The sequence below is a fragment of the Oncorhynchus masou genome, chromosome 6 (genome assembly GCF_036934945.1).
Source record: "Oncorhynchus masou masou isolate Uvic2021 chromosome 6, UVic_Omas_1.1, whole genome shotgun sequence".
In the NCBI taxonomy this organism is placed as follows: domain Eukaryota; kingdom Metazoa; phylum Chordata; class Actinopteri; order Salmoniformes; family Salmonidae; genus Oncorhynchus; species Oncorhynchus masou.
In genome coordinates, this window is record NC_088217.1 from 63,832,940 (window position 1) to 64,087,989 (window position 255,050).

The 255,050-nt window shown below is 41.2% G+C and overlaps 3 protein-coding genes and 1 pseudogene across 5 annotated transcripts; 2 read left to right on the forward strand and 2 right to left on the reverse strand.

Moving 5' to 3' along the window:
* Nucleotides 1–72,558: 72,558 nt before the first annotated feature.
* Nucleotides 72,559–134,187, reverse strand: LOC135542429 (nck-associated protein 1-like). 3 transcript variants are annotated; one of them, XM_064969361.1, is made up of 32 exons: nucleotides 133,846–134,186; nucleotides 128,067–128,084; nucleotides 119,768–119,878; nucleotides 114,654–114,746; nucleotides 114,192–114,248; nucleotides 113,920–114,062; nucleotides 113,742–113,832; nucleotides 113,390–113,527; nucleotides 113,030–113,078; nucleotides 110,006–110,162; nucleotides 103,686–103,742; nucleotides 103,483–103,579; nucleotides 102,603–102,709; nucleotides 98,001–98,133; nucleotides 97,807–97,888; nucleotides 97,619–97,677; nucleotides 89,012–89,157; nucleotides 84,359–84,491; nucleotides 83,646–83,765; nucleotides 83,181–83,320; nucleotides 82,949–83,080; nucleotides 80,928–81,146; nucleotides 79,109–79,239; nucleotides 78,667–78,764; nucleotides 78,376–78,469; nucleotides 78,047–78,129; nucleotides 77,607–77,687; nucleotides 77,180–77,273; nucleotides 76,687–76,803; nucleotides 74,544–74,653; nucleotides 73,894–73,983; nucleotides 72,559–73,438 (listed from the first exon to the last, which is right to left on the reverse strand). In XM_064969361.1, exons 1-32 carry the CDS (start codon nucleotides 133,951–133,953, stop codon nucleotides 73,322–73,324), a joined length of 3,405 nt encoding a protein of 1,134 aa, XP_064825433.1. In that variant the 5' UTR covers nucleotides 133,954–134,186; the 3' UTR covers nucleotides 72,559–73,321. The 3 variants fall into 3 exon arrangements, with proteins under 3 accessions (XP_064825433.1, XP_064825434.1, XP_064825435.1); XM_064969362.1 differs by lacking the exon at nucleotides 128,067–128,084; XM_064969363.1 differs by lacking the exons at nucleotides 72,559–73,438; nucleotides 73,894–73,983; nucleotides 74,544–74,653 and having other exon boundaries at nucleotides 76,693–77,040; nucleotides 133,846–134,187.
* A 47-nt stretch (nucleotides 134,188–134,234) lies between these two features.
* LOC135542430 (dual specificity protein phosphatase 19-like) lies at nucleotides 134,235–147,008 on the forward strand. Its single transcript, XM_064969364.1, has 4 exons — nucleotides 134,235–134,629; nucleotides 144,901–144,947; nucleotides 145,033–145,185; nucleotides 145,415–147,008. The coding sequence occupies exons 1-4, from the start codon at nucleotides 134,413–134,415 to the stop codon at nucleotides 145,595–145,597; spliced, it is 600 nt and encodes a 199-aa protein (XP_064825436.1). The 5' UTR covers nucleotides 134,235–134,412; the 3' UTR covers nucleotides 145,598–147,008.
* A 3,350-nt stretch (nucleotides 147,009–150,358) lies between these two features.
* On the forward strand, nucleotides 150,359–183,017 carry LOC135541657 (dual specificity calcium/calmodulin-dependent 3',5'-cyclic nucleotide phosphodiesterase 1A-like; annotated as a pseudogene).
* Nucleotides 183,018–189,852: 6,835 nt separating this feature from the next.
* On the reverse strand, nucleotides 189,853–227,913 carry LOC135541658 (protein phosphatase 1 regulatory subunit 1C-like). Its single transcript, XM_064967977.1, has 6 exons — nucleotides 227,829–227,913; nucleotides 226,992–227,052; nucleotides 200,663–200,703; nucleotides 198,375–198,441; nucleotides 193,389–193,616; nucleotides 189,853–189,869 (listed from the first exon to the last, which is right to left on the reverse strand). Exons 1-6 carry the CDS (start codon nucleotides 227,907–227,909, stop codon nucleotides 189,853–189,855), a joined length of 495 nt encoding a protein of 164 aa, XP_064824049.1. The 5' UTR covers nucleotides 227,910–227,913.
* Nucleotides 227,914–255,050: the final 27,137 nt, after the last annotated feature.

Consider the following 255,050-nt stretch of genomic DNA (forward strand, 5'->3'; position numbering starts at 1 on the left):
CCTCTCCAGGGTAAATGTATCATGACTGACCTGAGGCTGACAGGAGGGCTGAGGTGCTCATGGCCTTGGTGCCAAGTCACTGACCTGAACTCAGCCAGCCCACATGCCTCCCCCCACAGCCATCTGCCTTGATAAACCCAAACTGACAAGCACCTGCTTAATTAGGCCTTTGTCTCGCAAAACATCAATGCCCTCTGAAGATAGTTTAAGCATCATGATACATAGTGATCTGGCTCCTTCAGCCATAATGACTAAGGTGGAGAATGGAGGAGATGATCGGTAGTAACATAAACCTATGGCTTCCTGTTCATTAAGGATGAGAGAGAGAGAGAGAGATTGAGTTGGATAAGATTAGATGGGATTACACGTTGGACGGTATCATCATCTCTGTAACCATCTTGTTTGCGGTCAATTCCATTTTAAGCAAGTACATTTAAATTTCAATTCCAATTTCTTCTCAGAGAAGCATTGAGGAAAATAGGAGAATTTCAGTTTTGACTGACTTGAAAAGGACTAGACCCCAACCCTGATGGTAAGCTCTGATAAAGTCATATCTGAGGACTTGTTTTAGGACCTGCTTGTGTTTGGGTGCTGGATGCATGACAGTCTACTGCATTGTGTGGAGTCAAACCCTTCTCTTTATAGTTTAGGTCCAGACTCATTGATCAAGATACAGACTCATTGATCCCTCTGTCCCATATATTGAGACCCCACTCGGATAGTCTTCCCTATCTCAATTTTCCCAAACACCTGTCCAATCTTTCCATCGTCCCCTGTCCAACCTTTCTATACTATTTTCTCCACCCTCCATTCTCCCCTGTCCAATCTCTCCATTCTTTCCCCCTGTACAGTGTCCTTATTAGGACAGCCCCAGCATCACAAGGAGTTGGTATCAGTCATAAAAGGTTAGTGTCGCAAGAAGTTCTTACCAAATGCTCCATCCTCCCTTTTCCTTGTCCAACTTTTCCATCCTCCCTTTTCCCTTGCAGTCTGATCACTTTAGATGGCAGAGCTGGGGGGAGGTTGTCTGAACAGCGCTACCCCTCATTACAGCAGTGACTCAGCGCTGGGAGCACCAGACAGACCATTAAGCAGGCAGAGAGTTACCGTATAATAAGCCATCAAGCTTATGGCAGGAGGTAGAGAGCATAGTTTATCACATATGAATCCCATACAGTTCCCCTAGCTGTACAAAAACTCTTCAGAACATTCACCCGCTTGGCAAAAATGTATGTTAGTTTAGCTTATATCGAACAGCTATGTCGAGGAACTACATTAGGAGGGTAAAGGTCATGTAAGAATGTAAAATAAGCAAGTGGCGAAGAATGGCCAACTGAGGTGTCATTGATGATGAAATCTAAAATGCTGTAGTACACACACACACAAAACCAGAGAACCCTTCTTTAATCTAACGTATCGTTCAGCTAGATTGAAATCTTTAATTCACACAGCCAGCCAGCAAAAGCACGGCCAAGCTGACCATGCACATTTCTCATGGTTCCTTCCACTGCTATTAGCTATTCAGCTGTTTCAAGCTGAGATGAAGTGAGTCCAGCCACAGATACAGTACATTCTGTGGGATCTGCCTGGAGAAAGAGGAAAAAAATCTATGCTTTACTATGGGAGGATTTTAATGAAGGATATTTGAGCTCATCACATGATATGACTTACTGATGGATTCTCATGTTATAACCTGACAATTACATCAATTCACATGAGGACGTCCAAGACATCACTGTAACATGACAATTACATCAGTTCACATGAGGACGTCCAAGACATCACTTACTTCAAGCTTATTGTGTCTATACATTCTTGTGAAAACGGTGAACAGCAAAGTTAGTGTGTGTGGAGGACGGAGTTGGAAGTTGGAAATTGAAGCTCATTCACTGCATTTTTACACCCACATTTTTTAAAAGACCCCAGACATTAAATATCGTCACAATATTTGGTTTGAAGGTCTGTGGAACAGCATATACAATGTCAACCACTACTCAACCTCATCATAAATCGACAAATTTACATACAGTGCATGTGAAATTGATGGGTTATATAGCTATCATGTCACAGCAAGGCCAACTTCAAATGCTGACATCCATAGGCTTGTGAGTTTTAAGTTTGGGGAAGCAATTTATTTACCATAAAATTGCACCTTTATAATAAGGTATTGCATGCATCTATCATCGCGTTTGCAGATTAATGTAAAATATGCTACTATTCCTAATGTGATGAGTAGATTGCATAGTCATAATTTTGTCTAATAATATAAATAAATCAGTGTCAGCAAAACAGAGAGTTCTGAACAATGCAGAGTAGCTCGAATCAGAGACATTCTTCTTTCTTTTGCACAGGAAAAATATGGCCCTTTTATTATTCTAACTTTATTTCAACAAGGAACACAGACTGAGACCAAAGTCTCTTTTTACAGCTGGGCCCTGCGTATACATGTGTACACATCATACAGTTTAGGCACAATGATTAAGAAACTACACAAGACAAACAAAACAATCACAGTGCTGTTCAATCAGTGCTATAAAAAGACAGCAGCAGATTGTTACATTTGCACATAGGTTTTCTCCTAACAGCACAAGAACCTACATTACCCGAAGCAGTTACAAGCAATACAACAATACAAATCCTTCAATAAATGTTTAAAATGGGACAATGGGGACAAGTCTCAAGTTTAAGTTTGGTCTGCAGGCTATTCCATAAGTAAGGAGAGTAACAGGAATAGGCAGCCATACCCAACTCTGTGGAGATCGCATGGGCCTCAAGTGTAATCCATGCTTGAGACCTGGTTTTAGGAATTCTAGTTCTAATGTTGACGAGTGATGATAATAAGAAGGATGTTTATTCAGAAGTGCTTTATAGACAAACAGGAGAGAATGTTGTTCTCGTCTCATGGACAGCGAAGTCCAACCCACATCATTAAATGTGTTTTCTTTGCATTTAAAACAAGCTTAAGCTTTATAAAATACCCTTGCAATATCTTAAAAAGCTGTCTCCAATTGTGATAATGCTTGGTCAGCTGTTGAAGCAATAGAATAGAGTGAGTACATGACAGTGTAATCAGGACATAGATTCATTTTACACGTTCTTATCTCATCACCGATATTGTTTATGAAGAGAGTGAACAGTAATGGACCAAGAATAGAACCTTGTGGGACCACTTTAACCAACTCCAATGACTCCGACTGGATGCCGTCGACTCTAACAGCCGCACTTCTATCTTTTAGATAGTCATGAAACCAATGACAGGTGTCCAATCCCAGTCGTATTAACGACAGCTTACCCAAAAACATTGCATGGTCTACAGTGTCAAAAGCCTTAGACAAATCTATAAAAAGGTGGCACAGTACTTTCTATTATCTATGGTATTAGTAATATCTTTACAACACGTACCGTAGCTGTAGTGGTACTGTCTGAAGCCAGATTGATTGCTAGAAAGAGTTTTGTTAACAGTTAAAAATGATTGTAGTTGCCTACAGACCAATGACTCTAGAATTTTAGCCAAACAGGAGAGCTTAGAGATGGGCCGATAATTATCCAATTCACTACCATAACCTCCCTTGAGGAGAAGTAAAACAAAAGCTGTTTTCCAAGCTTTAGGAATCTTTCCTATGACTAATGTATGATTAAAAATATGGGTCACTGCCCTTGCAATGATAGGTGCCGCACACTTGAGTAAATGTGGATCCAGATTGTCAGCGCCTAAAGATTTCTTAGAATCTATAGCAGATAAGACCTCATCTTCTGTGACTTTTTGGAAATGAAAAACCGGCATACTCTTTTCCGCATCAGTTGAAGGCCGAGGGGCTGAAACAATATACTTTTTCTTTCAAAAAGGAAACCAGCAGAAATAAAGCACTTATTAAAAACATCACAAATTTAAATTCGGTCACTGATGATCCCAAATTCTGATGTAATTTGCTTCGGCAGGGAAGTCAAGGAGTTTGCTTGTTTAAGTGAGTTAACCTCTCTTGAGTAGGGGGCAGTATTTTCACCTCCGGATGAAAAGCATGTCCATAGTAAACTGCCGTTACTCAGGCCCAGAATCTAGGATATGCATATAACTGGTAGGTCCGGATAGAAACTCTAAAGTTTCCAAAACTGTTAAAATCATGTATGTGAGTATAACATAACTGATATGACAGGCAAAAACCTGAGAAAAATCCATCCAGGAAGTGGAATCATTTTCCTGAGGCTGTTTTCAACTCAATGCCTATATGGAATCTATTGGGTTAGGAATCAGATTGCAGTTCCTATGGCTTCTACTAGATGTCAACAGTCTTTAGACATGGTTTCAGACCTATATTTTGAAAAACGACGAGTAAACAGCCATTTTGGTCAGACGACAGAGGAACTTTGCAGACCTGATTAACACGCCGTTTGTTATTTTTCATTTTTATTGAAAACAGTATTGTCCAGTTGAAATATTATTGATTATAAAGACAATAAACAACCTGAGGATTAATTCTAAACATTGTTTGACATGTTTTGACGAACTTTACCGGTACATTTAGTATGTATTTGTCTGCCTGCTGTGCACCGCCTTGGAGAAATTGGATTACTGAACAAAACACACCAACAAAATTGAGTTTTTGGGACATAAAGAGTGACTTTATCGAACAAAACAAACATTTACTATGTAACTGGGAGTCTTGTGAGTGGAACCATATGAAGATCATCAAAGGTAAGTGATTCATTTTATCGCTATTTCTGACTTTTGTGACTCCTCTACCTGGCTGGAAAATGCTTGTATGCTTTTGTGTGCTGGGTGCTGTCCTCAGATAATCGCATGGTATAATTTTGCCATAAAGCCTTTTTGAAATCTGACACAGCGGCTGGATTAACAAAAAGTTCATCTTTAAACCGCTGTATAATACTTGTATGTTTTATGAATTTGTATTATGAATGTTTCTGTTTTTGAATTTGGCGCTCTGCAATTTCAACGGATTTTAGCCAGTTGGGACGCTACACACCCTAGAGAGGTTAACAGTTTTCCAGAATTTAGAGGCATCACCAGCAGACTCTGTCATAGCACTAAGAAAATACCTATATTTTGCCTTTTTTATTCCTCCGGTCCATGTATCTGTCCCCCAAAGGTCCTTCTGCTAACTTGCTAGCCCTGGTCAGCTAACTTCTTGCTTGCTAACCCAGTCTGCTAACTGCTAGCTTGCTAGCCCCGGTATGCTAACTGCTAGCTTGTTTAGCCCCGGCCTACTAACTGCTAGCTTGTTAGCACCGGCCTGCTAACTGTCTGAATCGCCTTGTCCCCAAACAGCCCAACCACTCACTTGGCCCATATGTTCACTTGGCTACGCAGGCCTCTCTCTAATATCAATATGCCTCGTCCATTGCTCTCTTGGTTAGTGATTACTTATTTCACTGTAGAGCCTCTAGCCCTGCTCAATATGCCTTAACCAACCATGTTGTTCCACCTCCTACATATGCGATGACATCACCTGGTTTAAACATCTCTAAAGACTATATCTCTCTCATCATTACGCAATGCCTAGGCTTACCTTCAATGTACTCACATCCTATCTTTGTCTGTACACTATGCATTGACTCTATGCTATCGTGCCCAGAAACCTGCTCCTTTAACTCTCTGTTCCGAACGTGCTAGAAGGCAAGTTCGTATGGCCTTCAGCCGTACCCTTATCCTACTTCTCCTCTGGTGATGTAGAGGTTAATCCAGGTTCTGCAGTGCCTAGCTCCACTCCCACTCCCCAGGTGCTCTCATTTGTTGACTTCTGTAACCGTAAAAGCCTTGGTTTCATGCATGTTAACATTAGAAGCCTACTCCCGAAGTTTGTTTTACTCACCGCTTTAGCACACCGTGCCAACCTGGATGTATAAGCCATGTCGGAATCCTGGCTTAGGAAAACCACCAAAAACCCATAAATCTCCTTAACTATAACATTTTCCACCAAGATAGAACTGCCAAAGGGGCGGTGTAAAAAATCTGCTGCAAAGATAGCCTGCAGAGTTCTGTAGTACTATCCAAGTCTGTACCCAAACAATTTGAGCTTATAGTTCTAAAAATTCAACTTTCCAGAAACAAGTCTCTCACTGTTGCCACTTGCTATAGACCACCCTCTAACCCCTGCTGTGCCCTCGACACCATATGTGAATTGATTTCCCCCATCTATCTTCTGAGCTCGTGCTACTAGGTGAACTAAACTGGGACATGCTTAACACCCCGGCCATCCTACAATCTAAGCTTGATGCCCTCAATCTCACACAAATGATCAATGAACAAACAAGGTACAACCCCAAATCCGTAAACACGGGCACCCTCATAGATATCATCCTAATTAACTTGCCTTCCAAATACACCTCTGTTGTTTTCAAACAAGATCTCAGAGATCACAGCCTCATTGCCTGCATCCGTAATGGGTCTGCGACCAAACGACCACCCCTCATCACTGTCAAACGCTCCCTAAAACACTTATGCGAGCAGGCCTTTCTAAATCAACCTGGCCGGGGTATCCTCGAATGACATTGACCTCATCCCGTCAGTAGATGATGCCTGGTTATTCTTTAAAAGTGCCTTCTTCACCATCTTAAATAAGCATGCCCCATTCAAAAAATGTAGAACTAGGAATAGATATAGTCCTTGGTTCACTCCATACCTGTCTGCCCTTGACCAGCACAAAAATATCCTGTGGCGTTCTGCATTAGCATCGAATAGCTCCCGTGATATGCAACTTTTCAGGGGAGTTAGGAACAAATATACACAGGCAGTTAGGAAAGTTAAGGCTAGCTTTTCAAACAGAAATTTGCATCCTGTAGTACAAACTCTTGGGACACTGTAAAGTCCATGGAGAATAAGAGCACCTCCTCCCAGATGCCCACTACTCTGAGGCTAGGAAACACTGTTACCACATACAAATCCAAGATAATTGAGAATTTCAATAAGCATTTCTCTATGGCTGGCCATGCTTTCCACCTGGCTACCCCTACCCCGGTCAACTGCCCGGCACCCTCCACAGCAACCCGCCAAAGCCCCCACCATTTCTCCTTCACCAAAATCAAAATAGATGATGTTCTGAAAGAGCTGCAAAATCTGGACCCCTACAAATCAACAGGGCTAGACAATCTGGACCCTCTCTTTCTAAAATTATCTGCAGAAATTGTTGAAACCCTATTATTAGCCTGTTCAACCTCTCTTTCGTATTGTCTGAGATTCCCAAAGATTGGAAAGCTTCTGCGGTCATCCACCTCTTCAAAAGGGGTGACACTCTAGACCCAAACTGCTACAGACTTATATCTATCCTACACTGTATTTCGAAAGCTAAGTTAACAAACAGATATCCAACCATTTCGAATCCCACCGTACCTTTTCCGCTATGTAATCTGGTGTCAGAGCAAGTCATGTGTGCACCTCAGCCACGCTCAAGGTCCTAAACAACACCATAACCGCCATCGATAAGAGACATTACTGTGCAGCCATATTCATCGACCTGGCCAAGGCCATTGACCCTGTCAAATATCACATTCTTATTGGCAGACTCGACAGCCTTGGTTTCTCAAATGATTGCCTCACCTGATTTACCAACTACTTCTTTGATAGAGTTCATTGTGTCAAATCGGAGGGCCTGTTGTCTGGACCTCTAGCAGTCTCTATGGGGGTGCCACAGGGTTCAATTCTCGGGCCGACTCTCTTCTCTGTATACATCGATGATGTCGCTCTTGCTGCTGGTGATTCTCTGATCCACCTCTACACAGACGACTGTGTTAACTAACCTCCAGACGAGGTTCAGTGCCGTACAACTCTCCTTCCATGGCCTCCAACTGCTCTTAAATGCAAGTAAAACTAAATGCATGCTATTCAATCGATCACTGGCTGCACCTGCCTGCCCGTCCAGTATCACTACTCTGGACGGCTCTGACTTAGAATATGTGGACAACTACAAATACCTAGGTGTCTGGTTAGTAAAACTGTAATCCTACCGATCCTCGACTTTGGCGATGTCATCTATAAAATAGCGTCCAACACTCTACTCTACAAATTGGATGCAGTCTATCACAGTGCCATCCGTTTTGTCACCAAAGCCCCATACACTACCCACCACTGCGACCTGTACGCTCTAGCACTCGCTTCATACTCGTCACCAAACCCACTGGCTCCAGGTCATCTACAAGTCTCCGCTAGGTAAAGCCCCGCCTTATCTCAGATCACTGGTCACCATAGCAGCACCCACTCGTAGCACGCGCTCCCGCAGGTATATCTCACTGGTCACCCCCAAAGTCAATTCCTCCTTTGGTCACCTTTCCTTCCAGTTCTCTGCTGCCAATGACTGGAACGAACTGCAAAAATCACTGTAGCTGGAGACTCATATCTCCCTCACTAGCTTTAAGCACCAGCTGTCAGGGCAGCTCACAGATCACTGCACCTGTACATAGCCCATCTTGTAAACAGCCCATCCATCTACCTCATCCCCATAATGTATTTATTTATTTATCTTGCTCCTTTGCACCCCGGTATCTCTAGTTGCACATTCAACTTCTGCACATCTACCATTCCGATCCAATATCGTGGTTAAAATATCGCTGGACTGTCCATATTTAAGATGTGTAACTAAATCAAGTCAATTGTCATTGAGTTACAGTATATAATCTATATTTTTTAGCAAATTAAAATGTATGGTAATATTATTTTGACATTTAACGTGAAATGTTGAAATGAAATATAGGCCTACTACTTCTATATTCTCATAGGCTACTCTAATAAGTATTTTTTTTACATTCATTAGCCTTACGGTTTCCAATGCATAATCACTCAGGGCCGACATTATGGGCTGGCCCGCCTGACCGTACTTCCTTACCCATCCAAATAAAATATTCAAATATTGCTAATTTGACCGAGACGCGCTTCAAGAAATCGGTAATATGTAGTGCAGTGATACATTCGGCCAGTTGCTTGCTATGCACTCATTATTTTAGAGTTCTAAACATAAATTCAAAAGATTACAACCAACTGTACTCTGTTACAACCAGGTAAACCTATTTTACTTGACAAGAACAAGATGTCTTGTGACAGATGTCATACTTGGGTTGCTATCTGGTCAAATAACCAGATTATGGTAAATGTTTTTTCTGCTTGCTAAAATGACATAGAAAACCTCCTATAAAACCAGTATTTTCACCATGACGTCATGAAAGACATCATTACAACCAGTTTTCCCCGCTGGGAAGAGGCGCTAGCTTTGAGTCACATGCTTAAATCAGCATGAATTTGTTGCAATCAAACTCATTTGTACTACTGTGACAGAAACACAACAGTTACTGGTGTTGTACCCCGTACACACTGGGTCATATTCATGTCACCCCGTATGTTGGTGCTCCTGCCTACCCTCCATTCCTGACTAATACTTGTTCAAGCCATTCTTCAGACTAATAAATATATAATGTTGATTGAGGCTGATGAAGCGTATGATGAACTGATGTATGCCTCCCAAACTATCTCTCTCTTTGCAATCGCAAGCAAAGAACCACTGTAATGTCTCACCGTGATGTGTTGCAAAGTGCTGGTTTGTTTCTGAAACTGGAAAATAAATTACATGAGAAAGAAATCTCTGAGAAAATAGTATGTTTTTATAGCCATGTATTGTTAACTTTGGGATCTTGCAAATGCTAAATTCAATGGAGGCCATATTACATTTACTGCTGCTGAATCAAGTGATTCAAGTTATTATTTCAGCAAGGAGCTCTAATAGGGGACGTTTTTATCAGAGTGTGTGTATGTAAGACGAAAATAGTATGACCCTAGGTTGATCTGAAAATCATCTTAGAACTCCAGACACCTGGGGAATATAGCACCCCAGGAATCTTTCTTTGAGAGAAACAGAAATGTAAGTGTGTATGAAGCATGTACAGGGGTCAGGTAAATGTTGGAGCTGTAGCACATCTCTCTCACTATTCTAGAGGGGACATGAACCCAAGAGAGTCACCCTGTAAGCCTAAGGAGTGACCCCAATTTACCCACCCTGAACAGCTCAGGATCTGTTATCACTCCTCAATGCCCTACATATGGTTGCATCCCGAATGGTATGCTATTGCCTTTATAGTGCAAAAGTACACATTATGTAGAGAATAGGGTGCCATTTTGGGAAGCAACCTACCTATAAAGGCATGGGACATACCACAGCAACACAGAATTTGCCATGGGTGTCACACCCCTATCAATTTGACCTGTCCTCGTTATTGTCTCCACCCCCCCAAGTGTCACTTGTTTTCCTCAGTGTATTTATCCCTGTGTTTCCTGTCTCTCTGTGCCAGTACGTTAATCAAGTCAACCAGCGTATTTTTACCGTAATCCTTTTTCTATTATCTTTTTGATAGTCCTAGTTTTGATCACTGCCTGACTCTGCTCTTCTTTCCCGCCTGCCTGATCATCCTGCCTGGCCTGCCCTTGATTCTGCCTGCCCTTCGGCACCTTTTGGACTCTGAACTGATTTTTACCCTTTTGCCTGGCCACGAACATTCTCTTGCTTTCCCCAATTGGATTAACAAATATTGTAAGACTCCAACCATCTGCCTCCTGTGTCTGCATCTGGGTCTCGCCTTGTGTCATGATAATGGGATGTCAAATGATAGAACATTGCTGTTTGAATCTGTTTCAACTTACATAAAATTATCACTTTCCTAACAGCATCATGCCTTTTTCGTGCCTGGCAAATATTTTATATTGGTTGAAGCAACGTTAAATAAAACACATTACACCAAGGAAAATATATATTTCTTTTTGCTTAAAAGTGGTGTAAAAACCATCTGCATACCACCTAACCATTCAACCAATTTTTTTCACTAGATATAATTTTATGACTACTGCTCCAATGATCATAACGATACAATAATCATTACAAACACAAAGAAAAATGTACACACACACAAGCATGCAAGCACACATGCATACACCTATGCCAGCACCTACACAATGTGGTGTAATAGTGTATAAAACAGTTTTTCCCAGTGCCAGTAAATGCAGTAATTTGAATTTATTTTAATTAAATACATATTAACCCCACATTTTGCTTTGATAGATACATGTTGAATAGTATATGTGGTACTTTTATATACAGCATTTACATGACAAATATGTATATATATACTGTAGTTGAAGTCAGAAGTTTTCATACACCTTAGCAAACTACATTTAAACTTAGATTTTCACAATTCCTGACATTTAATCATAATAAAAATTCCCTGTCTTAGGTCAGTTCGGATCACCACTTTATTTTAAGAATGTGAAATGTCAGAATAATAGTAAAGAGAATGATTTATTTCAGCTTTTATTTCTTTCATCATATTCCCAGTGGGTCAGGAGACTACATACTGTGACGGCAGATATCCTCCTCTTCGTCTGAAGAGGAGTAAGGAACGGACCAAGATGCGCCGTGGTAAGTGTTCATGATGATTTTAATAAGAAAAGCACTGAACACTATGAAATACAAAAACAATAAACAAATACGTGAAATAACCCAACCGAAACAGTACCGTGTGGCGACAAACACTCACACGGAAAACAAACACCCACAAAACTACAGTGAAACCCAGGCTACCTAAATATGGTTCTCAATCAGGGACAACGATAAACTGCTGCCTCTAATTGGGAACCATATCAGGCCAAACACAGAAATAGAAAAAAACATAGAAACACAAACAGACTGCCCACCCCAACTCACGACCTGACCATACTAAATAAAGGCAAAACAAAGGAAATAAAGGTCAGAACGTGACAGTACCCCCCCCCCTCCCAAAGGTGTGGACTTCGGCGGCAAAACCTGAACCTATAGGGGAGGGTCTGGGTGGGCGTCTGTCCGCGGTGGCGGTTCTGGTGCGGGACGTGGACCCCACTTCACCATAGTTCTTGTCCGCCTCTTCGCCCGCCTCCGTGGTCTCTTTAAAGCGGCGACCCTCGCCACCAACCTTGGACTGGGGACCCTAGAAATGGGTCCCGAATAGGCGGGAGAATCCGGCAGCGCCGGACAGGCAGGAGACTCGGCAGCGCCGGAGTGAAGGACACCTCCGGCAGCGCCGGACATAGGGGAGACTCCGGCAGCTCCGGAGTGAAGGGCGATTCTGGCAGCTCCTGGCTGGCGGCTCTGGCAGCTCCTGGCTGGCTGGCGGCTCTGGCAGCCCCTGGCTGGCTGGCGGCTCTGGCAGCTCCTGGCTGGCAGGTGGCTCTGGCAGCTCCTGGCTGGCTGACGGCTCTGGCAGGTCCTGGCTGACTGAAGGCTCAGGACAGACTGGCGGCTCTAGCAGCTCCGGACAGACGGGAGACTCTAGCAGCTCAGGACAGACGGGAGATTCTAGCAGCTCAGGACAGACGGGAGACTCTAGCAGCTCAGGATAGACGGGAGACTCTAGCAGCTCAGGACAGACGGGAGACTCTAGCAGCTCAGGACAGACAGGAGATCCTGTAGGCAGAAGACGGAGGGACAGCCTGGTGCTGGGGGCTGCCATCGGAGGGCTGGTGCGTGGAGGTGGCACTGGGTAGGCCGGACCGTGCAGGCGCACTGGAGCTCTTGAGCACCGAGCCTGCCTAACCTTACCTGGTTGCATGCTCCCGGTAGCCAGGCCAGTGTGGCGAGATGAAATAGCCCGCACTGGGCTGTGCTGGCGAACCGGGAACACCATGAGTAAGGCTGGTGCCATGTACGCCGGCCCAAGGAGACGCACTGGAGACCAGATGCGTAGAGCCGGCTTCATGGCACCTGGCTCGATGCCCACTCTGGCCCGGACGATACGAGGAGCTGGAATGTACCGCACTGGGCTATGCACCCGCACCGGGAACACCGTGCGCTCCACAGCATACCACGGTGCCTGCCCAGTCCCTCTCGCTCTCTGGTAAGCACGGGAAGTTGGCGCAGGTCTCCTACCTGGCTTCACCACACTTCCCCGTGTGCCCCCCCAAGAAATATGGGGCTTCCAACCGCGCCGCCGTGCTGCCTCCTCATGCCAGCGCCTCTCTGCCTTCGCTGCCTCCAGCTCTGCTTTGGGGCGGCGATATTCCCCTGGCTGTGCCCAGGGTCCTTTCCCGTCTAGAATTTCATCCCAAGTCCATGAGTCATGTGTCTTCGGCCGCTGTTGCTGCTGCCCATTACCACGCCGCTTGGTCCTCCTATTTGTCAGAACGTGACAAATACACTCAATTAGTATTTGGTAGCATTGCCTTTAAATTGTTTAACTTGGGTTAAATGTTTTGGGTAGCCTTCCACAAGCTTCCCACAATTGGCCCATTCCTTCTGACAGAGCTGGTGTAATGGAGTCAGGTTTGTAGGCCTCATTGCTCGCACACACCTTATCAGTTCTGCCCACAAGTTTTCTATGGGATTGAGGTCAAGGCTTTGTGATGGCCACTCCAACATCTTGATTTTGTTGTCCTTAAGCCATTTTGCCACAACTTTGGAAGTATGCTTGGGGTCATTGTCCATTTGGAAGACCCATTTGTGACCATGTTTTAACTGATGTCTTGCGATGTTGCTTCAACATATCCACATACTTTTCCTTCCTCATGAAGCCATCTATTTTGTGAAGTGCACCAGTCCCCCCTGCAGCAAAGCACCCCCACAACATGATGCTGCCACCCCGTGCTTCACGGTTGGGATGGTGTTCTCGGTTTGCAAGCCTTCCCCTTTTTCCTCCAAACATAACGATGGTCATTATGGCCAAACAGTTCTATTCTTGTTTCATTAGACCAGAGGACATTTCTCCAAAAAGTGCCATCTTTTCCCCATGTGCAGTTGAAAACCGTAGTCTGGCGTTATAATGGCGGTTTTAGAGCAGGACTCGTTTTACAGTGGATGTAGATACTTTTGTACCTGTTTCCTCCAGCATCTTCACAAGGTCCTTTTCTGTTGTTCAGGGATTTATTTTTACTTTTCGCACCAAGGTACGAAAACAGTATGCCAGAACAGTATGACGGCTGCGTGAGCAGTATGACGGCTGCGTGGTCCCATGGTGTTTTTACTTGCGTACTATTGTTTGTACAGATGAACGTGGTACCTTCAGGCGTTTGGAAATTGCTCCCAAGGATGAACCAGACTTGGCTGATTTCTTTTGATTTTCCCATGATGTCATGCAAAGAGGCACTGTGTATAAAGGTTGGCCTTGAAATACATCCACAGGTACACCTTCAATTGACTCAAATTATGTCAATTAGCCTATCAGAAGCTTCAAAATCCATGACATCATTTTATGGAATTTTCCAAGCTGTTTAAAGGCAGTCAACTTAGGTAAACGTCTGACACACTGGAATTAATGTCTGTAAACAATTGTTGGAAAAATGTCTAGATGTAGCTGTCCTAACCGTCTTGCCGAAACTATAGTTTGTTAACACGAAATTTGTGGAGTGGTTGAAAAATGAGTTTTAATGACTCCAACCTAATTGTATGTAAACTTCCGACTTCAACTGTACACACATTTACTCTGGTATACATTATATGTAGTGTCTTCAAAAAAAACATTACCATTAATCAGCTCCTATATCCCAATGCGTGTTCCATTACACAAGGCCAAACATATAGAATATGGTTTTCACTCTAGTGATGCTGAGAGCTAAATTAAGGCTAGTCCCACCTCTATTGAAGGTACATCAAAACTGTCATTATGTGTGGAAGGAGAACTCCACCTGTCGCATATTGCCCAGAAATGAAGGCGAGGACACTTGAATAACTAACCACTGCCAATATAGACTTCAAACACCTCTCTGGAGAGGAGAGGGGAGTTCTCGCTCTCTTCAAAAAGTGTGAAGCTGAATGTGCTCCTCAGACCTTGCTCATTAGTGTGGCAATCAGGGGCTCTGAAGCACAGAAATGATGAGGAAGAGAAAGAGAGAAGGCTAATTGACTTGTGCGGCAATGGTGGCTCGCTTGCCGTCCTCCTACAATACCCCCGGGGTTTGACAGAGGTGAGAGATGTGTGAACGCCCACTCGCACACTCGTTCAGTTTCCCAAGTAACGTGACAGCATGTCAAGACAGTGTTCCCTGGTATACATTTTTATTTTTTATTTCACTAGGCAAGTTAGTTAAGAATAAAATCTTATTTACAATGACGGTGCTGGGCAAATTGTGCACCGCCCTATGGGACTCCCCATCACAGCGAGTTGTGATACAGCCTGGAATCAAACCAGGGTCTGTAGTGACACCTCTTGCACTAAGATGCGGTCCCTTAAAATGATGAATCACTCGGGACACACATACTTACAGTAGCTATACTTTGTGTTGCTCTAGACTAGAGGGAAAGCCAAAGCATGTATCTGTGGTGGGGTACTGCGTCTTGGAGATGCTGAATTGAGTTTCTTCTAAATTAGGGGTATGAAATCGTTTAAAATGTTTAAAAACATATTACAAAAGAAAATGAGGATTATCGTTTCTTATTGGACAAATCCAAATAGTCCCTCTGTTTCAGTCAGTTTTCTTCTGTTCGGTGCTTTATTAACACAACCCTGGAGGTGTAGAGAGAAATTGAAAGTATCTCAAATCTGTCCTGTTTGCGCAACAAATTTCAGTTCTAATCCCATGACCATTGGAACACAGAGGGCGGTGATTCCCAAACTTTTTATAGTCTCATACACCTTCAAATGTTCCAGCTGTGTACCCCCTCTCGCACCAGGGTCAACACACTATATGATACATGTATTAAACATAAGAATGAGTGTGAGTTTTTGTCACAACCCGGCTCGTGGGAAGTGACAAAGAGCACTTATAGGAACAGGGCACAAATAATAATATAATAATGATCAATAATGTTGCTCTTTCTTCAGCCATCTTACAAAAAAAGCGTATTTGTTCATCAAAAATTATGAATAACTCACCACAGGTTAATGAGAAGGGTGTGCTTGAAAGGATGCACATAGACTCTCTCCAATACAACCCAACATCGCAGAGTTATCTTAAATCATTTTCCACACAGTCTGTAACTGTATTTAGTTTTCATGCTAGTGAGGGTCGAGAATCCACTCTCACATAGGTACATGGTTGCAAAGGGCATCATTGTCTTAACTTCTTATGGCTGCAGGGGCAATATTGAGTAACTTGGATGAAAGGTTCCCAGACTAAACGGCCTGCTCCTCAGTCCCAGTTACTAATATATGCATAGTAGAAAACACTCTGAAGTTTCTAAAACTGTTTGAATGATGTCTGTGAGTATAACATAACTCATATGGCAGGCAAAAACCTGAGGATGAATCAAAAAAGGAAGTGAGAAATCTGAGGTTGGTCGGTTTTCAACACAGTTCCCATTGAAATCCCATTGAGATATGAATGAAGTTGAACTTCGTAGGGCTTCCACTAGATGTCAACCGTCTATAGAAATTTGAATGAGGCTTCTACTGTGTTGTGGGACTGAATAAGAACAGAATGAACAGGTGTCTGGCAGTCAGCCATTTTCTGGTCATGCGCATTCCACATGATTTCTACTTGCGTTCCGTTGCTCCTCAAGACACAAAGGAATTCTCCGGTAGGAACTTTATTGAAGATATATGATAAAAACATCCCAATGATTGATTTTGTACTTAGTTTGAAATATTTCTTCGACCTGTAATATAACTTTTAAAAGTTTTTATCCGAGGTAAGGCTCAACTAGAACAAGCGTTTGGATATGTATACCAGACGCGCTAACAAAAGGAGGTATTTGGACATAAATAACGGACATTATCGAACAAAACAAACATTTATTGTGGACCTGGGATTCCTGGGAGTGCATTCTGATGAAGATCATCAAAGGTAAGGGAACATTTATCATGTAATTTATGGTTTATGCTGACTCCAACATGGCGGCTAATTTGACTATTGTTCTGAGCACCGTCTCAGATTATTGCATGGTTTGCTTTTTCCGTAAAGTTCTTTGAAATCTGACACAGTGGTTGCATTAACTTCTTAAGGTATAGGGGGCAGCATTTTCACTTTTGGATAAATAGCGTGCCCAATTTCAACTTCCTGCTACTCATGCCAGGAATGTAAGATATTCATATTATTAGTATATTTGGATAGAAAACACTCTGAAGTTTCTAAAACTGTCTGAATGATGTCTGTGAGTATAACAGATCTTATCTTGCAGGCAAAACCCTGTTCAGAATTATTTATTTTTTGGTCTCTGTCTGTTCACTGAGTTCTCATTGGCAAATTATATTTCTTAGAAACCTGTTTTCAGTTCCTACCGCTTCCACTGGATGTCACCAGTCTTTGGAATTTGGTTGAGGTTATTAATTTGTGCAATGAAGGCCATCTAGCATGTGGGTAACACTGTTGAGAGTGCACAAGTCGTGAAAAGTAGCATGGTTTCTTGTCTTCCTGTATTGAACACAGATAGACCCGTCTACAATTTGATCGATTATTAACGTTTAAAGATACCTAAAGTTGTATTTCAAAAGTAGTTTGAAATATATGGGCAAAGTTTATAGGCAACTTTTGAAATATTTTGTAGTGAAGTTGCGTCTTTTGGAAGCTGTTTTTTTTCTGGATCAAACGTGTCAAATAAATGGACATTTGGATATATATGGACGGAATTATCGAACAAAAAGGACTAATTGTGATATTTATGGGACATATTGGAGTGCCAACAAAAGAGGCTCGTCAAAGGTAATGCATGTTTTATATTTTATTTCTGCATTTTGTGTAGCGCCTGCAGGGTTGAAATATGCTACCCTCTTTGTTTACTATTGTGCTATCATCAGATAATGGCTTGTGATATTTATGCTTACGAGTGCCAAAAAAAGCCTTATAAAAATCTGACATGTTGGCTGGATTCACTATTGTGCTATCATCAGATAATGGCTTCTTAGTGTAGCATTAATTGAGTATCTTACATGTGTGATTTAATGAAAGTTTTATTTTTATATCATTTTTTTAAATATTCCGCACTGCATTTTCCCTGTTTTTTGCCCAAGTGGGACGCAACCGTCCCCTATACCACAAGACGTTACGGAGAGGTATATCTATAATTCCATGTCTCTAACTTGTATTATCATCAACATTTATGATGAGTTTTTCTGTTGAATCGATGTGGCTATGCAAAATCACTGGATGTTTTTGGAATAAGTGAATGTAACGCGCCAATGTAAACTCAGATTTTTTTATATAAATATGAACTTTATCAAACAACATACATGTATTGGGTAACATGAAGTCCTATGAGTGTCATCTGATGAAGATAATCAAAGGTTAGTGTTTCATTTTATCTCTATTTGTGCTTTTTGTGACTCCTCTCTTTGGCTGTTTTTCTGTGACTTGGCTCTGACCTAATATAATCGTTTGTGGTGCTTTCACCGTAAAGCCTATTTGAAATCGGACACTGTGGTGGGATTAACAGCAAGACTACCTTTAAAACGGTATAAGATACATGTATGTTTGAGGAATTTTAATTATGAGATTTCTGTTGTTTTGAATTTAGCGCCCTGCACTTTCACTGGCTGTTGTCATATCATCCCGTTAACGGGATTGCAGCCCAAAGAGGTTTTTTAACAGTGCGATTTGCGAAAGCAAGATACTGAGCACAGACCTATCCAGAAATCTGGCAGTGGCTTCTGATGAAATTAACAAAGCATTACATTGTAAGGTAGCGTTGATTTGTTGTATTCGGCTACACCTGTTGTATTCGGCGCACGTGACAAATACACTTTGATTTGATTTGAAATTAAATTTTCACAGAACCACTTGTTTCAATTTCGATGAGGCTTTCTTGTTCAGATATTGGTAAGTGGACTGGAGGCAGGGCATGAAAGGGATAACGAATCCAGTTGTTTGTGTCATCCGTTTCAGGAAAGTACCTGCATAATTGCGCAACCAGCTCAATCAGGTGCTTCGCTACATCACATTTGACATTGTCTGTAAGCTTGAGTTCATTTTCACACAAATAAAATCATACAATGACGGAAAGACCTGTGTGTTGTTCTCTTAATGATCTGCCACTTTTTTAAAATATTCGCCTGAAATGACATACTCAAATTGAACTGCCTGTAGCTCAGGCCTTGAAACAAGGATATGCATATTCTTGGTACCATTTGAAAGGAAACACGTTGAAGTCTGTGGAGATAATATCAAGATAATATAATATAAAGGTAATATAAAAAAGTTATTTTCTATTTTTTTGTACCATCATCTTTGAAATGCAAGAGAAAGGGCATAATGTATTAATCCAGCCCAGGTGCAATACACATTTTGACCACTAGAAGGCAGTGTATGTGCAAAGTTTTAGACTGATCCAATGAACCATTGCATTTCTGTTCAACATGTTGTATTATACTGCCCAGATATGCATAATTTGTTTATTTATAACTTTTCATGTTCAAAGTTATGCACTCACCTCAAACAATGGCATGGTATTCGTTCACTGTAAAAGCTACTGTAAATTGGACAGTGCAGTTAGATTAACATGAATTTAGCTTTCTGCCAATATCAGGTATGTCTATGTCCTGGGAAATGTTCTTGTTACTTACAACCTCTTGCTAATCACATTAGCCTACATTAGCTCAACCGTCCTGTGGAAGGGACACCAATTCCGAAGAAGTTTTAATGCAGACAAAAAAAATGCTCCAACTTCTTAATCATAGCCTCAATTTTGTCCCGCACATTGAATATAGTTGCGGAGAGTCCCTGTAATCCTAGTCTCAGATCATTCAGGCGAGGAAAAAACATCACCCAGATAGGCCAGTCGTGTGAGAAAGTCGTCATCATGCAAGTGGTCAGACAAGTGAAAATTATTGTCAGTAAAGAAAACTTTTAGCTCGTCTCTCAATTAGAAAAATGCTTCAGTACTTTTCCCCTTGATAACCAGCGCACTTCTGTATGTTGTAAAAGTGTTTGATGGTCCCTGCCCCTATCATTGCATAATGCAGAAAACTGATACTTATTTACTACTTGAAAGTCATCTTTATTCTCGCTCTAAAAACTCCCGTGGCTTATTATTCAAATTGTCATGTTTTGTTTCTAAACGTCTGCGCAAGAGTGAAGGTTTCCCGCGAGAGGTTAATGTGATTGGATGTTAATTATTTGACAAGTCTACCTGTATTTGACATTGTGTTATTCTGCTGAAAATTAGATTTAATTTGATTTTTGGCAGTGAAACAAGGCTACTCAGATGAGAAAAGAATATATATAAATATAACTGTTGGAAAATGTGAAGAAAAAAAAAGTTTTTAATTTTATTTGTAAAAAATAAATAAATGTGAATCACATTTTATTCGGCGCACTCCCGATGGCATTTCTTGGAATACCTGCCATAGGGTAACAGATGGAGGGTCTATCGTATCAGACGGTGAACAAGCTTCATTCACACATACATGTAACACTGTCCTTGCTGCTGCTAATTTATTTTTGTATTTTTAATTTAACCTTTAACTAGGCAAGTCAGATAAGAACACATTCTTATTTACAATGACGGCCTACACCGGCCACACCCGGACCACGCTTGGCCAATTGTGTGCCGCCCTATGGGACTGTCACGTAGAGCGGAACAGGTGAAACCAAGTGCAGACCTAGTCGAGGATACTGGGAGGAGGTAACCAAGGTATTTATTGAAACACGAGGGGAAGATTGAGTGCACGCCAGGGGAAGCTCGGGCGGGTTGCCGGAAACCAGTTGCAGAGGACGAGGCTTTAGAGAGAGGTGTTAGGACAGGGTAAGCAGGTCCGGAGCGGAATCCAATGGATCATAGAGTGGGGAATCCAAGATAGAGTACACATGCTGCTCCAGAGCCAATAATGTTAATTTGAACAATGTCTCTCATTCACACTTGCGTGTAAATGTCAAAACTCATCAAAAATTACATTCGGTAGCTCCTACCTATATATGTATAACTTTATGAGCTGGACTGCCTGACTTTGCAACAACTGAAAAAATCTGTTTGCACTAGTTAGCATATTTAGCTAGCAGCCTCCATGGAAATTCGCTATTACTTGAGCTAATTTTGTTCCGGTAATAGACGCCCAATGGGCTTAAAACATCTTAATGGCTCCCCCTTGTGTACTAAGCCGGTAATACCATAAATCCCAGGATGAGAGAAGGACGGTAATGACTATGTGAAAATCTGGCTTTCGCCCAACCCTATTATGAACCAAGTCAAACACCATAATCACAAGTAATGTTTATATTTGTTGATATGAAAAGCTTAGTTTTTTATTATTGGAAGCCATATATGTCAATGAAATAACTGTTATATAAAGGAAATATACATATCAATAATTTAGCCTCAGGCAGCGATGGTATACCACTAAAACAAAAACAAGTCCTGTAGCCATTGTGAGATTGCATTAAATAAATTGCATTATTTGTAGAGATTGTACATTGAAAAGAGCTGTGTGAGGGAGCACCGCTCCTCATGAACACAGTTCTCACATCTGCTGTTAGGTGCCCCTCAGTCACTCTCTGTGAGCACAGACTCCGGTAAGTGTTCAGAAGCTCAGCAGTTACACTGCATAAAATATAATTTTCTGCTAATGATAACAGTTTGGGGCCTTTAGAGTGGTGCTGCACTGGATGCTGAGACTGAGTTTTCCCTTAGAGTGCAAGGTGCACAAGCACTGGTCTGATCTCAGCTACCATGAATGAATGTACCTGTAGCTTTTTTTAGCAGTATTTACAGTTGAAGTTGGAAGTTTACATACACCTTAGCCAAATACATTTAAACTCAGTTTTTCACAATACCTGACATTTAATCGGTTAGGATGGTGTCTTCGGCTTGCAAGCCTCCCCCTTTTCCTTCAATCATAATGATGGTCATTATGGCCAAACAGTTCTATATTTGTTTCATCAGACCGGAGGAAATTTCTCCAAAAAGTAAGATCTTTGTGACGCTGCAAACTGTTGTCTGGATTTTTTATGGCAGTTTCGGAGCAGTGGCTTCTTCCTTGCTGAGAGGCCTTTCAGGTTATATTGATATAGGACTCGTTTTAATGTGGATATAGACACTTTTGTACCTGTTTCCTCCAGCGTCTTCCCAAGTTCCATTGCTGTTATTCTGGGATTGATTTGCACTTTGTGGTACCTTCAGGCATTTGGAAATTGCTCTCAAGGATATGGAGGTCTACAAATTTTTTCTGAGGTATTGGCTGATTTCTTTTGATTTTCCCATGATGTCAAGCAAAGAGGCAATGAGTTTGAAGGTAGGCCTTGAAATAAATCCACAGGTACACCTCCAATAGACTCAAATGATATCAATTAGCCTATCAGAAGCTTCTAAAGCCATGACATCATTTAATGGAATTTTCCAAGCTGTTTAAAGGCACAGTCAACTTAGTGTATGTAAACTTCTGACCCACTGGAATTGTGATACAGTGAATTATAAGTGAAATAACCTATCTAAACAATTATTGGAAAAAATGACTTGTGTCATGCACAAAGTAGATGTCCTAACCGACTTGCCAAAACTATAGTTTGTTAACAAGAAATTTGTAGATTGGTTTAAAAACGAGTTTTAATGACTCCAACCTAAGTGTATGTCAACTTTCGACCTCAACTGTATATTCGGCTGGATCCAGATGGACTTGGGACCTGACCTGAATAGCAGTCATGTCACTAACATGTCACTATTCAAATAATGTAGCGTACATGTACTATAATGTAGCATGAAACATAAGGTAAATACAAGGTAGGATCTGCAAATCAGGCCGTTAAATAAATAGCCTGGATAGAATACAATTCACAGCTAGAGAAACAAGTGAAGTTATTGGGTAGGATTGGGTACCCTTTTGCTTTCCAGTTGACTGGAGACAATCTATTGCTGATTGATGGCGACGAGGCCCAACACACCAGCTGCATTAGTCTATTTAACCCTGGGAACAGGGTTCCTACTAAGCAGTGGTCTCTCATAGCCTCACAGTGAGTGCATCAATATCTCATCTAATATGATTCCACTTCTTTAGAGCGGAGGCTCCACCGCAGGGAAAGCCCCCGGAGTGCCTTAGCGAGGTGTAAATCCGGACTAGAGAGAGTAAGAAACAGAACAAGGGAATGTGTGCATTTTCAATAGTGCCTTGAAAGCTTTGCAAGGCTGATTCCTTCCAGGAATCCTCAAATTTACTGCAATTAAATTACACTGCAGGGCTGCTGCCGTATCATTGTTATCATTGTCATGTATAATGTCATTTGTGATAAAGAAGTGGCCTGTGGTTTGGACACAGGGAGGCTTGTGTGTGTGTGTGTGTGTGTGTGTGTGTGTGTGTGTGTGTGTGTGTGTGTGTGTGTGTGTGTGTGTGTGTGTGTGTGTGTGTGTGTGTGTGTCATCTCTTTTACAGAGCTGATATTCTGTAATATGTAACGCTTTATCACTGTTGTCATTACTAATACCAAATCAAATCAAATTTATTTGTCACATACACATGGTTAGCAGATGTTAATGCGAGTGTAGCGAAATACTTGAAATACCCGGCTTCCTCAGCACACAATCAAACAGGATTCTACATAGCACATATTTTCATAAATGCATACATATGGTACCTAATGCAACATTAGTTAAATGTAAAATTTTGTCTTGTTCAGAGGTTTATGAGATGGTGCATGCCTTACCAAGTTCTTGCTGCCATTCTTATTGAGGGGACCCCGGAAAACTCCCTTGATGTTCCTGAAGTGTCCATTGCTGAGGTGTGTGGAGCTGATGACAATGTAGTAACAAGCCATTGGAGGCCAGTGCAAAATGCACACTGTCTGGTAAAGCGAGAGAAAAAAAAGTAAAGTAAAGTGTGCGGATGTAAACAACTTTACTTATCACAGAACGCATAGGATGGACTCAGTAAGGCGTGAGAGTCAGGGCTGTCCAGATGCGGATGGAGAGGGTGGGAGAGCTTTTTCAGATTCTCTCATCACAGCAAGGGGAGACTCTCCAAACTCTGCAGCCCATCAAAACAGAAGGCTCAGACACTCTGTGCTTCTGTGTTCCTCTCACACACTATCTCTTTATTTCTCTGTTCTCTCATGTTCTCTACGGCAGCGCGCTCTCTTTTCCTCATTCATCTCTTGCTGAGGTGCTCATTCTCTGGCTCGGTCGGCAAGCATCTGCTGGGGAGAGGATGTTTCCACAAACGGTGGCGACAGGCATGCCTTTATACAGCGTTTGGTGTTGCTGAGCTGAGCCAATGGCTGAGAGCCCTCTACTCTGATGGCCAGGGCTGGGAGGAGAAGGGGCCGTCGCACACTCTAGCTACCTCTCCTACATTCCCAGCTCAGCCTGCACTTCCCGGCCAATCAGGTGCTATCTCTCAAATCAATTCAAGGTGCTTTATTGGCATGGGAAACAAATGTTAATATTGCCAAAGCAAATGAAGTAGATAATATAGAAAAGTGAAATAAACAAAAATGAACAGTAAACATTACACAGAAGTTCCAACATAATAAATACATTTCAAATGTCATTATGTATATATACAGTGTTGTAAGGGTGTGCAAATGGTTAAAGGTTTTAATTAAAGGACAAAAGGGAAAATAAATAAACATAAATATGGGTTGTATTAACCATGGTGTTTGTTCTTCACTGGTTGCCCTTTTCTTGTGGCAACAGGTCACAAAACTTTCTGCTGTGATGGCACACTGTGGTATTTCACCCAATAGATATGGGAGTTTATCAAATTTGGATTGTTTTCAAATTCGTTGTAGATCTGTGTAATCTGAGGGAAACATATGTCTCTAATATGGTCATACGTTTGGCAGGAGGTTAGGAAGTGCAGCTCAGTTTCCACCTCATTTTGTGGGGAGTATCTTGTCTTCTCTTGAGAGCCAGGTCTGCCTGCGGCGGCCTTTCTATATAGCAAGGCTATATTCACTGAGTCTGTACATAGTCAAAGCTTTCCTTAAGTTTGGGTCAATCACAGTGGTGAGGTATTCTGCTCCAGTTGGAATATTATTGAAGATTTATTATAAAAATACCCTAAGGATTGATTGTAAACATCGTTTGACATGTTTCTACAAACTGTAATGGAACTCTTTTGACTTTTCGTCTGGATTTTGCGCTCGCGCATTGTACCTTTTGGAATAGTGAACTAAACGTGCTAACAAAACGGAGGTATTTGGACATAAATATGGACGTAATCGAACAAAACTAAAAAAAATTGTGGAAGTGGGAGTCCTGGGAGTGCCATTCCGCCGAAAATCAGCAAAGGTAAGTGAAGATTTATAATGCTATTTATGACTTCTGTTGACTCCCCAATTTGGCGGGTAACTGTTAGGCTTGCTTTTGTGGCTGAACACTGTTCTCAGATGAATGAATATTGTGCTTTTGCCGTAAAACTTTTTGAAATCAGACACAGCGGTTGCATTAAGACCAAGTTTATCCTTAATTCTATGTAAAACATGTATCTTTCATCAACGTTTATGATGAGTATTTCTGTTATTTGATGTGGCTCTTTGCAATTTCTCCAGATGTGTCACGGCTGTCGAATTAACTGGACCAAAGTGCAGCGTGGAGAGCGTACATATTATTTTTATTATTATGACGCCGACAAAAACAATAAACAATCCAAAAACCAACCGTGAAGCTAAAGGCTATAGTGCCAACAAACAAAGACAACTACCCACAAAGACAGGTGGGGAAAAGGGCTGCCTAAGTATGGTTCCCATTCAGAGACAAGGATAGACGATAGCTGTCCCTGACTTAGAACCATACCCGGCCAAAACAAAGAAATACAAAACATAGAAAAATTAACATAGAATGCCCACCCCAAATCACACCCTGACCAAACGAAATAGAGACATTAAAAGGCTCTCTAGGGTCAGGGCGTGACAGTATGTTTTGGAGGCATTTCTGAACATGGCGCCAATGTAAACTGAGGTTTTTCAAATTAAATCAAATCAATCAAAGCAAATCAAATTTTATTTGTCACATACACATGGTTAGCAGATGTTAATGCGAGTGTAGCGAAATGCTTGTGCTTCTAGTTCCGACAATGCAGTAATAACCAACAAGTAATCTAACTAACAATTCCTAATCTACTGTATTATACACAGTGTAAGGGGATAAAGAACATGTACATAAGGATATATGAATGAGTGATGGTACAGAGCATCATAGGCAAGATACAGTAGATGGTATCGAGTACAGTATATACATGTGAGATGAGTATGTAAACAAAGTGGCATAGTTAAAGTGGCTAGTGATACATGTATTACATAAGGATGCAGTCGATGATATAGAGTACAGTATATACGTAGCATTGTTTAAAGGTAGCATTGTTTAAAGTGGCTAGTGATATATTTTCATCATTTCCCATCAATTCCCATTATTAAAGTGGCTGGAGTTGAGTCAGTGTCAGTGTGTTGGCAGCAGCCACTCAATGTTAGTGGTGGCTGTTTAACAGTCTGATGGTTTTGAGATAGAAGCTGTTTTTCAGTCTCTCAGTCCCAGCTTTGATGCACCTGTACTGACCTCGCCTTCTGGATGATAGCGGGGTGAACAGGCAGTGGCTCGGGTGGTAGATGTCCTTGATGATCTTTATGGCCTTCCTGTAACATCGGGTGGTGTAGGTGTCCTGGAGGGCAGGTAGTTTGCCCCCGATGATGCGTTGTGCAGACCTCACTACCCTCTGGAGAGCCTTACGGTTGAGGGCGGAGCAGTTGCCGTACCAGGCGGTGATACAGCCCGCCAGGATGCTCTCGATTGTGCATCTGTAGAAGTTTGTGAGTGCTTTTGGTGACAAGCCAAATTTCTTCAGCCTCCTGAGGTTGAAGAGGCGCTGCTGCGCCTTCTTCACGATGCTGTCTGTGTGAGTGAACCAATTCAGTTTGTCTGTGATGTGTATGCCGAGGAACTTAAAACTTGCTACTCTCTCCACTACTGTTCCATCGATGTGGATAGGGGGGTGTTCCCTCTGCTGTTTCCTGAAGTCCACAATCATCTCCTTAGTTTTGTTGACGTGGAGTGTGAGGTTATTTTCCTGACACCACACTTCGAGGGCCCTCACCTCCTCCCTGTAGGCCGTCTCGTCGTTGTTGGTAATCAAGCCTACCACTGTTGTGTCGTCCGCAAACTTGATGATTGAGTTGGAGGCGTGCATGGCCACGCAGTCGTGGGTGAACAGGGAGTACAGGAGAGGGCTCAGAACGCACCCTTGTGGGGCCCCAGTGTTGAGGATCAGCGGTGAGGAGATGTTGTTACCTACCCTCACCACCTGGGGGCGGCCCGTCAGGAAGTCCAGTACCCAGTTGCACAGGGCGGGGTCGAGACCCAGGGTCTCGAGCTTGATGATGAGCTTGGAGGGTACTATGGTGTTGAATGCCGAGCTGTAGTCGATGAACAGCATTCTCACATAGGTATTCCTCTTGTCCAGATGGGTTAGGGCAGTGTGCAGTGTGGTTGAGATTGCATCGTCTGTGGACCTATTTGAGCGGTAAGCAAATTGGAGTGGGTCTAGGGTGTCAGGTAGGGTGGAGGTGATATGGTCCTTGACTAGTCTCTCAAAGCACTTCATGATGACGGAAGTGAGTGCTACGGGGCGGTAGTCGTTTAGCTCAGTTACCTTAGCTTTCTTGGGAACAGGAATGATGGTGGCCCTCTTGAAGCATGTGGGAACAGCAGACTGGTATAGGGATTGATTGAATATGTCCGTAAACACACCAGCCAGCTGGTCTGCGCATGCTCTGAGGGCGCGGCTGGGGATGCCGTCTGGGCCTGCAGCCTTGCGAGGGTTAACACGTTTAAATGTTTTACTCACCTCGGCTGCAGTGAAGGAGAGACCGCATTTTTCCGTTGCAGGCAGTGTCAGTGGCACTGTATTGTCCTCAAAGCGGGCAAAAAAGTTATTTAGTCTGCCTGGGAGCAAGACATCCTGGTCCGTGACTGGGCTGGATTTCTTCCTGTAGTCCGTGATTGACTGTAGACCCTGCCACATGCCTCTTGTGTCTGAGCCGTTGAATTGGGATTCTACATTGTCTCTGTACTGACGCTTAGCTTGTTTGATAGCCTTACGGAGGGAATAGCTGCATTGTTTGTATTCAGTCATGTTACCAGACACCTTGCCCTGATCCAGGATGGCACATCAATGCGAGCTGTGGCAAGAAGGTTTGCTGTGTCTGTCAGCGTAGTGTCCAGAGCATGGAGGCGCTACCAGGAGACAGGCAAGTACATCAGGAGACGTGGAGGAGGCCGTAGGAGGGCAACAACCCAGCAGCAGGACCGCTACCTCCGCCTTTGTGCAAGGAGGAGCAGGAGGAGCACTGCCAGAGCCCTGCAAAATGACCTCCAGCAGGCCACAAATGTGCATGTGTCTGCTCAAACGGTCAGAAACAGACTCCATGAGGGTGGTATGAGGGCACGACGTCCACAGGTGAGGGTTGTGCTTACAGCCCAACACCATGCAGGACGTTTGGCATTTGCCAGAGAACACCAAGATTGGCAAATTCGCCACTAGCGCCCTGTGCTCTTCACAGATGAAAGCAGGTACACACTGAGCACATGTGACAGACGTGACAGAGTCTGGAGACGCTGTGGTTTACGTTCTGCTGCCTGCAACGTCCTCCAGCATGACCGGTTTGGCGGTGGGTCAGTCATGGTGTGGGGTGGCATTTCTTTGGGGGGCCGAACAGCCCTCCATGTGCTCGCCAGAGGTAGCCTGACTGCCATTAGGTACCGAGATGAGATCCTCAGACCCCTTGTGAGACCATATGCTGGTGCGGTTGGCCCTAGGTTCCTCCTAATGCAAGACAATGCTAGACCTCATGTGGCTGGAGTGTCAGCAGTTCCTGAAAGAGGAAGGCATGGACTGGCACGCCCATTCCCCAGACCTGAATCCAATTGATCCAACATCCGGGACATCATGTCTCGCTCCATCCACCAACGCCACATTGCACAACAGACTGTCCAGGAGTTGGCGGATGCTTTAGTCCAGGTCTGGGAGGAGATCCCTCAGGAGACCATCCGCCACCTCATCAGGAGCATTCCCAGCCGTTGTAGGGAGGTCATACAGGCACGTGGCGGCCACACACACTACTGAGCCTAATTTTGACCTGTTTAAGGACATTATATTAAAGTTGGATCAGCCTGTAGCATGGTTTTCCACTTTAATTTTGAGTGTGACTCCAAATCTAGACCTCCATGGGTAGATAAATTTGATTTCCATTGATCATTTTTGTGTGATTTTGTTGTCAGCACATTCAACTATGTAAAGAAAAAAGTATTTAATAAGAATATTTCATTCATTCAGATCTAGGATGTGTTATTTTAGTGTTCCCTTTATTTTTTTGAGCAGTGTACAGTGCCTTGCGAAAGTATTCGGCCCCCTTGAACTTTGCGACCTTTTGCCACATTTCAGGCTTCAAACATAAAGATATAAAACTCCATCAGGTTTTCTTCCAGAATGGTCCTGTATTTGGCTCCATCCATTTTCCCATCAATTTTAACCATCTTCCCTGTCCCTGCTGAAGAAAAGCAGGCCCAAACCATGATGCTGCCACCACCATGTTATACAGTGGGGATGGTGTGGTTAGGGTGATGAGCTGTGTTGCTTTTACGCCAAACATAACGTTTTGCATTGTTGCCAAAAAGTTCAATTTTGGTTTCATCTGACCAGAGCACCTTCTTCCACATGTTTGGTGTGTCTCCCAGGTGGCTTGTGGCAAACTTTAAACAACACTTTTTATGGATATCTTTAACTCTTGAAACTCCCCATCCCGGATCCGGGATCGTGACTAAAGCCTCAGGCTCATTAGCATAACGCAACGTTAACGATTTCTGAAAATCGCAAATAAAATGAAAATAATGCGTCTGCTCTCAAGCTTAGCCTTTTCTTAACAACACTGTCATCTCAGATTTTCAAAATATGCTTTTGAACCATAGAAATTGACTAATTTGTGTAAGAGTATGCAAAGCTAGCTTAGCATTTTGAGTAGCATTTAGCACGCAACATTTTCACAAAAACAAGATAACCAAATAAATAAAATCATTTACCTTTGAAGAGCTTCGGATGTTTTCAATGAGGAGACTCTCAGTTACATACCAAATGCGCAGTTTTTCCTGAAAGCGTCTGTGTGTAGGAGAAATCGTTCCGTTTTGTACATCGCATCTGGCTACCGAAACGAACCGAAAATTCAGTCACCTACAACGTAAAACTTTTTCCGAATTAACTCCATAATATCGACCGAAACATGGCAAACGTTGTTTGTAATCAATCCTCAAGGTGTTTTTTCACATATCTCTTCATTGATATATCGTTCGTGGAAGCTTGCATTCTTCTCTAAATTCCATGGAAAAATACTTGCAGCTGACTTTTGCACACCAATTTCGGCGCAGGACACCGGGCGGACACCTGGTAAATGTGGTCTCTTATGGTCAATCTTCCAATGATATGCCTACAAATACGTCACAATGCTGCAGACACCTTGGGGAAACGACAGAAAGGGCAGACTTACTCCTCTCGCATTCACAGCCATATAAGGAGACAATGGAAAACAGAGCCTCAAAAATCCTGCTCATTTCCTGGATGCCATCTCATCTTGGTTTTGCCTGAAGCTCACGTTCTAGGGCACGCACAGAAAATATCTTGGTAGTTCTGGACACGTCAGAGTGTTTTCTTTCGAAAGCTATCAATTATATGCATAGTCAAGCATCTTTTTCTGACAAAATATCTTGTTTAAAACGGGAACGTTTTTCATCCAAAAATGAAATAGCGCCCCCATAGCATCAAGAGGTTAAGAAATGGCTTTCTTCTTGCCACTCTTCCATAAAGGCCAGATTTGTGCACTATACGACTGATTGTTGTCCTATGGACAGAGTCTCCCACCTCAGCTGTAGATCTCTGCAGTTCATCCAGAGTGATCATGGGCCTCTTGGCTGCATCTCTGATCAGTCTTCTCCTTGTATCAGCTGAAAGTTTGGAGGGATGGCCAGGTCTTGGTAGATTTGCAGTGGTCTGATACTCCTTCCATTTCAATATTATCGCTTGCACAGTGCTCCTTGGGATGTTTAAAGCTTGGGAAATCATTTTGTATCCAAATCCGGCTTTAAACTTCTTCACAACAGTATCTCGGACCTGCCTGGTGTGTTCCATGTTCTTCATGATGCTCTCTGCACTTTTAACGGACCTCTGAGACTATCACAGTGCAGGTGCATTTATACGGAGACTTGATTACACACAGGTGGATTGTATTTATCATCATTAGTCATTTAGGTCGACATTGGATCATTCAGAGATCCTCACTGAACTTCTGGAGAGAGTTTGCTGCACTGAAAGTAAAGGGGCTGAATAATTTTGCACGCCCAATTTTTCAGTTTTTTTTTTATTTTTAATATCCAATAAATGTCGTTCCACTTCATGATTGTGTCCCACTTGTTGTTGATTCTTCACAACAAAATACAGTTTTATATATTTATGTTTGAAGCCTGAAATGCGGCAAAAGGTCGCAAAGTTCAAGGGGGCCGAATACTTTCGCAAGGCATGATTCCTTAAATAACCTTTCTCAAACTCAAATGTTCTTTGTAGAACCATACAGGTTTTTCTATTATGGTTTAATAGCCATATTATATTGTCAAAATTACATACGTTTAATTATTGTGTTTTTTTAACAAGTTGAATCAGGTGTGCTAGCACTGGAATTCCTGGGGCGGTCCCTGAGAAGAGAATTGAGAATTACTGACTTAGTCAACCATTCTCAATTGACACAAGGCCATACGTGACTCATTCACAAGACACCATCACTGGGCATAGTCAAATTCAACATGTAATAACATAACACAACAGAATACAACAACTGGAATGACACTTGCATAATCACATCTGTGCACAACATTTTCGAGTGAACTGCCCCTATATTGAAATTTTCACAAAATAACCCTTTTCTTAAATGCAAAGAATCATTGAAGGACTCAAAGGGTGTCACGTTCGTCATATGAATCGGACCAAGGTGCAGCGTGGTATGCGTACATTCTTTATTAATATAAGAATGAACACTGACTGGGAACCATCTCTGTAGACCCCGGGCTGGGGATCGTCACTTAGGCTCCGGACTGTGGCCCGTCGTTGGAGGCTCCGGACTGTGGCCCGTCGTTGGAGGTTCCGGACTGTGGCCCGTCGTTGGAGGTTCCGGACTGTGGCCCGTCGTTGGAGGTTCCGGACTGTGGCCCGTCGTTGGAGGTTCCGGACTGTGGCCCGTCGTTGGAGGTTCCGGATTGTGGCCCGTCGTTGGAGGTTCCGGACTGTGGCCCGTCGTTGGAGGTTTCGGACTGTAGCCCGTCGTTGGAGGTTCCGGATTGGGAACTGTCGCCAGAAGCTCTGGACTGGGAACTGTCGCTGGAAGCTCTGGACGGGGAAATGTCCCCGGAAAATCTGGACTGTGGAGGCACACTGGAGGCCTGATGCGTGGGATCGGTACTGGTGGTACCAGGCTGATGACACGCACCTCAGGGCAAGTGCGGGTGGAGGCACAGGACGTACTGGACTGTGGAGGCGCACTGGAGGTCTGATGTGTGGTGCCGGCACTTGTGGTACCGGGCTGGGGACATGCACCTCATGGCGAGTGCGAGGAGCAGGATCAGGACGTACTGGACTGTGTAGGCGCACTGGAGACCTAATATGTGGGACCGATACAAGTGACACCGGGCTGATGACATGCACCTCAGCACGCCCGCTCTGCAGCGCTCTCAATGTTATCACCTCTCTCCGGAATCTTGCGTCAAACTCCTCATCCGACTCACTGACTGGCTCTGGTTCGCTCCTTGCCACCGCCGACTACTCCATGTGCCCTCTCAAAAAAATTCTTAGGGTTTCAGTGGCCTACCTCGTTGGTATAACTCCTCATAACGTCGCCGTTCCGCTTTTGCTCCCCAGCCTGCGTCCAGGGTCCTGCTCCATCCAGGATCTCCTCCCAGGTCCATTCCTCCTGAACACGCTGCTTGGTCCATTTTTGGTGGGATCTTCTGTCACGTTCGTCGTATGAATCGGACCAAGGCGCAGCGTGGAATGCGTACATTCTTTATTAATATAAGAATGAACACTGAACAAACTAACCAAAATAACAAAATGACACGTGAAGCTATACAAAAGAGTGCTGACAGGCAACTACACATAGACATACAAAAACAATAGACAATACAAAACCCCTAGACAATACAAAAACTAGCGTACCCACCCTAGTCACACCTTGACTTAACCAAAATATAAAGAAAACAGAGATCTCAGTTCAGGGCGTGACAAAGGATTCTTTGGGTCAGTATGGTTCCACATAGAACCATCACTTTTCCCAAAGGAAAATGAGGAACCTTCCTTTTTTTGTGAGTATAAATCAATTTAGAGTAGCTAGCTTGTCTAACTATCTTAGCTGGCAGGTTGGTAGAATTAGCAAGCAATTATGACATTAACTGAATAAATACAATATTTTACTGAGATTTTAGCAGAGATGCAGAAAGGATTATTAAGTTTATTTCAAACTTTAACCATCAGAAAGATACACACAGCTAAAGAGGTATGCTAAGATATGCAGAGAAATATCAATATTTTTTACATAGAATTAAGTAGAATGATTATGGCACTAGATTACTGGAAAAAGCTGTTTCAGGTGTTTGAAAAATAAAAAATTGTCCAACTTCTAGACGGGGGTCCAAGCTCTACTCCGGACTACCCCCAGTCATTCTAATCTTATTTTGTGCCCCCTCTGAGGTGCCTGATGGCCCTGTGCACAGTCCAGAGGGTATACACCTTACGTTTTACCACAGTGTTTCTTAATCTTGGTCCTAGAGACCCAAAGATGTGAAGGTTTTTTTCTACTCACCTGATTCCACCAATATATATATATTTTTTGCACTCACCTATCTTTCACCTCTGTCTCTCTCTATCCAATAAACATCCCAAAAACCTATGAGGTCATGACAAAGGTAATTCAAGGAGAGCTAAAAGAACAAATTGTTCAACAACTAAGACCTTTGAAATGGAAAAAGTTCCACTAATTATAGTTTGTCCTAATGCCACAGTGACATGTAAAAAGCACTCAGTCGCCTGTTAGACAACAACAAAATTGACTTATTGATAGTAATATAACCTTCCTTCTAATAGAGCAGACAGATGAGCACAGAAGGCACCGGCTGGAGCATTTAAATGTCAAAGACGACAATTGGAAATCAAAGCACTCAGCAATGGGTACAAAAACATCATCTGTGTTAAGAGTCTCATTTTAGACAGTAGAGAGGGAGACAAAAAGTAAGGGCATTGACAGAATATGCTCAACCAGACCCTGGCAGATAACACTGAACTTGAAATTATATTGGTATGGAGAGAGTCGCAACATATAAACCGGATTCAATTAAATGGGAAATCTGGGATTGATATATACATTTTTGGACTTATGATAGCTATATATTATTTATGCAATAAGGCCCGAGAAAGTGTTAGTTTATGGCCAATAACCCACGGCTAAGGGCTGTTCTTAAGCACTCAATGAGGATTTATTTTTGTCATAACTGTGGTATACATTCTGATATAACACATATTTCAGCCAATCAGCATTCAGGGCTCAAACCACCCTGTTTATAATGAATAATATAACTTATTAATGTGTCATGAGCTGAGTTCCACTGTCTTACCCCATCAGACCCCCTAACTATAACCTTGCTTTACTCGATTGCTTGTAAAAAAATAAATAATAAAAACATTATAGCTTCAAAACATTGTTTAAATTACAATTTCTTCTCACCCTGATCTGTTTCACCTATCTTGTGATCGTCTCCAACCCCTACCAGGTGTCTCCCATTACCTCATGTGTATTTTTACCTGCATTTTCTGTTTGTCTGTTGCCAGTTTGTCTAGTCCTACCAGCATGTTCCCATACATCCTGTGCTGTAGTTTTTGCTTTTTCTAGTCTTCCCAGTTCTGAGATTTTTGCTTGTCCTGCTCCTGCCTGCCGTCCTCTACCTGCATGACTCTGCATGACTCTGATTATGACTGCCTTGACCTACCGATTGCCTGCCCCTTGTATTGTAATAAAATCATACTATCCACCTCCTGTGTCTGCATCTGGGTCTTAGCCTGAGCTGTGATAGTACGAACTGGCCATGACTGACCCATCAGACTCGGACCAGCTCTGCAAAGTTCTAATCTCAAGGAGCCACCATTGGAAGACACAGAGTTACTGCAAAGCCTTATGGAGGGACTCCATACCCTGGCAGAATGCCATGACCAGGTGTTCAATACATTGCTGGAGCAATTCTGCAGATTCCCAACTAGGCAGCAAGCCACAACAGTAATCCCCCAGACTCTCAGCAACCCACCATGAGCGGCGCTTCTTCCTAGCCTACCCCGGGTGTCCCGTGAACGTTGCTTACCTCATCCGGAGCACTACGCTGGAGATTCAGGATCCTGCTAGGCATTTCTCTCCCAGTGCTCCCTCTTCAAGCGGCAGCCTTCTTTGTCTCACTTGGACCGCTCGATGATAGCGTACTTGATAACACTGATGTTCGGGAGGGCCCTTGCCTGGGCTTTGGCGGTGTGAGAGCAATTTTCCTCAGTCTGGAGGAGTTTGTGGCAGATGTACGAAAAGTGTTAGATTCTCTGTTGTCTGGGAGGGAGGCTGCTCGTTAGCTGCTCCAACTACATCAAGACTCCCGTTGTGTGGTACACTACAAATTGGAATTTTGCATATTAGCAGCTGAAAGTGCCTGGAACCCCGTTTGACACATTCCTTCACGGATTATTGGAGGTGATTAGTTAATCAGTTAGTTAGTTAGTTAAACGCAAGGATCGGTGTCCCTTCCATGGGATGGTTGAGCTAATGTAGGCTAATGAGATTAGCATGAGGTTATAAGTAACAAGGAAATTTCCCAGGACATTAACATATTTGATATTGGCAGCAAGCTTAAAATCTTGTCAATCTAACTGCATTTACAGTAGCTATTACAATGAAACAATACCATGCTATTGTTTGAGGACATTGCACGATTTTGAACATGAAAAGTTATTAATATACAAATTAGGCACATACGGGCAGTCTTGATACAACATTTTTAACAGAAATGCAATGGTTCATTGGATTAGTCTAAATCTTTGCACATACACTGCTGCCATCTAGTGACCAAAATCTAAATTGCACCAGGAATATCTTCTACAGCCCGGGGTCCAAGAATGTGAAGCCTGATGCACTCTCACGTCTGTACAGCCCCACTACTACACCGTCGGACCCCGAGACCATCCTCCCTACTTCCTTTCTAGAGCTGCTAACATCTGGTGAATAGAAAGTCTGGTCTGCAAGGCGCAGTGTTCCCCGGGCAGGGGCCCAGCAACCGGATGTTTGTCCCGTGCTCTGGTCCTGGAATGGGCATATTCCTCAAGACTCGCCTACCATCCTGGCTCTCGTCAGACCTTGTATTTTGTCCAACAACGTTTTTGGTGGATTCCTGGCGGATTCCAGTACCTGGTTGATTGGGAGGGTTATGGCCCGGAGGAGAGGTGTTGGGTCCCCACTAGGAATATCCTGGACCCAGCCCTTATCGCGAACTTCCGCCGTCTACACCCCGGTCAACCAGGTCTGTCCCAGGGTAGGTCGCCAGGTGGTGCCCCTAGAGTGGGGGGGTTGTCTCCAACCTCCGCCAGGTGTCTCCCATTACCTCATGTGTATTTAAACCTGCATTTTCCCGTGTTTCCTGTGCTCTAGTTTTCCAGTTCTGTCCGTCCTGATCCTGCCTGCCGTCTTGTACCTGCCTGACTCTGATTTGTGCCTGCCCCTTGTACTGTAAAAAAAAAACTCACTCGTACTATCCGCCTCCTGTGTCTGCATCTGGGTCTTAGCCCGAGCCATGATACATTTTGAATTACCATGGATGGTCATTCTTTGCATGCACTTCTCCAGACCCATCCCTCAACTGTTTACTCCAAAAAGTGGCTGGGTGACGGCTTTGTTGTTGTTTAAATATGTACTTTAAAAGGGCAATCTAATATTCAAAGGGTGTATATGAAAAAGTGTCATGGAGAAGGAAACCCTTTACCAGGCACCATAGTATTGTTTTTCAATCTATTCAATCTATTTGTATCCCTAAAAATAATCTATATTCGTTTTATACCAACGGTTTGAAAACTGCTTTTGAACGTTCTTGACGTTCTGAATCAATGGATGTCACTCGGAAACCAGTTGATCTGCAGCATATTACTATAGCAGATGCCATAGAAATAACTGGGAAAAGGATGAATATTTTTGTTGAAATGATAGCCAGTTGCCTAATACCATGATTTAGATGCCTATTCATTCATATAGGTATCTGATTCTAGAAAGAAAAATACAGCTACTGGAGCATTCAGACCTATATATATATATATATATATTTTTTATTGAATATCCTAAACATACAATATACTTGCAGTGAACCGCTCAACAACTACATCATACCAGTCACCTCATTTGGCCGCCTTTCGTTCCAGTTCTCTGCTGCCTGTGACTGGAACAAATTGCAAAGAAATCGCTGAAGTTGGAGACTTTTATCTCCCTAACCAACTTCAAACATCTGCTATCTGAGCAGCTAACCGATCGCTGCAGCTGTACATAGTCTATCGGTAAATAGCCCACCCAATTTTACCTACCTCATCCCCATACTGTTTTTATTTATTTACTTTTCTGCTCTTTTGCACACCAATATCTCTACCTGTACATGACCATCTGATCATTTATCACTCCAGTGGTAATCTGCAAAATTGTAATTATTCGACTACCTCCTCATGCCTTTTGCACACAATGTATATAGACTCTCTTTTTTTTCTACTGTGTTATTGACTTGTTAATTGTTTACTCCGTGTGTAACCCTGTGTTGTCTGTTCACAATGCTATGCTTTATCTTGGCCAGATCGCAGTTGCAAATGAGAACTTGTTCTCAACTAGCCTACCTGGTTAAATAAAGGTGAAATAAAAAAATAAAATAAAAATCCAGCAGTCTCCCATTCAGAGCAACACACAGAAGCATCCAGGGTCAATGCCCTGCTCAAGGGCACGTTGACAGATCTCCCACCAGGCTAAAAAACGTGAACCCGAACCCTCCAAGATCCCCCCACAGTTCACTAATAGCTGTCCCTCAACCATTCGAGACCCCTGCCACAGCCAAGGAAAAAACAACAACAATTTATTCCATTCACCACCCTCAAGAACCCTCCAATGCACCAACACACCAAGAGAAAGAACTGAAGAGAAAAAAGAAAGACAGAAGAAAACAGCAAACAACAATGCAAAATAAAAAATAAAAAATCATTTAAAACAAGGACATCAAGGACAATTAAAATCATAACAGCAATGCCAACTGTATATGTTTGTGTGCATGTCTGGCACTATTACATGTGTGTGTGTTCTTGTATGCCGTTTATTTGAATGAAAGTGTGTGTGTATCTGCATGTATACAAACACCTGCACGGCATCAGCCTCAGGCAAACCGGCATTAGTTGCAAAAAACTGCCCATCACTGTCATTCAAACATTCTGACTGTACATACTCAGTCAGTAGGCATATGGGTAGGCAATGCTACTCCCCTGGATAGGCCTGGAGTTGGACAGTGATCGGGTTGTTTGTTGAATGAACATCCCCTGATCAATCCATTCCTGCGTCTCATAAGTTATATTACAAAATGACTGTGTTATTATTATGATACAGCTGTTATGATCGGCACATTTCAGTGATGAATATGCCTATACCTTGCAAATCACCTCATCATCTATTTATCACTCTATCGTAGGACATTGACATCTGTAAATTATCCAAAATGTTGTGATGTAATTGGCTACTGGGCTATTGTTTTAGAACATTTTGTTCCAAAATTATTTCATAGAATGATCTAAAATGCTAACCATGTGTGCAAGGTTCTCAGTTCCAGGGAACTCAGTCGCATCGATACCTATGCCACCAGTTTAGCGAGTTGTCCCCCCAATGATGTCACAGAGCAATTGACAGAAACTAACAGTTTTTCAGAATGTCTCTACAAATGTACATACCAAGTATTGTAATTGTATTTTTTTAATTAGCTGAAATTGAATTTACATTGGTTGTGAATAGGCTACCTTGTTCCAAAAAGTCCTTTTAACAAAAAGATAATATGCCTACTAGTATATTTCTGCTATTATCTGTATGAAAGCAAAGACGAGAAACTACTCCCTGCAAATAGGCTATGCATCTTGCACGCCCACAGAAATATGTAGGGCCTCCACTGTGGGTTTCAATGTATATCTTACAGACTCCATCATGCAGGGTCACACATTTCATAAAGAATATCCCTTACCTCTAAAACACCTTTCAAGGATGTCTCAGAGGCGTGGTGTACAGTGGGAGGAGAGGAGGGAAAAGTGTCATATGGATGCCCTCCAGTCAACTTGCCGTCTCAATCAGCTCCCTAAATCAAATCTGCTACATCAGTCACGCTAAAATACCATGGACACCATATACCACTATTGTAAAGTGGCTGTTCCACTGGATGTCATAAGGTGAATTCACCAATTTGTAAGTCGCTCTGGATAAGAGCGTCTGCCAAATGACTTAAATGTAAATGTAATATGTAAGACATTTGGGGAGGATATTATATATTATCCTCAGACAGTACAGGTTATACCTGATCCGTGTTGACATGAATCTCTTGATTTAGAGGTAGCAGGCAAGCGGGTAAAACAAAGGTTCTGGTTGATGTGTTTGTTGTTGTTGATGCAAAATGATGTCAGATAAACAGATAGAATACACCCAGGTAAAGATATGTTTCTGGAAACACAAAAATTATGTCTAAACACAAAACCGGGTAAGTAAGTAAGCCTTGGACAAGTTAGCTTTGTCAGTGCCAGACCTGTCACGTCTGTAGCGTGAGGCAGCTTGATGTACAAGTACACTGCCTGGACAGGATGTTAGTCTATCACAGAGCCTTTCCCCCTAATCCATCTCTTTAATGCTGTGTGCCAAGCAGAGACATCAGGTCCCATTCTTGGAGTCTTCGGTATTACTCAACCCGGGATCGAAACCCCAAGCTTCCAATCTCAGGTTGGACACCAAACCAAAAAGCCTCTGAAAAAACTGTGACAAACCCCAATTGTCCACATGTTGGGGAATAAGAGATTTGAACATCTGGTTTTGAGATAAAATATGGTCACCAATTTTTGTCAGATCTTTCCGCTTATGGTTGCACTCTAAACCTACGCAAATTCCCATTGGTACAGTACACAACCATTTTAAAAGTGCAGGGCTTGTGCCGCCTGCATAGATTCTTATGACATTGCCAGCAGTAAGATTTGAAAGCCAACGGTCCAATATTTTAGAACACTGCTGTGCCTACGCTTATGTTTGGACAATGATAAACCCTTAATCCCATCTGCTTGCTGGTCACTGGTGTTTCTGACAGACTGCTTCACCCCAGATCTGACCATTGGATCCTTTCAGTCATTATTCCCCTGTCTACATTTGCACTGCAAGAGAGATGACCGGTGTGAAAGAAAGGCGATTGATGCAAGCTGAGATGATTTACAATTCTGGTTCTGTATGACATGACGAGGAAAGGGCAAGGGCAAAGGAAAGAGAAAATACAGCCTCCTGCAGGCTTTCAAAGTATGATTCTAAACACATGAATCCAAAAGGTACACTCTTAGAAAAAAGGGTTCCAAAAGGGTTCAACGGCTGGCGCCATAGGATAACCTTTTTTTGTTCCAGGTAAAACTATTTTGGGTTCCACCTAGAACCATATGTAGAAAGGGTTCTACATGCAACCAAAATAAGTTATTCAAAGGGATCTCCTGTGGGGAGAGCCGAAGAACCCTTTTAGGTTCTAGATAGCTTTTTTTAAGTGCCATATCAGCATCCCTAAGACAGTTCCTGTGCCCACTTTCATCCAAAACTTTCTCATTCTCTTCTGCAGATACAAACCATATTAGCATATATATTGTGCTGCCCCTCTGTGCCTCTGAGCAGAGCCAACATGGGTGTTTGTTCAAATTATATTTTTCTCTTCTGATTCTCCCAGCACAGCTCTCTACAATAGAGTCTCTGCTTTGGCGTGAAGAACTGTCATATTCAGTCAGTCTCACATACCGATATACATATTAGTAATAATAACTTGGTTGTTATTGTTGAACATGTGGGTGGTAATCAAAAATTGCAAAACTCTACAGCCAACTTCAGAAGGACAGCAGAGTGGTTGGTTGATGTTTTAAATGTAATATTTAGTCATATTTGATTTGTTCATGGTTTTTTTTTTAAACACTGCTTAGAAAACCTAAACTGGCTTAGTACTGCTTCTTACCATATCATAATCCAAAATACAGTAGTTTCAAGGACATAAAGACATTTTCTATTGCTAATGTTTTTTGCAATTGTTGTCAACCTCACAAATGAGAACCAACCGTAATTCAAGAAGTTGTGTATACAACAACAGCCGGACAGCTAGCCGCTTAAAAATGTGAATTAGCTATAAAGATGCTAATAAGCAGCGTTAAGCGGCGTTCTAGATGTATTTGTATTTATTATGGATCCCCATTACCTGCTGCCAAGGCAGCTGCTACTCTTCCTAGTGTTCAGCAAAATGAACACAGACATAAAATGTTAAAACATTACATTACAATACATTCACGACAGATTTCACAACACATTAAGTGTGCGCACTCATGTCCCTGAATGTATTGTAATGTAATGTTTTAACATTTTATGTCTGCGTTCATTTTGCCGAACACTAGGAAGAGTAGCTGCTGCCTATGTACGTGTGTGTATAGTGTGTATGTTATCGTGTGTGTGTGTATGCATGTCTGTGCCTATGTTTGTGTTGCTTCACAGTCCCCATTGTTCCATAAGGTGTATTTGTATTAGTTTTTTAAAATCTATTTGTACAGCTTGCATGAGTTACTTAATGTGGAATAGAGTTCCATGTAATCATGGCTCTATGTACTATTGTGCACCTCCCATAGTCTGGGGGACTGTAAAAAGACCTCTGGTGGCATGTTTTGTGGGGTATACATGGGTTTTCGAGCTGTGTGCCAGTAGGGCAAAACAGACAGCTCGGTGCATTCAACATGTCAATATCTCTCACAAATACAAGAAGTAATGAGGTCAATCTCTCCTCCACTTTGAGCCAAGTGAGATAGACATGCATATGATTAATGTTAACTCTCTGTGCACATCTAAAGGCCAGCCGTGCTGCCCTGTTCTGAGCCAATTGCAATTTTCGAAAGTTCCTCTTTTTTCCTCCTGACCACATGACTGAACAGTAGTCCAGGTGTGACAAAATTAGGGCCTGCTGGACCTGCCTTGTTGATAGTGTTGTTAAGGCAGAGCAGTGATTTATATTGGGACTTCTCCCCATTTTAGCTACTGTTGTATCAATATGTTTTGACCATGACAGTTTACAATTCAGGGTTACTCCAAGCAGTTAAGTGACCCCAACTTGCTCAATTTGACTACAAATCACTACAAAACGTATTGTATGACCTGTTATTTTTGTATTTGTATTTAGGTGCTGCCTTGCAGCAGCAACTCTTCCTGGGGTCCAAACACATTATGGCACTTGCATTTCATATACAACAAAACAGTACATCATAACATTATTGCACCACTGCATATCTACAATACATACAGTGCCTTGCGAAAGTATTCGGCCCCCTTGAACTTTGCAACCTTTTGCCACATTTCAGGCTTCAAACATAAAGACATAAAACTGTATTTTTTTGTGAAGAATCAACAAGTGGGACACAACCATGAAGTGGGACAACATTTATTGGATATTTCAAACTTTTTTAACAAATCAAAAACTGAAAAATTGGGCGTGCAAAATTATTCAGCCCCGTTAAGTTAATACTTTGTAGCACCACCTTTTGCTGCGATTACAGCTGTAAGTCACTTGGGGTATGTCTCTATCAGTTTTGCACATCGCGAGACTGACATTTTTCCCCATTCCTCCTTGCAAAACAGCTCGAGCTCAGTGAGGTTGGATGGAGAGCATTTGTGAACAGCAGTTTTCAGTTCTTTCCACAGATTCTCGATTGGATTCAGGTCTGGACTTTGACTTGGCCATTCTAACACCTGGATATGTTTATTTTTTAACCATTCCATTGTAGATTTTGCTTTATGTTTTGGATCATTGTCTTGTTGGAAGACAAATCTCCGTCCCAGTCTCAGGTCTTTTGCAGACTCCATCAGGTTTTCTTCCAGAATGGTCCTGTATTTGGTGTGGTCAGGGTGATGAGCTGTGTTGCTTTTACGCCAAACATAACGTTTTGCATTGTTGTCAAAAAGTTACATTTTGGTTTCATCTGACCAGAGCACCTTCTTCCACATGTTTGGTGTGTCTCCCAGGTGGATTGTGGCAAACTTTAAACAACACTTTTTATGGATATCTTTAAGAAATGGCTTTCTTCTTGCCACTCTTCCATAAAGGCCAGATTTGTGCAATATACGACTGATTGTTGTCCTATGGACAGAGTCTCCCACCTCAGCTGTAGATCTCTGCAGTTCATCCAGAGTGATCATGGGCCTCTTGGCTGCATCTCTGATCAGTCTTCTCCTTGTATGAGCTGAAAGTTTAGAGGGACGGCCAGGTCTTGGTAGATTTGCAGTGGTCTGATACTCCTTCCATTTCAATATTATCGCTTGCACAGTGCTCCCTGGGATGTTTAAAGCTTGGGAAATATTTTTGTATCCAAATCCGGCTTTAACTTCTTCACAACAGTATCTCGGACCTGCCTGGTGTGTTCCTTGTTCTTCATGATGCTCTCTGCGCTTTTAATGGACCTCTGAGACTATCACAGTGCAGGTGCATTTATACTGAGACTTGATTCCACACAGGTGGATTGTATTTATCATCATTAGTCATTTAGGTCAACATTGGATCATTCAGAGATCCTCACTGAACTTCTGGAGAGAGTTTGCTGCACTGAAAGTAAAGGGGCTGAATAATTTTGCACGCCCAATTTTTCAGTTTTTTTTTTTTTTAATATCCAATAAATGTCGTTCCACTTCATGATTGGGTCCCACTTGTTGTTGATTCTTCACAAAAAATACAGTTTTATATCTTTATGTTTGAAGCCTGAAATGTGGCAAAATGTTGCAAAGTTCAAGGGGGCCGAATACTTTCGCAAGGCACCGTATCATTCCTGTGCTGTGCACTATAACTTTGGTTTTCCTTGATATGGCTACTATATTTTGATCACAACATCCGATGGATTTGGATACTGATCTATATACATTTTCTGCAGCATTGGTAAATATGTGATCAATACATGTTGATGATTTAATTCCTGTGCTGTTTGTAACTACCCTGGTAGGTTGACTGCAGGTATTAATTACCATTTGACACTTTCTCTTGAGTAGGCAGCCTGATGAAAGCCAGTCAATATTTAAATCACCAAGAAAATATATCTCTTTGTTGATCACGTACTGTCACGTGTGCGTGCATCCTCTCCAGTCTCTTGGTCATCAGGCTGCTCGTTATGGCGCAAACCTGTCACCATCAAACGACACACAATACCCCATAATGACAAGGCAAAAACTGTTTTTTAGAAACTGTGTAAAAAAATATCTGAAATATCACATTTACATAAGTATTCAGACCCTTTACTCTGTACTTTGTTGAAGTACCTTTGACATTGACTACAGCCTTGAGTCGTATTTGGGGAGTTTTTCCCTATTCTTCTCAAGCTCTGTTAGGTTGGATGGGGAGCAGCTATTTTCAGGTCAAGGCTCTGGCTAGGCCACCCAAGGACATGTCCCGAAGCCACTCCTGCATTGTATTGGCTGTGTGCTTAGGGTGGTTGTCCTCTTGGAAGGTGAACCTTCACCCCAATCTGAGGTCCTAAGTGCTCTGGGGCGGGTTTTCATCAAGGATCTCTCTGTACTTTGCTCTGTTCATCGTTGCCTCGATCCTGACTCGATTCATCGTTGCCTCGATCCCAGTCTCTGCAGCTGAAAAACATCCCCATAGCATGATGCTGCCACCTCCATATTTCACCGTAGGGATGGTGCCAGGTTTCCTCCAGACGTGACACTTGGCATTCAGGTCAAAGAGTTCAGTCTTGGTTTCCTCAGACCAGAGAATCTTGTTTATCATGGTCTGAGAGTCCTTTAGGTGCCTGTTCAAGTCATGTCCTGAATACAACAGGTGTAGACCTTGCTATGAAATGCTTACTTACAAGCCCTTAATTAACCAACAGTGCAGTTCAAGAAAGAGTTAAGAAAATATTTACCAAATAAACTAAAGTAAAAAAATAAAAAGTAACACAATAAAATAACCATAACGAGGCTATATACAGGAGGTACTGGAACAGAGTCAATGTGTGGGGGTACAGGTTGGTCCTAGACTTGGCGCTCCGGTACCTCTTGCCATGCGGTATCAGTGAGTATATAGGTCCTGGATAGCAGGAAGCTTGGCTCTAGTGATGTACAGGGCCATACGCACTACCGTCTGTAGCGTGTTACGGTCAGATGCCAAGCAGTTGCCATACCAGGCGGTGATGCATCAGGTCGGGATGCTCTCGATGGTGCAGCTGTATAACTTTTTGAGGATCTGCGGAAGAATACCAAATCTTTTCAGTCTCCTGAGGGGGAAAAGGTGTTGTCATGCCCTCTTCATGACTGTGTTGATGTGTTTGGACCATGATAATTTGTTGGTGATGTGGATACCAAAGAACATTGAAACTCTCGACCCGGCTCCACTACAGCCCCGTCAATGTTAATGGGAGCCTGGTCGGCCCGCCTTTTCCTGTAGTCCACGATCAGCTCCTTTGTCTTGCTCACATTGAGGGAGAGGTTTTTGTCCTGGCACCACACTGCCAGGTCTCAGACCTCCTCCCTATAGGTTGTTTCATTGTTGTCGCTGATCAGGCCAACCACTGTTTTGTTGTCAGCCAACTTAATGATGGTGTTAGTTGTGTTTGGCCATGCAGCCATGAGTGAACAGGGAGTACAGGAGGGAACTAAGCACACACTCCTGAGGGGCCCCATTGTTGAGGATCAGCGTGGCAGACGTGTTGTTGCCTACCCTTACAACTAGAGGGCGACCCGTCAAGAAGTCCAGGATCCAGTTGCCATCCAGGATCCTTAGCTTAGTGATGAGGTTCATGGGCACTATGGTGTTGAATGCTGAGCTGTTGTCAATGTAGAGCATTCTCATATACTGTAGGTGTTCCTTTCGTCCAGGTGTGGAGTGCGATTGAGATTGTGTCATCTGTGGATCTGTTGGGGCGGTATGCGAATTGGAGTGGGTCTTGGGTTTCCGGGATGATGCTGTTGATGTGAGCCATGACCAGCCTTTCAAAGCACTTCATGGCTTTTACCTCATCTGGTAGGTTCCGCCTCACTGGGCAGCTCGCGGCTGGGTTTCCCTTTGTAGTCCGTAATAGTTTTCAAGCCCTGCCACATCCGACGAGTGTCATACAAAGTGTTGTAGGAGTCAATCTTAATCCTGTATTGACGCTTTGCCTGTTTGATGGTTCATCTGAGGGCATATTGGGATTAGTATCCCGTTCCTTGAAAGTGGCAGCTCTAGCCTTTAGCTCGATGCAGATGTTGCCTGTAATCTATGGCATCTGGTTGGGATATGTACGTACGGTCACTGTAGGGACAACGTCGTCTATGCACTTTTTGATGAAGCCGATGACTGAGGTTGTATACTCCTTTTTCCCCCCTCTGGTTGCACATGTGACATGCTGGTAGAAATCAGGTAAAACACATTTAAGTCTGCCTGATTTAAAGTCACTGGCCACTAGGAGCGCATCTTCTGGATGAGCATTTTCTTGTTTGCTTATGCCCTTATACAGCTGGTTGAGTGCAGTATTTAATATTAGACATTGCGCACTAGCTGTTATTGACAAATAGACACACACCCCCGCCCCTCGTCTTACCAGAAAATCCCGCCAGCTCTATATTATCCAGAAAAACACAAGATATTACAGACTTTTAATCACTCAAATGTAATTATAAAGCCTTTCCTACATCAGCTGATGTCACAGAGTGCTGTACAGAAACCCAGCCTAAAACCCCAAATAGTAAGCAATGCAGATGTTGAAGCACAGTGGCTAGGAAAATAGGAAAAACTCCCTAGAAAGGCCAGAACCTAGGAAGAAACCTAGAGAAGAACCAGGCTATGAGGTGTGGCCAGTCCTCTTCTGGCTGTGCCGGGTGGAGATAACAGAACATGGCCAAGATGTTCAAATGTTCATAGTGACCAGCAAGGTCAAATAATAATAATCACAGTGGTCGTCGTCGACGCCCAACTTACCATCCTGAGACAAGGCCGAGTTTTAATGTCCCTTTGGTAGTATAATCTTGATTGTAGGTCATCCATTTTATTTTCCAATGATTGAGATTTTTCTCCGTCTTTTCTTCAACATAAATGACGGGGATTTGGGCCCATTCCTGAGAAAGCACTATATTCTTCACGTCAGATTCATTAAAGAAAAAATCTTCTTCTAGTAATCGCTGTTCTGATGTCCAGAAGTTATTTTCGGTCATAAGAGACGGTAGCAGCAACATTATGTACTAAATAAGTAAAAAAATAAGTTACAAACAATGCAAAAATGTTTATAAAGTAGCACAGTTGGTTGGGAGCACGTAAAACGGCAGTCATCCCCTCCGGTGCCATTCTGTCCTCTGCCATGGCAAACTCCAAGGGGCTGTCATGTTGCTTTTACAGAGGAGTGGCTTCTGTCTGGCCACTCTACCATAAAATTCTGATTGGTGAAGTGCTGCTGAGATGGTTGTCCTTCTGGAAGGTTCTCCCATCTCCACAGAGGAACTCTGGAGCTCTGTCAGAGTGACCATCTGGTTCTTCGTCACATCCATGACCAAGGCCCTTCTCCCCAGTTGCTCAGTTTGGCTGGGCGGCCAGCTCTAGGTAGAGTCTTGGTGGTTCCAAACTTCATCCATTTAAGAATGATGGAGGACAGTGTTCTTGGGGACCTTCAATCCTGCAGAAATGTTTCGGCACCATTCCCCAGATTGTGCCTCAACACAATCCTGTCTCGGAGCTCTATGGACAATTTCTTCTGCCTCGTGGCTTGCTTTTTCGTCTGACATTCAATGTCAACTGTGCAACCTTATATAGACAGGTGTGTGCCTTTCCAAATCATGTGCAATCAATTGAATTTACCACAGGTGGAATCCAATCAAGTTGAGCTCAATTTTGAGTCTCATAGCAAAGGGTCAGGATACTTAGGTAAATAAGTTAATTCAGTTTATTAACATTTCTAACATCTCAACCATGAAGGCCTGATTCACACTGAACAGTTAATGTTGAGATGTGTCTGTTATTTGAACTCTGAAGCATTTATTTGGTCTGCAACTTCTGAGGCTGGTAACTCTAATGAACTTATCCTGTGCAGCAGAGGTACCTCTGGGTCTTCCAGTCAGTTGTATTGCTTTTTTAATCAGACCAACATTTTTCAGCTGTGCTAACATAATTGCAAAAGGGTTATCTAATGTTCAATTAGGCTTTTGAAATGATAAACTTGGATTAGCTAATACAACGTGCCATTGGAACACAGGAGTGATGGTTGCTGATACTGGGCCTCTGTATGCCTATGTAGATATTTCATTAAAACATCCAGCTCCAATAGTAATTTACATCATTGACAATTTCTACATTGTATTTCTGATCAATTTTATGTTATTTTAATGGACAAAAAAATGTGATTTTCTTTCAAAAACAAGGACATTTCTAAGTGTCCTCAAACTTTGAATGGTAGTGTATATGTGCCTGATTTTCCACATACCAATCATAACATGACTTCAAGCTTACATAGAAGCAATATCTGCTTTATTTACACAATCTTTGCATGCCAGAACAAAGTCATTATTCAGATTTGATTAAATAACATTGAAGCTTCTCTATGAAATCAAAGACATTGGTTCTCTGTGACAATTTTCTACCCATATTATCCACATTTTTCCTGAAACACAATAGAATTCACATTTGTCAATGTGGTAAAGAAACAATTGTTTCCCTCAGACGGCGAATTACACCCACAATATGCTCAGAGAATCAATTGCCTGGGCCCACAAAATAGTGCCGGTTTAACACAGAGAAAAAGTGAAAAGGACGCTCGACGAAATGGGTAAAAATATTAATTGAGTGCTGTTGTAGGCTACTTGAGTAACTTCAGTATGATTATTTGACATTGACTATTTGGCATTGATTGGATTAACTGATATTGTGTGTTCATCAATCATACTGCATGGCCGTAACCATCCATTGTACAAAAAATCCTCCTTGATACTGCTATAGTTGTAATGACATTAAATCCATTAACTCTTTCCAAATAGGACTATACAGTATTCTGCCAGCTTGCTAAATGTGCAGTAGAACAGCTGAATAAGGACTCATAGATATTGAAGGGATAATGTACTCTGGAATTTCTGGTTTTGTTGAACGGTTGGGCATTAGTGCAGACTCCTGGCAGGTGTAGCAATTGAATGGGGGTGGGGGGAGGAATAGAAAAAAAGCGAGTGGGTGAGAAGGAGAGAATAATATTAGTTGATTGCCATGCAAAGGTCTCATTAAAACCATTTTTGTAGTTTATAAAATACCTTCTTTTATGGAGAAGTAGTATAAAATCAGAATTAATGTACACCATTTAGAAGTTAGCTACTAAACAACCTACTCTTCATCAGAACATCCAAAACCCACTGGACTAACTCTCGCCTCACTTTCTGAGATTAATATAGTTCTTCAAACAAGCCTGAATAAAAAGGAGTGCTGGGGGATTCCAGTCCGCTGAACACGCTCATCACTCTTGAAATCGATTAGCCCTTTCTCAGGTCCATGCAGATTTACAGCCCATCCCCCTCATCCTCAAGCTGTAACTGGCCATGATTGAGATTCTGAGTGCACCCAGACTGGCTCGTCTACTGTATTCCCATCTCTTTCTCTATCTCTCTCTAAAGAAAGGGCAGAGAAAAACACAAGATGAACTGCATACATCATGCAGCCCTGTCGTAAGAATCACTGAAACAGAGCGGGTATACAGCAGTGCTAGAGAATGAAGGAAACATGAATGGTGCATGTTTTTTTTTCCGTACGCTAAAAAGATTTGTACAGCTGGCTGAATTTTCTCCCAATAACATTACATAACATGTAGTTGGAGAATACAAATAGCATGTCTATGCTTTTTTTAAACTAATACAAATGTTTGACAAGCATACATTGCTCTTATGCGTACAGCCAAAATTGGGCCTAAGGATTGCAGAGTTTGGTTCCTCTTGACAGAGATAGGATTTGTTCACAATACTGCACTCTGTATTCATAAGGAGAGCAGAGCATTCCTCATGTATAGAGAGATATTGCTGACTCGTAATTTAGCAGTACTAGCGCTTGCCTCCGAACAGAAATGAGGTGTGGTCATATGATAAAGCTAACACTTGCTTTCATGGTCTCCTCCCTCCTCCAAGGTATAGGGACATCGGCACCACACAAATCAGCAGGCAGACAGTAATGGGAATATTAATGTTTGTGCTTTTCTTATAACTCATTTCAGTGTTCTACAAACCAATGTGTTCATGCAAGTGGCTGACTACAAATCACACCTATCAGTAGCTGTAATTTGGCAATATGCCCAGACCGTGTTTTGAGAACAAACCACCACGATCTCAGTTGCAAGGTCTCAGCTTAGGGAGGAGAAGCCTCCTGATGTGTTGGTCTGTCACATGTTATGAAACAGTATTGGTTAGTCACATGAATGAAACAAGACTTTAATGATTCATTAATTATGCAAAATCATGCAAATATAACTTGTCTGTGTATAGCCCTATACAAGACAACTGCTGGGTCTGCCCAAGGAGAGCTCCTGATTGACATGTGTACTATGGTGCATTGAGTTGGTTGGAAACTCTCCAACGCGCTGACAAACAATGATTCATTTAAGATTGACTTCCAGTGTCCCTGTGTAAAAAAAATTCCAAAACAAGACGGAATCTTTCACTCCTAGCAAAGTGGTTATTTTGTAGTAAATGTGGAGTGACGGATAATTTGTGCTCTCTGTCGTTCCTTCCTCTGTCTGTCTTTCCTTGGGTGATTTAATGACTCCAACCTAAGTGTATGTAAACTTCCGACTTCAACTGTAAGTAGCACCATCTCACCCCAACCAATATCTCAGAGCAAACATGATACCTAGCCCATAAGTCTGTCCCTAGCAGCTCATTCACCCTGTTTGTCACTACAGACACCTGCCTGCAGCCATATACACTGCACTAGCACACGCACAGCCACAGACGCCTGCACACTTACCACATGCATGCACATACACATTCACACTCACACACAAAGCAAGAGGTGTTTCATTAGCTCTTTCCTTCAATTACTATAATGACATACTGTAGATCATGTTGCTTTCGCTAGGTATAAATACTTATAATTTGAAGGGCCATAGGGTATGGGTAAAAAACTGATATATCATAGGCAGCAGCACTTGATCAGAATGAAGGCCTTTGAGTGAGACAAAAAGACAATGTGTAGACCAAACATAATGAGGATTGTCTCAGAGATTAAGTCAATTTGTTCAGGAGCCAAACTGAACTGTATAGCTGATTCAGTAATTCTATAATGACGCTGTATGAAATATCGGGAACAATCCTAAGAAATCGTCCTAATTAAGATAGTGCTTTGAAGCAATGAATACATGGACAATTATTATGAGCGAGACATTTCCTCATTCAGCCATTTCTGTAATTTGGTTATTGCTGTAATGCAGTGTAATGACATCCACTCATCAAGACTGTGTCTGTGCTTAGTAGGAAAGACAGAGAAATACCTGTTATTGTTATTATTATTTGTGGAAGAACCACCAGGGGGCAGTCTGGTCCCACAGATAGTAGCCCAGCTCAGAATGCGAGTCAAGGTGATCAGAGGCAATTAAGCACAGCTGACAGTACTAATGACCTAGTCTCTTCCCCCTACAAGAGAGAGGAGGGAACCAGAAGCGTGGACCGGAGAAAAAGAAAAGAAAAGAGTGAATGTGTCTCCAAAGGAGGGGACTTACCGGAAGGGAGAAGAAGAGGACAAAACTACCTCTTGGGAATGGCAACCACGGATCTGCACCACCACCCGAAGGGAACTCTCCACGAACGGATAGCTAAGGCAGTGACACACCTGTAATTTATGTTATAGTTAAAAGTTACTCACCTTGTGTTCCTTGTTCGTGTAAAAAAAAAGGATTTGTGTTTTCCTTGTGAGATCATCCTTGATTGTTAGAGGAGAAAGAAATACTTCAATAGAGAACTTTGTTCAATGTAAGATCCTGCTCCCGACTAGTTTATTCTACCTTTCCTCTTTAGAGCAACCTCAAAGTACTTGCTCCGTTCGCATTTATTATTATTATATTGCAGTCAAAGGAAAAGCAATTAACAAGTAATGTTTAAGTGTTCATACTGATTATTTGTAACTCTTGTCATTCATGATAAAAGCCCATTTTCTCACGCTGTACTGTACCACCACTTCAAGGATGGAAAACAGCTAAGTGCAACCAAGAACACTATTGATCTCTCAAACTGTCTGACTCATTTTAGAAGTAGTTCTTGAAAGAAGTAAAAATGGCTTGTGTCACTTCCCTTCATTTTGAACATTAAATAATCAAGAAAGCAATGTTTTAATGTGAAATGCTTAGGCCAATCCCAAGGGCTATGCCTCAAATGACACCCTATTCCCAATAGTACACTACTTTTTAGCAGACCCCTATGGTCAAAAGTAGTGCACTACTGTATATTGGGGATAGGGTGCCTGTGTTACAATTGTGTGAGAACTGACTGAGTCATGTTGGTTGTTTCTACCAGTTATATGTGCTTGTGTCTGTGTGTGACAGCATGGTAGAGGCACTGAATTGAACCAGCGGAGCTAAGACGTCTGTTCTGCATGGCGTGTCCTGATAGATGTACTCTGCTCTGTGCGGCTGCCCTGACAGAGTAGGGAAAGCAAGGTTGGGATTGAGGGCTAACATTAGGGCCCCAGAGCCAGCTGATAGGGCGGGAATCTAGCTCAGTGAAGAGCAATTTTAACAGGATTCTGCATCGCTGAACCCATCGTTGTCATTAGATGATGACTTAAGGTCACTACCTCTTCACATGAGCCATCAACATGGGAAATCTTTCTGCAGTTGAAACACAACACCACTGAAACAGGCTCTAAGTGTGTGTGTGCACGCATGTGCCTACTCTATGTCCTCCAGGGGAAGGGGCGGTGGGGTATTGGGGAATAGCATGGTATGTCAGACAAATGTCACCATTCTTTTAACCCAGTTCAAGTGTGGACACTGGAATGTGAAAATGATTTAAACCTCGTAAAAATAGCAGGGGCATACACTCTTGCATCAAACCACACAACTACTGTAAATGTAGACAAATCCAGAGTCTGTCATTGGTTGTGAGGTTTTCTGACCCCTGAAATGTGTCTTGATGGACCATGATAATGCGCTTCAAAAATAAAGATTCCATCTGTTTATCAATCAGGTCATCAAGGCGCCATGCCCCACCCTTGTTCCAGTGAAATGGATGTTGTATTTATGCATTTGGTTTATTGGCAATGTCACAGAGTATTAAAGCACACAGCTCTTTTGCTTGCTGTGAAATGTAATGACTGACTATGAACACAACAGTTGTGATACAATGGAGATTTTTTTCTGAAAAAAAGTAATTGCACAATGGCTGTTTAAACATTTCTGTGCAGACAAACTTTCAGTTGTATGAAATACATTATCAAATTGTTGTACAACTTGAGTGTTTACGGGGCATGTGAGGTAGGCATCAATATCCTGTTAGGAGGGTTGCTAGTTCAAATCAAAGTATTTGTCACGTGCGCCGAATACAACAGGTGAAATGCTTACTTAAGGCTCTAACCAATAGTGCAAAAAATGTATTAGGTGAACAATAGGTAGGTAAAGAAATAAAACAACAATAAAAAGACAGGATATATACAGTAGCAAGGCTATAAAAGTAACGAGGCTACAAAGACACCGGTTAGTCAGGCTGATTGAGGTAGTATGTACACTGTACATGTAGATATAGTTAAAGTGACTATGCATATATGATGAACAGAGAGTAGCAGTACCGTAAAAGAGGGGTTGGCAGGTGATGGGTGGGACACAATGCAGATTGTCCGGTTAACAGTGCGGGAGCACTGCCCAATTGAGGTAGTATGTACATGAATGTATAGTTAATGTGACTATGCATATATGATAAACAGAGAGTAGCAGCAGCTTAAAACGAGGGGTCGGGGGTTGGAGGGGCACACAATGCAAATAGTCCGGGTAGCCATTTGATTACCTGTTCAGGAGTCTTATGGCTTGGGGGTTAAAACTGTTGAATAGCCTTTTTGTCCTAGACTTGGCACTGCTGTAGTAGAGAGAACAGTCTATGACTGGGGTGGCTGGGGTCTTTGACAATATTTCGGGCCTTCCTCAGTGATGCAACCAGTCAGGATGCTCTCGATGTTGAAGCAGTAGAACCATTTGAGGATCTCATGACCCATGCCAAATAGTTTTTAGTTTCCTTAGGATTTGTTGTGCCCTCTTCACGACTGTCTTGGTGTGTTTGGACCATTCTAGTTTGTTGGTGATGTGGACACCAAGGAACTTGAAGCTCTCAACCTACTCCACTACAGCCCCATTGATGAGAATGGTGGGCGTGCTAGGTCCTCCTTTTCCTGTAATCCATAATAATGTCCTTAGTCTTGGTTACGTTGAGGGATATGTTGTTATTCTGGCACCACCCGGCCAGGTCTCTGACTTCCTCCCTATAGGCTGTCTCGTCGTTGATCAGGCCTACCACTGTTGTGTCGTCTGGAAACTTAATGATGGTGTTGGAGTTGTGCCTGGCCATGCAGTCGTGGGTGAACAGGGAGTACAGGAGGGGACTGAGCACGCAGCCCTGGGGAGCTCCAGTGTTGCTACCTACCCTCACCACCTGGGGGGTGGCCCTTCAGGAAGTCCAGGATCCAATTGCAGAGGGAGGAGTTTAGTCCCAGGATCCTTAGCTTAGGGATGAGCTTTGAGGATACCATAGTGTTGAATGCTGAGCTGTAGTCAATGAATAGCATTCAGAATCCAGCTGGAGGGAGCCGGCAACCGACAGTTACTGGCATCAATATCTCAGGTGCCCTTGAGCAAGGCACCTAACCCATAACCTGCTCCAGGGGCGCTGCTCTGTGGCTGACTCCTGTTCCCGACCTGTTGTTGTGGGGTGAGTCAGTGTTCTGTGACAGCAAAATTATTAGTATTTTTATTTTTGCTTTGTCATTTCAGAAAAGTTCCATAATACTGTATATCTGCAGTAATAGTGGTATGATAGTGTTTCATAGTATTACTTACCCGCCGGTGTTGTGATTGGCTCTGATATTCACCTATTGATTTCCCCCACCGGAGCGGCATCTGATGTTAAAATGGGATAGCTGGTTTGACTTTGTGGCTATGTTATCTACTGGAAATCGGGCCAAGAGGCCAATATTGAATTTGCTCGGTCATTTACTGGTTTCTTTACAGAACAAAAATATAAACGCAACATGTAAAGTGTTGGTCCCATGTTTCATGAACTGAAATAAAAGATCCTAGAAATGTTCCAAAAGCACATTTCTCTCAAATTTTATGCACAAATTTGTTTACGTCCCTGTTAGTGTGCATTTCTCATATACCAAGATAATCCATCCACCTGACAGCAGTCCTGGTGGTCTAGATGATAGTGTTCCTATGAGACAATTTTCAGCAGCTGGCAAATTTGAAATATAGTTTTAAACAAGGTCTAAAAGATGTTTAATGCTATTTGTAAGCTACAATTTGTGCAGTACTGGTGGTCGAGATGATAGGAACACTATGAGACAATTTTCAGCATGTTGCAACTGTGAAATATAGTTATAAACAGTTTTCCAGAAACAAGGTCTAAAATCATGTTTGACGCAACTTGTAAGTACCAACTGGTGCAGTACTAGTAGTAGAGATGATAGGAACACTATGACAATTTTCAGCAGTTGGCAACTTTGAAATATAGTTATAAACAATTTTCAATAAACAAGGTCTAAAACATGTTTGATACATTTAGTAACAACACATTTGTGCAGTACTGGTGGTCGAGATGATTGGAGCACTATGAGATCATTTTCAGCATGTTGCAACTGTGAAATATAGTTATATACAGTTTTCCAGAAACAAGGTCTAAAAACATGTTTGAAGCCATTTGTAAGTCAAAGTTATTGCAGTACTAGTAGTAGAGATGATAGGAACACTATGTGACAATTGTATGTGTTATGAACCCCTTTGGCCCTGCAGTCTAGGGGGGATGGAACCTGTAACATAGACAGGTGACATAGACATGTAACGAGACCTGTAACATATCTCATGCAAATCATAATAGTGAAAAGGAACAGTGAGAACTCATAACAACAGACAATTAATTCTACCGTCAAACACGTGTGGTTTATTTGTTAAACACACAGTAAGGTATGGGGGGGGGGGGCTGAGCTGACCCCAAGGAAAGAAATAATAAATATTAAAAAAACCTAAGCTAGTCTTACTTGTCTCAATAACCGCTAGCTAACTAACCAATAAAATAGAGTGGGTGGTCCGCCCAGTTCTAACTAGGGTTCTTAGACAATGTTTTCCTACGGCTAATGTATGCCCATGGGCGACTTGGCTTTGTACCCCTTTTTCCACCAACAAACAAACAGTCATACACCATAACAATACATACTCACATAAAAATGGACAAGTGGGACATGTAGGTGCAAAAACAAAAGAGAGAGAACTCCAGAGACAACTAATTGGGATTCTTTTAAACCAAGGGAAAGGGGATGTGATTGGGTAAGGGAAAAGGAGCAGGTGTCTCTTCTGACTGGCGAGTGACACCTGTGACTAGGGCAGAAGGAAAGAAAATACACACAGGATACCTGTATCCTATGTATGCGTTTTGCAACTGTGAAATATAGTTAAAAATTTTCCATAAACAAGGTCTAAAATCTAAAAGCATTTGTAAGTACAAATTTGTATTGGTAGTCGAGATGATAGGAACACTTACAACACAATTTTCAGCAGGGGCAACTTTGAAATGTAGTTATAAACTGTTATAAATAAACAAGGTCTAAATCATGTTTGATGCAATTTTTAGGCCAAGATTAGTGCAGTACTGGTAGTAGAGATGATAGGAACACTATGAGACCATTTCCAGCAGTTGGCATCTTTGAAATATAGTTATAAACAATTTTAAATAAACAAGGTCTAAAATCATGTTTGATACAATTGGTCACCATAGCAGCACCCACCTGTAGCACACACTCCAGCAGGTATATTTCAAATCCCCAAAGCCAAGTCCTCCTTTTGTCGCCTTTCCTTCCAGTTCTCTGCTGCCAATGATTGGAACGAATTGCAAAAATCACTGAAGCTGGAGACTCATATCTCCCTCACTAACTTTAAGCATTAGCTTACCGATCACTGCACCTGTACACACCCCATCTGTAAATAGCCCACCCAACTACCTCACCCCAATATTATTTATTTTTGCTCTTTTACACCCCATGTGCACATCATCTGCACATCTATCACTCCAGTGTTAACGCTAAATTGTAATTATTTTGCCGCTATGGCCTATTTATTGCTTTACCTTCCTAATCTTACACATTTGAACACACTGTATATAGATCTTTTTATTGTGTTATTGACTGTACCGTTGTTTATTCCAGGTGTAACTTGTGTTGTTTTTGTCGCAATGCTTTGCTTTATCTTGGCCAGGGTCGCAGTTGTAAATGAGAACTTGTTCTGTAGATTTTGCCAGATGTTCACTGTCTGAGGAACAGGCCGTGGAAGCTTTATTGCTGGCAATAGTGTCCATAACCAGAGGTAATTAAATTGTTCTGTCTTTTTTTTCTCCATCTCTGCCTGTCTTGGTGTACATGGAACCTGTCTCGCATGCATTAATTTAAAAAACCTTAAGATGTCAGATGCTAATTTTCAGATTTACACCACATAAACACAGCCATTTTCACTGGACTATCTGTTGCTGCTGCCAAGTCATGATTTTCCTGGGGGGTAGCCTTGCAATAACCAAGTGGTGAGACACAAAGCCCTCTATTTTTAAATGTTTCAGGTACACTCTGATAGGTGTCTACATCACATACAGGATCTTCTACTGACATTATCTTCTATTGTTTGTCCTCATGTGTCTGTTTTTCAGAATAAAGTACTCTGTAGCCATTGTGGACACCAGGTGAGACCCCCCCCCCACACACACACAATAACAGTCTCTCTTCTTCACTTCATCCCTGTCCCCCTTCTCCCTATCTCCTCTAGGTTATATCAGCTGTTTAGGTGAACCCCTCCTGCATCCAATCACCGCAATTGTGATGAACTGAGAGAATATTAGGGTAGCACTGTAATTCACAAATCATATTGTGTCTGCCGCTGTTCTTACCTCTTTTCCTTTCTGTCTTCTACACCTCTTCACAAGGTCCTCTGCTGTTGTTCTGGGATTGATTTGCACTTTTTGCACCAAAGTACGTTCTTCTCTAGCAGACAGAACGCGTCTCCTTCCTGAGCGGTTTGACGGCTGCTTGGTCCCATGGTGTTTATACTTGCGTACTATTGTTTGTACAGATGAACGTGGTTCCTTCAGGCGTTTGGAAATTGCTCCCAAGGATGAACCAGACTTGTGGTGGTCTACATTTTTTTTCTGAGGTCTTGGCTGATGTCTTTTGATTTTCCCATGATGTTAAGCAAAGAGGCACTGAGTTTGAAGGTAGGCCTTGAAATACATCCACAGGTACACCACCAATTGACTCAAATTATGCCAATTAGCTTATCAGAAGCTTCTGATGCCATGACATCTGTTACGGATACAGTTATCCTGTGTGTGTGTGTGTATCCTGTGTGTGTGTTTCTTTTCTCTCCTTCTCCCCTCACAGGTGAAAATCATCACTCCCCAATCAATCATCAATCAGAAGACACACCTCCTCATATTTCCTAAACCTATCACAGTTCTTTCCCCATGGTTTAAAAACCCCATCATTTGTTTGTTCTAGAGCTCAGCTCAGCTCAATCTCTCTGTAAATGCCATGTCTGTAGGTCTCTGTGTTTCACTCTCGCTTTGTGTCGTAACCTCTCTTTTGTTTAAGCACCTCATAGCACTTTGTCATCACCTGTGAGTATTGTTTTTGGTTATGGTGTTTGTGTTTGATTGCTGGTGGAAAAGGGGGAAACCAAGACAAGTCGCCCATGGGCATACACTACCCGTAGGTGAACTTTGTTAAATACACTAGTTAGAACTGGGCGGACCACCCACTGTATTTTTGGTTAGTTAGCTGTTGTTAAAGTAGGCTAGTCTAGCTTAGGGGTGTTTTTGAATACTTATTGTTTCTTTCCTTGGGTCCAGCTCAGCCCCTTTTCCTGCTCCCCCCATTACCGTGTGTTTATAAATAAACCTAGAGTTTGACGGTAGATTTCAGTTGTCGTGCTTATTTCGTTCACACTTTTCCTTTGTCACAATAATAATTTGCATGAGTTATGTTACGAGTCTCATTACCATCCCCCCTAGACTGTCGGGCCAAAAGGGATTCGTAACAACATCATTTTCTGGAATTTTCCAAGCTGTTTAAAGTCACAGTCAACTTAAGTGTATGTAAACTTCTGACCAACTGGAATTGTGATACAGTGAGTTAATCTGTCTGTAAACAATTGTTGGAAAAATTACTTGTGTCATGCACAAAGTGGATGTCCTAATGACTTGCCAAAACTATAGTTTGTTAACAAGCATTGTGTGGAGTGGTTGAAAAATTAGTTTGAATGACTCCAACCTCAGTGTATGTAAACTTCCGACTTCAACTGTATGTATGTATAACACCTGGATAATGAACCTCTTTCAATAAAGCGTTTCACATTCTCCACTGGTTGAAATGAAGTATCTCATTGAAATACTATCCTGTGTCCTCAGATTAATGCAGATGAAGGGAGTTAGATATGCATAGTTTTTTTCTGTATATATGAATTACAAATCAATCATGTTTTTAGTCTATTGCATAGTTACAGTGTGTAATCATTGATCTCCCAGGAGCAGGAGTGGTAAAACTTTGTTTTTCGTGGTGGATCAGCTTAATATTGCGGAAAGATTGTTGCTTCCATCAATGTAATTATCTGCATAATTTCCAATCCCCCATATCTTTTTTTGGTAAATATATATATCCATAATCATACATGTACATACACATACCTATATAGATATGTACTTTTTTAGAATATACCTTTATTATTCCCTGCAAACCCTATCACCCCTCCCCCAATTCTACCTTCAATTTACACACCTTATACACATTTTAGAGACAATATATTTTACGATAGTTTTGTTTTTTGTTTTTAGTCCTTCCTCTATTTCCATCCAGGTTGATTTCTATTTGTAACTGTGCTATTTCACAACATTTCTGAACCTATATACATTTGACAGACTCCGTATGTTTTACATTGGTTATCTTGTTATTAGTCCCACCCTTCAGCTCCATTCAACCCCTCCCATCTATCTCTTAACACCATCCATTTTGGATTTCTATTTGCCATATATCTTTCAACTGTGCTGTGATGTTTCACAAAAGTAGTGAACCTTTCTATTCTCATAGCTTCCACAGATTGTAAATTCAAAATAAAGATTTTTGCTACAATAATAATTATTAACTATTTTGCAATTTATATGGCACAGCTGTCAGTTTTTGGTCCTTAAATGAAATTGGTGTACGTTTTTATATATCACACTTTTCTTCAACCATTTCTGTTCTTTAATGCAGGGCCGACATACAAGTTCCTTACTTTTTCCCCTTCCAATTTTGTGGTAATGCTGCAATTAGTTGGTTGTAATTTTGGGTAGAGCAGACATTTCCATATGTCTGTGTTAGCTGCATGTGTGACACAACTCCACCAGTCCTATTTTTGATATCATTCACAAAAATTTTACCTTTTTATAACTTTTCAAAAAATACATTTTTTTAATCAATTAGTATATTTGAGTTTAACCACAATATTTGGTGAATTATTTGTTCTGTCTTTTCAGGTGGATAAAACTGAAATTACAACCAACTTTCTAAGGCATTTTTTAAAAAATAACGAGATTTTGGAGATTATTTATTTTTCAAACCACCGAAAGTGAGCAGGTGTAATCTGAATAAAGGGGAAAAGGGCCATTCTTGAACATTGGTAGGGATGTCTCATGCTATTTAATAGAGAACCAGTTTGAATTTAAGTATATCTTTTGTATGACTGATGCCTTTAGTGAGAGGTCTAATGCTTTAATAGTTAATCATTGCTGTCCTCCAAATTCATACTCGTTATATAAATAGGCCCTTTTAATTTTGTCTAGCTTGCCATTCTAAATCAAATTGAATATTTTTTGTTTATATAATTTCAAAAGCAGGTCACTAGGTGTAGGCAAAACCATATATATGAATTAAAAATCAATCATGTTTCTAGTCTATTGCATAGTTACAATGTGTAATCATTGATGTCCCAGGAGCAGGAGTGGTAAACACTGTTGAAGTGTATAATTGTAATACATACATGCAAACACAGCACCATTCAAATAATGGAGTTCGATATAACTGAAAAAGAATGTCTGAGATTCATATCTGAACCACACCTTTATTTGCCAAGGAGGAGTACATGATCAGTGAATATATTCAATGTGCAGGCTACAATGTGGGAATCTCATACGTGGTGATAACTACATGTTTATATAGGACTTGCAACCTTGGCACAATAAAGATATTATATTTCACTCTATCCACATGTAACAGTATACAGTAGCTTCCGTCCCTCTCCTCACCCCTACCTGGGCTTGAACCAGGGACCCTCTGCACAGGCCTTGCAGAGCAAGGGGAACAACTACTTCAAGATCTCAGAGCCAGTCAACAATTGAAATGCTATCAGCGCGCACCCCGCTAACTAGCTAGCCATTTCACACCAGTTACAGAGTACACGATCAGAGAATATATTCAATGTACAGACCACAATGTGGGAATATCATGCGTGGTAATAACTACAGTACATGTATATAGGACTTGCATTCTTGGCACAATAAAGTTATTATATCCTCATCAATCCATAGGCTTCATTGATGCCATTCAGATTTGAAGTTGATACAACAACTATGATAGCTGAGGTTCATAGATTGGTATGAATATTAGTTCAGAACCTAACGTTTTAGGGTCCATACACAGATCGGCTACATACTGTAGCTTGATACACGTCCATAGGCATACAGTTATTTGTTATTTTTATCCTCCACTACACAATAAACAAGTAAATAGTTGGCTATGTTACTTCAGCTGCATTGCAAGGCAAGCTTACACAATTGGACATTCAATTTGCAGTAAATAGTTTAGCTAGCTAGATTCTTAAAATCCACTGTTTCACAAGATGACAGCCTGGTTTGCTGGATTTCTAAGGAGTCCCTAAAACAACACAAATTACAAATTCATTATCCTAACACTAGCTAGTCAGATAATTTATGGAAATCGCTATATAGCAAGCTAACTTTATGACAAAAAAATATGCACAAACGTTTGTCTCTATATTAACTAACATATTCCCTTCAATTGCACAGTTTTTGCTTGACTCATTATGATGTTATAACAACTTACATTTGGTTCCACCATAATGTTTTGTCAGCCATTTTCATCCAGGGACGGGTGGCTCGCGTCAGAATTCGTCATTGGAACCACTCGATATGATTGGTCATATAAAAACCTTGGGACCCAAATACATAACGAGTGCTCTAACTCCCCCTTGTTGTGGTCTGGAGCAATGAAACCATGACGCTGGGTACCTCTAAGTCCCACGGCGCAAGCTCGCAAATTTTAAAGGAAGAATCACTCTGCAGTACCCTCCAAATTCAACATTAAGCTCGATACCATATGTCTCGACCCCGCCCTATGCAACTGGGTCCTGATCTTTGACGGGCCGCCCCCAGATGTTGAAGGTAGGAACCAACGTATCCACCCCGCTGACCCTTAACACTGGGACTTTGCAAGGGTGTGTTCTCAGCCCTCTCCTGTACACCCTGTTCACCCATGACATGATTGCTGCAAATGATCGGGAATAACCAATTATTTATATGTACATGAGATAACTACCAGCGGGCACTGCTTGAAGCCACCTCGCCTCCATCTTGGCACTCCCCCACCTTTGAAAAATATATTTTGTAAGCTTTAGAAATACACTGTTCAAAAAAATAAAGGGAACACTAAAATAACATCCTAGATCTGAAGGAATTAAATATTATTATTAAATACTTTTTTCTTTACATAGTTGAATGTGCTGACAACAAAATCACACAAAAATGATCAATGGAAATCAAATTTATCAACCCATGGAGGTCTGGATTTGGAGTCACACTCAAAATTAAAGTGGAAAACCACACTACACGCTGATCCAACTTTGATGTAATGTCCTTAAAACAAGTCAAAATGAGGTTCAGTAGTGTGTGTGGCCTCCACGTGCCTGTATGACCTCCCTACAACACCTGGGCATGCTCCTGACGAGGTGGCGGATGGTCTCCTGAGGGATCTCCTCCCAGACCTGGACTAAAGCATCCGCCAACTCCTGGACAGTCTGTGGTGCAACGTGGCATTGGTGGATGGAGCGAGACATGATGTCCCAGATGTGCTCAAATGGATTTAGGTCTGGGGAATGGGCGGCCAGTCCATCTTGCCTTCCTCTTGCAGGAACTGTGGACACACTCCAGCCACATGAGGTCTAGCATTGTCTTGCATTAGGAGGAACCCAGGGCCAACCGCACCAGCATATGGTCTCACAAGGGGTCTGAGGATCTCATCTCGGTACCTAATGGCAGTCAGGCTACCTCTGGCGAGCACATGGAGTCTGTTTCTGACCGTTTGAGCAGACACATGCACATTTGTGGCCTGCTGGAGGTCATTTTGCAGGGCTCTGGCAGTGCTCCTCCTGCTCCTCCTTGCACAAAGGCGGAGGTAGCGGTCCTGCTGCTGGGTTGTTGCCCTCCTACGGCCTCCTCCACATCTCCTGATGCACTGGCCTGTCTCCTGGTAGCACCTCCATGCTCTGGACACTACGCTGACAGACACAGCAAACCTTCTTGCCACAGCTCGCATTGATGTGCCATCCTGGATGAGCTGCACTATCTGAGCCACTTGTGTGGGTTGTAGACTCCTTCGCATGCTACCACTAGAGTGAAAGCACCGACAGAATTCAAAAGTGACCAAAACATCAGCCAGGAAGCATAGGAACTGAGAAGTGGTCTGTGGTCACCGCCTGCAGAACCACTCCTTTATTGGGGGTGTCTTGCTAATTGCCTAAAATTTCCACCTGTTGTCTATTCCATTTGCACAACAGCATGTGAAATTTATTGTTAATCAAATCAAATCAAATCTATTCATATAGCCCTTCGTACATCAGCTGATATCTCAAAGTGCTGTACAGAAACCCAGCCTAAAACCCCAAACAGCAAGCAATGCAGGTGTAGAAGCACGGTGGCTAGGAAAAACTCCCTAGAAAGGTCAAAACCTAAGAAGAAACCTAGAGAGGAACCAGGCTATGTGGGGTGGCCAGTCCTCTTCTGGCTGTGCCGGATGGAGATTATAACAGAACATGGCCAAGATGTTCAAATGTTCATAAATGACCAGCATGGTCCAATAATAATAAGGCAGAACAGTTGAAACTGGAGCAGCAGCATGTCCAGGTGGACTGGGGACAGAAAGGAGTCATCATGTCAGGTAGTCCTGAGGCATGGTCCTAGGGCTCAGGTCCTCTGAGAGAGAGAAAGAAAAGAGAGAATTAGAGAGAGCACACTTAAATTCACACAGGACACCGAATAGGACAGGAGAAGTACTCCAGATATAACAAACTGACCCTAGCCCCCCAACACATACACTACTGCAGCATAAATACTGGAGGCTGAGACAGGAGCGGTCAGGAGACACCGTGGCCCCATCCGAGGACACCCCCAGACAGGGCCAAACAGGAAGGATCAGTGTTAATCAGCGTTGCTTCCTAAGTGGACAGTTTGATTTCACAGAAGTGTGATTGACTTTGAGCAGTGTACATTAATTAATGTCTACATGTTATTTTTTCTCTCACTTTATTTACTCTATTAAATGTCAACTTTGGGTATGAAAAACTCCACCTCTTTATTTTTAAATAGAAATTGGGGTGAGCCTTCGGTGGTTGATCATTGATGACAATAAGTTACTTTTTCTGACGAGTGGAAGTAACTGTATTAGTTGACAGTGGAGGGTTTCTATCGTAGCTATCCAAAAGTAGCTACAGTTAGCTTACGTAAGATAACATAGCACTAGTAGCTAGTACTATGAAGATGAGCTTACTGTAACGTAGCTGATTCCACTATAGTATCTGGGCAGAGAGGGAGAGAAGTGAAAGATAGATTTGAATCTCCCCCTTTTCAGTCTGCCGTGCCGACTCCTCCAATATTTGTTCACGCAATATTTGTTCAAGCTGTAGAGATCGGTAGGTGGCATTTCTGTAGCCAAATATCTTATCGATAAATGTTTGCAGTTGTTTTTATTAAGCATTAAATGACATGGTATTTTATTTTTATTTGATTTATTTCACCTTTATTTAACCAAGTTCTCATTTACAATAGCGACCTGGCCAAGATATAGCAAAGCAGTTCAACACATACAACACAGAATTACACATGGAGTAAAACAAACATACAGTCAATAATACAGTAGAAAAATAAGTCTATATACAATGTGAGCAAATGAGATGAGATAAGGGAAGGAAAAGGCAAAAAAGGCCATGGTGGCAAAGTAAATACAATATAGCAAGTAAAACACTGTAATGGTAGATTTTCAGTGGAAAAAAAGTGCAAAGTAGATATAGAAATAATGGGGTGCAAAGGAGCAAAATAAAGTGCTTAAAGCTAGTGTATGAAGCGAGGGCCAGCCCCTGCGACCTGTATGCTCTCGTTGGCTGGCCCTCGCTTCATACTCGTCGCCAAACCCACTGACTCCAGGTCATCTACAAGACCCTGCGAGGTAAAGTCCCCTCTTATCTCAGCTCTCTGGTCACGATAGCAGCACCCACCTGTAGCACGCACTCCAGCAGGTATATCTCTCTGGTCACCCCCAAAACCAATTCTTACTTTGGCTTTGGTGACAAAACGGATGGCATTGTGATAGACTGCATCCAATTTATTGAGTAGGGTATTGGAGGCAATTTTGTAAATGACATCGCCGAAGTGGAGGATCGGTAGGGTGGTCAGTTTTACAAGGGTATGTTTGGCAGCATGAGTGAAGGATGCTTTCTTACGAAATAGCCAATTCTAGATGTAACTTTGGATTGGAGATGTTTGATGTGAGTCTGAAAGGAGAGTTTACAGTCTAACCTAGGTATTTGTAGTTGTCCACATATTCTAAGTCAGAACCATCCAGAGTAGTGTTGTTGGACGGGCGGGGAGGTGCAGGCAGAGATCAGTTGAAGAGAATGCATTTAGTTTTACTATTATTTAAGAGCAATTGGAGGCCACGGAAGGAGAGTTGTATGGCATTGAAGCTCGTCTGGAGGGTTGTTAACACAGTGTCCAAAGAAGGGCCAGAAGTATACAGAATGGTGTTGTCTGTGTAGAGGCGGATCAGAGACTCACCAGCAGCAAGAGCGACATCATTAATGTATACAGAGAAGAGAGTTGGTCCAAGAATTGAACCCTGTGGCACCCCCATAGAGACTGATATTATGATGGTCTATTGATCAGTTATACAGTTCAAATAACTTATTTTTGCGTTTTTTGACAAAAGTCAACCTTAATTTAATTTTAAAGTATGCATTTATGTGAGCTAAATATGTAAAAATAATTGGGGGGGGGGGGGGGGAATAATTGGGAAAGTTCAAATGTTACTATAAATACATGTAACTTTGTCTTTTAAACATTTAATTGAAATACTGTAGAATTCCTTTGATTCCTATGGAGGACTGCTTCTTCTGGGGAGTGCCAATATGGCCGACCGGTGACTTCAAAGCCTCTCAATGGCCAAAACAAAGCATCCGCAATCAAGGGTTTATATACATCATTGGGAATATCCAATCGTGATGAGGCATCGCCAGCTGTGAACTCTATAGCACGCTTCAGACAACCAAAGTGAATGTGACAATGGTAAAACATTTGATAAAATTATCCTGACATGATCACTTTGGCACAGTAGGCATCAAGTCACTTGCCGATAATGTTGCATTTGAAATATCTATACTTTTCATTGAACACAATCAAAGTTGTGTTCAATTACATACAGTAAGCCCTAGATTCCTTCAATTGCCGCATAGGCATGCCCAATTTAGGTTGCCTGGCTACACAGACTCCTTGCTCCAGTCAAACGCTACACCACGTCCACAGACATAGTTTCTTCTCCACCCAATTGACTCCCATTCACTCCTTGAAGGAGAGCTTTCCTTGTCCCAGAATCGTCCAGAATGCACAGCGAGCCCAATTGACGAAATGGGCAACGTACATAATATGCGTTAATACAATTACAATGGTTTCCCATCTCCTCAAATGTATCCCTGGTACCTCCCCGACCTTTCACCGAATGCGAACACATTCGGGACCACCGGATTGGTCCAGAAACGGATGTTTTGGACAAGAGCCAGAACACACGTGGGCAAAACAGCGATTCAAAGATGATACTCTTATTGGTTAAAGACAATCCTATCACTGATTACTTTGTTTTGTACAACACCCTCCGTGCCCCTTTGCCATCATTGAAGTAAGTTGTGGTCTCAGACTAAAGTATGTAGAGAATGACAGAGCACATAAAAATCATCTGTTCTCAGTTGCAACACTCACTACCAAGTTACAAACTGCCTCAGGAAGCAGTCAGCACAATAACTGTTCGTCGGGAGCTTCATAAAATTTTCCATGGCCGAGCAGCTGCACACAAGCCTAAGATCACAATGCGCAATGCCAAGTGTCGGCTGGAGTGGTGTAAAGTTTGCTGCCATTGGATTCTGGAGCAGTGGAAACGTGTTCTCTGTTCTTGTGCTGACATCTGGCAGTCCGACAGACGAATCTGTGTTTTGCAGATGCCAGGAGAAAGCTACCTGCCCGAATGCATTTTACCCTTAGTTCCAGTGAAATCTTAACATCACAGCATACAATGACATTCTAGACTATTCGGTGCTTCCAGCTTTGTGGCAACAGTTTGGGGAAGGCCCTTTCCTGTTTCACCCCCATTTGTCAAGATCAGTGTGGAAGAACTCGACTGGCCTTCACAGAGCCCTCATCTCAACCCCATTGAACACCTTTGAGATTAATTGGAATGTCGACTGCGAGCCAGGTCTAATCGCCCAACATCAGAGCCCGACCTCACTAGCAACTCCATACTAGTGTCCATGATTTTGAAATTAGATGTTCGACCACATACTTTTGGTGATGTAGTGTATGTGGTGGTAATTGTTACGAGTGTGCACTTGACCATACAAAGGAATGATGAGGGGGCCATCTTGTGGCCAAGAAATGAAAAACAATAGGTCAATCCCCAAATAGGATAATTCTGGCTCGTAGAAATCATCAACATGTATTGATCACTTCTTTACTAATGCTGCAGAAATGTGTTTGATGGATTTGGATACTGCTTTCAGATGTAGTGATCACAATATAGTAGCCATAAAACCAAAGTTCCAAAGGCTGTGCCTAATATAGTATATAAGAGGTCATACAATAAAGTTTTGTAGTGTTTCCTATGTTGTTGATGTGAAGAATATTTGTTGGTCCGTATTGTGTAATGAAAAGCAACCAGGCACTGCACTGACACATTTATGCACCCATTAAGAAAATGACTGTACAAACTTAAATCCCAGTGGCTTGATGAGGAATTTAAAAAATGTATGGTTGAGAGGGGTGAGGCTAAATAAATGGCAAATAGGTCTGGCTGCACAACAGATTGGCAAATGTACTGCAAATTGATAAATCATGTGACTAAACTAAATAAGAAACTACACTATGAAATAAAGAAGCATAGTAAAAAGCTATGGAGCACCTTAAATTACATTTTGGGCAAAAATACCAACTCTGCTCCATCATTCATTGAATCAGATGACTAATTCATCACAAAACCCACTGATATTGCCAGCTACTTTGTAGATAAGCAAGATGGAATATTACTGAGGATAATAGCGGATGATATTGCCACTCCTAAACTCAGCAAAAAAATAAATGTCCCTTTTTCAGGACCCTGTCTTTCAAAGATATGTAAAAATCCAAATAACTTCACATAACTTCATTGTAAAGGGTTTAAACACTGTTTCCCATTCTTTTTCAATGAACCATAAACAATTAATGAACATGCACCTGTGGAATGGTCAATAAGACAGAAACAGCTTACAGACGGTAGGCAATTAAGGTCACAGTTATGAACACTTAGGACACTAAGGAAGCCTTACCACTGACTCGGAAAAACACCAAAAGAAAGATACCCAGGGTCCCTGCTCATCTGTGCGAACATGCCTTAAGCATGCTGCAAGGAAGCATGAGGACTGCAGATGTGGCCAGGACAATAAATTGCAATGTCCGTGCTGTGAGACGCCTAAGACAGCGTTACAGGGAGGCAGGACTGACAGCTGATAGTCCTCGCAGTGGCAGACAACATATAACAACAACTGCACAGGATCGGTACATCCAAACATAACACCTGTGGGACAGGTACAGGATGGCAACAACTGCCCGAGTTACCCCAGGAACGCACAATCGCTCCATCAGTGCCGACTGTCCACAATAGGCTGAGAGGGACTAGGCAGAGGGCTTGTCGGCCTGTTGCAAGGCAGGTCATCACCAGACATCACCTATGGTGATCATCTATGCTCTTCACTGACGAGTCGCGGTTTTGTTTCACCAGGGGTGATGGTCGGATTCGCGTTTATGTTTCGAAGGAATGAGCGTTACTCCGAGGACTGTACCCTGGAGCGGGATCGATTTGGAGGGTCCGTCATGGTCTGGGGCGGTGTGCACAGCATCATCGGACTGTGCTTGTTGCCATTGCAGGCAATCTCAATGCTGTGCATTACAGGGAAGACTTCCTACCCCCTCATGTGGTACCCTTCCTGCAGGCTCACCCTGACATGACCCTCCAGCGTGACAATGCCACCAGCCATACTGCTCGTTCTGTGCGTGATTTCAGATTTCAGTGTTCTGCCATGGCCAGCAGAGCCTGGACCTCAATCCCATTGAGCACGTCTGGGACCTGTTGGATCGGAGGGTGAGGGCTAGGGCCATCCCCCCCGAGAAATGTCCGGGAACATACAGGTGCCTTGGGGGAAGAGTGGGGTAACATCTCACAGCAAGAACTGGCAAATCTGGTGCAGTCCATAAGGAGATGCAGCTGGTGGCCACACCAGATACCAACTGTTACTTTTGATTTTGACCCCTCCCCCTCTGTTGAGGGACACATTATTCAATTTCTGTTCGTCACGTCTGTGGAACTTGTTCAGTTTGTGTCTCAGTTTTTGAATCTTATGTCATACAAATATTTACACATGTTAAGTTTGCTGAAAATAAACAGTTGACAGTGAGATGACATTTCTTTTTTTGCTGAGTTTATTTGTCATATCTTTAATTTAAGCATACTAGAAAGTGTGTGCCCTCAGGCATGGAGGGAAGCAAAAGTTATTCCCCTACCTAAGGATAGTAAAGCCCCCTTTACTGTTTAAGATAGCCAACCAATCAGCCTGTTACAAACTTTTAGAAAAACATTTGATCAGACAATGCTATTTTAAAGTAAACAAATTCACAACAGACTTTCAGCACTCTTATAGGGAAGGGCATTCAACAAACTTACACAAATGACAGAGAAATTGATCATTAAAAAGATTGGGGGGGCTGTGTTGTTATTCAGTGTGGTTGACATTATCGACCACAGTTCATAGAAAAACTTGTGTTATGGCTCTACACCCCTGCTATATTGTGGGTGTTCCCTCCAATAAAATCCAGGAATTCCCCAGGGCAGCTGTCTAAGCCCCTTACTTCTTTCAATCATTACTAACGACCCTTGCTTTTATTTATTTTTTACTAATGACATGCCAGTGACCGAGTAAAGTCAGTGTATCTATGTATGCGGATGACTCAACACTATACACGTCAGCTACTACAGCGACTGAAATGACTGCAACACTTAAAGAGCTGCAGTTAGTTTCAGAATGGGTTGCAAGGATTAAGAGTCCTCAATATTTAAAACGATACGCATTGTATTTGGGACAAATAATTCACAAAACCTCAACTAAATATTGTAATGAATAATGTAACTGAGTAAGTTGAGGAGACTGAACTGCTTGGAGTAACCCTGGACTGTAAATTGTCATGGTCATAACATATTCATACAACAGTAGCTAAGATGGGTAGAAGTCTCTCCATAATAAAGTGCTGCTTCGCATTCTTAACAGCACTATAAACAAGACAGGTCCTACAGGCCCTAGTTTTGTCGCACCTGGACTAGTGTTCAGTCCTGTGGTCAAGTGCCACAAAGGAAAATTGCAATTAGCTCAGAACAGGGCAGCACGGCTGGCCCTCAAGTACAGAGATAGCTAACAATAATATGCATGTCAATCTCTCTTGGCACAAAGATCTTTGTGAGAAGTATTGACATGTTGAATGCACCGAGCTGTCTGAACTACTGGCAAACAGCTCGGACACCCATGCTTACCCAACAAAACATGCCACAATAGGTCTCTTGACAGTCCCCTAGACCAGAACAGACTATGGGAGGCGTACATAGAGCCATGACTACATGGAATGCTATTCCACATCAAGTAACTGATGCAAGTAGTAAAATTAGACTTAAAACAAAAATACAAAATACACCTTACAAGAGAGCGGGGACTGTGAAGCAACAAACATAGGCACAGACACATGCATACACACGATAACATGCGCATTATACACACACGTACACAGAGTAGGGGCATGAGAGCACACACTTAAGATGTTGTGAAATCTGTTGTAAAATGTATTGTAATGTTTTTAAAAATGTATAACGGCCTTCATTTTGCTGGACCCCAGGAAGAGTGGCATCAGCTAATGGGGATCCAAAAAGACATACAAATATTCACAGATAACGAAGGAAAAACAATTCCCCCACTCCTAAGTCAAAGACTTGACCATTTGGCCTTGTTTCTATCTCAATGGTGTTCAGATTGACTTGGTTGGTGGCACTGCTCTGACTGCACATTTTCTGAAGCTGGGGTATGAATCATATTATCCCTTTCTTAGTACATGTCTGAGGGGTATCCTACAAAGCAAGATCAATGACTTAGCCAGCTAACTTACAAGAATATTCTGAAATAACCTAGTATTATTTTAAGAAGATAAGCATAACATGGGCATGGTCTAACTGACTCATCAACCAAAAACACCTATGAACCAGAAAATCAATAGTTATTTCAGGTTGTTTATCAATTTTAGCTGGCTTGATCCTGCTTTGTAGTATATCCCTCTGGTCTGTTAGACGTGAAACTAGCTGGGTAGATAAGCATCTGAGTGGCCATCGATGAGCTCCCTCCCTGACAACTTGAAGTTAGTAAAACTAAATGAAAGACAACTGTTGCTCATTGATCCGGTTTGCACAGTTGAAGTTGAGTGGTGAGCGATGTGCACAAAAGGTTGAGAGTTTGTGTCACAGTTGGGATGGAACTCACTGTTACAATGGTCCGTCAACTGAATGATGCTATATTTGGACTAACAGAGCAGTTTGATATAACCTATTGTTTATTTATGTTATGGAAGTTAGTGTAATTTTCAAAAATGTAAAACATAAAGTGGTTAAGGTAGAACAATTTATAAACATTCCATAAATATGCAAGAATTTTTATACCATATGGGCAGGTACAATGGTGAGTTAATGACACTGAGGCATCATGAGTTAGTAAAAAAATTATACTATGCTTTGTACAAACACCATCTGTTCATCTTATTATATAGCTACCGGCAACAATGTTGAGTATCAAACCAAATCAGACGCATTTGTGTCTATAATTTGGCAAATATAAAAACCAAACTGTAAAAAAAACACATAGAATAACCCATAAAAATCTAGAACAACCACCTAAATAAAATCATTAAATCTCCGGTCAATAAACAGGCAACATGTTTGCATTATTAATTATAAAGATATTTAAAATTCAGCCCCCAAACATCAGAGATTGTTATTTTTCCATCACACATTTTTCTCATGTCGAAAAACTGATGCTTTTCATAAAAAAATGGAATTTAGTATTGTAAATCTTTTTTCTTTTTTTTAATCAAGCAAAACTCATAGGTTACTACTGTATGACTTTTAGGAAACGACAGGTCATTAATGCAATTTCACGAGGAGAAAAAAATGTATCCCACAATTTCATAGTGTAGTTTTAAGACTAAGTGAAATGAGCACACGGCAGTTTATGTTAGCAAGGCTCCTGTGGTCCACTTGATGTCCCATGTGAGGGACTTGTGTTCTGAAGAGGAGACTTATGCAGATGAGCTGATGCTCTGCTTGTAGACGGCGTGGTAAGCGTTTCTCAGTAGCACATAGGGGAAGCATGACTCCAGGAGGTCCATGGTGAGGAATGGAGACTCTTGTACAATCTGAAACCAAACCAAATACATGGGTTTTGTGACGAAACCTAGTTGTAACGCTTCCGACTCCAGACTAAACATTGCACCGTGCAGCATGGGGTTTAAAGCCAACCTGCACCTTTTGTATTTCTCTGTCTTCCCCACTCATTTATGACTTTCTCAATAAAAAATAAAATATGAATTAAAAAAATACAGTATGTATAAAAAAGATTCTCAGAGAAAATGTGTGGGTGTGAACTTTTATTTATCATACATACGCATAATGATTATGGGTGACATTCATAGATGGGATGGGCCATTATTTAGGCAATTTGCTGTTTTAAATAATTGTTTACTTCCCACGAACATCACATAATAAAAGTAGCTAAATAAATTACTAGTTGCAGTATTCGGAAATCTCCTTGGGTAATGTGCCATACCGTATTGTGCCATCCCAAATATATTGAATTTGCACAAATACTCACCATGTCCAGCAGCAGGTACACAGACTCCCTGTTTCGTGTCGTCATTTTGTCCGTCTCCTGGCCAATCTTCAGCAAGCTGGAAGATGCCAGCTGTAAATTCCAAAACAGCAGAGGATTAAAGATCTGCAGCAAAACTGATTCATTTTAAGTTGCTCATCAATTTCAAAAATAAGTTTGACGTTTTCAAAGATCATGCATTTCAGAAACTGCTCAGTAGTGGGAAAAAAAAGTTGTGACAAATCCATTTGTCAAGTGAATCTAGTCACCTTGCCACTTTTTTGACCAACAGCTGAGGGATGGGGCTGGAGAAATGTAGTCACTCTCAAATTCATAGACAGAGCCATAATACAAGGACTGGCCCTCCATGAGGTCAACATTATAGTTGTATCCATGTTCTGAAGCTATACAGTGTTTGTTTACGATTACTTTGTTTACAAACAATGAAGTAAAACAAGCTCAAATTTTGAGTTTAGATGGGGTGAGAAAGTTTAACTAAACTTCTAAGTTATATCCAATAATCAATGGCTAAATATAATTAATGTAAAAGTACAAAAATGGATGCACCAATCCAATGTGATAAATCACAGGGAGGAAAAGGAAAATATGCATATAATAGATCAATGTTGACAAGAGCGACATGTTGCACTTACAGCCAGAAATTCTTTGAGACGATCTTCAATGCTTCCCTTGTGAATGGTGAACAAGGCAGCAGCTATCTGGTTGACAGCTTTTGCCAGACAGTGAATATTGTTGCAGTGTCCTTAGAAAGATTGAAGAAAACATTTACTTCTCAGTTATCACAGTCCAACAACAATTGCTTGACTGTTTACCTTTGATACCTCAAATCTCTCTATAGTTATATACAAAATCAATAGAAAGTAGTAGCCAAATAGTTATTGGTTATTACTTACTAAAACTACATACTGTGTACTAAATCATAATACGTACAACTATGGAACACACTGTCCTAATAAAAAATATGCAGTAAGCAACACATATCAATATACTAGGCTCATTCATACTGAGAAGGCATCACATAACATGCAATTGAGCCTGTTCCCCGCCATTCATTTATTTTGGAAGCGCACGTCTCCTTATCTGATGATCACCTGTTTTCGAACACACGTGGGTCTGAACAGACATTTCTCTTGTTCAATAGCATTCGTACTAGATGAAAAGCTGAAATAAGCATACCATACTGGCATATGAAGCATACCAAATGTTCCATATTTCACATAGAACTACTAAAAAAATATTATATTTTCGCATACCTGATCAGAGTACTTACTATTTAGAAAGGGTATTCGGACATGGCCACTGTGTACTAACCATACTACTAGTGATGCATACTACTAGTATGACATTTTTGGCCGATACCGATATCCGATATTTTCCTTGACAAAAAACCTGATACCGATATTTATGTTTTTAGAGACCTTTTAAGCATTCTAGTACAGTGGAATAGTTCACACACACAAGGACACAGCAGTCTAAGGCACTGCATCTCAGTGCAAAAGGCGTCACAACATCCCTGGTTCGAATCCAGGCTGTATCACATCCGGCTGTGATTGGGAGTCCCATAGGGCGGCGCACAATTGGCCCATCGTCATCTGGGCCATTATTGTGCTTTTTACAATTCTACTATTTGTATTAATTTGCACCACTGTCAATAAAATACTTTTATTTTGAAGGCAAACCGCAAATTCCACTATTGTGCCTAATCCTTATTACGGCTAGCTTCACAACACATAACCGGGTCCGGTCGAGCCTCACTAGCAAGATGAAGCTAGCTGGCTGCTTATAACGTTAGCTTTGGGCAACAGGGTTAAGTAGATGGCGAGCTATTTATTTTCATGAAGTTCAATTTCAATTAGCGAACAACAAGTGGCAACCTAGCTAATACTTACTCACAATGATTCCTAAATCATTGCTAAGAATAATGAAAATGACTGCAGTTTCTACTGGTCATTGTTTTCAGGCTGGTTGTATTGGTGCTAGCTAGGTACCCCAGAAGCTGCGGTCGAACAAATGATGCTTTATTACCAACACAGTATTGTAAACACATCGTTTGTAGCCGGTGTTTGTAGACTTTTGTACAGCTTTGACAGTGCAACGGTATCTTTTTTGACACACAAAGACCCAAACGGCGTTCCATAGTATCTATGTCTTGAAACTAATAGCAGTGACGCTATTACTGTCTAACTCCGGTAGGGTAACATCTGAAAAATAGCACCCTTGGTAGTGTGTATCGTTGCTCGACCAGTTGGCGAAAGCCAACATCACCCATGACAGAGAACGGTTGATTGTCAAGGGGAATGAATTCCATTATCTTGGCTTTGATGGATTTTGTCTTTGAGTTGTCTCGCTGAAATTATCTTACTCTTTCAAATGACTGCTCAACTTGTTGACTGCTCTATCCACACAGCAGACATTTTGGCCTAGGTTAGGAATGCTGTGTTGCATGTGTAGAGCAAGATTGTACGTGGCGTCATTACGTCATATAGGTATGCACGGCAGTTTTGACATCAGTTTTTGACGTCGGCGTTAAACTAGACATCGGGCCGATACCGATGTTGGCATTTTTAGCTAATATCGGCTAGTTCTGATATATTCACCGATATATTGTACATCCCTACATACTATTAAGGATATAGGGCCTGTCCAAATACCCATACTTGTGTTCTAAAAAGTACTCAAGACAGATCTATGTCTGCGCCTGGTGGGCTCTATGGTTAATCAGATATGGCCACTATTACCCAAATGGCCATTGACATACAGAAATTATAGAAATACCTTCGATTGCAGGGCTATATTGAGACATGACGTTGCTGGCCAGAGTTGGCATGGAAACGGCAACGAAGACCATGAGCAGACAGGCGATCTTATACTCCTCCTCTGGGCTTATGTTTTCTGTAAACAGTGGTATTATGTACAGTTAATAACTGGATGACAATCAAACAGTTGCTCTTAGAAAACAATGTCAAAGCTCTGCCAACTACACCACAATCATGTTTATGTTTTTCCGGGTAGCAGTATTCAGTACGGCCAGGCTTTCCTTTTGTAATGAATTGAAGATACACATGAGAAACCTGCACACTGTGCGGGTTTCTTCTTTTTTTCTCATCTTATTCGCCTGTTACCATGCACCTGCAAAAAAGATAGCTCAGATGTGCGAGTGCCTTTCGAATTTTGAACATACACATAAAATGAACATCTTCCTCAAATGTGTTTATTTCCATTGGCAAACACTGTCAGCCCTTTGCAGGGGCCTAGTTTTGGCTCTCACCTGATTTCTGTGAAGAAAGGGCCACCACTAAGGCTGGGTCTATCTCACAGGGCAGGCCTGCTGCAGACGACAGCTCATACACATTCATGGCCACCTGACAGGAAGAGGAAATCATAGACTCAGCCATAAAAACATCAGATCATCATCTGTAAAAGTGTTTCCAAAATCTATCCTCCAGTACAGGGGACACCAGTTCCACCTATTTTATGTATTCCAGAACTAGCACACCTGATTCAACTAATGCAGGACTTGGTGATTGGTTAACCAATTGAATCAGGTGTGCTCATACTGGAATACATCAAAAAAGTCCAACTGTATATGGGGTACTCAAAGAGAGGTTTGGGAAAGACTGATCTAGACTGTTGTCTCCATTGTAACCCACCGAGAAAGGTCCTATATACATACATACACACACGTTGCCTCCTACCTTCATGTCAGTCTCTCTGGGAATGTGGTCCTTGAAATCCTCGACGGAGCTCACCAGGAAAGGAATGTGGAAGGACAGCACCTGGCGACAGGTGATGGGACAGAAAAATGGGTCACATTTGAGTGCCGGTATGTTGTCATGTCAAATCTAGTTACTGGCATCTTTCTTTCACATCTTTCATATTTTTATACATTTTATTGGACAGAGAAAGTGTGGAATAATAGGACGAGAGTGTGTTTTCAAACCCATGTCGACACTGGTATAGAAGTGCTGTAGGCAGTGGCACTAACTGTTATAGCACCCAAGCTACATTAATGGCAATTTTGACTTGATTTTATTTGTACCCAGATATACAGCAGAGGACTTCAGTGATGATACAGAGGCCTAGTTAGTGACAGTGATACAGTATTGGCCAGGATACGTGTTGTGACTGGACTTACGTCGCGGAGTGCTTCCTGGGCCAGTGATCGGAATGACAAGATGACTCCAATAATGGTCATCCTTTTCAGGACGCTGTCAACAGCTACAGAACACAGACAAAGACACAAACAAGGCTTTAACCTCCCGTAAAAGAGTTTCAAAATAAAAAAACCTAACGAAAGAGACTTCAATGCTCAGTGCTGATCTGAGGGACAACCATTTAGGGAGCACATCTCGAGTCATTACCACATACAGGATGTGCTTAATATGGCAAACAAGTCACACTGCGTCTTCTGTTTTGGGGTTAAAAGAGTAAGACATGGGCAAGGCAAGAGAGAGACAGACGTACATGAGAGCTTTTTAAAGAGGGCAGCCATCTGCTCTGGCTTATCAAAGCTGGTCCTCATCTGGTTCAGAACTTCCACGTTGTCCACCACCAGTTTCTATGGAAGTGAGAAGGAAGGGAGAGAGCGAGAAAGACAGAGCCAGATGCAGAAAAAACAGAAAGAACAAAATAAAGGAAAGAGAGAGATACTATTCATGAGATTCAGAGATAAAGAGCCCAGGGGCATCAGCATCAGTACAAAAAGCTCTGAAGGAAAACAAAAACAAACGCCTCTGATTCAGTCAGTGACCACACCTTGAGTTCTGCCACCTGGGAGGATATGTGCCACATGAGGCTCTCGCTGAGGAACTTCATGCCATAGGGTCCCAGCAGCTCTGAGAGTGACCTCATCTCTGTGGGAAAGACAGCGAGCAGGGGGATGTCAGAAATGCTTTGTGTCAACGCGTCACGATTCATTCTCCTCTCGTTTATCCCCAATGCTTTTGGGATTTAAGTACGTAGGTGGCCATGATTAAAATGTACACATATTTAACCTGATAAAGGCTGCAAGGCTTTCCCCCAAAAATGACGTGTCCTAGAGTGGCGGAATATTCACAAAACTATATTCACTATACAGTAGCCTCAGCATACACTGTACCCATCACGTCACTTTATCCTATTCGGGACAGGCTACAAATTCCTGCTCAAAGTATTGCAAGCCTCTATTATGTCTAATAAATTATTCTGATGGTCTCACCGGATATATCGGAGTACTCCTCAGCATTAAAGGTGAGCTCGTTCTCCGTAGGCAGGTTGACAAAGGCCTTCATGGCAGGGAAGTAGGCAATGTGGCCGTTACTTACCTGCCGGAGCAAGGTCTCCAGATACCTATGGACACACAAGCAGACTCAATCTCACTGGGTGACACGATCGAATGGATATCTATCAAGAGCGCTGATCTAGGATCAGGTCCCCCAGTCCATGTTCTCTTATTCATTGTGATCCCAAATAAGCACTGCTACTCTGAGACGCTTAATACATATGGCCCAAAACTCAATCTACTCATTGGACATTTTTTTGTCTTGGTTTTGTGAGGAATCACCTAGGTAACATAATACAGTGCCTTGCGAAATGATTAATCCCTCTGGGTGTTTTTCCTATTTTGTTGCATTACAACCTGCAATTTAAATAGATTTTATTTGGATTTCATGTAATGGACAAACATTGGTGAAGCGAAAAAAGTGGTGCGTGCATATCTATTCACCCCTTTGCTATGAAGCCCTTAAATAATATCTGGTGCAAACAATTAACTTCAGAAGTCAAATAATTAGTTAAATAAAGTCCACCTGTGTACAATCTAAGTGTCACATGATTGCTCACATGACCTCAGTACATATACATCTGGTCTGAAAGGCCCCAGAATCTGCAACACCACTGAGCAAGAGGCACTACCAAGCAAGAGGCATCATGAAGACCAAGGAGCTCTCCAAATAGGTCAGGGACAAAGTTGTGGGGAAGTACAGATCAAGGTTGGGTTAAAAAAAAAATCGGAAACTTTGAACATCCCATGGAGCACCATTAAATCCATTATTAAAACTGGAAAGAATGGCACCACAGCAAACCTGCCAAAAGAGTGCCGCCTACAAACAAACACTCACAGACCAGGCAAGGAGCATTAATCAGAGAGGCAATTAATCAGAGAGGCAACAAAGACCCCAAAATAACCTTTAAGGAGCTGCAAAGATCCACAGCGGAGATTGGAGTATCTGTCCATGGGACCACTTTAAGTCATATACTCCACAAAGCTGGGCTTTATGGAAGAGTAGCCAGAAAAAATATATTGCTTTAAAAAAAAAAAAATCAGCAAACACATTTAGTGTTCAACCAAAAGGCATGTGAGAGACTCCCCAAACACATGGAAGAAGGTACTCTGGTCAGATGAGGCTAAAATTTAACTTTTTGGCCATCAAGGAAAACGCTATGTCTAACGCAAACCTAACACCTCTCATCACCCCGAGAACCCTTTCTCCACAGTGAAGCATGATGGTGGCAGCATGTTTTTCATCAGCAGCTAAAGCAACACTCGAGTGGTTTAACGGAAAACATCTACATGTCTTGGAATGGCCTAGTCAAATCCCAGACCTCAATCCAATTGAAAATCTGCGTTATGACTTTGCTGTACACCAGCCGAACCCATCCAACTTAAAGGAGATGGAGCAGTTTTGCCGTGAAGAATGTGCAAAAATCACAGTGGCTAGATGTGCCAAGCTTATAGAGACATACCCCAAGAGACTTGCAGCTGTAATTGCTGCAAACGGTGGCTCTACAAAAATATTGACTTTGGGTGGGGGGGGTCCAGTTTTCATTTTCTTGTTTGTTTCACAATAAAACATTTTTTTGGGGCATTTTCAAAGTGGTAGGCATGTTGTGTAAATCAAATGATACAACCCCCCCCCCCAAAAAAAAAACTTTAATTCCAGGTTGTAATGCAACAAAATAGGAAAAATGCCAAGGGGGTGAATACCAAGCCGATGTATGTAAACTGAGGACAGGTGTGTTGGTTGGGTGGGACTCACCAGTTGGTGTAGAGGCTGGTGATGGTGGGCTCCCCATGGCTGTCCAGGTGCTGGGTCTGCTGCAGCAGCACGTTGTTGAACACCCGCGTGATGTCAATCTGCACATAGTTCTCAATGGACTGCAGCACCGTCATGTAGGAACGCACGCTGGTGAGCAGCTCGGAGGGCTTGGCGATCTCTTGCGTGGCCTGGTTGTACATGGTCATCCCCACGATGGACCTGAAAGAAGAGGGAGCATCATGAGTCTTGGATTGATCTATAGATTGTATCTATCGATCACATTGTTTCAATCCATGGTAATGTATCATACAGTTGAAGTCAGAAGTTTACATACACCTCAGCCAAATACATGATGCTGCCACCCCCGTTCTTTATGGTTGGGGTGGTGTCCTTTGGCTTGCAAGCCTCCCTCTTTTTACTCCAAACATAACAATGTTCATTATGGCCAAACAGTTCTATTTTTGATTCATCAGACCAGAGACATTTCTCCAAAAAGTACGATCTTGTCCCCATGTGCAGTTGCAAACTATAGTCTGTTTTTTTTATGGCGGTTTTGGAGCAGTGGCTTCTTCAGTGCTGAGAGTCCTTTCAGGTTATGTTGATAAAGGACTTGTTTTACTGTGGATATAGATTATTTTGTACCCGTTTCCTCCAGCATCTTCACAAGGTCTTCTGCTGTTGTTCTGTAAATGATTTGCACTTTTCGCACCAAAGTACGTTCATCTCTAGGAGACAGAACTTCCTGAGCGGTATGACGGCTGCGTGGTCCCATGGTGTTTATACTTTAAGATAAAAAATTTAAAAAAGTAATTTATGTATTATTTTTTTCTCCCCAATTTCGTGGTATCCAATTGGTAGTAGTTAGTCTTGTCTCATCGCTGCAACTCCCGTACGGACTTGGGAGAGGTGAAGGTCGAGGGCCATGCGTCCCCCAAAACACGTCCCAACCGCCCTGATTGACACAACGCACATTCAACCCGGAAGATAGCCGCACTAATGTGTCGGAGGAAGCACCGTATACCCGGCGACCTGGTCAGCGTGTACTACGCCCGGCCCGCCACGGGAGTCGCTAGTACGCGATGAGAAAAGGATATCCCTGCCGGCCAAACCCTCCCTAACCCGGACGACGCTGGGCCAATTGTGAGTCGCCCCATGGATCTCCCGGTCTCAGCCGGCTGCGACAGAGCCTGGGCTCTGTCACAGCAGAGGCTCTGGTGGCACAGCTAGCACTGCGATGCAGTGCCTTAGACCCCTGTGCCACCTGGGAGGCCCCATGGTGTTTATACCTGCGTACTATTGTTTGTACAGATGAATGTGGTACCTTCAGACATTTGGAAATTTCTCCCAAGGATGAACCAGACTTTTGGAGGTCTACCATTTTTTTCTGAGGTCTTGATTTCTTTTGATATTTCCATGATGTCAAGCAAAGAGGCACTGAGTTTGAAGGTAGGCCTTGAAATACATCCACAGGTACACCTCCAATTGACTCAAATGATGTCAATTAGCCTATCAGAAGCTTCAAAAGCCATGACATACTTTTCTGGAATGTTCCAAGCATTTAAAGGCACAGTCAACTTAGTGTATGTAAACTTTTGACCCACTGGAATTGTGATACAGTGAATTATAAGTGAAATAATCTGTAAACAATTGTTGGAAACATTACTTGTGTCATGCACAAAGTAGATGTCCTAACCGACTTGCCAAAACTATAGTTTGTTAACAATACATTTGTGGAGTGGTTGAAAAACTAGTTTTAATGACTCCAACCGAGGTGTATGCAAACTTCCGACTTCAACTGTATATATCGTATCATATCCATAGTATTTATTGTATCGTATGATATCCTAACACAGCATAAATACTTGAGGACCAGAGGAATAGGAAACACTGCTGCTGAAATATGGTTGAGTCCCAAATGGAAGCCTATACCGGGCACTTAGGGCCCTTGTCAAAAGTAGAGCACTAAATAGGGAAAAACGCACCATTTGGGAGGCATTCTATGTGTAGGTGGGTGAACTCACTTGGTGAAGCGGATCTCCAGGTGGGAGGTGAGGTATTCGCGGGGGGTAAAGGTGTGTTCCCACACCACCATGTTGGGCACGTAGTTAATGGAGAAGCACAGCTCTGACAGTGCCGTGTGCAGCTTGTCCAGGCTGGAAGACACAACAAGATAGAAATGAACATCAGCAACTACTAACATACACCATCACACACACAGGCACGCACAAACAGTCACACACACGGACAACTCACTTGGTGACCAGGAGCCTGTTCTTCCTCATGCTCTCAACACCCGGCTTCTCTCTCTCCGGCTCGCCTTTCTTCCCAGTCAGCTTTTTGGACTTCTTGTTCACTGCCTGACTGATGGTTTTCGCACAGTGTTTAGGAAGCAGCTGCAAAGAGATAAAATCTAATCTGAATGAAAATCCACATGCAATAATTTTATCTATACTTTGATAAGGCAACATAGGATTCCATGAAACTGTCATATATTGTCAATAAGGCTTACATCAATATGGCCCCTGTCCATTCATTATAAAAGGCAAAACTGATCCTAGAATCAGCACTCCAACTCTGGATCACATACACATACTAAAAATATATGCATTCACTGTACTGAAGTCACTATGGGAAAAAAAGAGACCGCTAAAGTGACAAACGCAACATTATATACCCTATTCCAAAAGGACATGGGTCTCCATGCCGATGACCCCTCACCTGGTCACTGAGCGTGCACTGCTCTGTGCAGATGTCGGTGATGAGGTTGCGCGCCTGCTTGGCCATCTCGTCCAGGAACATGTTGCAGAGCGACAGACTGCGGTCGCCAATGTGATGCCGCTGGGAGAACGCAGGGAAGGGACAGGTAGTTAACCACTCAGGAACAGTGTGAGATGGGAATCTTAGGGGCAACACTGCCGTAGTGCAAAATCATTATTCAAAATGCAAAACTGACAATAAACCTCAATCTCGCAGTGATTTAATTTTTTTATTTATTTTTTTACTTCAGTTTAGTACACTGATCAATACAATCACTTTGTTATGCACATTGCACATTGTTGAAGAAAAGTGTCAAATTAGATGAGATGATTATAATGACATTTATAGTAAGTTTTGTACTTTGCACAACGGAAAATGCTGCCCTTAATATTTTATGAGAATCTCAAGTTGCAAAATTCCAGAAACTTTCCCAAAGTTCCCAGGTAAAAAAAAAAAAAATCCCAGTTGGACGATTCCCAGAGTCAGAAGGAAAAATGCAGGGAGGGAAACACACTCCAACTGGGAATCCTGCAACCGGGATTTCTGAATAACCCAGGAACTTTAAGAATGTTTCCTGAATTTTGCAGGCATAGCCTTACAAAACGAATTGTAGATATGGATGTGATGTTATGCTTCATAAGGGTTTCTTTCAACCATTGGTTGCGGGGCCTTACCTCTTCGGGACAGAGCTCATGGGTGCAGCTCATGAAGTGTGTGCACAGCAGGGGGAATGAGATGGAGTGGCGCGACTGTGAGGGCAGTTCCAAACACTGCTGAAACATCTTCTCAAATGCTCGGCTGTAGAAGCTATCACCACCAATGAGACGAGGACACCGAGAAAGTCAAACTCAAAATCAATCTAGAGCAATCATATCCAAAGCAATAAATTAATTAATCTGGTTTTCATATCTTGTCATTAACATATATTTTCAAATATTTATTTATGCAATTATTCTTTACATTTGTGTTATGCCGATTTATTATCGTTAGCTCTCATGTTTATGGCAAATCATGTGACCGCGCGCCTTGATGTCATTCAATGTTGTTTTTTTTGTAAAAAAATAAGCCCTTACTGGACTGTATTATTTACTATAACTCTATTACTAATTGCATTTATTGCAAGGTAAATTAAAACATGCTATGTGTTGCAGGAGACTTTTAGAATAATACAAAACATATCCTTGACTATCCGAGGTGACGAGTGAGAAGAAGCAAACTACACCTAAACTATACCGAAACTAATTTCACACATAAATTAGCCTAAAGACAAGATTAAATTGAAAATAATCTGATGACTGATAATATTATCAGTTGTAAAATTGTACATGAAGAGATGGGCAGAGAGCATGGAATTAATTGAACGAGGCAGGGAAAGGAGCACCACTTTATCAAATTCTCCTTTAACTGCAGTCACATGCAGGTAAAACGTTTTGATTTATTTATGAGACTGTTAGAATGCTGACCCGTCATTGGATGGATGCTATGCGTATGCTAATGGTTCCCCTGACAAAATTCTCTAGTGGATACTTAGAAGGAGGAAGAATTTACCTAGGTCTACATTTGTTTAAAGTGCAATCAAATTAATGAGCTGAAGGATCGGATGATCACGCATCAAGAGGAGACTGAAGAGTAGACTGAATTATCACCAAGAGGCTTCTAGAGTGAATGTGGCAACGAATATACTCTCCCTTGGGGTGGATCTGCTATTGAGACAGACCGGGACAAAAACTATGGAGGTCGACTTCCCAAACATACGGCTACACAACGGCGTTTCGACCCGCTCTACCCCAATTCCCATCTAGCCAGTCCCAGCACTCCGTGACATTCACCGGTAAAGGTAAAAGCTGAAGGAAAGTTAGAAGAACAAGCCACTGACCACAAGCGTGATCTGGGCTCTTCTTGGCCAATCAATTTCAGCCTGGAAATTCCACTCCCACAGTAGGATTCGCAAAAAGGTAGTCCAGAGTCCCCAGTGTAAGTAATGAGCGGTCCACGTCTCCCAGTCTGCTGTGGGCTTTGAGAACACCCAATGTGAGTCAAAGGCCCCCCACCCTCGGCCCCAAACGTCAGCAATTTTTGAAATGGGGGAGCAGCAGGGGGAGATTCATCTGCTCCAGCTGGAAGGAATCAAGAAGCACGGGGCTTTGCAAACCTATTCATTGGAGAGCTACCATCATATAGGTTTTCACTCTGGGGTTGGAGCAAAAACCTACAGGAAAGTAAGCTCTCCAGGAACAGGGTTGGTGACCCCTGATCTAGCATCATTGCTGAAACCTCCAAGGTTTGTCATGTTTGCCATCCCAGATGCAAGTACTCTTTATTACCTGGGGGTGCACATGATGGATTTACAAGAACTGTTCCCAACCATCAAAATTCATGTCAAGTGAGTGAAAGCAGAAAAGCTCAAATCCATTTTAAAAACAGCTTATCGTGACCATACAGGATTCGGGCAAACAACCCATAAACTCCGGTCCTATTCCTTCTGCGCGTTGGAACTGCGAGAAATTCAGCCGTAAGTGGTCTCTACATGTTTGGCTAAGAAACCATTGTACAGTAAGGGAAAAAAGTATTTGATCCCCTGCTGATTTTGTACGTTTGCCCACTGACAAAGAAATGATCAGTCTATAATTTTAATGGTAGGTTTATTTGAACAGTGAGACAGAATAACAACAAAATAAATCCTGAAAAACGCATGTCAAACATGTTATAAATTGATTTGCATTTTAATGAGGGAAATAAGTATTTGACCCCCTCTCAATCAGAAAGATTTCTGGCTCCCAGGCTTTCTTTTATACAGGTAACGAGCTGAGATTAGGAGCACACTCTTAAAGGGAGTGCTCCTAATCTCAGTTTGTTACCTGTATAAAAGACAGCTGTCCACAGAAGCAATCAATCAATTAGATTCCAAACTCTCCACCATGGCCAAGACCAAAAAGCTCTCCATGGATGTCAGGGACAAGATTGTAGACCTACACAAGGCTGGAATGGGCTACAAGACCAGTTGGAAGAAAGACAAAAGAACTGTCAATCTCCCTCGGCCTGGGGCTCCATGCAAGATCTCAGCTCGTGGAGTTGCAATGATCATGAGAACGGTGAGGAATTAGCCCAGAACTACACGGGAAGATCTTGTCAATGATCTCAAGGCAGCTGAGACCATAGTCACCAAGAAAACAATTGGTAACACACTACGCCGTGAAGGACTGAAATCCTGCAGCGCCCGCAAGGTCCCCCTGCTCAAGAAAGCACATATGCATGCCCGTCTGAAGTTTGAATCATTCAGATGTTCATTGGCAGAGGACAACTGGGTGAAAGTGTTGTGGTCAGATGAGACCAAAATAGAGCTCTTGGGCATCAACTCAACTCGTCGTGTTTGGAGGAGGAGGAATGATGCCTATGACCCCAAGAACACCATCCCCACCGTCAAACATGGAGGTGGAAACATTATGCTTTGGGGGTGTTTTTCTGCTAAGGGAACAGGACAACTTCCCCGCATCAAAGGGACAATGGACGGGGCCATGTATTGTCAAATCTTGGGTGAGAACCTCCTTCCCTCAGCCAGGGCATTGAAAATGCCTCGTGGATGGGTATTCCAGCATGACAATGACCCAAAACACACAGCCAAGGCAACAAAGGAGTAGCTCAAGAAGAAGCACATTAAGGTCCTGGAGTGGCAAAGCCAGTCTCCAGACCTTAATCCCATAGAAGATCTGTGGAGGGAGCTGAAGGTTCGAGTTGCCAAACATCAGCCTCGAAAGCTTAATGACTTTCAGAAGATCTGCACAGAGGAGTGGGACAAAATCCCTCCTGAGACGTGTACAAACCTGGTGGCCAACTACAAGAAACGTCTGACCTCTGATTGCCAACAAGGGTTTTTCCACCAAGTACTAAGTCATGTTTTACAGAGGGGTCAAATACTTATGTCCCCCAGTAAACTGCAAATCAATTTAAAACATACGTTTTTCTGGAGTTTTTGTTGTTATTCTGTCTCTCACTGTTCAAATAAACCTACCATTAAAATTATAGACTGATCATTTCTTTGTCAGTGGGCAAACATACAAAATCAGCAGGGGATCAAATACTTTTTTCCCTCACTGTAGTTCTATTTCATCCTAATGAAATGGGATCCAGACTGCTATCACCAACATTTTCTCAGTACTAAGAGCTGTTAAGCTTACTCGAGCAAGAACCCTCACTAACACTTATTTTATTCCATGTCCTCGCTTGAGGCATATACCCAAATGGTAGTTTTAAACAATCTTAATTCTATAACAGGACAAAATGTGTGCAAATGTAGTTTCCTCAATATTAAGAAAGAAGTGCCGCAGGGGTCAATTTTGGGCTCCGTTCTTTTCACTATTTACATAAATAATATTTGTCCATCTTAAAACCTGTAACATTCATCTCTATAAGCAGACAGTTATTTACTCCTTTGCCCCCTCAGTACAGCAGGCCATTCATGACTTTCAACAAAAAAATAGCTTACTGATCTTAAACTAGTGCTTAATCCTAATAAAACCAGGTTTATGTTGTTCTCTGGGTCTCGTAATATTGACCCTGAGGACATGAGTATCTGCACATTGAAGGGAACCCACATTTAGCAAGTTCCCCATTATAAGTACTTGGACTGAGGATGAGCTATTTTTTTAAACACACATTGAAAAGCAGATAATTAACATTGGTTTCTTTTATAGAAATACATCCTGCCTCAATTTTAAAAGTAGGAGGAAGGTTGTTCAAGCATCTCTTCTCCCAGATCTTGATTATGGTGATATAGTCTACATTCATGCAGCAGTCTCGGTTTTAAAATCAGCACTGCGTTTTATTACTGGGGGCAATTTCTTTACACATCACTGCATTTTGTATAGTTTTGTGGGCTGGGAGTCTCTGACTACCAGAAGGGTCCAGCATTGGATGTTTTTTAATATGAAGTGTTTTTTTCAGAGACTCCCCCACCTCACGCAATATTTGGAGAAACAGCCAATTTTCAGACCCGCTCTTTGGACTAGCTGGTTCTGGAGGTCCCACAGGTCTCCACTGATAGGGGGGAAAATACTTTTAGTTTTTATACCCCCAGCTCATGGAATAGCCTTGAGGCCATTGCTGGTCTGCAGTGGACAGATTAGAAATTTAAGGACGGTGATATGTGAGACTTGTGTTTGTTTTGATTAATATTGTTGTACAGATAGTCATTGTATTACATTTTATTGTGTATGTACATGCTTATGCAGCTCCCTTGTATATGAGACCCTGGTATCAATGCTGACCTACTCTGTATGAACAAAATGAAATGTATGTATATATTTTCTGTCTGTTGGGTTATGTATTACCAGAAGATGGAGATGTCCGAGGTTTCCACTAACATCTCCACCAGGGAGTCCACCATCTTGGTGTGGAATATGATGGTGTTCATCATCTTGCCCAGTTCACGGTGGTCAGCGATGCCCAGAGAGGCTTTTGACACACTAGTGTAGGCCTGGAGAGAGCGAGACAGACAGACAACAGTTTCATCACATCAATCTAAATACCTTGAATTTCAAATCAAAACCATTCTCCTTTTCAGATAGCATCCTATTACAGTCTCTCTTACAACTGGTGTTTAACCCCCTAGAGTCGATTGACACGCCAATCTAAGTTACATATCACATCTGGCCGTGATTGGGAGTCCCATAGGGCGGCGCACAATTGGCCCAGCTTCGTCTGGGAGGGCCGGGGTAGGCCGTCATTGTAAATAAGAATTTGTTCTTAACTGACTTGCCTAGTTAAACAAAGGTTAAAAAAATAAATAATAATAACGAAAAAAAAAGAGGGATATCAGTTTTTTGTTTCCATTGATGAGTCTCAATTCACCGCATCCGCCTGTGTCGCCGCTTCTTGGTCCCATGTTTAATGAGCTGAAATTTAAAAAATCCCCAAAATGTTCCATTCGCACAACATAGCTTATTTCTCCCAAATGTTGTGCACAAATTTGTTGACATCCATGTTAGTAATCATTTCTCCTTAGACAAGATAATCTATCTACCTGACAGGTGTAGCATATGAAGAAGCTGATTAAACAGCATGCTCATTACCCAGGTGCACCTTGAGCTGGGGACAATAAAAGCCCAGTTTAAAATGTGCAGTTTTGTCACACAATGCCACAGATGTCTCAAGTTCTGAGGGAGCGTGTAAATGGCATGCTGCCAGCAGGAGTGTCCAGTAGAGCCGTTGCCTGACAATTTAATATTCATAAGCTGCCATAAACATTGTTTTAGAGAATTTAGCAGTACGTCCAACCGGTCTCACAACCACAGACCACGTGTCACCATGCCATCCCAGGACCCAGGGTGGGTGGAGTATGTCTGTTTGTAATAAAGCTCTATTGTGGAAAAAAATACTAATTCTGATTGGCTGGGCCTGGCTCCGCAGTGGGTGGGCCTGGCTGCCAAGTGGGTGGGCCTATGCCCTCCAAGGCCCACCCATGGCTGCACTCTTGCCCTGTCATGTGAGGACCTAATGGAACTCAGTACCATCTTTGAAAATGCATGTGGCGTTTATATTTTTATTCAGTACATTATGACCACTATGGAAAGGGGAGAATCTTTTGAACACAATGGTGTTCTCCATTTTGCTCTTCGACCCACAGAGTGTCACAGGACTTATGAAGGTAGTTTTGCGCCTATAAAAAAGTGTTTAAATGTGTGTAAAACTTACATATACAGTGCCTTGCGAAAGTATTCGGCCCCCTTGAACTTTGCGACCTTTTGCCACATTTCAGGCTTCAAACATAAAGATATAAAACTGTATTTTTTTGTGAAGAATCAACAACAAGTGGGACACAATCATGAAGTGGAACGACATTTATTGGATATTTCAAACTTTTTTAACAAATCAAAAACTGAAAATTTGGACTTTGACTTGGCCATTCTAACACCTGGATATGTTTATTTTTGAACCATTCCATTGTGTTTGTGTTATGTTTGAAGCCTGAAATGTGGCAAAAGGTCGCAAAGTTCAAGGGGGCCGAATACTATTGCAAGGCACGGTATATATGATACTACAAATACGGTGCATTCAGAAAGTATTCAGACCCCTAAACCTTTTCCATATTTTGTTACGTTACAGCCACTAGGCGACAGGGTAGCCTAGTGGTTAGAGCGTTGGACTAGTAACCGGAAGTCCCTGAGCTGACAAGGTACAAATCTGTCGTTCTGCCCCTGAACAGGCAGTTAACCCACTGTTCCTAGGCCGTCATTGAAAATAAGATTTTTTTCTTAACTGACTTGCCTAGTTAAATGAAGGTAAAAAAAAAAATCATCAAATAAATTAAAAATAGCTTTTTCCCCTCATCAATCTACACACAATACACCATAATGAGTTCCTGAGTGCGCTGGAGCAGGTTTTCAAAAGGATCTCTGTACTTTGCTCCGTTCATCTTTCAGACGTGACGCTTTGCATTCAGACCAGAGAATCTTGTTTCTCATGGTCAGAGTCCTTTAGGGGCCTTTTGGCAAACTCCATGTGGGCTTTCATATGCCTTTTACTGAGGAGTGGCTTCCATCTGGCCACACTACCATAAAAGGTCTGATTGGTAGAATGCTGCAGAGATGGTTGTACTTCTGGAAGGTTCTCCCATCTCCACATAGGAACTCTGGAGCTCTGTCAGAGTGACCATCAGGTTCATGGTCACCTCCCTGACCAAGGCCCTTCTCCACCAAATACTTAGCTCAGTTGGGCTGTCCTGGTGGTTACACATTTCTTCCATTTAAGAATGGAGGCCACTGTGCTCTTGGGGACCTTCAATGCTGCAGAAATTTGTCGGTACCCTTCGCCAGCTGTGCCTCAACACAATCCTGTCTCGGCGCTCTACGGACAATTCCTTTGACATCATGGCTTGGTTTCTGCTCTGACATGCACTGTCAACTGTGGGACCTTAAATAGACAGGTGTGTGCCTTTCCAAATCACATCCAATAGACTGAATTCACCAAAGGTGAACTCCAATGAAGTTGTAGAAACATCTGAAGGAAGATCAATGGAAATAGCATGCACTTCGGCTCAATTTCGAGTCTCGTTTTCACTTTGTCATTATGGGGTATTGTCTGTAGATTAGAGACAGTTAATGTAATATATTTTAGAATAAGGCTCTAAAGTAACAAATGTGGAAAATGTTAAAGGGACGGAATACTTTCCAAATTAACAGTACACTTCCTGAGATTTTTATAGCTCCTAAATCTAGAACAGACACTTCACAACTGTGCTTCTTGTTTGTTTTTTTAACTGCCCTTTCTGTCATTTATGAATGTGTTATTCAATGTGGTTCTTTGGGATTTGGTAGAAAAGTCCAAAATGCACATTTTATCAAATCATTTTTTTTAAATATACAGTACCAGTCAAAAGTTTGGAAACACCTACTCATTCTAGGATTTTATATAATTTTGACTATTTTCTAAATTGTAGAATAATTGTGAAGACATCAAAACTATGAAATAGCACATATGGAATCATGTAGTAACCAAAAAAAGTGTTAAACAAATCAAAATATTTTTAATATGAGATTTTTCAAAGTGGCCACCCTTTGCCTTGATTACAGCTTTGCACACTCTTGTCATTATCTCAACCAGCTTCATGAGGAATGCTTTTCCAACAGTCTTGAAGGAGTTCCTATATATGCTGAGCGCTTGTTGGCTGCTTTTCCTTCACTCTGCGGTCCAACTCATCGAAGGCCAGGTCATCTGATACAGCACTCCATCACTCTCCTTCTCGGTCAAATAGGCCTTACACAGCCTGGAGGTGTGTTGGGTCATTGTCCTGTTGAAAAACAAACAATAATCCCACTAAGCGCAAACCAGATGGGTTGGCGTATTGCTGCAGAATGCTGTGGTAGCCATGCCGTTTAAATGTGCCTTGAATTCTAATTAAAATCACAGACAGTGTCACCAGTAAGGCACCCCCACACCATCACACCTCCTCATCCATTCTTCATGGTGGGAACCACACAAGAGGAGCTCATCAGTTCACTTACGCTGCTTCTCACAAAGACACGGACAGATTTCCACCAGCTGAATGTCCATTTTTTGGCCCAAGCAAGTCTCTTCCTCTTATTGTTGTCTCTAAGTAGTGGTTTCTTAGCAGCAATTTGACAGTGCAGGTCTAAAATCACGTGGACTCCCCTCAACAAATGTTGAGATGCGTCAGTCACTTGAAATCTGTGAAGTATTTATTTCAAATCAAAGTGTGTCACGTGCGCCGAATACAACAGGTGTAGACCTAACAGTGAAATGCTTACTTACAGGCTCTAACCAATAGTGCAAAAATGGTATTAGGTGAACAATAGGTAAATAAAAAAACAACAGTAGAAAGACAGAGCAAGGCTATATACATTAGTGAGGCCATAAAAGTAGCGAGGCTACATACAGATACAGGTTAGTCAGGCTTATTGAGGTAGTATGTACATGTTGATATGGTTAAAGTGACGCTCTGATAGCGTTTCGATCGGTGACGGCATGCGCTCTGAGACCTTGAAGTAGTGGTTCGCCTTGCTCTGCAAGGGCCGTGGCGTTTGTGGCGCGATGGGTAACGATGCTTTGTGAGTGACTGTGGTTGATGTGCAGAGGATCTCAGGACCCATGCCAAATCTTTTTAGTTTCCTGAGGGGCAATAGACTTTGTCGTGCCCTCTTCACAACTGTCTTGGTGTGTTTGGACCATTCTAGTTTGTTGGTGATGTGGACACCAAGGATCTTGAAGCTCTCAACCTGCTCCACTACAGCCCCGTCGATAAGAATGGGAAAGTGCTTGGTGCTCCTTTTCCTGTAGTCCACAATCATCTCAGTCATATGTTGAGGGATAGGTTGTCATTCTGGCACCACCCTGCCAGGTCTCTGACCTCCTCCCTATAGGCTGGCTCGTCGTTGTCAGTGATCAGGCCTACCACTGTTGTGTCGTCTGCAAACTTAATGATGTTGTTGTCGTGCCTGACCATGCAGTTGTGGGTGAACAGGGAGTACAGGAGGGGACTGAGCACACACCCCTGGGGGGCTCCAGTGTTCAGGATCAGCGTGGCAGATGTGTTGCTACCTACCATCACCACCTGGGAGTGGCCCATCAGGAAGTCCAGGATCTAGTTGCAGAGGGAGGTGTTTAGTCCCAGGATCCTTAGCTTAGTGATGAGCTTTGAAGATACTATGGTGTTGAACGCTGAGATGTAGTCAATGAAAAGAATTCACACAAGTGTTTATTTTGTCCAGGTGGGAAAGGGCAGTGTGGAGTGCAATAGAGAGATTGCATCATCTGTGGATCTGCTTGGGCGGTGTGCAAATTGGAGTCGGTCTAGGGTTTCTGGGATAATGGCGTAGATAACAGCCTTTCAAAGCACTTCATGGCTATGGACGTGAGTGCTACAGGTCTGTAGTCATTTAGGCACGTTGCCTTTGTGTTCTTAGGCACTGGGACTTTGGAGGTCTGCTTTAAACATGTTGAAAATGTCAGTGAAGTGCCAGTTGGTCAGCACATGCCCGGAGCACACATGCTGATAATCCGTCTGGCCGTGCAGCCTTGTGTATGTTGACCTATTTAAAGGTTTTACTCACGTCGGCTACAGAGAGTGTGAGCACACAGTTGTCCGGAAGAGCTGATGCTCTCATGCATGCCTCAGTGTTGCTTGCCTCAAAGCGAGCATAGAAGTGATTTAGCTCGTCTGGTACGCTCGTGTCACTATGCAGCATGCAGCTGTGCTTCCCTTTGTAGTCTGTAATAGTTTGCAAGCCCTGCCACATAAGACGAGCGTCAGCGTCAGTGTAGTATGATTCAATCTTAGCCCTGTATTGACACTATCTGTTTGATGGTTCGTTGCAAGGCATAGCGGGATTTCTTGTAAGCTTCCGGGTTAGAGTCCCACACCTTAAAAGAGGCAGCTCTACCCTTTAGCTCGGTGCGAATGTTGCCTGTAATCCATGGCTTCTGGTTGGGGTATGTACGTACAGTCACTGTGGGGACGACGTCCTCGATGCACTTATTGATAAAACCAGTGACTGATGTGGTGTAGTCCTCAATGCCATCGGAAGAATCCCGAAACATGTTCCAGTCTGTGATAGCATCTGCTTCATCTGACAACTTTTTTATAGACTGAGTCACTGGTGCTTCCTGCTTTAACCAGGAGGATAGAGTTGTGGTCAGATTTACCAAATGGAGGGCGAGGGGGAGCGTTGTATGCATTTCTGTGTGTGGAGTACAGGTGATCTAAAAAAATCCCTCTGGTTGCACATTTAACATGTTGATAGAAATTTGGTAGAACCAATTTGAGTTTCCCTGCATTAAAGTTTCTGGCAACTAGGAGCGCCGCCTCTGGGTGAGTGGTTTCCCGGTTGTTTATTTCCTTATACAGCTGACTGAGTGTGGTCTTAGTGCTTCGGTCTGTGGTGGTAAATAAAGAGCCACGAAAAGTATAGCTGAAAACTCCCTAGGCAAGTAGTGTGGCCTGCAATTTATCACAATATACTCTACTTCAGGCGAGCAAAATCTAGAGACTTCCTTAGATGTCGTGCACCAGCTGTTATTTACAGATACGCACAGTCCGCCACCCCTCGTCTTATCGGAGTGTACTCTTCTATCTTGCCGGCGCAGCGTATATCCCACTAGCTGAATATCCATGTCGTCATTCAGCCATAATTCTGTGAAACATTAGGCGTCCAATGATTGCACGTTGGCGAGTAATATTGACATTAACGGCAGCTTTCCAACTCGCCTTTCTGACGGGTCCTCACGAGGCATCCCGCTGTGTCTTCTGTGCTTGCGTTTCTTCCTCTTGCAAATAACGGGGATGTTGGCCCTGTCGGGTGTTTGGAGAATGACCTGTGCACCTTGCTTGTTGGAGAAAAAAACTCTTTGTCTAATCTGAGGTGAGTGATTGCTGTCCTGATATCCAGAAGCAATTTTTTGCCGTAAGATAAGACAAATAATGCACACAAATAAACACATAACAGCACAATTGGTTGGGCGCCCGTAAAACTGCTGCCATTTCTTCCGCCGGCAATTTATATGGGCTGCAATTTCTGAGGCCGGTAACTCAAATGAACTTATCCTCTGCAGCAGAGGTAACTCTGGGTCTTCCTTTCCTGTCGCGTTCCTCATAAGAGCCAGTTACATCATAGCGAATTATGGTTTGAACCTGAAGCAAGGATATGCATATTCTTGATACCGTTTGAAAGGAAACACTTTGAAGTCTGCAGATGTGATGTGAAATTAATGTAGGATAATATAACACATTAGATCTAGTAAAAGATAATAAAGAAAAAAACATGCAATTTCATTTTTTGTTTTGTTCCGTCCTCTTTGAAATGCAAGAGAAAGAATTTAGATTCTGACCACTAGATGGAAGCAGTGTATGTGCAAAGTTTAATAATGATCTATTGAACCATTGCTTTACTGTTCAAAATGTTGTATCAAGACTGCCCAAATGTGCAGAACTGGTCAATTGATACATTTACAAGTACATAAATAGAGAACATCCAAAAATGTATGGTAATAAAAAATGCAAGTTTATACACTCCCAGGAATGTCATAAATGGATAATTAGCATCCCTACAGAGAAGACACTAACCTTCACATCTTGGGGCAGACAGAGCAGGCGTTCAAAATGTAGAACCCAGTTCCTACATTTGAATATAAAAATTGATTTTATCAAATAAAACTGATGCTACATTTTATCTCTGGGACGCTCGGGATGACAAAACAGCAAGATTACTGAATTTATAAGTACATTATTTACCTTCAGAGGTGAATGTACCAAACCAGTTGCTGTGATAAAGGTTTTGTTGTGCATGCTCCTCAAACAATAGCTATTACAGTGAAAAAATACCATGCTACTGTAAATTGGAAAGTGCAGTTGAATTAACAAGAATGTAACCTTTCTGCCAATATAAGACATGTCTATGTCTTGGGAAATGTACTTGTTACTTACAACGTCATGCTAATCACATTTGCTCAACCGTCCCGTGGTTGGGGACACACTGATCCCGTAGAGGTTTTAAAGTAATGATGGACTGCCATTTCTCTTTGCTTATTTGATTTAGTCTTTTAGGGCCAGCTTCTGTATACCGCCCCTACCTTGTCACAACACAACTGATTGGCTCAAACGCATTAAGGAAATACATTCCACAAATTTTAACTTTTAACGAGACACACCTGTTAATTGAAATCCATTCCAGGTGACTACCTCATGAAGCTGGTTGAGAGAATGCCAAGAGTGTGCAAAGCTGTCAATGGTGGCTACTTTGAAGAATCAAATATAAAATATATATGTTTAGGTTACTACATGATTCCATGCGTGTTATTTCATAGTTTTGATGTCTTCACTATTATTCTACAACGTAGAAAATAGTACAAATAATGAAAAACCCTTGAATGAGGTGTGTCCAAACTTGTGACTAGTAGAGTATAGTTTTTATACTTAAAGGGGTCCTAAAGTTCTAAACCAAATAGCTAAATGATCCATAGTATGACCAGTTTAAAACAATTCCATGTCAGTTCAGCAATCCCCCCTACCCCAAAGTCTTATATTGAAAAGAGTGAAGGGGGTAAACACCACCGTTTATGTGCTGTAAATGCTGCAAACTAGCATATAGTAAACCAGGATACAATGCCACAATGCAACTGTTTTGTTCAATTTATATTGCTCTTGAAACATTTCACTCGCCAAATCCCTAGCTGTACCCCCCCTATTGAATACGACATGAAGCAGATTGTTTACAAATAGACATAATATTCATAGGGACAGCTTCCCAGACACAAATTAAACCTAATACTAGTCTAAAAAGCACTTCCAAAGGAGATTATAATCTGGGTCCAAAAAACTGGCCCATAAGGGTATAACTACGGTAGCATAGAGTTATTGAGCATTGTAATACGAGGACTGTTTTGAAATGGCTACCATAACCAGCCCTGGTCTGGCAGTGGCTTACCTGCAGACGGAACCAGTCAAGCCTCATGCCCCGGAAATCAAACATGTCTCCGTCCTCCACTGCAACACAAGCACAAACACTCATATCCTGATGTCAACATCCGCACCCACCAGTGTCTATACAAAAAGCAACACTTGGGAAGGAGGTAGTGGCAGGCAGGCGAGTATCGTAAGTGGCAGGCTGAATACCTTGCTTCACGCTGAGGGAGGTCATGGTGTTCACAAAGGAGGACATGATGATGGACTCATCCTCAGGGCAGACGGAGAGGTTCTGGAAGGGGAGATATACATATAACTGTCTTGTTGTTGAATGCAAAAAAACTGGTATTCGTGTGGCAGCGTGCACGTGTTAATGTGTGTATGGGGGGGGGGGGGTGTCTCACCTGCACAAGCTCATTGAGAATCACAGCGTCAAAGCCGGACAAGTACTGCACATAGTACCGTTGCATTACGGGACCGTACTTCCTGATGTGTGCCCGGAGCTCCTCCATGTAGAAGATGAGCTCTGCAACATGCCTGAGAAGTAACAAGAGAAAAGGAGAAGTCAGGTGTGTATTGATTGGTGAACACTGAAGCAAAACAAGTGTTTCTTATGGAACAAGTTCAGGTTAGTCTAAGGCAGCCAAGCCATACTCGCAGACAGACCTTGGAGAGCTATTTATAACCGGTCAGAAATGTTCTGTTGATCAACTACTAGCCCATGTTAGGTAAGTAAGGTAAACCAGCCATCTAAATCTTGTAGTTATTATGACCAGATTACTTGCCCAGGGGACTCGACCACAAGGGGGCCCCCATTTCTTTTTTTGATTTATTAAGATCCCCATTAGCCGACACTAACGGTGACAGCTAGTCTTACTGGGATCCGACATATACCGAAAAATACATTAGACAAAATCATTGTTAATGTTTTAAATGTGTGTGTCTGCATCGATCAGTCACACATACATGTCAGTATATACACACACACAAGTAGGTCGCATGTGGGAGAGGCGTTGTGCCGTGAAGTGTTGATTTATTTGTTTTTAGAAACCAGGTTTGCTGTTCACTTGCACTATATAAGGGAGTTCCATGCTCTTATGGCTCTGTATAATACTGTACATGTCCTTGAATTTGTTCTGGACCTGGGGACTGTAAATATACCCCTGGTGGTATGTCTGGTGGGATAAGTGTATGTGTCAGTGCTGTGTGCAAGTTGACTATGCAAACTATTTGGATATTCCAACACATTGTTTATTATAAAAACAAGAAGTGACGCAGTCAGTCTTTCCTCAACTCTTAGCCAAGAGAGACTCATGCATAGTATGAATATTAGCCCTCTGATTACAATGAGTCAGTCGCAAGACGTGTCGCTCTGTTCTGGGCCCGCTGCAGCTTAACTTCACAGCATTCAAAATTTTGGATGAAAAGCGTGCCCAAATTAAACTGCCTGCCACTCAGTCCCAGAAGATAGGATATGCATATAATTAGTAGATTTGGATAGAAAACACTAATGTTTCCAAAACTGTTAAAATAATGTCTGTGAGTATAACAGAACTGATATGGCAGATAAAAAACCGAGGAAAATCCAACCAGGAAGTACTATTATTTTGAAAGACTGTTTTTCCCATTGAAAGCCTATCCACGATACAAAGACTTAGGACCCAGTTCACGGGCTCTGTGGCTTCCTCAACATGTGACCAGTCTTTAAGCATTGTTTCAGACTTTTACTCTGAAAAAATGAGGGAGACAGCACTTTCAATCAGTGACCAATGAAATTTTCCATTCATTAGCCATGCGCCCTGATCGAGAACACGCCTTTCTTGTTTCTCCTTTCCTATTGACGAAGCTTTTATATGGTTGAAATATTATTGATTATTTAGGACAAAAACAACCGGAGGATTGATTTTAAACATAGTTTGGCATGTTTCTACTAACTTTTGTGGTATTTTTTTTTATTTTAAACTTTGTCTGGAGTTAGTGCATGCGCCTTCTGCATTCAGATTACTGGACAAAATGCGCAAACAAAAAATAAAGTTTTTGCTCATTAATAAGAGGCACATTATCGAACAAAATATTGTGGAACATGGAGACCTGGGAGTGCCACCAGATGAAGATCAAAGGTAAGTGATTCATTTTAATGCCATTTCTGACTTTTGTGACACTTCTCTTTGGCTGGAAAAATGGCTGTGTTTTACTGTGACTAGGTACTGACCTAACATAATCTTTTGGTGTGCTTTCGCAGTAAAGCATTTTTGAAATCTGACTCAGCGGTTGCATTAAGGATAATTGTATCTTTGGTGCCTAATACTTGTATGTTTGAGAAATTTGATTTCTGTTGATTTGTATTTGTCGCCCTGCAATTTCATTGGCCCCTAGCGGAACACCGTTCCCAGTCAGGTTAACTTCTTTGGGACTGGGGGGCAGTATTGAGTAGCTTGGAGGAATAAGGTGCCCTGAGTAAACGACATGCTACTTAGGCCCAAAAGCTAGAATATGCATATAATTATATGCATATAATGTTTGAATGATGTCTGTGAGTATAACAGAACTCTTACGGCAGGCAAAAACTGAAGAAAAAAATCCAACAAGGAAGTGGGAAGTCTGAGGTTTGTAGTTTTTCAAGGGATTGCCTGTCGAATATAGTGTTTATGGGGTCATATTGCATTTCTTAAGGCTTCCACTAGATGTCAACAGTCTTTAGAACCTTGTTTCAGGCTTCTACTATGAAAGGGGAGCAATTAAGAGTTGTTTGAATCAGGGGTCTGGCAGAAAGCCATTAGTTTAGTCACGCGTGCGAGCTCCGTTCTGTTTTCGATTCTAAAGAAAGGACAAAGGAATTGTCCTGGAGGAATATTATTGAAGATTTATGATTAAAAAAACATCCTAAATATTCATTATATACATCGGTTGACATGTTTCTACGAACTATATTGACTTTGTATGAACTAAGTGCCCGAGCCTTGTGAATTTGCGAACTAAACGCTCAAACAAAAAGGAAGTATTTGGACATAAATGGACTTTATCGAACAAAACAAACATTTATTGTGGAACTGGGATTCCTGGGAGTGCATTCCGATGAAGATCAAAGGTAAGTGAATAATTATATCGCTATTTCTAAGTTTTGTGACACCTCTCCATGGTTGGAAAATGGCTGTACGCCTAGCCACAGATAACCACTGACCTAACATAATTACATGGTGTGCTTTTACCGTAAAACGTTTTTGAAATCTGACACAGCGGTTGCATTAACTTCTTATGGTATAGGGGATGCTTGAGTCCCACTTGGCCAAAAGCCAGGGAAAATGCAGCGTGGCAAATTCAAATAAAATTATATAAAAATCAAACTGTCATTAGAATCACACATGTAAGACTAAATTAAAGCTACACTCGTTGTGAATCCAGCCAACATGTCAGATTTAAAAAAAGGTTTTTCGGCGAAAGCATAAGAAGCTATTACCTGATGATAGCACAACAGTAAACAAATAGAGTAGCATATTTCAACCCTGCAGGCGCTACACAAAATGCAGAAATAAAATAGAAAACATGCCTCAACTTTGACGAGCTTCTTTTGTTGGCACTCCAATATGTCCCATAAACATCACAATTGGTCATTTTGTTCGATTAATTCCGTCCATATATATCCAAAATGTCCATTTATTTGGCGCGTTTGATCAGAAGAAACAACTGATTCCAAAATGCGCAACGTCACTACAAAATATTTCAAAAGTTACCTGTAAACTTTGCCAAAACATTTCAAACTACTTTTGTAATACAACTTTAGGTATTTTTAAACGTTAATAATCGATCAAATTGAAGACAGGTCTATCTGTGTTCAATACAGGAAGACAACACACCAACGCTACTTTTCAAGTCTTGCTCAACTCTCAACAGTGTTACCCATTTCCTAGATGGCCATACTTCTTCATTGCACAAACGAATAACCTCAACCAAATTCCAAAGACTGGTGACATCCAGTGGAAGCGGTAGGAACTGAAAACAAGTGCCTAAGAAATAACGTTTCCCAATGAGAACTCACTGAACAGAGACCAAAAAAAATAAAAAATATGAACGGTTAGTCCTCGGGCTTTTGCCTGCTACGTAAGTTCTGTTATACTCACAGACATGATTCAAACAGTTTTAAAAACTTCAGTGTTTTCTATCCAAATCTACTAATAATATGCATATCTTATATTCTTGGCATGAGTAGCAGGAAGTTGAAATTGGGCACGCTATTTATACAAAAGTGAAAATGCTGCCCCCTATACCTTAAGAAGTTAAGGGGAACTGACCTCAACCCTCACCTCCTGACCTCAACCCCTCCACCTAATCCACAGATATCCATCTGTCTTCCCTATATCAACACATCGCTCTACTCCAAACACATTCCAAAGCCTCTTGGCTTTCTACAGACTGCCTATTCAAGGCTTCTTTTCTATCATTTATGTAATATCTCACTGTTCAAAGTTTAGCAGATTCCAACAAAAGTACCAAGGGATGTTCCATAGTTTGAGTAGAGAAGTATATCAAGGCAATTTTGTCAACTTTTCTGCTGTCTGTGATGATGGAACAAACCTCAGCACTGCTGCTGTTGATGCTTCATTCGATGGGTGCGATTACAACATGTAGGTAAGGCAGGTCAGGATTGTTTGTGAATGGTAGATAACTTTTTGAAACATGGCGCATGTGCTGTAACGCAGTTGAGGTGTGCTTTGGTTGATTATGAGCTGACAGACTCAATCCATATGTGTGAGATGCCGCAAATGCTGCTACCCGTGATAGAGGCATTTCCAATTTTACTCAAAAACATTTGCAAATTAATTGCCAAAACCAGATTTAATCGCCCACCGCTACCTAAGTCTAACCCCATTTTGGCTGTTTGCTTTCGTTTGGTTCCTAGTGAATACATCCCAGGTGAGGATTTCATATAAGCAAACCACTATTCATTTGAAGCAAAAAATCTGCATTATCCCCCACAGATGGTTTGTACCATTAAGAATACAGCTTACTTGTCAATGAAGTCATCTGTGCTTTTTTTCTGTATGTTGTCTGCATGGCGGAGGAGCCAGATGATCTCATCCCGGGCGAAAGAGAGAGCCATGAACACAAACAGAGCCTGTGGAAAAACAACCTGGCCTTTAGACTCAGACATCCTATTACACTATCACACAAAAAGGGAAGGGAACACAGATGCAAAACACATGAATTGAGTCGCAAACTGAAGAGGAAATTCAGCAACTCTTGGATGACAGTGGAAGATGATCCAAATAAGCCTTCATCGATTCTGGGTTCGAGCCCAGGCTGTGTCGCAGCCGGCCGCGACTGGGTGGCCCATGAGGCGGCGCACAATTGACCCAGCGTTCGCCGGGTTGGGGAGGGTTTGGCCGGCAGGGATATCCTTGTCTCATCGCGCACTAGCCACTCCTGTGGCAGGCCGGGTGCAGTGCACGCTGACCAGGTCGCCAGGTGTACGGTGTTTCCTCCGACACATTGGTGCGGCTGGCTCCCGGGTTGGATGTGCATTGCGTCAAGAAGCAGTGCGGCTTGGTTGGGTTGTGTTTCAGAGGACGCATGGCTCTCGACCTTCGCCTCTCCCGAGTCCATACAGGAGTTGCAGCGATGAGACAAGACTAACTACTACCAATTGGATACCACAAAATTGTGGAGAAAAAAGGGGGTCAAATTTTCACAAATGCTTACATTTAAAAGCCTTTATCAACTTCCACTGTCCTCCAAGTTTTGCTGAATTTCCTCTTCAGACTATCACACATAGATAACATGTGTTAATATTGAAGATGACTTGTTAGTGACAGAAGCAAATTGCACACTTAATCAACAATAATAACAATACATATCCATCGACAGATTCAAAAAGGGGTTATTTTTTACCTTTGGGCCCAGCAGTCCAGGCTGGTCAGACAGAACTGTGGCCAACTCTTTCAGGGCAGACCTAAGAAACTTGCGCCTTTCTCTATGCATGGACCCACTGCAATGAATGCAAAATGAATGCTTTATTGATTGAGCATGATGAACATTCTATTGCAAGGCAGTATAAAACAAACTACTGGGGACAATGAAGACGAAATACTTACGCTTGCGATAGTGCTTGTTCTTTGCATTCTTTGATGTCATTTAGACGTTTATTGTAGCTGGAAAACAAAGGACATCATTTAACATGGAAGGTGAACGGAGACGTCAGTACACATTTACTAAGGTACTTTTATTTTGTAAAAATGTCACTATATTCTCAAGGCTCCATTTACAGAACAACAACAAAATGTGTCTGAATTAATTTATTACGTCTCTCTCTTTGCAAAGGTACTTGGTTCTTACATGGACTAGTTACTCTGCTATGATCAAAAATACACTCTGCCCTTGAAACTAATGCCGGAGTTCAAAGTTGCAGCTAGCAGTCTTTCCACACTGAGCTTTCAAAAGAGAGATTTACACAGCAGTGATTTGACACTTGACTTAGAATTCAACAGTCCTGTCATTTGTGCTAGTTTGATGACATATCTGGCAGATTCATTGCCAGTACTGGTTGAGCAGATTTCAAAATCAAGTATCAACCCACCAGAAAAAACATGTTGAATCAATGTTCTATCAACGTCATCTTTTGTCACAATTTAATGTTATGTTTTAGTTGACCATTCTGCTTCCACTTTAAATGCAGCTGATAACAGCTTCATAAACACTACATAAATGTGTTACAAATCATCTATAACTGTGTCATGTTTTATAAAGGGTTCATAAATGTGGCATAACAGTGTGACGTTACCCAGAGTCAAATATGACATAAACCTGTGCTTTATAAAGTGTGGCAAAAGTACTGCTTAATAAAGGCCTGATGAATCATATTAAATTGAGGCTTCACAAAGCATTTATAAGCATCCCATGTATCTTGGTAGAGCATTGCAATGCCAGGACATTGTGTTCGATTCCCGGGACCAGCCATGAGTTCAAAAATGTATTCACCCATGGCTAAGTCGCTTTGGATAAAAGCACCTGCTAAATGTTATATATTTTATTATTACTCTTAAACATTTCTTGGATGGCCCAGCTTCTTTCCCTCTTGGGTGCATAATTAATATTGGAGCTGACCTCAACTTTCCCCAAAAAGCCGTGCTGCAGGATGACAGCACATACACAGCAAAAGACTTGAGGCCTTTGAAAGTCTGTTTACTTGCGTTTTTTTCCCCCCAAAGTACATTTTCTCAGTTGGGTTATTCCAGGTTTTGGATTTCCCCCAATTTTCAGGTTTTTCCCCCGTTTGGCAACACTTTTTAAATATAAACACACACACACACACACACACACACACACACACACACATATACATATATATATATATATATATATATATTCTACAAACCCTACTGAGTACTCCCTACAATACTTTCACTGCGGTACCCAGAATAGTTTTTGTTCTATAAGCCAATATGTATTCCATAAACAGTGATTTGCATTGGGGGCATTTATATGACCATGGAACATGTTTAAAGCCCACATTTAAATGAAAAAGTCACTTAAATATGACAATTATTTTTAATTTAACATCAATAAATACAGGTTGTTGACACATACTATTACGTCCGGGGGACTTTTATTTAGCAAATTTGTGACTCCAAAGTACTAGTGTTTAGTGTTGGTGACGAGACACTGATCATATGATGAGTTCACAAATCAAATGCCCAATTATGGTAACACCGGAAAGCGAAAAACAAGCAAGTTAACCTTTATTTATTGTAATTTAAAATGTGCTTGTAGTAGTTAAGTGTTGAGTTGGATTACATACTGTAGCGACCTGTCGTTATTTCAAATAATTTAGCCAGCTAGCAGGCTCAGCTAAACAAATTCCCTTGGATATATCCACATCTCATAGTCATGTTATGCGATTTGTAAATAAAAGAGGAATATAATAATACAAATAGAATGGAGATTCCCATCACCCCATTTAGAGTTTCTGGCAAAGCACAGAAATGTTCTTATCCAGATGGTGACAAAGGCATTTCCTAACAGACATGCTAACTTACTTTGTTGTTACTTGGAACCAGCATGCAGTACCTCCAGCAGGCAGAGAGGCAAGAACCATTATTCCTCCAGCTCAGGGACAAGCTACACTACTGTGTAATGCTCAATATAATTGATTTGCTGGACTTTTTAAAAACTTTATGTATTTGTATTGTTTTAAAAATGTACACATAATAGGAAATGTATGGTTTAAACAGGTCTTTAATGTTCATTTGTTTTAGCTGTTAGTGATAATTTCGTAAGTGTTAATACACGTGTTTACATCATTAAGCCTTTATGTATGTGTTATGAATGACCAAAAGGTGTCTCATTTCAAACTAAGTATTACAGAACACTACATAAAGTGTCTAATATGTTATTAACGTTCTGCTGATTTATGAAGGTGCTCTCGTGATCCACAGGTTACCGTAGGGTGTGAGAGGTATTTAAATGGGGAGATGGACCTGCAAAGCTTGTGAGTGTCAGAGCCAAGATGATTTAGAGTAGTCCAACCTGAGACCACCGCACCAGGTATTCCTTTCCTGTTCCCATGCTGACCAGGGCTTTATTAGAACCGGTTACAATGGTGCCAACCTTTTGTGGAAGATCTTTCAGCTGGGGAGTGGGTGAATGTGTCAAAGACCTGATGTGCCCAACACTGTGCGGTATGGGTCGTTTTTGTTGTATGCATGTTTGTGTACAGAGAAACATGTAACTTGGTTGCAGAAAGCCACTTTCAATTTCATTAGGTTAGTGTTTCTTAGGTAAGTGTTTCTTGGTGTAACGTCGTCCCCAGGCTATTGCACAAACAGCACATATACAGTGGGGCAAAAAAGTATTTTGTCAGCCACCAATTGTGCAAGTTCTCCCACTTAAAAAGATGAGGCCTGTAATTTTCATCATAGGTACACTTCAACTATGACAGACAAAATGAGAAAAAAAAATCCAGAAAATCACATTATAGGATTTTTAATGAATTTATTTGCAAATTATGGTGGAAAACAAGTATTTGGTCAATAACAAAAGTTTCTCAATACTTTGTTATATATACCCTTTGTTGACAATGACAGAGGTCAAACGTTTTCTGTAAGTCTTCACAAGGTTTTCACAGACTGTTGCTGGTTTTTGGCTCATTCCTCCATGCAGATCTCCTCTAGATTAGTGATGTTTTGGGGCTGTTGCTGGGAAACACAGACTTTCAAACTCCCTAAAAAGATTTTCTATAGGGTTGACATCTGGAGACTGGCTAGGCCACCCCAGGACCTTGAAATGCTTCTTACGAAGCCCCTCCTTCGTTGCCCGGGCAGTGTGTTTGGGACCATTGTCATGCTGAAAGACCCATCCACGTTTCATCTTCAATGCCCTTGCTGATGGAAGGAGGTTTTCACTCAAAATCTCACGATACATGGCCCCATTCATTTTTTCCTTTACACGGATCAGTCATCCTGGTCCCTTTGCAGAAAAACAGCCCCAAAGCATGAAGTTTCCACCCCCATGCTTCACAGTAGGTATGGTGTTCTTTGGATGCAACTCAGCATTCTTTGTCCTCCAAACACGACAAGTTGAGTTTTTACCAAAAAGTTCTATTTTGGTTTCATCCGACCATATGACATTCTCCCAATCTTCTTCTGGATCATCCAAATGCTCTCTAGCAAACTTCAGACGGGCCTGGACATGTACTGGCTTAAGCAGGGGGACACGTCTGGCACTGCAGGATTTGAATCCCTGGCGGCGTAGTGTGTTACTGATGGTAGGCTTTGTTACTTTGGTCCCAGCTCTCTGCAGGTCATTCACTAGGTCCCCCCGTGTGGTTCTGGGATTTTTGCTCACCGTTCTTGTGATCATTTTGACCCCACGGGGTGAGATTTTGCGTGGAAATTATGTGAAAATTACAGGCCTCTCATCTTTTTAAGTGGGAGAACTTGCACAATTGGTGGCAGACAAAATACTTTTTTGCCCCACTGTATGCCTGAGATATCAACCATTCAAAGCTGGTCTTTGTGGAAGTGACCATAGAATTATATAGGAGTGACCTTACTGAGAAAAGTATTTGTCATCGTCACTATTAACACCATAAAAAAGTAATAATTATGGTTAAACCCCACCCATTTCCACAATTTATCTTCTTAAAATTGCAAATTATAAACTAATGAAGGCCAAGTTTGATTTGAGAGGAAATGTCTGGGAACCAGATTATGTGTAATGTGACTAACATGACTTCACAAGCACTTCGTTACACCCACAATAACATCTGCTAAATATTTGTATGTGACCAATAAAATTTGATTTGAATTTGATTTGACTTTAGAGCGTATTCTTACCGACCCAACCGGTCACCCTTCTTGAAGCAAATGTTTTTTATATTCTACATATGTCATATTTGACAATGGTGAATGTTAGTTATGCCACATTTAAGAACCCTTTATAAAGAATGAAATGTGATTATAGATATTTTGAAACACATGTCGTGCTTATGAAGGCATTATGAATGCTTTATGAAGCCTTTATGAGCAGAACGTCATTTCACTCAAACTTAACCTAAAACTACAAAAAAAAATGAAACAGCATAACAAAATAAATCAAAACTAACAAACAGGACTGAAAACTAAAATTAAACTTAACATAAATGAAAAGTGAAAATAGTATGTGGTACAGATGACTTTGGAATGATACTTCAAATTCAGCATGAACAAAAAACAAAAAATAATTTAAGTGTTTCAAAGTATTTACTACTTGTATCAGTCCTATAAAACAAAACAATTACAAGACATACATTCGTGGCCAAAAGTTGAGAATGACAAATATAAAGTCTGTTGCCTCAGTTTGTATGATGGCAATTTACATATAGTCTAGAATGTTATGAAGAGTGATCAGATGAATTGCAATTAATGGCAAAGTCTCTCTTTGCTATGCAAATTAACTGAATCCCCCAAAAACATTTCCACTGCATTTCAGCCCTGCCACAAAAGGACAGCTGACATCATGTCAGTGATTCTCTCGTTAACACAGGTGTGAGTGTTGACGAGGACAAGGCTGGAGATCACTCTGTCATGCTGATTGAGTTCGAATAACAGACAGGAAGCTTCAAAGGGACGGTGGTGCTTGGAATCATTGTTCTTCCTCTGTCAGTCATGGTTACCTGCAATGAGACACGTGCCGTCATCATTGCTTTGCAAAAAATGGCTTCACAGGCAAGGATATTGCTGCCTGTAAGATTGCACCTAAATCAACCATTTATCGGATCATCAAGAACATCAAGGAGAGCGGTTCAATTGTTGTGAAGAAGGCTTCAGGGCGCCCAAGAAAGTCCAGCAAGCGCCAGGACCGTCTCCTAAAGTTGATTCAGCTGCGGGATCGGGGCACCACCAGTACAGAGCTTGCTCAGGAATGGCAGCAGGCAGGTGTGAGTACATCTGCACGCACAGTGAGGCGAATACTTTTAGAGGATGGCCTCATGTCAAGAAGGGCAGCAAAGAAGCCACTTCTCTCCAGGAAAAACATCAGGGACAGACTGATATTCTGCAAAAGGTACAAGGATTGGACTGCTGAGGACTGGGGTAAAGTCATTTTCTCTGATGAAGCGCCTTTCCGATTGTTTGGTGCATCCGGAAAATAGCTTGTCCGGAGAAGACAAGGTGAGCACAACCATCAGTCCTGTGTCATGACAACAGTAAAGCATCCTGAGACCATTCATGTGTGGGGTTGCTTCTCGGCCAAGGGAGTGGGCTCGCTCACAAATTTGCCTAAGAACACAGCCATAAATAAAGAATGGTAGCAACTCCCAACCATCCAGGAACAGTTTGGTGACAAACAATGCCTTTTCCAGCATGATGGAGCACCTTGCCATAAGGCAAAAGTAATAACTTAATGGCTCGGGGAACAAAACATAGATATTTTGGGTCCATGGCCAGGAATCTCCCCAGACCTTAATCCCATTGAGAACTTGTGGTCAATCCTCAAGAGGCAGGTGGGGTGGACAAACAAAACCCCACAAATTCTGACAAACTCCAAGCATTGATTATGCAAGAATGGGCTGCCATCAGTGAGGATGTGACCCAGAAGTTAATTGACAGCATGCCAGGGCAGATTGCAGAGGTCTTGAAAAAGAAGGGTCAACACTGCAAATATTGACTCTTTGCATCAACTTCATGTAATTGTCAATAAAAGCCTTTGACACTTATGAAATGCTTGTAATTATACTTCAGTATACCTTATTAACATCTGACAAAAATATCTAAAGACACTGAAGCAGCAAACTTTGTGGAAATTAATATTTGTGTCATTCTCAAAACCTTTGGCCACGACTGTACTTCGTGAATCCTCCTGCAGCTCCTCATAAGAAAGGCACCGAGAGTGGTGTATTCTGAGTGGATCGAGGGTGGTGTGTTGGCGAGCGGCTTACCCACGGATGTTGACGAACAGGTCCTCACAGGCCTTGTGGATGTGAAAGACCTCATCCCTGAAGAGACAGAGGCAGGTGCTGCTCTGGAGGGCCAGCTTCCACAGGCTCAGCGCTGCTGGGTCAGTATTCAGCACCGCGTGGCACAGGACGAATCCGACTAGTGGAGGGACGGGTTAGTACTGTAAAAACTGCTGAATGCTGCTCTAGAATTGCAAATATAGTAACATTGATTCCCCTTTTTGTTCAGTCACTGGCTTTATCAATAAGTGCATTGAGGACGTCGTCCCCACAGTGACTGTACGTACACAACCCCAACCAGAAACCATGGATTACAGATTACATTCGCACTGAGCTAAAGGGTAGAGCTGCCGCTTTCAAGGTGTGGGACTCTAACCCAGAAGCTTATAAAAAATCCCACTGTGCCCTGCGACGAACCATCAAACAGGCAAAGCGTCAATACTGGGCTAAGATTGAATCATACTACACTGGCTCCGACACTCGTCTTATGTGGCAGGGCTTGCAAACTATTACAGACTACAAAGGGAGGCACAGCCGCGAGCTGCCCAGTGCCTACCAGACGAGCTAAATCACTTCTATGCTCGCATCGAGGCAAGCAACACTGAGGCATGCATGAGAGCATCAACTGTTCCGGATGACTGTGTGATAACGCTCTCCGTAGCCGACAAGAGTAAGACCTTTAAATAGGTCAACATACACAAGGCTGCGGGGCCAGACGGATTATCAGGACGTGTGCTCCGGGCATGTGCTGACCAACTGGCAGGTGTCTTCACTGACATTTTCAACATGTCACTGACTGAGTCTGTAATACCAACATGTTTCAAGCAAACCACCATAGTCCCTGTGCCCAAGAACACAAAGGCAACCTGCCTAAATGACTACAAACCCATAGCACTCACGTGCGTAGCCATGAAGTGCTTTGAAATGCTGGTAATGGCTCACATCAACACCATAATCCCAGAAACCCTAGACCCACTCCAATTTGCATACTGCCCAAACAGATCCACAGATGATGCAATCTCTATTGCACTCCACACTGCCCATTCCCACCTGGACAAAATTAACACCTATGTGAGAATGTTATTGATTGACTACAGCTCAGCGTTCAAAATCATAGTACCCTCAAAGCTCATCTCTAAGCTAAGGATCCTGGGACCAAACTCCTCCCTCTGCAACTAGATCCTGGACTTCCTGACGGGCCACCCCCAGGTGGTGAAGGTAGGCAGCAACACATCTGCCACACTGATCCTCAACACTGGAGCACCCCAGGGGTGCGTGCACAGTCCCCTCCTGTACTCCCTGTTCACCCACGACTGCATGGCCAGGCACGACTCCAACACCATCATTAAGTTTGCAGACGACACAACAGTGGTAGGCCACAGTGATAGGCCTGATCACCGACAACGACGAGACAGCCTATAGGGAGGAGGTCAGAGACCTGGCCGGGTGGTGCCAGAATAACAGCATATCCCTCAACGTAGCCAAAACTAAGGAGATGATTGTGGACTACAGGAAAAGGAGCACCGAGCACACCCACCATTCTCAACGACGGGGCTGTAGTGGAGCAGGTTGAGAGCTTCATGTTCCTTGGTGTCCACATCAACAACAAACTACAATGGTCCAAACACACCAAGACAGTCGTGAAGAGGCCACGACACAGCCTATTCCCCCTCAGGAAACTAAAAAGATTTGGCATGGGTCCTGAAATCTTCAAAAGGTTCTACAGCTGCAACATCGAGAGCATCCTGACCGGTTGCATCACTGCCTGGTATGGCAATTGCTCGGCCTCTGTCCGCAAGGCACTTCAGAGTGTAGTGTGCATGGCCCAGTACATCACTGGGGCAAAGCTGCCTGCCATCCAGGACTTCTACACCAGGCGGTGCCAGAGGAAGGCCCTAAAAATTGTCAAAGACCCCAGCCATCCCAGTCATAGACTGTTCTCTCTACTACCGCATGGCAAGCGGTACCGGAGTGCCAAGTCTAGGACAAAAAGGCTTCTCAACAGTTTTTACCCCCAAGCCATAAGACTCCTAAACAGGTAACCAAATGGTTACCCGGACTATTTGCACCCTTGAGCCCCCTCCCCAAAACCCCTCTTTTACGCTGCTGCTACTCTCTGTTTATCTTATATGCATAGTCACTTTAACTATACATTCATGTACATACTACTTCAATTGGCCCGACCAACCAGTGCTCCCGCACATTGGCTAACCGGGCTATCTGCATTGCATTGTGTCCCACCACCCGCCAACCCCTTTTTTTACACTACTGCTACTCTCTGTTCAAAATCTAAGTTTATTTGTCACATGCGCTGAATACAACAGGTATAGATAGACCTTACAGTGAAATGCTTACTTACAGGCTCTAACCAATAGTGCATATATATGCATAGTCACTTTAACCATACCTACATGTACATACTACCTCAATAAGCCTGACTAACCGGTGTCTGTATATAACCTTGCAACTCTTATTTTCAAATGTCTTTTTACTGTTATTTCTTTACTTACACCCACCCACACACCCGCCCGCGCGCACACACACACTTTGTTTTTGCACTATTGGTTAGAGCCTGTAAGTAAGCATTTCAATGTTGTATTCGGCACACGTGACAAATAAACTTCACTGAGACCCACCTGAAGCATTTTAATATTTCTTGTGACTGTTATAAAACAAGATTTTGGAGCCGGGATCTAGTTTTAAGTAAGCAATCCTTGGAAAAGTAAATCCTTAGGGGCAAGAGCCTAACTCCTGTTAATGTAGCGGGACGCAGATTGATGTACAAGTAAACCCCCTGGACAGTACACTAATCAGTACACTAATCTCCTTATTGAGGAGTGCCAAGCAGGGGCATGAAGTCCCATGTTTCGGTATGACTTGACCAGGGATCGAACCCCCAACCATCCAATCTCAGGGCAGACACTAAGCATAAGGCCAAAAGGAATCCTCCCTGACCAATTTGGAGAAAAAAAAACCTTAACTCAATAACTTGAGCAGTAAACTTACACACAATCCATTTCTCCATACAGTCTAAGGAGAGGTATTCACAGGGCATCTAGAACAGAGAACAGAATTTTGTCACGATGTATTCACAGATTAAGTTAAGTAACTGAAAATATAATATTGGCCTGCTAATAATGTGGACTTTAAAAACAGCTTGTAACATCTAACACAATTTTCCAAATGGCAGAGCTGGCTACTACATTTACAAAATGAATAGAATAAATGGGAGAACACATGGCATGTCAACAACATAAGGTGTTGGATGGGTGAGAGGTGTTAACTGATTGGTGTGAAGGTGGGTTTAGTAGCAGTTTAGTAGTAGTAGTAGGGGCTTAGGAAAGTGACTGGGCAGTAGGCACTGACTGTGTCTGACTGGGCCGGGTTGAGCATGGTACTGGGGGCGCTAATCAGGCTCAGAAGCTGGGCGTTCCTCCACTGGTCAGCGGACAGGTTCCTCCTGGGGTAGACCATCTGCAGCGAGATGAGTGCGTCTGACAAAGACTATCGCCATCAGAACAGAAAGAGAAGAAGATAAATTGGAGGTATTTCTGGGTGCATAATCATTTCTATAGGTATTTACTTGGTAGTTAATAGAAAATTGTGGACATTTCTTACATGGTGCTATCTGTGCCGTGTATGTAAAACAGTGCTATCCATTTTTCATTTGTATATTAGTGTTACTGAGGAATATATTCACAGATGTCTAGTGTCTCACCTTCCCATGAGGGACAAACTCTTCCATCATCTTTTTCAGAGGATTCTCATAGTCCACGATCATTTGGCCCAGCCTTGGGTATTCCCTGTCACTGGTTGCAGAGGAGAGGGGGAAAACAGTCAAAAGACATCACATAATACATTTCAGAGGATAGTCCTGCTCATAGCTCTAGCTGTACCTGGCCCCGTGTGTCATTTCATGGGCGTAGTTGTAGAGTCCAATGATTGCTTTCCGCTCTTCAATACGGGACAGTAGCATCATTAGTGTAGTGTAGGTGACAACTAAGTCAAGGTAGTTCTTGGTGAGATCAAAGTTAACCGTCTATAAAGACAGAAAGAAAAACTCCAGTTAGCTTTGATTAGGATTATAGAAAAGGTATAATCTGAGGAGATTTGAAAAACATTTATTTGTATACCAAGTAAAGGGAATTGTGGAAAGATGAATACTTACAACATCAAAGAAAACCTGGCAAGCGTCAATAGTGTTCAGCAATTCAGAAACATTGTCCTAGAAGAAATACAAAACACTTATGTCTGGATTGTATAGGTACAACATAGCTAAATCGTATATGATTGTACAGGTGCAGTATTTTCTTACCACTATTCAGAGTAATGAAGAAATGGCTACTCAGGCATTGATCTATCCTAATTAACACAGCTATATACACATCTATGAGCGTTGGATTTGTAACCGGTTGCAAGATCGAATCACCGAGCTGACAAGGTAAAAATCTGTCGTTCTGCCCCTGAACAGGCAGTTAACTGTTCCTAGGCCGCCATTGAAAATAAGAACTTGTTCTTAACTGACATGCCTAGTTAAGAAAAGGTAAAATAAAATAAAATATATATAAAAAGTATATTACATTATGCTTATTATTACATGAATATACCTAGTTTTTACAAAACTCCTTACCTTGAATTCCATGACATCCACAAATGTGAAGTAATATAGAGATAGATTCTTTAGTATTTCAGACTTTTCTTTTTGAAGCTGTGTAAGCTGTTGCTGTAAATGTAGAATAAACAATTTGTTAGGTCTCTCAAGGAGCATGTCAAAGTAGTCATGTCAAACTTAAGGTTCACTTCTTTCACCAGCAGTCACACACCATGTCATTCTCCTGGTTTGATGGTTGACTTTTTACGGCACTATTATGTTCTATATTTCATTGCATATCTAACTTTTGAATTTGGCCAATAATCTATAACTTCTTGAGTAAACCATTTGTCAGTGTTAAAGTTTAGATCGTTTCACTACACCAGTCTCCAGATGTTATTAGGTAATGACTATATGAAAAAAATGCTTTGTAGGGAACCCTTAGGTACTGAGTGATGATCCAGTATTTAATTTTTTTAATTATCCTTATCCTTTTTTAATTATTAGCCAATTTCGTGGTATCCAATTGGTAATTACAGTCTTGTCTCATCGCTGCAACTCCCGTACGGACTCGGGAGAGGCAAAGGTTGAGAGCCGTGCGTCCAAAACACAACCAAGCCACACTGCTTCTTGACACAATGCCCACTTAACCCAGAAGCCAGCCGCACCAATGTGTCGGAGGAAACACCGTACACCTGGCGACCGTGTCAGCGCCCGGCCCGCCACAGGAGTCGCTAGAGCGCGATGGGACAAGGACATCCCTGCCGGCCAAACCCTCCCCTAACCCAGACGACGCTGGGCCCATTGTGTGCCGCCCCATGGGTCTCTCGGTCACAGCCAGCTGCGACAGAGCCTGGACTCGAACCCAGAATCTCTAGCGGCACTGCCTTCGACCACTGCGCCACTCAGAAGGCCGTTATCCAGTATGGTTTGTAGTTGTGGTATGTATGACAATTACCATGAGCTATGCTTTATTGCCAAATTGAGACTAAATATTAGTCTAGCTATGTTTACCTAAATCAGCTCTAGCAGTAGCTATCTACAATTATTAATTGTATTTTCTTACATATATTATAGGACTGTCTTGTATGTCAGTAAAATGTTAATGTAACAATAAGGACGTTTGTTCTGAAGTTAGTAAGTCATTTCAGGCGGTTAGGTTAACCAGATTACCCATGCCCTATATTACAATTCATGGAAGACTAATACAATACAAATATTGTCTATTATTAACTCAAAAAACGTTTCTCTCCTGCGAAAATGGAAATACAGTCTTAGTTGTTACATTTTCACGTGAATAATGCTCCAATCAAAATCTCAACCATACATTTCAATATTTGATTTTTTTTTAGCTGGGCCAACCAGTTCTGACATAACATTGCCTCAGAATTGAATAGCATGAGGGTAAAGGCTTTTACAACTTTTCAAGACAAATTAGCAAGAATAAGTTGTTTGCATGTGCTACTTTCCCCACTAATACGCAGTGTTTACACAGGCAGCTCAACTAATATTTTTTTCTCCACTTTTGAGCAATCAGATCCTTTGCCAAAAATATCAGAACTGGGCTAACTGTGTAAACCCAGCCATATAGGCCTAGCTTGTACAATAAATGTATTGTCTAATTGGTAAGAATAATGAGTGTTTTCAAATAGAATTGTTTAATGACCAGATAACCTAGTTGTCAAGATGCATTACTAGGCTATACGAGTAATTCAAGAGCTGAAGCAGAATTAAACCGATTTCCCCCTTAACCTAGATGGGGTGGGTAAAATCAAACTTAGATTCCTTTGCATAGTCTATCAGGATAAGAAGCAATAGGCTAGATGAAAACTAACTCTTCCACTACAAAAGGCAGACTAAGCAAAGCTAAGCAAAATGGCACTACAAATAGTACAAAATTACCAAAAAGGACTATCCAGAAAAAAGCCACATTAACCTGTTATGGCTGCATCCCTTTGTTCTCATGTTCCGCCTGAAGACATACCCAAATCTAACTGCCTGTAGCTCAGCCCCAGAGACAAGGATATGCATATTCTTGGTATCATTTGAATGGAAACATTCTGAAGTTTGTGGGAATATTAATTGAATGTAGGAGAATATAACACAGTAGATATGGTGGAAGAAAAGAGAAAGAGCATACTTTTTCTTTTTTTTATTGTTGTAGTATCATTTTTCACATGTACTAGAATAGCCACACAGTCAGATAGGATGCTGGAGATAATTTTGATGGATAACACAAGAGGGCAACTGTAGGTGTGCAAAGTTTTAGACTGATAACTTCAGGAATGGGTGAGCTACATGACATTTAGCATGAAGTCACCCAGGTGTCCCACACAAGTTGCCGAAATGTACCCAAGTGACCGAATTGGTGAAATGACCTATAACTATATACAGCAGTGCAACTAACTATATACAACACATCAAAAAGCAATTCTAACACACACAAAACATTTTTTCTTTTTATGTTTAGAAAATAAATATTTGTAAAAAAAAAAGTCCTCGTCACAATATTTTGCTGCCAAGGCCATGTCCCATAGCAGTCTCTTTCTGATGTAAAGCAGAGGCAAACTGAACAAGTGGTGCATTTCACGCGACACAGAACACAACGATGCCTCCATGCTGTGCCCTTTTGGCCCTGAGGCACAGTCATGCCTGCAGTAATGAACTGTGGCATATGAACACCACTGGCGGCACAGGTAGAGCGGGCAGCTTGGCACCGGGGGCTCCCAGTCGGAGTCGCTATCACTGTGAAAGAAAACATTAAATAAAGATGTATTGTATGAGCCTTTTATCATCACATAAAATAAACAGATATGTATTGTATAGAGCAGAGGGAACAGCCACTAAAGGTGAAGTGCTGTTCCATTCAACTCCGGCCATACATACATACATACACATACACATATACATATACATATATACATATATATACACACATACACACACACATACATATACACACACACACCCCCAAACAAACCACACATTTCTTTGCAATTTAAAAAAAATATATATATATATTTTTTTTTAATATTTCATAAAACGGCATTAGCACTTACCCCTCCAGAAGTACATCCTGTCCTTGCAGAAACAGCTCCTCAGTTCGTTTGAATCATAACACTCCAAGATTCCTCAAACAAAAAATCTCTCACTTTCACTTTTACTTTCGACTTTGCTTTACCTGATTTATTCGCCATGATATCTTCAATGAAATCGTTGAAACTACAACTTTCCGAAATACAGCTGCGCGTAAAAAGCCTTACAGCAACTCCTCTGATCGTCAAGGCGAGAATGGAGTTCCCTACGCATGCGGTTACAAACAAGGAATTATGGTCCAACCCAAAACCATTACATACTGGCGTTTACCTCAGCTCATTGGCTATCTACCCAGCTAGATTTCAAGAAGATCAGTGGTCATTGGGCAGAAATATAGTCAATCAATGAAGCTTCGCTAAAATTATTGGTGCGTAAGGTAGTCATTGATCCTTGTCTTCAAATCAGCTCACTTCGGTCAATACTCCCCGCAAAATAAACTGCCATTTGGCTGTGTTGCAAACATCCAAAGGAATGCACTGAAACCAACCATGACTAGATAAACGATTGTTTACGGGAGTGTAATCACGTCGAATGCTCCGTAAAAATTGATAGAGATGGAATTCACGGCACAAACGGTTTACAAAATGTTTCAATTTAGGCTATAAAAATTGATTTTATAAAAGAAAACAGCACTTCATTTGATCACTGGGACCCTCAAGAAGAGAAATAAGAGCAAGATATCAGAATGTAAGTCATAATTTTACCTTCAGATGTGAATGTGTAAAAACTGTTATGGCGGAAAATGTTTGTTGTTGATTGCTCTTCTCAAACAAAAGCATGGGATTTGTTCTCTGTAATAGCTATTTTAAAATGGAAAACGTAGTTTGATTACCAAGATTCTAATCTTTTGAAGGGTGTAAGACACTTGCATTTTCAAGTATGTAAAAATACAACTTCATAACATTAAACAAAGTTTTTGACAAAGTTGTACGGGGATTGCCGCCATAACAGGTTAAGCATGCAAAACATTGAACAAAAAACAAACAAAGAAAAAAAACATAAGGGACATCATGACACAGTTAAACATAATTAAGCTCAGTCATTCCAATAGACAGTTAGCTACACATTTCACACAAACACAGCAAAAGCAAATAGTAAGAAAGTGGCATATATGACAACACAAATGTACAGTACACATAATGTACATACGGTATGACTATGTGATCATACATTTAGAAGTTACCATTTTTAAATGATGACAGACAATTTCCGGCGACACCATGTCTAAAATAATTTTATATACACTGAGCATACAAAACATTATGAACACATGCTCTTTCCATGACAGACTGACCTGGGGAACCCTGGTGAAAGATATGATCCCTTATTGATGTCACTTAAAACCCACTTCAAATCAGTGTAGATGTATTTTTAAAATTTATATAACGAGGCAAGTCAGTTAAGAACAAATTCTTAATTACAATGACGGCCTACACCGTCCAAACCCGGACGACGCTGAGCCAATTGTGCGCCGCCCTATGACACTACCAAACACGGCAGCTTGTGATACACCCTGGAATCAAACCAGAGTGTCTGTAGTGACGCCTCAAGCACTGAGATGCAGTGCCTTAGACGGCTGCACCACTTGGGAGCCCAGGTGAGGAGACAGGTTAAAAAATACATTTTTAAGCCGCGCGACAATTGAGACATGGATTGTGTAATGTGTGCCATTCAGAGGGTGAACGGGGTATGGTAGTAGGTGCCACGCAGACCAGTTTGTCTCAAGAACTGCAACGCTACTGGGTTTCACAGTCAACAGTTTCCTGAGTGTATCAAGAAGGTGTTCTTAATGTTTTGTACATTCAGCATATTTAATTTACAATTGATTCATTAAGCAGACTATCGTATCCAGAGTGACTTACAGTAGTGAGGGGATACATTTTCATACTGTTCATCTGTGGGAATCGAACCCACTACCCTGGTGTTACAAGCACCATGCTCTACCAACTGACTACATGGCAGTTACTGCCTCTCGAACGCTCACAGACAAAATCAATAACATTAATGCAATATCCTACTGCATAAGGTCATTTGAATAAACTTAAAACAGAACTTACATTATTGTTTCGCGTCTCTATTGCAGGGAATTTTCGTACGATAAACTTAACCACCGACTCCAAGTTTTTGTCCACCAGGTATGACGGCTTTGCTTTGGGGTCGCCGCATGCCTAAAGTGGAAAGGGAAGAGAACAGAAAGATGCTACAGCAGTCATCTTTGAATACTGGCTGATTCTCATTGAGCAGCATTGTTAGTCAAATAAGAAGGTTGTTAATTAAAGTTCATGATTGACAGGATGAACAGGCAGAGTGAAAATGGTTTCATTTTTGCTGAAAAATGGAGTGAGCAGAGAGAAAGGAGAACAAAACATTCTGCACAAGGTCTCCTGTTTAAGTCTCATAATTTAAAAATGCCATCTCGAACCAATAGGTTAAATGCAGGTTTTGTTCTAAATTATATTTTTCATTGGGCAGTTCTCTACAAAAGAGATTGTTCTTAAAGGGGAAGTACACCTAAAATAAAACATTTCCCAAGAAATGCCATACATTGAAACTAGTTAGGTGGAGTTAAGACTTCACCCACTTTCTCCCTGCAGTCTAGAACAGGAAAGCTGCAAAAACGGGTCACGTGATTCGGGTCTGCTCCGTTGTCATTTAAAGACCAATTGTAGACAAATTCTGTTAAATTGAAGGCATGCGGCTAAATAGGTTATCACATTCATAAAAAGAAACGGCCCTTTTTCAGGACCCGGTCTTACAAAAAGAATTTGTAAAAATCCAAATAACTTCACAGATCTTCATTGTAAAGGGTTTAAACATGGTTTCGCATGATTGTTCAATTAACCATTAACAAATAATGAATATGCACCTGTGGAACGGTCGTTAAGACACTAACAGCTTACAGACAATTAAGCAATTAAGGTCACAGTTATGAAAACTTAGGACACTAAAGAGGCCTTTCTACTGACTCTGAAAAACACCATAAGAAAGACGCCCTGCTCATCTGCGTGAACGTGCCTTAGGCATGCTGCAAGGAGGCATGAGGACTGCAGAGGTGTCCAGGGCAATAAATTGCTATGTCCGTACTGTGAGACACCTAAGAAAGCACTACAGGGAGACTGGATGGACAGCTGATCTTCTCAGTGGCAGACCATGTTGAACAACACCTGCACGTGATCGCTACATCCAAACATCACACCTGTGGGACATGTACAGGATGCAACAACTACCCAAGTTCCATCAGGAACGCACAATCCCTCCATCAGTGCTCAAACTTAGCCTATTGCGTACAGAGAGGCTGGACTGAGGGCTTGTAGGCATGTTGTAAGGCAGGTCCTCACCAGACATCACCGGCAAGAACGCCGCAGGGGTGATGGTCGGATTCGCGTTTATCGACGAAAGAATGAGCGTTATACAGAGGCCTGTACTATGGAGCGGGATCGATTTGGAGGTGGAGGGTCTGTCATGGTCTGGGGCGGTGCATCATCAGACTGCCTGCAATGACAACAAGCTCAATCTCAACGCTGGTCATTACAGAGAAGACATCATCCTCCCGCATGTGGTACTCTTCCTGCAGGCTCATCCTGACATGACCCTCCAGCATGACAATGCCAACAGCCATACTGCTCGTTCTGTGTGTGATTTCCTGCAGGACAGGAATGTCAGTGTTCTGCCATGGCCAGCGAAGCGACCGGATCTCAATCCCATTGAGCACGTCTGGGACCTGTTGGATCGGAGGGTGAGGGCTAGGGCCATCCCCCGAGAAATGTCCGGGAACTTGCAGGTGCCTTGGTGGAAGAGTGGGGTAACATCTCACAGCAAGAATTGGCAAATCTGGTGCAGTCCATAAGGAGGAGATGCAGCTGGTGCTGGTGGCCACACCAGATACTGACTGTTACTTTTGATTTTGACCCCCCCTTTGTTCAGGGACACATTATTCCAGTTAGTCTGTTGTTGAATTTTATGTTCATATAAATACTTACACATGTTAAGTTAGCTGAAAATAAACAGTTGACAGTGAGAGGACGTTTCTTTTTTTGCGGAGTTTATAATGAATTAAAATGCCTTTATTTTTATGGCATGTTCAATGAAAACAAAGAAACTGACACTTTTCGGCTGAGCTACTTTGATCAAAAGTAGTATCAGTTTTGAGTCAGGAAATGTATACTTTTCCATTTTAAATATTTATATAAAATAATCCGATGTTTTATGTGGCCGATTGCAACAGCGGAGATGGGTAAAAACTGTGCATGTGCGCTCGTGGGGCAAACTGACGCACAGTGCATTCAGAAAGAATTCAGACCCCTTCCCTTTTCCCAATTTTAATTTTGCGGTACAGCCATATTCTAAAATTAATTAAATTAATGTTGTTCTTCAACAATCTACATACAATACCCCATTATGACAAAGCAAAAACAGGTTTGGATTTTTTTTGCAAACGTATTAAATAAAAAACAGAAATACCTTATTTACATAAATATTCAGACCCTTTGCACTGAGACTTGAAATTGAGCTAAGGTGCATCCTGTTTCCATTGATCATCCTTGAGATGTTTCTACAACTTGATTGGAGACACCAAGACTCTTCTTAGAGCTCGCTGCCTTAACACACTGAGCAATCAGGGGGAGAAGGGCCTTGGTCAAGGAGGTGGTGACCAAGAACACGATGGTCACTGATAGATAGAGCTCGAGAGTTCCTCTGTGGAGATGGGAGAACCTTTGAGGATAACCTTTTCTGCAGCACTCCACCAATCAGTTCTTTATGGTAGAATGGCCACACGTAAGCCACTCCTCAGTAAAACGCGCATGACAGCCTGCTTGGAGTTTGCCAAATGGCCCCTAAAGGACTCTGACCATGAGAAACAAGATGCTCTGGTCTGACAAAACCAAGATTGAACTATTTGGCCTGAATGCCAAGCATAATGTCTGGAGGAAACCTGGCACCATCCCTACGGTGACGCATGGTGGTGGCAGCATCATGCTGTGGGGATGTTTTTCAGCAGCAGGGACTGGGAGACTAGTCAGGTTGAGGGAAATATGAACAGAGCAAAGTTCAGAGAGATCCTTGATGAAAGCTGGAGCACTCAGACTTCCAACAAGGCATTGACCCTAAGCATCCAGCCAAGACAACACAGGAGTGCCCCAGCCAGAGCCCAGACTTGAACACGATCGAACATCTCTGGAGAGACCTGAAAATAGCTTTGCAGCAAAGCTCCCCATCCATCCTGACAGAGCTTGATAGGATCAGCAGACAAGAATGGGAGAAACTCCCCAAATACAGGTGTGCCAAGCTTGTAGCATCATACCCAACAAAGACTTGAGGCTGTAATCGCTGCCAAAGTACTGGGTAAAGGGTCATAATACTTACGTAAATGTGATATTTCCATTTTTAATTATTAAAACATTTACAAACATTTAAAACAAGTTTTGCTTCGTCATTGAGGTATTGTGAGTTGATAGATAAAGGCAAATAATAATTTCATACATCTTTGAATGAGGCTGTAACGTAACAAAATGTGGAAAACATCAAGGAGCCTGAATAATTTCCGAATGCACGGTTTATGTACTCATTTGGAGCTTGACACCACACGGTATGCACTTTATATAAAGACATCTAGGGAAGAAGGCAAAGTTTCACTATTTTCCATTGAAAGATAGCCAGATGGAGAAGATGGCTAGTAGCGATAAAAACGGTAAATACTATGTAAACATTCCTACAGCCAATATTGCAAATGTATCATGAAGTCCCATTGTGCCACAAATAACTGAGGCCAATATCCCCATCTCACTCCATCTTCTGGCCTCAATAGATCGGTCTTCAAACAACTAAGCAACAGCAAGCACCTCTGGCACCCATGTGAGTTGATGTTGTGTGAAAATATCCAGTAGACCTTTTCCCAATGTGTTGGCTCGCCACGATTATTTTCATGACAACATTTCAGGCAACTGTATAGCCTTGTGTGGAATACCTGGCCGCAGGAACCACCTAGGGTATATTATTTCCCAGTCTGGTCTATTGTTTCTCAGAAACTCCCTCCCCCTGACACTAGGGGCCCTGAGTATCCTAACAATATCATTTACATGTAGCACAATGGCTATAACAAAAAGGCTTTATAGGTTAGTAAACATGGCATCACTTGACTTATGTTTGGGCGGAAGTTACTCCTTTCTCAATACACATAATACTAATTTGGAATATAATAATGAAAATGTGGACAGGGAACAAGCTACTTGAATAACTTGATAGACCTAATTCCCTTTATATAAGCATTTTTATTATAAAATAGATCATGCATGTCCATCACATAGTGTAATATGAAGTACCATATTTCCTGTTACAACAGAAGCTACCGGTATTTTGTGAAACAAAAATTATCATTAAGAATAAGTCTGTGTGTGTACCATGTAAACATGTCTAACTGCCCTCTGCATTAATTGTGTAGGTGAGAAACACTTGATCCTAAAACAAAGTGCAAGCATTGGGTGGCCAAACATTTTTCTTAAATAAATGAACAAAAAAGCTTTTGCAGTTCAGGGAGAAACTGGTTGACCAGGTGCTGGAGTGGTAACAACATCCAACGGTGATTTACAAGAATCCTTAATCCCACCTGCCCAAGCCTACTTTAATTTTCCAGCCAACATTACTAGAGGAGAGACATCTTCTAACCAGGTCCTTTCTCATGTCTCTCCAGAATGAAGTAGACACAAAGACTTTCATGATGCACATACAATAGGTTGCGAACATTATGTAGTATACTAGTTAATATTTGTATATGTAACTAAACAATGTTTGAATGTTTTGTATTTCAGTGTTTGTGGTCCATTTGCATGGATATTCTTTATTTTTGCAGTCACAGTACCTAACCTGACAAACAAATCACAGTCTGGGAGCAGCACATACCTGGGAGTCTTTCACTTCTTGAAAACCAGGGTAGACCCCTAAGGCAGTGGATATTTGGCTCGGACGGTATTTAACACACAGGATGGGAGGGGAATCCGGACTCCTGGACCCAGTGACTCACCGCAGAGGACCCACTTCAAAGCTATGCTGAATGAGACTAGGGATGGTCATTTGACTGTTGAGAACTCACATGAAATCTCATTTACACCCAAGTCAATACTTTGTAGAAGTACCTTTGATAGCGATTACAGCTGTAAGTCTGTGTAAGTCTCAAAGAGCATTCCACACCTGCATTGTGTAACATTTGCCCATTATTTTTTCAAAATTCTTCAAGCTCTGTCAAATTGGTTGTTGATCACTGCTAGATAACAATTTTCAGGTCTTTCCATAAATCTTCAAGTAGGTGTACATCAAAACTATAACTCTGCCACTGTTACAGTCTTCTTGGTAAGGAACTCCAGTGTAGATTTGACCTTGTGTCGTAGGGTTATTGTCTGCTGTAAGGTGAACCAGGTTTTCCTCCACGATTCCGCCTGTGTTTAGCTCCATTCTGTTTATTTATTATCCTGAAAAACTCCCCAGTCCTTAAAGATTACAAGCATACCCATAACATGACACAGCCACCACTATGCTTGAAAATATGGGGAGTGGTACTCAGTAATGTGTTGTATTGGATTTGCCCCAAACATAACACTTTATATAATCAGGACAAAAAAGTGAATTCCTTCCTATGCGGCAACTGAGGAAGGAAGGAAGGAAGGAAGGAAGGACGCCTGTATCTTCAGTGACTGGGTGTATTGCTACACCATTCAGAGTGTAATTCATAACTTTACCATGCTCAATGGGATATTCAATGTCTGCTTTTTATTTTACCCATGCCCTTTTTTGTGCAGTATCAGAAAACCTCCTTGGTCTTTGTAGTTGAATCTGCGTTTGAAATTCACTGCTCGACCGAGGGACCTTACAGATAATTGCATGTGGGGTATATAGATAAGGTTAGTTAAACACTATTATTGCCATGAGTCCATGAAACTTGTTATGCAAATCTTTACTCCTGAACTTATTTAGGCTTGCCTTAAAAGGGGTTGAAAACTTACAAGACATTTTAGCATTTCATTTTTAAATAATTTGTAAACGTTTCGAAAAACATAATTCTACTGTAACATTGTGATATTGTGTGTAGGCCAATTATTTATTTTTTAAATGTGCAATTTGATCCATTTTAAATTTAGGCTGTAACATTGTTAGTTTGAGAGTAACTTTTTTGCTAATTCAGCCATATGCTTTCAATAAAACAAAAAATGTGTGACTGACAGCAGAGCGAGCATTGCACAAAGACATCACGTGACCTGTTTTAGCAGCTTTCCAGTTCTAGACTGCAAAGAGAGAGAGGGGGAGAAGGAAAACTCCACCTAACTAGTTTCAATGTATGGAATCACTTGGGACATTTTGGATTTTAGGTCAACTTCCCCTTTAACATGGTGGTAAAGCGGCATGCATTTTGGGTACACGTGTCATAAGGTGAACAGGATGCTGTGCATGCATAAGTTGTCATCACATAGGTTAATAATGATAGTTACGAAACCTTATGGTGTGTGTGTGTGGACACCAACTGTAATACTATACCACAAATCGTTGGAGGAAGTAGGCTTGTATATGAAAACGGTGGGCAGTCAAAACATCAGGGTCAAGCTCATTAGGGCACGCAAGAGAAAATGTAAAATATTAAGTGTTTTGCCCACGGAAAGCGAAAATTTGCCTCCAGGAAGTCCCTCCTTGTTTTTGACGGTTTTCTTCCGTTTGATGCCTAAAGAACATGACCCTAATTGTAACTTACACAACCTTACTTATCATGGCAAAGAAACAAAACATGATGCAGACACAGAGCAAACACACCGGTAAGATTGTTAAATGCTTGCCTGCCAACATTACTTAGCACCTCTGAACAGTGTCAGCAGTCAATCTCTATTGTGTTCACACCTCAGACTTTGGAACTCAGCTTTGTTATAATACTCCAAGCCAGAAGGTGGCAGTAGCGTTGTTTGGCAATACATATCCGTTCGTATTGCTTATAGTCTAGATTCCAAGTGATCTGCACTAATGTTGCTATTTTGTAGAAAGCCCTTGTTGATACTAACCAGATGGCCACAGCTAGATGATTACCTAGCAAGATGGCAAAGAAACAATTTAATTCACTCTCCATAATCCCATACGGCCAGTGTCAGACCATAGCCAAATGTTTAGCTAGCTAGCTAACAATAGCATATTCACTAGCTAGCACAACATAGCTAGCTAGCCAGCCAGCCAAGGACACAATCAACCATTGTGATTAATTATAGTGTCAATACTACCTACAGTGGTTAGCTAGCTTGGAAGTATGTAGTGTTGTGTGCATTGCAACTCTACACTTAGCTAGCTACCATCCCATAGCCTACATTGCATTTGAAGTGTGACTGGCTCATCCGTGGATGTACGAAGAAAAGTCCCTTACTTGTCGTTTTTTGCTGTAGACTCCCCCACGTGGGGGTTAATGCTCTCAAAATGGCTCAAAGTCAAGTTGTTGGCCACTGACAAGTATTGCGATTCTAGGTTCGTTGCTACCGGGTCGGCAGGCAACAGGAACTGCTTTTGTTCTAGCAAGAGAAGGGAGGGCCACCAACTGTGATAATCTAACTGCCGATAGGGACTTCTCTGTGCATTTCATGCTTTACATTTTTGAAGAAAGTCCTAATGTTGGAAACAAACAGCCTTATGCAGTCAGCCAGTGTCGCATTTGTTTATTTTCCAAGATATAGCACAGCAAGTGCTTAAAGGATCAAAGAATTGAATCTGCTTTGAGTTTCCAATACAACATTTTGCATAGCAGCATCGTGACACTGGTATTGTGACGACCCTAGCCTACAGTAGCAGTTATTATGGATGATGTTGCTAGCTACATAACGGCAGTCTTCACTTGAGAAAGAGGGGCGATACGAAGATCTGAGACGAAACAGAGCCTGTAAGTCTAAAAGAGTGACATTATGTGGGGGGTTTTTTTCTTCAAAAAATAGGTTAAAAAGCTACAACAGGAATGGCATGCAAGTATCTAGACTATACTACACATATAGGCTCGGTGGTTTGCAACACAAAACTACTGAAGGGCAAGGATTTAAGAATGGGAGAGAAAAGTACAACACGAAACACCATGTTTCTCAAAACACACAGCAACACAGTAGCTGTCAATCAAAAGCCTGTCTATTATAATTCTGCTTTTAAAGACCATTTTTCTGGCAATTGCTCAATGAGACGGGGAAACAAAAGCGCTCCAATTTGGCAACACAGACCTCTTATAGCAGCTGTACCAACACTATGCCCTAAGACACTGTGGTTAACAGAGAGGGGTCATGAAACATGAGACTAGGTAGAAGGCGATAGGAAAGGAAGGTTGAGATTTAGGGAAAGGCGAAAAGCTGTGCAAACCTTCCAAACTTGTCCTTGCTGGAGGAGGAGCATTGTAACAGAAAGAGAGAAAGGTATACATCAACACAGGCTCTTCAGTAACTAACATGCATATCTAATTGCAAACAACATTCCATCTAATTCTAATATGTTAGTTATACAGTCCAAGGACTTAGGCCTGTGTTATGCCACATAGGGGGACCTTCTTATCTAGGCCTATGTGAGTGTCCCAAACTGTCATTCATTCAATACTGATGGTATTAATTATGGTGTAGTCTACGTTGTCCCTATTATAAGAACCTTGACCTCCAGGAGTGGGGTGCTCTGTAAGCTTCTCTCCGTCTAGCCTATAGGCTTCCTGAGGACACGGAAGATTAGAGGGTTGTAGGGTGGATAAGCAGAAAGAACAGCATGCAAGAGAAGCATACATCAGGGATGCAAACTCATGAAGGACAAAAGAGGCAACACTTTCCCTGCTAGGGGGAAATTCAGGTTAACTAATTAAACAACAAAGAATATGATCTACATGATCAATCTCTGTGTAAAATAAAGTGGTTAATGTGAACCTAACTCTCAGCTGAAAAATGTGAAGAAAGCAATCCAATGTTATTTGTTGCTTAGACTTTACTGCAAATGACACTCAAGTCTTGAGAGAAAAACTATGCACTAATATTGCAGTTATCCATGACAGCCTTTATAATAGAATTCTTGTGACCACACACATCTACAGTTGAAGTTGGAAGTTTACATAAACTAGTTTTAATGACTCCAACCTAAGTGTTTCAACCACTCCACAAATTTCTTGTTAACAAACTATAGTTTTGGCAAGTCGGTTAGGACATCTACTTTGTGCATGACACAAGCAATTTTTCCAACAGTTGTTAACAGAGATTATTTCACATATAATTCAATGTATCACAATGTCAGTGGGTCAGAACTTTACATACACTAAGTTGACTGTGCCTTTAAACAGCTTGGATAATTGCAGAAAAATTATGTCATGGCTTTAGAAGCCTCTGATAGGCTAATTGACATAATTTGAGTCAATTGGATGTGTATCTGGATTTATTTCAAGGCCTACCTTCACATTCAGTGCCTCTTTGCTTGACATCATGGGAAAATCTAAAGAAATCCGCCAAGACCACAGAAAAACTCCTGAAGGTAACACGTTCATCTGTACAAACAATAGTATGCAAGTATAAACACCATGGGACCACGCAGCTGTCATACCGCTCAGGAAGGAGATGCGTTCTGTCTCCTAGAGATGAACATACTTTGATGCGAAAAGTAAAAATCAATCCCAGAACAACAGCAAAGGACCTTGTGAAGATGCTGGAGGAAACAGGTACAAAAGTATCTATATCCACAGTAAATCGAGTCCTATATCGACAGCAAGGAAGAAGCCAACGCTCCAAAACCACCATAAAAAAGAGACTACGGTTTGCAACTGCACATGGGGACAAAGATGGTACTTTTTGGAGAAATGTCCTCTGGTCTGATGAAACAAAAATATAACTGTTTGGCCACAATGACCATTGTTATGTTGGGAGGAAAAAGGGGGAGGCTTGCAAGCCGAAGAGCACCATCCCAACCGTGAAGCACGGGGGTAGCAATGTCATGTTGTGGGGGTGCTTTGCTGCAGGAGGGACTGGTGCACTTCACAAAATAGATGGCATCATGACGCAGGAAAATTAGGTGGATATATTGAAGCAACATCTCAAGACATCAATCAAGAAGTTAAAGCTTGGTCGCAAATGAGTCTTCCAAATGGACAATGACCCCAAGTATACTTCCAAAATTGTGGCAAAATGGCTTAAGTACAACAAAGTCAAGGTATTGGAGTGGCCATCACAAAGCCCTGACCTCAATCCTATAGAAAGCTTGTGGGCAGAACTGAAAAAGTGTGTGTGTTCAAGGAGGCCTACAAACCTGACTCAGTTACAAAATTCACCCAACTTATCGTGGGAAGCTTGTGGAAGGCTACACGAAACGTTTGACCTGAGTTAAGCAATGCTACCAAATTCTAATTGAGTGTATGTAAACTTCTGACCCAGTAGGAATGTGATGAAATAAATAAATACTGAAATATAGAATTCTCTACTGTTATTCTGACATTTCACATTCTTAAAAATAAAGTCTTAGGTCCTAACTGACCTAAGACAGAGCATTTTTACTAGGATTAAATATCAGGATTTGTGATCTATTTGGCTAAGGTGCATGTAAACTTCCGACTTCAACTGTAGTATCCTAGCAAAACTCGTGCATGATTGTGTGAAGACAATTTGCCTGACTCAGTAAATTGGATTATGGCCTACACTTGCAGACAGGAAAGTGAACAGAATATAAGCATCACATGACAGACACTGGGCTCCGATACAGTCCTGTCGTTATGATTCAGAAAGACAGAAACTGGCTGGGCCAACAGCTCACTTTGCCTCATTCACACTATAGCCCTACAGCCAAACCAAGCCAAGGTGAACAGTAGGCCTGTATTGGGCTTGCCTGGTTACACATCCACCATAGTTGCTAGAACTGTGATGGAAACGACAATGTGAAAGGAAAACAGAGCCAACAGTATAGTTTGCGTAGGGATGGACACGTCCATTTGGATATCCGGATAAACGTTAGTATTCGATTACTTGAGTGACTGCCAAATTATTATTTGATATGTTACTTTGGTTTTGATTTTACAGATACAATCCATAGCATTTCCTGACGTTCAATAGAGAGCAATAGTAATGGCATATTTTTGTAGGCACTACTCCGCCATGGCTCTTTGGCCAAAGCTTATGGGGAAATTAATGTTTTTTTTAATGGGGAAATGCCGAAAATAAGGTCTGTTGTTTAACACAGGTTTAGGAGATCTTATACGTTTTGTGCTATGAGATACAGTATGTAACCACTCAAATTCATAGACATAGCTTTATCATTCATGATATCAAAATGATAGTTTTAACCATGTTGAGGCTATAGGCCTACAGTGTTTCTTTACAATTACATTGTTTACAAATAGTGGAGTAAAACAAGCTTATATTTTGGGTTCTGATAGGGTACAACAGTTGAGTTGAACTAAACCCATTAGTTTTTGTTTTGTTATATCCTCAAGAATCATTGAGCTTGACATTAACGCTTGTCCGCTTCGCAAGTAAAAAAATAAAAATAAATTAAAAAGCAGATTATAGATTGTCCATACGGGCAAGTAGAAAATGGTTTAAAAATAACATTAATATCTATGTCAAACAATTAGGCTACACCGATCAGCACCGGATCAAAATGTTCTCCGGATGTGCCGTGTTGCGCACTGTCCTCCCAATCTCTGCAGAGCGCATCAGTGTACAATTATTGTAGGCCTGCATTGACAGGCACTAGCAGTCTTTCAATCCTGCAGTCAAGAGATGCATTTCTTTTTTATATCAAAATGTGCCAAGCCACACGTGTTGATATTCATTGCTAGTTAGTGAGTTACTTGCCCAGTTACAGCAAATGTTTGGTCAGCAAAGAAAATCCTGGAAAAGTCCAGGTGTGTGCCAGTGGGCCGTTGCCAGAGGAGAGAGAGACATTGCAGCAGCAGGTAAAATAATACAACAAACTTGCTCGATTCAATTCAAAACATAGTGTAGTTTGGCTGGTTATCTCGCTAGTTAACTATTAGCATGTATTAATATAATTGTCATGTGTGATCCCCCCATTTTTTATTTTTTATAAAACCACTTTCCACCTGCACAAGTGTATAACCGCAAAAGGCCTACAGCCACAAAATTGATATGATGCACAGTTGATGAAACCAATGCTGGTTGTAAAACCACCTTCCAAGCACTCAAAATTGGGTGCTAAGAAATAATTCTGACACTTGGAAAAACTTGAGATTCTCCTCTATACAATGTACTTCTGACAACGTCAAAAAAATAGTCATACTGGTATCGTCCCGGTGTTGTGCCAAAAATCTCCCCCTGCCTAAATTTTCCCCCCTTCGAATTTACTTCATTTTGTGACTAGAGTCAAATATTTTGTGGCACACAAAGTCAAATACTTTCTATAGAACAAACTTCACATCAGGATAGGCAAACGAAATAAGCAATAAACATTTCAGAACCATGGCTGAATTATTAACCTTACACTTTTAAAAATACTAGTTGAATAAGACATGGGCATTTTGGCAAAGAGATGTATTCATCTTGCATTCATTCATCATGTATTCATCTTGCCGGGCACGGCATGTGGCGCCCCCTGGTGCGGGCGCTGAATGGGGGGGGTTCGCCCAGGGCACCATATTGAAACAAATAGCCAAACCAAAAACTGCAGACAAAAATGCTTTCTGCTACTAAGATTTGAGAAATGTAGGCGTAACTGACAACGGAGTGAAGAGCAGAAATCTCAAAGAGCAAGCAAGTAGCAGCAATGAAGAACGAGAAGGGGGGGGATTCTGTCAGGGGAGATTTTCAGCACAACACCATCCCTTATGTTTTATTTTACCTTTATTTAACTAGGCAAGTCAGTTAAGAACAAATTCTTATTTTCAATGACAGCCTAGGAACAGTGGGTTAACTGCCTGTTCAGGGGCAGAAGACAGATTTGTACCTTGTCAGCTTGGGGATTCGATCTTGCAACCTTTCGGTTATAAACCAACGCTCCGACCACTAGGCTACCTGCCGTTCTCTAAACAGCTACTATAAGGTTCAGCTAACTTTAGCCACCAATAGGAAACAATGGGAGTGATAGTCAGGCGTCTGACACTGCGAGACAAGGTCCTCTTGCTCCTACGAGGATGTCGGATTCTCTTGGACATTTCGAAAGGGGGAGAAAAAAAAAACATTTTACTGGGAGGGTCCTCTTTAAAAATGCACACAACAAATCGTTAGCTACTTTGCTTAGAATTTGCCCACCTTAGCCACTTGGTACATGAATCATTGAATGAGGGAATTAATTAATAAATAGTATTTGGTTGTAATTGTAATGTTGCCTGCTGGCCAACAATCCAGGAGAGCTACTACTGGTTGTACAGGCTTTTGCTCAAGCCCTGCGCTAACACAACACACACAAAGTCAGCTGCTCAACAAGACCTTGATAAAGATTAGATCAAAATCATGCACACCCAGTAGCGCTCCAAATGGAGGGTTTTATACCGTCGTCTATCATTGCAGTATTTTACTTTGCTGCACACCCAGTATTGTGATTTGATACTGTGATTTCAATGTGATTTGATGTTCTAAACATATTGCTCACCATGTCTCTGCTGCAGATGGACAAGAGCGAGCCATGAGAAAACTCGTTTTGATCAATCATGGAAATAAGTGCTCTAAACATATTGCGATAGTAAAAACGATATCGACTAAAATCCCCCCCCCCATCACTACTAGCATGCTACCTAAATTGCTGTCATCAACACGTTCACTTATCACACTCAACAACAAACTATCAATTGAAGGGTTTGGGGGCTGACCATAGTTAGCTAGCTAAAGTTGTGTGGATTCTTGAAATCAGACCTATTATCTATAATGCTATATAGTAGACCGTACATTATGCCGTTTCTGGCTATGCACCCACCCAAGCTTTCTGCCTAACTAGCTAACTACTACAAGAGGAGGGCGATTAGCGAGCAGTCTGTTCAACCATTACAAGCAGGCTAGCTAGCATTAAGGCCTTCACAATGATTCCTGACCATTCCCGATGCTTTGCACCAGTCATGTAACGTTATATTATTAGAACCAAACACAGATTTCTATTTAATTACCTAAGAATGGATGCATATATATACACATTTATGAACTTAAGAAGAATGTAACAGACATATCTTAGTTACCTTTTTGATGTTATAGATCCGGGTGAGCATCCCGATTCCCCTGTCGTTAAGGATGGTAAATTTCTCTGCCAGCTTTTGCTGGCTCGGCTGCAATGCCCCCCGTGACATTTTACTTGTTCAAGGTGTTCCTCAAACCAAAATGTGTCCTGTATCTTCGCAGTACAATGTTGGTATAGAATAAATACTTGCTATGATAAAAATCGTGTTATAGTGTTACAATTCGTCCATTTAAGGAAAACATCAAGGCTAACAAACCCACCCCACGGTCTCCCTGTTTTTCCTTTCTCGCTACCTAGGTGTTGCCCCCGCTCAGAACGAGGCTGCTCCCTGCAACACGACTCTGTTCACGTGACACAATCCCGTTCATATTTCACATTTGTGTCATTGTGACAGGGGGTAGCCTGGTAGCTAGCGTTCGGAAATACGTTAGTTTGCAATAAAACGCGAGCACTTCATTGGATTACAATACACTGTTGCGAAAACGTTTTTTTGTTTTATGTTATGTGCTGCTAGCTAGATTAGCGGCTCTCAGTATTTGTGCTTGCAAAGACCCATTTGACAGATGCAATGCATTCACTTGCAGAGGAAATTCACGGATTTTCGAAAACAAAACTGAAAAAGCAAAGCACTGTTGTGACAACTGTGCTCGGGCGACGGCACATAGAAACACTGGACGACTCCAATGTGCACGAAAATGAGGACCCAGGGATGCCAGGCTGTGGATTTGTTGAAGATACCAGTTTGGATCTTCATGTTGGCATTATCAAGCCATTTCTACTGCTCTGTAAGGCATCATCATTAGTTGTTTCAATTAAATTGTCCAGTGACATTTTGTTGTTGTCGACATTTACAAAGTTTGCATATAAAATGGGTGCGACAATTATATTCTATCGAGCGTTTCCTTTTAACTGTCTCGTGCAGACAACGTAATGAGGTCATACACAAGAGGGTCGCACCAACAGATTAATTTAGACCATGTTTAAAGGGAAACTAAATTTAGATTAGAGGAAGGATTTAATGTATTCTAAATGTACAATTTGGTGCAACAAGATTAATTGCTGATTTTTAACCCAGTTTAAGAGTTAATCCACGTTGGTGCAACATACCCCAAGTGTTGAATAACAGTTTAGTGGGTGGGATAGAAAACAATAATTTACTAATATTTGCCATATTCAAATAATCATCATGTGCCAATGTATCGCCATGGTCCGTGCCATGGTGAAATTTGCACTACTGTAGATCTTAAATAATTGCATGGTGAAACTTGCCAGCCAACCAGAAAAGCAAGTCTTGAAAGTGTCTTGTGGGTGTAAAGAAACATTTTTATAGTTGAAAAATGTGCTTTTAAAAGCAGTAGTCATTTATAATAATCCTATTAAATGTAAAGTCCTCTGTTGAGGGGACCTGCGCGGTACTGGTACCGGTTCCAACCGACATTTCCGCTTATAAATTGATTTGTGTACACAAAAGATCGAAATGGCTTGCATTGAACAAGTTCCCACAGACAGAGTATATTTTCTGAGCCTCTGATGTAGGACGTGAAATTGGAAACCGGTTGAAGTTGTGATGGCCCTCCTACCATTTCATTTGCTCTTCCGACTGTCCATCAACGCCTGGCTGAGCTGTATGTATTCGTCTTTGATAGATTGGCGATCGCACATTTGTTTATGCATCCTGCAACCTAATTTGCGAGACGGAGACAGGATTTCCAAACATGGGAAAAAGTACACCCCCCCCAAAAAATGTAACTAAATCAAACCACAAAAAAAAAGTATATATATATATATCTCACACACACACACACACACACACACACAGTTGAAGTCTGAAGTTTGCATACTCCTTAGCCAAATACATTTAAACCCTATCAGAACCCAAAATATAACTTGTTTTTTACTCCACTATTTGTAAACAATGTAATTGTAAAGAAACACTGTAAGCCTATAGCCTCAACATGGTTAAAACTATCATTTTGATATCATGAATTGTCAAAGCTATGTCTATGAATTTGAGAGTGGTTACATACTGTATCTCATAGCACAAAACGTATAAGATCTCCTAAACCTGTGTTAAACAACAGACCTTATTTTCAGCGTTTATCCATAAAAAAAAAACATTAATTTCCCCATAAGCTTTGGCCAAAGAGCCATGGCGGAGTAGTGCCTACAAAAATATGCCATTACGATAGCTCTCTATTGAATGGCAGGAAATGCTATCGATTGTATCTGTAAAATCAAAACCAAAGAAATATCTCAAATAGTAATTTAGTAATCAGTCACTCAAGTAATCGAATACTAATGTTTATCCGGACATCATATTGTCGTTTCCATCACAGTTCTAGCAACTATGGTGGATGTGTAACCAGGCAAGCCCAATACAGGCCTACAGTTCAGCTTGGCTTGGTTTGGCTGTTGGGCTATAGTGTGAATGAGGCAAAGTGAGCTGTTGGCCCAGCCAGTCTTTGTCTTTCTGAACCATAGCGACAGGGCTGTATCAGAGCCCAGTGTCTGTCATGTGATGCTTATATTCTATTCACTCTCCTGTCTGCGAAGTGTAGGCAATAATCCAATTTACTGAGTCAGGCAAACTGTCTTATTCGCACAATCATGCACCAGTTTTGCTAGGATACTACAGTTGAAGTCGGAAGTTTACATACCTTAGCCAAATACATTTAAACTCAGTTTTTCACAATTCCTGACATTTAATCCTAGTAAAAATGCCCTGTCTTAGGTCAGTTAGGATCACCACTTTATTTTAAGAATGTGAAATGTCAGAATAATAGTAGAGCGATTTTACTAAAGCTTTTGTTTCGGTCATCACATTCCCAGTGGGTCAGAAGTTTACATACACTCAATTAGTATTTGGTAGTATTGCCTTTGAATTGTTTAACTTGGGTCAAATGTTTAGGGTACTCTTCCACAAGCTTCCCACAATAAAGTTGGGTGAATTTTGGCCCATTCCTCCTGACAGAGCAGGTGTAACTGAGTCAGGTTTGTAGGCCTCCTTGCTCGCACATGCTTTTTCAGTTCTGCCCACAAATTTGTATAGGATTGAAGTCAGGGCTTTGTGATGGCCACTCCAATACCTTGACTGTGTTGTCTTTAAGCCATTTTGCCACAACTTTGGAATTATGCTTGGGGTCATTGTCCATTTGGAAGACCCATTTGCGACCAAGCTTTAACTTCCTGACTGATGTCTTGATGTTGCTTCAATATAACCGCATAATTTACTTCCTTATGATGCCATCTATTTTGTGACGTGCACCAGTCCCTCCTGCAGCAAAGCACCCCCACAACATGATGCTGCCACACCGGTGCTTCATGGTTGGGATGGTGTTCTTTGGCTTGCAAGCCTTCCCCTCATCTCTTGGAGAAAGAACGCGTCTCCTTCTTGGGCGGTATGACGGCTGTGTGGTCCCATGGTGTTTATACTTGCGTACTATTGTTTGTACAGATGAATGTGGTACCTTCAGGTGTTTGGAAATTGCTCCCAAGGATGAACCAGACTTGTGGAGGTCTACAATGTTTTTTTTCTGAGGTCTTGGCTGATTTCTTTTGGTTTTCCCATGATGTCAAGCAAAGAGGCACTGAGTTTGAAGGTAGGCCTTGAAATACATCCACAAGTACACCTCCTATTGACTCAAATTATCCTATCAGAAGCTTCTAAAGCCATGATATCATTTTCTGGATTTTTCCAAGCTGTTTAAATTCACAGTCAACTTAGTGTATGTAAACTTCTGACCCACTAGAATTGTGATACAGTGAAATAATCTGTCTGTAAACAATTGTTGGAAATATTTCTTGTGTCATGCACAAAGTAGATGTCCTAATCGACTTTCCAAAACTGTAGTTTGTTAGCAAGAAATTTGTGGAGTGGTTGAAAAACGAGTTTTAATGACTCCAACCCAAGTCTATGTAAACTTCCGACTTCAACTGTATATATACAAATATACAAACTATCGTTCAAAAGTTTGCGATCAGAAAAAACTTTTTTCTGAAACTCATCAGTCTATTCTTGTTCTGAGAATTGAAGGCTATTCCATGCGTGAAATTGCCAAGAAACTGAAGATGTGTCCTTCACAGAACAACGCAAAACGGGCTCTAACCAGAATAGATTGAGGAGTGGGTGGCCCCGGTGCACAACTGAGCAACAGGACAAGTACGTCAGTGTCTAATTTTAAAAACAGACGCCTCAAGTCCTCAACTAGCAGCTTCATTAAATCGTACCTGCAAAATTGATGAGTTTCAAAAAAAGTTATTTTTTTCTGGCCGTTTTGAGCCTGTAATCCAACCCACAAATGCCGATGCTCCAGATACTCAACTAGTCTACAGAAGACCAGTTTTATTGCTTCCTTAATCAGAACAACAGTTTTAAGCTGTGTTAACATAATTGCAAAAGGATTTTCTTTTAAAATTATAAACTTGGATTAGCTAAAACAATGTGCCATTGGAACACATGGTTGCTGATAATGGGCCTCTGCACACCTATGTAGATATTACATTAAAAGTCAGCCGTTTCCAACTTCAATAGTCCTTTACAACATTAAGAATGTCTCTGTATTTCTGATCAATTTGATATTATTTAATTAAGACAATTCAATTCCTGGTGTGGTTGATGCCCGGCATCTGACACGCTTGGGGAATGGGGAAAAATTAAATCTGTCGGTCCTGTTTTTTGATAAAGAGCAAAAACCCACGCATATGAAGCTTGTTTATGTAAAATATACTGTAAAAGCTTTCGTCCTCAAGCCATTGCAATTGGAAGGATTTATAAAAGATTTGGCAATGTTGCAAGGGTGTGCAGACGGACATAGTATATTGAAGAACGGTGTGTAGAAGGACAATTTGGTGGCGATCATGATCCCGATTTCCTGAAGTGCCCTGTAAGGGTAAAGGAGATTGAGGTGGAAAAGGTTTGAGCGGTCAATCAAATCTCCTATGCGGAGGAGATTTAAAATAATGGAGATAACAATTGATGCCAGTGAACATATGGTAGTGGACGCACCACAGGCTGTAGTAAATGTTTGCTACCAGTCAAAAGATACATTATGTGTTTAAAGTGGATTTTGTGGAGTTCATTACCAAAGTTATAAAGTGTACGGCACAAGTCTCAAAGAAATCTAAGAAACTGGACATTATTGTGAATGCGGTCAGAAAAGCTTTTGGGACTCAAGGATTTTACATTTGAAGAGTTGCAAGGGATACTGGTGCCGGAAGACCCCGCCCTCCCAGGTTTCCCTTGAGCCTGTGTAGGGATCTGATATGCTCTACCATTCAAAAGTTGGGGGTCCCTTAGAAATGTCCTTTTGCCACATTTCAGGCTTCAAACATAAAGATATAAAACTGTATTTTTTTGTGAAGAATCAACAACAAGTGGGACACAATCATGAAGTGGAACGACATTTATTGGATATTTCAAACTTTTTTAACAAATCAAAAACTGAAAAATTGGGCGTTATGTTTGAAGCCTAAAATCTGGCAAAAGGTCGCAAAGTTCAAGGGGGGGCGAATACTTTCGCAAGGCATTGTATATGTCGTCACCCCTGAGATGACTCCTTAGATGGGTGCTCTACTCCAAAGTTCAAAACACAAAACTTCCGTTGTCCGGATTCTTTTGAGGCTCATGGTCACTGACAGACTCCACTTTTCCCAGCGCATACTTCACCAGTTAACATCTCAAATGGGTTTTCCACATATGCATCCTTACTCAACCAAACGCATCCCAACAAAAAGCGATTCTATATCATTCATGCACATCCTCCACTCTGATTTTAGACAATTTCCTTTTTGTTCCAGTTTTCAATACTGCTGTTGTTCATTCAGAACATTCATTTTCACCAACTATCTTGACGCACTGCTTGCCTCGAACTCAGCATCCACTTCCGCCATCTTTTCCTACCGACCCTCTGAACCCTATGTCAAACACACGGACAATGCACATGCCTGTAATCGTAGTGCAGCAGGAGAGAGTGGTGTCATCACAGTAGCACCGGTATTCCCAAACCGGGGTACGCAATGCAGTAGGGGGAACACCAAATAAAATGTGATTCCCTTTTTTTTTACATTATATTTTTCTTCACATTTTCGAACAGTACATTTTATATTTTCCAACGGGGATATACATTTGGATGAGGTTTTTTTTCTTGCCTTAGTAGCCTTGTTTCACTGCCAAAACTAAAATTAAACCATCTAGTGTTCAGCGAAATAACAACACAATGTCAAATACAGGTAGCCTCGTCAAATAACTAACATCCAATCACATTAACCGTTAATGTCTTGCGGGAAACCTTCACTCTTGCGCAGACATTTAGAAACGAAACATGACAATTTGAAAAATAAGCCACTTGAGTTTTGAGCGAGAATAAACATGCCTTTCGAGTAGTGAGACATGTATAAAACCAAGAGATACCATTAAGGAGGAGCTAGAAGCGTCTGATATGGTGAGCTACCGAGTGGCGAGGACAGGCAAGCCCCATACTATTGTGGAGGACTTAATTCTTCCTGCGGACGTGGATATGGCTGGGACAATGCTGGGGGGGAAACGTTTAAAAAAAACTATTCATCAAACAACATTGTTTCAAGATGCATCAGTGACATGACAGGAGATGTTTTCAAACAATTACTGTTTTGCATACAAGCCAGTGAATTACATTTGTTACAGCTGGATTAGTCAGACATACAGACTGCTCCTCCACTGCTCCTGGTATATGTCTGTTATGTTTATGTGGGTGTCAATTAAGCAAGACATCCTCTTCTGGAAACCAGGACAACAGGAGAGGATATTTGTATAGTACTGGACAGCCATGTGACATCAAATGGACTTTGGTGTTCAAGATGTGTTGGTATCTGTACTAATGGCGCAAAAGCCATGACCGGGAGACAGTGGTAACACGCGTGCAAGCAGTCGCTCCCAACGCCACTTGGGTACACTGCAGAATCCGCCGAGAGGCTCTTGCTGCCAAGGGAATGCTTGAAAGATGTTTTGGACACTACAGTGAAAATGGTTAACTTTGTTAAAGCAAGGCCCCTGAACTCTCGTATTTTCTGCATTGTGAAATTATATGGGCAGCGACCATGTAATGCTTTTACAACATACAGAAGTGGTACAGAAGCTGGTATACAGAAGCTGGTTAACATGGGTGAAGGTATTGACATTTTTTTTTAAATTGAGAGACGAGCTTAAAGTTATTTACTGACCATAATTTTCACTTGTCTGACTGCTTGCATGATGACGAGTTTCTCACACGACTGGCCTATCTGGGTAATGTTTTTTTCTCGTCTGAATGATCTGAATCCAGGATTACAGGGACTCTCCGCAACTACAGTGGGGCAAAAAAGTATTTTGTCAGCCACCAATTGTGCAAGTTTTCCCACTTAAAAAGATAGAGGCCTGTAATATCATCATAGGTACACTTCAACTATGACAGACAAAATGAGAAAAGAAAATCCAGAAAATGACATTGTAGGATTTTTAATGAATTTATTTGCAAATTATGGTGGAAAATAAGTATTTGGTCAATAACAAAAGTTTCTCAATACTTTTATATGCCCTTTGTTGGCTATGACAGAGGTCAAACGTTTTCTGTAAGTCTTCACAAGGTTTTCACACACTGTTGCTGGTATTTTGGCCCATTCCTCCATGGAGATCTCCTCTAGAACAGTGTTGTTTTGGGGCTGTTGCTGGGCTACACGGACTTTCAACTCCCTCCAAAGATTTTCTATGGGGTTGAGATCTGGAGACTGGCTAGGCCACTCCAGGACCTTGAAATGTTTCTTACGAAGCAACTCCTTCGTTGCCCGGGCAGTGTGTTTGGGATCATTGTCATGCTGAAAGACCCAGCCATGTTTCATCTTCAATGCCCTTGCTGATGAAAGGAGGTTTTCACTCAAAATCTCACGATACATGGCCCCATTCATTATTTCCTTTACACGGATCAGTCGCCCTAGTCCCTTTGCAGAAAAACAGCCCCAAAGCATGATGTTTCCACCCCCATGCTTCACAATAGGTATGGTGTTCTTTGGATGCAACTCAGCATTCTTAGTCCTCCAAACACGACAAGTTGAGTTTTTACCAAAAAGTTCTATTTTGGTTTCATCTGACCATATGACATTCTCCCAATCTTCTTCTGTATCATCCAAAAGCTCTTTAGCAAACTTCAGATGGGCCTGGACATGTACTGGCTTAAGCAGGGGACACGTCTGGCACTGCAGTATTTGAGTCACAGGCGGTATAGTGTGTTACTGATGGTAGGCTTTGTTACTTTGGTCCCAGCTCTCTGCAGGTCATTCGCTAGATCCCCCCGTGTGGTTCTGGGATTTTTGCTCACCGTTCTTGTGATCATTTTGACCCCACGGGGTGAGATCTTGCGTGGAGACCCAGATCGAGGGAGATTATCAGTGGTCTTGTATGTCTTCCATTTCCTAATAATTGCTCCCACAGTTGATTTCTTCAAACCAAGCTGCTTACCTATTGCAGATTCAGTCTTCCCAGCCTGGTGCAGGTCTACAATTTAGTTTCTGGTGTCCTTTGACAGCTCTTTGGTCTTATTCATAGTGGAGTTTGGAGTGTGACTGTTTGAGGTTGTGGACAGGTGTCTTTTATACTGATAATAAGTTCAAACAGGTGCCATTAATACAGGTAACGAGTGGAGGACAGAGGAGCCTCTTAAAGAAGAAGTTACAGGTCTGTGAGAGCCAGAAATCTTGCTTGTTTGTAGGTGACCAAATACTTATTTTCCACCATAAATTGCAAATAAATTCATTAAAAATCCTACAATGTGATTTTCTTGATTTTGTTTCTCATTTTGTCCGTCATAGTTGAAGTGTACCTATGATGAAAATTACAGGCCTCTCTCATCTTTAAGTGGGAGAACTTGCACAATTGGTGGCTGACTAAATACTTTTGCCCCACTGTATATTCAATATGCAGGACAAAACTGAGGCTATGATTAAGAAGTTGGAGCTCTTTTCTGTCTGCATTAACAAGGACAACACACAGGTCTTTCCATCATTGTTGATTTTTTTTGTGTGCAAATGAACAAGCTTACGGACAGTTAAGTGATTATAGCGAAGCACCTGAGTGAGCAGGGTGTGCAATTACCCAGGTACTTTCCCAAAACGGACGACACAAACAACTGGATTCGTTATCACTTTCATGCCCTGCGTCCAGTCCACTTACTGATATCTGAACAGGAGAGCCTCATCGAAATTGCAGCAAGCGGTTCTGTGAAAATTGAATTTATTCAGAAGCCACTGCCAGATTTCTGGATAGGGCTGCGCTCAGTTTCTTGCCTTGGAAAATTGCGCTGTTAAGACAATGATGCCCTTTGCAACCCACTTATGTGAGAGTGGATTCTCGGCCCTCACTAGCATGAAAATGAAATACAGGGACAGACTGTGTGTGGAAAATTATTTAAGACTCTGACTCTCTCCAATACAACCAAACATTGTAGAGTTATGTGCATCCCTTCAAGCACATACTTCTCATTAACCTGTGATGAGTTATTCACAATTTGATGAACAAATAAGGTTTTTGTCTGGAAGATGGCTAAATAAAAGAGACAAATTATTGATTATTATTATTATTATTATTATTTGTGCCCTGGTCCTATAAGACCTCTGTCACTTCCCACGAGCCGGGTTGTGACAAACTATCACTATGTTTAATAAATTTACCGTATAGTGTGTGTGTGTGTTGTCGGGTGATAAGCTTACAATGATGGCAAAAAACAATATTTGAGAGTGCACTCACCCTGGTGCTAGAGGTGGTATGCAGCTGGAGGTTGAATGTTTGAAGGGGTACGGGACTATAAAAAGTTTGGGAACCACTGCAGTAGCACTTTCAGAGATTGATTTATATCCATTAATATAAAATACATTTTAAAACAAACACTTTGTTTGTCTTAGATGGACAAGATTAATATGAGAGGAAATAAAAAGTTCCGGAAGCCAAGTCAGAGCTCTAGACATTCACAGCGATGGGGGCATACATTTTGATCAAGAGAGCCCTTTAGAAAATATGCACAAAAACCTGGGTCAATGGAAAACTGCCTAGTGTTTGTGTTTATTCTACACCCTTGTGTATATTAGTGGTTCTCAACCAGGGTTACTAGGAAAAACAAAGAGACCTAGCAAATAGAAACTAACTACATTTAAGTCCAAAATATTTCACATTATGGAAGATAAGTGTTTTTAAATACTTTCAAATATTACAATGTTTTCAATTTCAGATTGAGTGTCAACAATAAATTAATATTGAGCAGACTGTTTACTCTTAAAAATGGGATCTCTGATGTAGGGGGTCCTCAGAATATCCGGAAGTGTTTTAAGGGGGACTTGGAACAACTTTTAGAACTGCTGTGAATGTGACTGGGTTCAAACCCAGGTCTCCTGTGTGCCTCAAGACTGTAGGTTTGAGTTGATTTTTTTACAGGGACAGTGCACATTAATCAACGTTTCAGTAAAAATGTCGGTTTTAGCCAGCCGGCTAATTTTCAACTGCAGTCCCTGTGCAGGTTATTTAAAACAATTACAATATAGACAATCATTGAGCAGTAGCAACATAGAACAAAAAGCAGCAAGACAAAATTCATAAAAGCAACAAAGTGTTTCCACACCTCACAAGCTACAGACAACAGACATGGAAAGCGGCAATACACAGCTAGGGATTATGATCACAAATCTGATTGACCTTTAGCCATGTATTCATACATTTTGTGAAAGTGTGATAGGTGGTGCAGTTGTGTGTCTGATGGCAGTGTATTCCAGACATGGGGAGCTCTCAGAGAAAGCGGATTTACTAAAGGTGCTTATCCTTAAGGGAACTATACAGTCAATACAGGTTGTATTTGCCCACTGAGCTAAAGTTTAGGCATAAGCTCAGGTCGATGACACAATTCTTCAAGTCTCGGTCAAGGTTACTCATCACACAAGTGTGATTCACTGAACCATTAACTTCAATCTAAATTGTTATTTTATGTACTGTCTAGTTGACACATAGTAGCCTGCCTTGTTACAACATTGTGTAGGCATGATATTTTTTTTATTTTTTTTGCAGCATCCCAAGACGCAGCCCAAGATATAGAAACTTTGAAGAAATTTAAGGTAAAAACGTTCCTATTGTGGTGTACATTTCAATTAAACAATAAAAAAATATAAATATCCCTAACGTAACACCTCTTCCTTCCAGGTTTCACATATATTGAATGTTGCCTATGGTGTTACAAATAACTTCCCGGATCTATTCAGTTATAAAACAGTGACCATTCTGGATATTCCGGAAACAGACATCACCTCATATATCCAAGAATGTTCACAGTTCATAGATCAAGCCAAGACTGAGGTAATATAAGAATGGTTATTATGTGCATGTATAAATTAATTAATCTTTGTGTTAACTGACCGTGTAAGACAATAATTGGGATTTGCCGTAACAATAAAAACAAGGAAATAAGGAGTGGGTAGGGTATTTGCTATGAATAGTAACCTATGCACTGTATTACATTTTGTATAACACCTTATTGCACATTTCTCAAGTCATTAATTTAGATTTCTTTCCCCATTTTCTCCAGAGTGGGGTTGTCCTGGTTCATTGCAATGCTGGAGTCTCCCGTGCTGCCTCAGTATTAATTGGGTACCTCATGTACAGAGAAGGTTTGGGGTTTGATGAAGCATTTGCCGTTGTGAAGGAAGCAAGACCCTCTATCCGTCCCAATCCAGGATTTCATGAACAACTGAAGAATTACAAGCCATAGAGAACTAACACAATGTAAATGCAAAACAAGAAATATAAATGCAGTGCCTTATGTAGGCCGAACATCCTGAACATGCAATACACTAATAATACAATCCAAATCATTACAAACCATAGGCAAATATGTTTGTTTTGAAGCCAATGGAACAGAGCGGTATACTACAAAGCAGGATCAAGTTAGCCAGCTAACTTACCTAAATATTCTTTCATAACTTTACATTTTTTTAGAAAGATAAGCTTGAAATAGGAATGATCTAGTTGACTCAACAACCCCAAAAAATGTAAGTTTAGCATTGTTTATCAAAGATAGCTGGCTCACTCATTGATCCTGCTTTGTAGTACACCCCTCTGATGGACAACATTGAAACATTTATTCAGTGTATTGATAAGCATTCTCCTTTGATATAGTGTAAAACTTCCTGTGGTTTTAGTTTTTGCCCTGATATTTTGAATTATATTCGACCAGCAGAAAATTAATGGCGGAGGCACGGTAAACCAATGTGAACTTTAATGCCTTTTCCTAACCCTTACCTTAACCTCACTCTCATTCCTAAACGTAACTTTAATTTTGAACCACCAAGGCTAATCTTTTCTTCTACTAAACTTTATTGATCTCAGGAGGGGAAATTGGATTCATCACTAGCATAAGATTTTATACAGGGACAATAGACATTGTCAGACTGACTGTCCGCTATGTCTGACATCAAAATTAATGGGAAGTTTTGGCATTGATGATGACAATTTACGTTTACTGGCCTGATTCAAACACAAATGTTGAAAAATGTATTCTCTCCTAATATAGAATATTGGTTGCATTCTATATGCTGTCAACTGTCAGTATACAGGAGTAGTTTTTTTTTTCAACGAGGCCATGAATTTTATTGTATTTCTTTACTTAACTAGGCAAGTCCGTTAAGAACAAATTCTTATTTACAATGACGACCTACCCCGGCCAAACCAGGACGACGCTGAGCAAATTGTGCACCCCCCTATGGGACTCCCAATCACGGCCCGTTGTGATACTGAGATGGGAGTCCCATAGGGCGGGAGTCCCCTTATGAAGAAAGCAACCTTTCATAGTTAACTGTATCTGAGTGCTGCCTTGCATCGAAATTGTCAATAAAGCTCCAGCCTGTTTTCCCTGAGTTCTTTTTTTTTTTTTTTCACAAGACATATTGAGACCGAGGTCACTTTTTCAAACATGCCCTGTATAATACGCAACAATTTAAAAAATGTCACTGCGTAACAGTTAATGAGGAAATCACTCAATTGTAATTCATTAGGCCCTAATCTATGTATTTCTAATGACTGGGAATACAGAGATGCATCTGTTGGTCAAAGATACCTTAAAAAAATGGGCCTCAGGATCTTTTTCACTGTATTTTTGTGCATTAAAATTGTCATCGATAAAATGCAATTGTGTTCATTGTCCATAGTTTATGCCTCACCATACCATAACCCCACCGTCACCATGGGCACTCTGTTCACAACACTGACATCAGCAAAGCCCTCTCCCACACGACGCCATACACATGGTCTGCAGTTGTGAGGTCGGTTGGATGTACAGTACTGCCAAATTCTCTAAAATGACATTGGAGGCAGCTTATGATAGTGAAATTAACATTCAATTCTCCGGCAACAGCTCTGCTGGACATTCCTGCAGTCAGCATGCCAATTGCACACTCCCTCCAAAGCGCCTGTGGCATTGTGTTGTGGGACAAAACTGCACGTTTCAGAGTGGCCTTTTATTGTCTCCAGCACATGGTGCACATGTGTAATGATCGTGCTGTTTAATCAGCCACTTGATATGCCACACCTGTCAGATGGATGGATTATCTTGGCAGGGGAGAAATGCTCACAAACAGGGATGTAAACACATTGATGCACAAAATGTGTGCTTATGGAAAATTTCAGCGATCTTTTATTTCAGCTCATGAAACATGGGACCAACACTTTACATGTTGCGTTTAGTAGCTTGTGCCTGTAGCTTAAACTGTTAAAGAGCTGTACCGTTTTGAAAACCAGACACTTTAGGCTGCCATTGACACCCATGTTGTTTTACGTCATTTCAAATAGTTATAATGCACAGTAATGTTTAGGATTCAAACCTCTCAAACAGCCTACTCAATATTAGGAAGGTGTTATGGATGTTTTGTACACATTTTCACCTAACAGACTCATAAACGGAAACATGCAATACGTTACAGCTCGCTTCACAGCTTTTTCCCGTCCAAATACAGGGACACTCGCTGTGGTCTCTATCCACTGCGTTGGACCCTCGCTGTCATGTTTTGGTCAAACAAAAGACATGCAATCTAGATATCTCTTAGCGTGGGAGTTGACACGTCATGAGTGCATGAAGAATAATTGACCCATCCCATTATAGCCATTTCTGGGGGGGGGTGAGAAATTATTACATGGTGCTTGTGATTTTTAATTCATGAAATTATGCTACCTTTTGATTTAAGATTTAAATAATAGTCTAGGATGTTTTTTTTCCTGAAATGGGACTAGGCATTTTCTTTAAAGATGCAATCTGTAACTATGGGCAACCCTACCAAATTCACATAGAAATGCAAGTTAGATCTGTCACTCTTTGAAAGCAAGTCTAAGAAGTGGTAGATCTGATCTGTGTGTGCTATTTCTATGCTCCCTGGTCTTAAGTTTTGTTTCTGCTTCTATAACTTTCGGTTTTGTTCACCAGCTTCAAACAGCTGAAAATACAATATTTTTGGTCATGGAAAATATATTTCACAGCATTTTAGATGGTACAATGATTCGACATTACACAGTTTGTTTTGTCACAAACTGACATTAGGCAAACTATATTAGAATTTCAGCAACCAGGAAATGGCAAAGCGATTTCTGCATATTGCACCTTTAAGGAGGTACAGTCTCATAATAACATCATAACATATTATTCCCACTTACATTATATACAAAATTTCAAAAAACCTGACTAATCAAATTTAAATTACATCTTGTTTTTACATTTAAAACAAATCCCTTTATGTTGTACAATCCACTTTTTTTTTTTTTTTTTAAGAAATAGGGTCCTGACCTCAAATTTGATTGTCATATGCAGATGTTACTGCGGGTTTAGCGAAATGCTTGTGCTTCTAGCTCCGACAGTGCAGTGATAACAAATTACACAACATATACCCAATACACACAAATCTAAGTAGGAAGGAATTAAGGCTATATACACACACATATGGACGAGCGATGTCAGAGCAGAAGAGACTAAGATACAGTAGAATAGTGTAGAAAACAGTACACACACACACACACGTGAGATGAGTAATGCAAGATATGTAAACATTAAGTGACTAAGAACGTAGAATATACACATGAGATGAGAAATGCCAGATATGTAAACATTATTAAAGTGATTAGTGTTCCATTCCTTAAAGTGGCCAATGATTTCTAGTCTATGCCTATAGGCAGCAGCCTCTAATGTACTAGTGATGACTTTAACAGTCTGATGGCCTTGAGATTAAATGTTTTTCAGTCTCGGTCCCAGCTTTGATGCACCTGTACTGACCTCACCTTCTGGATGATAGCGGGGTGAACAGGCAGTGGCTCGGGTGGTTGATGTCCTTGATGATCTTTTTGGCCTTCCTGTGACATCGGGTGCTGTAGGTAGTGGTGGTTCTAGGTTGTATGGCTCCGTGGGCGAACCCCCCTCCCATAAAAAGCTCCATTCTGCACTAATTCATTTTCAGTCAGACATTTGGAACACAAATAATAATATTTACAACTATATAAATACAAAAATAAGACTCAAATATCAAAAAGTAGTAACAAAGACAAATGTTGATTTGGCACTCAAGCATCAATACATTACCCATCCCCCAACACTGTCAATCAAGAGTCAAGACTAAACCAATTCACCTTGGTTGTAGCGGTTTTCTTCCGCTGAAGGAGAGGAGGGCCAAAATACAGTGTGGTTAGGGTTCAACAAGTTTAATAAGGACAATAAACGTGAACACTACAAAATAAAAAACAACAAATGTGAAAAAACCGAAACAGTCCTATCCGGTGCATAGACACAAAGACAGAAGACACAATCACACATCAAAATACCCAAAGAACATGGCTGCCTAAATATGGTTCCCAATCAGAGACAACGATAAACACCTTCCTCTAATTGAGAACCAATCAAGGCAACCATAGACTTACAAAAACACCTCGACTAGAAAAACCCCATAAGCATACAAAGACCAGACAAAACACAGACATCCCCCATGTCACACCCTGACCTGACCAAAATAATAAAGAAAACTAAGATAACTAAGGCCAGGGCGTGACATTGGTGGTGTGCGGACTGGTTTTATTTTATATTATATTTCGCACAAACCAGAAGAAAATGCAACAATATGTTTGTGAAACTATATACACTGCTAAAAAAAATAAAGGGAACACTTAAACAACACAATGTAACTCCAAGTCAATCACACTTCTGTGAAATCAAACTGTCCACTTAGGAAGCAACACTGAATGACAATAAATTTCACATGCTGTTGTGCAAATGGAATAGACAACAGGTGTAAATTATAGGCAATTAGCAAGACACCCCCAATTAAAGGAGTGATTCTGCAGGTGGTGACCACAGACCACTTCTCAGTTCCTATGCTTCCTGGCTGATGTTTTGGTTGCTTTTGAATGCTGGCAGTGCTTTCACTCTAGTGGTAGCAGGAGACGGAGTCTACAACCCACACAAGTGGCTCAGGTAGTGCAGCTCATCCAGGATGACACAACAATGCGAGTTGTGGCAAGAAGGTTTGCTGTGTCGGTCAGCGTAGTGTCCAGAGCATGGAGGCGCTACCAGGAGACAGGCCAGTACATCAGGAGACGTGGAGGAGGCTGTAGGAGGGCAACAACCCAGCAGCAGGACCGCTACCTCAACCTTTCTGCAAGGAGGAGCACTGCCAGAGCCCTGCAAAATGACCTCCAGCAGGCCACAAATGTGCATGTGTCTGCTCAAACGGTCAGAAACAGACCCTATGAGGGTGGTATGAGGGCCTGACGGTGGGGGTTGTGCTTACAGTCCAACACCGTGCAGGACGTTTGGCATTTGCCAGCGAACACCAAGATTGTCAAATTCGCCACTATCACCCTGTGTTCTTCACAGATGAAAGCAGGTTCCCACTGAGCACATGTGACAGACGTGACAGAGTCTGGAGACACCGTGGAGAACATTCTGCTGCCTGCAATATCCTCCAGCATGACCGGTTTGGAGGTGGGTCAGTCATGGTGTGGGGGTGGGGTGGCATTTCTTTGGGGGCCGCACAGCCCTCCATGTGCTCGCCAGAGGTAGCCTGACTGCCATTAGGTATCGAGATGAAATCCTCAGACCCCTTGTGAGACCATATGCTGGTGCGGTTGGCCCTGGGTTCCTCCTAATGCAAGACAATGCTTGACCTCATGTGGCTGGAGTGTGTCATCAGTTCCTGCAAGAGGAAGGCATTGATGCTATGGACTGGCTCGCCCGTTCCCCAGACCTGAATCCAATTGAGCACATCTGGGACATCATGTCTCGCTCCATCCACCAACGCCACGTTGCACCACAGACTGTCCAGGAGTTGGCAGATGCTTTAGTCCAGGTCTGGGAGGAGATCCCTCAGGAGACCATCTGCCACCTCATCAGGAGCATGCCCAGGCGTTGTAGGGAGGTCATACAGGCACGTGGAGGCCACACACACTACTGAGCCTCATTTTGACTTGTTTTAAGGACATTACATCAAAGTTGGATCAGCCTGTAGTGTTGTTTTCCACTTTAATTTTGAGTGTGACTCCAAATCCAGACCTCCATGGGTTGATAAATTTGATTTCCATTGATAATTTTTGTGTGATTTTGTTGTCAGCACATTCAACTATGTAAAGAAAAAAGTATTTAAGAAGAATATTTCATTCATTCAGCTCTAGGATGTGTTATTTTAGTGTTCCCTTTATTTTTTTGAGAAGTGTATATTCACAGTATTATGAATGAATTGTGGTTTATTTGGTGGCATTTCATAGACTGACTGATTTGACTAATTTCATTAGTACTGTACAAAGTTAGAGGTACGCCATTTGATAGATTCCCGCACTCCCCCTACCTCGGGCTTCCAGTTGGGAGACCTGAGGTCAACCTACCCCCGCCTCATACTTCTGAGTGGGGGACCTTCCCAGGCAGAAGCCTGCCTAGCACACAAACTAGAATCAGGGCGCCTACACCGACAAGGTTAATTGACCCACAGTCTCACACAATGACATGATATCATTGACGTGACATGCAAATGAGCGATTGAAATCCGATCGCGCACCATTACATTTTTTTTGGTGCGGGCCCACCGTGACATTTAACCTTAAAGTATACTTCCTAACTGGCTTGCAGATAATGGTGGTACATTGTAGCCTGTCACAAGTTAACTTGTGTCAAACAACCATTATTTATACATATTTAAGTTATTGGATGCTATATCCTAGGTTGTGTTTATTAGAGTACACAGCAGAAAACGTTTTAAAATACTTTGCAACGGAAAACAAAAATGAGTAGTCCCTCCATGTTCCAGTATGTTTTCTTGGTGCTTAATGTTTACAACCCTGGACTCTTGTGAAAGGTTAGTTGGGAGGACTCATGTTGTGGTCAATCCATGAGAGGATTTCACCTAGCTTGGGCCTATGCCTCATCTCTCCATAACAAGAAGAGAAACCCTGTGATCTTTCATGCAATCACGATACAGATTGATCTGCAATCTAATTAAAGTGTCTATAAATAGACAATGACAGAGAGCACACATATGCACAGACTCTCCCGCCACACAAATACAGTATGCATGCATACACACAAACTATTCAAACTCTGTATTCAACATTTCTTTTGAAACCTAAGCTTACTTTTAATTAAAAAAATTATATACAAAAAATCCCAGATTCAAAAACATCTTGATGTTAATGTACCATGATCGCCCTGTTGAAATAGATACAGATTTGGAGGTGAATGGATTGTCAAATAAACTGATATGATTGTTATTCTGCCCTGTTCAATGTATAAGGTGCACTCATCCACTTCAGAGTATGCTCACTCATATCCATGCGTAGTCATGTTATGCATCCCAATTGGCACCCTATTCCCTATAGTTCACTACTTTTGACCAGAGCCTTACGGGTGCCAATTAGGACACAGACATGCACACTCCTGATTGTGCCAATTGGGATGCAGACCAATGATCCTTCTTTTTTCTTATACCTTCTATATCTCATGCCACTGCATGGGAACTTGAATGGTTTTCCTCAGAGGAAAAGGAAATTACTGTCTTGCCAAATATTGTATGACTAATATGCACTGGCTGACAATTGCTGCTGCTCTCCCTAGTTGATATATGCCGCTTTGGCTTCCTATGTACACATGTGAAATAATCTAGCATGCACTGTATGGCAAACAAGAAGGAAAAGTAACTGTACCCTTTGAGGGAGGAAACACAACTGCAATTTTACCTTTATTGCGCCGGAGTAGAAGGCAGACATTTTACATGCCCCCAGCCGATTGTGTTTTTTTGTTCGTTTATTTGCATTGTTTGTAACTTATTTTTTTACTTATTTTGTACATAATGTTGCCGCTATCATGACCGAAAATAACTTCTAGACATTAGGACTGCGGTTACTCACCACGGACTAGCAGAATACTTCTTTCTTTCACGACTCTGACGAGCCCGTCGCGAAGGATATACTGCTTCCTCGGCAACAGGACCTGATCCCCGTGATCTGCGTGAAGAGGAGGCAGAGAAAGAGGGGCTGCATAAACCCCCACTTTCCTCCATTCTGCTAGTAAACGTGCAACCCTTGGAGAATAAAATCGACGAGTTACGCAGAAGTTTAAACTTCCAAAGGGACATTAAAAACTGTTGTCAGGATTTGGCCAGGGTTGTTCCGGGTTTTGGTCACTAGATGCCCCCATTGTGCTTTTTGACCTTATGTTTTTTCCCTTGTTCCCCATTATTATTTGCACCTGTACCTCGTTTTCCCCTGATTGTATTTAAACCCTTAGTTTCCCTCAGTTCTGTGCTCTGTGTTTGTATGTTAGCACCCAGCCCTAGTGTTCTGTGTTTTCTTGTCGATTACGGTGGATGCTCTTGTGGAATTCTGTTTTTTGTTTTTGAGTGTCTCTTGAGGCTTTTTTGTGCTATTCCTACCACCTTTTGGATTTGCCATTTTTTGTATTTAAGGACTTCTCCTTTTTACTTTATTAAATACACCGTCTTAAGTACTGCTGTGTCTGCCTCATCTTCTGGGTTCTGCTGACTATTTGTGGCTCAGTTGGTTAAGTGACTGTTTCTCACTCTGGAGACCCAGGTTCGTAACCGGGTCCTGACAACTGTAACATCTTATGCTTCACAGAGTTGTAGCTGAATGACGACAATATCAATATACGGCTGGCTAGTTATACGATGTACCGGCAGGATATAACAGCAGGATATGTCTGGTAAGACAAGGGGCAGCGGACTATGTATTTTTGTAAATAACAGTTGGTGCACGATATCTAAGGAAGTCTTGAGCTATTGCTTGCCTGAGGTAGAGCATCTCATGATAAGCTGTAGACCACACTACCTACCGAAAGAGTTTTCATCTGTATTTTTCATAGCTGTTTACATACCACCACTGTCAGAGGCACTAAGACAGCATTGAATGAGCTGTACTCTGTCATAAGCAAACAAGAAACTCTCACCCAGAGGCGGCGCTCCAAGTAGCCGGGGACTTTAATGCAGGGAAACTTAAATCCATTTTACCAAATTTCTATCTGCATGTTAACTGTGCAACCAGAAGAAAAGAACTCTGGACCACCAATACTTCACAATAGACACATACAAAGCTCTCCCTCTCCCTCCATTTATCAAATCTGACCATAATCTGACCATAATTCTATCCTCATGATTCCTGCTTACAAGCAAAAGAATTATCAGGACGCACCAGTGACTAGATCAACAAAAAACTGGTCAGATGAAGCAGATCCTAAGCTAGACTGCTTTGCTAGCACAGACTGGAAAATGTTCCGTGATTTCTCCGATGGCATTGAGGAGTACACCACATCAGTCATTGGCTTCATCAATAAGTGCGTCGATGACGTCGTTCCCACTGTGACTGTACGTACATACCCAACCAGAAGCCATGGATTACAAGCAGCATCTGCACTGAGCTAAAGGCTAGAGCTGCCGCTTTCAAAGAGTGGGACTCTAACCCGGAAACTTATAAGAAATTCCGCTATGCTGTCAGACGAACCATCAAACAGGGAAAGCATCAATACAGGACTAAGATCGTATCAGCCTCCACCAGCTCTGAAGCTCATGGCATGTAGCAGGGCTTACAAACCATTACAGATAACAAAGGGAAGCCCCGCCGAGAGCTGCCCAGTGACACGAGCCTACCAGACAAGCTAAACTACTTCTATGCTCGCTTCGAGGCAAATAATACTGAAACATGCATGAGAGCACCAGCTGTTCCAGAAGACTGTGTGATCACGCTCACTGCAGCCTATGTGAGTAAGCCCTTTAAATAGGTCAACATTCATAAGGCTGCAGATTACCAGGACATGTCTTCACTGACATTTTCAAAACCTGTTCCCCCTCAAGAGACCGAAAAGATTTGGCATGGGTCCTTAGATCCTTAAAAGGTTCTTCAGCTGCCTCATCGAGAGCATCCGGACTGGTTGCATCACTGCCTGGTATGGCAACTGCTCGGTCTCCGACCGCAAGGCACTACAGAGGGTTGTATGAATGGACCAGTACATCACTGGGGCCAAGCTTCCTGCCATCCAGGACCACGGTACCAGGAGGTGTCAGAGGAAGGCCATAAAAAGGACTCAAGGACTCTTGCAACCCTAGTCATCGGCAGTTCTCTCTGCTACCGCACGGCAATCGGTACCGAAGTGCCAAGTCTAGGTCCAAGAGGCTTCTAAACAGCTTCAACCCCCAAGACTCCTGAACATCTAGTCAAATGGCTACCCAGACTATTTTGCATTGCCCATCCCCGTCTTTACACCACTGCTACTCTCTCTTGTCATCTATGTCATCTATATATAGTCACTTTAATAACTCTACTTACATGTACATACTACCTCAACTAATCGGTGCCCCCCACACATTGACTCTGTATCGGTACCCCCCTGTTTGTAATCTCGCTATTGTTATTTTACTGCTGCTCTTTAATTACTATTTACTTTACCCGCACATTGACTCTATATCGGTACCCCCTTGTTTGTAATCTCATTATGTTTTTTTCTCTTATTCTTAATCCATATTTTTTTGGAACTGCATTGTTGATTAGGGGCTCGTAAGTAAGCATTTCAGCACATGTGACTAATAACATTTAATTTGGTTTGCCCTGTCTGATTTACCATAGGCTTTACAGTGAAAGCATGCCATGCGATTGTGTGAAGACGGCGCCCCACATCAAAATAGTTTTCCACCAGCACAGGTTTCATAAATTCACAAATAGCGATTAAATTTCCACTTTTTGAAAATCTTCCTCCGATTTGTCATCCAAAGGGTCCCAGCTACAGCATGTAGTGTCATTTTGTTAGGTAAAATCCTTCATTATATCCCAAAAAGTTAGTATAGTTGGCGCCATCATTTTGAGTAATCCACTTGTTCAACATGCAGAGAAAGGAATCCAAAAAGATACCGCAAAATTTGTTAAAACAAGTCAAAATCTATTTCTATTTAATCCTCAGATACCCTTAAATGTAATTAAACTATAATAATTCATACGGAAAGAAGTATGTTCAATAGGAAAACAATATTAGCAGGAAAGCGTCCTCTTCATCGCGCGCACATAGACTGATTTCCATCTCCGAGTCCCAGTACTAAAACTCATGTATCTTCCTCGTTTGGGAAGAAACAAGCCTGAAATCTTGTTCAGACTACTGACATCCAGTGGAAGCCATAGGAATTGCATACTGGGAGCTGGATTTAATTCTTTCCCTATACGTTCTAATGGAAGAGCATATGCTCTCAATTTCTTTTATTCTGGTTGATTTTTCTGTGGATTTTCTCCTACCATATCTATTGTGTTATAGTCCCCTATAACTTCCGAGTGTTTTTATCCAATGGTACCAATTATATGCATATCCTGGCTTCAGGGCCTGAGCAACAGGCAGTTGACTGACCTTCATGTCTTAAAGTAATGGTGGACTTTCATTTCTCTTTGCTTATTTGAGCTGTTCTTGCCATAATATGGACTTGGTCTTTTACCAAATAGGGCTATCTTCTGTATATCCCCCTACCTTGTCACAACACAACTGATTGGCTCAAACACAGAGATATAGGGGAGGTAATGACAGAGGTGATTTGAGTCTAGGTGAGTTCAATAATCGCTGATGCGAGTGACGGAGAAAGGCAGGTGTGCTTACTGATGGTGGCAGGAGTGGGTAATGATAGGGAGCCTGAAGCCTGGCACCTTCCACACGCCAGGGAGGGAGAGCGGGAGCAGGCGTGAAAGAACACCTCATTCTATTCCCTGCAGCAGCAGTAATTGTCGGTTTGTACGCATGTGCTGACGCTGTTCTTGTCTTGGTCTTTGTTAATTTCCTGATTAAATGTTGACTCTCTGTACCTGCTTTTCATCTCCGGCGTCGGTCCTTGCATGTTCTAAAACGTTTGACCGGTAGTGTAGCTCAAAAACAAATAACAAGTGGAAATTACAAGTTAATTTAGTTTTAAAGACTGATTAACACAACACAAAAAAAAATTGTATTTATATTGCAGTAAATTAGACTAAATTACTCACTCAAAATGTACATACATGGAGTGTACAAATCATTAAGAACATACCCCTCCTTTGCACTCAGAACAGCCTCAATTCATTGGGACATAGATTCTACAAGGTGTCGAAAGCATTCCACGGGGATGCTGGCACATTTTTTACTCCAATGCTTCACACAGTTGTGTCAAGTTGTGTTGATGTCCTTTGGGTGGTGGACCATTCTTGATACTGAAGGGGTTAAACCAAAGCCTCACCCCTTTTAGAGGGTTAATAAGTTGTGTTATGATAAAATGTGTGTGTGTTAACACCTGTTTTGAGTGTTTTGCCCTTCAGACAGTATCAGAAGAAGGAATCCGCCTACGTTCATACATACTCCTCCTGTCTGGGCCCCACCTGGCTATCTGAGGTTCTGAGAATACGACTGGTTTTCTGAGAACACAAGGCTGCCGCAGGCCTAATGAAAACAGCCACCTGTCAGAAGATGCTTGGACTCGTTCACCTTGTTATGACCCTATACTTGTGATGAAAGGTCAAGTTTCAGTCAAACCCACTATGGAGCTCTTAATTGCTGACAAGATGGCTGGAGGTTAGATTTATTAAAATGTTGTTGCCAGGGAAAATCACACAAGGAGGAATGGGAGAGGCTATATGAGTTACAGGATGTTTTTGACATTTTGCAGAACCTGGGTAGAGCTATCATATACTGTACCAACTTCTGCCTACAATTTTATTACTAAAGGATCATTTTAATACTTAAACAAAGAGTCTGTGTTTCCATTACTAATGTACAGTTGAAGTCGGAAGTTTATATTACTTAGGTTGGAGTCATTAAAACTTGTTTTTCAACCACTCCATAAATTTCTTGTTAACAACGCAGCTGTCATACCGCTCAGGAAGGAGACGCGTTCTGTCTCCTAGAGATGATTGTACTTTGGTGCGAAAAGTGCAAATCAATCCCAGAACAACAGCAAAGGACCTTGTGAAGATGCTGGAGGAAACAGGTACAAAATTATCTATGGTATGGTATATGTAAACTTCCGACCTTAACTGTAACTATTAAACACACACTTGAAGTCAGAAGTTTACATGCACCTTAGCCAAATACATTTAAACTCCGTTTTTCACAATTCCTGACATTTTAATCATCTTAAAAATTCCCATTCTTAGGTCAGTTAGGATCACCACTTATTTTAAGAATGTGAAAGGTCAGAATAGTAGAGAATGATTTATTTCAGCTTTTGTTTCTTTCATCACATTCCCAGTGGGTCAGAATTCTACATACACTTAATTAGTATTTGGTAGCATTGCCTTTTATATTGTTTTACTTGGGACAAACATTTTGGGTAGCCTTCCACAAGCTTCCCAAGATAAGTTGGGTGAATGTTGTCCCATTCCTCCTGACAGAGCTGTTGAAACTGAGTCAGGTTTGTAAGGCCTAAGTAAATGCTGTAATTCAACATGTTATTGTGCGTATAGTACCAGAGTTAGAGGCAAGGAGGATTTGATTCCTATGAAAAGTTCTACAAATAGGACTACTTCACTGTTAGTCACCCTCTTCTTTTTGGTTGAAGTTTGTTTGAACAGTGTAAAACAATCAGAATGGAGAAATCCCCAATTAAACCACTTAGAATTATGTGGTATGTTGCCATCTTAGGGTCATGCACTACTCAGAAAATTCAGAAAATGTCATCAAATATAAAATAAAATATTGTGATGTGACATTTTGACCATATCGCCCAGCCCTAGTAGCGTAACAATGAGTAATTCCAATACAGTTTAACTGTACTATCAGAATAATTACACCGTTACGTAAAGTGTTATCAAGCATCATGATTTTTATTAAATACATTATATTATGCCTTTCTGCCCCAGAAATCAAATTGCTTCAGCCTGGATTAAACAATATTAAAGGCAATGCTACCAATTAGGTTAAATTAGATTGTCTTTGACGTCAGTTATAGCATTATTAATTCGTAACATGAAACAGTGTATTGATTTTGCTGCGCTATTGGAGTTAGCGACACATTGAGTTTTTGAATGCGTATGATTGGCTGTGGGAGTTACTGTAGTTACTGTCTCGTCACAGATGGCTTCTCGACACTGAGGATGAGCTCAGTGATATCCAGGCTGACTCTGTTCCTCCTGAGGTCCATGATTGGCTGGCCTCCACCTTCACCAGGAAGTTGGCCGTGTCACGGCAGCGGCGGCCGGAGGAGAAGCCGCGGTTTCGCAGTATCATCCACGCCGTCCAGGCTGCCATCTTTATGGAGAGGTACAGGATTTTCTTATTCAAAAAAGGAGAGTGGAATTCCAGATAACAATTTATTTTAACAATCTTTAATAAACTATTTATTTATAAGGCATTTCAAACAGTTTTTTGCACGCTATTTATCAATCATTACTCACACATTTTGAAATGTTAGTAATCTAGTTACTCACACATTTACATAACATTTTCAGTAATGCTTTAAACAAAGTGAATCTTATGAAGGCTTCGTAAGAACTTCATAAAGGCTTCATAAGCACTACATAAATGTGTCACAAATCATCTGTAACCATATGTCATGCTCTATAAACGGTTCATAAATGTGGCAGAACTGTGTGACATAACCACCAATGTCATATGATACAAGGCATTTATGTACGTATTATAATAATAATACATTTTATTTTAAGAGCTTTTCACGACAGCCAATGTCACTTTACATATGGTTCACATTAAAAGCACCAGGATAAAAATGGAAAAAAAATCACACGTTAAAATAAGTGAGTATATAAAAGTACACTAAACGTAATGACAGACGAGCCATGGAGAACACTTAATGATGACAGACTAAACAAGAAAGTCAGAAGACAGAAGATAAAAGCTAACACAGAGAATATTAATGTGTGAATGGTTTGTGAGGTTCTGACATGGAGAGAGAGGGAGTTCCAGAGTTGGGGAGCTGCACTTCTAAAAGCCCTGTCTCTCATGCCTGGTGCGAGGGATTGTGAGGAGGCCAGTGTCAGGGGAGCACAGTCAATAGTTAGGAGTGTAGGGGTGCAGGAGGTCAGTAAAGTTCAATATGTTGCCACCAGTCCATTGAGTGGTTTGTAGCTGAGCATGAGCAACTTTAATATGATCTTGTATTGAACTGGGAGCCAGTGTAGTTTGATGAGGGTGGGGATGATGTAGTCCCAATGTCTGGTGTGTGTGAGGACTTGTGCAGCTGAATTTTGGATATGTTGAAGTCCAGGTGTGATAATACAAAGGTATGAATGAGGGTTTCAGCACGGGGTCAGTGAGAGAGGGTCTGAGTCATGAGATATTTTTGAGGTGGAAGAAGGCTGACAGTGATTTTCTGGATGTGGGATTCAAATGACACCAAGGTTCCTGACTGTGGAGTTGGAGTTGGAGTGGATGGTGCAACCGTTGATTGTCATGTTGACCCAGTTTCTTGTTGAGGGAGTTGGGGCCTATGAACATGATTGTTCATCCAAGTTTTCACTTCACTAAGACAGTGAACAACAGAAGGGGGTAGCAGAGTGTAGTTGGGTTTTGTGTGGATGTAGATTATAAATGACTGAAAGTTTCGGACTTTAAAGTATGTACAGCATCTTGTGATATAGAGTCTAAATGGGCATGTTATGAATGACTGAAACTGTCTCACTTCAAATGAAATATTACAGAACCCCATTTGAAGTGTTAATAATTAGGTTATAAAAGTTCTGCCAATTTATGATCCACGGGATACTGTACCGTGTGAGGGGTATTCAGATGGGTTGATGGCCCCGCAAAGCTTGCGTTTGTTTTTGTGTACAATACCAGACAAAAGTTGACACACCTACTCATTCCAGGGTTTTTCTTTATTTTTTTTTACTATTTTCTACATTGTAGAATAAGACATTAAAACTATGAAATAACACATAACAGAGATCATGCTCATTGAGAGACTGCCAAGAGTGTGCAAATCTGTTATCAGGGCAGGGTGGCTACTTTGAAGAATCTCAAATATAAAATATATTTGGATTTGTTCAGCATTTTGGTTACTACATGATAGTAAAAATAAAGAAAAACCATGAAATGAGTAGGTGTGTCCAAACTTTTGACTGGTACTGTATGTGTCAGAGCCAAGATTATTTGGAGTAGTCCTAAAGGAGACTACCTAGCCGCCAGGTATTCCTCTTCTGTTCCAATGCTGGAGATCAGGGCTCGATTATAACATGTTACAATGGTGCCAACATTCTGTGGCTGATCATGCTTTTCCAATAGTCTTGAAGGAGATCCCACACATGCTGAGCACTTGTTGACTGCTTTTCCTTCACTCTGTGGCCCGACTCATCCCAAACCATCTCAATTTGGTTGAGGTCGGGGGATTGTGGAGGCCAGGTCATCTGATGCAGCACTCCATCACTCTCCTACTTGGTAAAATAGCCCTTACACAGCAGTGTGGAGGTGTGTTGGGTCATTGTCCCACTAAGCCCAAACCAGATGGGTTGGCGTATTTCTGCAGAATGATGTTGTAGCCATGTTGGTTAGGGATAGGGGGCAGTATTTTCACATCCGGATGAAAAGCGTGCCCAAAGTAAACTGCCTGTTACTCAGGCACAGAAGCTAGGATATGCATATAATTGGTAGATTTGGATTGAAAACTCTAAAGTTTCTAAAACTGTTAAAATAATGCTCTAAGTATAACATAACTGATTTGGCAGACGAAACCCCAAGGACAAACCATTCAGGGAAAATAAAATTGAGGTCATAGTATTTCCCAATAGTTTTCTATGGGAAGCACTATTTAATAGGAACCTGTTTGCAGTTCCTATGGCTTCCACTAGATGTCAACAGTCTTTAGAAATTGTTCGATATTTTTATTTTGCAAAATGAGGAAGTAGGGCTGTTCTTTGTAAGTGTCACTCCATGTGTACTCTACTGTTTGGTGCGCGTGAACTGGAACGCGCTTCATGTTGTTTTTATCTGGTATTGGAAACAGTTTATCCCATCTTAAATTTTTTTTTATCGATTATTTACGTTTTAGGATACCTGAGGTTGGATTATGAACGTTGTTTGAAATGTTTGGACCAAGTTTACAGGTAACTTATTAGATACTTTGTGGTCATGTTGGGCGAGTTGGATCCGATGTATTTCTGAATCAAACGAGCCAAATAAATTGACATTTTTGGGATATAAAGAAGGAATTTATCGAACAAAATTACTATTCATTGTGTCACTGAGACATTTGGGATTGCAAAAAGAAGATCTTCAAAGGTAAGGCATTTATTATATCATTATTTCTGACTTTTGTGTTGCCACCTGCCTGGTTGAAAATTATTTTCATGTGTTTGTATGCGGGGCGCTGTCCTCGGATAATAGCATGGTCTGCTTTCGCCGTAAAGCCTTTTTGAAATCTGACACTGCGGCTGGATTAAAAACCTGTTAACTTCTTGAAACTCCCCATCCCGGATCCGGGATCGTGACTAAAGCCTCAGGCTCATTAGCATAACGCAACGTTAACGATTTCTGAAAATCGCAAATAAAATGAAAATAATGCGCCTACTCTCAAGCTTAGCCTTTTCTTAACAACACTGTCATCTCAGATTTTCAAAATATGCTTTTGAACCATAGCAATTCACTAATTTGTGTAAGAGTATGCTAAGCTAGCTTAGCATTTTGAGTAGCATTTAGCACTCCAACACTTTCACAAAAACCAGATAACCAAATAAATAAAATCATTTACCTTTGAAGAGCTTCGGATGTTTTCAATGAGGAGACTCTCAGTTACATAGCAAATGTGCAGTTTTTCAAAAAAATATTATTTGTGTAGGACAAATCGCTCCGTTTTGTTCACGTTTGGCTATGAAAAAAACCTGTATACAGTTATAGCCTCAAGCTCATTAGCATAATGTAACGTTAACGATTTCTGAAAATCGCAAATAAAATGAAAATAATGCGCCTACTCTCAAGCTTAGCCTTTTCTTAACAACACTGTCATCTCAGATTTTCAAAATATGCTTTTGAACCATAGCAATTCACTAATTTGTGTATGCTAAGCTAGTTTAGCATTTTGAGTAGCATTTAGCACGCAACATTTTCACAAAAACCAGATAACCAAATAAATAAAATCATTTACCTTTGAAGAGCTTCGGATGTTTTCAATGAGGAGACTCTCAGTTACATACCAAATGTGCAGTTTTTCTGAAAGCGTCTTTGTGTAGGAGAAATCACTCCGTTTTGTACATCACGTTTGGCTACCGAAACGAACCGAAAATTCAGTCACCTACAACGTCAAACTTTTTCCGAATTAACTCCATAATATCGACCGAAACATGGCAAACGTTCTTTGGAATCAATCCTCAAGGTGTTTTTTCACATATCTCTTCATTGATATATCGTTCGTGGAAGCCTGCTTTCTTCTCTGAATTCTGTGGAAAAATACTTGCAGCTGACTTTTGCGCACCAATTTTGGCGCAGGACACCGGGTGGACACCTGGTAAATGTGGTCTCTTATGGTCAATCTTCCAATGATATGCCTACAAATACGTCACAATGCTGCAGACACCTTGGGGAAACGACAGAAAGGGCTGACTCACTCCTCTCGCATTCACAGCCATATAAGGAGACAATGGAAAACTGAGCCTCAAAAATCCTGCTCATTTCCTGGATGCCGTTTCATCTTGGTTTTGCCTGTAGCTCACGTTCTAGGGCACGCACAGAAAATATCTTTGCAGTTCTGGAAACGTCAGAGTGTTTTCTTTCCAAAGCTACCAATTATATGCATAGTCGAGCATCTTTTTGTGACAAAATATTGCGCTTAAAACGGGCACATCTTTTTATCCAAAAATGATATAGCGCCCCCAGAGTTTCAACAGGTTAAGATTTATTTTGATGTATTACACTTATTTTCGTGAATCTTGAATATTGATATATCTGTAGTTTGAATTTGGAGCTCTGCAATTTCACTGGATGTTGTCAAATCAATCACGCTAAAGGGATTGGCACACGAAGGGATCACTAACAGGTTTTAAGTGTGCCTTGAATTCCAAATAAATCACAGGAACTGTCACAAGCAAAGCACCCCCACACCATGACACCTCCTCCTCCATTCTTTACGGTGGGAAATGCTGAGATCATCCGTTCACTCTCACTGCGTCTCACAAAGACACGGAGGTTGGAACCAAAAACCTCCAATTTGGACTCCAGACCAAAGGACACATTTCCACCGGTCTCATGTCTATTGCTTGTGTTCTTTGGCACAAGCAAGTCTCTTCTTCTTATTGGTGTCCTTTATTCGTGGTTTCTATGCAGCAATCGACCATGAATGCCTGATTAACCTCAGTCTCCTCTGAACAGTTGATGTTGATTTGTGTCTGTTACTTGAACTCTATGAAGCATTTATTTGGGCTGCAAATTCTGAGACTGGTAACTCTAATGAACTTATCCAATGCAGCAGTGTTAACTCTGGATCGTCCATTCCTGTGGCGGTCCTCATGAGAGCCAGTTTCATCATAGCGCTTGATGGGTTTTGCGACTGCACTTTAAGAAATTGTAAAAGTTCTTGAAATGTTTAATATTGACTGAACTTCATGTCTTAAGGTAATGAAGAACTGTCGTTGCTCTTTGCTTATTTGAGCTTTTCTTGCCATAATATGTACTTGGTCTTTTACCAAATAGGGCTGTTTTCTGTACACTCCCCTACCTTCTCTACATTCCCCTACCACAAAACAACTGATTGGCTCCATCTCATTAAGAAGGAAATAAATTGCACAAATGATCTTTTAACAAGGCACACCTGTTAATTGAAATGCATTCCAGGTGACTACCTCATGAAGCTGGTTGAGAGAATGCCAAGAGTGTACAAAGCTGTCATCAAGGCAAAGGGTGGCTATTTGAAGAATCTCTAATATAAAATATATTTGTATTCGTTTAACATTTTTGTTGGTTACTGTATGATTCCATAAGTGTTATTTCATAGTTTTGATGTCTTCACTATTATTCTACAATGTAGAAAATAGTACAAATAAAGAAAATCCCTTGAATGAGTAGGTGTTCTAAAACTTTTCAAATCAAATCAAATTTTATTTGTCACATACACATGGTTAGCAGATGTTAATGCGAGTGTAGCGAAATGCTTGTGCTTCTAGTTCCGACAATGCAGTAATAACCAACAAGTAATCTAACCAACAATTACAAAACTACTGTCTTATACACAAGTGTAAGGGGATAAAGAATATATACATAAAGATGTATGAATGAGTGATGTACAGAGCAGCATAGGCAAGATACAGTAGATGGTATCGAGTACAGTATATACATATGAGATGAGTATGTAAACAAAGTGGCATAGTTAAAGTGGCGAGTGATACATGCATTACATAAAGATGCAGTAGATGATAGAGTACAGTATATACGTATACATATGAGATGAATAATGTAGGGTATGTAAACATTATATTAGGTAGCATTGTTTAAAGTGGCTAGTGACATATTTTACATCATTTCCCATCAATTCCCATTATTAAAGTGGCTGGAGTTGAGTCAGTGTGTTGGCAGCAGCCACTCAATGTTAGTGGTTGCTGTTTAACAGTCTGATGGCCTTGAGATAGAAGCTGTTTTTCAGTCTCTCGGTCCCAGCTTTGATGCACCTGTACTGGCCTTCTGGATGATAGCGGGGTGAACAGGCAGTGGCTCGGGTGGTTGTTGTCCTTGATGATCTTTATGGCCTTCCGGTAACATCGGGTGGTGTAGGTGTCCTGGAGGGCAGGCAGTTTGCCCCCGGTGATGCGTTGTGCAGACCTCACTACCCTCTGGAGAGCCTTACGGTTCTGGGCGGAGCAGTTGCCGTACCAGGCGGTGATACAGCCCGCCAGGATGCTCTCGATTGTGCATCTGTAGAAGTTTGTGAGTGCTTTTGGTGACAAGCCGAATTTCTTCAGCCTCCTGAGGTTGAAGAGGCGCTGCTGCGCCTTCTTCACGATGCTGTCTGTGTGGGTGGACCAATTCAGTTTGTCTGTGATGTGTATGCAGAGGAACTTAAAACTTACTACCCTCTCCACTACTGTTCCATCGATGTGGATAGGGGGGTGTTCCCTCTGCTGTTTCCTGAAGTCCACAATCATCTCCTTAGTTTTGTTGACGTTGAGTGTGAGGTTATTTTCCTGACACCACACTCCGAGGGCCCTCACATCCTCCCTGTAGGCCGTCTCGTCGTTGTTGGTAATCAAGCCTACCACTGTTGTGTCGTCCGCAAACTTGATGATTGAGTTGGAGGCGTGCGTGGCCACGCAGTCGTGGGTGAACAGGGAGTACAGGAGAGGGCTCAGAACGCACCCTTGTGGGGCCCCAGTGTTGAGGATCAGCGGGGTGGAGATGTTGTTGCCTACCCTCACCACCTGGGGGCGGCCCGTCAGGAAGTCCAGGACCCAGTTGCACAGGGCGGGGTCGAGACCCAGGGTCTCGAGCTTGATGAGGAGCTTGGAGGGTACTATGGTGTTAAATGCCGAGCTGTAGTCGATGAACAGCATTCTCACATAGGTATTCCTCTTGTCCATCTGGGTTAGGGCAGTGTGCAGTGTGGTTGAGATTGCATTGTCTGTGGACCTATTTGGGCGGTAAGCAAATTGGAGTGGGTCTAGGGTGTCAGGTAGGGTGGAGGTGATATGGTCCTTGACTTGTCTCTCAAAGCACTTCATGATGACGGAAGTGAGTGCTACGGGGCGGTAGTCGTTTAGCTCAGTTACCTTAGCTTTCTTGGGAACAGGAACAATGGTGGCCCTCTTGAAGCATGTGGGAACAGCAGACTGGTATAGGGATTGATTGAATATGTCCGTAAACACACCAGCCAGCTGGTTTGCGCATGCTCTGAGGGCGCGGCTGGGGATGCCGTCTGGGCCTGCAGCCTTGCGAGGGTTAACACGTTTAAATGTTTTACTCACCTCGGCTGCAGTGAAGGAGAGACCGGTAGTGTATGCTGGAGTCTTTCATCAAGGTACGTTTTGCCTGGTGTAATGTGACTACCATGACTGCACTTTAGCGCACATGTCATCCTGCAGCACAGCATTTTGGGGAAGGTTGGGGTCAGGTCCAGTATTGGCAGTGATCCCAAGAAGGAAAGAGGTTGGGCCATCCTCAAAATGTTTTAGAGTATGACACGACAGGTTGATAGATGCTTTGTTAAGCCTAAATGTATTATGATTTATAAAGCCCTGATTAAACAGTGCTTATATCACCCTTTAAAAAACACAAGTTTGTCATATTTGGCACAGTGGGTTATGTAAAATTTAACATTTGTGTGTATGTCAAGTAGTTATACCACATTTATGACCACTTCATAAAACATGACATACGGTTATAGATTATTTGTGAGACATTTATGTAGTGCTTAAGAAGCCTTTATGAGAGCATGATTTACAGCAGTCAAATGGCACCACATGCTAATCAATCATACCAAGAATAAGTGAAAGAAATAAGGAGTAATTCACAGCTATTTTACAAGACCATGGGCATCTTTTACTCTTTTTTTATATATATGAATATAAACGTACACTACCATTCAAAAGTTTGGGGTCACTTAGAAATATCCTTGTTTTTGAAAGAAAAGCACATATTTTGTCCATTAAAATAACATCAAATTGATCAGAAACACAGTGTAGACATGGTTAATGTTATAAATGACTATTGTAGCTGGAAGCGGCAGATTTTTTCTAAAATATCTAAATAGGCGTACAGAGGCAATTATCAGCAACCATCACTCCTGTATTCCAATGGCACGTTGTGTTAGCCAAAATCAAGTTTATCATTTTAAAAGGCTAATCGATCATTAGATAACCATTTTGCAATTATGCTAGCACAGTGGAAAACTGTGCTAACAAATACGTAACAAAAACACAGGGTTTAAACCCAAACAAACGAGTACCTTGACACACGTGCACAATGATTACCACACGGGACGAGACCCGTAATCATCTGCGCAATGCACAGGGGCACGAAAGACCACAACACACAGCACAGGTACTCACCACGTACCAATGGACATTGGAACAATAATCAACCCCCCAATAGAAACCAAAGGGCACACTTATAGAAGTACTAATCAGTGGGAATAGGGGACAGGTGTGCGTAATGAAAGCTCGGGAGGGATCCATGACACATACAGTGGTTTAGCAGATGTTATTGCGAGTGTAGCAAAATGCTTGTGTTTCTAGCAACGACAGTGCAGTAATATATAACAATTTCACAACTTAAACTCAATACACACAAATCTAAGTAAAGGAATGGAATTAAGAACATATAGAATTGAAGTTGGAAGTTTACATACACTTAAGTTGGAGTCATTAAAGCTCGCTTTTCAACCACTCCACATATTTCTTGTTAACAAACTATAGTTTTGGCAAATTGGTTAGGATATCTACTTTCTGCATGACCAAGTGATTTTTCCAACAATTGTTTACAGACAGATTATTTCAATTATCATTCACTGTATCACAATTACAGTTGGTCAGAGGTTAGCAAGTTGACTGTGCCTTTAAACAGCTTGGAAAATTACAGAAAATTATGTCATGGCTTTAGAAGCTTCTAATCGGCTAACTGACATAATTTGAGTCAATTGGAGGTGTACCTGTGGATGTATTTCAAGGCCTACCTTCATCATGGGAAAATCAAAAGAAATCAGCCAAGACCTCAGAAAAAAATGTAGACCTCCACAAATTTGGATCATCCTTGGGTGCAATTTCCAAACCCCTTGAAGGTACCACGTTCATCTGTACAAACAATAGTACAGAAGTATAAACACCTAGAGATGTATATGCTTTGGTGCAAAAAGTGCAAATCTATCCCAGAACAACAGCAAAGGACCTTGCGAAGATGCTGGAGGAAACAGGTACGAAGTATATCCACAGTAAAAAACGAGTCCTATATCGACATAAACTGAAAGGCTGCTCAGCAAGGAAGAAGACACTGCTCCAAAACTGCCATAAAAAAGCCAGACTACGGTTTGCAACTGCACATGGGGACAAAGATCATAGTTTTTGGAGAAATGTCCTCTGGTTTGATGAAACAAAAATAGAACAGTTTGGCCATAATGAACACGGTTATGTTTGGAGGAAAAAGGGGGATGCTTGCAAGCCAAAGAACACCATACCAACCATAAATTTATGTGGATATATTGAAGTAACATCTCAAGACATCAGTCTTGGTCGCAAATGGGTCTTCCAAATGTACAATGACCCCAAGCACACTTCCAAAGTTGTGTCAAAATGGCTTTAGGACAACAAAGTCAAGGTATTGGAGTGGCCATCACAAAGCCCCAACCTCAATCCTATAGAAAATGTGTGGGCAGAACTGAAAAAGCGTGTGTGATTAAGGAGGTCTACAAACCTGACTCAGTTACACCAGCTCTGTCAGGAGGAATGGGACAAAATTCAACCAACTTATTGTGGGAAGCTTGTGGAAGGCTACCTGAAACGTTTGACCCAAGTTCAACAATTTAAAGGCAATGCCACCAAATACTAATTGAGTGTATGTAAACTTTCGACCCACTGGGAATGTGATGAAAGAAATAAAAGCTGAAACATTCTCTCCACTATTCTGACATTTCACATTCTTAAAATAAAGTGGTGATCCTAACTGACCTAAAACAATGCATTTTACTAGGGTTAAATGTCAGGAATTGTGAAAAACTGAGTTTAAATGTATTTGGCTAAGGTGTATGTAAACTTCCGACTTCAACTGTAAATATATGGACGAGCAATGTCAGAGCGGCATAGACTAAGATACTGTAGAATAGTATAGAATACAGTATATACATATGAGATGAGTAATGCCAGAAACGCATGTAAACATTATTAAAGTGACTAGTGATGCTTTCCACCTTCTCCACTGCGTTCCTGTCGATGTGGTGCTCCCTCTGCTGTTTCCTGAAGTCCACGATTATTTCCCTGGCACCACACTCCCAGAGCCCTCCCTGAAGGCTGTCTCGTCATTGTTGGTAAACAAGCCTACGACTGTTGTGTCGTCTGCGAACTTGATGATTGAGTTGGAGGCATGCTTGGCCATGCAGTCTTGTGTGAACAGGAAGTACTGGAGGGGGCTGAGCACACACTATTGTGGATCCCCAGTGTTGAGGATCAGTGAAGTGGAGGTGTTGTTTCCCACCTTCACCACCTGGGGGTGGCCGTCAGGAAGTCCAGGACCCAACTGCACATGGCGGGGTTCAAACCCAGGGCCTCGAGCTTAATGATGATCTTGGAGGGTACTATGGTGCTGAGCTATAGTCAATGAACAGCATCCTTACATATGTATTCCTCTTGCGCAGTGTGATGGCGATTGCATCATCTGTTGATCTATTGGGGCGGTGAGCAAATTGAAGGGGCCTAGGGTGATAGCTATGGTAGAGGTGATATGATCCTTGACTAGTCTCTCAAATATCTTCATGATGACAGAAGTGAGTGCTATGGGGTGATAGTCATTTAGTTTCTCTTGTTGCCTGCAGGATGTGGACAAGTGGTCATTTGATGTCTTTCTGCTCCATGAAGCTAGCGGGGAACATGCACTCAAGTTCTTGGTCTATGAGCTCCTCAACAGATATGACCTGATCAAACCCCTTTTGGGTCAGATGTTCAAAAATATTCTCATCAATCAGACCTGGGTTGAAATATTTGAAAAAGCCGTTCAAATACTTTGAGCGTTTTCCCGAGTCTGCCTAGAGTGCCAGATGGGCAGGTTTGCCGTTTAGACACTTTTATATTGGTTTATTTAACCAGGACAGCTCCAACAGGCACATATAAAGTATGTTAAATGACTTACTTAGGCTTGAGGTGTAAATGTCCTATCCTCCCTTCATCAGATACCTATGTCTTCCCTGGTATCCTTTGTGGAGGCTCTGGAGGTGGTCTACAACAAGCACTGAAACCCCTATCACAACCTGATCCACGCTCCGATGTCACGCAGAACGCACACTACCTAATGCTTCACACCGGTGTTATGGTGAGTTAAGCCTAATTTATACCCTAAGTACGTTCACAGTGTAATAACACAATTAGCTCTGCAAAATGGCAATCCTGCTTCCTACCTAACAATGCAGTGTTGCCATTTTGCATAGCTAATTGTAGTTATTGTGTTGCATACACACACACATTGTCACACATGCAAAGAAGCTATACTAGATCTCTAACCTAGATATTCATTTTGCAGCGCTGACTCAATGACCTAGAGATTTTAGCCATGGTGTTTGCTGCAGCAAATCATGACTTTGAGCACACAGGGACCACCAACAACTTCCATATCCAGACCAGGTCAGTCATCACTCTCCCTCTTTGGTATGTCTCATTTAGAACTGGGTTGGGGGTCAATTCAGAAAGTGATTTTGGGATTCTCAAATCCCAAAATGGTAAGAATTGAATAAATACCTTCTCCATTTAGCTTACTGACCAGTTATTGAATTGTAATTTCAGTTTACTTCCTGAATTGACTGACTTCAATTCAAATTGACTCCAACCCAGATTTAGAAAGACAAATGGTTCTGTGGATCACAACACTTTTCAGTTGTGAAATGTAATTTGACACTTTTTTTATATGAAAGGGAACAGTTCTCGATATTGAATAGAGTGGAGTAATGACTAAATGTGGGGAAAGAGCAGGAGATAAATATATACTGTTAAAACTCAACCTAAAGATGACTGGCGGTAAGGGGTTATCCATTAGTAGATCCAGGGAGACACAGAGGAAACAAAGGAGCTAACAACAGGTATCCACGTTTGTGTATGCATGTGTGAACTTGTGTGTGTGCCTCCATGTGTTTGCTGGGAGCTCGGTGCACTGGTAATTGAGATGGTCATGAGCACAGATATGTTGTGCCACTTTCAGCAGATCAAGAGCATGAGGAGTGCTTTGCAGCAGTCAGACGGGTGTGTCTTCACACTGTCCACTCCTTTCTCACTGTTCTTCTCCTCTATCTGTTGCACTCCAAACCATCCCGCCGATCTTCCTTCCCACTCTACTCAAGAGGCTTTGAGACACTTCGGATCTTCTAATTGCACTCCTTAACAACACTTTCGTCCTGAAGATTCCTCTCTAAACAAAGGAGCACACACACACACACACACACACACACACCTGACCCTTTCTTTCCTTCCTCTGTGTGTCTTTGCATGCATATGTGTGTGTCTGCTTACGTGAATGTCTGCCTGTGTGCGCGTCTACATGTGTGCTTGCATTTTTGTGTGTATGGGCTGATGTATGCTTGTCTGTGAAGTTCAGTGTGGACAAGGCCAAGGTTCTCTCTCTGATGCTACATGCGGCTGACAGAAGCCACCCAGCCAAGGACTGGCCTTTGCACTACCGCTGGACACAGGCCCTCATGGAGTTTTTCAGACAGGTACTGAAGGTTTTGTGGACAGCTTTTATGTGATTCACATTTCTTTATTGATTTTCACACATAGAAATTAACAGTGACAAACAGAACAGACTGAACAAAAACAGTCAACACCACACAAGGTCCTATAAAGAGTTCCAGACCATCATAAATCATGATAATTGAAATGAGTTGTTTTAAAGTTATGTTTTTTGAGATTGTTGCTGTTTCCATTGGGTAAAATAGTATGTTAATGGTGTATACAATTCTCTAAAGCCTTGTTCACATTGGCAGTTGTGATTCAAATTTATCATTTTTCTTTGCTTGTCTGATTCAAATTTGTTCTTTTTCCTCCAGTCTGAAACACCCAAAAAGCACATAGAATCAGATATTTCAAGACACATTTCACAGGTGGTTTGAAAACAGATATAAATCTGATTCCTGGTCATGCAACTTGTGTCTTAAAGGTCAAATCTGAAATATTCCCCTCAAGTGATTTTTAGACTGTTATTTGGCATATCATGTTGCTTGCTTGCAAACTACCCTGTTGATAGTTTTGACAAGAACATGTGGTAGCTGTGGAGCAAACTATCTTGTTAATTGTTACAAAGAAATTATTGAATGTGCTAGAAAGCTAAACATCTACCTAATTAGCTAGTTGACAGCTGTGGCTGGCCAAATTGACTAGTCTTGCAAGTTGGATCATCTTATCTATCCTTTGAGGCTTTAAGAGTGTTCTTACACTAAGCAACTGGGAAACGTCCGTAGCAGGCATTGTTGTCACCCTAGCTTGCTACATAACTTCTAAGTGATAGGAGCACCACCAATCAGCCTACACCACTGTGCACACACCCGTTGTTACTATGACAACAAGCATAGCCATGTCATCAAATTAATGCTGTCTGAACACATACAGTGGATCCTCCTTTAAAAGTTGCATCCTACCCCAGCACACCTTGCAGTCAGCATTCTGTGGCACATTATCTATATGCAGCCATTTTTCTGTCAATGCAAGTTATTGCTAGTTTGACCAGCAGAGGGGGTCTTTGAGAAGCATTTGATACTCTTCCATGTTGCAGGCACGTGGGAGACCGGGGTTCAATCCCCCAACGGGGAAGAAGGAGTAGACTGTCCTTGTAAATAAGAATTAGTTCTTAACTGATTCCATATGTGTTATTTCATAGTTGTGATGTCTTCACTATTATTCTACAATGTAGAAAATAGTAAAAACATAGAACAATCCTGGAATGAGTAGGTCTGTCCAAACTTTTGACTGGTACTTGCTTAATTAATTTGATTAATATTATGGGGTTTCTATTCCATGAAAAACAAAAAACCCTGACGGTCGGCAGTACAGTACTGGGCTATTTAGCTAAAGAATCCCTGTGTTGTGCGGACCGGATGGGAGGCCGGGGTTCAATTCTCCGACGGGGAGGTAGGCTGTCCTTGTAATTAAGAATTTGTTCTTAACTGATTTCATAGTTGTGATGTCTTCACTGTTATTCTACAATGTAGAAAATAGTAAAAAATAATAATCCTGGAATGAGAAGGCGTGTCCAAACATTTGACTGGTACTTGCTGGGTAAATTCAGACCGTTTCTCTCTCTGAGCACACACTGGACATTCGGCCGAGGAGTAGGGTTGATTTGAGCATTCTGGCCTTACAATGGCAGTCAAGCTAGCTTGCTAGCTACTTCCAGAAAAAAAAGACCACTCTGACCATTTTACTCACCCTAGGAGAGCTGGTAAGGCAGTTTTTGTGTTAACCAGAGCGATGGTGACTGTAACTGTGCTGCTTTTTTTGCCGACGTTTACTGACACCGGCGCCATATTCAACTGGTGTTGAGTGCTCGTACCCTCAGACGTGAGTGCTCTGAAATCGGAGTAGATAGCCAGGGCAAATTTACGAATGCACCCGAATGTCCATTCAGAGTGCACAATGACTATACCATTTAGCTAAGCTAAGAAATGGGAATCATCAAGTCAATAAATGTTGGGTTTCACACCTCGCTCGGCTATTAGACTAATATTTAGTACAGGTTGAATAGTCTATTGTTCAGCTATTAGCCCCTCTCCCCAACTTGCAACAAATGTATGTATTTTGGTCTACGTTTTTATTTTCAAGTCAAAAATAATTGTTCTGACAGCAAAAACGAGGCAAATAATTTGTGATAAGAGTGCAAAACGTTATGCATTTTATTCCCCCAAAATAATTTTTCTTTTGCTATCAACCACCCTCCATTTTGACCATTTATTGTCAGTTTGGCCACAACCAATACTGTTCAGCCTTTCTTTCTGACACAAAGGAATAGCGGACACCTACGAATGAGGACTGTGTGATGATGGCATCTCAGGTAAGCAGCACTGGGCATTCTTCCTTTCAACTTTTACATTTCTAGTAGTTAGCTCCTATGATTAAGTGTCGGCTCATAACATTGTCATAAAATTGTACTATATTACTTACTTACTTACATACATACATACATACATACATACATACATACATACATACATACATACATACATACACACACACACACACACACACACACACACACACACACACACACACACACACACATACACACATACACACATACATACATACATACATACATACATACATACATACATACATAAATCATGCACTTATTATTCTCAAACTAACCAAAATCATTTAGCCTGTTCTCGCCATTTTCAGTTTAAATAATCTAATTAATCTTGTGAATTAATCTTTCTTTCATAGCAACTCATAAGCAGGCCATGTCCTATTTATTTCATTGTCAATATAACTTAAACTCACTCACTTTTGTACATCGCCTTGGTCCGTACAATTGACCTTATTTTAGCGCTGCAAAAACGTAATACTTCCAGATCAACTGTAATGTCAATACTATTACTAAGTACAATATCTCCCCTTTCCAACAGAGTCAATTACATGACCCCACGCTGCCCGTTTCTGCATAATTCAAGAAGGCAATGAGCCCTGTCAGGTCTTTTTAAAAATGGCGGGTGGGGAAGCGAAACTAATGCGTGGTAGTGAGGAGAGGTGTTGTGTGGGAAAATTGCTTTTTTTCACTTTCACTTCACTCTGTCCAACTTATCACCTTATCGCCTCTAAAATGTAAAGAAAACACCATAAAGAGTTTATATAATGTGTCATTACATACCTATTTGAAGGTTTGTGTTGAATTTGAATCAGGTTTTACGGCGGTGCTAAAGTGATCTTCAGAAGTAAACAGCGGCTTTGAGAGTCATGATCGCATGCAGTGACAACGCAAAAAATGACTAGGGATCCCCCTTACCCGTCACTGTCCATTTCTTGTTTTTAAACAATTAGAGAAGTGCTACACCTGGTGGAGAGAGATTGTAAGACAGAAATAGTTGCTTTATGCATGCTGTACATTACAGCATGACACGTCATGATGTAACGGAGGGTCCGTTATTTTCAACTTTTCTCCAATACTATATAGCCATTACCATGTCGATCAACGCTTGAATAGAAATGTAGATCACACCCCAGATTTTCAAGTCAACACAGGCGCTACAGTCCCATTAGTTTTCTATGTAGCCTCGTTTGAATGTTGCGGATGCGCACATTTGTACAGAATGGGGTGAGTTTACATTATAATCATATTTCATGACAGTGTAACGGTTACCTTTTTTTTACAGAAGGATAAAAGAACACAATATGTTTGTCAGGGAATGCTATTCTGATATGTCATATAAAGAGTTAGACCAGAAAGTCAGCGCCATTAAGACAAGGATTCCCCATACTGGCTTTAGAATGGTCAAAGGATGTCTCAGAGCAATGGGCCATCGTGTACAATGGTGAAGAATTAGCATGTAGATGGTGGAGGGATCATTGCCAGAATGATCAAGCTTTGTTGCATTGCTCGACAAAAATACTCTGTTCTTGCACCCCCTGTCTTGCGTCCACATTGATACAAATCATACATTGATAAGGTATTAAGATATATAATGTCTCCATCAAATCTAAGAAGTTATTTAATTTTTTATTATTATTTCTTATTCCTAGAAAAATGTTAAATGATGTATGAAATTAGAGTTGTTCTTCATCAACTGGTAATACATAAATAAGGAAGCAGGTTAATAGGTTGAGTGGAGCTTTATTGCTGGCAAAAGTGTCCATAACCAGAGGTAATTAAACTGTTCTGAGTTATTTTTCTCTCTTCCACTCTGCCTATCTTGTTGTACATGGAACCTGTCTCACATGCACTGTTTGAAAGAAGAAGAATATCCACCTCTTCTGTGTGGGATATGTGTTCCTACCTCGTCTGTGGGCAGATCTGCAGCATTTCACAGAGAGTTGGAATAATCACCCTTTAAGTACAGAGGTGAACCTGACACCTCACCAGCTGTGGAATATTGGAATGCTCCAAACACCTGTGCACATTTTGGTTTTTGCCTTAGCCCTACACAGCTGATTGAAATGATCAAGTCATCATCAAGCTTCAAGTGGTATTTACGTCTAATAATGAATTATCTTCTATTGTTTGTCTTCATGTGTCTGTTTTTCAGCATAAAGTACTCTGTAGGCACTTACTGTGGACACCAGGTGAGACCACACACACACAATAACATTCTCTCTCCTTAACAACTTCATCCCTCTTCCCCTTCTCCCTAAATCCTATAGGTTATATCAGCAGTGTTGCCGAACCCCTCCCACATCTGAACTGGCTGACACAGAGAGCATAGCATGATCATAGCTGAGAGGTCACTTGGTCTGTCACGACTTCCGCCAAAGTCGGTTTCTCTCCTTGTTCGGGCGGCATTCGACGGTTGACGTCACCGATCTTCTAGCCATCCACCTTTCATTTTCCATTTGTTTTGTCTTGTTTTCCCACACACCTTGTTTACATTTCCCTCATTACTTGTCCTGTATTTAACCCTCTGTTCCTCCCATGTCTGTGTGTGTAATTGTTTATTGTCAGGTTGGCACACTTCCGGCTGGTTTGCGCCGGGTTCTGTTTTATACCCGTGCTTTGTGGCAGACGGTACTTTGTACGTGGTTGTGGTACTTTGTGCTGCCTCACTTGTTCTTTGGGCATTTCTTTTTGTGATGCGTTTGCGTTCTGTTATAATGATTGCCTCAGTAAAGTGCTTTGTCCACTCATCTCTGCTCTCCTGCGCTTGACTTCTATGCACCAGCTACACCCACTGATGACATGGTCGGGTCAACAGGATATATTATTAAAGAGATGCTTTACATTGAAATACTGATAGAGATGTAGTAGTCCCAGAGTTAATGATCCAAGGTCAGATTTGCATTTCACCTGATGATTCTGATGACTGACCGTGTTAGAGTAAAAAACAAACAAGGCTTAATCATGCTCTTTCTCTATCCATCTGTCTCTCATCTCCAAGTATGTTTTTATGTGAGAGAGGAAGCCAGTCCCGTCATCGCCACCTCACCCGCTCTTAAGATAAGCTTTGGGCTAACTGGGGGCCCAAGGCTGGTTAGGAGACACTGTTAGAGACACTGTAATTGTGATGAACTGAGAGAATATTTGGGTAGCACTGTAATTAATTTAATCATATGCTGTCTGCTGCTGTTCTTACCTCTTTCCCTTTCTGTCTTCTACACCTCTCTCCCCACCTCGTATTTCTTCCACGTTTTATAATGCACTCCATATGTGCATTGAAGTACAGATTGAACTTGTATTCATAATATAATATTTAAATTATCATAATTATAATGCATGTATTATGTATTCATGACACCTGGATATTGAGCTTCTTTCAATAAAACGTTTCACATTCTCCACTTGTTGAAATTAAGTATCTCATTGAAATACTATCCTGTGTCCTCAGATTAATGCAGATGAAGGGAGTTAGGTATGCAAAGTTTTTTTTTCCTGTATTCCTGAATTACAAATAAGCTTTTACTGAAATCATGTTTCTAGTCTATTGCATAGTTACAATGTGTAATCATTGATGTCCCAGGAGCAGGAATGGTAAACACTGTTTAAGGGTATAATTGTAATACATACATCCAGACACAGCATCATTCAAAGAATGGAGTTTGATACACCTGGTATTGGATATGACTGAAAAAGAATGTCTCACAGAGATTCATACCTGAACCACACCTTTATTTGTCAACGAAGAGTACACGATCAGTGAATATATTCAATGTACAGGCTACAATGTTCCCAATATGACAGCCTGGCTAGCTGGCTTTCTCATTAGTCCCTAAAACATTAAACAACACAAATTACAATGTCATACTGTACTCATGTCATAACACCAGCTAAATCAAGATTTTCATAAATGTACTTTATGACAAAATAATATGGACAATTGTTAGTCTCTACATTAACTAATATATTCTTCTCAATGGTAAATGTTTTGCTTGACTCGTTATGACTTTATAATTTCTTCCCCCGTAATGTTTTGTCAGACATCTTTGCTGAAGAAAGTCACCAGGGACGGGTGACAAGGACGTGCGTCAAATTCCAGGGACGGGCGTCAAATTCGTCATTGGAACCACTCAATATGATTGGTAATATAAAATCTTGGGACCCAAATGCATAATGAGTGTTATAACTCCACTTTGTGGTGGTCTGGAGCAATGAAGCCATGATGCTGGTTACCTCTAAGTCCCGCGGTGCAAGCTTGCAACTTTTAACCTCTGGGATATGTGGGACGGTAGCGTCCTCAACAACAGCCAGTGAAAGTGCAGGACGCCAAACTCAAAACAACAAAAATCTCATAATTAAAATTCCTCAAGCATACAAGTATTTTACACCATTTTAAAGATCACATTCTCGTTAATCCAGCCACAGTGTCTGATTTCAAAAATGCTTTACAGCGAAAGCACCACAAACTATTATGTTAGGTCACCTCCAACTCACAGAAAAACACAGCCATTTTTCCTGCCAAAGAGAGGAGTCAGAAAAAGCACAAATAGAGATAACGTTACGTTCAGTAGTTCTAAAACATGCGGTGATTGTGCAGAGAGCCACATGAATTCACAGAAATACTCATTATAAATGTTGATGAAAATTCAAGTGTTATGCATTGAACTTTAGATACACTTCTCCTTAATGCAACAGCTGTGTCAGATTTCAAAAAAACTTTACGGAAAAAGCATAATCTGAGTACGGCGCTCAGAGCCCAAACCAGCCAAAAGAAATATCCGCCATGTTGCGCAGTCAACATTAGTCAAAAATAGCATTATAAATATTCACTTACCTTTGATGATCTTCATCAGAATGCACTCCCAGGAATCACAGTTCCACAATAAATGTTTGTTTTGTTCGATAATGTCCATCATTTATGTCCAAATAGATTATTTTGTTAGGGCGTTTGGTAAAAAAAAAATCCAAGGTCAGGTCCAGCCGAACGTCGGACGAAAAGATCAAAAAGTTCTGTTTCAGCCCGTAGAAACTTGTCAAACTAAGTAAAGAATCAATCTTTAGGATGTTTTTATCGTAAATCTTCAATAATTTTTCAACCGGAGAATTCCTATGTCTGTAGAAAAGCAATGGAATGAGAGCTAACTCTCTCGTGATCACGCCTCAGAGCCTTTGGCAATCTGCCAGACACCTGACTTATTCCTCTCTCATTCGGTCCCACCTCACAGTAGAAGCCTGAAACAACCTTCTAAAGACTGTTGACATCTAGTGGAAGCCTTAGGAAGTGCAACATAACCAATATCCCACTGTATCTACAATAGGGGCTGAGTTAAAAAACTACAAGCCTCAGATTTCCGACTTCCTGGTTGGATTTTTCTCAGGTTCTCGCCTGCCATATGAGTTCTGTTATACTCACAGACATCATTCAAACAGTTTTAGAAACTTCAGAGTATTTTCTATCATATACTACTACTAATATGCATATATTAGCATCTGGGACAGAGTAGCAGGCAGTTTACTCTGGGCACCTTATTCATCCAAGCTACTCAATACTGCCCCCCTGTCACCAAGAAGTTAAAAGAGGAACCACTGTAGACATTGTTTTATGGTGAGCGTTGCGCCTTTTCCTTTTCAATTATGGAACCATACCAAACAAAACGTAACATAATTACAGTGTTCCGGATTGACGTTTATTATGTTACGTCTAGTCTATGAGACCAGGCTGACCAAAGATGCTGCTCCCACCAATCCCGTTCTGAACTGCTTTGTATCAACTCTTTATTTCCCTTATCCAAATCGACTAATTTTATATTTTTTTGTCTGTACACGTTTACTCTAGCTTGGTCCCAGTTCTGTTTGTACTTTTGCCTACTCTTTTGTCATTGTCAAGCCTAACAGTCTGGCCTTTCAGAAATCTTAAAATATGAACATTCTATCATCAATGACCTCGAGGAGAACAGAAGATTTGATCCTTATTGGATAACATCCACAGCAATCAGCTGCGAATACGTAGAAGCTCAAATAAACCTTAGCACACAATGAAACCTTAGCATTTATTCATGAAAAATATTGAACACAAAAAAAAGGTATTGTGTGCAGTATGTGTGTTCTGTATATGTGCATACTACATGGAGCACTTATTAGTGTGTCAAAAAACAAATGCACTGTCCTCATGTCTTTGTTCTGTCTTTTTTTGTTTGTCATTGGCTTTTTTGTATGTTTTCAGTGTGACAAAGAGGCTGAATTAGGACCGCCCTTCTCCCCTCTCTGTGACCGCAATGCAGCCATGATCGCTCAGTCACAGATAGCCCAGTAAGAATGCTCTTAAAATGCATCTTCATTCATTTTTCATTTGTATTTATTTAGCCAGGATAGTCCATTCAATTCAATGCATTGGAAAGCTTGCTCCAATCCTGTAATGTCAGATCAGTGATTAATTCAAGGAAGGAAGGAAGCATTTTAAAGTGTTTGGACAGGGCCTCTCACTACCTCAGTCTTAATCGCAGGGCTTTCCCACACTGTGTGGGCAGAGGAATATTGGGAAATTAGCTTCAACAATTGCTTGCATCACAAAAAAAGTGACCACATTGTCTCCTTCCCTATATCTGTACTGATCTAGCAGAACCGGAATAGAGAAAACAACATAACTTCCAACATATTGCTTTTCACCTGTTCTGTGTTTTCAGACCAATCCAGGTGAGTATAGTAGATGAGGAGAGGAAGACACTTTACTACTAAGATGCACCCTCTCTGATGAGGAAAATGTTTGACCTTAAAGTTTGGCATGATACAAAAATCTTTGCAATTACTCTTTGGAATGGTCTCCCCTCTCTCTCAGGGTTCATTGACGTTCTCTGCCCTGATCAACTCTACAGTGAAAGCGATCTCTCCTCTCATAGAGGAAGCTGTGAAGTCAGGAGCCTCTGGAGTCAGAATGTCCAGGTACTTTCCATGAAAACCCAGCAGAGACCCATAGACTCATCCGCCACTAGAGCAGATGTATTAAACAATGGCATTTACTTCCGTGTGTTCTGGTATAAGTAAATTCAAAGGATGCGTGTGTGTGCTTATACGTGAGGGTGTTTGCTTACATGTGTGCGAGTCTGCACGTGCATGTGTTGGTGTTTGCGTTTGTACGTGTCGGTCTTTCTTTTAGCATGACTGGCACAGACGCGGGGACAGTGATGGAGTTGGTTCAGAGACACATTGGCTGTGGAGCTCCGTTTGACTACTCCCTGCCCAGCATAGACCTCAGACGGGTACACCGCAAGATAGCTGATACTATCCAGCACAACAAGGAAAGATGGAACGAGCTAGCTGAGCAAGGTAGCCCAACCTAACTCAGTCTTTTATTGATTTAGCAAACATAACAAACAGACCAGTCTTGTTTAGCGTCTTCTAGAGTAGAAGCTTAGGAGGCACATCCAAAAAGCCAACAGAATGCAAACTGTTTATAAACTTAGAAAAAATAAAGAACATTGTACACTATAATATTACCAGCTCTCACAGTATATTACCGCATGACTAAATGGTCTAACCCTAACACTGTCTATGCCTGGCCAGCACAAGACTGTCTTACCATGTGTTTCACACAACTCAAGTCTATTCATCCAGAATTGTGTACAAAGTGTGTACTACACTTTTAATGCATGTGTAATAATAACACAATAATATCTAGTGAGCTGTCTCAGTGTCATGGTCTTCTGTTGTTTGTTGATAACCAGAGTTCGCCAGCAAAGAGAGGTTATGTCAAAGAAAGGAGCATGGACGAGACCAGTCGAGCACAGTCACAGAGGGGTCAAAGGTTTCACTGACACAGACAGCTTTGGAGAGGAGTGATGATATAGACCATACAGAAGATACAGAGGGTCTAAATGAACTGGATGATACCCATAATGCCCTACCACAGGACTGCTGGCCCCCCTCTGTAGACAAAGGGGTGGGCGCACCCCAGAAACACCCATCTCGAGTTTGACCACAAGGACACACAGACAGACAAATGCCATGTGCACTTGCAAACACACACACACACACACACACACACACACACACACACACACACACACACATACACACACACACACACACACACACACACACACACACACACACACACACACACACACACACACACACACACACACACACACACACACACACACACACACACACACACACACACACACACAGTGTGCACAGGTGTGTTGAGTGTATATATGTTTAACAAGAAGATCACAGTGGGTTAGGATTCCAACCTTTTGCTTCATTTGGATTCAGCTGGATTTTTACATCCGTAGTATTCTAATGCAGACAAATGTTGAAATTATATTGTACATCCTTCTTCCTCTAAGACAAATGGCATGTTACCTTGGTGACAGGTGTGTGTAAAGGACGTTATTGTGACTGGTGTGTGATATGTCTGCACAGGAGAGAGTACAGTGATAAATGAAGAGGAAGAGGAGCCCCAGAGCCCTTGATCTAAGTTTGCAAATGTGTCTTTCATGTTCAGTATCGGTACTATTATTTTTTGTAAATGCATTATTTTCAGCTATTTATTAAAGGTAGGGTACTTACTGCAGCACAATGTTTTATTTTCAACAATCAGTTCTGCATAGGCCACATTGTTATGCTGTATTGGCACCATTTTCGGGACGCTAAAGAGAACAGATCTGTGCAAAAAGTACTGATTTGATTTGAAGCTTCTCTTAAAAAATAAACGGAGGCGACATTATGCATTTCTCAGTTTTTCAAAACTCTGTTTACAGTAAATACTGTATGTGCTCCCTTATATCACACATTGTTAAATTAATTATTTAAATAATTAAATCATGCTAAATCAGGTGTTCCCCCCCACCCTCATACAATGGATTATGGAATTTAATAATGAATCATCTAGCACTGTGCTCTGTAACATGCAAGGATAAACATGTACAAGGACAAATATGTTTATTTTCTCCAAAAATATCCAAACAAGAAATAATGCCAAAGCATATGGTTAACATAAATGTTTGTACCTTGAACATAATGTTAGGCCTGTAGTACATGTTGGCTACAAAATAATAGATAAGAAGAGTCAAAGACAGATGGAGGATTGGCAGGTTTCCCTCTGGAAATATGGACCCATCGTGGATGTGTCAGCTGAAACCTAACGCTCTAGTCTTGTCTAATGAAGAGGAGCACAGCACTCAGTTTGATTCAATTTCCTTTTGATGGCCATTAGGGGCCATGCTAAAAGCATTCGCTTAAAGGTATGGGTAGTTCTGGCTTGGGTAGTTATGGCTTGGACAGATGCATTATTTGATATAGCCTTTGCAGCAAACCGATTACACCATATATACTGAACAACATGGGCCCATGTTTCATGAGCTGAACTAAAAGATCCCAGAAATGTTCAATATGCCCAAAAAATGCTTATTTCTCTCAAATGTTGTGCACAAATTTGTTAATTTAAGATAAGATAATCCATCCACCTGAAAAGGTGTGGCATATCAAGAAGCTCATTAACCTTCCTGTTGTGTTGGTTTCATGTTAATTTATCACAGACTACTTTGTGTAAAAGTTTAACACGGATTCTCTCATACTCACCAGTGTCATGATCAAAGATATGATCAAGAGTATATCGTTTGGCCATTGTGCTGCCACAGAATTAATTGTGAGTAAGGCCTCAAAAAAGCTTTATATATCAGAGCCACAAGAAAAGATCTATATATTATTGAAACAATGTTGCGATTGTTTGTGAGAATGCTAATAGTTATGGTTCCCATGGAGGATAGATTCTATTGGGGAAAGGTTCCCGTGGTGGTTGACATAGAAGCCAAGAAGGGGAGTGAGGTGTGTGTGTGTGCTCAAACACACATGCATGTGGGGGTCTGGGAGAGGAAGTGTGTCCATTTTATGAATGGGCATGTGCCTGAACTCAATTTTATACACTAATTGTAGTCTCACTCATTCATTTCTAATGTCATTTTTGACCAGTGTCATGCCCTGATCTGTTTCACCTGTCCTCTGTGCTTGTCTCCACCCCCCTCCAGGTGTCGCCCATCTTCGACACTATCCCCTGTGTATTTATACCTGTGTTTTCCGTCTGTCTGTTGCTAGTTCGTCTTGTTTGTTCAAGCCTACCAGCGTTTTGTCGCAGCTCCTGTTTGTCCCTAGTCTCTCTTTTTCCTCTTCCTCCTGTTTTTTATTTTATTTTTTACCTTTGCCTGTCCTGACCCTGTACACACCTGCCTGACCACTGCCTGTCTCTGACCCTGAGTCTGCCTGCCGTCCTGTACCTTTACTCCATCTCTGGATTACCGACCTCTGCCTGACCTGACCTGACCCTGAGCCTGCCTGCCATTCTGTACCTTGGCCTCTGCTCTGGATTATCGACCCCTGCCTGCCTTGACCTGTCAATTACCTGCCTCTGTGGTTACAATAAACATTGTTACTCCACACAATCTGCACTTGGGTCTTACCTTGATTCCTGATAACCGGGAACACCACAGGTGTACAAAAGTTTAACAAAACACCACATATTTTATGAAAATCATAAAAATGTAGTTTGTTTATTCAGATGCCCTGTGTGGACAATGTCATGGAACCTTATGACAATCAGATTAAATTAACTACATTTTTCAGAGAGGAAACTTGTAAATTGGTCCAATTCAACCGGAACACAGCTGGAGGGTTAAACAAAAGGATCATTACACAGGTGCACCTTGTGCACAATACAATAAAAGGCCCCTCTAAAATGTGTATTTTGTCACACAACACAATGCCACAAATGTCTCAAGTTTTGAGGGAGCATGCAATTGGCATGCTGACTGCAGAGCTTGTGCCAGAGAACGTTGTTTTTGAGAATTTGGCAGTACGTCAAACTTTAATAAATTAAGTAAATTACATTGTATCTACGATACAATTATTGCTTATAGTTTAAAGTTTGTCCTCTATCAGGTTGAATACAATTGTACATTGTCGGCTATTATTGCCCCCCTCACTGCTGAGTTGAATAAGACTTTTACACTGTAGCCTGTCTGAGGGAATTAAAAATATGTGCACGAAACCAAACTCAGGAAAGACATGAACATGACGACAGATCATATCTTATCCAGGTACGAAAAGAGAAGGCTGAGTTTTCGCTCCATCAAAGCTCTGTCCTTCAGTGCTCATCCCTCCCTCCCTCTGGGCTGTGAATGGGGAGCAGAGGCCTCTGTCTTCTGGGTTTTGGGTATTCCCCTAGTGTGAAAACACAAATATGTAAAGAACTATCATGGTAACCAGGCTGACATTTCACCCCTCCCTCTTCAACCCCATTAAATCATGCATACAAATTCATACGCACTCACAACAGTTAAAGGGGAAGTTCAGGATTTTACAAATGGATGTTAAATGGTTCCTCACCCTGAAAGTAGTCTATGAGCCAGGATAAACTATAATCCATGTTTTTTTATTTGTACCTTTATTTAACTAGGCATTTCAGTTCAGAACAAATTCTTATTTTCAATGACGCCTAGGAACAATGGGTTAATAACCTTGTTCAGGGGTAGAACGACAGATTTTCTACCTTGTCAGCATCGGGATTCAATCTTGCAACCTTTCGGTTATAAGTCCAACCCTCCAACCACTAGGCCACCTGCCGTTTTCTCTAACCAGCTACTTTAAAGTTCAGCTAACTTTAGCCACCAATAGGAATCAATGGGAGTGATATAGTCTCGCAGTGTCAGACGTAGGAGCAAGAGCATCTTGTCTGGCGAGGATGTCGGATTCTCTTGGACATTTCGAAAGGGGAAAAAACATTTTACTGGGAGGGCCCTCTTTAAAATGCACACAACAAATCACACGTTTGGGTAGGCATGGTTAAAAATAAGGGCATGAATTGTTCTCATGTTTAGGGAGTCCCATTTCTGTCTCCCCCTCTCTGTCCCAACTTCAACAGCCGTGTAAGCAGGAGAATTGGTGCATTATGGAAGGTCTGTTTAGATAGACTAGGGGTGTTTCTGAAAATGCATACTACTGTGCTCCACACTCCCATTCTCCGAATGTGTTCCTTGAGAGCATTCTCTTGAGTATGTTCTTATTAGGATGAGAGTGTGGAGAACGCTCTGGTGCTACTGCATAACCTTTGATATTTTAGTAAGTCAATTGAGTAAAATGTGTCAGCAACATGTCGGCTGCTAATCTATGCTGGACTTTCCTGGATCACCCTCTGTAGCTAATGTTATATCCAGTGTTGGGGAGTAGTGAACTACATGTAGTTGAGTCAGCAATTCAGCTGCATTTTGCACAAGCTTGGTGGTAGTTGAAGTAAATCGCAATCTTGGTAGTGTTTTCAGTAGTTAATTACTTTTTGCCATCTAACTTCTGAAGCTACACACTACTTTTTTGGTAAAAAGAAAGTATAGGTGAAGGCGAGAATATCCTTTATTGTTTGGTGTCAGACTTGCCTAATTATCACTTGAAACATATTTTTTTGTTTAATACAGAGGGATCTGTTCTTGCGATTAGTATTCTGATATTTCAGATTTACATATGAAATTGTTTCACAAAGTAGTTTGGATGTATTGAACTATTTTAGTTAAGTAGCTTTAGTTAAGTAAACTATATTTTTCTTAACGGTAGCTTGGCTGTAGCTCTTCCAGTGTAAGTAAATGGTAGCTGGGTAAACTATCTTTTCAGTTTAGCTTCTCCAACACTGTTTGTCAAACATTTGTAGATCTGAACATCAGATTTAGTTTAATATTGCATTATTGTTAGTAAAGAAATTGAGACTGTTAATCTGTTGTTATTTTGTGGAATATAGCTACATTGAAATGTGGTTAAAGAAAGTAGCTTGCAAGAGACATTATATAAATTATTTTGCAACATATTTAACAAACCGTTAACATAGAACATTAGCATAGGCAACGACCCTACTTGTCTAATACAAAAGGTAACTTGCTAGTGCAGTAGCTAGATGTTACCCCTCATCATGATCCATGGTTATTTAGCAAGCAGCCCAAGTTAGCCGGCTAGCTAAGCTATCACTCGTCATAATCCATGGCTACATGTGCTACTACACAGCCTGCAAGGACTCTGTCAACCCTGGGAAAACATGCCACTATAAAAACCTGGTACTAGCTACATTACAAATAAACATCCGGACAATACGGACCCGACAGCTAGGAGAATATCCATCCAGAGGAGGGCAGGTAGAGGGCGGCAGACCATCAGACCAGAGGACATTTCTCCAAAAAGTACGATCTTTGTCCCAATGTGTTGCAAACCGAAGTTTTTGACATTTTTATGGCGGTTTTGAAGCAGTGGCTTCTTCCTTGTTGAGCAACCTTTCAAGTTATGTCGATATAGGTCTCATTTTTCTGTGGACTCATACTTTTGTACCTATTTCTGTTAGCATCTTCACAAGGTCCTTTTGTAACGGTTTTCTATAGGTGAAGGAGAGTCGGGCCAAAATGTGGCGTGGCTATTGTGATTCATGTTTAATGAAACAAAGTAAACACGAATCAAATACAAAAACAACAAACGTAATGTGAAAACCGAAAACAGCCTATACTGGTGCAAAGTAACACAGAAAAGGAACAAGGACAATCACCCACCACAATACAAAAACCCATGTCACACCCTGGCCTGACCAAATAGATAAAGAAAACACAAAATACTAAGACCAGGGCGTGACATCTTTGCTGTTGTTCTGGGATTGATTTGCACTTTTCGCACTAAAGTACGTTCATGTCCAGGAGACAGAATGCGTCTCCTTCCTGAGCGGTATGACGGCTGCGAGGTCCCATGGTGTTTATATTTCTGTACTATTGTTTGTACAGATGAAAGTGGTACCTTCAGGCATTTGGAAATTGCTCCCAAGGATGAACCAGACTTGTGGAAGTGTACAATTCTTTCCTGAGGTCTTTCTTTAGATTTTCCGATGATGTCAAGTAAAGAGGCACTGAGTATGAAGTTAGGCCTTGAAATACATTCACAGGTACACCTCCAGTTGACTCAAATTATGTCAATTAGCCTATCAGATGCTTATAAAGCCATGACATAATTTTCTTGAATTTTCCAAGCATTTTAAAGGCACAGTAAACTTAGTGTATGTAAACATGTGATACAGTGATAAGATAAGTGAAATAATCTGTCTGTAAGCAATTGTTGGAAAAAATTACTTGTGTCATGCACAAAGTAGATGTCGTAACCGACTTGCCAATACTATAGTTTGTTAACAAGAAATTTGTGGAGTGGTTGAAAAACAAGTTTTAATGACTCCAACCTAAGTGCATTGTTAGGGAATAATCAAAATTTGTTGGTAACATATGTAAGATGTTTTATATTCATCATATGTTTGTAAGTTACTTCTCATCAAGAATGGTATTTTTGTATAATACTGTGGCGAGGGTGCAGTTATCTGTTTTATGTCAAGACTAAGTTGCATGGACCGCAGAGAGGGTGGAGAGGTCAAAGTGTCATCATGTGTAAACATATCTTTTGCTCCACAATGTCTGTGTGCCAGTCAGTGTGTCTCTGTGAGTTTGTCCAGGATTTGTTGTATTTAGAATTGGTTCTATCTAAATGACAATTTGATATATATCATAGGGTGGGGGTAATGTCTTGGTACCATTTTGTACCAAGGACGAGATAAGAGCTTTGTTTAGGAGACCAAACTGAACGATAATTTATAGCCAACTCTGTCCTCTTAGGGGATACTCCTCTCTGAAGTAAAGTCTTTATTTGTGTAAGTTCCTGGGACCTGTGGATTGTCATGTCGTCTAGGGGGGGGGTGGATCTTCGCTATAAAGGATCCCATTTGCCATTGTGTGGAGACTCTCAACATTTCAGTAGAGATACTGAACTGTTGAGAGTCACAGAAAATGCTATAGAGCTCATATAATTAAAGATGGACTTTGATAACTAACTCTGACTTGTGTGTGTGGTTTGCTCCCATGATTTGGTAAATAGAGGAAATTTCCACGACAGCATGTAAACGTCCGACTTCAACTGTAGCAAGTTAGCCCTATTGACTTACAGGACTATAAACATGCCAAAATGAAAAAATATATTTATTAATGTATCAAGATAAAATATTGTAGTCAGGCCAACATGTGAGATATGAATGGGCAACATTTTATTCCAAAGGCTGAGTTTATTTTCTTTAATTTCAGCCCAAATAATGGGCACCATGGATTTGACTATATTTTTTGTTTGAGTTTTATATCATATTTCATATTTCATGCGTATTCATCCGTCATATTTCTGTCCATACTTTTCATTGAGGCTTGCATCAATGCATACTTCGAAATGTGTTCAAGCCGAGCACACATCAGAGAAGTTCCCTCCATGCTCTGTTTTGCATACATTGATTTAGACTCTGACTGATGCGTGAGAAACACCCTGGGAGTGATACGGTCACTTGTCCAATTGACAAAATCTCATGGCCAAATCAACTCATTTAGTTTGATGTTAGTGAAAGGTTTTTTCATTTTTTTTCTCACAATATCCCTTTATCACTGTCATTGATTGTCAGCTAGCGGACGTCAAAGTTAGCTGATGTATGTAATGGTTGTAAAGAAAACAAAACCACAGATCACAGTTTTTCTTACGCTTTCAGGGTAGTCAGTGGGCCAAGTTGTAAAATCCTGAACTTCCCCTTTAATGTGCATACACTGTTTATAAACAACATGCAGTACCAATCAAAAGAATGGACACACCTACTCATTCAACGGTTTTTCTTCTTTTTACTATTTTCTACATTGTAGAATAATAGTGAAGACAAAACTATGGAAAAACACATATAGCATCATGTAGTAACCAAAAAACAGCTTAATGAGTGAGTCCCCTGGAATTGCATTTCAATTAACAGATGTGCCTTGTTAAAAGTTAATTTGTGGAATTTCTTTCCATCTTAATCCATTTGAACCAATTAGTTGTGTTGTTACAAGGTAGGGGTGGTATACAGAAGATAGCCCTACTTGGTAAAAGACCAAGTCCATATTATGGCAAGAACAGCTCAAATATGCAAAGAGAAATGACAGTCCATCATTACCTTAAGACATGAAGGTCAGATAATACGGACATTTTTAAGGACTTGCTCTCATGAGGACCACCACAGCAATGAAAGACCCAGAGTTACCTCTGCTGCAGAGGTAAGTTCATTAGAGTTACCAGCCTCCGAAATTGCAGCCAAAATAAATGCTTCACAGAGTTCCTCATGAAGCTGGTTGAGAGAATGCAGAGAGTGTGCAAAGCTGTCATCAGGTTTTTGGTTAATAGATGATTCCATATGTGTTATTTCATAGTTTTGATGTCTTCACTATTATTCTACAATGTAGGAAATAGTAAAAATAAATAAAAACCCTTGAAAAAGTAGGTGTCCAAAGTTTTGACTGGTACTGTATGTACGACAGATACCACATACTATTCAGTCAGATCCAATGTTATGGCAGTGTCGGAGGTAGAACTGCATTAGTTCTGTCAAATACTGAAGCAGCTCCTGGCATTATACTTAAAGTGGACATTGCTATTAACTGCACAGAGTCGCATTAATTAAGAGAAATACCACACAACCATGTTTACAAGGGAAAACACTGGAATTTTAGATGTAATCTAGACCTCAAATAGGCTAATAGAAATCTGCATTATTTCTATATAGTCTACACTTTCTTGTTCTGAACTTCTAACACAAGTGGGATGGGTGTGGCTTTGTGACAATGACCATGAGCAGCTGCTCTCATATTTGACAGCTCCAACGCAGTTACACTTCCGACAGCAAAACATCAGCTATGCGGGTGTCGGCTATCGCTGGTTAATGCTTGATCTGATTGAATCAAGGCCTAAGACGGACAGAAGCATACTTATAATAACCCTCCTGTTGGGAATCATCTAATTGTTCCATGAGGTCACCCATCACCCTTCTGGAGTACTTATGGTAAACACTGCCCTCTTTAGAGAAACCTAAACCCCTGTTCTCTACTTAGTGTCAGAGCTGACGTAGTGCTCTCAAAGAACTGAGCCATTATTGGCCCAATAAGGAGAAGAATGTGTCTATCCCTACTGCTCTGAGATCAGAGGTCAGGTTTTTTGCCTTCCCACAGAGTGTCCCAACTGGTGAGGGTCAGAGGTGCGTAAAAGTCGGTCGGTCAGTCAGTCAGTCAGTCAGTCAGTCAGTCAGTCAGTCAGTCAGTCAGTCAGTCAGTCAGTCAGTCAGTCTCTGTCTCTCTGTCTCTGTCTCTGTCTCTCTCTCGCTCCTCTAATTGGAATCTATATGACATGTTTTATGCTTGTGTCAGGTGCTAGAAGTTTTGTTTGTGCTTTTACAGCTATGGGAATGCTGACTCATGCACACCAAAGCCAGACGTTGGTATTTTCATGGTGTTGCTGTGCTAGTCGGGCCCCTATCCATTTACTGTACTGTGAATCCTTGTGTTATTTCAATGTACCAGAGAATTATGTGGCATTTCATAAAACACATTTTATTTTAACAAGTTCCATTCATTTTTGCAAGATAAATCTTAAGAACAGTACATACCAACATATTAATACCAAGAGACCAACTACAGTATAAATTGACTAAAAACTAACAAACAAACCAGAAAGCTTTCTGAACAAAAATGTAATTTGAATGATGTCTTAGACCTCAATAATTACATAAATGATGTAACATCCAGTTGGATAAGCAACTAAAATAATCAAATCATACACTTCTGAGACACTTCATACATCAGGAGAGCTGTATAGTTTATGGAAACATAACTTCCAGGGATAACAACCATTGTATAATTGGAAGAGGAAACAGAGGACCAGGGTTTTGTTCAGTAGGCACAAAACAGAGTAAAACTTTTGAAGCTTAAAGAGATGGGGAGGTACTATGTCAACTTGTTGTTTTCCATTGCAAAACGTTTTGCAACGTTTTATGCCCTAATGAACACAACTCAGGAACAAGCGTTAGACAGAAAGACAAAACAGTGACGCTATCGAGAGATAGACGTGGGACTGGAGAGATTGCTCTGCTGACTTGTAGAAGTCTCTAATAATAACACAAATATGATAATGACAATAATAATGGTAATAATGAAAACAAGAGGGAGAGAAAGAGAAAAGAGATATATTAGTAACATGTTGGAAAATGGATCCCTTCCCCCTGAAGAGGAATAGAGAGTACAGCACAAACTTTACATCTTCCATCTTGAGCTTTATTATATTTTTATTATGTGTTTATGATATTTTGTATAGAGAAGATTAAAACTGCTTTTTTTGTGGATGATGGTGCAGGTGATAAGCAACTTAGTGTCCTTTGTGAAAACATGGAGATTTCAAATAGTTTCCTCGTTTTTAAGGTGAGGTGGGACAGCAGAAAACACTGAGCCACACTTACCCCCAGTACAGTTGCTGTCTGCGACTGGGAGGCCCCCATTGGCTAGCAGTCGATGATTGGCATACAGCTCATTGCCATTTGGCTCATCAGGCCCGTTATGATTAGCCTGTTGGGCAGTATTGCCATAGTGCTGGGCTGTGATTGGGTTGAGCTGGTCAATGTTTTCACAGAGGCCCTCTTCCAGATGTTCCGGTTTCTGAAAGTTTTGGTCCATCACCATCTGTAGCTCTGAACTCGACAGGGGAACACAGAAGCATCGCCTATGGTGGGAAGCTGACAGCTGAGCTAATACATTTTAAACATTCATTAATAATAATGTGCTAATGTGGATGTTTGAGGGGTCTTTGAAACTGAACCAAGGAGATAAACTACTAACACATTAATAATGTGATGGCAACAGAGAAGTATCAGAGGAATGAGCCATATGAGAAACGCACACACCATTACATGATACTTTCCAAATCTATGCCCAACCGTTCAAACTTCTAATTGAAATAATGAATCTCTCCAGAAATAAGTCGCTCACTGTTACAGCCTGTCATAGACCCCACTCTGCTCCCAGCTCTTCCCTGGACACCATATGTGAATTGATTTCCCCCCATCTATAATCAGAGTTCGTTCTACTAGGTAAACTAAACTGGGATATGCTTAACACCCCGGCAGTCCAACAATCTAAACTAGATGCCCTCAATCTCATACAAAATGTCAAGGAACCCACCAGGTACAACCCTAAATCCGTAAACACGGGAAACCTCATAGATATTATCCTGACCAACTTGCCCTCCAAACACACCTCTGCTGTTTTCAATCAGGATCTCAGCGATCACTTCCTCATTGCCTGCATCCTTTATGGGTCACTGTCAAACGCTCCCTAAAACACTTCTGCGCACAGGCCTTTCTAATCAACTTGGCCCGGGTTTCTTGGAAGGATATTCACCTTATTCCGTCAGTCGAGGATGCCCGGTTGTTCTTTAAAAGTAATTTCCTCACCATCTTAAATAAGCATGCCCCTTTCAAAAATTGTAGAACTAAAAACAGATATAGCCCTTGGTTCACTCCAGACCTGACTTCCCTCGACCAGCATAAAAACATTCGGTGTAGAACTGCACTAGCATCGAATAGTCCCCGCGATATGCAACTTTTCAGGGAAGTCAGGAACCAATACACACAGCTAGTTAGGAAAGCAAAGGCTTTTTCAAACAGTAATTTGCATCCTGAAGCTCTAACTCCAAAACGTTTTTGGACACTGTAAAATGCATGGAGAGTAAGAGCACCTCCTCTCAGCTGCCCACTTTACTGAGGCTAGGTAACACTGTCACCACCAATAAATCCACGATAATCAAGAATTTCATTAAGCATTTCTCTACAGCTGGCCATGCTTTCCTCCTGGCTACCCCAACCCCGGCCAACAGCTCCGCACCCCCTGCAGCTTCTTGCCCAAGCCTCCACAGCTTCTCCTTCACCCAAATCCAGATAGCAGATGTTCTGAAAGAGCTACAAAACCTGGACCCGTACAAATCAGCTGTGCTAGACATTCTGGACCCTCTCTTTCTAAAAATTATCGGCCGCCATTGTTGCAACCCTTATTACTAGTCTGTTCAAACTCTCTTTCGTATCATCCAAGATTCCTAAAGATTGGAAAGCTGCCACGGTCATCCCCCTCTTCAAAGGGGGAGACACTGTAGACCCAAACTGTTACAGACCTATATCCATCCTGCCCTGCCATTCGAAAGCCAAGTTAACAAACAGATCACTGGCCATATCGAATCCCACCGTACCTTCTCCGTTCTGTAATCCGGATTCCGAGCTGGTCACGGGTGCACACCAGCCACGCTCAAGGTACTAAACGATATCATAACTGCCATCAATAAAAGACAGTGCTGTGCAGCCCTCTTCATCGACTGGGCCGAGGCTTTTGACTTTGTCAATCACCGTATTCTTATCGTCTGACTCAACAGCCTAGGGTTTCTCAAATGTCTGCCTCGCTTGGTTCACCAACTACTTCTCAGGATGTCAAATTGGAGGGCCTGTTGTCCGGACCTCTGGCAGTCTCTATAGGGGTACCACAGGATTCAATTCTCAGGCTGACTCTTTTCTCTGGACATATCAATGATGTCACTCTTCTTGCGGGTGCGGGCGGGCGGGTGATTCCTTGATCCACCTCTACACAGACGACACCATTCTGTATACATCTGGCCCTTCTTTGGATACTGTGTTAACAAACCTCTAAATGAGCTTCATTCCCATACAACACTCCTTCCGTGGCCTCCAACTGCTCTTAAATGCTAGTAAAACTAAATGCATGCTCTTCAACCGATCGCTTCCCGCACCTGTTCACCCGACTAATATCACTACTCTGGACAGTTCTGACTATGTGGACAACTACAAATACCTAGGTGTCTGGCTAGACTGTAAACTCTCCTTCCAGACTCTTATTAAGTATCTCCAATCCAAAATTAAATATAGAATCGGCTTCCTATTTCGCAACAAAGCCTCCTTCACTCATGATGCCAAACATACCCTCGTAAAACTGACTATCCTACCGATCCTCGACTTCGGCGATGTCATTTACAAAATAGCCTCCAACACTCTACTCAGAAAACTGGATGCAGTCCAGTCACAGTGCCATCCGTTTTGTCACCAAAGCCCCACATACCACCCACCACTGCGACCTGTATGCTCTCGTCAGCTGGCCCTCGCTACATATTCGTTGCCAGACCCACTCGCTCCAGGTCATCTATAAGTCTTCGCTAGGTAAAGCTCTACCTTATTTTAGCTTACTGGTCATCATAACAACACCCACCCATAGCACGTGCTCTAACAGGTATATCTCACTGGTCATCCCCAAAGCCAACACCTCTTTGGCCACCTTTTCTTCCAGTTCTCTGCTGCCAATGACCTGAACTAATTGCAAAAATCGCTGAAGTTGGAGACTTATTTCTCCCTCACTAACTTTAAGCATCAGATATCTGAGCAGCTCACCGATCACTGCATCTGTACATAGCTCATCTGTAAACAGCCCATCCAACGACCTACCTCCATCCACATATTGTTTTTATTTACTTTATTTTGCTCTTTTGCACACCAGTATTTCTACTTGCACATCATCATCTGCACATCTATCACTCCAGTGTTAATTTGCTAAATAGTAATTACTTCGCTACTATGGCCTATTATTTGCCTTACCTCCTTACTCCATTTGCACACACTATATATAGCTTTTTCTATTGTTATTGAATGTACTTTTGTTTATCTCATGTGAAACTCTGTGCTGTTGTTTTTTGTCGCACTGCTTTGCTTCATCCTGGCCAGGTCGCAGTTGTAAATGAGAACTTGTTCTCAACTGGCCTACCTGCTTAAATAAAGGTGAAATAATAACAATACAACATATTCCACTATTTGGTTCAACTGACTAATCATCCAAGACACCACATTCCCTGACACATTGCTACAATACTCATCATGAACAATTTAAATCTGTGTCCATTGCATTGAACAGAAAAGTATTTGTAATTAACTGATGCTCAAGCACTTGATATGCCTGCAGTAGCAGAGCAACTGGAAGTCCATTACAGCTCTGTTACAGAGCGGCTCAAGGTAGCTAGCTAAGTGCCTGCACACAACTCAGCCTTGGGCGTGCACCACCAGTCCATTTGCAGCCATTTACTGCATGCCCACTCTGGCTGGATCAATAACAGAGATAAAGACGTATTTAGCGTTAAGCAGCACAACTATTCCAGGAATGAGCTGCTCTGTTAAAGTGAGTCAGCATGGAGATCCTAGCGCTCACCCCCTACCTCTTTGAAAAAACACCCACATTCCTCTTTGCTTCACAGCTGAGGTAATGGCTCTGCAGAAGATGGTTCATTTGAGTCCAATGGTATTTCTGTCCTGTTTATATGAATTGTGTTATTTCACACACTGCCTCCGCATTTGTGGGACTTGCAAGAGACTATGGTCCAATCCATGTAGTTTAAGTTCATCAGTTCTAGAGTATAGAGCATGATTTATTATAAAGATGATTTATTGTATTCTATTACAATTATGTAATCAGCATGACCTCCAACATCAAATAAATTATAGGTATTGCATGTGTGTGTGTGTGTGTGTGTGTGTGTGTGTGTAACATAATAGTAATAGTAATAATATATACAGTACCAGTCAAAAGTTTGGACACACCTACTCATTCAGGTATTTTTCTTTATTTTTACTATTCTCAACATTGTAGAGTAATAGTGAAGACATCAAAACTATGAAATAACACTTATGGAATCATGTAGTAACCAAAAAAGTTAAAAGAATCTAAATATATTTTATATTTGAGATTTTTCAAATTAGCCTTCTTGGCATTCTCTCAACCAGCTCCATGAGGTAGTTACCTGGAATGCATTTCAATTAACAGGTGGGCCTTGTTAAAAGTTAATTTGTTTTAATTTATTTCCTTCTTAATACATTTGAGCCAATCAGTTGTGTTGTGACAAGGTAGGAGTGGTATACAGAGGGTTGCCCTATTTCGTAAAATACCAAGTCCATATTATGGCAAGAACAGCTCAAATAAGCAAAGAGAAATTACAGTCTATCATAACTTAAAGACATGAAGGTCAGTCAATACGACTGAAAGCAGTCGCAAAACCCATCAAGCGCTATGCTGAAACTGGCTCTCATGAGGACCGCCACAGGAAAGGAAGACACAGAGTTACCTCTGCTGCAGAGGATGAGTTCATTAGTGTTAACTGCACCTCAGATTGCAGCACAGATCAATGCGTCACAGAGTTCAAGTAAAAGACACATCTCAACATTAATTGAACAGAGGAGACTGCGTGAATCAGGCCTTCATGGTCGAATTGCTGCAATTGCCCTCCCCCTAAAAAAATATATTGCATTTTTAGAATGAATACCCTCATACTCCTGTTCTGGTGTGTATCTAGTAGAAAATATTAGAGTACTCATGAAATGGCTGATGGGAGGTGGGCATTATGGTGGTACCTTTAACAGTTGGCGGAATGAAGGCGCTCTGCTTCCTCTGTGCTGGAGACAAATCTGCACCCTGGAGCTGATGGGAAGAGAGGAGTAAACCAAATAAAAAGATCTAGTTTCACTCCAGCTATTTCAAGATGACAATAATCAAATGTACCGGGTGAGACGTGCTTCCATAAAATAACCTCGCAAGAAACCATGTGCCTTTATAAAAGAACCTCCCAGAGGACTACTGAAATGATGTCTAGGAGAAGGAAGTCTATCAGACTCTAGTATTACACAACATAAACAATAACACAATGGTCAACAAAAATTGTTCATGAATCAGAAGGTTTCTCATGGCAATATTCCACAGCATGTCACATTGGTAAAGACCTGCAAAAAGGGAGCCCTGGCGCCTGACGATAGCCTCCAATCCCAATCTAACCCATAGGCCTTACCACTCTGCGTTGCATGTAGATCTAGAAGGATTGAATTGGTGTAAGCAATATGGTAATTGTTAAACTTTGCTGCCATGATAGTCTTGACATTTTGGCCATGTTGTTTATGTTTACACCTCTCCAATCCTGAAAGATATAAACAAGTACCTAGGGGGTTAGGGGCTAGTTGTTAGAAATCAGTTTGGGATTGGGTGTGAATGTCGTAGATGATGGTAACAGTCAGAGTCCTCCCCCTACATTCAGACAATAGTCCAGGGTGAAGTTTCCCAAGGTACATAAACGTCCATTTTTCAGGACCCTGTCTTTCAAAGATAATTAGTAAAAATCCATATAACTTTGCAGATCTTCATTGTAAAGGACTTAAACACTGTTTCCCATGCTTGTTCAATGAACCATAAACAGTTAATGAACATGCACCTGTGTAACGGTTGATAAGACACCAACAGCTTACAGAAGGTAGGCAATTAAGGTCACAGTTATGTAAACTTAGGACACTAAGGAGGCTTTTCTACTGACTCTGAAAAACACCGAAAGAAAGATGCCCAGAGTCCCTGCTCATCTGCATGAATGTGCCTTAGGCATGCTGCAAGGAGGCATGAGGACTGCAGATGTGTCCAGGGCAATAAACGGCAACGTCTGTACTGTGAGATGCCCAAGACTGCACTACAGGGAGACAGGATGGACAGCTGATCATCCTCACAGTGGCAGACCACGTGTAACAACACCTGTACAGGATCGGTACATCTGAACATCACACCTGCGGCACAGGTACAGGATGGCAACAACAACTGCCCAAGTTACACCAGGAAACCACAATCCCTCCATCAGTGCTCCGACTGTCCGCAATAGGCTGAGAGAGCCTGGACTGAGGGCTGGTAGGCCTGTTGTAAGGCAGGTCCTCACCAGACATCACCGGCAACAACACCGCCTATGGGCACAAACCCACTGGAGCTGGACCAGACAGGACTGGCAAAAAGTGCTCTTCACTGACGAGTCGCTCACCAGGGGTGATGGTCAGATTCGTGTTCATGGTCGAAGGAATGAGTGTTACACCGAGGCCTATACTCTGGAGCGGGAACGATTTGGATGTGGAGGGTCCGTCACGGTGTGTTACAGCATCATCGGACTGAGCTTGTTGTCATTGTAGGAAATCTTTACGTTGTGCGTTATAGGGTACATCCTCCTCCCTCATGTCGTACCTTTCCTGCATGCTCATCCTGACATGACCCTCCAGCATGACAATGCCACCAGCCATTCTGCTCGTTCTGTGCATGATTTCCTGCAAGACAGGAATGTCAGTGTTCTGCCTTGGCCAGCGAAGAGCCCGGATCTCAATCCCATTGAGCACGTCTGGGACCTGTTGGATGTGAGGGTGAGGGCTAGTAGGGCCCTTCCCCCCAGAAATGTCCTTGGTGGAAGAGTTGAGTAACATCTCACAGCAAGAACTGGCAAATCTGGTGCAGTCTGTGAGGAGGAGATGCACTGCAGTACTTAATGCAGCAAGTGGCCACACCAGATACTGACTGTTACTTTTGATTTTGACCCCCCCCCTTTGTTCAGGGACCCATTATTCCATTTCTGTTAGTCACATGTCTGTGGAACTTGTTCAGTTTATGTCTCAGTTGTTGAATCTTGTTATGTTCATACAAATATTTACACATGTTAAGTTTGCTGAAAATAAACGCAGCTGACTGCAAGAGGACATTTATTTTTTTGCTGAGTTTAACTAGGATCAGCTTCCCCTCTCCGAACCCTAACCTTAACCACCAGTGGCAAAAATTAAGAACTGACCGAAGATCAGTGTCTAGGGCCAACTTACCCCACACCAAATAAAGTTGTACATATATCTTTACTTACATCTTCCATACTGCTGCTTGTTGTCAGCTTCTCATCTGCTTCTAGAAGAAAAAGGGAAACAAGCACACTGATTTGGAAAAGGAGGTGGGCATACAGTTTTCAATTACATATATGTGAAAAGGGAATCTTACCAATGTAAGTTGTATTCCAGCCCAGAGGTCACAAATAGATTCCATTTCATTCTAAACATGCATGAAGCATTCTAGAAATGTCTACAGCATTGAGAATAAAATTTTTGCACATGCAATCACCTACAAAATTATTTACACCCTTGATCAAGAAGTATACAATATAACATAATATAATATACACAGTGCATTCGGAAAGTATTCAGATCCCTTGACTTGTTCCAGATTTTGTTAAGTTACAGCCTCATTCAAAAAAAAAAATCTCAACTATCTACACACAATACCCCATAATGACAAAGCGAAAACAGGATTTCAGAATGTTTGCAAATGTATTAAAAATAAAAAACAGAAATATCTTATTTACATAAGTATTTAATTCAACCCTTTGCTATGAGACTCGAAATTGAGCTCAGGTGCATCCTGTTTCCATTGATCCTCCTTGAGATAATCCTACAACTTGAGTGGAGTCCACCTGTGTTAAATTAAATTGACCGGACAGGGAAGGCACACACCTGTCTATACAAGGTCCCAAAGCTGAAAGTGTATGTCAGAGCAAAAACCAAACCATGAGGTCGAAGGAATTGTCCATGGAGCTCAGAGACAGGATTGTGTCGAGGCACCGATCTGAGGAAGGATACCAAAAAATGTTTGCAGCATTGAAGGTCCCAAACATCACAGTTCTTCATTCTGAAATGGAAGAAGTTTAGAACCACCAAGACTCTTTCTAGAGATGCCCGGCCAAAATTAGCATTAATGGGAAAAGGGCCTTGGTCAGGGAGGTGAACAAGAACCCGATGGTCACTCTGACAGAGCTCAAGAATTCCTCTGTGAAGATGGGAGAACTTTTCAGAAGGTCAACCATCAGTGCAGCACTACACCAATCAGGCCTTTATGGTAGAGTGGCCATACAGATGCCGCTCCTCAGTAAAAGGCACATAAAAGGCACACATACAGGCACCTAAAGGCACCTTTTACAGGCACCTTTTTCAGGGGCAGCAGGGTGGCCTAGTGGTTAGAGAGTTGGACTAGTAGCCAAAAGGTTGCAAGTTCAAATCCCCAAGCTGACAAGGTACAAATCTGTCGTTCTTCCCCTGAACAGGTAGTTAAACCACTGTTCCTAGGCCGTCATTGAAAATAAGAATTTGTTCTTAACTGACATGATTTGTTGAATAAAGGTTAAATAAAAAATAACATAGGTACAGCAGATCCCTTTATTGTATGGGACACTTTTAAGTATGTCTTTAGAGGTCATGCAATTCAGTACTCATCAATAAAACAAAAGCAATTTAAATCAAAAGAGTCCATATCAACAAAGGAAATTGAAGGACTGACAGTAAAGTTAGATGGCAATAAAAACGGTACCACAGAGGCACAGAATAAGTTAGAGGAAAAACAAAAATAAATGGATTAACTTATTCAAAAAGATCCAGTGTAATAAAAATATAAATAATATAAAATTAAAATAAAGCGAACTGGAGGGAATATGGGGGAAAATGCACCAAATTCTTTTTCAATCTTCAATATAGAAATGCTACCAAAACAATGTATTAAAACTTGTTACAAATGATGGAGTCACACATGATTCACCAAATTATATTTTGAAAGAAGAAGTAAAGTACTTTAAGAATATGTTTTAATTTCAGGCTCCTCCATCTCCACTAACTGAAACTAATGGTATGGATTTTTTTTCCTAATAATATTGAAAAATTAACATCTGTACAGAAAGACTCATGTGAAGGCCAAATTACAGAGGAGGAACTGCTTGATGCAATTGGGGCAGGTTAAAGTACAGGTTAAGGATGGGAAAACTCCAGAGCTGGATGGCATACCAGTGGAAGTATACAAAACTTTTGTTGATATACTCAAATGACCATTATTAGCATGTTTTAACCACTCCTATATAAATGGTAGATTATCAAACACGCAACAATAAGGTCTGATATCATTATTACTGAAACAGGACCCAAGTGGTATTTTTAAAGGTCCAGACCATTTAAAAAAGTGGAGACCTCTTACACTTCAGTGTTGTGATGTAAAAATCCTAGCAAAATGCTTGGCGCATAGAATTTAAAAAGTATTGTCAGATATTATTCATCCTAATCCGCCAGTTTTTTTTACATGGACGATACATTGGAGATAATATAAGACAAGTACTGGAAACAATAGAATACTATGAAATATCGGGGACACCAGGCCTGGTTTTCATTGCTGATTTTGAAAAGGCTTTTGATAAAGTACGACTGGAGTTTATATATAAATGCCGAGAATATTTCAATTTTGGGGAATCTCTTATAACATGGGTTAAAGTTATGTATAGTAACCCTAGGTGTAAAATAGTAAATAATGGCTACATCTCAGAAAGTTTGAAACTCTCTAGAGGAGTAAAACAAGGTTGTCCACTAACGGCATATCTATTTATTATTGCCATCGAAATGTTAGCTGTTAAGATTAGATCAAACAATAATATTAAGGGATTGGAAATCCGTTGTTTAAAACTAATGTGTCATTGTACGGCAGATGATTCATGTTTTCTTTTAAAACCACAATTAGAATCTCTTCACGGCCTCATAGGTGATCTAGATACTTTTGCTATTCTCTCTGGATTAAAACCAAATTATGATAATGTATTGGATCACAAAAAAAATGCAAATTTTAAATTAACATGTAGTTTACCAACAAAATGGTCTGATGGAGATGTGGACATACTCGGTATACAAATTCCAAAATAAAGAAATTATCTCTCTCCAATAAATATTTATAGAAAGTTATCAAAAATAGATAAGATCTTGCTACCATGGAAAGGAAAATACCGGTCTATTTGTGGAAAAATCACCCTGATTAACTCTTTAGTCATATCACAGTTAACCTATTTGTTTATGGTTTTGCCTACACCTAGTGACCTGCTTTTTAAATTATGTGAACATAAAATATTCAATTTGATTTGGAATGGCAAGCCAGATTAAATTAAAAGGGCCTATTTATATAATGAATATGAATTCAGAGGGCAGCAATGATTCAATATTAAAGCATTAGACATCTCACTAAAGGCATCAGTTCAAAAGGCATCATTCAAAAGTTAAACTTAAATCCAAACTGGTTCTCTAGTAAATTGGTATGAATGTCTCATCCTATGTTCAAGAAGGGCCTTTTCCCCTTTATTCAAATTACACTGGCCCACTTTCGATTGTTTGAAAAGGAAATCATCTCCAAAATATCTTTATTTTTTAAATAAGCCTTAGAGAGTTGGCTGCAATTTCAGTTTAATCCACCTGAAAACGAATAATACAACAAATATTGTGGTTAAATTCAAATCTACTAATTGATAAGAAAAACCTGTTTTTTTAAAATACATTTTTAAAGAACTATAATTTTTGTGAATGATATCATAAATAGGACTGGTGGAGTTATGTCACACATGCAGCTAACACAGACATATGGAAATGTCTGCTCTACCTAAAATTACAACCAATTAATTACAGCATCACCACAAAAATGGAAGAGGCAAGTAGAAAGGGATAAAGTAATGAACTTGTATGTTGGCCCTGTATTAAAGAACATAAATGGTTAAAGAAAAGTGTGATAAATAAAAACATTTCAATTTCATTTAAGGACCAAAAAACTGACAGCTGTGCCATATAAATTGCAAAATAGTTGGGAAGAGATTGTCAATGTACCCATTCCATGGCACATGATTTATTAATTGATACGCAATACAGCGCCGGATGCAAAACTTCTAATATTTCAATTTAAATTACTATACAAAATTCTTGCAAGTAATAGAATGCTATATATATGGAGGATACAATCTTCCCAGCTCTGCAGATAATTTACAATCTGAAGAAGCTATGAGAATAGAAAGGTTCAATTCGTTTGTGAAGCATCACAGCACAGTTGAAAAATATATGGCAAATAGAAATCCAAAATGGATGATGTTGAGAGATAGATGGGAGAGGTTGAATGGAGTTGAAGGGTGGGACTAATAGCAAAATAAAACATGGAAAACATACGGGGTCTGTAAAATGTATATATGTTCAGAACTTTTGTGAAATAGCACAGTTCCAAATAGAAATCAAACTGGATGGACATCATAAATAGAGGAAGGACTAAAAACAAACAAAAAATAACTATTGTAAAATAGACTGTGTATGTAAAATGTGTATAAGATGTATAAATTGAAGGTAAAAGCCAAAGTGTTTATTAGTTTAGTCCATTTGGGGGATCGGTGGTAGGGTTTGAGGGGGAATAATAATAAAGGTATATTCTTTAAAAAACGTATGGATGTCTATATAGGTATGTGTATGTATATATGTGTATATGTATGCATGTGTGTAAGGATATATATATTTACCCAAAAAATATATGGGGGATTCGAAATGATGCAGACAATTACATTGATGGAACCAATATTCTTTTCGCAATATTAAGCTGATCCACCCCTTAATTTTGTTTTTAAGTACTGAGTAAAGGGACTGAATACTTACATAAGTGTGATATTTCTTTTTTTTTGTTTTAATACATTTGCAAACATTTCTAAAAACCTGTTTTTGCTTTGTCATTATGGGGTATTGTGAGGGGGAAAAATGATTTAATCCATTTTAGAATAAGGCTGTAACGTAACTAAATGTGGAAATGTCAAGGGGTCTGAATACCTTCCGGATGTGATGTATATACAGTACCAGTAAAAAGTTTGGACACACCTACTCATTCAAGGGTTTTTCTTGATTTGTATTACATTGTATAATAATAGTGAAGACATCAAAACAATGAAATAACACATGGAATCATGTAGCAACCAAAATACTTAAATAAATCAAAATACAAAGGAGATTCTTCAAATTAGCCACCCTTTGCCTTGATGACAGCTTTGCACACTCTTGGCATTCTCCCAACAAGCTTCATGAGGAATGCTTTTCGGCGTCCTCCACTGGGAACGCACTGGTTGAATAAATGTTGTTTCCACTTCATTTCAACTAAATTATGTTAAACCAACTTGGAATAGACATTGAATTGACGTCTGTTTGCAGTGGGCTGGAATCCATGGCTTCTGGTTGGAGTATGTACGTACAGTCACTGTAGGGACGACGTTGTCAATGCACATATTAATGAAGCCGGTGACTCAACAGCAGCACCAAAATGAAATGTAATAAATTCATGCAAGATTGAAATGGCTATGAAATCATATAAACAAATTCATGTTCGTTTGCTAGTTGCGGCACAATGATCTTTACCATCTCGAAAGGGATACAGGTCCACTACTGTAAGTCCAGGAAACACATGACGGTTAAGAATCCACCCTGGTATTTCTGGAATTAACAGTGACATGTCATCTGGCAGGAGAGAATCAGCAACCTGACAACGAGCTACCTCTATTTGAAAACAGCTTTGGATAAGACGGGCTGCAGGGTAGCCTAGTGGTTAGTGCGTTGGGCTAAGTTCAAACCCCCGAGCTGACAAGGTACAAATCTGTTGTTCTGCCCCTGAACAGGCAGTTAACCCACTGTTCCTAGGCCGTCATTGAAAATAAGAATTTGTTCTTAACTGACTTGCCTAGTTAAATGGTAAAATAAAAAAGACAGGGGGTCCTAACCAGAGGTTGGAACCAGTTCAGGAAAAAGAATCAAAGTAACAGAAACAGAACTGGAAAAATGTGACAGAAATTAATTCTGGAACATGTGAACTTTCATGTGCCATAATAACTTGCATGCCATCTGTAAATACGAGTAACATTTTTAAATTATGAGCCTAGTTGGTTTAGGCACGGGAAAAGACAGGAACCTTCCCGCTAGCCATGATTGACTGAGATAATGAAACCTGATACCTTTTTCACAGTAAGGTGTTGTATTCGGCGCACGTGACAAATAAACATTTGATTTGATTTAATGGATCAATGCCGAGAGATGAGTTCGGATTGGTCTGCCATGTAGCACGCTTCTGTCAATAACAGGAGGTGTTCAGTATGTGTAGGTAATCCTTTCTAACATGTATTTTCTTTAATTAATCATGTATTCGAATTGCAAAAGTGTTGTTCTCCACTTTCTGGAGCACTGAGTTTTGAAATCAGTGGAATGCCGGCGGAATTAGAGTATGATAGCTAAGGAGATGGAGATAATTCTGGCGTTTGATTGCAAATATGCAGACGGAGTCGAAAGAGAACATGCAAAAGGCTGTTGCCTAAAACACCTGCCTCCGGATTACATCTTCAAACTAAGGGCAACCAGGCATCTGTGACAGAGAGAGAGAGAAGCGTTCATCCATGTATACGGCTACATTTTCAAATATTATACATTTCTAATTTTGTCAGAAAGTCATTTTCATTTCAAGTTAAAGCGAACTGTTAGCTAACTAGCTAACTTTACTTGTATGATCTGTATAGTAATATTATTTGTATCTCAGAGCCATTTGCATTGCTAGTTATAACCTAATCTTAGCTAACTAACTAACATTGAACCTGGTTGGTTAGCTACCTGCAGATTCATGCAAAGTAGTAACGTTATGAGTTGGGATTATGGTTAATTGTTTAGCTACCTAGCTAGCTACATGCCTAAACAAAATACTTGTCTTTGCAAGTGAAGATTTCACTACAACATCTGTATATTGTGCATGTGACAAATACACTTTGATATTATTTGTTATAATATGTGTTTACCAGAGACGGTAATGTGAAGAACATTATCTGCACCAAAGTGAAATTAGGATATAACATTGGGCCAATGAGAAAGTGTCCACGTTCTAAAATTCTCCGGTAGAATGCCATGTTTTTATTTTGTCAGACTCACAACCATAAGATAATTTCTGTAATTGGCTCGCCATTAACTTTAAAATACTGATCTTGATGTGAGTTTATTTTCCTTTAATAATGAAGACAAATGAGCTAAATTTAAGATAATATGGTCATTATTTGAACTGACAAGCCAGCTAAACAGAAAGCCCAAAATGTATTATTCTAGCCCAGGTGCAATTTAGATGTTGGCCACTAGATGGAACCAGTGCATGTGCAAAGTTTTTGACTGATCCAACTAACCATTGCATTTCTGGTCAAATTTGTTAATCAAGACTGCCCAAATGTGCCTAATTTCTTTGTTAATAACTTTTCATGTTAAAAATTGTGCACTCTCCTCAAACAATAGCCAAAATCAAACAATAGCCAAAATCAGATATGTCTATATACTGGGAAATTGTCTTGTTACTTACAGCCTCATGCTAATCGCATTAGCCTACGTTAGCTCAACCATCCCATGGAAAGGACATCAATCCCGATAAAGTTTCAAGGCTATACCCAATACATGTTACACACAGACACTCAACCATGCAAATTGGCATAGTTATTATTTATTTGGACATCACACATTATAGTCTTACTCTTATACAGACATCGTACACACACTCACACATCCAATATCATACACATCAACCTACTCAGATTTACTAAACACATAATATCTTGTCTCAATTTGCTAACATCTGTGGCATTGGCTCACAGGCAAACAGGCAAGGGAATAAAGCAATTATTGCTAGAACCTATTTCTTGAATTCTAAATATCAGACATTTGAAAGCACTAGTTTTGACCGTCATAATACCTCTGATGGGAGTAACTTTACAAACACTAAGTATGGACAATTTAGACTGAGTATAGTATCTAGTTATGTTAAGGGGTGAAATAAGTATAGCCAGTTATAATTGTAACTGTTTAGCAGATTACAAAACATATTATCAGTCTTTACATGGCTAAAAGAAAAGGAATATAACATGTACAGTTTACAGGAAACTCACTCCACATCCTTAGATGAAGTTGCATGGAAAAAGGAAGGGATTAGTGAAATAATTTTCTGTCATGGACAAAGGAACTCAAAAGGTGTGATGATATTAATTAACAAAAATTTCGATCTGAATGTGCAAATAGTCGGGAATAATTCGCAAGGAAGATGGATACTTTTGAATATTAAAGTGGACGAAAAAGAGATTTGGCTCATTTATCTATATGTTCAAAATCAGGATGATCCATGCTTCTTCGAAAACATTTATTCCAATTTATTGAATTTACAGGCAAAAATGGTCATTACTATACTATAACACAGCGTTAAGTACCTCAACGGACCTTAAAGGTATTCACTCTACAAACTATCATCACCGTGCCCTTAAGGAAATCACAAATATTATGGACACATTAAAATAGTGGATATTTGGAAACTAAAAAACCCTGACCTAGTGAGATATACATGGAGGAGACTTAATCAAGCTAGAAGTCTTGACCACTTTCTTGAGTCTTTGTCTCTTGCATCAAAAGGTTAAAAAAGTTTTAATAGAAGACAGAATGTGATCGGATCATCATCTAATTGGCATTCACATAACGCTTAGATTTTCCAAGTGGACGTGAATATTGGAAATTTATTCAAAGTTTACTGGAGGACAACTTATTTTTAACTAAGACAATATTATTTACAACCAAATTTTTCCTGTATAATATAGGTTCAGCAAATCCCCTAATTGTTTGGGATACCTTTAAATCTATGGGGCCTTCATTTTTGAATGAAAAACGTCCCGTTTTAAATTTTTGTCACAAAAAGATGCTCATCATATAATTGATTTAAAGAAAACACTGGTCCAAACTAAAGATATTTTCTGTAAGACGTAAGGCAAAACCAAGATGAGACGGCATCCAGGAAATGAGCAGGATTTTTGATCTGTTTTCCATTGTCTCCTTATATGGCTGTGAATGCGAGAGGAATGAGCCTGCCCTTTCTGTCGTTTCCCCAAGGTGTCTGCAGCATTGTGACGTATTTGTAGGCAGATCATTGGAAGATTGACCATAAGAGACCACATTTACCAGGTGTCCGCCCGGTGTCCTGCGCCGAAAGAGAGGAAAGCAAGCTTCCACGAACGATATATCAATGAAGAGATATGTGAAAGAAAGCAATTAACAAATTGATTGATTACAAACAACGTTTGCCATGTTTCGGTCGATATTATGTAGTTAATCCGGAAAAAGTTTTACGTTGTAGGTGACTGAATTTTCGGTTCGTTTCGGTAGCCAGACGCAATGTGCGCATTTGGTATGTAACTGAGAGTCTCCTCATTGACAACATCAGAAGCTCTTCAAAGGTAAATGATTTTATTTATTTGGTTATCTGGTTTTTGTGAAAATGTTGCGTGCTAAATGCTACTCGAAATGCTATGCTAGCTTTGCATACTCTTACACAAATTAGTCAATTTCTATGGTTCAAAAGCATATTTTGAAAATCTGAGATGACAGTGTTGTTAAGAAAAGGCTAAGCTTGAGAGCAGACGCATTATTTTCATTTTATTTGCGATTTTCAGAAATCGTTAACGTTGCGTTATGCTAATGAGCCTGAGGCTTTAGTCACAAACCCGGATCCGGGATGGGGAGTTTCAAGAAGTTAAATGTACCTTCAGGGGTCATTAAATTCAATATTCATCAATAGTTTATGGTAAAAAGACAAGACTAACAAGGGAAATCCATTGACAAATAGTAAATGAAGATTACGGTAAGGAATTCTTTCCAATATAATATAAAAAATTGAAAATTAGCAAATGTACAGAAAGATCAGTGCAAGGGCAAATTACAGAGGAATAACTTTTTCAGGCGATTAAATCCTTTCAATCTGGAAAAACCCCAGGGCTTGATGGCATAGAGGTATATCAAGCCTTTTTAAATTTATTAAAAGCACCATTGTTACACGGAACCCAAACCGACTGCGTGCGTGGGCCATCGTGCATAAATGTATTTTGTCCCCCCACACCAAACGCGATCACGACACGCAGTTTAAAATATCAAAACAAACTCTGAACCAATTACATTATTTTGGGGACAGGTCAAAAGCATTAACTTCACTAGGGTAGGGGACAGCATATAGAATCTTGGATGAAAAGCGTGCTCAAATTAAACTGCCTGCTACTCAGGCCCAGAAGATAGGATATGCATATAATTCGTAGATTTGAATAAAAACACTCTAAAGTTTCCAAAACTGTTAACATAATGTCTGTGAGTATAACAGAACTGATATGGCAGGCGAAAACCTGAGGAAAATCCAACCAGGAAGTACTATTATTTTGAAAGGCTGTTTTTTCCATTGAAAGCCTATCCAACATTCAAAGACTTAGGACCCAGTTCATGGTCTATATTGCTTCCACTACATGTGGCCAGTCTTTAGTCATTGTTTTAGGCATTGTTTTACTCTGAAAAATGAGGGAGATACAGCACTTTCAGTGGAAATTTCCATTCATCAGCCATGCGCCTGATCGGGAACGCGCCTTTCTTGTTTCTCCTTTCCTATTGACGAAGCTTTTATCCAGGTGAAATATGATTGATTATGTATGACACAAACAACCGGAGGATTGATTTCAAACATCGTTTGGCATGTTTTTACTAACTTTTATTGTACTTTTTAAAACTTTTCATCTGGACTTGGGGCACGCACCTTAAGCATTCGGATTACTGGACAAAACGTGCAAACAAAAATTAGGTAAACAAAACAAACCTTTATTTTCTAACATGGAAACCTGGGAGTGCCACCAGATGAAGATTAAAGGTAAGTGATTCATTTTAATGCTATTTCTGACTTTTGTGACACTCTCCTTGGCTGGAAAATGGCTGTATGTGTTTCTGTGGCTAGGTGCAGACCTAACATAATTGCAAAGTGTGCTTTCTCCGTAAAGCCTTTTTGAAATCTGACACAGCGGTTCCATTAAGGAGAAGTTTATCTTTTTTCGTATGTTTAACACTTGTATCATTTATCAATGTTTATGATGAGTATTTCTGTAATTTGATGTGGCTCTCTACACTTTCACCAGATGTTTGTTTGAGACAATGGATTTCTGACCATAACGTGTCAATGTAAACTGAGATTTTTGGATATAAATATGAACTTTATCGAACAAAACATACATGTATTGTGTAACATGAAGTCCTATGACGAAGATCATCAAAGGTTAGTGATTAATTGTATCTCTATTTCTGCTTTCTGTGACTCCTCTCTATGGCTGGAAAAATGGCTGTATGGTTTTTTGTGACTAGGTGCTGACCTAACATAATCGCATGGTGTGCTTTCGAAGTAAAGCCTTTTTGAAATCGGACATTGTGGTTAGATTTACAAGAAGTTTATCTTTAAAATGGTGGATAATACTTGTATTTTGGAGGAGTTTTAGTTATGGGATTTCTGTTGTTTTGAATTTGGCGCCCTGCAATTTCACTGGCTGTTGTCGAATATAATTTATTTTTTATATTTTATGTATCATTCATTTTACCGGGTAAGTTGACTGAGAACACATTCTCATTTACAGCAACGAAATGGGGAATAGTAGGGGGAAAGGAGGGGGATGAATGAGCCAATTGTAAAACTGGGGATTATTAGGTGACCGCGATGGTTTGAGGGCCAGATTGGGAGTTTAGCCAGGACACCGGGGTTAACACCCCTACTCTTACAATAAGTGCTGTGGGATCTTTAATGACCTCAGAGAGTCAGGACACCCGTTTAACGTCCCATCCGAAAGACAGCAGCCTACACAGGACAGTGTCTCCAATCACTGCCCTGGGGCATTTGGATATTTTTTAGACCAGAGGAAAGAGTGCCTCATATTGACCCTCCAACACCACTTCCAGCAGCATCTGGTTTCTCATCCAGGGACTGACCAGGACCAACCCTGCTTGGCTTTAGAAGCAAGCCAGCAGTGGTATGCAGGGTGGTATGCTGCTGGCACCTTGCTGTTGCTAGCTAATTTTTCCTGGGATATAAACATTGAGTTGTTATTTTTCCTGAAATGCACAAGGTCCTCTACTCTGACAATTAATCCACACATATAACGGTCAACCGATTAGTTTCTAGTCATCTCTCCTCCTTCGAGGCATTTTCTTCTCTTGACTTTATATTGCGATTGGAACTTTCATAAATTAGGTGCATTACCACCACTGACCTCGTTCGACTTTCAGTCACCCACGTGGGTATAACCAATGAGGAGATGGCGCGTTTGTACCTGCTTCTATAAACCAAAGAGGAGATGGGAGAGGCAGGACTTTGTCAGAAATAGAACTGACTTGTATTTTAGTCCTTGGCATCGCAGACACTCGTTGGCACATGCGAGCAGTGTGGGTGCAATAATTAAATAACATAGATTTCAAAATGTATTTTGCAACACTCGCGAGCAGTGTAGTCAGCCTGTTAGATTGTTACTACTATAGAAATGATAGTCAGGTACTCAGCAGGAATTTCTGATTTCTCTATTATTAAAACAAGACCCAGATGGCAAATATAAAGACACATTCTATCTAAAAAACTGGTGGCCCCTGACACTTCAATGTTGTGAAGCAAAAAATACTAGCGAAATGCATAGCACTCAGAATTAAAAGGGTTTTACCAGGTATTGTACATTCTGATGAGACAGGTTTTTTACATGGACGATACATTGGAGATAATATACGACAACTACTAGAAATAATAGAAACATGAAACATCTAAGAAGCCAGGCCTGGTATTCATAGTGGATTTTGAAAAGGCATTTGATAAAGTAAGACTGGATTTTATTTATAAATGCCTGGATTTTTCAATTTCTGTAATGGGTAAAAATAATGTATAGCAACCCCAGGTGTAAAATATTCAATAACGGCTACTTCTCAGAGAGTTTTGAACTGTCAAGAGGAGTTAAACAAGAGTATCCGCTGTCGTCTTATCTATTCATTATGGCCATCAAAATTCTAGCTATTTAAATCAGATCCAATAACATTAGAGGATTAGAAATCCAAGGCTTAAAAACAAAGGTTGTACACATGTATACCAATACCGATGATTTTATATTAAGTCTGTAAGCTAGATTCCAGCAATGTCTCATTGAAGATCTAGATAACTTTTCTGTACTCTCTGGACTAAAACCTAATTATGATAAGTGTACAATATTATTGTGAAGTATACATAATTGGTTTTCATATCACAAAATAAACAAATATGCTCTCCACAATGAATTTCAATAGAATTCCTGTAAAAATAGACAAGATCCTGCAACCATGGAGAGGTAAATGCCCGTCTATTTATGGAAAAATTGCCCTGATTAACTCCTTAGTCATATCTCAGTTTACTCACTTAATTATGGCGCTGCCTACTCCTGATGACTTATTTTTCAAATCATATGAGCAAAAATTATTTAACTTAATCTGGAACGCTAAACCAGACAAATAAAATTTACCTATCTATATAATGAATATGAATTGTGTGGGTTGAGATTATAAAATATAACAGCATAAACCCTTATTTTAAAAGCCCTTATTCAAAAGTTTTATGTAAACCTCTCTTTAAAAGCCACTTATTGTCTGTGTGCCAGTCAGTGTTTCTCTGTGATCTTGTCATGATAGGATGGATTTGATATATGCCTGTTGATATGGAGGATTGGTTTATGGTTCTGAGTTTGAGAAAATAACATTGTTTAGGAGACAAAGCTGAACGATAAATTATGCCTATGCTGTCTCACTATGTGTCTTTGCTATAAAGGATCTCAGTTGAAATGTGTGATGGACTCTCAGAGAATTCATTGATAGACACTGAATTGATCTGAGAGTCACAGGGTTGTGATAACGCTCATATAATTAAAGATTGACTTTGTGATAACTAACTCTGACTTGTGTGTGTTTTGCTCTCATGATTTGGTAAATAGAGGAAATTTCCACGACAAGCATTACCCCAAAAATGGAGGAGGCAGGTTGCAGCGGGAGGAGGTAGGGAACTGGTCTGTCTGCCCAATATAAAGGATCAAACTTGGCAGAGGAATAAAAATGGAATAAATAGGAAAGTATACCAGTTTCATTTGAGGACCAGGATGTTGACATACAGATTGCACAATAGTTGGGATGTCACGTCCTGACCTTAGTTCCTTTGTTATGTTTCTTGTTTAGGTTGGTCAGGGTGTGAGTTGGGGTGGGCATTCTATGTGTTGTTCTAGTTTTGGTATTCTATATGTTTGGCTTGGTGTGGTTCTCAATCAGAGGCAGCTGTAGCCTGTTTTGTCCACTTGATTTGTGGGTAATTGTTTTCTATTTTGTGTGTTTGCACCTTACAGGACTGTTTGGTTCACTCTCTTTGTTGTTTTGTTATTCAGTGTTCAGTTGATTTATTAAATATTAACATGGACACATACCAAGCTGCTCATTGGTCCTCCGATCCTTCGTACTCCTCTTCGTAAGAAGAGGAAGAGGACAATCATTACAGAACTACCCACCACAAAAGGACCAAGCAGCGTGGTAACCAGGAGCAGCAGAGCGATCTGGAGAAATGGACATGGGATGAGATACTGGACGGTAAGGGACCCTGGGCACAGGCTGGGGGGTATCGCCGTCCACATGAGGAACTGGAGGCAGCTAAGGCTGAGCGGAGACACTACGAGGACTTGGCACGGCTGGCAAGGAAGCCCGAGAAGCAGCCCCAAAAATGTATTGGGGGGGCACACGGGGAGTGTGGCAGAGTCAGGAGTCAGACCTGAGCCAACTCCTCGTGCTTACCGTAAGGAGCCAAGGATGAAACCAGAGCCGGTCAGGGCGGAATTGGAGGTGAGCAAAGGGAGCGAAGCAGAGACAGTGAAGGAGTTAATGGGGAGATTGGTGGAGAGAGTAATGAGGGAGTTGCTGTGTTGGTGCATGAGGCACGACATCCGCCCGACGGAGCGTGTCTGGGATTTGATGTCACCTGAGTCAGCTCTCCATACTCGTCCTGAGGTGCATGCTAGCCGTCTGGTGAAGACTGTGCCAGCCCCACGCAACAGGCCTCCTGTCCGCCTCCCTAGCACTACACGTCCTGTGCCAGCTCGGCACTACAGCTCTCCAAAACGTGCTTACCATGTCGGGCATCATACTGGTCAGGCACCATGTTATGTGGTGGAGCGCACGGATTCTCCAGTACGCGTTCTTAGCCCGGTGCGCTACATCCCAGCTCCCCGCATCTGCCAGGCTAGGGTGAGGATCCAGCCAGGATGGATGGTGCCAGCCCTGCTCTCCAGACCTCCAGTGCGGCTCCTCGGGCCAGGATATCCTGCGCCAGCCCTGCGCACTGTGTCTCCAGTGCGTCTGCACAGACCAGTGCATCCTGTGCCTGCGCCCCACACGTGCCGGGGTAAAATCACCACCCAGCCAGGACGAGTTGTGCAGACCCTTAGTTCGTGACCTCCAGTGCGCCTCCACGGCCTTGTCTATCCTGTGCCTTCTCCAAGGACCAGGCTGTCTCTCCGTCTCCTCCCTCCAGAGTCTCCCGCCAGTTCGGCGCTGCCAGAGCCTCGCGCCTGTCCGGCGCTGCCAGAACCTCCCACCTGTCCGGCGCTGCCAGAGCCTCCCGCCTGTCCGGCGCTGCCAGAGCCGCCCTTCACTCCGGCGGTGCCAGTGCCGCCCTTCACTCCGGCGGTGCCAGAGCCGCCCTTCACTCCGGTGCTGACAGAGTCACCCTTCTATTTGGGGCCCGCTGCAAAGGTTACACGTAAGGGGACCAAGACTATGGCGGAGTGGGGTCCACGTCCCGTGCCAGAGCCGCCACCGTGGAAGGATGCCCACCCAGACTCTCCCCTATGGGTTTAGGTTTTGCGGCCGGAGTCCGCACCTTTGGGGGGGGGGTACTGTCACGTCCTGCCCTTTGTTCCTTTGTTATGTTTCTTGTTTAGGTTGGTCAGGGCGTGAGTTGGGGTGGGCATTCTATGTGTTGTTCTAGTTTTGGTTTTCTGTGTGTTTGGCCTGGTATGGTTCTCAATCAGAGGCAGCTGTTAATTGTTGTCTCTGATTGAGAACCATACTTAGGTAGCCTGTTTTTCGCACTTGATTTGTGGGTAGTTGTTTTCTGTTTTGTGTGTTTGCACCTTACAGGACTGTTTCGTTCACTCTCTTTGTTGTTTTGTTATTCAGTATTCAGTTGATTTATTAAATATTAACATGGACACATACCACGCTGCGCATTGGCCCAATATAGACTACTCCTCCTTAGATGACGAGGAGAACCGTTACATGGGAAAAGATTTTTGATGTACTGATTCCATGGTGCAGGGTGTATGTGTTGATATATAAAACAACGCAAGTTTCAAGACTTTGTGCTTTTCAGCTAAAATTATTATATAGAATTCGTGCCACCTGTCACGACTTCTGCCCGAAGTCGTTGCCTCTCCTTGTTCGGGCGGTGCTCGGCGGTCGACGTCACCGGTCTTCTAGCCATCATTGATCCATTTTTCATTTTCCATTGGTTTTGTCTTGTCTTCCCACACACCTGGTTTCAATCACATTCATTACCTGTTGTGTATTTAACCCTCTGTTTCCCTTCATGTCTTTGTCAGAGATTGTTTTATGTCAGTGTTGTTTTATTGGTTGTATAGGTGCGCGACGGGTCCTCATACCCATGTTTATTTATGTATGTACATATTAGTGTTTGGAGCATGTTAAGTGGGCATTTATTAAAAGAATCCATTTACACTCCTTTTGACTCTCCTGCGCCTGACTTCCCTGCCACCTATACACACGACTCTGACACCACCAACAAAAGTTTGAATATTTGGGGCATAAAATCATTGAAGCTCTGCAGATTTGGTTGTGAGGATACAGAATCAATAGACTATTTATTTTGTTATTGCCCTCAGGTAGCCTGTTTTTGGTCTCAAGTTCAAAATTGGCTGAAAATGCATAGCATTGATCTAAAATTGACCCTAGAAATAGTACTGTTAGGAGATCTGGAGAGGCCGGGTCAGTCAATTACTAATATGCTAATACTCTTAGTAACAGTATCTATCTTCAACTCACAATCTGTGGATTCTATTCAATTATATAGATTGAAATTGTACGTTAAACAGCACAGCATAGTTGAAAGATATGTGTTGCGTAGAAACCCGACGTGGGTGGCCAGCAGAGATAGATGGGATGGGCTGTGGAATTGGAGACAAGTGGGAGTGTAGTTGCTGTGCGGGAGATCAAATGATGGTCAGATAAAAGTAATAAAAAAACAAATTTAAAATAAAACATAATAAAATGGTATGCTTTGAATGACACTGAGGGGCAGTGTTTTTAAAACTAATGCTGCTTTGCCTGAGGCTGATGCAGTGCAGGTGTTTGTACACATGCATATACACACACTCTCATTCAAATAAACGCATACAAGAACACATACATACATGTAATAGTGCCCGACACGCACACAAACATATACAGTTGGCATTGTTGTTATGATTTTAGTTGTCCTTGATATCCTTTGTTTTAAATGTATTATTATGTATATATATTTTTGCATTGTTTGCTGTTTTCTTCTGTCTTTTCATTTTTTCTCTTTAGTTCATTGTCTTGGTTTGTGGTGCAATGGGGTGTTCTTGGGAGTGGGGAATGGAATGAATTGTATTTTTTTCCACATTTTTCTTCTTGGAAGGGGGGGGGGGTGTGGGAGGGGTCTTGAATGGTTGAGGGACAGCTATTGGGGATCTTGCTGGGTTCGGGTTCATGTTTTTGGCTTGGTGGGAGATCTGTCAACGTACCCTTGAGCAAGGCATTGACCATGGATGCTTCTGCGTATCGCTCTGAATGGGAGTCTGTTGGATGACTGGTATGATGTAGTTGTTGAGCGGCTTCACTGCAATTATGGTGTATGTTTCGGATATTCAATAAAAATAACAAAAACAATGTTTTAAAAAGTAAGGCTTAGCCACCAGACTTACAACACCAAAACACTCACTATGTTTCGGAGTGTCCCCCTACCACCAACTTTCTATGAGTTTTGTCCATTTGATCTCTGTTGGGGGGGGGGACATAAGAGTATCAGCTGTTCTGGATGACTGTGTGATCACGCTCTCCGCAGCCGATGTGATTAAGACCTTTAAAAGGTCAACATTCACAAGGCCACAGGGCAAGACGGATTACCAGGACGTGTACTCTGAGCATGCGCTGATTCAAGGTTCAGATTCAAGGTTCAACAGTTAAACCATTCCAAAGCACCTTTACAATTGCACAGCCTGTGCATTGGCAAGTCCTAATGTTGCTCCAGGAGAAAGTTGATAAAAGTGACCATTCAGATGGCTACTAGGAGTAATGGCCTCCCTAAATGGTGAGAGGAGTAATGCCACTGGCAACCTATACAGAGATTACAGACAAGTGTGGGACAAAACTAAACAATGGCCAACACTGGAAGGAAACCTACAGACCACCCACATACAGACCACCAGATGGGGAAAAAAACTCAGACCACCTTTACTCCACACACAGAGACCCATACAAAGCTCTCCCTCGCCCTCCATTTGGCAAATCTGACCATAATTCTATCCACCTGACTTCTGCTTTCATAATAAAATGAAAGCAGGGAAGCACCAGTGACTCGGTTAATAAAAAAGTGGTCAGATGAAGCAGATGCTAAGCTACAGGACAGTTTTGTTCGCACAGACTGGAATATGTTCCCGGATTCTTCCGATGGTACTGAGGAGTACACCACATCAATCACTGGCTTCATCAATAAGTGCATCGATGACGTTGTCCCCAAATTGACTGTACGTACCAGAAGTCATGGAAGTCATGGATTTACAGACAACCAGAAGTCATGGATTACAGACAACATTCATATTGAGCTGAACGGTAGACCTGCCGCTTTCAAGGAGAAATACTGTTATGCCCTCCGACGAACAATCAAACAAAGCATCAATACAGGACTAAGATCGAATCGTACTACACCGACTCCGACATTTGTCGGATGTGGCAGGGCTTGCGAAATATTATAGACTACAAAGGAAAGCACAGCCGAGAGCTGCCCAGTGACACGAGCCTACCAGGCGAGCTACATTACTTCCCTGCTCATTTCAAGGCAAGTAACACTGAAACATGCATGAGAGCATCGGCTGCTCTGGATGACTGTGTGATCACGCTCTCTGCAGACGATGTGTTTAAGACCTTTAAACAGGTCAACATTCACAAGGCCGCAGGGCAAGACGGATTACCAGGACGTGTACTCCGAGCATGCGCTGCCCAACTGGCAAGTCTCTTCACTGACATTTTCAACCTCTCCCTGTATAAGTCTGTAATACCAACATGTTTCAAGCAGACCACCATAGTCCCTGTGCCCCAGAACTCTAAGGTAACCTGTCTAAATGACTACCGACCCGTAGCACTCACGTCTGTAGCCATGAAGTGCTTTTGAAGAATAGTTATGGCTCACATCAACACGATTATCCCAGAAACCCTATACCCACTCCAATTTGCATACCGCCCCAACAGATCCAAAGATGACTCCACATGACTCCGGTTCCGGTTGGAGCGAGCGGCCGCATCTACACTTCGGTCCGCAGGTAGTATAACTTTTTATAACTTTTTATAACTTTTCATTACATTTCGTTATAGTACAACGGTTTGATTTGTCTAATCTTAGCAATTTCTTCTTAGCCAGCTACATAGCCGTCTTTGTATCAACGACAATTGCATAATTATCGTATTTCGTCGTCCTAACGTATCTGCCCAGCAGCTAGCTAAGCAGCTAGCTAAGCAGCTACAGCTAGCTAACATCCACTGTCCACTAGCACTGTAGAAACTATTACACTCAACTGAACGACTCGATTAGCGTAGTGTCAGCTAGCTACATAGTTGTCTTCGTATCCAAGATAATTGTGCAGTTTAGAGTGTGTAGACTTAGAGTGATTATCTTAATTTACCGAGGTTAGCTAGCCAGCTATTTGTCGTCCTAACGTAGGAAATGCTGCTAGCTAGCTAGCCAACAGCTAGCCAACCTCTACCGAATTGAACTCCAACTACCCGGTCAACATTCCGCGTCGTTCCACAGGTAGTATCACATTTTCATTTCACTTCATTACAGTACAACGGTTTGATTTGTTTGATCGTAGCTAGCCAGCTACATAGCCGTCTTTGTATCTAAGACATTGTGTAGTCTAGAGCGATTTTCTAGGTTAGCTGGCCAGCTATTGTCGTTCTTCTAACGTAGCTAGCCCCCGAATAGCAGCACTGTAGTAACTATTACAGTACAACGGTTTGTTTTGTTTGATCGTAGCTAGCTAGCTACATAGCCGTCTTTGTATCTAAGACAATTGTGTAGCCTAGAGCGATTTTCTAGGTTAGCCAGCCAGCTATTGTCGTTCTTTTAAGTAACGGAACGCAATCAACCTTGCTAGCTAGCCAGCTAGCCCCCGAATAGCAGCACTGTAGAAACTATTACACTCGACGGAACGACTTGATTAGTGTAGTGTCAACATCGCAGCCACTACCAGCTAGCCTACTCCAGCAGTACTGTTTCATTTCAATCATTTTAGTCAATAAGATTCTTGCTATGTAAGCTTAACTTTCTGAACATTCGAGACGTGTAGTCCACTTGTCATTCCAATCTCCTTTGCATTAGCGTAGCCTCTTCTGTACCCTGTTAACTATGTGTCTATCTATCCCTGTTCTCTCCTCTCTGCACAGACCATACAAACGCTCCACACCGCGTGGCCGCGGCCACCCTAATCTGGTGGTCCCAGCGCGCACGACCCACGTGGAGTTCCTGGTCTCCGGTAGCCTCTGGAACTGCCGATCTGCGGCCAACAAGGCAGAGTTCATCTCAGCCTATGCCTCCCTCCAGTCCTCGACTTCCTGGCACTGACGGAAACATGGATCACCACAGATAACACTGCTACTCCTACTGCTCTCTCTTCGTCCGCCCACGTGTTCTCGCACACCCCGAGAGCTTCTGGTCAGCGGGGTGGTGGCACCGGGATCCTCATCTCTCCCAAGTGGTCATTCTCTCTCTCTCCCCTTACCCATCTATCTATCGCCTCCTTTGAATTCCATGCTGTCACAGTTACCAGCCCTTTCAAGCTTAACATTCTTATCATTTATCGCCCTCCAGGTTCCCTCGGAGAGTTCATCAATGAGCTTGATGCCTTGATAAGCTCCTTTCCTGAGGACGGCTCACCTCTCACAGTCCTTGGCGACTTTAACCTCCCCACGTCTACCTTTGACTCATTCCTCTCTGCCTCCTTCTTTCCACTCCTCTCCTCTTTTGACCTCACCCTCTCACCTTCCCCCTACTCACAAGGCAGGCAATACGCTCGACCTCATCTTTACTAGATGCTGTTCTTCCACTAACCTCACTGCAACTCCCCTCCAAGTCTCCGACCACTACCTTGTATCCTTTTCCCTCTCGCTCTCATCCAACACTTCCCACACTGCCCCTACTCGGATGGTATCGCGCCGTCCCAACCTTCGCTCTCTCCCCCCCCGCTACTCTTTCCTCTTCCATCCTTTCATCTCTTCCCTCTGCTCATACCTTCTCCAACCTTTCTCCTGACTCTGCCTCCTCAACCCTCCTCTCTTCCCTTTCTGCATCCTTTGACTCTCTATGTCCCCTATCCTCCAGGCCGGCTCGGTCCTCCCCTCCCGCTCCGTGGCTCGATGACTCATTGCGAGCTCACAGAACAGAGCTCCGGGCAGCCGAGCGGAAATGGAGGAAAACTCGCCTCCCTGCGGACCTGGCATCCTTTCACTCCCTCCTCTCTACATTTTCCTCCTCTGTCTCTGCTGCTAAAGCCACTTTCTACCACTCTAAATTCCAAGCATCTGCCTCTAACCCTAGGAAGCTCTTTGCCACCTTCTCCTCCCTTCTGAATCCTCCTCCCCCTCCCCCCCTCCTCCTCTCTGCAGATGACTTCGTCAACCATTTTGAAAAGAAGGTCGACGACATCCGATCCTCGTTTGCTAAGTCAAACGACACCGCTGGTTCTGCTCACACTGCCCTACCCTGTGCTCTGACCTCTTTCTCCCTCTCTCTCAGATGAAATCTCGCTTCTTGTGACGGCCGGCCGCCCAACAACCTGCCCGCTCGACCCTATCCCCTCCTCTCTCCTCCAGACCATTTCCGGGGACCTTCTCCCTTACCTCACCTCGCTCATCAACTCATCCCTGACCGCTGGCTACGTCCCTTCCGTCTTCAAGAGAGCGAGAGTTGCACCCCTTCTGAAGAAACCTACACTCGATCCCTCCGATGTCAACAACTACAGACCAGTATCCCTTCTTTCTTTTCTCTCCAAAACTCTTGAACGTGCCGTCCTTGGCCAGCTCTCCCTCTATCTCTCTCAGAATGACCTTCTTGATCCAAATCAGTCAGGTTTCAAGACTAGTCATTCAACTGAGACTGCTCTTCTCTGCATCACGGAGGCGCTCCGCACTGCTAAAGCTAACTCTCTCTCCTCTGCTCTCATCCTTCTAGACCTATCGGCTGCCTTCGATACTGTGAACCATCAGATCCTCCTCTCCACCCTCTCCGAGTTGGGCATCTCCGGCGCGGCCCACGCTTGGATTGCGTCCTACCTGACAGGTCGCTCCTACCAGGTGGCGTGGCGAGAATCTGTCTCCCCTCGCCACGCGCTCTCACCACTGGTGTCCCCCAGGGCTCTGTTCTAGGCCCTCTCCTATTCTCGCTATACACCAAGTCACTTGGCTCTGTCATAACCTCACATGGTCTCTCCTATCATTGCTATGCAGACGACACACAATTAATCTTCTCCTTTCCCCCTTCTGATGACCAGGTGGCGAATCGCATCTCTGCATGTCTGGCAGACATATCAGTGTGGATGACGGATCACCACCTCAAGCTGAACCTCGGCAAGACGGAGCTGCTCTTCCTCCCGGGGAAGGACTGCCCGTTCCATGATCTCGCCATCACGGTTGACAACTCCATTGTGTCCTCCTCCCAGAGCGCTAAGAACCTTGGCGTGATCCTGGACAACACCCTGTCGTTCTCAACCAACATCATGGCGGTGGCCCGTTCCTGTAGGTTCATGCTCTACAACATCCGCAGAGTACGACCCTGCCTCACACAGGAAGCGGCGCAGGTCCTAATCCAGGCACTTGTCATCTCCCGTCTGGATTACTGCAACTCGCTGTTGGCTGGGCTCCCTGCCTGTGCCATTAAACCCCTACAACTCATCCAGAACGCCGCAGCCCGTCTGGTGTTCAACCTTCCCAAGTTCTCTCACGTCACCCCGCTCCTCCGCTCTCTCCACTGGCTTCCAGTTGAAGCTCGCATCCGCTACAAGACCATGGTGCTTGCCTACGGAGCTGTGAGGGGAACGGCACCGCAGTACCTCCAGGCTCTGATCAGGCCCTACACCCAAGCAAGGGCACTGCGTTCATCCACCTCTGGCCTGCTCGCCTCCCTACCATTGAGGAAGTACAGTTCCCGCTCAGCCCAGTCAAAACTGTTCGCTGCTCTGGCCCCCAATGGTGGAACAAACTCCCTCACGACGCCAGGACAGCGGAGTCAATCACCACCTTCCGGAGACACCTGAAACCCCACCTCTTCAAGGAATACCTAGGATAGGATAAGTAATCCTTCTCACCCCCCCCCTTAATGACTTAGATGCACTATTGTAAGTGGCTGTTCCACTGGATGTCAGAAGGTGAATTCACCAATTTGTAAGTCGCTCTGGATAAGAGCGTCTGCTAAATGACTTAAATGTAATGTAAATGATGGCCCTTTCACACCTGGACAAAGGAACACCTATGTGAGAATGCTATTCATTGACTATAGCTCAGCGTTCAAAACCATAGTGCCCTAAAAGCTCTTCACTAAGCTAAGGACCCTGGGAATAAAAACCTCCCTCTGCAACTGGATCCTGGACTTCCTGACAGGCCGCACCCAGGTGCGGGTCAGTAACAACACATCCGCCACACTGATCCTCAATGCGGGGGCCCCTCAGGGGTACAACCTGTTCACTCATGACTGCAAGGCCAGGCACGACTCCAACACCATCATTAAGTTTGCCGATGACACAACAGTAGTAGGCCTGATCATCAACAACGACGAGACAGTCTATAGGGAGGAGGTCAGAGACCTGGCCGTGTGGTGCCAGGACAACAACCTCTCCCTCAACATAATCAAGATAAAGGAGATGATTGTGGACTACAGGAAAAGGATGACTGAACACGCCCAAATTGTCATTGAAAGGGCTGTAGTGGAGCAGGTTGAGAGCTTCAAGTTCCTTGGTGTCCACATCAACAACAAATTAGAATGGTCCAAACACACCAAGACAGTCGTGAAGAGGACACAACAAAGCCTACTCCCCCTCAGGAGACTGAAAAGATTTGGCATGGGTCTGAGGACCTGGTATCCTCAAAAGGTTTTACAACTGCACCATCGAGAGCATCCTGACTGGTTGCATCACTGCCTGGTATGGCAACAGCTTGGCCTCCGACTGCAAGGCACTACAGAGGGTAGTGCATACGGCCCAATACATCACTGGGGCCAAGTTTCCTGCCATCCAGGACCTCTATACCAGGCGGTGTCAGAGGAAGGCCCTAAAAATTGTAAAAAACACCAGACACCCAAGTCCTAGACATTTTTCTCTGCTACCGCACTGCAAGCGGTACCGGAGCGTCAAGTCTAGGTTAAATAAGGTTCTAAATAGCTTCTACCCCCAATCCATATGACTCCTGAACATCTAATCAAATGATTACCCAGACTATGCCACCTCTTTTACACTGCTGCAACTCTCTATATTATCTATGCATTGTCACTTTAACAATCGCAAAGGGAAGGGCAAATAGACAGGTCAAGGCAGGCAGAGGTCAATAGTCTAGAGAAGTGGGGAGAAGTACAGGACGGCAGACAGGCTCAGGTTCAGGTTAGGCAGAGGTCGGTAATACAGTTGTAGGGCAAAGGAACAGGACGGCAGGCAGGCTCAGGCAGTGTGGTCAGGCAAGCGGGCTCAGAGACAGGACAGGCAAGGGTCAAAACCAGGAGGGCGAGTAAAAGAGGGACTGGGGAAAAGCAGGGGCTGAGACAAACTGCTGGTAGGCTTGAACAAACAAGATGAACTGGCAACATACAGACAGAAAACACAGGTATAAATACACAGGGGATAATGTGGAAGATGGGCGACACCTGGAGGGGGGTGGAGACAATCACAAAGACAGGTGAAACAGATCAGGATGTGACAGTTGTAGTCTAGAATCTGTATCAGTGTACAGTATATTCTATGTCCAGAGGTTCCAGTTCCATTCTTTAGTGTCTTTGCTTGTAGGCTGTGTATTAAATCAAATTAAATGTACAGGTATTTGTCATATGCACCGAATACAATAGGTGTAGACATTACATTGAAATGCTAACTTAAAAGTCCTTAACCAACAATACAGTTTTAAGAAAAATAGCTAAAAAAAATAAGAAATTAAAGCAACAAATAATTAATGAGCAGCAGTAAAATAACAATGGCGAGGCTATATACAGACGGTACTGGTACAGAGTCAATGTGCATGGGCACCGGTTTGTCGAGGTAATTGAGGTAATATGTACATGTAGATAGAGTTATTAATAGTTTACATTTTGGAGAGAAATGATTTTACTATCCTTGTTAAAACACTACTGAAGATGTTAATTTTCTATAATATCTTTTCATGAGATAAATCCCACAAGGCACAGACGACAATTCAAAGTCTATTCCACATTGGTTCAATGACATGGAAACGACATTGATTCAACTAGTGTATGCCCAGTGGGATGTTTGTCATTTTACTGGATGACACAGTATGCTTGACAATGTATGTTTCTGCAGATGTGGCCCTTCCAGTAGGAGTCAACCCAATCAATGCCTAAACAATCTTATTGTTACACTGTATAATATGTTTGGTATGTATACGCACACTGTATATGTACAGTATATGTAAACTGTGTACTGCTCTGTGCTACTCTATATACAGACGCCTTTGTATTTGGGCCAGTGCTGAAAGGTTCTTACAATATTATGACTAACATTCAGCTGGAATTCCTGTACAAACTATCAGCTGACTCCTTATATTTGACGTTTATTTATCCATCTCTGTCTCATTAAGATACAAATACATTTTTCAAGAGAGTCCTGATCAAGATAGCAGAAGAGTTAATTGGCTCTCAATAGTATATGAGCGAGCATAAGTGAATGTCCTGACTTCTATAAAGTCACAGTAAATGTTATGCTGATAATGTTAAGGCAGATAAAGTATATAGTCTCTAGTGTGAGAGTGAATACATGTATTTAACCTTATTTAACTAGGCAATTAAGAACAAGATGTGTGGTGTATGCCACTCCATTGTAACCTTAGTTTTGCAGTACACACAAGGAGAGATGCGCGCACACACACACACACACACACACACACACACACACACACACACACACACACACACACACACACACACACACACACACACACACACACACTGTTGGGATAGAGTTTCCCCTGTCTTACCTGCCCCAGATGGCTCTTGGTAGATGACCAGCGTTGCAGGGGTGGGTCTTCTCCTACGAATCTGTGATGGGGGAGGAAGGGGGAGGGATAGCCTATGATACGGCTCTGGGGTGAAGTTTACCCTAGGTAAAGATTTACGATCAGCTTCCCCTTTCCCAATCCCAACCATAACCATTAGTGGGGAAAATCAAAAACTGACCCACGATCATAGTCTAGGGGTAACCACCCTACAGTATAATGCACAGAAACATCTAATCCTCAACTGCATCTAATCCTCTAATTCTGTGTGTTCCAGCCATTACTAGCCAAAAGAGTTGCATCTGGCTGATATTGGTTGTAGTAATGGATTTAGGGGCATGAAGAAGGTCTTGCTTCAACCATTAAAGTAACATGATATTGTTCATCCAATGCTGACTGTGTAAATGCAATCAACTTCAAGCATGATGTTTGTGAATCATCTTTAGAATATTTGTCAGATAGTTTAACACACAAATATTGAAATCAGCTATAAAAATGACCATGAATAAAACCAAAAGCTATTTCATAAAGACCAGGGCAATTATGTATCAAGTGTTTCAGAGCAGGAGTGCTGATCTAGGATCAGCTCCCTGTCCATGTAATGTTATTTTTTTGTGATGTAAATGGTTAAACTGATCCTAAATCAGCACTGTTGCGCTGAGACACTTGATACGTCCCCAGCTTGTCAATTAGCAACAAACCCAACTAGCCATCTTCTCTCTAGTGAAGACCAAATGATCAAATATCCCTGTCACCCATGTACATTACCCGCCACACACCCACCCCCCACAAGCCAATGGTGCAGTGGGATGAACTCACATGTTCAGCTGCCTGAGGGTCCAACTGGCTCTGAAAGAGAGGCACAGCAAACTGGATCTTCTTAGGACTGTTGGGCTCCATACTGCTAACACACCAGACAGACAGAGAGAGGGCAAGGGAGATGGAGAGGGAGAAAGAGAGGAGGGGATTGCTGACAGAGTGAGAGAGGGAGGGGGCTGTGTAGACAGGCACACAGCAGCAGTCACTCTCCTCCTCCTCCCAATCCCTCCAACTACCCCGGAGTGGATAGCCCTCCCTCCTCTTCTCCAGTCAAATAGTTAAGGTTGCATCACACGGGAGAAGGGGAGAGATTGAAAGATAACTTCTGTGCTGTGATCAGTATTTGATATCTGTGGGTAATGTAGCTGTCTAATGTAGCTGAGCTCCTTTGTACATGTGCATCCTATGGACATGATGCAGTGTGTCTCCGATATTTTAGGACAGCCTATAAGCCATGGTAGTGGTTAATAACACTCCCGGCTTTACGCACATGTACAATTCTCCGCATGAGAATGGGATTCAATACCTGATGCCACCTCTCGCACTTTGATTCCTCTTAACCTGCCACTTCTGTTTCTGATAGTTCTGTAAAAAACAACAACATGCAAGCAGAGTGAATCTCCACCCTCCTTTAAAAAATACGGCCTCTAAATCTCTGCATCTGAGCCACCCTACAGAATATGTGTGGGTAGCCCAGTTCACAGGGCTCTGAGTATGACTGGCAGCATTATATTTAATTATATTTAACCCTGTTTTTACCAGGTAACTTGACTGAGAACACATTCTTATTTACAGCAACGACCTGGGGAATAATTACAAGGGAGAGGAGAGAGGATGAATGAGCCAATAATATAAAATATAATTTTATTTGTCACTGTGCTGAATACAACATTACCGTGAAATGCTTACTTTACAAGCCCTTAACCAACAAAGCAGTTTTAAGAAAATAGAGTTAAGAAAATATTTACAAATTAGCTAAAGTAAATAAAAGGTAACAATAAAATAACAATAACGAGGCTGTCTATAGTGGGTACCGGTACCAAGTCAATGTGCCGGGGAACAGATTAGTCAAGGTAATTTGTACATGTACAGCTTAAGTCGGAAGTTTACATAAGGTTGGTTGGAGTCTCTAAAACACTCTACACAATTCTTGTTAGCAAACTATAGTTTTGGCAAGTCGGTTAGGACATCTACTTTGTGCATGACACAAGTCATTTTTCCAACAATTGTTTACAGAAAGATAATTTCACTTATCATTCACTGTATCACAATTCCAGTGGGTCAAAATTTTAAATACACTAAGTTGACTGTGTTTTAAACAGCTTGGAAAATTCCAGAAAATGATGTCATGGCTTAAAAAGCTTCTGATAAGCTAACTGACATAATTTCAGTCAATTGGAGGTGAACCTGTGGATGTATTTCAAGGCCTACCTGCAAACTCAGTCTCTTTGCTTGACATCATCGGAAAATCTAAAGAAATCAGCCAAGACCTCAGAAAATAAATTGTAGACTGCCACAAGTCCGGTTCATCATTGGGAGCAATTTCCAAACGCCAGAAGGTACCACGTTCATCTGTACAAACAATAGTATGCAAGTATAAACACCATGGGACCACGCAGCCGTCATACCGATCAGGAAGGAGATGCATTCTGTCTCCTAGAGATGAACGTACTTTGGTGCGAAAGTGCAAATCAATCCCAGAACAACAGCAAAGGACCTTGTGAAGATGCTGGAGGAAACCAGGTACAAAAGTATCCATATCCACAGAAAAAACGAGTCCTATATTGACATAACCTGAAAGGCCACTCAGCAAGGAAGAGGCCACTGCTCCAAAACTGCCATAAAAAGCCAGACTATGGTTTGCAACTGCACAAGGGAACAAAGATCATACTTTTTGGAGAAAACGTCCTCTATTCTGATGAAACAAAAATAGAACTGTTTGGCAATAATGACCATCGTTATGTTCGGAGGGAAAATGGGATGCTTGCAAGCCAAAGAACATCATTCCACGGGGATGGCAGCATCAAGTTGTGGGGGTGCTTTGCTGCAGGAGGGACTGGTGCACTTCACAAAATAGATGGCATCATGAGAAAGGAAAATTATCTGCATAAATGTCCCGGCCACTAGGAGCACCACTTCTGGATGACCGTTTTATTTTTTGCTTATGGCCTTATACAGCTCTTGTAGAGAATTCTCTTGGGAGATAATATGGTCAGCATTTGATTGTGAGGAATCCTAGGTCAGATGAACAAAAGGACTTGAGTTACTATATGTTGTTACAATTACACCATGAGTTGTTAATCATGAAACATACACCCCTCCTTTCTTCTTCCCAGAGAGATGTTTATTCCTGTCGGCGCGACGCACTGAGATTCCAGGTGGCTGTACCGACTCCGACAGCATATCCCAAGAGAAGCATGTTTCTACGAAACATAGTATGTGACAATCCCTGATGTGTCTCTGGAAACAACCCTTGCCCTGATTTCATTGACCTTGTTATCTATGGACTGGACATTAGCGACTAATATACACAGAAGTGTTGGGTGGTGTGCGTGCCTCCGAAGACAGCTCAATCTCCCTCTTCTCTGGCAGCGTTATTTTGGGTCAACCACTGGAATCAGTTCAAATGCCCTGGGTGGTGTGGACAAAGGATCCACTTTGGGAAAGTCGTATTCCTGGTCGTAGTGCTGGTAAGATGATGTCGCTCTGATATCCAATAGTTTTTCCCAGCTGCATGTAATACAACTTAAGGTTTTCTGGGCTAACAATGTAAGAAATCATTTTAAAAAAACTAAATACTGTATGGTGATATAAATAATGCTTTCCTAAGGTTCTATAAAGAACCATTTAAAAAAAGGTTCTATACAGCACCAAAAAGGGTACCTCTATGGTTACAATCCTTTTTCTAGTTCTTTAAATAACCTTTTTGGAGAATGGTTCTATAATAACTAACCTTTCTCAATCTCAAAGGTTCTTTGTAAAACTACGCAGTTTTTAAAATTCTGGATAAGCCATATTTTATAGTTAAAATTCCTTAGGTTTTATTAATAAGGATCGGTGTCCCGCAAGCAGGACAACGTCCGGTGGAACTTGAGGGCTCGTAATATACTGTGGGGAGAACAAGTATTTTATACACTGCCGATCTTGCAGGTTTTCCTACTTACAAAGCACGTAGATATCTGTAATTGTTTTTATCATAGGTACACTTCAACTGTGAGAGACGGAATCTAAAACAAAAATCCAGAAAATCACATTGTATGATGATTTTTAAGTAATTAATTAGCATTTTATTGCATGACATAAGTATTTGATACATCAGAAAAGCAGAACTTAATATTTGGTACAGAAACCTTTTTTTGCAATTACAGAGATCATACGTTTCCTGTAGGTCTTGACCAGGTTTGCACATACCGCAGCAGGGATTTTGGCCCACTCCTCCATACAGACCTCCAGATCCTTCAGGTTTCGGGGCTGTCGCTGGGCAATACGGACTTTCAACTCCCTCCAAAGATTTTCTATTGGGTTCAGGTCTGGAGACTGGCTAGGCCACTCTGGGGCCTTGAGATGCTTCTTACGGAGACACTCCTTAGTTGCCCTGGCTGTGTGTTTCGGGTCGTTGTCATGCTGGAAGACCCAGCCACGACCCATCTTCAATGCTCTTACTGAGGGAAGGAGATTGTTGGCCAAGATCTCGCAATACATGGCCCCATCCATCCTCCCTCAATACGGCGCAGTCGTCCTGTCTCCTTTGCAGAAAAGCATCCCCAAAGAATTATGTTTCCACCCCCATGCTTCACGGTTGGGATGATGTTCTTGGGGTTGTATTCTTCCTTCTTCTTCCTCCAAACACGGCGAGTGGAGTTTAGACCAAAAAGCTCTATTTTTGTCTCATCAGACCACATGACCCTCTCCCATTCCTCCTCGGGATCATCCAGATGGTCATTGCCAAACCTCAGACAGGCCTGTACATGCGCTGGTTTGAGCAGGGGGACCTTGCGTGCGCTGCAGGACTTTAATCCATGACGGCGTAGTGTGTTACTAATGGTTTTCTTTGAGACTGTGGTCCCAGCTCTCTTCGGGTCATTGACCAGGTCTGGGCTGATCCCTCACCTTCCTCATGATCATTGATGCCCCACGAGGTGAGATCTTGCATGGAGCCTCAGACCAAGGTGATTGACCGTCATCTTGAACTTGTTCCATTTTCTAATAATTGCGCCAACAGTTGTTGCCTTCTCACCAAGCTGCTTGCCTATTGTCCTGTAGCCCATCCCAGACTTGTGTAGGTTTACAATTAACCCTGATGTCCTTACACAGTTCTCTGCTCTTGGCCATTGTGGAGAGGTTGGAGTCTGTTTGATTGAGTGGGTGGACAGGTGTCTTTTATACAGGTAACGAGTTCAAACAAGTGCAGTTAATACAGGTAATGAGTAGAGAACAGGAGGGCTTCTTAAAGAAAAACTAACAGGTCTGTGAGAGCTGGAATTCTTACTGGTTAGTAGGTGATCAAATACTTATGTCATGCAATAAAATGCAAATTAATTACTTAAAAATCATACAATGTGATTTTCTGGAATTTTATTTTAGATTCCATCTCTCACAGTTGAAGTGTACCTACGATAAAGATTACAGACCTCTACATGCTTTGTAAGTAGGAAAACCTGTCAAATCGGCAGTGTGTCAAATACTTGTTCTCCCACTGTATAAGTGTCTTAAATCGGCTGAAAGCTTACATTCTTCTTAATCGAAATGCATTGCCTGATTTACAGTAGCTATTACAGCGAAAACATTCCATGCGATTGTTTAAGGACGACGCCCCACATCAAAATATTTTTCAAGTGGCACAGGCACAGTCTTTGAAAATCTTCACTTACTTTTTTAAAATCTTCCCCTGATTTGTCATCCAAAGGGTCCCAGCTATAACATGTAGTGTCATTTTGTTAGATATAATCCTTCTTTAAATCCCCAAAAGTCTGTTTAGTTGGTGCCAGCTATCGATTTGAGAAAACCAAATCGATGGCTGGCGATTCAATTTGCAGAGAAAGGAATCTGAAAATCTACCCCTAAACCTTGTTTCAACAAGTCAAAATACATTTCTATTTACTCCTCAGGTACCCTAAAATGCAATCAAACTATAATATTTATTTCAGAAATTAGTATGTTCAATAGGAAACCGATTTCCAAGACACAGATTTCCAATACTGTGTCCTTATATAAACTGTTATTTCTTATTATTTTTTTAAGTTACAAGGCTGAAACTTTGAACATAGACTGCTGACACCCTGTGGAGCCATATCAATTGCATCCAGGGAGCTATTTTACAATATGACCTTTCTCTTGCATTTATAAGAGCATGGTCTCTCAAAAAATAATTCAGGTTGGTTTTCTTTGTATTTTCTCCTACCATATCTATTGTGTTATATTATCCTACATTATTATAACATTTGTACGAACTTCAAAATGTTGTCTTTCCAATGGTACCAATTATATGCATATCCTGGCTTCAGGGCCTGAGCTACAGGCAGTTTACTTTGGGCACGTCATTCAGGCGGAAATGGAGAAAAAAGGGGCCCATCCCTAAGAAGTTTATTAATGTGTTATTAACAAGTTAAATCCGTTGTGCTAGCTCTGGAACAGCTGGGGATCACAGAGGAGAGAATTGAGAACTACTAACTTAGTAAGTCTTTCACAAGACACCATTAACAACTATGGTAATACTGTATTTAATATGTGAATGAAAACACAAAAGTTGAATAAACTGGAATGACACTCACTCACGGTTAAACAAAAAAAGCTGTGCATAAACTACGCCCCAACATATTCTAATGATCCACTGCCCCTACATTTTAATTATAACTAAAAGAGGAAAGAACCCTTTTTGAACTGCAAAGAACCATTGAAGGGCTCAAAGGGTTATTTGGGTAAGTATGGTTCCACATAGAACCAGCACCATTCCCAAAGAACCCTTGAGGAATCCAAATGTTTTAGTTTGTAGCTCCCCTCTCCAGATCTACCTTACTGTTTCTCCCTCCAAATCCAATGTGCTATTTCGGTAACACTTTACTAACCATGAACCTTCATAATCTCTATAAGGCTATGCTATGTCTCTATATAGATACTTTCAACAGACTCAAAATGGCTTTTTATTTAGTAAGGGTTATTAAGCATTGGTAATAGCACATCGCAAGGGGGTCATACACACATATGATAAGTCTTACAATGCATTATAACAGCCTATAAACAATGTGCTACGCAGGGTTTAAATAAAGTGGTACTGTTCTATTTTTACAAGTAGTCTGATAGTCTGAGCTGTATTTAATGTGCAAAAAAACAAGAATATTAACAAAACTTATGACCTACGTAAAGACACACAAAAGCCTACGGTACAGAGATGGGAGATATTTGTGTGCCTCATTCCATTATCCTAAAACATCTACCACATGACCCTCAGACAAATATGAAAAAGCCAAACAACATTCAGAAACCTTCCATTTTTAATTCCACTAATGGTCGGTCGAAGAATTTGGCATTTAAACGTAAGGTGCAGTAAAGAGAACTAACAGGCTTGTCGTGTCTGTGTGTGTGTGCTTCTGTGTGTATGTGTGCGTCCGTGTGTGTGCGTGCGTCCATCCGTGTGCGCTCGTGTGTGTGTGTGAATATAGCCATTTGCACTCATCTCTGTGAGAGCTGCTAATGTAATTAGTACCTGGCAGGAGAGGGAGCTGGAAGTGCTCTATTGAATCATTACAGGCAGTTATTTCCACTAGTGCTATCTAGAGTGGAGTGCATTTTGTGTGCATTCAGTGATGGGGAGCAGGTCGGCACTCTCTGAACACTCACACAATGCTACCCTGGGTCATTCACAGCTCCAAAAGGTTAACTAACACTGGTGAAGAACATCAGCACAGCTCCTTACTATTGGATGTGTTATAGGGTATCCGTAAGGGAAATATACACTACAGTTCAAAAGTTTGGGGATACTAAGAAATGTCCTTGTTTTTGAAAGAAAAGCACATTTCTTGTCCAGTTAAATAATATAAATTTGCTCAGAAATACAGTGTAGACATTGTTAATGTTGTAAATCACTATTGCATCTGGAAGCGGCTGATTCTTTTAACCTGTCTTGGGTAGGGGGCATTATTTTCACGCCCGGATGAAAAGTGTGCCCAAAGTAAACTGCCTGTCACTCAGGCCCAGAAGCAAGGATATGCATATAATTGGAAGATTTGGATAGAAAACACTCAAACACTAAAGTTTCTAAAACTTTTAAAATAATGTCTGTGAGTATAAGAGAACTGATATGGCAGGCGAAACCCTGAGGACAAACAATCCCCCCCCAAAAAATATTTCAGCCAACCACTATTTTCAATGGCTGTCACTTTTATTATAAGGCGATGTCATGTTCTGACCTTAGTTCCTTTATTATGTCATTGTGCTAGTTTGGTCAGGGCGTGAGTTGGGGTGGGTAGTATATGTTCCTTTTTCTATGTTGTTATTATGTGTTTGGCCTGGTATGGTTCTCAATCAGAGGCAGCTGTCAATTGTTGTCTCTGATTGAGAATCATACTTAGGTAGCCTGTTTTCCCCATTTTGGTAGTGGGTGATTATTTTCTGTGTCAGTGTTTGCTCCATACGGGACCTTGTCGGTTTTCATTTATTCTCTTATTCTTTTGTTTTCTGTGTTCAGTTATATTTCATTAAAATATATTATGGACACTTACCACGCTGCGCATTGGTCTGATCCTTCCTACTCCTCCTGAGAAGAGGAGGACGAAAACCATTACAGGCGAAGTCCTCCCAGATTGCAGTTCCCAGGGCTTCCATTAGATGTCAACAGTCTTTAGAAAGAGTTTCAAGCTGGTTTCTGGAAAAATTACTCAGCAATTGTAGTTTTTCTAGGTGGCTCCCATTTTGGCTGTATTTTTTCCAAGCTAGTGAATGAGAGCGCGATTCTTTGGTATTTTTCTCCGGTAAAGACAATAACAATTCTCCGTCTTAAATTGTATCATTTATTTACATATTAGGGTACTTAAGGTTTGATTATAAACATTGTTTGACTTGTTTTGAAAAGTTTATTAGTAACGTTTGGGATTCATTTTGTATGCATTTTGATGGAGCGAAATTGGGTGGATTATTGACTGAAGCGTGCCAGCTAAACTGAGTTTTTATGGATATAAAGAAGGATATTATCGAACAAAATGACCATTTGTGATATAACTGGGACCTTTTGGAGTGCCAACAGAAGAAGATCAAAGGTAAGGCATTTCTTATATCGCTATTTCTGACTTTCGTGTCACACCTGCATGGTTGAAATATGTTTTTCATGGTTTTGTATGCTGGGTGCTGTCCTCAGATAAACACATGGTGTGCTTTCGCCGTAAAGCCTTTTTGAAGACTGACACAGCGGCTGGATTAACAAGAAGTTAAACTTTATTTTGATGTATTACATTGTGATTTTATGAAAGTTAAATATTTATAATTCTGTAGTTTGAATTCCGCGCTCTGCAATTTCACCGGATGTTGGCCAGGTGGGACGCTACCGTTGAAGTGTACCTATGATAAAACATTACAGACCTCTACATGCTTTGTATGTAGGAAAACTTGCAAAATCATCAGTGTATCAAATACTTGTTCTCCCCACTGTATGTAGGGTTTGTATTGAACCCCCTGTATATGGTTCTACCTACAACCCTCTATGAAGGGTTCTACCAAAAACCAGTTAATAATTTAAAGGTTCTTCCTATAAACCTCTATGAACGGTTCCACCAGCCTCATCAGCCTTTAAAATGTAATAATTAATGACAATACATTACACATGCAGTATCGTGAGGCCTTTCTTTGGCCCTAGTTCTACTCGAACACAGCAGTGTTAGGAAAATCCTGGTTTACAGGTCACATCAGGCCTGCAAGTTATATTATGCTGGCTTGATAAGTGATGCGCAGTGGTGTAAAGTACTTAAGTAAAAATACTTTAAAGTACTACTTAATTTTTTTGCGGTATCTGTACTTTACTATTTATAATTTTGACAACTTTTACTTTTACTTCACTACATTCCAAAAGAAAATAATACACATATTACAAATAAGACAACCAAAAGTACTTATTACATTTTGAATGCTTAGCAGGACAGAAAAACGATCCAACTCATGCGCTTATCAAGACAACATCCCTACTGCCTCTGATCTGGCGGACTAACTAAACACACACGGTTCGTTTGTAAATTATGTTGGAGTGTGCCCCTGGCTTTCAGTACATAACAATAATATGTCGCCATCTGCTATGCTTAATATAAGGATTTGAAATTATTTAAACTTTTGACACTTAAGTATATTCTAGCAATTACATTGAGTTTTGATACTTCAGTATATTTAAAACCAAATACTTTTATACTTTTACTGAAGTAATAGTTTACTGGGTGACTACAACCATTTCACTACACTCACATCAACATCTGCAAATCATGTGTATGTAACAAATAAAATTTGATTTGACTTTCACTTGAGTCATTTTCTATTAAGGTATCTTTACTTTTACTCAATTATGACAAATGGGTACTTTTTCCACCAATGGTGATGCATAATTCCTATTGGAATCCAGCCAGTTAGGATATCCAATAAGTACAGTAGAAATGATAATCACCTGCAAACTGCCTTCAGAATGACTGCCAGGGTAGGGAAAATGATGTACTGAGGCAACCTCAATCATCTATACTGGAACAACCATCTCAGTACCGGGTGCAATAAATCCATCTACTAACAGATTGGATTAGTTTAGAAAAATGTAAGATGTTTATCTTTATGTAGCATAAAATGTATCAACCAATCAATGTATATGCAAAAACAAAGATATTAAAACAAATCGTTCTGAAAATCACCCTGCAATAGAGAATGCTGGGATTTAGGATATATGGTTCTATGTAGAACCCGTCGTGCCTTACAAAGAATCCCTATTGCCTTCCAAACAATTATGAAAGAATCCTTTCCTCCAAAAGCGGTTCTTAGGATGTTAAAGGTTCATAGGTAGAACCCTTTGCCTTACACAAAACCATTTTATCTGCAGTGTAGATTTGGCCTAGTGTTTAAGGTTATTGTCCTGTTAAATTGTGAATTCATCTCGCAGTGTCTGGTGGAAAGCAGACTGAATCAGGATTTCCTCTAGGATTTTGTCTGTGCTCCTCAGCTTAGTAAACTGCAAAAAAATCTAAACAAAAGTTTGACACAAGCAAACTGAACAGCATGTCGAAATATGCCATGTATGTCGATTTCGTTCGATTTAACCACTAAGTCTAAGCTGTTTGGGGGGAGGGGGCTGGCAGTTCTAAGCTGACCAATGTAATTGTTTTAAGACTGTCATACCATGGATCATTTAGCTGTTCGATCTTTTATTTTAGGTATAAAAAAATGTTGGGGCATAAAATATTTAATTTGGCCTTTACTACTATAACCCATAGAAATGCATTGAATAACACATTCATAAATGGCAAAGTGACCAAATCAGACTTGTGTGTGTGTGTGTTCAGACAGCAGTCATTTGCTGACATGTCTACGCTAGTTGTCATAGTAATGGCAGGTGTGTGTGCAGTGGTGTAGGCTGATTGGTTGTGGTGCTAGTGCACTCAGAAGTTATGTAGCAAGCTAAGGTGACAACAATGCCTGCCATGGATGTTTCCCAGTTGCTTTGAATGTTCAAAAGCATAGTGTAAGAACACTTTTAAAGCCTCAAAGGATAATGATCCAAGTTTCAAAACTAGTCATTTTTGGCTAGCCAAGGCAGTCAACTATCTAGTTAGTTAGCCGTTTAGCTTTCTAGCACATTCACTAATTTGTTTGTAAACAATTAACAAATTAGTTAGCTACCACATGTTCTTGTCAAACTGTCAAAACAGTAGCAAACAACAAGATATGCCAAATAACATTCTTAAAAACACTTGAGGGCAAATGTATCAGATTTGACCATTCAAATACAAGTTACATGGCAAGGATCTGTTTCTGATTTCAAATCACCTATGAATGTGGTTTGAAATGGGTCTTGAAATATCCAATTCCATGTGCTTTTTGGGCTTGTCAGGCTGCAAGGAAAAGAACAGATTTAAACTGCAATTGCGAACAAATCTTTTTAGCTTTATTAATGAAAGACTACAGCTGATACAGCAAAACAATACCTTTACCATGCAATATTGTTTAGATATTGAAATAGTTACATTAAAACTTAAATAAACTATTTCCACAATTTTAATAGGCTATAGGCTGCAAAAATAGCCAACTTTTATTTAGTACTGGCTACTCAAACCTTTACCAGCAGCACAGGGTTAACTCTATCATTCCCGAGACCCCAGATGTCCAGCCCTTAAATTTAGCCTTACAATGAAAGGTTTCACCATTTTATTTTCAGGACAACTAAGGCTACAAGAACATGCACACAACAATTTGACATAAACAGACAAATGTCAATTAAAAAAAAGGTCTGTCAAAGCAAGAATCTGATAAAAAGTAACTTTATATGAATGCTGCAAGTACATAAATTGACTGCTCTGTGGGAAAATAATATCCAACTAGTCAGTGACAACTGTGTGGAGTTTATTACAGTACTATATACACTTGTCCTTGGATATGCTATGATCTTCTATGTAGAAGAACCCCTTACCTTCTACAACTCTTGTGAGCATCACAGAACAAAACATGGATTGATAGTCGGTATCTACCGATGCAGAAGAAATAGACCAACCCATGTTCACGTTTGTGAGAGTCTCGGCTGTCTTTACATAGATAGCTTTTAATACTTTGTAGTTCAAACCACATTTGACGTTCTTGTAAAAAATACCTGGCCCCGGGCCCCTTCAGAATCCGTTCTTGTAAGCACAAACACCACTCTAGCTCAACCCCGTTAATCACAGACTAGTTGGTATCTACCAAATGCGGATGAAATAGACCATTACAACGGTACTACCCAGAAGGCTGTGGCTCAAACACTTACTGTTTAAAAGGGACTAGAAGTCCAAAATGAGCAAGCTTTTCAAATACTTCTTTAAATATTAGCACTACACAATCTGGTGGGTGGTAATCGTCAATCTGGATGACACCACAAGACAAATCTTAATACTAGAGAAATGTATCAACAAATATTACAAAAACAAGCCACACCTAAACATGACAGAGAGTAAGACAGGGGAACCTATTTCAAAATGAAAGTGTGACACTTCTACAGACAGACAATTGAATATTTTCACCACCATGATAAAGGTCGAAACCGATCTGTTAACATCAATAAATGACAAACTGGGTATACTTGAACTAGTCAGTAAGGATATGAAAGAGTTGAAGGCAAGAGTGATGAAAAACCTGTGACATTGGAGAAAGACACAAGCAAGCTAAAAGGGACCGTCAAGAAGATTGAAACCAAAGTTAATGAACCTAAAAAGGAGAACGGTGTTCTTCACTTGCAGGCTAGATCCATGACAGAGAATCTGGTACTTACAGGTATCCAAGAGAAAGAAGGAGAAGTTCCTGAATCTGTAGTTCGAGAGTTCCTCCTTACAGCTCTTCAGATTCCACGCAAAGCTCTCGAGGAAATCCAAACTGAATGTGCACACTGCTTCGGACAGAGGGCAGAGGGCAGAGGTATGAAGCCCAATATTTTCCATATTTGCTTTCTTTAAAGATAAAATAATGGTTAAAAATCTGGGTAAAAGACTTGCTGGCACAAAAATTGGCATGAATGACCAATTCCCGAAGGAAATTGCGTAATGCATAAAGTTCTGTATCCAATTTTCAATTAAAAGAGATTTAAAGGGAAACTAGTAGCTCTCGTTGTCAATAAACTATATATTGATAACCATTTGTTCAGAGACAAAGACTACTCCATGGCTATTTAAAAATTGTCATAGTTCTTATAGACAAGGAAAATAATGAAACACAATTCTAGCCTGGTTATGGATTGTAATAATACAACAAAAAAATATAGATTTTCTATATATCTTCAAACATAACTAATTTGAACACAAAAGCACTAATTCACCATGGTGAAGATAAACTCAGTAAACAGAAGGGTCAGCAAATGTGGATGGTGTGGTAAAACATTTTTTAAATGAATTATTTATTTATGATCCTATATTGATGGAATGGTCCACAACCCTACACCCTAGACACCCACCTGAAATACCCAGGTACTAAGGAGAACAGTCCCTAACTGTTTTACGGGCCTGCTGTAAGAGGTCTGTATTCAGCCAAAATGTGATCAGAGATCTAGAGCAGCACTGCCCCCTCAAGATTCTGAGCCTGCTTGGCAGGGTTGGTCCTGCAAACCCAAAGCCCTCTAAAGGGAGAGCATAATATAGAAGATAATTCTCAATGCTGTTAATGAGAACCTTGATGACCTTGTACCTAGACAGTGGGGATTCCGGTGGGGTGCCCCCACCCAGGCAGTGGCAGTGCTGGCAACACTAGCAGTAACCCATGAGGAGGGCGGTCACACTCGGACATTCAGAGAGGGGGTATATTATTTGTGGCACTGGTGGCACAAAATCAAAAGTCTGACTACATGGAGATGCTTGGGAATATGGTCAATACGGGGGACCATGTTGTGGGTGTTTCAGGGGAAAGGAGTACATCTGACCTCCATCATCTAGGATGTGACAATGGTTAATATCTCCCCATTTCTGCTCATTTTTTTGCACAGTTTTGCAGGCCTTCTCATACAGCTGCAACTGTATATGCATTTGTAAATCAAGATCTTTCTTGAGTTGGGAAATAAGATCAACAGCATTTTAAATATGTATATATATTTTTGATTGCTATGTATAATACAAATCGAGGTGAGGGCGATGGAAATGCATTTGGCGGTTGATCTACTTCTGTTCTTTGAGTTGCACTGTGTGCTCTTTTCAAAGGATGCATCCCAGTCTCTTCCGGGCTATGGGATCCGGGTGTCGGGGGTGGTCTGCCGGGTATTGTGATGACAACCCAACTTTGGACGAGGAGGGCTTTTAGCGGGTGGAATAGTGGGGACCAATTGGAGGTGTACTTAGTAGCAATGCAAATATCATGGTACAGCTATATAGACACTCAAACATTATTATTCTCTTTAATGTTACGTTTACAAACATATATTTGATAAATAGAATTGAAAGTTGTGTCTCATTATGGTAAGTGGTGAAATAAGTATAGGCAGTTTTAATTGTAATGGCTTAGCAGATAATAAGAAAAGATGATCAGTATTTACCTGGCTAAAAGAGAAGAAATATAATATCTATTGTTTACAGGAAACTCATTCAACAATTTTAGATGAAGTTCTGTGGAAAAAGGACTGGGTGGCAAAATATATCTCTCCCATGGGCAAAGAAATTCAAAGGGGTTGATGGTATTAATTAACAGTAATTTTGATCCAAATGTGCAAATTGTCCAAACAGATCATCAAGGTAGATGGATTATTTTAAATATGTTTTTGTACAATAAACAGATATGGCTCATTAACCTATATGGTCCAAATAATGATGATCCAAGATTCTTTGAATATATATATAAAAATTTATCAACTCTACAAGCAACACTAGAATCTATTATTATGGTGGGAGATTTTAATACGGTCTTAAATACCTTTATGGACCGTAAAGGAAATCCCACTACAAACTATCACCCTCAGGCACTTAAGGAAATCATGAATGTCATGGATATATTGGAATTAGTGGATATATGGAGGCTTAAATACCCGGACCTACAGATATATATGGAGGAGGCTTAATCAAGCTAGTTGTCTGGATTATTTTCTTATGTCATTCTCTCTGGCATCAAAAGTTTAAAAAGTGTTGATAGGGGACAGAATGTTGTCAAAAATCACATAATTGGCATATATATTACTCGTAAAGAATTTTCACATGGGCGAGGATATTGGAAATTTAATCAAAGCCTACTAGATGATATAATATTTTACTAGGACAGAAGAATTTATAACTGACTTTTTCAGACTTAACATAGGTACAGCAGATCCCCTTAATGTATGGGACACTTTTAAATGTGCCTTCAGAGGCCATGCAATTCAGTACTCATCTATAAAAAAAAGCAATTTAGATCAAAATTGCCCATATGAACAAAGGACATTTAACCTCTTACATCTATGGGGGCGCTATTTCATTTTTGGATGAAAAACGTTCCCGTTTTAAACAAGATATTTTGTCACAAAAAGATGCTCGACTATGCATATAATTGATAGCTTTCGAAAGAAAACACTCTGACGTGTCCAGAACTACCAAGATATTCTCTGTGCGTGCCCTAGAATGTGAGCTTCAGGCAAAACCAAGATGAGATGGCATCCAGGAAATGAGCAGGATTTTTGAGGCTCTGTTTTCCATTGTCTCCTTATATGGCTGTGAATGCGAGAGGAATGAGCCTGCCCTTTCTGTCGTTTCCCCAAGGTGTCTGCAGCATTGTGACGTATTTGTAGGCAGATCATTGGAAGATTGACCATAAGAGACCACATTTACCAGGTGTCCGCCCGGTGTCCTGCGCCGAAATTGGTGCGCAAAAGTCACCTGCCAGTATTTTTCCATGGGATACAGAGAGGAAAGCAAGCTTCCACGAACTGCATATCAATGAAGAGATATGTGAAAAAACACCTTGAGGATTGATTCCAAACAACGTTTGCCATGTTTCGGTCGATATTATGTAGTTAATCCGGAAAAAGTTTTACGTTGTAGGTGACTGAATTTTCGGTTCGTTTCGGTAGCCAGACGCAATGTAGAAAACGGAACGATTTCTCCTACACACAGACACTTTCATTACATTACATTTACATTTAAGTCATTTAGCAGACGCTCTTATCCAGAGCGACTTACAAATTGGTGAATTCACCTTCTGACATCCAGTGGAACAGCCACTTTACAATAGTGCATCTAAATCATTTAAGGGGGGGGGGGGGGTGAGAAGGATTACTTATCCTATCCTAGGCTTTCAGGAAAAACTGCGCATTTGGTATGTAACAGAGTCTCCTCATTGAAAACATCAGAAGCTCTTCAAAGGTAAATGATTTTATTTATTTGGTTATCTGGTTTTTGTGAAAATGTTGCGTGCTAAATGCTACTCAAAATGCTATGCTAGCTTTGCATACTCTTACACAAATTAGTCAATTTCTATGGTTCAAAAGCATATTTTGAAAATCTGAGATGACAGTGTTGTTAAGAAAAGGCTAAGCTTGAGAGCAGACGCATTATTTTCATTTTATTTGCGATTTTCAGAAATCGTTAACGTTGCGTTATGCTAATGAGCCTGAGGCTTTAGTCACAAACCCGGATCCGGTATGGGGAGTTTCAAGAAGTTAAGGACTAACAGTACAGATAAATAGCTATAAAAACAGTACCATAGAGGAACAGAATAAGTTAGAGGAACACAAAAAAATGGAGGAACTTATTCAAGAAAGATCCAGTGTAATATATTATAAAAATAAAGCGAACTGGATGGAATATGGGAAAAATGCCCCATTCTTTTTCAATTTTCAAAACAAAATGCTACCAAAAAATAGGTATTGAAACTTGTTACAAATGGAGTCACGCATGATTCACCGAATTATATTTTGAAAGAGGATGTAAAGTACTTTAAGAATATGTTTTCATTTCAGTCTCCTCCGTCTACACTACCCGTAGCTAATTGTATGGATTTTTCCCAAAAATAATAATGTAAAATGAACATCTGTACAGAAAGACTCATGTGAAGGCCAAATTACAGTGGAAGTATACCAAACATATTTTTATATACTCATGGGGACCATTATTAAAATGCTTTAACCACTCCTATATAAATGGTAGATTATCAGACACGCAACAAGAAGGTCTGATCTCATTATTACTGAAACAGGACCCAAGTGGTATACATAAAGATCCAGTCCATTTAAATTGGAGGCCTCTTACACTTCAGTGTTGTGATGCAAACATCCTAGCTAAATGCTTGGCACATAGTATTAAAAAAGTATTGTCAGATATTAAATGGGTTAAAGTTATGTATACTAAACCTAGGTGTAAAATAGTACATAACGGCTACAGCTCAGAAAGTTTTAAACTGTAAAACAAGGTTGACCACTTTCGGCATATCTATTTATTATTGCTATCAAAATGTTAACTGTTAAAATTAGATTCAACAATATTAAGGGATTAGAAATCCATGGTTTAAAAACAAAGGTGTCATTGTACGCTGATGATTCATGTTTTCTTTTAAAACCACAATTAGTCTCTCCGCGGCCTTTTAGAGGATCTAGATACTTTTGCTAACCACTCTGGATTAAAACCAAATTGGATCACAAAAAAATGCAAATTTTACATTACCGTGTAGTTTACCAATGAAATGGTCTGACAGGGACATGGACATACTCGGTATACAAATCCCAATAGAAAGACATCTCACTCCAATATATTTTTATAGAAAATGATCAAAAATAGATAAGATCTTGCTTTCATGGAAAGGAAAATACCTGTCTATTTGTGGAAAAATCACCCTGATTAAGTCATATCACAGTTTACCAATTTGTGTCACGATCGTGAGGACAGACGGACAAAGGCGCAGCATGTGTTGAATTCCACATCTTTTATTTAAGTGAAACTCCCCCCCCCCAAAAAAACTACAAACCGTTTCATCCGTGGTGCAACATGCACATACACAAAACAATATCACACAACCCAGGTGGGAAAAATGGCTACCTAAATATGATCCCCAATTAGACGCAACGATTACCAGCTGCCTCTAATTGTGAACCATACAAAACACCAACATAGAAATATTGAACTAGAACACCCCCTAGTCATTCCCTGACTTACTACACCATAGAGAACCAAGGGCTCTCTATGGTAAGGGCGTGACTATTTGCTCATTGTTTTGCCTACGCCTCTTTTTAAAAATTATAGGAACAAAAAAATATTCAATTTTATTTGGAATGGCAAGCCAGAAAAAATTAAAAGGGTCTATTTATATAACGAATTTGAATTCGGAGGGCAGAAATTATTATATATTAAACATTAGACCTCTCACTAAAGGCATCAGTCATACAAAAGTTATACTTAAATCCACACATTTGAACAAGCTTTTTTTGCAGGTGCATGGTAACAGATGTACAAGATGAAGGAAAAAGGAAACCGCACACTGCTCTGATAGTATCACCAATGTTTAATAACCTTACGTAACGGCCTTCGTCAGAGCTTTTGTTTTTATATATGTGAGATACAATCTTCCCAGCTCTGCAGATTTAGCTGTGAGGAGGCAGAGTCATTAGATCATTTATTTTGGTACTGTCCATATGTAGCTCGTTTTTGGTCACAGGACCAGGAATGGCTGAAAAATTGCATCATTTGCCTAGAACTAATAATGCAGATAGCAATACTGGGTGATTTGAAAAGCCAAAGACAATCAATTAACCTCTTGAAACTCTAGGGGCGCAATTTCATTTTTGGATGAAAAACATTCCCGTTTTAAACAAGATATTTTGTCACAAAAAGATGCTCGACTATGCATATAATTGATAGCTTTCGAAAGAAAACACTCTGACGTGTCCAGAACTGCTAAGATATTTTCTGTGCGTGCCCTAAAACGTGAACTTCAGGCAAAACCAAGATGAGACGGCACCCAGGAAATGAGCAGGATTTTTGAGGCTCTGTTTTCCATTGTCTCCTTATATGGCTGTGAATGCGAGAGGAGTAAGTCTGCCCTTTCTGTCGTTTCCCCAAGGTGTCTGCAGCATTGTGACGTATTTGTAGGCATATCATTGGAAGATTGACCATAAGAGACCACATTTACCAGGTGTCCGCCCGGTGTCCTGCGCCGAAATTGGTGCGCAAAAGTCAGCTGCAAGTATTTTTCCATGGAATTTAGAGAAGAATACAGGCTTCCACGAACGATATATCAATGAAGAGATATGTGAAAAAACACCTTGAGGATTGATTCCAAACAACGTTTGCCATGTTTCGGTCGATATTATGGAGTTAATTCGGAAAAAGTTTGACGTTGTAGGTGACTGAATTTTCGGTTCGTTTTGGTAGCCAAATGCGATGTACAAAACGGAGCGATTTCTCCTACACACAGACGCTTTCAGGAAAAACTGCGCTTTTGGTATGTAACTGAGAGTCTCCTCATTGAAAACATCCGAAGCTCTTCAAATGTAAATGATTTTATTTATTTGGTTATCTGGTTTTTGTGAAAATGTTGCGTGCTAAATGCTACTCAAAATGTTAAGCTAGCTTAGCATACTCTTACACAAATTAGTCCATTGCTATGGTTCAAAAGCATATTTTGAAAATCTGAGATGACAGTGTTGTTAAGAAAAGGCTAAGCTTGAGAGCAGGCGCATTATTTTCATTTTATTTGCGATTTTCAGAAATCGTTAACGTTGCGTTATGCTAATGATCCTGAGGCTTTAGTCACGATCCCGGATCCGGGATGGGGAGATTCAAGAGGTTAATAATATAATTATTATTTTAGCAAAAAAATGTTTTTTAATTTACAATCTGTAGAAGCTATGTGAATAGAAAGGTTCAGTACTTGAAACATCACAGCACAGTTGAAAAATATATGGCAAATAGAAATCCAAAATGGATGGAGTTAAGAGATAGATGGGAGGGGTTGAATGGAGTTGAAGGGTGGGACTAATAACACACTGTAAAATGTATATAGGTTCAGAAATGTTGTGAAATAGCAAAGTTACAAATAGAACTGGATGGACATCAGAAATAGAGGAAGGACTGAAAACAAACAAAATATAACTATTGTAAAATAGATTGTCTGTAAAATGTTTATAATATGTATAAACTGAAGGCATAAGTGTTATTGTTTATTAGTTTACTCCAATTGGGGGAAGGGTGGTAGGGTTTGTGGGGAATAATAAAGGTATGTATATATCTATATAGGTACAGTGCCTTGCGAAAGTATTCGGCCCCCTTGAACTTTGCGACCTTTTGCCACATTTCAGGCTTCAAACATAAAGATATAAAACTGTATTTTTTGTGTGAAAAATCAACAACAAGTGGGACACAATCATGAAGTGGAACGACATTTATTGGATATTTCAAACTTTTTTAACAAATCAAAAACTGAAAAATTGGGCGTGCAAAATTATTCAGCCCCCTTAAGTTAATACTTTGTAGCGCCACCTTTTGCTGCGATTACAGCTGTAAGTCGTTTGGGGTATGTCTCTATCAGTTTTGCACATCGAGAGACTGAAATTTTTTCCCATTCTTCCTTGCAAAACAGCTCGAGCTCAGTGTGGTTGGATGGAGAGCATTTGTGAACAGCAGTTTTCAGTTCTTTCCACAGATTCTCGATTGGATTCAGGTGTGGACTTTGACTTGGCCATTCTAACACCTGGATATGTTTATTTTTGAACCATTCCATTGTAGATTTTGCTTTATGTTTTGGATCATTGTCTTGTTGGAAGACAAATCTCCATCCCAGTCTCAGGTCTTTTGCAGACTCCATCAGGTTTTCTTCCAGAATGGTCCTGTATTTGGCTCCATCCATCTTCCCATCAATTTTAACCATCTTCCCTGTCCATGCTGAAGAAAAGCAGGCCCAAACCATGATGCTGCCACCACCATGTTTGACAGTGGGGATGGTGTGGTCAGGGTGATGGGCTGTGTTGCTTTTACGCCAAACATAACGTTTTGCATTGTTGCCAAAAAGTTCCATTTTGGTTTCATCTGACCAGAGTACCTTCTTCCACATGTTTGGTGTGTCTCCCAGGTGGCTTGTGGCAAACTTTAAACAACACTTTTTATGGATATCTTTAAGAAATGGCTTTCTTCTTGCCATTCTTCAATAAAGGCCAGATTTGTGCAATATACGACTGATTGTTGTCCTATGGACAGAGTCTCCCACCTCAGCTGTAGATCTCTGCAGTTCATCCAGAGTGATCATGGGCCTCTTGGCTGCATCTCTGATCAGTCTTCTCCTTGTATGAGCTGAAAGTTTAGAGGGACGGCCAGGTCTTGGTAGATTTGCAGTGGTCTGATACTCCTTCCATTTCAATATTATCGCTTGCACAGTGCTCCTTGGGATGTTTAAAGCTTGGGAAATCTTTTTGTATCCAAATCCGACTTTAAACTTTTTCACAACAGTATCTTGGACCTGCCTGGTGTGTTCCTTGTTCTTCATGATGCTCTCTGCGCTTTTAACGGACCTCTGAGACTATCACAGTGCAGGAGCATTTATACGGAGACTTGATTACACACAGGTGGATTGTATTTATCATCATTAGTCATTTAGGTCAACATTGGATCATTCAGAGATCCTCACTGAACCTCTGGAGAGATTTTGCTGCACTGAAAGTAAAGGGGCTGAATAATTTTGCACGCCCAATTTTTCAGTTTTTGATTTGTTAAAAAAGTTTGAAATATCCAATAAATGTCGTTCCACTTCATGATTGTGTCCCAATTGTTGATGATTCTTCACAAAAAAATACAGTTTTATATCTTTATGTTTGAAGCCTGGAATGTGGCAAAAGGTCGCAAAGTTCAAGGGGGCCGAATAATTTTGCATGGCACCCTATATCTGTATGTGTATGAATGTTTATGTATGCATGTCTATATGTATGGGTATGTGTATATATATATATATATATATGTATATGTATATGTAGGGGATTCGAAATGATGCAGACAATCACATTGATGGAAGCAACAATCGTTCTGCAATATTAAGCTGATCCACCCCTAAAAATAAAAAATGTATAAAATAAAAGATAGTGTGGGAGAGGCGGAAAAACTGTTGTTATCTATCAATAATGAAAAGCCACCAGGTATAGACAACCTTGATGGGACATTTTTGAAATGATAGCAAAGTTGTGGAGAAGTAGAGATCAGGGTTGGGTTATAAAAAATATCAGAAACTTTGAACATCCCACAAGCACCGTTAAATCCATTATTAAAAAATACAAAGAATATGGCACCACAACAAACCTGCCAAGAGAGGGCCGCCCACCAAAACTCACAGACCAGGCAATGAGGGCATTAATCAGTGAGCCAACAAAGAGACCAAAGATAAACCTGAAGAAGCTGCAAAGCTCCACAGCGGTGATTGAACTATCTGACAATAGGTCCACCTTAAGCCGTACACTAAACAGAGCGGGGCTTGACAGAACTGTTCAGAAAAGAAAACATTTCTAAAAGAAAAAAATAAGCAAACACATTTGGTGTTCACCAAAAGACATCTGGGAGACTCCCCAAACATATGGAAGAAGGTACTCTGGTCAGACTAAAAGTGAGCTTTTTCACCCCAGAGAACAGTGAAGCATGGTGGTGGCAGCATCATGCTGTGGGATGTTTTTCATCGGCTGGGACTGGGAGACTGATCAGAATTGAAGGAATAATGGATGGGGCTAAATACAGGGAAATTCTTGAGGGAAACCTGTTTTAGTCTTCCAGAGATTTGAGACTGGGACGGAGGTTCACCTTCCAGCAGGACAATGACCCTAAGCATACTGCTAAAGCAATACTTGAGTGGTTTAAGGGGAAATATTTAAATGTATTGGAATGGCCTAGTCAAGGCCCAGACCTCAATCCAATTGAGAATCTTTGGTATGACTTAAAGATTGCTGTACACCAGCGGAACCCATCCAACTTGAAGGATCTGGAGCAGTTTTGCCTTGAAGAATGGGCAAAAATCCCAGTGACTAGATGTCCCAAGCTTATAGAGATATACCCCAAGAGACGTGCGGCTGTAATTGCTGCAAAATGTGGTTCTACAAAGTATTGACATTGGGGGGATGAATAGTTATCTACGCTCAAGTTCTGTTTTTTGTCTTATTCCTTGTTTGCTTCACAATAAAATATATTTTGCATCTTCAAAGTGGTAGGCATGTTGTGTAAATAAAATGATACAACCCCCCCCCAAAATCCATTTTATTTCTAGGTTGAAGGCAACAATATAGGAAAAATGCCAAGAGAGTGAATACTTTCGAAAGCCCCTGCTTATTATAGTGGGTACTACTTATCACAGGCCTTCATCAGCGCTCACCTAAAAAGCCCATATGCCAGTGGTTGACATAAATATTTTTGGGGCAGAATTATTTGATGTTTTATGCGTTGGAGGTGCGTTTTGGCCAGGTTAACTCAGAAAATGCCACTCTACTCAATGCCACTATAGGCAGTTGCCTAATTCTGCCTCATGAGCGGGTCGGCACTCTGTAGGGAGGTATGCACAACGCATCACCGGGGGCAAACTACCTTCCCTCCAGGAAACCTACACCACCCGATGTCACAGGAAGGCCATAAAGATCATCAAGGACAACAACCACCCGAGCCACTGCCTGTTCACCCCGCTATCATCCAGAAGGCGAGGTCAGTACAGGTGCATCACAGCAGGAACCGAGAAACAGAAAAACAGCTTCTATCTCAAGGCCATCAGACTGTTAAACAGCCACCACTAACATTGAGTGGCTGCTGCCATATATGTAAAACATTTATCACTAGCCACTTTAAACAATGCCACTTAATATAATGTATACATACCCTATATTACTCATCTCATATGTATATACAGTGGGGGAAAAAAGTATTTGGTCAGCCACCAATTGTGCAAGTTCTCCCACTTAAAAACATGAGAGAGGCCTGTAATTTTCATCATAGGTACTCTTCAACTATGACAGACAAAATGAGAAAAATACTTATTTTCCACCATAATTTGCAAATAAATTCATTAAAAATCCTACAATTTTTTTTCTTCTAATTTTATCTGCCATAGTTTAAGTGATGAGGAAAATTCTATGATGAAAATTATAGGCCTCTCATCCTTTTAAGTGGGAGAACTTGCACAATTGGTGGCTGACTAAATACTTTTTGCCCCACTGTACTATACTCGATACCATCTACTGCATCTTGCCTATGCCGTTCTGTACCATCACTCATTCATATATCTTTATGTACATATTCTTAATCCCTTTACACTTGTGTGTATAAAGCAGCTGTTGTGAAATTATTAGTTGAGATTACTCATTGGTTATTACTGCATTGTCTGAACTAGAAGCACAAGCATTTCACTACACTCGCATTAACATCTGCAAACCATGTGTATGTGACAAATAACTTGATTGATTTGATTTCCTGTCTGACTTCTGGCTGGCTCCTCTTACTAGTGCGGTGATCGGGATTAATTGATTGAGAGGGAGGCCTGAATCCTAACTTGAAATCTTACATCAATGGATGATTTATGCATTTACGCATCATTTCAAGTGAGGATTCCGGCCTAAGGCAGAGTCTTCCAGTAGCAATTTCAATGTGGAGTCGTTGTATATTTTTTCACCATTAGAGGGTAGGCTTTCTTCACTTTCCCATTATGTGGATAAAAAAACAACAGATACACTACATTTACCTATAGAACTGACGACAGTTGTAGTAAACTAGCCTTTAAAATAAAAATAAAAAAATAAAATAAAAGTATCTAGATGTCCCTCTCATGTCCTCAAGATTTTCACCTTCATTACTCCCTTCATCACACTGCACTATTATATGTATTATATGTATAATATGTGGCTTTCCCAGATGCAATTAATAATGTATAGAATACTTTGCTTTAATCAAAGGTGTAAAACTACCTTCAACTGTTATGGTAATCTCAGAGGTAGAAATCTAAAAACAAATAAAATACACTGTGGTGTACAGATACTTATAAAATACACTTGGTTAATAATATGCAGATACATTGTTTTACTCATCACACAAATAACTTGCATTCTGCAATGTGAATGAATTAAAGGAACATGAACATCATTAAATATTTTCCACTGTCAACATCCCTCCAACTGTCACAGTCATCAAAGCATTAAGTTACTCCACAAGAGATTCTCTAATACAGTACCTCATCCATATCAAAGGAGCCTGTATGGTTTCGGGTTTGGGAGATGATAGGTGAAAGATGATGAGGAGCTCTGGGAAGATGTCAAAGGGATGCCAACTTCTGTTTATAGCATCCGAACCATTTGGACTACAAGCTAATGTGACCGGCTGTGAAAAGGGGAAATTCTCCATTTTGCTCTGACCCCAACAAGTGTCACTGGACGAAGTCTGAAGGAAACACATACAAATGAATGGAAGTGTGGAGGTAGTTTTGTGCCTCCCCAAAAAGGGGTTAAGTATAAATATATATATATAGCTATATATATAGCTATATATATATTAATTTAGAACAATAGTGTAAGAATTGCTTTTCCTCTGTCCTGCATGCACACACCTGGAAAAACACACTTATTTATTTTGTTTCTACTAGTCAGTATTACTTACTAAAACTTTTTTTACACAAGGGTTTTTATTCAAGTGAAACGAAAATGTTCAATTATATTCCGTGACATTCTTAAAATATATGTGTTGACTGAATATAAGCAAGCGATGCTAAATAATCAAGTTGATGGCACAGTCATATAGCCTCGGCACCTACATAAAGCTGAGTGACTCACTCATTCATGGCTTTGGATCAAAATAAATAAGTAACAACATTCTTTCTCATAGTTTCAATAAAATAAATGTTTTAGTTATCCTGAGCTGGACACCATGTATTATAGTCTCTAACATGAAAAATATTGCCACTGTCTTGCGCATGTCATTCTCCAGATTTTTCCTAATGAAAAATGCCCCTTAGATATTAATTTAGAATCCTCCAATCCTCAAAATGTAATTATTGGCGGAGAGTCATATAGATTGCAAAATAAGTGGGAAGAGATTTCGATGGCACATGGTTTATGAATTGACACGCAATTTTACGTTCCTCCTGAACAATAGTGTAAGAATTGCAGTTCCTCTGTCCTGCACGCACACCCGAATTTTTTTTTTTTTTTGTTTCTCATTGGTCAGAACAAGCTGTAACTGGACTGTAGTGTATTACTTACTAAAACTGTTGTTACATAAGGTTTTTATTCTAAGAGAAACAAAAATTATCTGGATACCATGTATTATAGTCTCTAAAAGAAAAAATATTACCACAGTCTCTTGTGCATGTCATTTTCCAGATTCGCCCTAACGAAAAATGCCCCTTAGATATTACCCGAACCACATAGGACATGAGCCGTCGTGCAGTGTCCTATCGCCGTGGGGCCTATGGGTTGTCTCCGTCTCGAGTCTCCGAACGTAGGGGAGACAAACACACAAACACACTACAATGTGTTTGGTCCCGCACTCAGGCAAGCCTGAGACCTAGCAGTGCCCGCTGCTGGTTAGTCACATGCCACTCCACTCTGAGGAGCATGGAAGAGAGCTCCCACCGTGACGTGTACATAACCGCTGGACACTGGCCATCCCCATTTAATGTTCACTCTCAGCGGGCGTCGTTTGATTTAAACCTTGGCGGTTTAGAGCTATCCAAGCATGCAGGGAACTCAAGCTTTTGTTTCATAACATCCTTCTGTGATCAGACTGAATTCGGCAGAACACTTTTTGTTTTTCTTGGAATAGAAACACCGTAATATGAAACATTTTGTGCAAACTGCGTTACTACAGTTGCTGGTTCACAATTGCTCCTCCTGGGTTTGGCCGGCCGGACAGGCGGTAGGTTTTTGGTTTCCCACCCTCTAAAACAGGGAGAGAAAAAAGGCGTAGCAGGCTGTGAATTTATCAAACAATGGATAAATATTTTTTCTACAGCCTATCAATGTGTAGGCATACTGTGTAATAAAATTGATAATTGTGTACTAAAAACGTGAATGTGATTTGGTAGAGCACACAACCATGCCACAAATAAATAAATACAAATTATGGTTTCACAGAATAACAACTGGGATTGATCCTGAGGTAAATGTGATTCTTCATCAACATCTGTATGCTTTCGCTAAAAAAATAATGATACAAATACTCTCGCCAGCTTTGATCCATGCCTGGGTCTGCCGAACGCACATTTGTGTTTGTCAGACGAATCATTGGGTTGAAACTACAGAACATTACAAGAGAACATACATGGCAAATGTTCTGAAGAAAAAACAAATAATAATCATATATTTTTATATACACAGTTGAACTCGGAAGTTTACATATACTTGGGTTGGAGTCATTAAAACTTGTCAGTTAGGGCATCTCCCTTGTTACATGACACAAGTAAATTTTCTAACAATTGTTTACAGACAGATTATTTCATTTAGAATTCACTGTATCACAATTCGTGGGTCAGAAGTTATATAATCTAAGTTGACTGTGCCATTAAACAGCTTGGAAAATTCCAGAAAATGATGTCATAGCTTTAGAAACTTCTAATAGGATAAAATACATCATTTGAGTCAATTGG

Excerpts from the sequence above, each read along its gene's own strand:
- LOC135542430 (XM_064969364.1), top strand. The coding sequence starts at position 134,413 with ATGCATTCACTTGCAGAGGAAATTCACGGATTTTCGAAAACAAAACTG. Across the intron at positions 144,948-145,032 it reads AAACTTTGAAGAAATTTAAG|GTTTCACATATATTGAATGT; the intron begins GTAAAAACGTTC and ends TCTTCCTTCCAG. Across the intron at positions 145,186-145,414 it reads TAGATCAAGCCAAGACTGAG|AGTGGGGTTGTCCTGGTTCA; the intron begins GTAATATAAGAA and ends CATTTTCTCCAG.
- LOC135541658 (XM_064967977.1), bottom strand. The coding sequence starts at position 227,909 with ATGGAGCCCAACAGTCCTAAGAAGATCCAGTTTGCTGTGCCTCTCTTT. Across the intron at positions 198,442-200,662 it reads CAAGCAGCAGTATGGAAGAT|CTCCAGGGTGCAGATTTGTC; the intron begins GTAAGTAAAGAT and ends TCTTCCCATCAG. Across the intron at positions 193,617-198,374 it reads CATTCCGCCAACTGTTAAAG|AGCTACAGATGGTGATGGAC; the intron begins GTACCACCATAA and ends TGTCGAGTTCAG.
- LOC135542429 (XM_064969361.1), bottom strand. The coding sequence starts at position 133,953 with ATGTCACGGGGGGCATTGCAGCCGAGCCAGCAAAAGCTGGCAGAGAAA. Across the intron at positions 113,833-113,919 it reads GAAATGACACACGGGGCCAG|TGACAGGGAATACCCAAGGC; the intron begins GTACAGCTAGAG and ends CTCTGCAACCAG. Across the intron at positions 89,158-97,618 it reads TTGACTGGTTCCGTCTGCAG|GCCTACACTAGTGTGTCAAA; the intron begins GTAAGCCACTGC and ends CGCTCTCTCCAG.